Below are 218,277 nucleotides of genomic sequence, written 5' to 3'. Positions count from 1 at the left end.
AGCAGTATTTTGTACTGATTGTAATCTTACTGCCATCTGTTTAGGAGGAAGTAAGGGCTCGCACATTAACCGTGCGCTAACCAGTTAAAGCGTGGTATTGTAGATGCGCTAGCTGGTTAGCGCAAAAATGCCCACTTTGCCTCTGACACACCCCCCCTCAAAAAAAAAAAAAGATAATTACCGCGTGCATAGCGCACGCAGATGCTAAAACTAACATGGAACACTTTAGCACGTCCCATGTTAGACTGTTTTTGCTGTGTTAAGGGCATATTCGTGCTTAACACAGCTTAGTAAAAGGACCCTTAAATCATTTTTTTTTTAATTTTCCGACACTAAACTTTCAGGAGTTTTGAATGTATAAGTAACCATTTATTACGTGTCCGTTTCACCAATATTCCTCCTCCTACCACTAGCACCTTACACGTACCTATATCTTTCTGGAAGAGGGTGTAAGGAAGTGTAAGACCTGTCAGCTACTTTGAGAATCTGTTGGAACTAGCTATTTCGACAGCAGTGTATCTAGGATTTTTTTCAGAGCCCCCCCCCCCCCCCATCCGTACCTTCAAATCAGTTCCACTTCATTTTTGCCCGCCCTTCGCTAAACAAGAAGTCCCATCAGAAGGGGTGGGACGGTTCAGAGTAAGAGAAAGTCCCGGTGCAAGCACAGGCAACCTATGAGTGCCTCTGTCCGGGCAAAGACTGCAGCAGAGGTGATTTTGAAGACGCATGTGGGGGGGAGGGGGATTTTGATGTCTCAACCTCAAGGGGGTTTGGTGCCTTGCTGTGCGTAGCTCCCTATCAATGGAATCCTGTGGTCAGAAGAGGGGATTTTTGTTCTCTCTCTGGACCTGTCAGAGACCTTTTTTCACATTCCAATTTGGAATCTGCTGAAGTGGTCTCACAATCCAAGTTGTATATTATCAATGGAGGAAGGAGTGACTTGACCAAAGTTGCAAAGGCCCTTATTTTAAAAGGATCTCCATATGTAAAGAGCAGCTTTACACATGTGGATAGTCATACACATATAAGTGGGATTTTAGAAAGCTGCTATTCACACCACGTCTTGGTGTCAAGGATACATGGGGGAGCCTACACTATTAATGTATTTCACAAAGGGAATCCGTGTTAATATTTTTAAAAATCTAAATACTGGCATTTATACTGTCCTGAGACAGACCTAAATGGCTGCTAGAAAGGGGCCGGTGTTAGTGTGAAGGTCAGCCTACCCTTTCACACCCAATATTGATCTCCCACTCAGCATTTCCCTGACATCCTGCCACAGGCATCAAGCCCTCCTGAAACCTTTCTACAGGTATCAAGATAACCCTCCAGTAGACCCCCTGATCCCATTCATGGATCCTGCTGTTGTCCCTGGTTGTCTTAATGGGAGCAGAAGTGATCCTCGATCATTCCTGCTCATGGCAGCCCCAAAATCAACACATGAAGTCCACATCATGGGGAAAGAGAGAGAATAGGGACGCATGAAAGCAACCCACCTATTTCTGCCTGTTAAAAACAAGTAATCCCACAATTTCCCTGAGCCTCAACACAAATCCTGATGAATACAAAACAAAAATCAAAAATTTCTCTCTAACAAAAATCTTTACAAATGAGCAAGATCTATAAAAAAAATTAAGGGCCCCTTTTACCAAACGGAAGTAAAAGGGGGTCTGCGATGTGATCGGTGCATGGAATTGCCGCGCGCTGAGGCCACTTTTTTCCACAGTGGGTAAAAGTGGGGGATTTTTTAATTAGGAAATAAACTGACATGCGGTAATTTAAAAAATTGCTGCACTGCCATTTACTGCTGGAGTCCTTACTGCCTCCTATTTAGTGAGGGCTCTAGGCAGTAATCAGGCAGTGCATGGCGCTGCCCAATTATCACTGGGCATGCCCACTTCCCGCCCACTGGTGCTAGAAAATAAAATATTTTCTAGTGCCAGAAATGACGTGATGCAAACCTAGAACTACCACCAAGCTCCTGGGTGAGCCCGCAGTACCATGTTTCCCCGAAAATAAGACACTGTCTTACATTAATTTTTGCCCCCAAAAATGCACTAGGTCTTATTTTCAGGGGCTGTCTTATTTTTTGGGGAAACATCGGGGTTGGCCCGCCCGCCCTCCGTCGCTCCTGGAACTAACCTTAAATGCCTCCTTTCACCTTTGCAGCAAGCAGCAGCAGGGCAGGCCACTCCTTCCTTCCATGTCCCGCCCTCGCCTGACGTAACGTCCGCGAGGGCGGGGTACGGAAGGAAGGAGAGGTCTGCCCTGCTGCTGCTTGCTGTGAAGGTGAAGGAGGCGTTTAAGGTTAGTTCCGGGAGCGATGGAGGGTGGGTGGAGGGGGGCCCGGCGACCTCGGGTGGGGGGGGCGGCCTGGGGGCGGCCTTGTCCGGCTCTCGGCAGCCTGCTTTCAAACAAAAATTTGCTAGGTCTTACTTTCGGGGAAGGCCTTATATCTACCAATTCAGGAAAACCTCTACTAGGTCTTATTTTTGAGGGATGTCTTACTTTCGGGGAAACAGGGTAGGGACTATTTGCTGCGCTCAAACTCAGAACCCCCCCCCCCCCCTCCCACTGCAAATTTTACCTGTAAAGTAGCAATTTGAGGTGCTAGGTCTTAGGAATGTGAGAGGCAGGACATCCACTTGGGCTGAGAGAAGTGCCTAAGTTACTAAGCACAATCACATCCAAGGTCTTTAGGAGAGCTGGTCCCTCTGTATATTTGAACATGCTTGTCCAGCAGACCTTTGGCCCCAGAAACCAAAAGCATTGAACTTTTAATCTTTCTGTTTCCCATAAAGCAAACCCTTTCTCAATTTATCCAAACCCAGAGGTTGGAATAAATATCACAATAAAGTCAGCCCTCCAGCAGAATTGACCAACCTTCTCCAGGACTTCCACAGGGGCTCCAAAGCAGTCCTGAAGGTGCTAGTTCTTATATAGTTCCCCTTGGGGAGGCCTTCTGCTGATGTCACCAGGGCGAGGAGAGTTGCCAATAGACCAGCTCACCGTGCTATGTTTTACCACTTTGCAAGGATCAGTCGGGCTTGGGTATCACTCCACATGCATTTTGTCTTTGTATTAACTGTACGAGAAAATACTTGGCACACCCCAAACAGTTAATGCAGAGGCTTTGCAGTTTCTGAACATTTCCCCAATATTTACTATGCTTAACATTGCTTTAAAATGCCAGCCATGGCATATCAGGATACTCAGCACAGGCCAGTACCAAGATACCAGCATTGAATATCTGGGATACACTGACTTCTGAAAATTATCCAGGCACCATTGATACCCATTAACTTTGTTAGGACAGATATTTTGCTATCCTAACATACCAGTAGAATTATCTGGGAAGTAGCACAGAATATCAGCCGTACCCAAATAACTTCTGGCTCTACCCCTGGACTGAAACAAGTAGAGCATTGAAACCTCTCGCAGACGGCGTTCAAAAAAAAATCCGTTTATTAAAAAGTTCATCTAAAACAGTAAAGATGACTCAACGCTAGAGACTCCCATAGGAATATATGGGCATCTCTAGCATTTAACGCACACTTATTTTTAGTGTGTGCTAAAAATATTAGCGCACCTTTGTAAAAGGCCCACTGAATATTAGGCCCATTAAATTTGCTAACTATTAAGTGGTATCTGCACATTTTTATCATGCTTTAGTGAAAGGGCTTCTATGTGATCATGTTATCTCCATGGAAAGATATTACAATCAAGTTGCGTAAAACAGATGACCTCGCCATTCCTCGCTCTTTGCAAATAAACTGTCTGAATGATGTGCATATTATAGTTGTATAGCAATTGAGTCGGAAATTCAGTTAAATCATGTGATATCTATGCAAAACCATTATGGTCTTTTCTCTAGCACCTTCAGGTTAAACACACCAAAGAAGCACTAAGGGATTTGGTGCAAGTTCATTAATGTTTCTACACCACTTCTGCTGGCTAGTAATTCCTAATATAATTGATAATAGTACACACAACACTATGCCTTGTATCTTTCAAGTACAACATGGTCATTCAAGGGAGGGGGGGGGGGGGTAATTTTATGAAGGTGTTCCTGCGTGCACAACTTGTTTTACACATGGAAAAGGGCCTTTATAAAATCACACAGCCGTACACATGCTGAAAGATCTCATGTACGTTTATTTGGACTTTGCATAGGCTTCCTCGGAGCATAGTTTGGCAGAGGGGAGGCAAAGGTTCAATGGGTGCCATTATATAAGTTGCCTACCCTCCCTGGTTAGATGCACCAATTCCAGGCACTGAACGCCAATTCAGTAATGGCATTTGTGCACCAAGATTCAGTTGTACAGTATCAGCATAAACCTGAATTGGTGAGGCTAATTGTAGGCACAAGTATTTATACCAGGTCAGTGGCAGGAATAAATGAATGTGCAAGTGCACCTTGCAAAGCATGTAACTTAGAATGTCCTATAAGTTACTTGGGTAAGATGGAAACGCACCCATAGCCCGATCATGCTCCATCCACGTATGTACTCCCTTGCAGTTACGTGCTATAGCCCATAGAATAGCACCTAGGGCTCCTTTTACCAAGCTGTGGGAAAAGGGGGCGTGCGCTGGCAACGGCGTGTGTTTTTGATGTGTGCTGAGGCCCCCTTTTACCGCAGCGGGTACAAGATAGGTCATTCTTTTTTTTAAAGAAATGGCCATGCAGCCATTTCGGGGGGGGAGCCTTTACCGTCAATCATTGAGGTGGCAGTAAGGGCTCCCGTGCCAACCCAGCGGTAACTGGGCATCAAGTTATAGACTTGCCTTTTATAAGAAAACTAGTAAAAAAGGCCCGTTTCTGACACAAATGAAACGGGCGCTAGCAAGGTTTTCCTTGGAGTGTGTATGTTTGGGAGAGTGTATGTGAGAGTGACTGTTTGAGAGTCAGAGTGAAAGTGTGAGTGTGTGAGAGAGAGAGTGAGTCTGGGTGTGAGTGTGTTTGTGAGTGTGAGAATGAGAGTGTGTGCAAGTGTGTATGTGAGACACAGTGTGAGAGAGAGTGTGTGTGTGTGGGCAAGAGAGAGAGTGTGTGTGAGACACAGATTCTCTGTGAGAGTGAGTGTATGACACCAAGCGAGTGTGTGAGTGACTGTGTGGCACATAGAGAGTGAATGTGATACAGTGTGAGACAGAGTGTGTGAGAGTGAGAGTCAGAAAGACATTGTATATGAGAGAGAGAGTGTGAGCCGTGCCCTCCCAATCCATGGCCATCTGTCCCCTGCCCCTCCATTCATCCTTTTCCAGCAATTCCCCTCTGTCCCTGAGCCCTGCCCTCCCAATCCATGGCCATCCATGTTTGTCTGTCACCTGCCCCCTCCATTCATCCCTATCCAGCATTTCCCCTCTCTGCCTGAGGCCTGCCCTGCAATCCATATCCATCCATGCCCATCTGTCCCCTCCATTCATCCCTATGCAGCAATTCCCCTCTCCCTGAGTCCTGCCCTTCCAATCCATGCCCATCCATGCTCCTCTGTCACCTGGCCCCTCCATTTTTCCCTATCCAGCATTTCCCCTCTCTGCCTGAGGCCTGCTCTGCAATCCATATCCATCCATGCCCATCTGTCCCCTCCATTCATCCCTATGCAGCAATTCCCCTCTCCCTGACTCCTGCCCTTCCAATCCATGCCCATCCATGCTCATCTGTCACCTGGCCCCTCCATTTTTCCCTATCCAGCATTTCCCCTCTCTGCCTGAGGCCTGCTCTGCAATCCATATCCATCCATGCCCATCTGTCCCCTCCATTCATCCCTATCCAGCAATTCCCCTCTCCCTGAGTCCTGCCCTTCCAATCCATGGCCATCCATGCTCCTCTGTCACCTGGCCCCTCCATTTTTCCCTATCCAGCATTTCCCCTCTCTGCCTGAGGCCTGCTCTGCAATCCATATCCATCCATGCCCATCTGTCCCCTCCATTCATCCCTATCCAGCAATTCCCCTCTCCCTGAGTCCTGCCCTTCCAATCCATGCCCATCCATGCTCATCTGTCACCTGGCCCCTCCATTTTTCCCTATCCAGCAATTTCCCTCTCTCCCTGAGTCCTGCCCTCCCAATCCATGCCCATCCATGCTCCTCTGTCCCCTGCCCCCTCCATTCATCCATTTCCAGTAATTCCCCTCTCTCCCTGTGCCCTGTCCTCCTAATCCATACCCATCCATGCTCCTCTGTCCCCTGCCGCCTCCATTCATCCTTTTCCAGCAAGTCCCCTCTCGCCCTTCCATGACCCCCCCCCTCGCATCCATGCTACTCTCTCTCCCATGTCCCAGCCTGGCCCGCCCTCTTCTCCCCCCCCCCCCCCTTCGCATCCATGCCTCGCATCCATGCATCCCTTTTTTTTTTTTTTATTCTTTTTAAATTTACCTCCGTGGCGGTTCGTGCAGCGAAGCGTCAGGGAAGGAGGCGGCGCTCCCGACGTCTAGCTTTCCCTTCGCTGTGTTCCGCCTTGTTTTGAAGGCGGAACACAGCGAAGGGAAGGCTAGACGTCGGGAGCGCCGCCTCCTTCCCTGACGTTTCGCTTCCCGATTTGTTTTTTTCGCGAGGGCGGGGCAGAGACGGCTGGCTGGCTTGAAGGCTTCACACCACGAATCCACGAACCCTACAGCTTCAGTGACGTCAGATGGCTTCAGGGCTTCAGGGCTTCACAGAACGTTGTCCTCATTAGAACGTTCACGGTGCGTTTTATTATATTAGATATCTTTATTTCCATTGAATCGTACAACATGAATAGCACCGAGGAACACCAAATAAGAATACAAGATATTATAGCAAGACCTAGCTCAACATCAATGAAAGAATTTTAAGATTGATATATTCTATCCTTCCCGTTCCTACCTATCACCTCCTTGCACCTTCTGCTTGTCCTTGAATGGCAGTGACATATCATGTGATCTGGGATCTACACTGGTCCACCAGTCACCATGTTGTTTAACTGCATCCTGATGTATATGTTATGCCTTAATTCATTTTCATGTGACCAGCATGTTTCTGTAGCGGCATTGCCTTATTACCTATTTTACTATTTATTTTTGGTAGATCTGTATATGCTGGTTACAAAATTTAAAAAAGTTAATTAAAATTGTTAATGTTTTATTGTTTTCTATATCCCCAAATTGTGCAATGTAATGTAAATACATAGAGCTGCAACAATTAGTTGCTTATTGTCATTGTAGAAGACTGTCACAAATAAGGTCTTCCTAGTTCTGAATATGTAGAAGCTGCAAATACCAAAAATGACCTGTTTACTAAGGGCTAGATTCTATATATGGTGCCTGAAAAATTTGCGCAGAAAAAAAAAAATACACCTAGGCGTATTCTTTATAGTATGCCTAAATTTTACAGAATAGCCTTAAATTTCCATGCAGTATATAGAATTATGCTGAGTGCCTCTGCATATGACCAAATTTGGTCACGTCTATTTAGGCCAGGTTTTACTTGGTGTAAATCCTGACACCTAAATTAGGCGCAGAGCAGGTGTATAATATAACAATGCGCATAGATTTTAGAAATGCTCACACCCTGTCCATGGCCACACCCCCTTTTCAACAATGTGACTTACAATTTATGTGTACCATGTTACAGAATACACTTAGCGAGTTGTGCGCCTAAATCTTAATGCCAATTAGTACTGATAATTGCTTGTTAACATCCAATTAACAGTGTTGATTAGTTAACTAATTAAGTTACACACATTGTTATAGAAAATTCTTCGATTACCGTGTGAAAATTAAGGCACAATATACAATTTTGGGGTAAGTGTATTCTTAAAACAATGATCTGTTTAACGCATCCTGTCATACACTGTTGATCAGAAGGACCAGCTGCTCGTTTTCTCTTTTAGAAAAAATTCTCCCATAAAGCGTTTCATATGCTTTCATCCTCCAGTATTTGTTTCTGGAATTGACCTTAATGGCTCATATGAAAAATGTAATGAAATGTTTCTGTGCATAGTAATAAAAAAATTTTGTAATTGAAATGTTGTTCTGTTTAATAATTTTGGGACTAAAGAAGTCAACAATCAAGTTGTAGGTGGACCTTTTTCTTGGACTAACTTATTGGCAACTGCCAGTGTTGTGCTCTTTTCCTCAAGTCAGTGCAGAATGAGCTAATGGTGTTGCCTGAATGTAAAGTGTTTAGAGAATTTAAAAAAAAAAAAAAAAGTTGAGGAGGATAAACTCACTCTAACACTTTCTCTGTCTATCCTAAGCACTCATCCTTTTACTTTGCAATGCTTTCTTTATTTATTTGTTACATTTGTATCCCACATTATCCCACCTCTTTGCAGGCTCAATGTGGCTTACAATTCGTCATGGATACTGAAATAGAAGAGAGTATATATTTGGCTTTACAGAGTGTTTTGGGTTACATGAAGATGAAATACATGATGGTATAAGAGCAAAAGGCATTATAAGATAATGCTGGATGTATTAAGGGTTGTACAGTTTCATCTAGAGGAAATGTTTTGGGAGCTCTGCCAGGGGCGTAGCTACGGGTGGGCCTGGCTGGGCCCAGGCCCACCCAATTTCAGCCCAGGCCCGCCCAGCGCTAGCCCCAGCACCCATCGCCGGCCACTGCTGCTTTTCCTGTTGAGCAGCAGGGCCAGCGCTACAAAAAGAAGAAGCGTTAACGGCGCTAAGGATGAAAAATGTTTTAAAAAAAAAAAAAAGCGCGGCACCGGCAGGCACTGTCTAGGCAGCCTTGAGGCATTGGCTGCTGGCTCGCAGGCTCCTCCCGTCTCCTACGTCACTGCAGTGACGTAGGAGACGGGAGGAGCCTGCGAGCCAGCAGCCAATGCCTCAAGCCTGCCTAGACAGTGCCTGCCGGTGCCGCGCTTTTTTTTTTTTTTTTAACATTTTTCATCCTTAGCGCCGTTAGCGCTTCTTCTTTTTGTAGCGCCGGCCCTGCTGCTCAACAGGAAAAGCAGCAGTGGCCGGCGATGGGAGCTGGGGCTGGCTGGCGCTGGCATGCAGGGTGGGCCTCGTCGAAGAAAAGAGGGAAAACATGGAAGAATGGGGAGAAAAAGAGGGAAAACAGATGGAAGGATGGCAGAGAATGAGGGAAAACATGGAAGGATGGGGAGAAAGAGGGAAAACAGATGGAAGGATGGCAGAGAATGAGGGAAAATATGGAAGGATGGGGAGAAAGAGGGAAAACATGGAAGGATGGGGAGAAAAGAGGGAAAACAGATGGAAGGATGGCAGAGAAAGAGGGAAAACAGATGGAAGGATGGGGAGAGAAAGAGGGAAAACATGGAAGGATGGGGAGAAAGAGGGAAAATAGATGGAAGGATGGGGAGAAAAGATAGAAAACAGATGGAAGGATGGCAGAGAAAGAGGGAAAACAGATGGAAGGATGGGGAGAGAAAGAGGGAAAACTGATGGATGGGGAGAGAGACTGGATGGAAGGATGGGGAGAGACTGGAAGGATGTGGAGAGAGAAGGGACACTGAACAGAAAAGGGTAGAGTGATACAGAGACACTGGTTAGAAAGAGGGAGAGAGAGACATTAGATGGAAGGATCAGGAGAGAGGGTAGATGGATGGAAGGATGGGGAGAGAAAGAGGGAAGACGCTGGATGGAAGGGTAGGGAGAAAGGTGACACTGGACGGAAGGATGCAGAAAGAAAGAGGGGAGACTACTGGAAGGATGGGGCGAGAGAGGGGAGACTGGAAGGATGGGGAGAGAAAGAAGAGAGCTGCTGGATGGAAAAGGAGAGTAGTGAAAGACTGGAGAATAAGAGGAAGGGGCATGGGGAGAACAAGGGAGAGAAAAAGATGAAAAGCCATAAGTAGATGAAGGAAATTAAAGAATGGATAGTAAGAATGAATTAAATCAGGACAGAGAGAGAGAGGCAGAAAAATATTGAAGAAAGCAAAGAAAAAGGAGAGAAAAATGAGAAATGGCCAGGAAACCGTGGCAGAAGAGTTAAGTGAAAACGAAGGAAAGCAGAATCTAGAGACTGGGAGCGACACAATGAGAAAAAGTAAATGGCCATACAAGAAAGGTAAAGAAAATAATTTTATTTTTAATTTAGGATAAAGTAATATGGTACCTGTGTTAATAAAGTTTCAGAGACCAATACTTCCTTCCTTAGGTCAGGAGAGGATACCATAACAGCGTTATGCTGACCTGAGGCAGAAGGTTTTGGCCTCTGAAAGCTCACTGAAAAGGGTGTTAGGCTGTTAAATAAATTTTCTGAAATCTGATGCACTGAAAAGCAGCACTTTACCCTGTGTGACAAATGCATCTGATTAGCGTGACTAAATTTTGCTAGGGGAGGGGGTAGAGAGAAAATTTTGTGCCCACCCACTTTGGGTTCAGGCCCATCCAAAATTGGCAGTCTGGCTACGCCACTGAGCTGTGCTCTGCCACATATTCTATTTATTATTTATTTATAATTTCTTATATACCTTCAAGCCCAAAGGCTATTGAAGTAGTGTATATTCAGTAGAGAAGGGGACGGAGACAAAAGTTGTCCCTGTGTCATTTTCTACTTTGAAGCCTGTTAATGAACTGGACTGTTATTTATGTTTGAGTGGTGCCTACAAAGATATTTTGATTTTTGGGAAAAACAAACTAACATGCTGTCCTCAACTAGGAAAATTTGCATGGGGGGATCCTATACATCCTGCTACCAGCACATCTTCTAAGAACACAACTTCTATTCCAGGAAGGACTGTGGAAGACAGGAGAGCTTGAATGGATCCAGAGATCGTTGGTGACTTCTTATTTATCCATAGATTAAAAAACCAGTGCTTCACAGGGCATATTTTTCCCCTCTAGGGTATATAGAACGGGTTATATTTTATACCCTTGGACATTTTAAAAGTGTGAATTGTGATTCCTTGGTGTAGTAGAAATCACCTATTGGGGTTGGAAGGGTAGAGGGTGGTGGTGGGAAGGAGGGTTATTATAGCTGCTCATTATTATTATTGTTTTCTATTTGTAATTTATGCACAACAGTTGCACAGCACATTGTTCCTTTTTATACTTTAATAAAAAGATTTAAATATAAAATCATAAGTGTTCAAGGCTTCTACAGCTGAGGACAGAGCCCACGGGGACAGAACCCGTGGGGACAGGGTGGGGATGGAGACAGAACCCACGGGGCGGGGACAAACTTTGGCCCCGTGTCATTCTCTAAATTCAGGTACTGTAGGTAATTTTCTGTCCCTGAAAGGCTCACAGTGTAAGTTTGTACCTAAAGGACTTGCTCAAGATCACAAGAAGTTGCAGTAGGTTCTTAGCCTGCTGCTCTAATCAGTAGGCTACTCCTCTACTCCATTTGCCTAGAATATAAAGGAGTCAGGAACAAATCCCATTTAAAAAGAAAAAAAAATTATGTTCTGGGAATGGGCACTTCTTTTTCCAAGCTCCTGTACAGGGCCTGCGTCCTGTACAATGAGCCGAACACTCTCCATAACGCACATATCCCTCTCATTCAAAACTCATCCTCACATCTCTGCCGCATACACTACTCAGCCATATTCCTGCACAGATACCTAGCAATCATGCTCATATTTCTTAAACATACAAGAAAAGAAGCAACATTTAATGGATTTTTTTAAAACAACAATTATAAAATACTGGTTACATCGCTGCCTTGAGGTGTTTGGTAAAAAGGCAGGTTAACATTAATGTCTGTTGGTGAGCTGCAAATCCATCTCTATAGTATCTTTCAAAGATAGTGGAGGTGCCTCCATCTCCTCTAGGGCATCCTCTTCTCTGCTTGTTGCTGGCACCAGAAGAACTTGTGGAAATCTGACTGAACGTTCCACATGTAAAATAATTCAAAAAGTGCAAAGCAAATCAGTAGACAGTACATATAGTTCTGTGTTCAAAAAACCATCTTACTACTCCAGAGTAAATATCAATTCATACATCTACAAGTGGGAAATGTATAAAATTGGTGCACACAGCTAGTAAATTCTTATACAAACACTATCATGGGATTAAGTATTATTGGTTTTTATAAATATGAGTTATACGGGTCACTCCAGTCATTTTGTACATTGGTCAAAACATTTGTTGACTCCCCCTTCTGGAAGACTTTGGTAATGGAAATTTTACCCTTACTCTACAGGTTTTCCTATTGCTATTGTGGGGCTCATTCTTCTGGCCATGATCCAGCAAATCCCTGGGTCCTGAGAAAACCTCTTAGCAAAATTTCTGGTCATAATTCATTTCAACATATGGGCGTTGAAGCTTCCAGTATGGCTACTATCACTTTAAATGCCCTGGTTCTCTCTTAGCACAGAACCCCAAACTCACAGCTATGCTGCTGTGCCTACACATGCTTCAACTACAATCAACAATCTTATTTCAAGCCAGTTTCAAGTATTACACCAGAAGACTGGCATTCGTGTTTAAAACAGGTTGCTTTATGTTCTTTTGTTCCTTGGGCATTCCTGTTTAGTACTTAGTAGCAAAATAAATTATTTTTCCAACTACTGCTGGTAAAGGAGAAAATTTATTTTATTTATTTATTTGTTGCATTTGTATCCCACATTTTCCCACTTCTTTGCAGGCTCAATGTGGCTTATAATACATCATGAATAGTGAAAATACATGAGAAAGTATAAATTTAGTATAACAGAGGATTCTGGGTAACATGATAATGATAAAACATGATAGTATTTTAACAAGCAACATAGTAAGAAACATTTAAGTAATATATAAGAATTATATAGAAAATATACATTTAGTAATAGTAGAGGAGCTTGGGTGACATGATGATGAAAACCACATGATAGTAGTTTGGTAAGCAAATATTGTAGAGGTAGTTCTGGATAAATAAAAGCAAATCTCTAATGAGGTTTGCAAACTGTTCCTTTTTCTTCTGTTTCAGCACAAGGAAGTTCAGTTGAAACGGCTCCCTACTATACTACAGTTCCTCATGGTGCTGCACAGATAAAAAGGTGAAATTGAAACATAAGTTAAACATAAGGCTGCCAACTGGATCCAGATTCGCAGAACAGGGATGATGGAGGAGTGGCCTAGTGGTTAGGGTGGTGGACTTTGGTCCTGAGGAACTGAGTTCGATTCCCACTTGAGGCACAGGCACTTAACCCTCCATTGCCCCGGGTACAAATAAGTACCTGTATACAATATGTAAGCCGCATTGAGCCTGCCATGAGTGGGAAAGCGCGGGGTACAAATGTAACAAAAAAAAAATCTAGTCCTGGGTTTATCCCAGTGCATGCTGGGACCTGTAGTCTTGAATTCGTAGGGAATGCAATGGGGAAATCAGAACTACAAGTCCCTGAATGCAACAGGATAAACCCAGAACTGGATCAACCCTGTCCTTCAAATCTGGATCCTGTTGGCAGCCTTAGCTAAACAGCTAAATGTGCACACAAGATTAACACCTTCAAGTCGATTTTCACAGAAATAATGTCAGGTCTGAGACTCTACCTTCTATATGCGTTTCTCAGTGTCTGCTATCATCAAACTTCTGTTAGCCTTGGGGGAGTGACATTGCTTCCCCCTGCAGTAGTACTGTAGGAGCAAAGCAAGCACTACTGTAGCACTATGATGCACTATGCCCAGCCATCCATGTGACTATATGGACCTACATGACATATATGGTCCTACATACATGGCACTATTCAGCATCAAGAACCTGATTATAATATATAAACTCAGAGCAAAAAGAGAGGGAAAAAACAGCACACACAAGATAAGGTCATGATGATGCAGGACAATCAAGCTGTTATCAGCATTGATGCAGGTTGTTAGTAGAATTGACAGCAATGCTAGCAGGCTTTTAGCAGAATTGATGTCATTGCAGGACTTCTGGAGCCACAGTGCCTGGTAAACATAAATTTATTTGTTCTCCAAGGACAAAATTTACGTTAGCAGTATAGATAAGGCACCTCATCTCTCTATAAAAGAGAGCTTTTATCAGAGATATAGGCTGCTGTGCCAACATCATCCCTGAGGAGCAGCCCTGCATTGTACTCACCGATATCTGAAAGACAGCATCAGGTTGTATGTGCCATGTATCCTTGTATCAGTGCTCTTGTGTTTAGTGTGACTCTTTGTACTTTAGAGTCTAGCTAGGGATTTACATGCATTTACTCCAAGCTATTTCTGTAATAGGATTGTCTTTGCCTTTATTCCTGTCTTCCTTATATTTGCTATTGTAAATAAAATAATACTCTTTTTATAATATTTGGGTGTGGAGTTAGTTCCATTTATTATTGTGGCGCAGTGGGCTTGGATCTAATGATAAGGGGTGATACATTTACTCCTGATACTGTACTTTCTAATGTTAGTTTTGTATGGGATCCATTTCTGTCATAATTCATACTAAGTTTCAGGTACCCCAATAACACCCCAAAAGAGTGCTTCTGTTTTGCACCTACAGTATGGAGAATTTAGGCAGTCTAGTGGAGCTTTGCTGTCATGCCTAACCCCAGTGTCTGGTAAATCCTCAGGCTTGCCCTTCTCTTTGCCCTTTAAAGGAACTCCTCCTGGGGAAGCTAGAAATCTCCTAGTCACCCAGGGCTTTTTTCTGCCCTCCTGGCAGGGCAGGGACTGTTTCCCAATTATTTATTGGTTTGTTGCTACATCCCGTTATCATCCTGCTACGTCAACAACGTAACAACGCAATCATACATTGACATATTATATTACAGCCACATAGCATTTATAACTTCATAGTAAATAAATCCACATGTAAATATAAAAGGCTGAACTTAGTCAAATATACTGCATGTAGTAAAGACACCCATCCTTCATTATCACAGCCCCTGTTGATAACTTCCCAGCAAAGGGGGTTATTTTTATAAGCGGATGCCTAGTGTAAGTGTATTTTTATGTGCCCATTTTAAGTCAATTTTATAAAGACTAGTAGGCACCCACTTGTCTTCATAAAATACTAGAGAAAAAGGCCCGTTTCTGTTAGAAATGAAATGGGCACTAGCAAGGTAATCTCATTTTGCCATTAATGTTTTTTTTTACAGGTGGTGCATTCCCCCTCCCCCTCATCCCACGTCCCCCCCTCATCCCCCCTCCACCTCCCTCCGAGCTCCAGGACCCCCTCCCTCCCTCCCTTGCTCCCAGTTCCAGTCCCTGCCAGTTCCAGGCCCCCCTCCCTCCCTTCGAGTTCCAGGCCCCCCTCCCTTCCTCCCTCCCTCCCCTCTCTCTCTCCTGTCCCTCCAGGTTCCAGGGTCCCCCCTCCCCTCCCTCCCTCCCCTCTCTCTCTCCTGTCCCTCCCCCTCCCTCCAAGTTCCAGGGTCCCCCTCCCCTCCCTCCCTCCCAGTTCCAAGTTCCCCCCTCCCTCTGAGTTTCAGGGTTCCCCCTCCCTCCCTCCCTCCCTCCCAGTTCCAGGGTCGTCATCCCTCCCTTTCAGTTCCAGGCCCCCTCCCTCCGAATTTTAAAAGTCATCTTGACTTACCTCGGCGGGGTTACGTCGGCCAGCAGCAGTGAAAAAAAGTGTGCAGGCTCGGTCCTTCTCTCTCAGCTCTGGTCCCGCCCTCATTTCCTGTTTCCGCAAGGGCGGGACCAGAGCTGAGAGAGAGAGAAGGGCCGAGCCTGCACGCTTTTTACCGCTGCTGCTGCCGGCCGCTGTAACCCCGCCGAGGTAAGTCAAGATGACTTTTAAAATTTGGAGGGAGGGGGCTTGGAACTGGAAGGGAGGGACGATGCCCCTGGAACTGGGAGGGAGGGAGGGAACGAACGAACTTCCAGTGGGTGAATATTGGCGGTTTCCCTGGCAACACAGTGACGTCACCGGAAGGCTTCAGACATTACGAACCGAGAGCTTCATAACGTTGGAGATGCAAATTATTATAGTAGACTAGTGCAAGTGCCAGAAATCATGACTACATTATAGGTTTGGACATTTACACCTGCCCTGGAGCAGGTGTAAGTGTTTCTGCCTATAACTGTTAAGTATGTGCATAGATTAACATACTTTATAATCTATGCACATGCATACATGCTCTGCCCAATCTCCACCGCTGTCGCCACTTGATCAGGACACCTCTCATCACAGCCTTTAATCCGTCCCAGAGAATGGGGTCAGAAACCTTCCCTATATCATTACATTGCAAGTATTTCAATATTTCCATGATGCTTGCTCAATTTTTTTTTCTGTGTGCATCTCTATCAAACACCTTAGGTTTTACAGTGTCACATAGCCTGGATTAAATATTAATGAAAACACGAAGTCCAAATAAAGTTGACACAGTGGAAGCACCAATCAAAAGTCGATATGAAAGACCTTCTGATGCAAAACAAACACTGCATGCCCATTATCATTCACCACTGGGAAGATTTTTTCTCCCTGTCCTCATGGTTAAAAAAGCAATAGTACATAAAGTTCCCTCACACGGAACTTTTGAAGCATAAACAAACACTGCAGTAGGATTTTCAGGTACTGAATATTTATCATGTTGATTCTAATACATTTCTCAACTTTAAAATAAATGTTGAATAGTTCTCATTTTCTTCTATCACTTTCCGCTTCTGACAATTTCCATGAATAATTGGTATAGCTTGAGCCCCTCGTTCACTGCCTTAGATTTCATTCTCTTTTATAAGATGAGACTGTGAGTCTTATACTATTCATGCCATGATTATCAACATGTGAATAAAATTATTGTAGTGAAATGTGCTCCTTTTAGATTGAATCAATGGAAAATACAGTATTTGATATAATACTTGGCTTGGGTGTATTGTTAAGGTAGAAATTAGAATTAATAAATAAATAAATTGGATATAAAAATTTGATAATTTTCATTTGGGGACAGATTACAGAAAAATCAGGCTGGCAGCGCACTGTGGACACTTAGCAACTGTGTATATATTTGTTCTGCTTTAAATCAGTTGCAAATATCGGTATGGTAAGTCCACATGGGACTTTCAAAATGAACACTATGAGGATAATTCTTTGAAGTAGATGCTAACATTTACCAGTTATGAGTGTAAATGATTAGAAGTTACGATGGTATACGCTGGTCTTCCACCTAAGCACATACCCAGTTTTTGCTAGCATTATATAACAGAAAGTAGGCGCCTAATTTCCTTTATTGAATATTCATCATTAAGGCTTCCTCTGTGCACCCATAGATAGGCACACAGTTATAAAAGTACCCTCTATGTGCATACTGTCATTCTTGTGACCTAACCCCGCCTCTTTTTTCCAAGGGTAACTAGGATGGATACTTTTACTTGCCGACAGTGAGGGGGATAATGTCAGTTATTGAAGTTCTCATTTCTGTGGGTAAAATGCTGTTTTACCTGTGGAAATTACTTTGACAATGAACCTTTTTAAGGGGGTCTTTTACTAAGCCACAGTAGTGTTTTTAGCTCATAGTAGAAATAAGCTGGTGCCAAACGCTGAGATGCCCATAAGGATATAATGGGCATCTTGGTGTTTACCGCCAGCTGATTTCTACTGTGAGCTAAAAACGCTACTGTGCTTAGTAAAAGACCCCCTAAATATCTTGGTTAGTTTATAAGGTGTTGGCCTATATGACTAACTACTACTACTACTTATCATTTCTATAGCACTACCGGACGTACGCAGTGCCTCACACTTGAACATGGAGAGACAGTTCCTGCTCAATAGAGCTTACAATCTAATTATGACAGACAGACAGGACAAGTAAGGGATAAGGGTTAGGACAGACAGGACATATGAGGGATAGGGGACAGTTGAAGGTTTAGGTTTAGGAGTTAAAAGCAGCATCGAAGAGGTGGGTTTTTAGCCTTTTACTAAAATGCATTTAAAAAATAGTTTGAACGAGTTTTAGCGCAGGACTTTCCCCACATGCTAAGCCCATAAACCACTACTAAATGGACTTGGGAAAAATCCACAATTCCAGGAATAACATGTATAGAATGTTTGTACGTTTGGGAAGCTCGCCAGGTGTCCTTGGCCTGGATTGGCTGCTGTCGTGGACAGGATGCTGGGCTTGATGGACCCTTGGTCTTTTCCCAGTGTGGCATTACTTATGTACTTATGTGTCGGTAAAATAAGGATTTTTCAGGGTTTTTTTTTTTCATTTGCAGGTCTGTGTTAATGTTGTCAATGTGCAGCAACTGCAAATAATTAATGTGGAAGCACATAGCACTTCCTGGTATGGAAGCATTATTTAGGTAGTGCATTATGATTTGCACGCACTACCTAATTAATGCAGATTTAATTCATGAACACTTAGCATCTCCTAAACAGGATGCACTAAGGACCCAATGATTGAATCCCCTGCACTGTTCCAAACAGCGCTGGGAAATTAGCGCCAAAATAGTGCAGGGGATTACAGCCCTCATGATCAAAATTAGCCCACTTATATGGTAAGGAAGCACCACCCAGCACATCCCAGGATGCACTGGGCAGAGCAGAGTGCCACCATTTTGGAGGCAGCACTGGAAGGAGGAGGGAGAGTCTTCTCCCTTCTCAAGGTGATGGTGGTGGGGGGGGGGGGGGGTTGAGGGATCTAGGCCACCAGGGAACATGGGGGGGGGTGGAGGTAGGGTTGCCCATTGGGCCACCAGAGACAGTCTTTTGTGGTGTCTGGGGGGGTTAAGGTGGCTCCAGCCCCTGGTGTCTGGTGAACGGGAGGGAAGAAGGCCATTGGGTCACCAGGAAAACTTGTTGGGGGGAGGGGGGTTAAAGGGGCTGGAGGTCCACTGGACCTCCGTCCCCTTGGGTGTGAGAGTCCACGATGGTGGCAGCCCAGGCTGACAGTGACAGCTTGGGCTGCCTGGCATGGGTGGGGGGAGGAGGAAGACAGTCTTAACCCTAAAACCAGCTGTGAGCTGGCATAGGGTTAAGGTGATATTCTGCCCATACAGTCAGAGCACAGTGCTCTGATCATACTGGTAGAATATTTAAATGAGCTCTGCGGTATTCCCTGGTGCATACGCGCCAGACCCCTCCGATCATCCCGTGCTGGTAAATGCGGGTGCTAGTCCAGCACTAGTGGCTTCTAGCGCCCGCATTTACCTTTGATCATTGGGTCATAAGTGCTCCTGCATTATTAAGGAAGTGTATGCTAATCATAATGCTCTAGCTGAAAAATGCTTCCACATCCACTCCTCGCCCATGGCACATCCCCTCCAAAAATATATTTTTAAAAAATCAAAAATACATGTTTAGCACATGGAAATGGCAAATTGCTGCACTTTAAGGCACTTTGCTGTAAGCATTTTCCTGTGCACTAAGCACAGGTTAGGGCTTAAATGCCCTTTAGTACAAGGACACCTTTATTTGTAATATCAGATTTAAAACACTCTAGACATGACAAGTTGTATTTGTGTTGCAAAAGTAATACACAAACCGCCCTATTCTATAAGGCTCGGCACCTAACTCTCATAGCTCCTATCTGAAAAGGGGGTGTGGCCAGGGGTGTTCTGAAAAGCAGCATGGAGAATCACAGAATACTTCCTTACAGTGCCTAACTTGGGTGCCAGCATTTACACCAGGTTTTAGCAGGTACAAGTCTTCACACAAAAGTTAGGTGTGGGGGCCGGCATTAAAGGCTAGATTCTATATATCACGCCTGAAAATTCTGCACAGAAAAAAACACGCCTAGGTGTATTCTCTAAATTATACCTATATTTTAAAGAATAGGCTTACATTTCTGCGAGATATATAGAATACGCCAAGCGCCTCTCCACACAACCAAATTTAGCCGTGACCATTTATGCCATGTTTTACTTGGCATAAATCCCGATGCCTAAACTGGGTGCAGAGCAGACATACTGTATAACAATGCCCATAGATTTTAGAAACGCCCATGGCCACACCCACATTTCATCTATGCAACTTAGAATTTAAGCGCACCATGTTACAGAATACGCTTAGTATGTTGTGTGCGTAAATCTTGAATGATTCCAATTAGTGCTGATAATTACTTGTTAACATCCAATTGACAGCGCTGATTAGCTAGTTAGCCAATTAATTTATGCACATTGTTATAGAATACGCTTCAATTTCCACGCAGAAATTAAGACACGATATATAGAATCCCAGGGTAAATGCTATTCTGTATAAGGCAAGCATTCTTTATAGAATAGCACTTAGCACTAAATTTTTTTCATCGCTGAAATTTCAGTGGCATTTATAGAATTCCCTTCAAAGTGGTTAAAAGGGAAAAATAATCGTAATAAAATAAAATGATAGAGTTCATCACTGTCTGGCATAATTAATGCTATTATCCTTGTTATTTCCATTTATGTTGATAGGATGCTTTGGATTTATCCAGGTTTTTGCTTGATTTTCTTATCTGCCTCTGTGCACAGCGGTAAGTAGTTTATTTATTTATATATTTATTGAAATGATTAACTGTAAGAAGAGGTTCACTCAAGGCAGGGTACAGCTTAATGTAAATATAATGGGAAAATCTACCTGTCAGTGCTGACCAGGGTTAGATGGCAAAGCTAAAGGGTTTGGATTTACTCCAAACTGGTCTAATCATTCCTTTGTAACATGGAGGGGCATAATCGAACGTCGCCGGTGAAATAGATTGCCGGCGATCTATTTTGGCAGAGGTGCAACAGCTGGCCGGAACCGTATTATCGAAAAAAATGGCCGGCCATCTTTTTTTTTGATAATACTGTTTAGCCCGGCCAAATACCAGAGTTCGCCGGGTTTGTTTTTCAGCGATAATGGAAAAAAATGCCGGCCATCTCAAACCCGGCGAAATCCAAGGCATTTGGTCATGGGAGGAGTCAGAATTTTTAGTGCACTGGTCCCCCTCACATGCCAGGGCACCCTAGGGGGCACTTCAAAAAATGTTTAAAAAATACAAAAAAAGCTCCCAGGTGCATAGCTCCCTTACCTTGGGTGCTGAGCCCCCCAAATCCTCCACAAACCCACTCCCAACACCTCTACTCCATTACCATAGCCCTTAAGGGTGAAGGGGGCACTTACATGTGGGTACAGTGGGTTTGGAGGGCTCAACACTTAGCACCACAAGTGTAACAGGTAGGGGGGGATGGACCTGGGTCTGCCTGCCTGAAGTGCACTGCACCCATTAAAAACTGCTCCAGGGACTTGCATACTGCTGTCAGGGAGCTGGGTATGACATTTGAGGCTGGCAAAAAAGTGCTTTATTTTTTTTTTTCATGTGTGAGAGGGTTGGTGACCACTGGGGGAGTATGGAGAGGTCATCCCCCGTTCCCTCCAGTGGTCATCTGGTCAGTTGGGGCACCTTTTTGAGGCTTGGTCGTGAAAATAAAAGGACCAAGTAAACTCGATGGAATACTGCTTAACGCCACTTTTTTTTTTTCCATTATCCGCGAAAGCCGGCCATCTGGTAGCCACGCCCATGCCCGCCCATGTCCCTCCTTCGCTTCGTCGGTGACACACCCCTTTGAACTTTTGTTGGCGAGGCGACGGGAAAGCGGCGATGCTGTCAAAAAAGCAGCTTTCGATTATACCGATTTTGCCGCTTTTCCATGATCGCCGGCCATCTCCCGATTTATGTCGGAAGATGGCCAGCGATCACTTTCGAAAATGAGCTGGATAGTAACATAGTAGATAATGGCAGAAAAAGACCTGCACAGTCCATCCAGTCTGCCCAACAAGATAAACTCATATGTGCTACTTTTTGTGCACTTACCTTGATTTGTATCCGCCGTTTTCAGGGCACAGACAGTAGAAGTCTGCCCAGCACTAGGCCCGCCTCCCATCCACCAGCCCCGCCTCCCACTACCGGCTCTGCCACCCAAGCTCTAGTGAATACAAATAGCAATTCCTCTCCCTCTCTATAGCCCTGAAGTTCAAAGGTAAACGCGGGCGCTAGAGGCAATTAGCGCTGGACTAGTGCCCACATTTACCTGAACAGAATGTACAGAGGCCCAAAGTGCAGAAACAAACAAGCATGTAAACAGCGCAAGTGGCATGCTAATGTAATCAAGTTCATGAAAATTAGATAATTTTGTATTCCTCCCCAATGCTCAGAAAAGAGCACCCAAAACAAAACTGCCTTATTGCTGCAAAAAATAACACCAGGTCACAGCAGGCATTAAGGTGTTGGAAGAGAGGATTTCTTACGATGCCTTCTTCAAAATCTGCCGGTTTTTGCTGATTTTGATTGCTGCTGAAAGCATAAGGAAGTCCGTGCAAGCCCTTAAGCACTAGTTGTGAGAAATGAATATGTGCAAGTCACAGCGGACCCAAAAATGAATAGTGTGAGCAAGGGTTGAGTGTGGGCCTTCATAGACACAGCCAGACCAAGGATAGAAAAAGTAAAGCGAGGTTCTTTATTAAAAGAAGATATGCTGAAGCCTGTTACTTCACAGGTACAGTAAATTAGAAATAAAGTCCGTTGATAGTTGCAGTCTTTATAAAGTCACAGTGGCCTAGCTGCGGTATTACACAAATCCTGGCCTGGATCCAGTCAGGCATCAAGAAAAAGGATGCCGACAAGGTTCAAGATAAAGCTTGGCCTACATTAGCCAGGTTTCTAATAGCTTATACATTTTTAGTGAAGGCATGGGGGCTGCTTCTCTCTTCCCTGGGCCTCAGGCTTGACTGTACTCTGGAGTTTTATTTAACTGCCTGAACCACACCCATTGTACTCTGCACTAACTGAGCAGTGTTGCCAGGTGGGCGGTTTTACCGCCCAATTGGGCGGTTTTCCGCGACCCGCCGCGGGAAATTTTTGCCCGCGGCGGGTTGCGGTTTTTTGGGCTCCTTTTTGGCTTCGGGGCGGTTTTTTCGCCGGCTTTTGCGGTTTTTTCGCCGGCTTTTTTCGGCCGCGGTGGGCGGGGTTAATGACGTTTCTGGGCGGGGTTAGTGACGTGGGAGGCGGGGTTAGTGACGTGGGAGGCGGGGTTAGTGACGGGGGAGGCGGGGTTAGTGACGGGGAGGCGGGGCCGATGACGGGGGAGGCGGGGCCGATGACGGCGGGGGCGGGGTTGATGACGGCGGGGGCGGGGGTGATGACGCGGGGGCGGGGGTGTCAGGGGCGGGGTTTGAGTTTGGGCGGGTTTTGGGCTGGATTTTGGGCTCCTTTAGGCTGGAAAAAAATTTTCCACCTGGCAACCCTGTAACTGAGTCACCCCCTTTAGGCTTCTAAAGGTGACTCTGTGAGGGAGTGCTGTTAAGGAGAACTGGTAATTTCCTATATACTCCATCACACTTTGACTCTCACCAAAAATAAATACAAAAACTATTTGGTACATTTACATTTAATCTGAATATTTCTTTATATAACAGAATGCAGTTCGGAGTTCTACAATGATACATTTTTCCAAGGAGGAGATATTTCTGCAGTTTTTGCACCAGATGCTAAATATTGTCAGACTGTCTGTACATACGACCCACACTGTCTCTTCTTCACATTTTTGCCAGAAGATTGGAAAAATGAGACTGAGAGGTAGGAGTTCATGGAAATTTTTACCTGCTTAATTCTTGGTCTTTCGCAGTCAAAGTTGACTTTACCCTACTTATCAAATCTTATAGAAAATTATTTGTGCTAGGCATTTTCAAAGAGAAGTTAACTAATTACTTTTTGCCAACTATCTTTAGGAAAAGTTTCAGCTGAACCTGATTATTTTAATGTAGCCAACTGAACTTCAGTTAAATTTAGGACAGGTCTGTGTGTGGCTGCGATTTTCTTTCTAGACTTAACTAGTTAGTGCTGAATTCTATAAGAGAGAGCCTCCATTTTGGTGTCCTGAGGGAGCCTATTGTAGAGCACACGTAAGTTCCATTATAGAATACAAACATAACCAGGTATTGGTACATGTAGCATTTATGCACCTACACATACACCAGCTATAAGGCAGGTATAAGGGCAAGTGGCAAAAAGTGGCAGGGACACCTTTAACTTATAGCTTGGAGAAGAGAAGGCTGAATAGAGATATGAAGAGGTTTATAAAATACTTTGAGTAGATGTGAATCACTTGTTTACTCTTTCAAAAAATACTAGGACTAGGGAGCATGTAATGAAGCTACTAAGTAGTAAATTTAAAATAAACTACAGAAAATATTTCTTCACCTAATGTGTAATTAAGCTCTGTTATTTGTTGCCAGAGAATGTGGTAAAAGCAGTTAGCTTAGCAGGATTTTAAAAAGGTTTGGATAATGTCCTAAAAGAAAAGTCCATAAGCCATTACTTAGATGGACTTGACAAAATCTACAGTTTATTTCTAGGATAAGCAGCATAAAATCTCTTTTATTATTCTTGGATCTTGCAAGGTACTTGTGACCAATCTTGGGAAAGGGCCTTCGGTTTGTCCCAGTATGGCAATGCTAAAAAAAAAAATAATAAAAAAAATAAAAAGTGGATACTTGTAGGATAGGGCTAAAGTAGCACATACACAGTGGTGGCCCTACCATTAGGCCAACTGAGGTGGTGGCCTCAGGTGGCACTCCAGGGAGTGGCATATATCCCCCCCACTAACAGCAGTCTGGCTTCTCCCCCCATCCTTCCTCAGTCCCCTTCCCTAAGTCTACCTTTGTTTACTAAAAGTCGGTGGCAGCAGTGATTCCCATAGGCTTCCCTGCTGCCAGCACCGGCCTCTCCTTTCTACTGCGGCCTGCCTCTCTGATGCAGCAGTAGAGAGAAGAGACCAGTGCCGGTGGCAGGGCAGCCTTTAGGAATCGCTGTCACCATTGCCTTTTGGGTGCACATTTTGTTATGAGCTATTCTATAGCAATGTGCACCCAAATTCCATAGCATGAAACCCAAAAGGGGGCATTGCCATGGGAGGTACATGAGCGGGCCATTGGCATTCTTAAAATTGGCACGCAGTATTATAGAATGCAGGGGTTGTACATCCAAGTTGGGCACCAGAAATTACACCTGGCTTCAGTAGGTGTAAGGCCTGACATCCAAATTTGGGTGCTAAAATCAGTGCGCGAGGCTGTTCTATAATTGGCACTTATCTTCAAATGTCCATTATAGAATAGCATTGAGTGTCGATTTTTTTTGGCGTCGATTTACTGAATCTAGCCCACAATGGACAGTTTATAGAATTGTCCTTCACATGGCTCAGAGATAGGTTTGCTCTGGAACACCCATAGAGCTTCCCCTTGTCCACCCAGCTGAATCTACACCCCTTTGGGCCAATATTTAAACCCTGCAGTCAGTGATTTTTTAGAAATCAGTTGCATTTTTAACATATTTTGAGCTCGATATTCAGCTGCCAGCAGTCAGCAATTTTCAAAGTACAGTGCAATCTGCTTAAGTGCAAGGGTCTGGGACCAAAGAAATACATGCAGTTAACTGGAGCGTGCACTTAATCGTTGTGACCCAAAGAAGCTTGACATCTGATATACATATGTACAGTACTGTTTATTATATGTACAGTATACAGTCTCCGTTAACTGATGTTAGGCTTACTTGAAGTAATCAGTCATAGTCTTCTGTACACTCTTGTGTCTGTGAGTTCCATAGACTACGTCTGCCAGACGGTAAAAACTGTCATAGCACTGACATCCAGTGGCCTCCAGATAGGCCAGCACGGTGTTGAGACTCTCCAGCGCTCTTGCAAAAGTGACAGGAGGTTGTTGAATTTCGTCAGCATATGCCTTGCTGCTCATTTCATCATCTGTTTCATCATCAGCTGTTGCCTGCGTGTAGGCGCATATCTGGACATCAGTGCTGTCGTCAGCTGTTTGTAGATCGTAATCAACAGCTATGTATTGATGAAACTCCTCTTCAGTAACACAGGCTGGTATGTCAATATTCTGTTCATCTGATGCGTTTGCAACAGCTGCATCTGTTTCGTCCCTCTCCACATCCCTAACAAAGCTTGCCCGCTTTTAGCAGTTCACAGTGGTTGCCTGTGTAACATGATTCCAGGCTTCTTTCTGCATATGTAGGGAATCCAACAGTGATAGATTACGAGCCAGTTCAACAGCACGTTTATCCTTGCCAGTCTGGTCATCCATAATGCTCATCAGACGATGTAGCACAAGAGCCCGATAATGTTGTTTGAAATTGACTATTATGCCCTGATTCATAGGTTGAATCAGAGAGGTAGTGTTTGGTGGCAGGAAGACCACCTTGACGTTAGACAGCCTGACATCATCACTGTGTGCAGCACAATTGTCACAAAGCAACAAAATCTGACGCTTTTGTGCCCGCATTCTAGTGTCTAACTTCTTTAGCCACTGCTTCCAAATTTCCCCAATCATCCATGAATTTGCATTAGCCTCGTATGACACATGAAGTCGCTTAACATTCTTGAAGCAACGGGGCTGTTTGCTCTTTCCAATGATGAGTGGTTCCAACCTTTCACTCTCATCCATATTGCAGCAAAGGAGGATCGTCAGTCGGTCCTTCGACATTTTACCTCCTGTAGTTTCGGATTGTTTGAATGCAAGTGTTCCATCAGGAATCGCTCGCCAGTAGAGACCGATTTCGTCAGCATTGAAAATGTCACGCGGTGCAAACTCGTTCAAGATGGTAGGAAGAACTGAAACAACCCAATTTTCAGCACCAAAGTCATCAGCGTCTTGTTTTCACCAATGCTGTTTCTTGAATTTTATGTTCTTCTCCTTCCATCTTTCCAACCATCCAACAGTGGCTTTGAATTCAGTTAGTCCAAGACTTTCAGCTAGTTGATTAGCTTTCTCCATAAGCAGTGAACCACTGACAGGAAACTGTCTGCTCCTGACTTGAGAAAACCACCGAAGAAGAGCATCTTCTACCTCCTCCGCTTTTCCCGCCCTTTTTCGTTTCCGGTGTGGATTTGTATTGTTTTGCCAGTCTTCCAGAAGCTGGTCTTTCTGCTTCAAGATACGTGAAATTTGACTGGGATTGACACTATATTCTTTCACAATAGATGCTTGACTTTCTTTGTTTTCTCATTTTTTAAGAACTTCTATTCGTTCAGCCAGTGTTAAACTCTTACAGTTCCGCCGCCGCGATGACGACGACAATGACCCCAGTGTACACTCTAACAACATTCTTTTGCTTATTCTGCCTGTGGCAGTTAAAGGGGCGGTAAATTTGAAATCTCGTTGGTTGTCACGCGCCAATCGGCTTCCATATTCCGTGTACACGCTTATGCGGAGTCTTTCCTGCACAGAACCGGTCTTAAATCATGCATATAAGCGAATCTTGCACTTATCAGTGGTGCGCTAAACCGAAGTTTGTCCCCCATAGAAATTGATGGTGCCAAAAATGGGACTGAAGTACGGCATGCAGTTAAACAGAGCATGCGCTTATCCGACGTGCACTTAAATGGAGTGCACTGTACTGACCACTAAGGGCTGAATTGGACCTGGATATTCAATGCTGGGCCTAATCTGAGCACTGGCACTCTCTAGTGTACCTAGAGCAGGGTGGTGGTGTTGCTCTGCCCCAGGTGCCAGCAACAGGGGGGTGCACGGAACAGGTGCACAGCTGTCGGCTCTGCCAGTCCCCTGCTCCCTTTGACATCAACTTCCTGTTCTGGGACAGAGGATCTGGAGAGCCGACACCTGTGCCCCCCTCTGTTTGCAGGTGGGGGTGTGCTCCGCCCAGGGGTGGGTGTGCATGCACTGCCCACTCGAGGATATGCTCCGCCCCACCCCACCCAGGGTGACATTTAAGGTAGGTATGCCCAGTGGCATACCTAGGGTAGTTGACACCCGGGGCCGGTCAATTTTTAACACCCCCCTCCAAAATCCAGTACTAGGCATACCGAGAATACAAAACACTCAGGACCTATAGAGCAATTCTACCATACCATAAGCAGTCATTTCTATGAGTCACACAAGGCAAAGGAAAGCATCTTAAACACTACAGTGAGCACTAGAACATCAATTCACCTATTGTAAAACGAAACCAGACAGAATAGTACAGATCATCGATCCTGCACAGTCAATGCCAACTGAAAGCCATGTCTTTTTCACAAACACAGATACACCCTAATCCACTATAGAATAAGTAATCATAAACTTTCCATTTAGACAAAAATTAAACTGAACCCCCAAGATGCCAGACTCTGCATACAATGCAACACCAGAGAAACAGAAAATGTCCCCTAGTACTGTGCAAAATATAAAGACAGCAGATGTAAATTTGAAAAAAACTAACAAGTACCAATCACCACTTTACAAATTAACAAATAGAAATAAAACAAATATAGAAAATAAAATACCATTTTATGGGACTAATACATTTAGCTGTCAGAGGCCAAAACCTTCTTCCTCAGGTCAATACAGTATAGTGTGTTACAGTGTCCTAACCTGACATGAGGAAGGGGGTTTTGTTCTCCGAAAGTTAGTCAAAATTTATTAAAATTAGTCCAATAAAAAGATTACCTTATTTACATGTTCTATTATAAACATTTATTAACACAGCTACAATACTACTTTATCCTAAAGCAAAAAATATATATATATATATTTTATTTACAGTTTGTTGTCTCTGGTTTCTGCTTTCCTCATCTTCTTTTCACTGTCTTCCTTCCATCCAGCATCCGTCTTCGTTCTTTCTCTGCCATCCAGTGTCTGCCCTCTCTGCTGTCCCCGCCATCCAATGTCTGCCCTCTCTCCCTGCCCTTTCCATTCACTGTCTGCCCTCTCTCTCCCCCCCCCCCCATCCATCCAGGCTCTGCCCTCCCTCACCCCCTTCCATCCATCCAGGGTCTGCCCTCCCTCTCCCCCCCATCCATCCATCCATCCATCGTCTGTCCCCTCTCTCTCTCTCTCTCTCTGCCCCTTTTTTCAGCCACCAGTTCCAGCCCTCTTATCCCACCTGCCCCTAGTTCTAGCCCCAGCCCACATCTCCCACTTGCCCCCCCTTTTCAGTCCCACTATCCCACCAGTCCGCAGTTTCAGCCCCAGCCCTTTTCTCTCACCAGTCCTGAGCTTCAGCCCCAGCCACTTCTCCCTGTCCCCTTTTCAGCCCCCAGTCCCCCCAGTTTCTGCCCCTACCCCCTTTCAGCCCCCAGTTCCAGTACTAGCTCCCTTATCCCACCTACCCTCCTTTTCAGCCCCAGACCCATTTTCCCACCAGCCCCAGGCATGGCTCCCATTTTCTCGCATGGCCCCTTCCCCACCCCACCCCTTCTCCCCACCCATCCCCTTCTCTCCTCTTCTCCCATCTGAGATCCCCCTCCCCACCCCAGTCCCCTTCTCCCCTCTGAGACCCCCTCCCCTTGTCCCCTTCTCCCATCTGAGACCCCCACCCCCTTCTCCTCTCTTCTCCCATCTGAGACCCCCCACCCCCCTTTTCCCATCTGAGATCCCCCTCCCCACCCCAGTCCCCTTCTCCCCTCTTCTCCCATCTGAGACCCCCTCCCCACCCCAGTCCCCTTCTCCAATCTGAGGCCCCCTCCTCAGTCCCCTTCTCCCATTTGAAAACCCCCTCCCCAGTTCCCTTCTCCCATTGGAAAACCCCCTCCCCAGTCCTCCTCTCCCATCTAAGCCTCCCAACTCGACCCACCTGCCACCTTCGTGGAGAGACGACAGCCCTCGTCTCCTGCCTCCATCCTGCTGTGCCTTAAAAAAAAAATCTGAAAAGCAGCATGGCAGGCATGCTTCGTGTCTGCCCTGCCTGCTTGTAAAAGAAAGCAGCAAATCTCCTTGTCGACGTTGCGACGTTGCGTCGGGTCTTCCCTCACTGGGTCCCGCCTCCTATAACTGTGCACATGGAGTGCTGAAATAAATGACACTTACATGTCTATGTGCACTGTGTGCTATTCAGTAAGGTAGTGTATTAGTGCATTAATGCATAACCGCACAGGTGTGTACACATGGTTGGAGCACAGGTGGTTCATGGGCATGTTTCCTGCTTTGTATGTAACTTAGTCATGCACAATTATGCCTACCATTGACTTGGTGTTGAGTATGTCAAAATTTGTACATCATAAAGAAGGTCTACACCTGTCTTATATAACAATTAAATATTGCAGACTAGGAGGAGTTCCTATGCTGAAAATTCATGGATAAAGGATTTTTATGATTAGCAGCTGTTGCTAAATGTATAAACATTTTTTCAGTTGTTTATTGTTCCATAAAATAACTGAGTAATACTGACTTTTTTTTTTTAATAGATTTGCTTGTTTTCTAAAAGATAGTGAAAAAGGAATGCTGCAGAATGTGACCTTGAAAGGTGCAGTTTCTGGATATTCTTTAAAACAATGCAACACTAATGAAAATGGTAAGATAATGGCTTTTATTTTAGAAGCATTTCTACTTTGAAATAGCGGCATTTGTATGTATAGATCACATATACGTGTAAATGGTGATTTCAAAAAGCTGCTTTTTACATATAGAGAGCAGAGATTTGATGGGACTGGGCCAAAATCACGTATTCCCTATCTTACGTGGAGGGGCATAATCGAACGGGGACACCCATCTCTAAGGACATCCCAGCGAAGGGGCGGGGAAAACCGTATTATTGAAACAAGATGGGCGTCCATCTTTCGTTTCCATAATACGGTCGGGGACACCCAAATCTCAACATTTAGGGCGACCTTAGAGATGGTCAACCTAAATGTTGAGATGGTTGTCCTTAGAGATGGTCGTCCCCGGCTTTCGGCTATAATGGAAACCGAGGACGCCCATCTCAAAAACGACCAAATCCAAGGCATTTGGTCATGGGAGGAGCCAGCATTCGTAGTGCACTGGTCCCCCTGACATGCCAGGACACCAACCGGGCACCCTAGGGGGCACTGCACAAATTGTGTGAAGTGCACTGCACCCACTAAAATTGCTCCAGGAATCTGCATACTGCTGTCAGGGAGCTGGGTATGACATATTTTTTTAGGGTGGGAGATGGTTAGTGACTACTGGGGGAGTAAGGGGAGGTCATTCCCGATTCCCTCCGGTGGTCATCTGGTCAGTTTGGGCACCTTTTTGAGGCTTGGTCGTGAAAAAAAATGGACCAAGTAAAGTCGACCAAATGCTCATCAGGGATGCCCTTCTTATTTCCATTATCAGCCGAGGATGCCCATCTCTTAATCACGCCCCAGTCCCGCCTTCGCCACACCTCCGACACGCCCCTGTGAACATTGGTCATCCCCGCGATGGACTGCAGTTGAGGGCGCCAAAAATCAGCTTTCAATTATGCCGATTTGGGCAACCCTGAGAGGACGCCCATGTCCCGATTTGTGTCAGAAGATGGGCATCCTTCTCTTTCGAAAATGCCCCTGATAGGGGCCCTTTTACTAAGCTGCGGTAGGGCTAACGTGTGGGTGGCGTGTGCCAATTGACACTATCTTTGGGGTAGTGCAGGTGCCCAGTGGTAATTCCTAAGTTGGTGCATGTTGGTAATCGGCAACATGGCTACAATGAGATGCCTGATTACTGCATGAGTAGCACGTGAGCCCTTTCTGCCAAGTAAATAGGTGGTGTTAAGGGCTTAGGCAGTAAATAGCTGCATGCTACTTTTCATATTAGCACATGACCATTTATTGCCCCAATAAAAAAAGCCTTTTTCCCAGCGTGCGCCAATTTCGGCATCCAAACTAGTGCAGGCCACTTTTTACCATAGCATAGTAAAAGGGACCCATAGAGAACACACATCTTAAACATTGCACTTTGGCTTTCACACCAGCTGAAAGGCACACACAGATTTCAAAAAGTGCTCATTTAAACTAGGGATTTGCTTGAGGGATTAAGACTGTAATTGTCCTTAACCCCTCCTGTTTTCTATTTTAACCTTCCGATAGTTGGGAAAAAATTGCAATTTTCCTAGTTAATTTGTGACTCTCAAATGTCTGGTTTGTAAATTGACCGCATTATGGTAGGGTCACTTGAAGCAACTCCTGGGTTCTTCCTTCTGTCCCTCCCAAAGTGGATCTGCTGTGTCTGGCCCCACAGGCTGCAAGGATGCCAAAAACAGCATAAAGGAAGATTGGCTTGTTCCATGGCTGCAATCATGTTTGTGCATGATGTGCTGGAAAGAACAGGCACATATGCATACAAGCAGGCATCAAGGTTGAGATCAAGCTATGGTCAGGAATTCCAAGACCCCGAGCAGAAGGTTTATATCAGAAGCTGCTGGGTATAGCTCTCTACTGATTGGAGAACCAAGTCATGGAGATGCAGCAAATGCAGCTCCAATAACTGGGAATAAAGGATATAGAAACCCAGCTTCAAAAAATGCATCCTAGTTCCTGTAGCTCAAAAGGATATATATATATATATATATATATATATATATACTAGTAAAAAAGGCCCGTTTCTGACACAAATGAAACGGGCGCTAGCAAGGTTTTCCTCGGAGTGTGTATGTTTAAGAGAGTGTGTGTGAGAGAGAGAGAGTGAGTGAATGTGCGAGTGTGTGTGTGTGACAGAGAGAGAGTGTGTGTGTGTGAGAATGAGAGTGTGTGCCATGGTCCCCCCTCCCTCCCTCTGAGTTCCAGGGTCACCCCCCCCCTCTGAGTTCCAGGGTCGTCCCCTCCCTCCGAGTTCCAGGGTCATCCCCTCCCCCCGAGTTCCAGGTTCCCCCCTTCCTCCCTCCAAGTTTCAGGTTCCCCTCTCCCTCCGAGTTCCAGGGGACCGAGTTTCAGGTTCCCCCCTCCCTCCCTCTGAATTTCAGGGTCCCCCCCCTCGTAACGCGATGTCACACACATGAGGGTGTCATTGTCCCTCCCTCCCTCCCTTCCAGTTCCAGGCCCCCTACCTCCAAATTTTAAAAGTCATCTTCACTTACGAAGTCGGGTTTACAGCGGCCGGCAGCAGTGGTAACAGGCGTGCAGGCTCGGCCCTTCTCTCTCTTTCAGCTCTGGTCCCTCCCTCATTTCCTGTTTCCGGAACTTGCCTTGAGTTTAGCCACCCATCTATTCATCCCAACTGACTGTACCACGCATTTTGTCCCCAACTGTATATCTGCACTTGGCCCCTCAACTATGTGGTAAGTTGTATTGTAGAAAAGCATTAGCATCGTATCTATGTTATTTGACTGTTCTAATGCATGCTTATTAGGTGTATCATTAGTATTATGCTAACATTATATTATATCTCTTGTATTTGAATTTCATGGCTGTTAAATTTTTATATTGTTTCATAGTAGTCATAGTAGGTGTCAATTTGCTGTTTTCAAGTTTCTCATTTATTGTATTTATGTTTATGCTTGCGGGCTCATTTTCGAAAGAGATAGACGTCCAAAAAGTGACAAGTCAGCATTTGGACGTTTATCTCACAGAAACGCCCAAATCAGTATTATCGAAACCTCTTTTTGGATGTCTTTCTCTGAAGTCTGTCAGAAGGACGTCCAAATCTCAAGGGGGCCTGCCAGGGGCGTGTTCAAGGCGGGACTTAGGCTTCCTAAGACTTGGACGTCTTTTAGCCATAATGGAACAAAGCAAAAATGACCAGGACTAAAACTTAGACATTTTGAGCTAGACCTTTTTTTTTTTTATTACGAATAAGGCACAAAAAGGTGCCCCAAATGACCACTGGAGAGAATCAGGGATGACCTCCCCTTACTCACCCAGTGGCCACTAATCCCCTCCCACCCCCAAAACATGTGATGAAAAACATTACTTGCCAGCCTCTGTGCCACCCTCAGATGTTATAGTCAGGTCCATTAGAACAGGATGCAGGTCTCTGGAGTAGTCTAGTGGTGGGTGCAGTGCACTGCAGACAGGTGGACCCAGCCTCCTACTTCTCCCTATCTGTAACAATTGTGGAGGAAACTGCGAGCCTTCCAAAACTCACCAGAAACCCACTGTACCCACATATAGGTGCCCCATTCACCCATAAGGGCTATGGTAGTGGTGTACAGTTGGGGGTAGTGGGTTTTGGGGGGCTCAATGGTGAGATGTGTACCTGGGAGCATGTTATGAAGTCCACTGCAGTGCCCCCCCGTGCCCTATTGCTGTCCTGGGATGTCAGGGGGACCACGCTACTAAAAATGTTGGCTCCTCCTACATCCCAATGGCTTGATTTTGGACGTTTTACATTTGGACGTTTTTTTTTTTTAATGGCCAAAAAACAAAGGCGTTCAAATCACAAAACGTCCAAATCACAGGATGTCCATAGTATTTTTTGAAAATGACCTTCTTTCCTATTCTGAATTTGGACGTCTTTGTAAAACGTCCAAATTCTGATTTAGACATTTCTTTCGAAAATGCCCCTCTTGGTCATTTTACTATTATTTTGCTGTTAACAAAACTGTAAGTTTTATGTTAAACTATTCCTGATATACATCACCTTGGGTGAATCACTTCATAAAGGTGGTTAACTAACAAATCCCAATAAATAAATAAACAAATCCCAATAAATAAAATAGATAAAAACCGTACAATTCATTACTTGATTTATACCAATTGGAGTTTATTTAATCCTCCAAATGCAATTTTAAAAAAAGATGAATTATGTACATGCTGCACAATTAACAGTATAGTTAAGATTTTTTGAAGAGAGAAACTTATGCTTTCTAACATCCAATTATTTTCCAGCTTGCAACTTTGATACTTACACAGGACTAGATATGATTGGGACAAATTATAATGTTACCACAGAGGATAATGTGGAGAAATGCCAAGATAGATGTACAAATGACATATTTTGTCAATTTTTTACATATGCAACAGATACATTTCATAGTATAACCATCCGGTAAGTTATGTATTCAACTTGCTTTTTCATTTTGGTTTTGTTGTTTTAAATGTTTTGTACTATTCTAAAGTACAGTTGAAGAAACATGCTCTGGGTTATGAATAAACATTGAAAAGGCCAGACAGTGGAGTCGCTAGAACTTCTCTAAGTTCCTTCACTACAATTGGATTTATGCCATCTGGTTCCATCGCTTTGTCCATCTTTAGTTTAGCTTTACCTCCAAACACAGTGCTCTGAAAATCATTCATGGACTACCACACGTCCATTCCTATTTGTATTTGTCTTCTGTGGTTCTACTCCTTGCCCTTCTTCTGTGAACACAGAACAGAAATATTTGTTAAGGAATTTCACTTTGTCCGTACCAGCTTCTACATATTCCTGTCTTTGACCCTTGAGTCTCATAATTCCACTCTTGCACTTCCTCCTATCACAAACATATTTGAAAAAACTCTTGTCCTCTCATTTTACTGTTTTGGCTATTTTTGCATCTTTGCTTTCCTGACTACTTTACCAGCTTCTCTTAGCTCTTTAGATATTATTGTCTGTCATCCTCATTTCAGCTACTACTTTTGAGAAACAGTGCAGCCTTCTTTTTCTTTTACTTGTATTTACTTTCCGTACAGAAAGTTTTGTTGTCCTTAAAGTTATCAATAGAAATCAAACAAAATAAAACATGGAAAAGAAAATAAGATGATACCTTTTTTTATTGGACATAACTTAATACATTTCGTTGTCCTTAAAGTAACTCCTTTCAGTTTTGCCCACTGCTTTACAACTTCTTTCAGATGTTCCTATCCATCTTATCAGTTCCCCAAAGTAATCCTCCATCTCGACAAAGCTAGGTTTCTTTTGAAGTCTAAAACCTTCACTTTGAATGAATGCTTTCCACAGCTGTCTTAATACTGAACTATACCATCTGGTGATCACTCACTATAATATTAGAAACACTATCCTCATTTGTAAGCACTAAGTTCAGTTTGGCCCTATCCTGCATGGTTTCCATTACCAATTGCTGGTTCTCTCTGTAGAGAATCCAAGATCTCCCTACTTCTTGATGACCCAATCAACATCCAGCATATTAAAATCCCCTTTCATAGTTATATTTTGAAATGTCTTCAATTAAATCTCTGTCCACTTGCTCTGCCTGTGAGGAAGGCCTGTATACCACACCGATGTAAATAGCATTTCCATTCCCCCTTTCCAGATTAAGCCACAGTGCCTCTTCCTTGCCCCGTAAGTCCTGCAATTCTGTTACTTTCATGTTATCGTTAACATATAACACCAGTCCTTGCTTTCTTCCTATCCTGTCCTTCCTGAACAGATTATAGCCCAGTATAACTATATCCTGGTCATGGTTCTCCATGAACCACGTCTCTGTAACTACCACTAATTTCAACTCAACCTCTTTCATCAGTCTTTCGATCCAGAGCTTTATTTGCCCTACTACAGGCATTGGTGTACATTGCTTTCCAGATGTTGCCCTTTTTCCCATTTCTATAGAGGCATTTAACGTTTCACTTTCCTACTACTTAACATTTAACTTTCCTGAGGACTCATACTTTCCTGGGGGCTTTTATCATCCTGCCCCAATGATTCTAGTTCAAAGCCCTCTTCAGTAGGTTAGCCAGTCTGCTTCTGAAGACACTTCTTCCCTTCTTTGATAGATGAACATCATCTCATTATAAGCTAAGACCAATATCTTATACTTTATCCTACAATATATGGGTAGCCAAAGTTCCTGAGATAAAAGCAGCATAATGTGATTGTAACTTATGAATCATTTTTCTCACAGTATTCTATTAAGCTGTGCATATCTTTAATGAATATAATGGAACTCCTACTAATAAGGAATTATGGGGTCCTTTTACTAAGGTGCGCCGAAAAGTGGCCTGTGCTGGTGTAGATGTGTGTATTGTACGCGCAAGGTTCCATTTTTCAGTGCACCTGCAAAAAAGGCCTTTTTGGGGGGCCAAAAATGGACGTGCTGCAAAATAAAAATTGGCGCGCGTCCATTTGGGCCTGAGACCTTACTGCCACCCATTGACCTAGCGGTAAGGTCTCATATACAATGCCGACTACTGCCCAGTTAGCGCCGCATGTCAGAAAATTTCCGGCACGTTTAGTGGACACATATAAAAGAAATTACTGCCTGGGCCACGCGGTAACCAGGTTGTAGTTCAAAATTGATATGCATAGGCGCCTATGCAACTTAGTAAAAGGGATCCTATAATAGTTCAAATGGCTCAAGACTAATGCATGTTCCAATGCAGTGCACTCAATTTTTAGTTACAAGGTTGGCAAAGGATGTGTTTTTTTTAAACAAGCATTGTCTGCTGCACAGATCTTATAAACCAAAAATAAAATGTCATAGTGTTATTTGGAATAATATAAACATATTTTCATTTCTTTTTCATTCAGAAATAAATGCTACTTAAAATACAGCATGAAAGGAACTCCTTCCAGAATAATGTTACTTGATAATGTTATATCTGGATTCTCCTTACAAGTGTGCGGTCTTTCAAACATTGGTAAATATATATTTATTAATTTATTTTAGCTGTGAAATAGTTCTGTGTGTTTATTTCTTATATACCAACTATAAACCCAAGAGGTATTGAAGTAATATACATGCAGGTAGTTACACTGGCATTATACAATTTTGATATCATTAAGATTAGTTATATATATAATAACTCCAATAAGAACATGGCTTTCTATCCAAAAGCTTTTTAATTTTCTCAAGAGACTCTCATGTGGGACTTTGTGAAAAGCATTCTGAAAATCTAGATACACTACATCAACTTGCTCAGCTTTTATCCACATTTTTATTCACACTTTCAAAAAGTATATAGCAAATTGATGAGACAAGATTTCCCTTGGCTGAATCCATGTTGACTCTGTCCTATTAAACCATATTTGTCTATGTGTTTAGTAATTTTGTTCTTTATAATAGTTTCTACAATTTTGCCTGGCACTAATATCAGACTTATCAGTCTATAATTTCCCCTAGAACCCCTTTAAAAATTGGCATTACATTGGCCAACTTCCAATCTACAGATACCATGGAAAATTTGAATGACAGGTTACAGGTCACCTATGTAGATCAGCAATTTCATTTTTGTGTTCTTTCAGTACTTGGGGTGTATATTATCTGGTCCAAGTGATTTACTGCTCTTTAACTTGTCAGCTGCGTACACTTTGTAGCGCTCTAGAAATGTTAAATAGTAGTAGTAGTAGTAGTAGTTTGGCATATTATATCTTCCATATTCACCAAAATTTCTGTATCGTCATCCCTAAAGACTATTTCTGGATTTCTTACATCTTCTTCAGTAAAGACTGAAGTAAATAATTAAATTAGTCTCCCTGCCATGGCCATATCTTCCCTGAGTGTCCCCTTTGCCCCTCAATGACCTAAAAGTCCCATTAACTGCTTCACAGGTTTAAAGTTTTACCCAAAGTGCCATTTTACACAAAGGACAGTTTGATTTATAACAAAGCACAAATTGGGCACTCGGCATACACTCAGAGGTATTCCTTTTGCACTAAAATACCACACAATATAGTAACGTGTTAACATAGTAGATGACAGAAGAAAAAGACCTCCACGGTCCATCCTGTCTGCCCAACAAGATAAACTCATATGTGCTACTTTTTGTGTATATCTTACCTTGATTTGTATCTGACATTTTCAGGGCACAGACCGTAGAAGTCTGCCCAGCACTAGCCCCGCCTCCCAACCACCAGCCCCGCCACCCAATCTCCGCTAAGCTTCTGAGGATCCATTCCTTCTGAACAGGATTCCTGTATGTTTATCCCACGCATTTTTGAATTCCGTTACCGTTTTCATCTCCACCACCTCCCATGGGAGGGCATTCTAAGTATCCACCACTCTCTCCGTGAAAAAATACTTCCTGACATTATTCCTGAGTCTGCCCCCCTTCAATCTCATTTCATGTCCTCTAGTTCTACCACCTTCCCATCTATGGAAAAGGTTTCTTTGCGGATTAATACCTTTCAAATATTTGAACGTCTGTATCATATCACCCCTGTTTCTCCTTTCCTTCAGGGTATACATGTTCAGGTCAGCAAGTCTCTCCTCATACGTCTTGTAATGCAAGTCCCATACCATTTTTGTAGCTTTTTTTTGCACCACTTCAATTCTTTTTACATCCTTAGCAAGGTACGGCCTCCAAAACTGAACACAATACTCCAGGTGGGGCCTCACCAACGACTTATACAGGGGCATCAACACCTCCTTTCTTCTGCTGGTCACATAAGTGCAGGACGTCAGACTCACAGAAACAGAAGCCTTGCAGATCAGCAACACGGCCACGCCAGAGAAGAGGACTTCGGCTGGCAGGGGTTGGGGACCCCCGCCAGCAAAGGTACCCGATGGCGGCAGCAGGGGAGGGTTGGAGGCAGGAGGGGGGGTTGAAGGGGTTGGCAGCGGGGGGGCCAGGGCCAAATCTATGGGGGCCCATGCCCCTGTGGCCCCACGTAGCTACGCCCCTGTTTCCCACATGCTGAGGCCAATTTTAGCGGAGCTGTAAAATGGCCTCATTTTCCGTTTGTTCAATTTATTTTTATTTTATTTTGTTGCATTTGTATCCCACATTTTCCCACCTATTTGTGGGCTCAGTGTGGCTTACAATACATTGTAAATGATGGAATTAATAACCATGCACTAATTTCTCAATTAGTGTGTGGCTATTAGCGTATGAGCCCTTACCACCATCTATTAACTAGGTGGTAAGGGCTCTCACACTAATCACACGCTAATCAGTTAGCATGTGGTGATGCAACTGCGCTAACCAATTAGCGCTGAGCATGCCTACTGTCCACCCCCAAACACTCCCCAGTTCTTCAAAATATCTTCAATTTTTTAACGTATACGAAGTGAGCATCGACTCCCAAACTACTGTGGGCTCCTCAGCGCACCCTCTGGTAGGCATTTTAGCCTGCAGTTAGTGCTTACTGCAGCTTAGTTAAAGGACCCCTAAATTTGACCAAACAAATCTAGACATTGCTATAGGAGATCCTTTCACAGCCACCATTTAGCTTCCTTCCTTCCCCTAGCCAAGTTCCTCCCTCCCAGGACCTAACATTGAACAGAAATGTTCCATCAAGGCCCCTTCCCCTCCCCCTCCCAGACAGCTTCTCTATCTCAAAAATATGAATTTCTATTATCCCCAACCCCACTAAAGTCAATCTCAAGTAAAACCGATAAGAGGACTCACATTTTAATTCAATTCAATTCAAATCAATTCTTGTATACCGCTAATATCCCTTTCCAGGGTTCGGTGCAGTTTACAATCTAGGTGAGACAAAAGCAGATAGTGTTAGTGTGAGGTATGAGACAAGATATCATTGATGTAACGTATGAGATCAAAAATATTATAAGAAAGGATAGTGGGTGGTACTGGGAGATAGAAGTCATCATTCTGTGGTACTATGCCAAAGGAGGGTCTGAGCCCATACTCTTTCCAGTGGTCAGGAGATCTGTGTCTTAACCTCAGAACCCTGATATCCGATAGGGCAGCCATATAAACATAGAAACCCAGGGCAGCTGAAGAAACCCCAACCACCATTCTCCCCTTTCCTCTCCCACCCCCATTGTGTAGTACAGGGAAATAAGTGATACCAATTGACATACTGGGCCCATGTTTCCTCCCTTCCCCTCACTCCTCATGTTCTCCCTTACTGCTGCTCTCTCCAGCCTCCCCCCCCCCTCCAGCCTGCTCTTGATTGATGCCCCCACATGCCAATGGCCTCTTTCCTGAGCAACAGCTGCTGTTCATTGCTCTGTCTACCCAACCCGCTAACATTCTCTTCCTCTTTTCCTTCTAGTTCCTATTCAAGGTGGCCAAGACCTTCATCTGGACATGCAGTGGTATGATCTCCAGGCAGTTCCTCTCCCATGGTGGTAGCTCTTGTTCCAGATCATCCTCCTGCTCTCATAGCTCCATGTCTGTGTTTCCATTATCTTCCTTATCTGCTTCCAGCAGCAGAATGTTGGCATCCTTTACTGTTGCTACACTGGACCATGGGGCTGGGGTGCTTACTGTGAGAATATGTGGTGGTGGGAATATAAACTCCTCATCCTATTCTTCCCAATGCACAGGGAACCTGTGCATTACTGTCGGGACTTTCTACCACCATTCCCCCCTCTCCCCTTTCCATTCCCCCCATTGTGCACAGTCAAATAAGTGCTTCAAATGCTGTTCAATAACCTGTCTTCCCAGCCCTCTAACATTCACTCCCTCTTCTCCGTGTTCCTGCTCAGGGTGGGCCAAAATTTAAGCATGGACATTTGGGAGCATTATCTTCATTCAGTTCTTCTCCTCTGGTGGTGGCTACTGCTCCAGATCCTCCTCCTGCTCCCATGCTTCCTTATTTGTATCTACAACAGTGTCCTTATCTGCTTCCAGTAGCAGAATGTTGGCATTCTCTTCCACTGTTGCACTGGACCATGGGCTGGGGTGTGTAAGTGAAAGGTTTGTGTTGGAAATATGCACTTCACAGTGTTAAAAATGTGATATATTGTGGGGCATATGAAGTGGCCTACTGGTTAGGTCTGTGGATTAGGATCCAGGGGCACTGGTTTCAATGCCCACCTTATCCACTACTCACTCACCCACTGAACCCTGTACAGCTTGAGTGCCTCCTAGACAAGGATAGTGTATACCAGGGATAGAGAGAGATGTAGAGACTGTTTTTTTCCAGTTCAACCAGAAGTTAGGAACCCTCTTCTGGCTGGGGCCTGTGGAGTAAAACGTGTGGGGTTTATGACATGGCCTAGTGAAGGCTGTGGTCACATTTAGTCACCATTTGTCACCTGGATATAATATTTCAACCTTTTTAGTCAAAAATGTCTGGATGAGGTTCTCTCTCCCTTGCTGGCCTCTCAGGTGGGCCTGGTGAGGCATCAGGTCCCCCAGGTGGGGTTCTTCCTCTTCCCTTTGACTGGCCTCCTCCCTGGCCTATTGCCCAGGTCATGGCTCTGGCTGTAGCACAGTGGCGTAGCCAGACCTGACATTTTGGGTGGGCCCAGAGCTAATTTGGGTAGGCACTATGTATATATAGGTGTGAGTAGTTTTTTTTGGGATCCTAAAATTTTTAATAAACAGTCTGCTCAACAGCTGTCCTACAGCAACATAAACCACATACATATTCGGAACCTATGTTGCAAACCTTAAAACCACCATACCGAGAATACAAAACACTGAGGACCTATAGAGCAATTCTACCATACCATAAGCAGTCATTTCTACGAGTCACACAAGGAAAAGAAAGCATCTTAAACACTACAGTGAGCACTAGAACATCAATTCACCTATTATAAAACGAAACCAGACAGAATAGTACAGATCGTCGATCCTGCACAGTCAATGCCAACCAAAAGCCATGTCTTTTTCACAAACACAGATACACCCTAATCCACTATAAAATACGTAATCATAAGCTTTCTATTTAGATAAAAATTAAACTGAACCCCCAAGATGCCAGACTCTGCATACAATGCAACACCACAGAAACAGAAAATGTCCCCTAGTACTGTGCAAAATATAAAGACAGCAGATGTAAATTTGAAAAAACTAACAAATACCAATCACCACTTTACAAATTAACAAATAGAAATAAAACAAATATAGAAAATAAAATAATACCATTTTATTAGACTAATACATTTAGCTGTCAGAGGCCAAAACCTTCTTCCTCAGGTCAATACAGTCAGGGCCGTGTCAACACGGTAAGCGAGGTAAGCATGGCAGGAGGGCGCCGTCCTCTGGGGGGCACCCCGCCGCACCATGCTTACCTCGCCCTCCTGCTCCCATGTCCCAACTGCCCGCCCTCTTCTCCCCCCCAACAAGATCCCTTTTAAATTTACCTCCGTCTGGCAGCGAAGGCGCAGCGTCAGTGAAGAAGGCGGCGCTTCCGACGTCTCTACTAGTCTTCCCTTCACTCAGTGTTCCGCCTTCTTCTGACATCAAGGAAATGACGTCAGAAGAAGGCGGGACATTGAGCAAAGGGAAGACTAGTAGAAACATTGGGAGCGCCGCCTCCTTCACTGATGCTGCGCCTTCGCTGCTGGATGGAGGTAAATTTAAAAGGGATCTTGGGGGGGGGGAGAAGAGGGCGGGCAGTTGGGACATGGGAGCGGGAGGGCAGGGGAGAGAGGAGCGTGGATGGGAGGGAAGCGATCATTTTCATGGGGGGGGGAGGGGCGTGCGCGCCAACTGTTCGTCTGTGGGGGGGGGGGGGGGCGCTGGGGGCGCCAACTGATCTTCTGCAGGAGGGCGCCACAGACCCTTGGCACGGCCCTGAATACAGTATAGTGCTGTTACAGTATCCTATCCTGACCTGAGGAAGGGCGCTTTGTTCTCCGAAAGTTTGTCAAAATGTATTAAAATTAGTCCAATAAAAAGATTACCTTATTTACATGTTCTATTATAAACATTTATTAACACAGCTATAATACTACTTTATCCTAAAGCAAAAAAATAAAAATATATATTTTATTTACAGTTTGTTGTCTCTGGTTTCTGCTTTCCTCATCTTCTTTTCTCTGTCTTCCTTCCATCCAGCATCTGTCGATCTTTCTCTGCCATCCAGTGTCTGCCCTCTCTGCTGTCCCCTCCATCCAATGTCTGCCCTCTCTCCCTGCCCCTTCCATGCACATCTGCCCTCTATCTCTGCCCCTTCCATCCACCATCTGCCCCTGTCTGCCCTCTCTCTCTCTGCCCCTTCCATTCACTGTCTGCCCTTTCTATCCCTTCCATCCACTATCTGCCCTTTCTCTCTGCCCCTTCAATCCACCATTTGCCCTCCCTCCCCCTTCCATCCAGGATCTGTCCCCTCTCTCTGCCCCTTTTTTTGAGCCCCCAGTTCCAGCCCCCCTTATCCCACCTGCCCCTAGTTCTAGCCCCAGCCCATATCTCCCACCTGCCCCCCTTTTCAGCCCCCAGTTTCAGCTCCACTATCCCACCAGTCCCCAGTTTCAGCCCCAGCCCTTTTCTCTCACCAGTCCCGAGCTTCAGCCCCAGCCACTTCTCCCTGTCCCATTTTCAGCCCCCAGTCTCCACAGTTTCAGCCCCTGCCCCTTTTCAGCCCCCAGTTACCTAGATTGTAAGCTCTTTGAGCAGGGACTGTCTCTCTATGTCAAATGTGCAGCACTTCGTGTGTCTGGTAGTGCTATATAAATGCTATTAGTAGTAGTAGTTCCAGTGCTAGCCCCCTTATCCCACCTACCTTCCTTTTCAGCCCCCAGTTCCAGCCCCCTTCATCCACATGCCTTGCATCAGGGCCCCCCCTGTTCAGCCCCAGACCCATTCTCCCACCTGCCCCAGGCATGCCCCATTTTCCCACCAGCCCCAGGTATGGCCCCTATTTTCCCTACTGGCCCCTTCTCAGATCCCAGTTCCAGCCCCCTTCTCCCATCTGAGACCCCCTCCCCTCCTCCCAACCCTCCCCTCCTCCCATCTGAGACCCCTCCCCTTCCCTTCTCCCATCTGAGACCCGACCCCCTTCCCTCCCCATCTGAGACTCCCCTCCCCTCATCTGAGACCCCCTCCCCACCCCTTCTCCCATCTGAGGCCCCCCACCCCAGTCCCCTTCTCCCATCTGAGACCCCCCCCGACCCGTCCCAACTACCAGCTCCGTCGACAGCCCTCTTAGTTCTCCTGCCACCACCCTGCCTTAAAAAAAAAATCTGTGAAGCCATTTTGCAGGCAGCGCTTCGCGTCTGCCCTGCGTGCAGTGCAAAAGAAGGAAATCGCCTCGTCGTCTTCGGGCCTCCAAGGGCGGGACACAGTGAGGGAAGGCCCGAAGACGATGGGCGATTTTCTTCTTTTGCAATGCAAGCAGGACAGACGCGAAGCGCTGCCTGCAAAACGGCTTCACAGATTTTTTTTTTAAATGCCCGATTTTCCGAGCGCTGACTGGGTGGGCCTGAGTTGTGATTGGGTGGGCCTGGGCCCACCCGTAGCTACATCCATGCTCTAGCATCTGCCTTCTAATTGCCAGATTATGCAGCATACAGCAGCCTGTAACAATGTCACAGACTTTGGGGGAACTGGATAATAGCTTGCCGCTAGAGCAGTTGAGACAGCGGAATCTTGATTTTAGAAGCCAAAATGGTTGTTCTATGACCACTCTGGTAGCACTTTGTGCCCTATTGCACTGCACCTCCTCTGGCCTCTGTGGGTTGATAATCAATCATTAGAAGGGTGTAGGGTTTATAGGATGCTCCTCACCTACTAGCTATTTGCCTCTGATTTCCCCACTCTGGAAGGCCTCATGGATGCCTGAGTGTTAAAGCACATAGGAATTGTGGCCACATCCAGGATAGTATGCAGAAATATCAGTAATCTAAAGTGCTGTTTTGCAGATAACCTGACCATTGATGGAGTGGTATGCCCTTCTATTGTGATATTCAGCCTCACTGTCCCCAGGTGACCTGAGGGCCACGAGTCCCATCACTGGCCCAAGCCACAGAGGGGAAATGAGCAATGTCATAGAAAGCTGTCATTGTTTCCTGCTGGTCAGCTTCACACATGGAGAAACAGATATACACAATTTCCCTTTTCAAGAAGGCCTCCAGAAACTGACTAATGCTACGGGAGGCAGTTGGCTGGCTGATCCCTGCTGCAGCTCCTAGTGGTGTCTGGAAAGTTCCAGTAGCTAGAAAGGCCAGGGCTGTGCTGACTCACACATGAACCAGCATTCGCTCTTCAAGCAGTCAGCTCCAGGTCCTCTTGTAGCTTCTCACAGAAGTGTGCTATGGTCTCCTTATTAAATGTAAACCCAGCCACACATGGCTCATCTGTTGGGTCCTGTTATGTTGATCCCTGCTGCAGCTCCTAGTGCAGTCTGTAAAGTTCCAGTAGCCAGAAAGGCCTGCACTGTGGCCTAGGAGCCAGGTATAGTGGTTTAGATTTCCATAATAACCACTGCTCATCTACTTATGTAACTCTGTACAGTGTGAGTGTTTAGTAGACAAGGATACTGTGTACCAGGGACAGAGAGATTTGTGTTACATCTGTGCACCCTGTACCACAGATTATTCCCATTTGGAGTGTTTTTTCCACTTTAGCTAGACATTTGGATCCAACTTCTGGCTGGGGCTTGTGGGTTTAAAACGCGTGTGAAGCATCATTGTTCTGTTTCCAAGCTGAATTGATAGAGTGTGTACCAGTAGGCCTGTATTTTATCTGCCTCATACAGACTCTGTTCTCTTGTATCAATTCCTGTTCTATTTATCTTGATTGTGGAAGGCCAATAAAGGGCTCACTCCCTCTTCCTCATACTGTCAAGTTGCGGTCTTATATTGTTGAAGGACCTGGGCCCTTTGAGATCAAGTATTACAGCTCAGAGAAGAAACAAGTTTACACTATCCCTGGGATTAGCAGGTATTATACTTAACCCAACTGATAGTCTTGTAAGTGACACATGCATCTACCAGAACATTGTACCAGTACTCATTATTGCCATCTCCACTGTTCTCTTCAGATAGTTCAGGACACCTGTGGAGTCACCTCAGTAATGGCAGTCATAGGGATTGAGATAAAAACACAGGACACCCATATCAACTGGAGCTCTGAATCTTTTATATAAAAAGAAAAAATGTTTGAGTATAAAATATCAGTATCTTTGGGGCTAAAAAAGGAGAAGGAAAAAGGTTTTCAGAAAAAAGAGTATTTACAAAAGGGGTATGGAGGAAAAAAATACCCAAAGAAAGAAAGAACTACTGTACTCTATAAACTAAACTAAAAGGGTGAGGGAAGGGGAGGTGATCTTTGTCAGCATAGGAAGGAGGGAGGGAGGGTTTCCAGAAGCTTCCGGAGCAGCCGCAGGAAGGAAGGCAGGCTTAAGGGTCCTGGGAGAGGGGTCTGAGCCTAGTAGACAATAAGCCAAGCAGCCCAGATCACTTCCATATCCCTTAGTCACAGCTCAATGGCCTCGAGACTCACTTCAATCCTCTCCAATACCAGCTGAATTCTATACGCAGGTGCAAGGCAAGCTGCAGCTGCACCTGTCCCTGGAACTGGTTGAGCCTCCACTCTCTGTATTGGAGAGGAGGAGGGTTGAGCACCGAGGCCATTGCCCTCTCCTGGAGAGAGGGGGCCAGCCCCTCCTGAGGTCAGTCCCAGATACTCCTGGACTGGCCTCAGGACTGGCAGATGTGGGGGAAGGAGAGGAAATGGTGATCAGGGAGGTAAGTGAGCTGTCCTCCTCGCTCGCTGTATCATCATTTTCCTCATCTTCCTCATCATATTCATCCTCATCCTCATTTTCCTTCTTGCCCTTGTCCTTATCTGGCTCATCCTGCTCCCACACAGGGACTGGCCCTGCAGCAGCAGCAGCAGCTCCAAGGGGTGGGGCAGCTCATTGCTGCACTACAAGGGTGGGAAATAAAGACATTGGTTATAGTCATGCTCACCCTCAGCTGCACATTTGACCATGACCTGTTCTAAGGTGGGCCTTGCAGTTTGGGTGATGTGCATGGGAGTTAGAGACCAACCTTTGCCTATTGGTGCTACCTTGGCACCTAGTGACTGCCCTAGAGATGAGCAGGAAGTGGAGAAAGTCATGCAATGTGAAAGGGTGGAGGAGTGGCCTAGTGGTTAGGGTGGTGGACTTTGGTCCTGGGGAACTGAGGAACTGAGTTCGATTCCCGGCACAGGCAGCTCCTTGTGACTCTGGGCAAGTCACTTAACCCTCCATTGCTCCATGTAAACCGCATTGAGCCTGCCATGAGTGGGAAAGCGTGGGGTACAAATGTAACAAAAAAAAAAAGTGTTACCTGTCTCTGCACACAGCTCCTGGTGTTCCTGCAGTGCTGCTGTAGGTATCTGCCCCATTTGTGCAGATCCTCCATCTGTATGGAGACAAGGGGTGGGAAGGGAGAGGGAAGTTGAGTGCCAAGTACATGACAGATTTTATAGACATGCCCACTCCTGCCTCCACCTCTATCTCACAGTGTCACATGGCATAACAATGTCTGTCTGTATATATGCGTCATGGCATGAATAGAGAGTCTGTTTTGACCAAGGAGGTTTAATGACGAGAGGGCATGAGCCCATCTGGTCCATTAGCTGGGCTGAAGCCATTGTGTGGAGCTGGCTGAAGCCACTGTGTGGAACTTGTTGCCCTCTCAATTGCCTTGTTTTTGGGTCTACCAAGATGGTGGCAGCTGCATTGGGGAGAATTCCAACCTTGGGTCTAGTGAGTGGAGACCAGCTTCAACTTGTTGACATCATGCTGTCTCCTGTCATTAGGTTTACTGGCTCTGACTGTCAGTCAGCATAGAACCTCATAGTATTGGCAGAGTATATAACACTAATTTGTATTGTTAGTTGGCCAACCTATGATTAGTCATGAACATGCTGACCCTTCCCCCCCCCCCCCCCCCCCCAGTGGATCAGTGATGATACCAGAAACATTGCAGGTGAGGTGGCTTGCAGGAGGTGACTGAATGTTTCGAACACTACGCTTATCGTTCTGGGGTGGTGATTACAAAATCTCATCATTGGCTCCTGCTCCCCTGAGCTGCAGGGGCTTCCCATAAAATCTGGGCAGCAGTATTCTGAGCCACTTGCAAAGCATGAATTCTAGAGGTTTTCATTCAATTCCATTATCAAATTCTGAATTACAGTTCATAAATCACTAACAGATAGCATTAGTCTCAATCTAGACAGCATACAAAGATAAAGAAAAGATGACTTCCACTATCTGGAGCACTTGATCTTGCATCGGCAAATGAGAATCTAAAATAACTCCCAGTAACTTCATTTGTGATTTCACTGGTAGCCTTGTTTCTCCCACCAACACTGTTTTCAATTGTCTCATTTCCTCATTTATTCCAACAATCATATGTTCTGTCTTAGATTAATTCAAGGCCAATCTATTATTTTGCAGCCACAGGCCAACTTTATTCATATATAATGTTAACTTGTGAGATAATCATGGCACCCCAGATTCCACAAGAAAAACAAATTGCATATCATCATACATGTGATAATGCACTCCCAAATGCTTAAAGACCTGCCAAAAGGGAAGATCCCTTCCATACCCCTCTTTTCCTATGTTGTTGCAAATGACAACCCATCCGTATAAATAGTACATTATACTTATACCTGAAAGTACCGAGTAACATAGTAAATGATGGCACATAAAAATCAACATGACACATCCAGTCAACCTGTTAACATGGTTAGGGTTGCACATGGTGATCTGAAAAGTAATCGCCATGTGCACTTTCCTATTCCTGTCTACTTGCATGTGGAGAGGCAATTTTCAAAATGTGTTTGCCCTTGTAAATATTAGCTTGGAGAAGAAACAGCTGAGGGGGAATACGATAGAGGTCTACAGAATCCTGAGTAGAATAGAATGGGTAAACATGAATCGATTGTTTACCTTTTCAAAAACTACAAAGACTAGGGGACACTCCATGAAGTTACATGGTAATACCTTTAAAAACAAATAGGAGAAAATATATTTTCACTCAATAAAAAGCTAAGCTTTGGAACTCATTGCCAGAGGATGTGGTAAAAGCAGTTAGCCTAGCAGGGTTCAAAAAATGTTTGGACAATTTCCTAGAGGTAACTTCCATAAACTGCTATCAAAGTAAACACAGGGAAAACCACTACTTATCCCTAAGGTTGGTAGCATGGAAACTTGCGAATTGTTTAGATCCTGCCAGGAGCTGGTGACCTGGATTGGCTACCGTTGGAAGCAGATTCCTGGACTTAGAAGGACCTTAAGTGTGACCCAGTATAGCAATTATCATCTAACCAGGCCTTAATGAAACATGGAGCAGTGGAGCGGTGACTACATTGCATGTATATTCAGCGTCACTGTCTATATATATAACAGTGCTGGCATTTAACTTATTGCAGTCACTGCTGCTGCTAAATATTTATTTATTAGGATTTATTTACTGCCTTTTTGAAGGAATTCACTCAAGGCGGTGTACAGTAAGAATAGATCAAACATGAGCAATAGACAATTACAGCAGTAAAAATACTGAAATAACAATACAAAGTATATACGACTTACAATGCCAACACAATACGTAATAGAACATTTTAATTGATAGTGAAGGGTAGAGCAAAGGTGTAACATATAGGGGTCCTTTTACAAAGGTGTGCTGCACGCCTGTAAAAAAGGCCTCTTTTTTTGTCAAAAATGGACGTGTGGCAAAATCAAAATTGCCGCGCGTCCATTTTGGGTCTGAGACCTTACCGTCAGCCATTGACCTAGCGGTAATGAATCCAGGTGGTAATGACCTACGCGTGTCAAATGCCAATTGCTGTGCATCGGTTACGTGGGCCTGAAAATAAAAAATATTTTTCAGATGCAAATATTGTACGTGCGTCAAAAATGAAATTGCCGCAAGAGCAACGTGGTAGTCCGGCGGTAAATCCATTTTGGCGCATGTAGACGCTTACACGACTTATTAAAAGGGCCCAATAGATAGGTAAGAGAGTAAGAAGAGTTAGAAAGCAAAGGTGACTGATTTAAAGAAAGTTGCACATGAGGTCTGAGAGATGGTTAAATATTATCTCAGCTAGGGTGGGAGTGGAAATATTGGATTCCAAGCACTGTACAAACAATAATAATTTTTGTCCAGCATGAAAATGGCTGCTAGAATGGCTATCCAGATAACTAGCTTTAAATATCAACCAGAAATACTGCATTTTTTTCCCTTTCTCCTTCCACCTGGAACTCTCTTCCTATTCACCTCCGCAGTGAATCTTCCTTAACCTCTTTTAAAGCTAACTTAAAAACTTAGCTTTTTAACCAGGCCTTAGGGGACATGGGGTGACGGAGCGACCAGCTTTCTGTTGTCCTACTCTCTAAGTATGAATGAACAATTTTTCAATTTTTTTGTATGGCGTTCCTTTCTTTTTTTTTTTTAATTATCTATGTTATAATTTTTATGTAAACCGCTGTGCTCTGCCTTGGCAGTTGAGCGGTATAGCAAGTTTTAATAAAACAAAAACATTTTAAAAACTCCATATTTTATAAAACATAATCTTAAAAATGAATTCTGGATTTCCAAAAGCAATTTACATTTTAAACAGACATACAAGAATTGCCTTCTAGTTTTAAGGTATGACTGTAAAGATTCAGGGGCGACATTATTCAATGCAAGGTATATGTAAAGACCATACCCCTCTGTTTACTAAGCCGTACTACTACTACTACTACTTGACATTTCTAAAGCGCTACTAGGGTTACGCAGCGCTGTACAATTTAGCAGCTGCCGTGTGCTAATGCCGACACACCCCATTCACTTTGAATGGGCTGTGTCAGGATTTCTGAGCATCAGCTGCTAGCACAGCTTAGTAAACAGAGGGAATTGAGTCATGTTGTAAAAATTCATTAGTATACAGAAGTCAAGTTTGTTTAACGTTTTTTTGTTTTTTTTTACAGGTTGCATGTCAGATATTTTTCCGGAGTTTGAATTGTCAGGAGATAATATTACAAGTGTTTTTGCACCAGACGTTTTTACCTGTCAAAAGATTTGTACATTTTATCCAAATTGCTTATTTTTCACATTTTTCTCCAAACAGTGGAGTTTGCCTTCACAAAGGTAAGAGATAGGTACAGGTATATAGAGATAGATATAATAGAGATATATATGGAATGATATATATATATATATTATACATAGATAGAGATGTATACATATGTAGATACAGATATGTATAATATAGTCATGACCAAAAATTTGCAACCACCACATTTTTTATTTTGTATTCAAGGACAGGTGCACACAACACAGTGCTTTTTAATAAACAATATCATATAGTATGATGCTTCTTTTAGAAGTGCCATTTATATTTTAGATGTGCATAAACTGCCATCTTGGATGTCAGAACTTCCAATTCCCCCTCCCTCTCTCCCATTTCCCCCTGGAACACCAAAAACTCATGAAAGCTCCTTCCAATTCCTCCTCCCTCCTTTCTCCCTCCCAAACACCACAAAAACCTCTTCTAATCCCTTTTCCCTTCCTCCTGAATATCCATAACCCCCCACCACCAATGATCTCTTCGGGCCTACTTGCTTAATCCCTGCTGATCTACTGGGGGAACAGGCAGGATTGATGCCTACTCTTTTCTGCCCGTCATGGCTGCCTCTTAAAAATGGCTGCTGCAACCTCTAGTGGCAGCTTCACTATACTTCTGTAGTAACATGAGGCTGTTGCTAGAGGTCGTGACAACCATTTTGATCAGGCAGCTGTGACAGATAAGGAGCAAATGGGCATTGCTCCTGTCATTCCCTGCTAAACCACCAGGGATCAGGGACCCTGGGTGGGGGGGATACGCAGGGGAGTGACGGTGATAATGAAGGAGTGGAACGCCGGATACTGCTCGAATACTATGAATACTACTGAGCAACAGGACAACCTCATGTTTTTTTGTGCCTACTGATGGACTTATACTTATGCACTCTACCTCTGCTTTTGGCTGTTTAGCCACACCTTATCACTGCACTGGACATTTGTGCCTTATCCAGTTTTACTGTTTACTAACGAAAGAAGTTTGCTGTTTACTAATGTAAAGACAGAATGCAGGGCTATTAGACATATAGCTTGTAACAGTAGTTTGCAAGGCCTATACAAGACCAGCTTGCATGTAGCAACGCCATCTGAATAGACGACCTTGGTGGGTGCTGACACCCCGCCCTGCATTCCTGAGCCGAACGAACCTTATCTCCTGTGCTAGAAAGGAGCATTGTGTGTGTGAAGAATAAGCTGCTAAGTTTCGTTTTTCTTGCCAGTATCATTTCAGTGTTATGACGTGTGTACGTACTGGGACTACAATTTTGTACTGTAAGAACTACAAATGTTTACTGCGCATGTCGGTTGTGACGTGTAAGGGGCCAAATGCGCAGGCCCAGTAGGGGAGTATAAATGTAAGTGTCAGATGATTTATGACACACAGTGTCCCGAGACTACTCGGTGCTGTTCACTTGCTAGCAATAAAGTTGCCTTGTTTGGAACCAAAATTTGCCTTTCGTCTCCTGATTCCCCACCTGTTTCATTGGCGACCCAGATGGGACAGAAGTAGAAAGGGGAATCGGATTATATTCTTCCCCTCCCCCACTGCGGTCGGATCGGGTCATCGACCCCCACCCGAGAAGGTGGTGAGTGGCCACCGCTGATTTCAGCGTCCATCTCCCGGAGGAGGGCCGATCAACTCCGCCTGACTGTAGAGGGGGCTGTGTGGTTCCGACAAGGCACCTTTTTCCTTTTCAGAGAGAAGCGTACGACGGCGCGGCCTGCGACCCCGGCGGACAGGCGAGTATACTCTACGTAGTGACCGGCCCAGTAAGGACCGAAGAAGAGGCGTGATCACCCTCTTTTAGCCAGTGACTAATACGGACTATTGGTATACGACTAGGTCCCGAAACTCACTAGGCTCCGACGACGAAACCGAGCGGCGAACGGGAGGGTTTCTTGTGGCGTATGAAAGTGTGTGAATGGGCTTGCAGTTCCAGGCCGGGCGACCGCGTCCTGGTCAGGCCGAGTGTTGACCCTTCTGTGTCTGGTGGAACGAGACCCCTTACTCCTCCACCGCCCCTTTTCCCCTTTGTCCGTCACCTGTCCTTTGGCACTCAGGTTAGGATGGGCGGGGGTGGGTCTTCACCGTTAGATTTAATGACGGAACACTTTAGCGAAGTGTTCGACCTAGATAAATGTAGCAGGGCCGGGATGATACAGAGATGTCAATTTATGTGGCCAGGGCTAGGAATTGCTGGATGGCCCCCGGGAGGGTCATTCGAGTATGAAAAAGTGGCGGCGGTCATGAATATTGTTATAGTCGAGGGAAACCCAGGCTGTCCCGAGGACATTCCATACATAGAAGCGTGGTTGGATGTAGTCCGGGATCCGCCGGCTTGGGCCCAACGAAAGGTAGAAAAGGCCGCCCTCATGTTGGTAAAGCAGAGAAAAGGCCGGAAAACTAAACTTAAAACCCTGCCGACCCATGCCTTCGCTCTCCAAAGCTCGGCAACCGCTGCCGTCCCGAAGGCCGCAGGGACCGCCCCCATACGGCCTACCGCCCCTAGCGCTGAAGCCACTGAGACCACGCCCCCTGCTACCATTGGTAAGGCAGGAGCTACGCCCAGTACGACCAACACACTTTCTAGAATGAAACCCCCAAAGAAAACCCCAGGGAAAGTTCAGGGTTTGCCCGAAAAGAAGCCTCCAAAAGCCCCGATACTTGCTACGGCGGAAGCATACGAAGATGACATCGCGCCACCGCCATATGCCCCGATATACCCCGACATCGCGAGCCTGGAGGAGGGCCCGGATAACGCTGAGGCTTCCGGGTCAGAGTCGGATGCCGGAGAGATGTCCCGTCCAGACTCACCTGAGTCACCTGGCCCCGCAACCATACGGAAGAGTAAACGGGTTGTGAAGAACATTACTCGATTCCCTCAATCGAGTCCGCGCAATGCCCTCCCTTCGAGCAGGAAAGGGGGAGACACCCACTTATTTCCAGTTCGACAATCTACCACCTATACCCCTAACCCGGTGGAAGGGGGGGGCCAGCCCATTGAATCAACAGTTTATAGCCACGTTCCCTTCTCAAGTGCCGACTTGTATAACTGGAAATTGCATGGGCCGTCCTACGACCAGAAACCCGAGCAGTTGGTAGAGCTGGTGGAAGGCATTATATACAGTTATAATCCGACTTGGGGAGACCTTAGGCAGTTGAGCGCCCACATCCTGACCACTGAAGAACACCGCCTTTTACAACAAAATATGGAGCAAGCCGTCCGGGATGCGAACCCTACCCATGCCAACTTACAGAACCTAATAGAGACGGAGGCGCCCATCGCTGCCCCTGCGTGGGACTACCGAACCGCTGAAGGCCAAACCCTTATCCGCCGATACCAGCAGGCGTACCTGGCCGCCTTAAAGAAAGGGAAGCAGAAGGTTACCAACATGGGGAAAATCCACAGTGTAGTCCAACAAAAGGACGAGAGTCCAGGGGACTTCCTTGAACGACTTATGGAGGCATTCAGAAGGCACAGCCCGATAAATCCCGAAGACCCTAAGAACCTCCCAACCGTGGTTATGAGTTTTGTTAGCCAGTCAGCACCGGATATACGAAGAAAGCTACAGAGAACGGAGGGGTTCGAAGGGATGAGCCTCAGCCAACTGAAAGCTATAGCGGATCGCGTATTCGGATATCGCGACCAGGAAGAACAAGAGGAACGCGGTCCCCCATAGGACGTAACCAGTGTGCAAATTGTCGACAAGAAGGACACTGGTGGGCTGATTGTCCAGAGGAGATACGGGACAGCCCGAGAGAAGAGGAACCATGGGACCGGCAGAGAGAGGAGGAGACGGGCGACCGTACAGGGGCCCCCAGACGAGGCCGGGGAAGGGGCCGAAGAGATAGAGGACGGGATGACCGGAGGGAATGGCAGATGGCGGTGGACGCTACCCGAGACAGCACAGCATGAAGAAACCGGGAGGGCAGAGTCCCCACTGACCCTCTGGTGGAAATTCGGGTGGGGACAGAGTCTATGAAGGCCTTACTAGACACGGGGGCCCAGCGATCTGTTATCACCACCGCCATAGCCCCAGCCACGAAAGAAACTATACCAATTGTGGGAGCCTCCGGGAAATCCCTTGCGGCCCCCCTCCTCAAGGAGCGCCAAGTCCAGATCGGAGGGACGATGGTGTCTCATCAGTTCATACACATCCCTGGATGCCCAGTCCCCTTGATTGGTCGAGACCTGCTCTGTAAGCTCCAGGCCACCTTGAAGTTCAAGACCACGGGTGAAGTGGAAGCTCGCTTTGAAGATCGGCCAGTAACACTTATCTGTCCAGTAAGAGAAGAATGGAGACTACACGCTCCCTCAACTGTAGGACCTGGCGACTGCCGTTACGACCAGAATACCCCTTTTGCCCAGCAGAGGCGAGCCATAATGGATGAAGTGCCTGATGTATGGGCAGAAGTGAACCCCGGAGGACTGGCCGTTAACGCTATCCCCATCTGGATTGAGCTCAAACCGAATGCTCAAGTTGTCAACCAAGGACAATACCACGTCCCCTATGCAGCCCGGCATAGTATGCACACTCATCTACAGAAACTTCTTCAACAGGGGGTTCTTAAACCAATCAGATCCGCATGGAATACCCCATTGTTGCCCGTTAAGAAGCCAGGAACATCCGAATACAGACCCGTCCAGGACTTGAGGAAAGTCAACAACCAGGTAGCCGACATAGTCGCCCTCGTACCAAACCCCTACTCCATCTTAGCCCAAGTGCCATCCCAGACCAAGTGGTATAGTGTCATTGATCTGAAGGACGCCTTCTTCTCCATCCCCCTTGCTGCCGACAGCCAGAAGTTGTTTGCCTTCACGTGGGAAGACTTACAGACGGGAACCAAGCAGCAATATACATGGACCCGGCTTCCTCAGGGGTTCAAGAACTCCCCCACCCTCTTTGGTGACCAGCTTGCCCAGGACCTGAAAACGTACCAAGACGAGTACGGGCCGGTCGTCCAATACGTGGATGACCTGTTGGTGGCCCGTGAAACGTACACGGACTGTGCAGAAGCCACCCTTTACCTCTTGAAAACCCTGGAAGCCCAGGGGTACCGGGCCAGTCGCAAAAAGGCCCAGATATGCGAGATCGAAGTCGAGTATCTGGGGTTTCGCCTCCGAGAAGGAACCCGAAGGCTCGGTACCCCCCGAACCCAAGCTATCCGCAACCAACCCACCCCTGCGAATAAGAAGGAATTGCGGGCACTCCTCGGAGCCGCTGGATATTGCCGCATCTGGATCATCAATTTTGCTATCCTGACCCACAGTTTGTATGCCAAACTGAAGGGGCCTGAACTCGAGGGCCAAAATCTCCAGTGGGAGAAACACGAACTGAAAGCCCTTCAGGACCTCAAGGATGCCCTTGCGGCCCCACCAGCGCTCGGACTACCAGATGTGACTAAGCTGTTCCACTTGTTCATCGACGAAAAGAAGGGATTGGCACTTGGAGTCCTCACCCAACTGGTCGGCACCTGGCAACGCCCTGTAGCATACCTCTCCAAGGGGATGGACAATGTGGCACGAGGATGGCCGGGCTGCCTCCGAAGCATTGCGGCGGCCTGTCTGCTGATACACGAGGCCAATAAACTCACGTTTGGCCAGACACTCTTTGTGACCACACCCCACACCATCCGCGGCCTACTCGAGAGCCACGGACCCAGATGGATGACCAACTCCCGATTGGTCAAATACCAAGCCCTCCTGTGCGAAAATCCGGAGGTGCGGATCCTGGACACAACCAACCTTAATCCTGCTACCCTCCTTCCGGCCCCTGAATCACCACTCCACGACTGTGAGGAGGTAATGGCCACTGTGCACTCGAGCAGACCTGACCTGAAGGACCAACCCTGGCAAGGGGGCATCACCCTTTTTACCGATGGAAGCAGCCAGGTGATAGAGGGAATTCGACGAGCTGGCTATGCTGTCGTGTCTGAGGACCATGTGATCGAGGCTATGGCCCTGCCGCCCGGAACGTCAGCCCAGAAAGCGGAGCTGATCGCCCTCACCAAAGCCCTCCTGTGGGCTGAAGGAAAAGTTGTTAACATTTACACCGACTCCAAATACGCTTTCCTCACCCTCCAGGTGCACGGAGCCTTGTACAAGGAGAGGGGATTTCTGACAGCTGAGGGGAAAGGACTTGCAAATGCCGCTGAGATCTGCCAGTTACTCGAGTCAGTATGGAAACCGAAGAAGGTGGCTGTGATGCACTGTAGGGCCCACACCGGGAGAACGGACCCTATCGCCCGGGGAAATCAGCGGGCAGACGACGCTGCAAAAAGGGCAAGTCAGCTCCCCCACTCCTCTCACCCTTCTGACCCCGTACTCGTCGTCCAGCTCCCTACGGAGACCCCTATCTACACCCCCCAAGAAACGGAGTGGGCCCAACAAGAGGGTCTGGAGTCACGCAATGGCTGGTGGATACTACAGGATGGGCGCATATGGATACCCGAAGCCTTGGCCTGGACGGTGGCCAAGGAGGCTCACGACCGCACCCACCTGGGCAGGGACGCCCTGGGGCGCTTACTTGAGAAGACCTACTACATCAACAAACTATCCCTGTGGACCAAAAACGCTTCCAGCCGATGCGCAACTTGTGCCCGGAACAACCCTCGAACGGGGCCCGGTCCTGTGCCAGGACATGTTCTCCGAGGCACCAGCCCTTTCCACGTATGCCAGATTGACTTCACACACATGCCCCCGGCACGAGGCTACAAAGCTATCCTCGTCGCCGTGTGTACCTACACCGGATGGATTGAAGCCCAGCCCACTAGAACGGAAATGGCTAAAGAAGTCACCTCCCTACTGCTTCATCAAATCCTACCCAGATACGGTCTCCCCAAGCAAATAAACTCTGACAACGGTCCCGCCTTCGCCAGCGAAGTAACACAACAGCTCAGTACCAGACTGGGCCTCGATTGGAAGTTGCATTGTGCCTGGAGACCCCAAAGCAGTGGAGTAGTGGAGAGGGCTAACCGATCCCTGAAGAACCAGCTAGCCAAGCTATGCCAAGAAGCAAAAGCCAAATGGCCCGACCTGCTCCCACTGGCCTTGCTGCATCTTAGGTGTACCCCCAAGGCTACCGGCCTTACTCCTTACGAGATGATGTATGCTAGGCCACCACCACTACCCTCTTTTCCCGACTCCTTGCAGATACAGGGCGAGAGTTCCTTAGTGAAACAGATGAAAGCACTACATGAGGTAGTGCAAGACATCCAGCAATACACTGAAAGAGTAGCTCCCTTGGTTCTCACCAGTCCCACACATCGGTTCAGGGTAGGAGATGAGGTCTGGGTAAAAGAGTGGGATGAATCTGACTGCCTAAAGCCCAAATGGAAGGGGCCCTCCCTTGTTCTCCTAACGACCTCAACCGCTGTTAAAATTGCAGGAAGCCCAGTGTGGATACATTGGACCCGACTGAAACCTGCTGCTCCCACTAGCAGCACCCTGAAGCGTTGGACTGCGCACCAACATCCTGACGCTCCATTACGGCTGACTCTGAGAAAGACGTGAACCACCAGATTCATGCCTGCCCAACAACAGGAACTCAGCTTCTGGACCCACTGCGTTTTTGGCTCTCTGTTTATCGCAGCCTTCATCGTGGGCCTCATTATCTTCTTGCTGCAAAAGCTCGGATACCTCCCACCACATATATAATGCTGACCATCTTCCTTCTCCTGTGTGCAGTCCCGAGCTATCCTGCCACCCTGAGCCTGAATTGCACTGAATGTTTGCGCCTCGTGCGCCATCGTATAGAGGGAGGATATCACCTAGTCACCACCCTCATTCACCAGACGCAGCCCCCGGAAGGCGATTGCCGGCTTCTCCCGACTTGTGCCCTCATCACTCCGAATGGCCTCCAACAGTTCCACAGATGCCTCCAAGGAAATCTCACTATCTGCCATAGCCCTACCAAGCCGAGATACTACAATGTCACCCTCAGCGTAGGACTCCCTGCGTATGTGGCCGGGCCTCCGGGAGTCGAGGGAGATGGCATTCTGTATTACATAAATTCCACTCGTATCCTCGTCGGTGGCATCCAAACTGTAGCAACCCTAACCTTCGACGTCTGTGCCGCCATGGACAAACACCCTTGGTCTCGCAAGTGTGGCAGCCAGAGTTGGCGTAAGGCATATGTTAACGACCACAAGTATGTCTGCCCCTTCAGTCCAGACATGAGATGCTGCTCCCCGTGGGTGTGGCTCCCATGCGCCGGCGACACTCGAGCCTCGGGCTGGGACCGAGTATGTGCTTATACGGGAGGAGGATATGCCGGATGTACCGGCCTGGGCGAGTTTCGTCGAGGTTCAGGTAACTATGTGTCCCTAGACTGGCCCATTCGAGGACACGACATACCATGGAGAGGGACGTGGGGCCTCGGCATTGACGGCGGAGGAATGGATCCGTTGACATATATTACCATATATCAGAGTCTCGAAACGAAGCCTCCTACGCACTACCAGACTACTGTCGTCGGCTACCAAGACGTATTCGATGAAATCGCTCGTGCTGAACAGACCGAGACTAAATTCCCTATTTCCCCAGAAGCCCGGAATATGTTCCTCAACTTGGCTGAAAACATTGCCCTCTCCCTTGGAATTGCCAACTGTTTCGTCTGTGGAGGCACCGACATGGGTGAACAATGGCCCTGGGAAGCGAGAGAGATCCGACAGCAAACATGGGATACACTCAACACCACCAACATTACCTTTCCCCAGCGGCCGAAGCCGTACGAATGGGCCCTGAGAACAAATATCATAGGTACCCTCTGCGCTAGTCGAGCGCCATCGAAGCGTTACTCTGTACCAGTGGGAGATTCCACTTGCACGGGGGTTCTTCAGTATAATGGAAGCCGGACGACCTGGTGGCAAACAGACAACCTGCCCGCCCCGGAGCCTATCTGGACAGAACCCACCTTGAACACGACATGGACGTACGGAGGAAACGCCTCCCTCAAGTGGGTAGCCCCGGCGGGCTACTACTATATCTGCGGACGCAGGGCCTATGAACAGCTCCCGGCCCGCTGGTACGGTACCTGTCTCTTGGGCACTGTCCGACCTAGTTTTTTCCTTCTGCCCCTGCGAGTCGGCGAAACTTTGGGTATCCCCCTATACGTGGACAGGGGGCCTGATAACCCTGCCAGACGTAAACGGTCTTTCCCAAACATCAAGCCCAAAGTCCAAATTGGAGACTGGAAAGACAACGAGTGGCCGCCTGAACGCATCATTCATTACTATGGACCGGCCACATGGGCTGAAGATGGTACATACGGGTACCGTACCCCTATCTACATGCTAAATCGCATTATTCGCCTACAGGCCGTACTCGAAATCCTTACCAACGATTCGGCCCTTGCCCTCAATATCCTAGCTCGACAGAACACTAAGCTCATTACCGCAGTTTACCAAAATCGCTTGGCTCTTGACTACCTCTTAGCCCAGGAGGGCGGGGTGTGTGGCAAGTTTAACCTCAGTAATTGCTGCTTACAGATTGATGACCAGAGCCATGTCATCAGAGAAATAACTGACCGGATGGTCAAATTAGCACACGTCCCCGTCCAGACCTGGAACAGTGCGTGGGATTGGACTTCCTCCCTAACTAACTGGCTACCAACCTCCGGGAGCCTGCATGGCCTCCTCGTCATGGGTGGGCTGTTCTTGTTGTCCTGCTTATTAATACCTTTGTCTCTCCCCTTGGTTTTCAGGTGCTTCCGCTCCACCATGGAAAGCATCGCTGATCGCCGTGCTGCTGCCCAACTTATGGCTCTCCAGATGTACTCCCCCATTCCCCAGTCTGATGAAGCTGACGATGAAGCACCTTGTGGCTGATGGGCACTTTTCACCTCCTGAGTCACTTAATGAGCCAATACCCTTGTGCCAGCATAAGACCGGCTACAAAGGGGGGGGGATTCCACTAGGGGCCTTCCGTCTCAACCCCGGCGAAGCAACCACCGGCTGCGCAAGGGCTTAGGGCTTGCTTGTTGCCTCCTTCGCTAACTATCCTTGTCCTTTCTTTCCTTTTCAGGGTTCATGGAGGATGGAGGTGATACTCTCCACCAGAATGGATGTTCAAGTATCAAAAGGGGGGAATGAAGGAGTGGAACGCCGGATACTGCTCGAATACTATGAATACTACTGAGCAACAGGACAACCTCATGTTTTTTTGTGCCTACTGATGGACTTATACTTATGCACTCTACCTCTGCTTTTGGCTGTTTAGCCACACCTTATCACTGCACTGGACATTTGTGCCTTATCCAGTTTTACTGTTTACTAACGAAAGAAGTTTGCTGTTTACTAATGTAAAGACAGAATGCAGGGCTATTAGACATATAGCTTGTAACAGTAGTTTGCAAGGCCTATACAAGACCAGCTTGCATGTAGCAACGCCATCTGAATAGACGACCTTGGTGGGTGCTGACACCCCGCCCTGCATTCCTGAGCCGAACGAACCTTATCTCCTGTGCTAGAAAGGAGCATTGTGTGTGTGAAGAATAAGCTGCTAAGTTTCGTTTTTCTTGCCAGTATCATTTCAGTGTTATGACGTGTGTACGTACTGGGACTACAATTTTGTACTGTAAGAACTACAAATGTTTACTGCGCATGTCGGTTGTGACGTGTAAGGGGCCAAATGCGCAGGCCCAGTAGGGGAGTATAAATGTAAGTGTCAGATGATTTATGACACACAGTGTCCCGAGACTACTCGGTGCTGTTCACTTGCTAGCAATAAAGTTGCCTTGTTTGGAACCAAAATTTGCCTTTCGTCTCCTGATTCCCCACCTGTTTCAATAAGAATGGGGTTTCATCAAGTTTGGGGGATGGGAAGGAGCAAGGGGGAATGGAAGGGGCTTTTGTGATATATTTAGGGGGTTATGGGGTGGAAGGGGGCATCAGAAGAGGCTTTCATAATGTTCAGGTAGGGGAAAGAAACAAGGAGGGATCGGAATCTTAGGTAGGGGGTCCAGGCCTGGCTAGATACCCTTATGCGGGTCCCTGCTGACATTCAGCCAGGACCTGCATAAGTGTCTTATGTGAGTCCCAGCTGAATATCAGCTGAGACCTGCATAAGACCCATGGCTTGGAAAGGCTGAATTAGCCCCAGATATTCAATGCCAGGGCCCAGACATGGCTTTTGGAATATACAAGGCTAATTCTGCCCGTGACGGTAAGTGTTTTTTTAACATGCTGACCACCTTGGGCTGCATATTGATTGAATCCTTTACATCCAGTCCAGTGGGCTGTGTACATGGTTTGATTAAAAATAACCTTTCGATAGAAAATCTAAAAAAAAAAAAATGACAAACTGAAATCACATATCACACAAACATCATCAGTTTGAAAATACTGAGAGGGTTTATGTTACATCAGAACCATGTTCATTAATTAATTTAAATAATAGAAACCTCAAAGCCAAGGGATGGCGCTTCAAATTTTCAATCACCTTCACCCTTTCAAAGGTACTATCATCGGTTTCTATTAAGCAGGAAAACATGGAGAGTTGTAAAAAATCCCATAGGAGAAAAATTGATACTTCTCAAAAAACCCTGCTTAATAAAGCCAACAAACAGCTACAATATGTAACACAAAACCTCTCCAAAGCTCAGTTTGTAAGAACCATGCATGGTATCTGAAAACCAACATTTATCCTGCCATGTGTTGCTCCTCATTGACTTCAGTGGTAAAGTACACACCAAGCGCACAGTTCCATAAACCTTGGACGTTTTCAGTCCAAGACTGAAGCCTTTCCTTTATCTAAATAAATTAATGAATGTGGTTCCGATGTAACATAAACCCTCTCAATAATTTCAAACTGATGATGTTTGTGTGACATGTTGTTTAAAAATAATTCATATACCTGAAACCAAATAACAAGGTTGTAGAAGTATTTTCACTTTTTTGGCTTTGGGTATCAAATGACTGATGTTCCAAATTTCCTTTTAGACATCTTTGCATTCTCAAGACTTCTAAAGCCGGGAAGCCAACTGACGTTCAACAAAAACAAAACACTTTCTCAGGTTTCAGCCTTCTAAGCTGCAGAAAACGACATTCTGGTAATGCACCCTGCAGGCTTAATTTTTTTTTTTATTGAGTCTGACCAGTTCTAGCATCAGTTTACAAAAACATTAATACGTACCCATTGTCTTGTTAATTTGTTCTTGTTTGCAGCCTGCCATTCAGCAATTTTCTCTGATGTTGACTTTTTGGGAGATGAATTGGTTGTGGCCTATGTTAATGGGGAGAAAGAGTGTCAACAGCTTTGCACAAAAACCATCCATTGCCAATTTTTCACATATAATTCAGCACAAGAAGAATGCAGGCAAACCCAGTAAGACAGTTACTTCACACTATCTGAATTATACTCGATTGAAGGGATTCAGAGTTCCACAAGAAGATAAAATCCTGTTCATTTTTTTTTTTTAGATGCAAATGTTACCTCAGGCTGTCTTCAAATGGATTTCCAACTGGAATACAGCACAGATTAGGAGGGGTTTCTGGGTTCTCCAAAAGGATCTGCAAGATAAAAACAAATGATGGTAACTGAGGGCCAGATGCACTAAACTTAACCAGCCATTAACGAGCAAGTAGTAAACCCTGGCATGCACTAAAGACTTCTTTCCCACCACAGTAGCAGCTAACAAAAACGGAATGCAGATGAGCAAATTGTGTAGAAACCCTATTGTAATGAGATGCACTAACCTTTTCCGATTGCATTAACGCTGGAAAATCTAATGAGAGGTCTGTACCTCTTGTTAAGTATGCGCACAAGCCAGACAAATAAAAATGCTTTATTTAGAAAGACAAGTGTAAAACGGAGCAGTGAGAGGAGGCAGAGCAGAAGGAAAAATCACGTTTAGCTGCACAGCCACAGCAAGAGAGGGCTCAGCAGTTCCCCTTTCACAGGCTCCCTCCCTCCTTAATCCTTATGTGTTCGGGATCCAAGAAGAAGGCACAGCTCCCTTCTCCAGGTTTATCACAGCCAATCACAGCGCGTTTAGCTCGGCTAAACGCGTTGTGATTGGCTCAGGGACTTCCAGGTCTCAGCTGAGTGAAGAACTGCCAAAAAAGACATTTTTATTATTGCAGGGGGGAATGATGGCCAAAATGGACGGGTTTTTTTTGGATGGGTGTCCATTTTGGACGTCATCCCCCCCCCCCCCCCCTGCTGCAATAATAAAAACATCTTTTTTGGCAGTGCTTCACTCAGCTGAGACCAGGAAGTCTCAGAGCCAATCACAACGCGGTCAGCCGAGCTAAACGCGTTGTGATTGGCTCAGAGACTTCCAGGTCTGTCTGCTGAGTAAAGCACTGCCAAAAAAGATGTTTTTATTATTGCAGGGGGGAATTATGGCCAAAAGATGTTTTTTTTTGGATGGGCGTCCATTTTGGCCGTCATTCCCCCCCCCCCCCCCCCTGCAATAATAAAAACGACTTTTTTGGCAGTGCTTCACTCAGCTGAGACCTGGAAGTCCCTGAACCAATCACAACGCGTTTAGCCAAGCTAAACACGCTGTGATTGGCTGAGATAGACCTGGAGGAAGGAGCTGTGCCTTCTTCTTGGATCCCGCCCGATCACACACGGAGGGAGGGAGCCTGTGAAAGGGGAACTGCTGAGCCCTCTCTTGCTGTGGCTGTGCAGCTTTTCAGATAGACCTGGAGGAGGGAGCTGTGCCTTGTTCTTGGATCCTGATCACACACGGAGGAAGGGAGCCTGTGAAAGGGGAACTGCTGAGCCCTCTCTTGCTGTGGCTATGCAGCTTTTCAGTCCGAGGTACAGGTTTTTAAAGTTTTGTTTTTTAAAGTGAAGCACATCCACAAAGGACGTTCTTGGCATGCGCAGAGCAGCCAGCATAACGCTTGGCTGCTCTGTGCATGCTCCACGGGCGACTGTTTACCGATGGAATACAGAATGCAAGTGGGCTACAATGAACAGCACATTTGCATTCCTATTCCTTGATGTATGCCCTTCCCTTACCGATTTGTTAAGGGAATTGGTAAGGGAAGGGCTCTAACGATTTTTTAGTCATCTTCCCTTGAGTCAGCAGGTTGTGCATCCACACAATGGGGGAAATTCTATATATGGCACCTAAAAAATTGGCGCTGAAATCAGTGCTGACTAAGCGTATTTTATAATCGGCACCTAGATTTAGGCTTAGTTGATATTTCAGCGCTGATATCTGCGTACATCCATTTACGCCAACAAAAACCTGGTGTAAATCTCAGTGCATAGATTTAGGTGCATGGGGCCAAATTCTCTTAACTAGGCATCTAAATTTTGGACCACCCATGAAACGCCCATTTCCCTGCCCATAACCAGACCCCTTTTGGCTCTGCATGTTAGAAGTTCAGCGCACATCATTACAGAATACACTTAGTGAGTTGTGTGCCTAAATTCTAAACAGTGCCAATTAGTGCTCATTATTGCTTGTTTATCCAATTAAGTTATGTGCAGTGTTATAGAATCTATGCCGATTTTGGAGCCTATATCTAAGCGCACTATATAGAATCCAAGGAAATTGGGGGAATTCTATACTTGGCACCAAAAAGATCAGCACCGAAAAAAGCGCTGTTCTATAAACCACACTTAAACTGAAAGTTAGGTGTAGGCTTATAGAATGGGAAAGGGAGATGGGACTTGATATACTGCCTTTCTGAAGTTTTTGCAACTACATTCAGCGGTTTACATATATTCAGGTACTTATTTTGTACCAGGGGCAATGGAAAGTTAAGTGACTTGCCTGGAGTCACAAGGAGCTGCAGTAGGAATTGAACTCAGTTCCCCAGGATCAAAGTCAACTGCACTAACCACTAGGCTACTCCTCTACTATCAACATTCCATGTAGAAGCCTGCCCTTGCAGATCTGCAACGCAGCCGTACAGGCTTCTGTTGCTGTGAGTCTGAGAGTCTGACGTCCTGCACATACGTGCAGGTCAGACTCATAGCAACAGAAGCCTGTGCGGCTGCGTTGCTGATCTGCAAGGGCAGGCTTCTATATGGAATGTTGCTATTGCTAGTGGAATAGCAACATTCCATGTAGCAACATCATCCAATAGTAGCTGCCTTTCTGAGGTTTTTGCAACTACATTCAGCGGTTTACATATATTCAGGTCCTTATTTTGTACCAGGGGCAATGGAGGGTTAAGTGACTTGCCCAGAGTCACAAGGAGTTGCAGTGGGAATTGAACTCAGTTCCTCAGGATCAAAGTCCACTGCACTAACCACTAGGCTACTCCTCCACTCCATAGCACTTATGCCCATGGCTGGCACTTAAATTTAGGTGCCGCCATTTGCCCCAATGAAAATGTGGTACAAATGCCCATGACCAAATATATGCGTGGAGCACCCATATTCTATAATTATGTCCGTATCCCAAAACTGCTCCTCCAATCTGCCCCCAAATGCCCATGACCCTCCCATTTCCACACCCCCTTTTTTGGGCCACACGTGAAATTTAGGCGCAGGTCCCATGCCTAAATTTACGTGCATACATGTCAATTAACTCTAATTAGTACTAATAATTGCTCGTTATTTAATTAAATTACACACACAATTTGGGTACTTGCCCAAATTTGCACGTGTAATTTTTATAGAATTGGGGGGAATGTGGCTACTTGATTGGTCAAATTATCTAGGAAAATGGATAAAGCGGAAAGTGGCAAGAGAATCTGTGGAGAAAGGGTAGACCAAAGGGATGAGCAGAAATGTAGGACATAGGCAAGAGATTACATTATGGTTATCATTTTAGAAACCCTAGTCATGATTTTCATATGTAAATATTGGCATTTAAATGTATACCTTGAATAAATGTAGAAAACTCACTTTTGGAAAGCTGGGATTTACATACGGAAATCTGAACCACGGAGGCCATTCTATACAGGGCATCCACATTTACAGCCACTTGAGCGCGAAGCATGCACAATACTGTCACTTCATGCTCAAGTAGCAGCGAAACATGTAAGTGCTAATCGGTAAGGGCACACTAAGTGGAATAGGGCCAGATTCTATATAAGGTGTCTAAAAAATCTGCATGGTAAACATTTGTGCATAAGCGCATTCTGTAAGTGGCACCTAGCTTTAAGTGTGGTCTATAGTGCCTAAAACTACATGCATCCATTTACACCAACAAAAATGTGCAAAACCCAGCACGTAGATTTACATGCACTGGGCCATATTCTATAACTACGCACGTAAATTGGGAATGCCCACAGAATGTCCATTTCCCTGCACATAGCCATGCCGCTTTTGAACTGGAAATACTAGCAATGAGCTGAAATATGCTTAACTAACACAGTCTTCTTCAGAATGTATGGTATCCAGTGAAAAAACTAGACTTTTTTCGTATTTAAAGTGGAGAAACAACCTCAGTAGTCACAGTGTGGCAGCAGTGTGATGATTGCACTCAATGCCAGCATTCAATTGACTCTGTTATTATCACCGGTCTGAAAACTCCATTTGTGTGAAAGTAAAGGCTCTATATGGGGGTTAAATAAAGCCCATTAGAGTGTCATTTAAGCCTGATGTTAGGCAGTTGCTTGAATTAATAATGTTACTTAGCTTTTGAACTGTGCACATTAGAATTTAGGTGCAGTTAATTACAGAAAATGCTTACCCCCCCCCCCCGGATTCTATATAGTGCGCCTAGAGATCCATGCCAAAATTGATGTGGATTCTATAACAATATTTTATTTATTTAGATTTTGCTCACACCTTTTTCAGTAGTAGCTCAAGGTGAGTTACATTCAGGTACACTGGGTACTTCTCTGTCCTGGGAAGGCTCACAATCTAAGTTTGTACCTGAGGAAATGTAGGGTTAGGTGACTTGCCCAAGATCACAAGGAGTAGCAATGGGATTTGAACTGGCCACCTCTGCATTGCAAGGCTGGTGCTCTAACCACTCCTCCACTGCAATATATGCAACTTAACACGCTAATGAGCACTGATAACAGCACTTAAGAAGCAAAAATGAGCACTAATTGGCACTGATTAGAACTTAGGTGCACAAGTCGCTAAGCATATTCGGTAACGATGTGTGCTGAACTTCTAATGCACGCAGGCAAAAAGGGGCGTGGTTATGGGCAGGGTAATGGTCATTTTATGGGCATTAGTTATAGAATATGGCCCAGTGCACCTAAATCTATGCGCTGGGATTTATGTCACGTTTTCATTGGTATAAATGGATGTACATAGATTTAGGCACTGAAATTATCAACTAAATGTATTTCTATAATCAGTGCCTAGATCTAGGCACTGATTATAGATTATGCTTAGTCAGCACTGATGTCAGTGCAGAGTTGTGTATGTAAATTCTAATTATTGCCAATTACATATACATAAGTACATAAGTATTGCCATACTGGGAAAGACCAAAGGTCCATCAAGTCCAGCATCCTGTTTCCAACAGGGGCCAATCCAGGTCACAAATACCTGGCAAGATCCCAAAAAAGTACAAAACATTTTATACTGCTTATCCCAGAAATAGTGGATTTTCCCCAAGTCCATTTAATAACGGTCTATGGACTTTTCCTTTAGGAAGCCGGCCAAACCTTTTTAAAACTCTGCTAAGCTAACCGCCTTTACCACATTCTCTGGCAACGAATTCCAGAGTTTGATTAGCGCTCATTATTGCATGTTTAGTGTTGTTATCAATGCTGATTAGCTTGTTAAACCAATTAAGTTATGCACGTTGTTATAGAATATGCCTGGATTTCAGTGCAGATCTCTAGGCACACTATATAGGATCCAGCAGATAGTGCATAAATGCAAGGGGGCATTCACATGGGCAGAGCTGCCACTTGCACATTCAACTTACAGAACCAGTGGGGTTACACATGCCCGTTACTGCATTTGGGTGTCTGTAGCTGCATAAGGGAAGGGGAAATGATATACTGCCTTTCTACGGTCTTTGCAACTACATTCAAAGCAGTTTACATATATTCAGGTACTTATTTTGTACCTGGGGCAATGGAGGGTTAAGTGACTTGCCCACAGTCACAAGGAGCTGCAGTGGGAATCAAACCGAGTTCCCCAGGATCAAAGTCTGGTGCACTAACCACTAGGCTACTCCTCCACTCGGCCTATGGCTAGTGTACCTGTGGGCATCATAATTTAAGGCACACCAATGCAGGGCTATGCTAGTATTCTTCAATTTAATCTGGGCACCTTGATGCCATTATAGAATAGACTCTCGCTGTATGGCATTGTGGTGCCTAAAAGGAGGCGCCCACTTATAGAATTAATTCCTGTGAGCATATGGCAAGGGGACAAGCTTAGCCGAGATTGGGTGGCGGAGCCAGTGGTGGGAAGCGGGGCTGGTGGTTGGGAGGCGGGGCTAGTGCTGGGCAGACTTCTATGGTCTGTGCCCTGAAAATGACAGATACAAATCAAGGTAAGGTGTACACAAAAAGTAGCACATTTGAGTTTCTCTTGTTGGGCAGACCGGATGGACCGTGAAGGTCTTTTTCTGTCGTCATCTACTATGTTACTATGATTAGGAATAAAGAAGAACCAAATCTACATATGTATTACCTGTTTCAGAAGATTAGTGCATTCTTGTAATCAGTGAGATCAACATTGGAATTTACATCTGTTCCCAAGTATGTACAGGTATTTTTTAAAAAGCTTGTTTTTGGCAGCTGGTTACAGGAGAGATTAAGGATGTCTTCTTCTTAATTCCTTGCTGTTTTTTCTACCTCAAAATTGACAAGGCAGAAAGATTGTGCAGCGTTAATAGGAGCACTTAGCCACGTAGGTGTTCAAAATGGCAGACATACATGTCAAAGTGTTGGTATTTTACATGTGTCAGAACCAATAGCTAGACATGGAAGTTACTGAGTTGCCTCTGTTGATGATTTAACCGTTGACAAATGTAGGGGCCCTTTTATTAATGGGCGGTAGGCACTAGCATGTGCTTACCGTGCGCCAACAAACACTGTCACGGGATGCGGGACGTGCAGAGGTGTACCACGGTACTGTGCTGATTGCTGTGCACCAGTCCCATGCTAAAAAATAGGTTTTATCTTTTAGTGCGGGGGGGGGGGGGTGTTTATGGGTGGAGAGTAGTCGTGGCCTACGCTAATCGGGATGTGCAGGATTAGCATGAGAGCCCTTACCGCCTAGAAAATAAGTAGCCGTAAGGGCTCATGTGCTAATGGCCACACGCTAATTGGGAAATTAGTGCGTGGGCATTATGAGGAAAAAGAAAATTGCAGCCATTTTACCCCAGGCTAAAAGTGGCCTCAGCAGATGGGTTTCTCACACGCTAAAAATAGCGGACCTAGTATAAGGGCCCCGTAGAACGTTTTCTCCTGCCACATATAGCCAGTACATATATGTGCATTTCTGCATGTGTTTTAGAAAAGCCTCTACATCAGCAGATCTTTTTCTATAAAGCTACTGTAATTGGACATATTTTGACCTGGATGTCTCAATTCTGATTTCTATGCTCTATCTAAAATGGGGCTGCCAATGCCCTTTTCAGGATAATAGTGACCAGAGCAGCTCTCTTTATGAATCAGGTTCATAATGAAACATATGAATATTTTGGAATATTGCACCATTAATTAAATGAATTTCTTTTTTCTTAATAGAATAGAATTTGACATCACAGATCTTCAAAACTAGAAGCTCAAAAACGAAATCCACTTCTAATGTACAAATAAGTGCAATTCATTCTTCCCACCATACAGAAAATTCATCTGAATTAATAAATATTGTGAGCCACTGTGTGATTTTTGTATTTATTCTATTTTAATGGTTATACCTATTACTTATAACAAATTAGGAGAGAACTTGTTTATATTAAAAAATTCCAATCTAGGGAAATATAGGTTAGTGTTAAAATGAAAGTGCAATGGTTTTGTTTTATTTCCTACAGTCATATTATTTCAGAGAGATATTTTGATGTATTTTATGCTTGCTGATGCATTTTTTATGCATATCTGATATATTTTATGCCATTGTATTTTGTATCTTATTTTATTGAAATCAGCTTTAAGATGTTTTTCAAGAAAGGCAGTCTGTAAATGTGGAACGAAACAAGGCCAGAAAATATTGCAATATGGCTGAGCATTTGTAAAGCTGATTGACCATTGATTTTGTGCTTATAGGTACCAGCATAGTCTTGCCAGTTCTGGCCATGTTTACCACAGGACCAACACAACACAACACAACAGGAAGGAAAAAATCCCTATGGAGCAGAATGGTGAGGTCATAATATTAGGGAAGGGACATAGGCCAACCAAATAAAGACAAGTTCCAGAGGTTGATTGCAGCAAATTTATTTAACAAATATCAAAATACATGTAGACTTGACACAGAACCGTGTTTCAGCAATGCAATGCCTGCCTCAGAAGTCAATGTATCTGATACTTCATATCTATATATTATGCAATCGTTATGACCGAGAAAAAGACAACAAAACCCACTTTGATGTGAGACGGCAACTGTACTTTGTAGTGCGAACATTGTGGCAGTTGCTGTCCCACGTCAAAGTGATTTTTGTTTTTTTTCTCTGTCATAACGCTTACATAATATACAGGTATTAAGTATCAGATGCATTGACTTCTGAGGCAGGCATTTTGTTGTCAAAACACGGTTCCATGTCAAGTCTACATGTATTTTGATATTTTTTAAATACATTTGTTGCAATCAACCTGTGGATCTCATCTTTATTTGGTTTGCCTATGTCCCTTCCCTACTATTTTGACCTTACCACAGGACCAAGTCAGTACCCAGTGGAAGGTTTAAAAGGGTAGCAGAATATAACACCACATCAAGAAAGCCACCTATCACATTTAGCATTTATAACCATCATCATCAGTCCATTTATCTCTCAGTAGTTTACAAAATCAAAATGTTCTGTATTAAATGCATTGAGTAATTTATGTGGAACAGCATTTCAAAAGAACGCCCAACTCAGAATAGGGACGTCCAAGTTAGAACGTCACAAATGGATGCCAGTCACACATATATTTTCAAACAGGATACAACCTGTTTGAAAATACATTCGATAGATATCCATGTGCTGGAAATATCCAGCTTAAACATTCATTTTTTTCTATCTGAAATGTCCAAATTATTAACAGGGCAAAACAAAGGACATGGACGTTTGTATAACAGCATAGGAACATCCATCTTATAAAATGACCACACAGACATCTATGCAGAGCAGTGAACTGAGAATCAGGGGATCCAGGTTCAAATCCCACTTCAGCTGTTTGTGAATTTTACTTTTAATTGTGAATCCTTCAGGAAAAGAAAAATGCCTACTGTTCCTGAATGTACACCACTTCAATAGCATTCAGGCTTGCAGGTGTCTTACATATTTAGGCACAGTAGGTATTTTTTTGTTCCTGGAGGGATCCCAATTTAAAAAAAAAAAGAGATGAAGCAGAGTTTAAACCTGGGTTTCTTGGTTTACAATCCACTGTACTAAACACTAGGCTAGTCCTCAGACCTGCTTTGTTAAGAATGCCTATAATACCTGAAGCTGTCATAGAGCCTGGTACCTCTTGCTGGGTTCACATTCAGGGGACAGGAAGGATGAGAACAACCACTGGGGGATTGAGAAGGTGTCATGCCTTAATCCTTCCAATGAACAGCTGCTCAATTAGAGTACCACTCTTTAATCTGGATGTGCCTGTACCAGTGGCGAAGCTATGTGGGGAAATGGGGGCTTGGGCCCCCCAAAAAATTTCCTCTGGGTCCCTGGTTTTGCTGGCGGGGATCCCCAACCCCCGCCAGCTGAAGCCTTGTCCAGTGCCAGTCTCCAACGCCGCCGCATTGCCTGCCCTGATCTTTCTTCCCCTCACGTCTGGCATGCTCTTTTTAGTGAAACTGAGTATGTTCATTTTCACTAAAAGGAGCGTGCAGTACATGAGGGGAAGACAGAACAGGGCACACCATGCGGCGGCGCCGGAGACCTGCGCTGGACAAGGCTTCAGCTGGTGGGGGTTAGGGATCCCCGCCAGCCAAGGTATTTGCTGTGGCAGTGGGTGGGGAGCGGCAGGGTGGTGAGGTGGCGAGGGGGAGGCAGCGGTGGGGTGGCACCTCTTGCTATATGGACATTCTGCAGTGTTTGATATCTATATCCTACCTTTGTAAAATTGGGATTTGGATGTCCATGCAATACGGACATCAAAATACCAGTTTTCAGACATTCAAAAAAGGAATAAGCACCAAAGTGTTCATACCTTTTCAAAAAAACTCAAATCCAATTTTCAAAAATAAAGCAAGCAATACTTAGAATTCATATATGTTCCCTTCACCTTTGTAAGTTCAAGTCCAAACTCCAACCCAACATGATCACATTTTGAGCTGTTTGTGCTAAGCTTTAGGGGTATTTTGATCACTTATCACAGAGCTTTCTTGCAATACTTTCTTCAAGACAAAGTTCTGTAGTGAAACAAAGATGATGGCAACGTATTGTTAATACCCAATAAAGAGAAGAGAATGGGGACTTGATATACCGCCTTTCTGTGGTATTTTGCAACTACATTCAAAGCAGTTTACATATATACAGGTACTTATTTTGTACCAGGGGCAATGGAGGGTTAAGTGACTTGCCCAGAGTCACAAGGAGCTGCAGTGGGAATCAAACTCAGTTCCCCAGGATCAAAGTCCACTGCACTAACCACTAGGCTACTCCTACACTAGCAACATTCCATGTAGAAGCCTGCCCTTGCAGATCAGCAACGCGGCCACGCAGGATTCTGTTTCTGTGAGTCTGACGTCCTGATAGGACCCGAAGTGGTGAACTGGATTAGGAACTGGTTGACGGACAGACGCCAGAGGGTGGTGGTGAATGGAATTCGCTCGGAGGAGCGAAAGGTAAGTAGTGGAGTGCCTCAAGGATCGGTGCTGGGGCCTATTCTGTTCAATATATTTGTGAGTGACATTGCCGAAGGGTTAGAAGGTAAAGTTTGCCTATTTGCGGATGATACTAAGATCTGTAACAGAGTGGACACCCCGGAGGGAGTGGAAAACATGAAAAAGGACCTACGGAAGCTAGAAGAATGGTCTAAGGTTTGGCAATTAAAATTCAATGCGAAGAAATGCAAAGTGATGCACTTAGGAAGCAGAACTCCAAGGGAGACGTATGTGTTAGGCGGGGAGAGTCTGATAGGTACGGGCGGAGAGAGGGATCTTGGGGTGATAGTATCTGAGGATTTGAAGGTGACGAAACAGTGTGACAAGGCGGTGGCCGTAGCTAGAAGGTTGTTAGGCTGTATAAAGAGAGGTGTGACCAGCAGAAGAAAGGGGGTGTTGATGCCCCTGTATAAGTCGTTGGTGAGGCCCCACCTGGAGTATTGTGTTCAGTTTTGGAGGCTGTATCTTGTTAAGGATGTAAAAAGAATTGAAGCGGTGCAAAGAAAAGCTACGAGAATGGTATGGGATTTGCGTTACAAGACGTATGAGGAGAGACTTGCTGAACTAAACATGTATACTCTGGAGGAAAGGAGAAACAGGGGTGATTTGATACAGACGTTCAAATATTTGAAAGGTATTAATCCGCAAACGAACCTTTTCCGGAGATGGGAAGGTGGTAGAACGAGAGGACATGAAATGAGATTGAAGGGGGGCAGACTCAAGAAAAATGTCAGGAAGTATTTTTTCACGGAGAGAGTAGTGGATGCTTGGAATGCCCTCCCGCGGGAGGTGGTGGAAATGAAAATGGTAACGGAATTCAAATATGCGTGGGATAAGCATAAAGGAATCCTGTGCCGAAGCAATGGATCCTCAGGAGCTTAGTCAAGATCGGGAGGCGGGGCTGGTGGTTGGGAGGCGGGGATAGTGTGGGGCAGACTTATACGGTCTGTGCCCTGAAGAGCACAGGTACAAATCAAAGTAGGGTATGCACAAAAAGCAGCAAATATGAGTTATCTTGTTGGGCAGACTGGATGGACCGTGCAGGTCTTTTTCTGCCATCATCTACTATGTTACTATGTTACATGGAATGTTGCAATGTTGCTAGTGGAATAGCAACATTCCATGTAGAATTCCATGTAGAATCTCCAATAGTAGCAACAGAAGCTCAACATTCCATTTAGAATCTCAAATAGGGAAAGGGAAATGGGACCGCCTTTCTGTGGTATTTTGCAACTACATTCAAAGCAGTTTACATATATACAGGTATTTATTTTGTACCAGGGGCAATGGAGGGTTAAGTGACTTGCCCAGAGTCACAAGGAGCTGCAGTGGGAATTGAACCCAGTTCCCCAGGATCAAAGTCCACTGCACTACACACTAGGTACTCCTCCACTCCGCTCAGGAGGAACAGAGTTTTCCACCTATTACAGAGCAAATCTCAAATAAGACTAAGCAAATCAAATTGGTGGGGCTGGTGGTTGAGAGGCGAGGATATTGCTGGGCAGACTTATACGGTCTGTCCCAGAGCCGGGGGTTGAGAGGCAGGGATAGTGTTGGGCAGAGTTATACGGTCTGTGACGTGAGAATGACAGATACAGATCGAGGTAGGGCATACACGGAAAGTAGCACGTATGAGTTTGTCTTGTTGGGCAGACTGGATGGACCGTGCAGGTCTTTTTCTGCCATCATCTACTATGTTTCATTAAAACTGGCAAATTGTAGAACAGCCAGAGTAGAGGAACCAGGGCCGTGCCTAGGGTCTCTGGCGCCCCCCTGCAGACTATCAGTTGGCGCCCCCCCCCCCCCCCCCGTGAAAATGATCACCCCCCCCCCCCATGAAAATGATCGCTCACCACTTGCCACACTGAAAGGAATTGTCAGCAATATTCTTAGAAACAAATTGCTATACATTGCAAAATAAGATAGCAGATGTAAATTCTCAAAGTGGACATATTCCAAACACTAAAATGAAAATAAAATGATTTTTTTCTACCTTTGTTGTCTGGTGACTTTCTTTTTCTGATCATGCTGGCCCAGTATCTGATTCTGCTGCTATCTGTCCTCTTAACTCCGTTTCCAGGGCTTCCTTTCCATTTATTTCTTTACTTTTCTCCTTTCTTCTTCATTTCTTGCTCTATATCCATTTCCAGCAATTTCTCCTCTCTCCCTGGGTCCTGCCCTCCCATCCATGTCCATTCTTGTCCCTCTCTGCCCTCCCTCCTCCATCCATAGCCAGCAATCCTCTCTCCCCTCCCCTTCCAGCAATTTGTCCTCTCCCTGGGCCCCCATGTCCATCCTTGTCCCTCTCTGCCCTTCCCTCCTCCATCCATAGCCAGCAATCCTCTCTCCCCTCCCCTTCCAGCAATTTGTCCTCTCCCTGGGCCCTGCCCTCCCATCCATGCCTCTCTGCCCTCCCATCCATTCAGGGTCTGCCCTCCCTCTCACTCCCCATTCCATCCAGGATCTATCCCCCCTCTCTCACTGCCCCCTCTTTTCAGCTCCCAGTTCCCACCTGCGGCTGCCCCTAGTTCCAGATCCATTGATTCTCCCATCCACCCCTGCCCCAGGCTTGACCCCATTCTCCCTCCTGCTCACTTTTCAGACCCCAGTTCCAGCTCCATGCCCCTTCTCCCATCTGTCTCCCACCCAGTCCTTTCTGCCCATCCGAGTCCCCCTCACCCCATCTGTCTCCCACCCAGTCCCTTCTGCTATCCAAGTGCCCCCCACCCTCACCCCATCTGTCTCCCACCCAGTCCCTTCTGCCCATCCGAGTCCCCCTCACCCCATCTGTCTCCCACCCAGTCCCTTCTGCTATCCAAGTGCCCCCCACCCTCACCCCATCTGTCTCCCACCCAGTCCCTTCTGCCCATCCGAGTCCCCCTCACCCCATCTGTCTCCTACCCAGTACCTTTTGCCCATCCGAGTCCCCCTCACCCCATCTGTCTCCCACCCAGTCCCTTCTGCTATCCAAGTGCCCCCCACCCTCACCCCATCTGTCTCCCACCCAGTCCCTTCTGCCCATCCGAGTCCCCCTCACCCCATCTGTCTCCCACCCAGTCCCTTCTGCTATCCAAGTGCCCCCCACCCTCACCCCATCTGTCTCCCACCCAGTCCCTTCTGCCCATCCGAGTCCCCCTCACCCCATCTGTCTCCTACCCAGTACCTTTTGCCCATCCGAGTCCCCCTCACCCCATCTGTCTCCCACCCAGTCCCTTCTGCTATCCAAGTGCCCCCCACCCTCACCCCATCTGTCTCCCACCCAGTCCCTTCTGCCCATCCGAGTCCCCCTCACCCCATCTGTCTCCTACCCAGTACCTTTTGCCCATCCGAGTCCCCCTCACCCCATCTGTCTCCCACCCAGTCCCTTCTGCTATCCGAGTCCCCCCCCCCAACCTTCACGGTCACCCCATCTGTCCCCCACCCTCACCCTGCCTCGTCTTCTCCCTGCCACCCGTCTTTAAAAAGAAATTGCCAATGCCGACGCGATAGCGAGCGCAGCACCTCGTGTGCAAGTAAAAGAAGCGAATCCGATCATCTCATTGGGCCTTCCTTCACTGTCCCGCCCTAGAGGAAATAGGAAGTTGCGTCAGAGGAGGGCGGGACAGTGAGGGAAGGCCCAATGAGATGATCGGATCCGCTTCTTTTACTTGCACACGAGGTGCTGCGCTCGCTCGGCAAATAAATTTAAAGGGCTGGTGCGGGAGGGGGGGTGCCAGGATCATGAAGAGCAGCGGGAGCGGCGGCACCCCCCTCTCTGGTGCCAAAAGATTTAAAGTCCTCGGCGGGGCGAGGGTAAGCACCGCGGCGGCGCCCTCCAGAGGTGGGCGCCCCCCTGCGGTGCTTACCTCGCTTACCGCATCGGCACGGCCCTGAGAGGAACCTTTAGATTAACTAGTTTGTGTGCTTCCTTTTATGGTGGGCATCAAAGAAGTGATATTGGTCTGTTTTGTCATCACATGTGATTTTGCAAAAGTATCCTCCTATGGCCTTTCAATGTGGAAGAAATTTGAATGAATTATTGACTTCTAAAATGAAGGTCGTGAATTCAGATCAAACCATTGTCCACTCTTGTTGTGGTAAGTATAGCTGGTATGCTTATACTTTGGAGGGTGCTAGCTGTAAATCTCCCTCTAACGATTATAACATTGTTGCTACATCTTGCACCTCAGCCTAGGTTGTTTAAGTAATTATCTGCCCTTGTTTATATGTAGGTCTCACCAAGCACATGATCAGACTGTGTTAATGAGCACAAAAGCAAATTACAAATTAAACTCTGGAATTCATTGCCAGAGAATGTAATAAAAGCGGTGGCTTAGCGGGGTTTAAAAAAAGGTTTGGATAGCTTCCTAAAAGAAAAGTGCATAAGCCATTATAAATATGGACCTGGGGAAAATCCACTGCTTATTTCTAGGATAAGCAGCATTAAATGTATTGTACTGTTTTGGGATCTTGCCAGGTACTTGTGACCTGGGTTGGCCTCTGTTAGAAACAGGATGCTGGGCTTGATGGACCTTCGGTCAGTCTCAGTATGGCAATACTTATGTATTTATCGGGCGTAGCTGCTATGGGGCCATGGGGGCCTGGACCCCCCTGCCGGCGACCCTCTCAACCCCCCTCCCCTGCCGCCAACCCGCCGCCTGCTACCTTTGCTGGCGGGGGACCCCAACCCCCGCCAGCTGAAGTCTTCTTCCTTCATTTGGTTTCTTCTGACTGAGTCTGACGGACGTCAGACTCACAGACACAGAACGAAGCCCTGCAGATTGCAAGGCTTCGTTCTGTTTCTGTGAGTCTGACGTCCTGCATGTTGTACGTGCAGGACGTCAGACTCAGTCAGAAACCAAACGAAGGAAGAAGACTTCGGCTGGCGGGGGTTGGGGTCCCCCGCCAGCAAAGGTAGGCGACAGCGGGCGGGGGGGGTCAAAGTTGTTGGAGGTGTCAGCAATGGCTGGCGGGTGGGGGGAGGTGTCGGTGCCGGGGGGGGGTTAAAATGTGCCCCCTCACCTCGGCTCTGGACCCCCCTACCGTTGAAGTCTGGCTACGCCCCTGGTACTTATGTACTTATATTACAAAGCTTACTCAGCGGCAGCTATGCCCCTGCTCAATGCGTAGATAAGCCTTCAAATGAGTTGCTGTACGAAGTGATAAAAGCAGTTAGCATAGTTGGGTTTAAGAAAGGTTTGGACAAGTTCCTGGATTTTACATCATCAGAGCAGGAGAATTATACTTCTTATCCCTGTCAGGTACTTGTGACTTGGATTGGCTACTGTTAAAAACAGGATACTGGGCCTCATGGATCTTTGGTTGGACCCAGTATGATGATTCTTATGTTCTTATATATACAATTCTAATGAGGAAGCCTTAGCAGGTCTGCGGGTCCCCTCTCTGATCTAGGCCCAAGGCATGTGCCCACTTTGCTTGTACTTTAATCCCATCCAAGACAGAACCATTTGTAAACAAGGTTCTACCTAATTTCGCTTGGCTGAAATAAAGAATACTGAAACATTTCCTTTCTGAGTCAAACAGTAGGGAAGTGCCTTCATTAATATAAATTCATTTTGTTAACGCACCTTAACGTGCAAAATCAATTTAACATACACTCATCTTGTGAATGAATGTGTATAACATCAATTGACATGTGCTAATAAACATTTTTTTTAACATGCATTAGAACATTTAACACAAAAAGATGTGAAAGGAACTTAAAAATTATCTGAAAATTGGGAAAAAAGCTAAACATGACTCAAAAGTAAACCAAAGGGTACCCCCCCCCCCTCCACCATTTTCATAACTATCAAAGATCTTAGGTTTTACAGAGATACAGAGCCTGGTTTAAATATTAATTGAAACAGAAAGCCCAAAGTTGACACAGTAGAAGCTCCAGTCAAAAGTAAATATGAACGAGCTTCTGCTGCAGAACAAACATTGCATGCCCTTTATCATTCACCACTGGAAAGACTTTCTCCTCATCCTTACAATTAAAACAGCACAGTTCAAAAAGTTCCCTCACACAGAACCTTTGAAGCATAAACAGACACTGCACTAGGATTTTCAGGTACTTAACATTTATTATGTTAATTCTAATACATTTCTCTACTCTACAATAAATGTTGAATATTTCTAATTTTCTTCAATCACATTCTGCTACTGACTATTTCCCTGAATAATTGGCATAGTTGGAACCCCTCTTCCACTCTCTCAGATTTCATTCATTCATTCCTGAGACTGTCAGCCTTATACTGTTGATTCCATGATTATCAATATGTGAATATATATATTTTTTGTGTGAAATGAGCTCCTTTCATATTAAACCAATATCAAACAGAATGGAGTGGAGGAGTAGCCTAATGGTTTGTAGAGTAGGCTCAGAATCTGGGGAACTGGGTTCAATATAATTAATATACTAAGGGGGTCTTTTACTAATATGCACTGGCATTTTTAGCTCATGCTAAAAAACAGCTGGCACTAGATGTTGAGATGCCCATAGAAATATAATGGGCATCTCAGCATTCAGCGCCAGCTAAAAATGCTAGTGTACCTTAGAAAAAGATCCCCCAAATCCTTATACCAAGGACTGTTTGGTAGTTCTTCTTTAAAGATTCACTTGTGCTTTGTTTAAGTTTTTGCACAATTTTGTATGTTGAAATTTTTAAGAATTTAAATAGTTTTAAGTGGAGGTTTTTTTTTTGCCAATTAAGTGATTACATGGGTCATTATAGAATCTTTAACTGGCACAAGAGTGACTCAAGGTTCTGAAGCTTTTTCCTCCACTTTCTGAAATAGGTAAATGTATGAACATTTGCTTTCATGAAACATTAAGACCCATATTCTGGTGGAGACTTTTGATTTTCTACGTTAATAGAATAGGCTCAGCTTTAGGGGTGGCTCAAGACAATCTTCTGCCTGAGGCAAAAAATGAGCTGCCGCCCTGGCTTCTCCACCACCACTGCTGCTGCACCCATCCTTCCCTCCCCATCCCCCTTCCCCAAAATTACCTTTTCTATTTTTTTCTTGCTTTTCAAAAGAAGGTGGCAGCAGAGTGACTCCTATATGCTGCCCTCAGCTCCTTCTCAATACTGCGGGTGGCCCTCCTCTCTGACATCATTTCCTGTTTCCTTGGAGGCGGGCCATCCATAGTAGAGAGAAGGGGCTGGGATCTGTGGCAGGGAAGCCTATGGGAGATGCTGCCACCGTCTTCTTTTGAAAAACAAGAAAATAAAAAGATAATTTCAGGGAAGGAGGTTGGGAAGGGAAGTTCAGGGCAGGAGGGCAATGCTGCCTCACAAGAGGGCCACCTGAGGCCCCCGCCTCAGGTGACCTAATGGTAGGGCCGCTACACTCCTTCATATTTTCTGAAACTGGGCTCAATTGCCAGTGTAGCTTCTTGGGACCCTGGGAAAGCGACTTAACCATCCATTGCTCCAGGTACAATAAAAACTTAGATTGTGAGCCCACTAGGCACAGAGAAAGTACCTGTCTTGTAATATGTAAACCACTTTGGATGTACCACAGAAAGACAGTATATCCGATGCATTACCCTTACCCTCACTGGCTGTACTGGAAAAGTAGAAATTAGAATGAATACACACATAGAATAATAAAATTCAATCATTTTCATTTAGGGACAGTTTACAGATTGACCATGAGGTTGCAGGGCCATGTGCACATTGTACTTCCTGACCAACAAATTAATTTTCAAAGGGAACCCTCTGAAAGAGGGGAGTGGAAAAATGATGCTGGCAGCTCGCAGTGGACACTAAGTACCTGTGCACATATTTGTTCCTGTTTCTAAACTAAGTGCAAATATCAGTATGGTAAATCCATATGCAGCTTTGAAAATGAATGCAAAATAGGCACTGACACGCACCAGTGACAGCATAACAACCCGAGGGAATGGTACAGTTTAGGGGGTGAAGAACTGTTGTGCATGAAAGAGGAGCGGGACTTGGGTATAAGATCGTATGTGTTGATCTTAAGGTGGCCAAACAGGTAGAAAAGAAGACAGTGAAAGCTAGAAGGATGTTTAAGTGCATAGGGAGAGGAATGGCCAGTAGGAAAAGGGAGGTGATAATGCCCTGCACTCTGGTGAGACCTCATTTAGAATATTGTGTGCAATTCTGGAGACCACACCTTCAAAAAGCAGGATGGAGTCAGAGTTTTTGTCATAAAGTGTATGGGGACAGACTTAAAGATCTCAATATGTATACTTTGGAAGAAAGGCAGGAGAGGAGAAATATGATAGAGACGTTTAAATACTTACGCGGCATAAATGCACAGGAGGCCAGTGTCTTTTCATTGCAAGGAAGCTCTGGAACAAGGGGGCATAGGATGAAGGTGAAAGGGGATAGACTCAGAAGTAACCTCAGGAAATACTCCTTCATGGAAAGGGTGGTGAATTTGTGGAATGACCTCCCGGTGGAGATGATGGAGACAAAAACAGTATCTGAATTCAAGAGTGCTTGGGAGAAGTACATAGGATCTGTAAGGGAGTGATAGGGAGAGTAGATGGAATGGATGGGCAGACTGGATAGGCCATTTGGAGGCTGATATTCAGAAGGATATGGTCACTAAAATGACACTTAGCCGGCTATCTGGCGCTGAATATCACCAGTCAGCATCTTAAAGATAGCTGGTTGTGTCGCACAATATTACCCACCGATTTTAAAAATCAAACCGGCCAAGTTTGGTGGCCATATTTGGCCACCACAATAGGTGGACTAAATTTGGACGGTCTGACTTTAACCGGCCATTGCTGAAAATCAGCTTACCCAGTTAAAGTCGGACTGGCCAAGGTTAAATGGGATATTCAATGCCGGTCACCAGAAATGACCTGGCATTTAATATCCAGGTTCAGCGTGGACCGTGGGAAACAGCCTGGCTGTCTCCTGCGGTCTTTAAATCGAGCAGATGGTCTTTATCTGCCTACATTTTTCTCTGTTTCCTTGTTTAGCCTGCATACTTAAAGACAAAGCAAGCCAATAAGAAAAGCCCATAAGACACTGGGAGCATCAATTATAGATATAGGAACTAATAGTTTGCAATACAACAGTACTTAATGTAAACAACCAATATAATTTTCTCTGTTTCTAAATAACTATAATACTAACATATGCTGGTATGCCACCTAAATGCTATTCTGTTACTACATGTATATCATCAATAGCATATAGTTTGAGGATAGGAACTCAAATGGGAAGAATCTAGATGGGGCATAGGAAGAGACACGCGGACAGGCATAATCGAATGGGGGCACCCATCTCTAAGGACGGCGCCACGAAGGGACAGGGAAACCCATATTATTGAAACAAGATGGATGTCTATCTTTCGTTTTGATAATACTGTCGGGGACACCCAAGTCTCAACATTTGGGCCGCCCTTAGAGATGGCCAACTTTGGTTTTCGCTGTTAATGGAAACCAAAGACGTCCATCTCAAAAACGGCCAAATCCAAGCCATTTGGTCGTGGAAGGAGCCAGCATTTGTAGTACACTGGTCCCCCTCACATGCCAGGACACCAACCAGACACCCTAGGGGGCACTGCAGTGGACTTCAGAAATTGCTCCCATGTGCATAGCTCCCTTACATTGGGTCCTGAGCCCCCCCCAACCCCCCCCAGGTCCGCCTGCCTGAAGTACACTGCACCCACTACAACTGCTCCAGGGACCTGTATACTGCTGTGATGGACCTGAGTATGGCATTTGAGGCTGGCATAGAGGCTGGCAAAAAAGTATTTTTAACCTGTTTTTTATGGTGGGAGAGGGGTTAGTGACCACTGGGGGAGTAAGGGGAGGTCATCCCCGATTCCCTCTGGTGGTCATCTGCTCAGTTCGGGCATCTTTTCACAGCTTGGTCATGAAACAAAATGGACCAAGTAAAGTCGGCCAAGTGCTCATCAGGGATGCCCTTCTTTTTTCCATTATCAGCCGAGGACGTCCATCTCCTAATCACGCCCCAGTCCCGCCTTTGCTACCCTGCCGACACGCCTCAGTGAACTTTGGTCATCCCTGCAATGGAAAGCCATCAAAGGTGTAAAAAAACTCGGCTTTCGATTATGCCGATTTGGGCGGCCTTGCGAGAAGGACGCCCATCTCCCGATTTGTGTCGAAAGATGGGCGCCCTTTTCTTTCGAAAATAAGCGTGAAAGTTACTTAATAGCACACAAATCTATGCTGGGCACCTCTTGCTGTTAATGTAACTGATTAATGCACATTTCATTTATAATATCAAGATTCTGGAATCTAGACATGACAATCTTATCAACAATTTAAAACATGCTTGAAGACTCATTTATGTAGTAAGGCGTTGTGAGGGGGTTTATAGAACACTGCCCCTCACCCTTAAGAAAAGTCCATCTCTAACTAGCCTGGCTACCTTAAGAGCGCCTGCCTCGGGAGGAAGTGAGCTGGGAGGGGTGGAGCCCATACATAGATGTTTAAAGGACAGGGCCAGGCTGAGGTTAGAGAGGCCTAGGGAGGGAAGATTTGAATCCCCACTGTATGCTGCTGAAGCTTCTGATCCATAATCGTGACCTGGCTGATATAAGCCATTGCTACTACTGGATTCAATTTTGCAAGATTTTGCTTTGAGGTGTGGCTAAAGCCAGACCTGGACCTCTAAGAGAAATCCAGAACTATAGGCTGTGTTTGGGGTGTGGTAACTGGCAGTGACAAACTGTGTTAGGCCTGCCAATAAGGGCTCGTTTAATAACTGTGTTTCCTCAATCGCAGAGGTTTACCCACACTATATCTCAGGTCCTGTGAAGGAACAGTCCCAGGGATTTCTTGAACTAAATACTTATTTTTGTGTTCATCCCTTTTGTCTGGGTGTGGCTATGGGAGGGGGATGATCAGATCAGGGGCATTCCTAAACGTTGGTGCAGTTTTATATAATGTGTCAGCGTGCCTGTGTGGCAGCATTTACACCAGGTTTCAGCAGGCATAAGTTTGATGCCCAAAGTTAGGGTATGGGAATCGTCACTAAGCGCTATTCTATAAAGGACGTTCACCCTTTACAGAAAGTACTTGGCGCCAATCTTTTTGGAGCACTGTTTGTAGAATTCGGCCCAAAGTGGGCAAATATATAAAGTGCATCAAATTTAGGCACCAAAATGCAGACATCTGGATGGACAGGTTCTGTTAGAATACTAGTGACTTGGCTTTTATGCACTACTCATGCCACCTAAATGTTTTTACCTGGATCACTGCAAGAACCATTCAGTCCAATCATCAGGTACCACAGACAATTTTAATGATAGATTAAAGATTACTAATAGTAGATCTGCAATTTCATTTTTTAGTACTTTCTGTACTCTTGGGGTGTGAATTATCTAGTCCAGGTGATTTGTTGCTCTATAGTTTGTCAGTGTGACCTATTACATTTTTCAGGTTCACCAAGATTTGTTTTGGTTCCTCCATATTTATTTATTTAGATTTTGCTCACACCTTTTTCAGTAGTAGCTCAAGGTGAAGCACATTTAGGTACACTGGATATTTCTCTGTCCCAGGAGGGCTTACAATCTAAATTTGTACCTGAGGCAATGGAGAGTTAAGTGACTTGCCCAAGATCAGAAAGGAGCAGCAGTGGGATTTGAACCAGCCACCTCTGGATTGCAAGACTAGTGCTCTAACCACTAGGCTACTCCTCCAATTGTGTAAATGCATGTACCTAAAAGTAGCACTTTTGTCCTTGAGGGCCGGATTCTATAAAATGTGCACAGAAATGGGCAGCAGAAAAGATGGGCGCTAAGCATGATTCAATAAAGAGCATGTGCCCTTTATAGAACTGTGCTTGGTGCTGATTCCCATGCCCTAACTTTTAGCACCAGACTTACACCTGTTGAAAACTGGTGTAAATGCTGGTCCCCAAGTTGGGTGTACTGACCCATTGTTCTGTAACATTACGAGAAAATTAACAGCTATTCGTAAATTGTTATCAGTTGAACAGTTTAGACTTGTAGTTCAGCCACTAATTCTTACTAGACTGGACTATTGTAACATCATATATCTGTGTCTGCCAAAATACTTATTGAAAAAACTACAAACAATTCAGAATGTAGCAGTCTGCCTGATTTACTCTCTTAGAAAATTAGACAGAATTGCAATCTATTATGGTAAATTGCATTGGCTCCAGGTTGAGGCTCGGATAGCCTTTAAATTAGGATGTCTGTTATTGAAAATTGCTCATGGATTTGTTCCATAATATTTAATTTCTATTGTACGTTATGCGTTAGGAAGAAAACCATATAATAATCAAAATTCTGATTGATTTTTCCAAGCCCTAAAGACACCTTTGGGAAGAAATGTTTTATATGTATGTTTGCATATCAGGCGGGTAATTTCTGGAAATGTTTGCTTATAGAATTATGGTCTTTTTCATCTTATGATATATTTAAGAAAGGTCTAAAGATGTTATTGTTTTCTCAATACATGGAAAGGAAATAGTGTGTTCTAATTCTGTTATACTTTTTGAAAATGTTACATCCTAGACACTTTGGAGCTCATTTTCAAGAGAAAAACTTCCAAAAGTGGCATAAATCTGCGTTTGGACATTTTTCTCACAAAAACGTCCAAATTGGCATTTTCAAAATCAATTTTTAGACGTTTTTCTATGAAGTCATTCAGAAGTGCGTTCAAATCACAAAACAAAACAAAACTGTCCAGCACTAAAAGATGTTTTGAGATAGACCTGTTTTTATAATGAATAAGGCACTAAAAGGTGCTCTAAATAACCAGATGACCATTGGAGGGAATCATGGATGACCTCCCTTTACTCCCCCAGTGGTCACTAACCCCCTCTCACACCCCAAAAATGTGATTAAAAACATTACTTGCCAGCCTCAGATGTTATACTCAGGTCCATTAGAATAGCATGCAGGTCCCTGGAGTAGTCTAGTAACGGTGCAGTGCACTGCAGACAGTTAGACCCAGGCTCCTACCTCCCCCTACCTGTTGCACTTGTAGAGGAAACTGTGAGCCCTCCAAAACTCACCAGAAACCCACTGTACCCACATATAGGTGCTACCTTCACCCATAAGGGCTATGGTAGTGGTGTACAGTTGGGGGTAGTGGGTTTTGGGGGGGGGGCTCAGCAGACAAGGTAAGGGAGCAATGGTGAGATGTGTACCTGGGAGCATTTTATGAAGTCCACTGCAGTGCCCCCTAGGGTGCCCTATTGATTTCCTGGGATGTCAGGGGGACCAGTCTGCTAAAAATGTTGGCTCCTCCTACATCCTAATGGCTTGATTTTGTGCATTTTGCACTTGGATGTGTTTTTTTTTTTTTTTTTAAATGGACCAAAAAACAAAATATTTAAATCACAAAACATTGTTCAAAACAGTATTTAAAAAAAAAAAAAGATGTTTTTCTTTGTTCAAAATGGCCTTTCCTATTCAGATTTTGGACTTTTTTTTTGCAAAACGTCCAAAGTCAGACTTAGATGTCATATCAAAAATGCCCCTCCAAGTGATCTATGGGCTCATTTTCACAAGAACAAAATGTCCTAAAAGTGGCATAAATTTTATTTGGATGTTCTTCTCTCAAAAACGTCCAAATTGGTATTTTCAAAACCACATTTTAGACATATTTCTATGAAGTCTGTCGGAAGTGCGTTGAAATCACAAGGGGGTATGTCAGGGGTGTGTTAAGGGTGGAATTTGTGCATTCCTAACACTTAGACATTTTTCAGCCATAATGGAACATAACAAAACCAGCCAAGGCTAGCACTAAGACGTTTTGAGCTAGACCCTGTTTTTATAACGAATAAGGCACAAAAAGGTGCTCTAAATGACCACTGGAGGGAATCAGGGGTGACCTTCCCTTACTCCCCCAGTGGTCACTAACCCCCTCTCACTCCCCCCAAAATGTGATTAAAAACATTACTTGCCAGCCTCTATGCCAACCTCAGATGTTATACTCAGGTCCATTAGAACAAAATGCAGATCCCTGGAATAGTCTAGTGGTGGGTACAGTGCACTGCAGACAGGTGGACCCAGGCCTATACCTCTTTCTACCTGTTACACTTGTGGAGGAAACTGTGAGCCCTTCAAAGCTCACCAGAAACCCACTGTACCCAAATATAGGTGCTACCTTCACCCATAAGGGCTATGGTAGTGGTGCACAGTTGGGGGTAGTGGGCTTTTTGGGAGCAATGGTGAGGTGTGTACCTGGGTGCATTTTATGAAGTCCACTGCAGTGCCCCCTAGGGTGCCCTATTGATTTCCTGGGATGTCAGGGGGACCAGTCTACTAAAAATACTGGCTCCTCCTACATCGTAATGGCTTGATTTTGTGCATTTTTCACTTGGACGTTTTTTGTTTGAAAATGAACCAAAAAACAAAACGTCCAAATCAGAAACCCTTGTTCAAAACAGTATTTTCGAAAATAAAAGATAGAGGTTTTTTCTTCTTTGAAAATAACCTTCTTTCCTATTCAGATTTTGGACTTTTTTGCAAAATGCCCAAAGTTGGACGTAGATGTCATATCTAAAATTTTATTTATTTTGTTACATTTGTACCCTGTGCTTTCCCACTCATGGCAGGCAATGGAGGGTTAAGTGACTTGCCCAGAGTCACAAGGAGCTGCCTGTGCTGGGAATTGAACTCAGTTCCTCAGGACCAAAGTCCACCACCCTAACCACTAGGCCACTCCTCCACAATACTGCTCTATGTGTCTTTCGGTAATCCACTTTAACATAGTAGATGACGGCAGAAAAAGACCTGCATGGTCCATCTAGTCTGCCCAAGACAAACTCATATATGTATACCTTACCTTGAATTTGTACCTGTCCTTTTCAGGGCACAGACCATATAAGTCTGCCCAGCAGTATTTCCCGCCTCCCAACCACCAGTCCCGCCTCCCATCAGTGGCTCTGGTACAGACCGTATAAGTCTGCCCTCCCCTATCCTTGCCTCCCAACCACCACCCCTCTTCCCCCCAACTGCTCCACCACCCAATTTCAGCTAAGCTTCTGAGGATCCATTCCTTCTGCACAGGATTCTTCTATGCATATCCCATGCATGTTTGAACTCCGTTACCGTTTTCATCTCCACCACCTCCCGCGGGAGGGCATTCCAAACGTCCACCACCACTTTGAACTATGTAAATGGAATTAGCGGAATATAAGAAAAGTTGCTGTAACTGTAACTGTGTGCAACTTTTCAGAATGCCCCTGACATGCCCATGCCCCTCCCATAGTCATGCCCCCTTTTGAGTTGTGCACAATGGGAGTAGTGTGCCAAGCTTTATAGAACAGCGTGCAGCCAGATCAGCGTGCAAATCCTAATTGGTGCCAATTAACATCAATAATTGGTTGTTAATGGCCAATTATTGTGCACTAAGGACTCTTTAGCCATGCGCAACTCAGGATCACGCCCAAATTTAGGTGCCCAAATCTGGGCATCCTATATTGAATCTGGGGATAAATGACATTATTCTATAATTTAACCCCCTGATATTCAGCCCTATTTAACCAGCCAGGAACGGTTCCTGGCTGGTTAAATAACAGGCTAAGCACTAATATTCAGTGGGAGATAGTTGTCTCTGCTGAACATTTGCAGTTAGCGCATACCCCCAGATTCTATATAGTGTGCTTAGATTTAGGCGCTGAAATTGGTGTAGATTCTATAACTGCGCTTAACTTAATTGGCTTAACAAGCTAATGAGCACTGATAACAGCACTAAACAAGCAATAATGAGCATGAATTGGCACTGATTAGAATTTAGGCACACAACTCGCTATGCATATTCTGTAATGATGTGCGCCAAACTTCAAACATTTGGAAGTAAAAAGGGGTGTGGTTATGAGTGAGGAAATGGGCATTTCATGGGCATTTCAAAATTTAGGCACCTAGTTATAGAACGTGGCCCAGAGTGCTTATATCTATGTGCTGAGATATACACCAGGTTTTTGTTGGCATACATTGATGCACGCAGATATCGGCACTGAAATATCAACTAATCATATTCTATAATCGGCGCCTAAATCTAGGTGCTGATTATAGAATGTGCTTAGTCAGCACTGATTTCAGCGCCAATTTTTTAGGCGCCATATATAGAATCTCCTCCACAGTGGCTAACTGGCTATTGCGTGATATAGCAAGCTATCCATGAATATTTAAGTGCTGGATAGCTAAGTTTAACAGATGTACTGAGCTAAATTGACAAATTAAAGAGTAGTAAATCACCTGGACTGGATGGCATTCATCCAAGGGTACTCAAAGAACTTAAGCATGAAATTGCTGATCTGCTGTTAGTAATATGTAGCCTGTCATTAAAATTGTCCATAGTACCTGAAGATTGGAGGGTGGCCAATGTGACATGGATTTTTGAAAAGGGTTCTGGGGTGATCTGGGAAATTATAGACTGGTAAGCTTGACGTCAGTTCTGGGCAAAATAGTGCTAACTATTATAAAGAATAAAATTACAGAACACATAGGCAAACATGGTTTAATGGGACAGAGTCAGCATGGGTTCAGCCAAGGGAAGTCTTACCTCACCAATTTGCTTCATTTCTTTGAAGGCATAAATAAACATGTAGATAAAGGTGAGCCCGTTGATGTAGTGTATCTAGATTTTCAGAAAGCTTTTGATATAGTTCCTCATGAGAGACTAAAGAGTCATGGGATAGGAGGCAAGGTTCCTGTGTGGATTAGGAATTGGTTATTGGACAGAAAACAGAGGGTAGGGTTAAATGGTCATTTCTTTCAATGGAGGAGGAGGGTGAACAGTGGAGTTCCGCAGGGATCTGTACTGGGACCAGTGCTATTTAACATATTTATATATGATATGGAATTTGGGATGGCGAGTGAGGTGATAAAATTTGCAGATGATACAAAACTATTCAACGTTGTTAAAACATGTGTGGACTGTGAAATATTGCAGGAAGACCTTAGGAATATTGGAAGACTGGGCATCCAAATGGCAGGTGAAATTTAATGTGGATAAGTGCATTTTAAGGTGATGCACATTGGAAAGAATGATCCAAACCATAGTTACCTGATGCTAGGGTCCACTCAAGATAAAGATCTGGGTGTCATTGTAGATAATACGTTGAAATTTGCTCAGTGTGAGGTGGTGGCCAAAAAAGCAAACAGGATGCTAGGAATTTTTAAGAAAAGGATGCTGAATAAGACCGAAAATACTGTAATAGTTGCATTGAGCCTGCCATGAGTGGGAAAGCGCAGGGTACAAATGTAACAAAAAAAAATAATGCCTTTGTATCGCTCCATGGTGTGTCCGCACCTGAATATTGCGTTCATTTCTGGTTGCTGTATCTCAAAAAAGATACAGCAGAATTAGAAAAAGTTCAAAGAAGAGCGACTAAAATGATAAAGAGGATGGAAATCGTCTCGTATCAGGAAAGGCTAAAGAGGTTAGGGCTCCTCAGCTTGGAAAAGATACAGATGAGGTCTACAAAATCCTGAGTGGTGTAGAACTGTAGCATGACATGAGTTATTGATTTTGCTGGATCAGATACGAATATAAAAATACTGCTTTAAGGACTTATTGGGACAGATAAACTGGTCTGGCTTTCATTTCACATTCCCCTTCCCCCTGGAAAACTACTGACAAGTGACAAACTAGCTGGGTGGTTACCTAAGCCCATCAACACATCTACTACACCTAACAAAAGACTACACCTCCACCTATTATCAGACAAAGACTAAGCCCATCTAAGCTCAATCACTCTCAGACAATGGACCAGCAGATGTCCAGATGATGTCATTCAACATGTGACCCATTACTAAAAATAGTTGAGACCAGTTTACTACTAAAGGGGCTTGAATCATCTCTGCTGGTCTCTTCTTCTGGGGATCTGGCTCTCTTTGCTCTGTCTCTCCACTGGATTTCACACACACCCTGACAAGAATTCTCCAGGCAACAACCACAACTTTATAACAAAAGACTTCTTCAGCAGAGAGGATTTCCTTCATCACTCCAACCAGCTACCATCAAAGTGAGTTACAATATCCAGCATAACTTAGAATTCAGACTTGATATCTTGAAAAGCACATTTCCACTTGTGATAAGATCAGTGGTGTGCTGGTAAATGTTTAACAACAGGCTCTCTCCCTGGTCCCCCTCTGCACCCCCCCCCCCAAATTGCAGAGCTGGCTATAGCCAGGGAGAGAGCCTGGGGCGGGGGGGGGGGGGGGGGGGGGGGGGGGCAATACATTACTCCGGGAAAAAAAAAATTAAATGATCCCAGGTTCCAATCTAATTCATGTTTAATGTGCGATAAAATGCTATAAATAAGTAAATAAATATAAACTTTAATGAAAATAAAATGATTTTTTTCTACCTTTGTTGTCTGGCCGGCTCCGATTTTCAGCCACAGAGGGGAATAATTGAACGGCGCCAGCGAAATTGATGGCTGGCCATCTTCGGGGCCGGCACCGTAAGCGGACGGAGCCAAGCGTATTTTCAAAATATGCTTGGCGCCGGCCAAATCGCTCACTGGGTTTAGAATAAGATCGCCGGCAGATCGCCGGGTTTAGATGAGATGGCTGACTCCGATTTTCAGCCATAATGGAAACCGGACCCGGCCATCTCAAACCTGGCAAAATGCAAGGCATTTGGCCATGGGAGGAGCCAGCATTTGTAGTGCACTGGCCCCCCTGACATGCCAGGATACCAACTGGGCACCCTAGGGGGCACTTAAAAAATCTTTAAAAAAAAAAAAAAAAAATTAGCTTCCAGGTGCATAGCACCCTTCCCTTGTGTGCTGAGCCCCCCCCAAATCCCCCCCAAAACCCACTGCCCACAAGTCTACACCATTACCATAGCCCTAAGGGGTGAAAGGGGGCACCTACATGTGGGTACAGTGGGTTTTGGGGTTTTTGGAGGGCTGAACATTAACTGCCACAACTGTAACAGGTGGGGGAGAGGGATGGGCCTGGGTCCAGCTGCCTGAAGTGCAGTGCACCCACTAAAAACTGCTCCAGGGACCTGCATACTGCTGTCAGGGAGCTGGGTTTGACATTTGAGGCTGGCATACAGGCTGGCAAAAAATGTTTTAATTTGTGTGTGTGTGTGTGTGTGTGGGAGGCGGTTGGTGACCACTTGGGGAGTAAGGGGAGGTGATCCCCGCTTACCTCCAGTGGACATCTGGTCAGTTGGGGCTCTTTTTTGGGACTTGGTCCTAAAAATACATGGACCAAGTCCGCCCGACGAAATACTCGTTCGAGCCGGCATTTTTTTTTCATAATAAGGTGAAGCCGGCCATCTCGTAACCCCGTCCCGCTCCGCCCCTTCCCGCCTTCGCTACCCTACCAACATGCCCCCTTGAAGGTTGGCCGGCACCGCAACAAAAAAGCAATTGGGGCCGGCCAAAATCGTCTTTCGATAATACCGATTTGGCCGGGATTGAGAGATCGCCGGCGATCTCCCGATTTGTGTCAGAAGATCGCCGGCGATCCCTTTCGAAAATAAGCCTGATAATGGAAACCAGACCCGGCCATCTGAAACCCGGCAAAATGCAAGGCATTTGGCTGTGGGAGAAGCCAGCATTTGTAGTGCACTGGCCCCCCTGACATGCCAGGACACCAACCGGGCACCCTAGGGGGCACTTAAAAAAAATCTTTAAAAAAAAACAAAATTAGCTTTCAGGTGCATAGCACCCTTCCCTTGTGTGCTGAGCCCCCCCCAAATCCCCCCCAAAACCCACTGCCCACAAGTTTACACCATTACCATAGCCTTAAGGGGTGAAGGGGGCACCTACATGTGGGTACAGTGGGTTTTGGGGTTTTTTGGAGGGTTCAATATTAACCACCACAACTGTAACAGGTAGGGGGGGATGGGCCTGGGTCCACCTGCCTGAAGTGCAGTGCAATCACTAAAAACTGCTCCAGGGACCTGCATACTGCTGTCAGGGAGCTGGGTATGACATTTAAGGCTTGCATACAAGCTGGCAAAAAATGTTTTAATTTTTTTTTTTGTGTGTGTGTAGGAGGCGGTTGGTGACCACTTGATTAGGAAGTGGAGGTGATCCCTGCTTCCCTCCGGTGGTCATCTGGTCAGTTGGGGCTCTTTTTTGGGACTTGGTCGTAAAAATACATGGACCAAGTCCACCCAGCGAAATACTCGTTCGAGATGGCGTTTTTTGTTTTCATAATAAGGTGAAGCCGGCCATCACGTAACCCCTCCCCGCTCCGCCCCTTCCCGCCTTTGCTGCCCTACCAACACATCCCCTTGAAGGTTGGCCAGCGCCGCAACGAAAAAGCAATTGGGGCCGGCCAAAATCGGCTTTCGATAATTCTGATTTGGCTGGGATTGAGAGATCGCCGGTGATCTCCTGATTTGTTTCAGAAGATTGCTGGCGATCCCTTTCGAAAATAAGCCTGATAGACAGTTAAGTTAGAACTGGAGAAAAGAAACACAGATATTCAATGATAGTCATTGGAGAAAGCCCAGCATTGAATATTCGGTGTCAGCGCCGACTGCGGGACTAATGCGGGCTACTTTCTTCCGGCTGAATATTTGGCCCAAAGTGTGCAAAATTGTGACACATCTATGCCTTGCCGATGTACTGCCCCGTCAATACTGCCTTGAATTTATGTGCTGTGTGACTTGTGTCCTAACATTATAGAATACTCTTGAGTACACATATAGCACTGAGAGGTGAATGTTACGTATACTGCATAAGTGCTACTATACAATAATCTTATCATGCAAATGGCGCTTATATTTAGGCACTAACTCCCAAATTCTATATATTTGGTATCTTAAGTTGTGCACGCTCATTTGGCCACATGGCCAAATTGTGTGCAGAACTTAATTGATTATCAAGCCAATCAGTGCTGATAATTGGTTAATAACCAATTAGCGGCACTAATTCACCTTAATTAGAATTTACTTTCTAGGTGTATTCTATAACACGATGCACATAAATTCTAATTCGTGGGCGTTTCAAAAAACTATGTATGTATACTATTATAGAATGCAACCAATCTCTGCCTAACTTAGGCGCAGATAAAGGCCTGATTTTAGGCAGCCTAAATGAGTGCGCCTAAATTTTAGTTGCAAGAAAGGTGCATAGGCATATTCTATAAACTACACCTATCTCTAAGCATAGTTTATAGAATCATGCTAACCGTATGGATTTTGGCACTGTTTTTTAAGGCACCGTGTATAGAATTTGGCCCTAAGGCTATAGAATAAGGGGGTGGTGATTAAAAAAAGTAATAGTAGTAAACTAAAGTGATAAAGTGCACCAATGTATGGCATCCTTGATGCTATTTATTGATTATCATTGTCTTTTCCTTTTGTGTTGATAGGATGGTCTGGATTTATCAAGGTTTTTGCTTGATTTTCTTATTTGTCTCTGTGTATAGCGGTAAGTACTTTATTTATTTATTTATTTACTTACTGGGATCGATTAACTGTCTTTATGAACAGATTCACTCAAGGCAGCGTACAGCAGGTATGGCTTTGACATAAAACTTACGATTTGGTTGACAGTGTAATGACAAAATATAAGCTTAAATACAATCAATGAGGTAAACTTGGAGATGACAACTAACATGAAACAGTATCATAAATGCCTACACTCTGCAACACAGCAAAACCATAGCTCGTAATGGACACTGTATAACCTTTCCTCTCTTCGATCCCCATTGTACCTGAAACACATGTACCTTTATTCGACCACAACATCACCTTGTACTTGTTTCTCTACCAGACTTGGCGAACGCCTTTACGGTACCATGTAAGCCACATTGAGCCTGCAAAAAGGTGGGAAAATGTAGTGGCGTAGCCACAGGTGGGCCTGGGTGGGCCAGGGCCCACCCACTTAGGGCTCAGGCCCACCCAACAGTAGCACATATTTAGCGGTAGCTGCTGGGGATCCCATGCTCTGCCAGCTGAAGACAAGCCCCTGATGGTAATGAAAATGCTACTCTCCATGATACTGGCACCTGCTCATGCTCAGTTTTCAGCACATGCCTGCTGCAGACTGCCAAGGTGGAAAGAAGTGTTTTCCCACTAGCTGAGATATTTTTTTGGTGTCCACCCACTTCTTGCCTAGGCCCACCCAAAATCTGTTGTCTGACTACACCCCTGGGAAAATGTGGGATAAAAATGTAACAAATAAATAAATAAATCAGAAATATACACATTTAACAGCACTGTAGAACCTGTTTGTACAATACAATACAATGGAACATCTGAATAGGTAGCCAAGGGAGCAAGCGCAGTTGAGATATATAGAGAGGACAAGATAAGTAGTACAAATTCATTGGGTTAAATAGACGGGTGGCTAAACTGAAGGCAAATTATATATACAGTTGAATAATAGATGAGGAGCTGGCCTAAGCTACAGGGTATCTAGCAAACTAGTCCAGGTGGGGAATGAGTGGGTAGTCAATTGCCACATGTATTAAAGGCTTGGGATAAGAGTTAGGCTGTCACCTGCTTCCTGAAGTAGAAGTAGCCTTGAATTTGTTTGGGCCTGTTGGCGTGGGTCTCAGAACCAAAACCCAACACCTCACCCATACAAATTCCCCCAACTGGTTTCTTAGCACCACTGGCCTGATAAGTACCAAAAACAGCTATAAACAAAAGAAGCTTCTTACATTACTAAAGTTTATTCTTATCCAAGAACATGAAAAATAAGAAATAATAGAAAATTAGGAGCAGCACATAAGAAACAGGGTAGCGAGGGAACATAACAAAAGGGAGGTGCCATGGAAATGGTCATATATTCCTTAGTCCTTTTAGAGACCGAGGAAGATTTTCATCAACCCTCCTGCCTTTCAGAGCAGGCATTTATATAGGGGTTTCAGCCCAAAGTACAAAGAACTGTTTTTTTCAGGAATACATCATACAGGAAGTGCCATTTGTTTGTACAATTGCCAAAAGGTACATAAAAAATATTGCATTTCCTTAAAAGATACATCCTCAGTCCTTTGGTAAATAAGCACATCCTCTGTAAAAGAATCTTTATCTCACTTCAAAAGGAGTCAGGATTCTGTTCTCACAGAGTCTCCACCCTTGTAATGTCATTCTCCTTTCCTGTGTCACAGTATCTTGTATCTTTCCTCTCTGTCAGTTACCTTGCCCCCCTTCACATGGTAATTAGTTCTGCAGCCTAAAAGTCTCCAATTAGCCTCCTTGAACACACTCATTGTAAACAGTGAATTGCATGATTCATTGTCTTTCAATTACCTGGCCAGAGGAAGCAGGACCACCCAGAGACTGGGCCGGCCTGGGACAAGGCCGCCCCCCGCCCCCCTCCCCCGAGGTCGCCGCTGCCGCTCCCCCCTCCACACGCTCCCCTCCTTCCACCGCCGAGCCCCTGCACTATATGTAGATCCTTCAAGAGGTAGTGTGTCATGATTTAGGCTCTACACCTTTTCTGCAAAAACACACTCATAACCTTACCAAACCATAACAGCACTAACTCCAAGGACAGAACGCGCTACAACCTTATGTGTGGAAAGGCAGCACTGTAATTACACTGGGCTCTAAAACACCAATACACTACCTAATGAAAAAAAAACCCAAAACAAAAAGGGCTGCAAATACTACACGCTAGCAGAATACTGCACCTTGATCACACATGAAAAACACATGACAACAGATATGACACAAGGAACTAGAATAAAAAAAATATGAAGGCAAAATACTGAATTGGAAAGTTACCTCAAGAAGTCAGACTCAGCATGCAGCAATACTAGAAAAATTGAAACTTACATGAAAAATATCACAGATACACATTTCCAAAGCTGACATATTCCAATTAATTCTTAATAAAATACTTTTTTCTACCTTTGTTGTCGATCATTTAGTTTTTCTATTCGCTTTGGTCCCAGTGTCTTCTGTTTTATGCAGTGTCTTCTTTCCATTTGATATTTTTTTTCTCACCGTGTCCACCATCCTCCTCTGTCCTTATGTGTCCTGTCTACCATCTGTAGCCCTGTCCCTATCCTTTCTCCAGTTTCAGCATCTGCCTTCAAAGTGTTCCGATCCAGCCCTTAAATTCAGCAATTTTCCCTCCATCCAGGGGCGTAGCCAGATGACAGATTTTTGGGTGGGCCAGGGCAAGAAGTGGGTGGGCACTAAGTGTTCTCTCCCCCCCCTCCACTGCTAAAAAAATATCTCAGCTGGCGGGAAAACGCTTCATCCCACCTTGGCAGTCTGCAGCAGGCATGTGCTGAAACTGAGCATGTGCAGGTGGCGGTATCGTGGGGAGTAGCGTTTTTGTTACCATCAGGTGGAAGTCTTCAGCTACGGAGCTTGGGATCCCCACCAGATACTGCTAAATGTTGTGCTAAGGTTGGGTGGGCCTGAGCCCTAAGTGGGCGGACCCCTGCCCACCCAGGCCCACCTGTGGCTACGCCACTGCCTCCATCCATATCCAGCATTTCTCCTCACTCCCCTCCCCTCCATCCATGTGCATGTACTTCTTGTCTTCCCTCTCCTCCATCCATGTCCAGCATTTCTCCTCTCTTCCTTCCCCTCTATCCATGTGCCTCTCCTTCCTTCGTCTTTTCTTCCCTTCATCCTTGTCCAACATTTCTCCTCTCTTCCCTGCCCTCCACTCATCCATCCATGTCCAGCATTTATCCTCTCTTCCCTCCCCTCCATCCATATGCACTCCTTCCTGACTTCCCTCCCCTTCATCATCCATGCCCAGCAATCTCCCATTGTCCCCGGGCCTCTCTTCCATCCACCCATATCCAGTAAATATCCTCTCTCCCCTGCCCCCTCCATTCATCCATCCATGTTCAGCAATTCTCCTCTCTCCCCTGCCCTCCCCTCCTGTCTAGCAATCTCTTCTTCCCCTGCCCTGTCCTCACCTCCTGTCCAGTGATCTCTTCTCTCCTCCCTGCCCTGCCCTCCCCTCCTGTCCAGCGATCTCTCTCTCCCCCCCCGCCCTCCCCTCCTGTCCAGCGATCTCTTCTCTCCCCCTGCCCTCCCCTCCTGTCCAGCGATCTCTTCTCTCCCCCTGCCCTCCCCTCCTGTCCAGCGATCTCTCTCTCCCCCCCCCTCCCCCCCCCCTCCTCTCCTGTTGAGCAATCTCTTAGTTCTCTCCCCCCTGCCCTGCCCTCCTGTCCAGTGATCGCTTCTCTCTCCCCCCTGCCCTCCCCTCCTGTCCAGCGCTCTTCTTCCCCCCGCCCTCCTCCCCTGTCCAGCGATCTCTTAGTTCTCTCCCCCTGCCCTGCTCCTGTCCAGCAATCGCTTCCTCTCCCCCTGCCCTCCCCTCCTGTCCAGCGATCTCTTCTCTCCCCCCTACCCTCCCCTCCTGTCCAGCTATCTCTTCTCTCCCCCCCCGCATTGCCCTCCCCTCCTCTCCATATCCAGCGATTTCCTCACCCCTCCCCTCCATCCATATGCATCTCCTTCCTGACTTCCCTCCCCTTCATCCATCCATGCCCAGCAACTCTCCATTGTCCCCTGGCCTCTCTTCCATCCACCCATATCCAGTAAATATCCTCTCTCCCCTGCCCCCTCCATTCATCCATCCCATGTTCAGCAATTCTCCCTCTCCCCTTGCCCTCCCCTCCTGTCTAGCAATCTCTCTTCCCCCGCCCTGTCCTCACCTCCTGTCCAGTGATCTCTTCTCTCCTCCCCGCCCTGCCCTCCCCTCCTGTCCAGCGATCTCTTCTCTCCCCCTGCCCTCCCCTCCTGTCCAGCGATCTCTTCTCTCCCCCTGCCCTCCCCTCCTGTCCAGCGATCTCTTCTCTCCCCCCCGCCCTCCTCTCCTGTCGAGCAATCTCTTAGTTCTCTCCTCCCTGCCCTGCCCTCCTGTCCAGTGATTGCTTCTCTCTCCCCCTGCCCTCTCCTTCAGTCCAGCGATTTCTTCTCTCCCCCCTGCCCTCCTCTGCTGTCCAGCGATCTCTTAGTTCTCTCCCCCCTGCCCTGCCCTCCTGTCCAGTGATCGCTTCTCTCTCCCCCCTGCCCTCCCCTCCTGTCCAGCGCTCTTCTTCCCCCCGCCCTCCTCCCCTGTCCAGCGATCTCTTAGTTCTCTCCCCCTGCCCTGCTCTCCTGTCCAGCAATCGCTTCTCTCTCCCCCTGCCCTCCCTCCTGTCCAGCGATCTCTTCTCTCCCCCCTACCTCCCCTCCTGTCCAGCTATCTCTTCTCATCCCCCCACCCCGCCTTGCCCTCCCCTCCTCTCCATGTCCAGCGATTTCCTCACCCCTGCCCTCCCATCCATTGTCCAGCAATTCTCCCTGCCCTCCCTCAGCTCCCCAACAGCCCTCCTTGCTCGCCATTCCTTCCAGGCCCCCTGTCATTCCTTCCTACCCCCCCGCGCATTTAACCGTTTTATGTTTCTTCCTCCGTCGCCGGCAGCGCTGCCATCATTCTCACAGGCAGCTCTGCTCCCCTCTGCTGCGTCTATCCGGCCCTCTCTGATACACTTAGATTGTGAGCTCTTGAGCAGGGACTGTCTTTCTTCTATGTTTGTGCAGCGCTACGTACGCCTTGTAGCGCTATAGAAATGCTAAATAGTAGTAGTAGTAGTTTACGTAATGTAGGGCCAGATGGACACCGTAGAGGGGAGCGGAGCTGCCTGTGAGAATGAATGGCAGCGCTGCTGGGAAGGAGAAAGAAACGTAAAATGGTTTAAACACGCGGGAGGGGGGGTAGGAAGGAATGGCAGGGTGGCCCGGAAGGAATGGCGAGTGAGGAGGGCTGTCGGGGAACTGAGGGAGGGCAGGGAAAATTGCTGGACAATGGATGGGAGGGCAGGGGGTGAGGAAATCGCTGGATGCAAGGGACGTGTGGCACCGGGCCCCCCTGGAGGCCCGGGCCCGGGGAATTTTGTTCCCCCTGTCCCCCCCCTCTCAGTGGCCCTGAGAGGAAGAGGGGAAGGGGTGGGGTATTTGCTTGACACCAAATGGCCTTGTTTATTTCATTTGTAATCCACAGAAAAAAAAAGGGGTCTCTACACCTTACCGTCTGTAGATTAAGATTACCGTATTTTTCGGACTATAAGACGCACTTTTTTCTCCCAAAATTTGGGAGGAAAATGGGGGGTGCGTCTTATAGTCCGAAGGTAGCGAGTTTTGGATCGCCGTCCCGTACTTACGCGATGCCATGTTCCGTGGTGGTCTAGTGATGTCGGGGCAGGAAAGAGCCCCCTCTTTCCTGCCCATCGCGCTGCTCTCCGTGCTCCTCACTGCTTCCTGACGGTCTCGGCGAGATTCAAAATGGCCGCCGAGACCGTCAGGAAGCAGTGAGGAGCACGGAGAGCAGCGCGATGGGCAGGAAAGAGGGGGCTCTTTCCTGCCCCGACGTCACTAGACCACCACGGAACATGGCATCGCGTAAGTACGGGACGGCGATCCAAAACTCGGACAAGACGCACCGGAGCACCTAGGTTTTAGAGGAGGGAAAAAGGAAAATTTTTTTTTCCTATTTCCCTCCTCTAAAACCTAGGTGCGTCTTATGGTCCGGTGCGTCTTATGGTCTGAAAAATACGGTAGTTCTTTATATTAAATATTACCAGCACTGGAACTGCATGGTCTAGGCCTTCATACGTGCACTTCCACCAACAAGTTTGGCATAGCCCATCTGGAAGTAGGTTCCAGAATGTGGGGGCTACTCTTTAGCAGCCTCACTGGTGGGTATCATATCATGCAAATTCTTTTGACACATGTAATGATGCTCCCTGAAAGGAGCTTAGAGACCCCAAAGGCATATAGAGGGCTAACTTATTCTTTAGGTACTCTGGCCCATTTTGATTAAGGAATGTTGATCAAGGAACTTGAAAATCAAAATTAGAGTTTTAAATTTAGCTCTTCAATGTACTAATAGCCAGTGTAATTTTTGTAGGAAGGGTGTGATGTGATGTGTTCATGCCGCTTGCAGCCCTTTATCAATTGTGCTTCAGCATTCTGAATTAGCTGGAGCTGGAGCAATTCTTTTGGGTTTGCCCAATATAGATAACACAAGATAGCAAAAAGTATTGTAGACTGCTAAAACCTTGTAGTTCTAAGCAATTAACAGAACAAGAACAGGAGCAAACTCCTGGAATAATCAGTAATATGATATAACAATGAGTAATATGATATAAACATATAAAAATCATACTTATCCATATCACGATTCAAATTTATTCAAAGAAATTAAAAAAAGGACTAGCTATTTTATAATACAAAATTTTAAAAATAAAAACATTTTAAGATTTTTTCCTTAAAATCAAAAGAAAAACATGAGTTCTGATAGATAGAGCTTTCTAAAATCAGGCTGCTTGGAAACCCAGAAAAGCCCCTCACAGAAGGAAGCTGAAACAGGACTAGAATTATTGGACCTACAGTTCCTACCCAAATTGAAAGTGGATGTGATCATAAAAATACACAGTAACTAAATCCTGTAACAGCTTAAAAATAAAACAAGTCTGTTTGAAATTAATCCTGGCTTCTATTAGTAGTCAGTGAAGATGGTTAAAATAAACTGAAATTCTTTTTCAAGGAGAAGATCGTGTTCTGAATTAATTGCAATTTTTTCAGCTGTTGACGAGAACATCTCAAATACATGGTGTTACAGTAATCCATTTGGGACACAATAGCCTGGACCAGAAGTCTAAATTGTTCAACTGAAAAATATTTACAAATTTTGCATGTCTTTGTACTTTCTGAAAGAGTAAAAAATCAATTCACTTTTAGCCATTCTACATCACTCAGGTTTTTGTATACCTCATCCAAAACACAGAAGAAACCAGTCTTCGCAAAAAAAACAACAGTTATCAAAAACAGCGAAGATGACACAAAAAATAAAAAAACAAAAAACAAAAAGAAAAAACAAAAAAACAAGCAGATAAAAAGTAAAATCAAAAACAGACGACACAAAAATAATGATAAAGCTATGAATTTATTAAGGTGATATGACTCGATACAGCTGTTTTAGCCCAACTGGCCTGCGTCAGGAGTCTGTTACACCATGTATCTGTTCTCTGGTTGTATCAATATTTCTGTAGAGAATGTTCTGTCAAACGATACCTATTCTAATCGCTCTACCTTAAAAAAGGCTGTGTGCGCAATCTGGCAAACAATCGCTATAAAGAACTGTAGCTGAAAACGTCTCACTGGAAGTAGCTGCAAATCATAAGAGTGGAGTTCCATCCATTTATCATTTTGAACCTTTTCTAATTCCACTGTATCGAATATTGTGTTCAATTCTGGTTGCCTCAACTCAAAAAGATATAGTGGAATTAGAAAAGGTGCAGAGGAAGGGCGACGAAAATGATAAAGGGGATGAGATGACTTCCTATGAGGAAAGGCTAAAGCGGCTAGGCTCTTCAGCTGGAGAAAAGGCGGCTGAGGGGAGATATGATAGAGGTCTATAAAATAATGAGTGATTTGAACAGGTAGATGTGAAGTGTCTGTTTAAGCTTTCCAAAAATAGTAGACTAGGGGGCATGCGATGAAGCTACAATGCAGTAAATTTACAAACGAATCGGAGAAGAAAATGTTTCTTCACTCAATGTGTAATTAAACTCTGGATTTCATTGCCAGAGAGTGTGGTAAAGGTGGTTAGCATAGAGGAGTTTTAAAAAGGTTTGGACAGCTTCCTAAATGAAAAGTCCATAGACCATTATTAAATGGACTTGGGGAAAATCCACTATTTCTGGGATAAGCAGTATAAACTGTTTTGTACTTTTTTGAGATCTTGCCAGGTATTTGTGACCTGTATTGGCCACTGTTAGAAACAGAATGTTGGGCTTGATGGACCTTTGGTCTTTCCCAGTATGGCAATACTTATGTACTGTATATCATCGTTGCAGCCCTCTGTTACTTCCTGTGGCAGGCACGCTGCCAAGCGTTGTTGTATCAGAAGTGGCTGTCTGTACAGGAGGTGGCAGGGGATGTGGTACATTTTGTCCAGCAACTGGCAGTGAGGGAGAGGGAGCATTGTTCTGGACTATGGTGGGCATGACATTGGAAGGGTTTTTCATTTCAGCTTCCCTGAGCGGGATGATTTGGAGATTGGGGTGAGGTGGTTTTTGGCCAGTAAGTTTTCTTTATGTACTAGCTAGCAGGATTTATTGCTTGTTTATTACTTGTTTGTCTTGTTGCAAGTTCCAATAAAGATAATATAACACACACACACACAATCCTGCCTTTAAGCTGAATAATTATACCAGTCAGTTCTCCCTCCAGTTCAAAGTCATCTTCTATCATTGCCTCACTGGCACGGAAAACTTTCCCCAACTCTGGAAAGTATTGAGGGGCATATAAAGATCATATATTGACTGGAAAAGCCACTAGCAGTCTCTACGTTTATTCATAACCTCACCTGGTTACCAATCCTTTCTGTTGAAAGAAAACTAGATTCCATGAGTTCATGACTTGAAAGTATTTAACATGAATCTTTCATACCTCTCCTTTCCAAGACCTGTTTTTATAATGAATAAGGCACAAAAGGTGTCCTAAATGACCAGATGACCACTGGAGGGATGAAGGCATGACCCCTTTACTTCCCCAGTGGTCACTGACCCCCTCCCACCCCCCAAAGATGTGAAAGAAACAGTAGATACCAGCCTCTGACAGCTTCAAATGTTATAGCCAGTCCTAATAAAGCAGCAGCAGGTCCTTGGTAGTAGCCTAATGATCAGTGCAGTGCACTGTAGAGAGGAGGACCCAGGCCGATATCCCACTCTTATACTTGTGGTGAAAAGCGTGAGGGCCCTTCAAAACTCACCAAAAATCTACTGTACCCACATATAGATGACCCCTTCAGCCATAATGGCTATTGTAGTGGTGTGCAGTTGGGACAGTAGGTTTTTGCTCGGTTTGGAAGGATCAGCATACAATACAAGGGGGTATCGATGAGATGTGTACCTGTGCGCTTTTATATGAAGTCCACTGCAGTACTCTAGGTGCCCACTGCTCTCTTGGGATGTCTGCTTGGACAATCTACTAAGAATACTGGCTCCTCCTACATCCCACTGGCTTGATTTTGTTTGCTTTTCACTTGGATGTTTTTTTCTCAAAAATGGACCAAAAAGATAAACGCACCAAGTACAAAATCATCTAGCAAATGGCTAGTTTTTGAAACAAGAAGATAAATGTTTTTCTGTTACAAGTTTCTGTATTGCCACTTGAATTTGGGACATTTGAGCAAAACATCCATAGTCGGATTTAAAAATATCAAAAATGCTCCTCACTTATACTGTAGATTGCACACTTAAGGAGAAAGAGCTTTGCCTTTTTTGAGTTTTTCATAGTGCAGTAGGGCTCCTAGCACAAAGATCTGACACAACATAGAGAACACTGAGGTCAGATGGATGGATGGACAACAACTAAGGTATCTGGGATGAACCCGCAAAGGAAATCTACTGTAGCTGCATTTAATTTTAGAAAGGGTGATTATAATTAAATGAGGAAAGTGGTTAAAAAAAAGCTAAAAGGATCAGCTGCTAAGGTTAGAACACTAACTGGCTCATTTTCAAAAGAGAAAATGTTCAAAATTGACATAAGTCTGCATTGGATGTTTTTCTCTCAAAAACCACCAGGGATCCCTTGTTAATGCTAGGGGGGGCTGGAGACCCACTGGATCTCAGCCCTTCCTGAACTGTTTTAGGGGGGCTGTCAGGGGAAGTGGAGGTCTGGCGGATCTCATAAGTACATAAGTATTGCCATACTGGGAAAGACCAAAGGTCCATCAAGCCCAGCATCCTGTTTCCAACAGTGGCCAATCCAGGTCACATATACCTGGCAAGATCCCAAAAAGTACAAAACATTTTATACTGCTTATCCCAGAAATAGTGGATTTCCCAAGTCCATTTAATAATTGTCTATGGACTTTTCCTTTAGGAAGCTGTCCAAACCTTTTTTAAAAATCCACTATGCTAATCACCTTTACCACACTCTCTGGCAACGAATTCCAGAGTTAATTCCACGTTGAGTGAAGAAATATTTCTCTGATTCGTTTTAAATTTACTACATTGTAGCTTCATCGCATGCCTCCTAGTCCTAGTATTTTTGGAAAGCCGTGAACAGACGCTTCACATCTACCCGTTCAACTCCACTCATTATTTTATAGACCTCTATCATATCTCCCCTCAGCCGCCTTTCTCCAAGCTGAAGAGCCCTAGCCGCTTTAGCCTTTCCTCATAGGGAAGTCGTCCCATCCCTGAGGTGCCTGAGGTCTGCGAACAAATCTCTACATAGGAACTGACACTGGCCTAAGTCTGTTACAAGAAAGTCAGGTTTATAATGCTACATAGTGCCATATGCAGGGTCTGTTTTGTCCCTACAATGCAAATGCATGTGCCTAAATTTAAGCACAGAGCACCATTATTCTGCAAGCACGTGCATAACTGGAAGTCACTCCCCTGTTCCACCCCAAAATGCCCATGACCCTCCAATTTCTGCACCCCCTATTTTGGACTGTGAGTAAATTTTAGGTATGGATCCATGCCGGAAGTCAGGACCTGGATGATTGCTCTAACACAATATCACGCTAATGCAATCATCCGGGTCCTGGGCGGACAGACCCAGAAGCAGGCAGCAAGAAAAAGCTTGCCGGCGCTGGGCCCAGGCCCCCCCCCCCCCCATGGGTAGGCAAGCCCGGGGAATTTTTCTCCCCTGCCCCCACTCTCGGCAGCCCTGGTGCAAATTAGAAACGTGCCTAAATTTGTACATGCAATTTTTGGTGACCATTATAGAATCAGAGGGTTAGTCTCCATATTTTGGTGGGTAGTGAATCTATTCTATGTCCTTATAGAACAGTAGCATAACTACAGCATCATAACACTTAAATGTAGATGTGAACATTTATGACGTCTATGGCCCATGTAAATGCTTACACCTAAATGTGACATTTATGCACACAATTAACAGTATTCTATAAGTTGACTGTGCAAATGTCAGTCCCACCATTGGCCTGCCCATGCTCCTACCCATGTGTATGTCCTCCTACCAATTTTGTGCTATGCAAGCTGAGCATGTAAAAATAGAATGGTATTTAGTCAAGATTTCTGCCATTACATGGGTAAGCGTATGTTTATTCATATGCATAGCAGTATTCTATAAATTTATGCACACAACTGGAATAAGGTGACACTAGCTAAGACTGGGGATGGTGGAATAGTTAATGTCCTTCCTCCATGTACCACCGAGGGTGTTTACCTCTGTTATAATGATAGGACTACTTTCACCTCCTAGTCAGTCTTTGGATAGAATAAATTGGTCTCCTGGAACTAACCACTTGCCTGGGTTGGAGCTATAAAGGAGGGACACCTCTGGAGCTTCTATGGATTCAGTTGCAACACCATTGCCAGATGTGGTTTCTTTGCCAACTCCTGTTGAAGGACAGGATGACAATAGGATGCCCCTCCTTCACAAGAAGTGTCATCGATCTGGAAAGTTGTAACCAGGACAGAGGGGATGCTCAAGAGGATAGATGTCCAACTTTGTAGTTTCATGGAGGAGGGATGCCCAACTTTGTAGTTTCAAGGAGAGGGCAGTGACACCTGCAGGACTTGGCCTCACAAGTAAATCTTGGTGAGCACATTGTTTTTGAAACTTCAAGGTCAGTCCTTATAAAGGCTTGGGGTATCTGGATAAGGGCAGCCTCAGCCTGCATTAGAAGTTGGAGTCTACAGAGAATCTAATGAAAGCTAAAAATCTTAGGTTCCTTAATTTTCTCTTGATATATTACTACTCCTGAAATACTATTAAGAAATATTTCAAGGAAATCTTGCAACTTCCTTACTCTTTTTATATTTTCTTGCATTCTAGCTCTTGAAGATAGCCAGTTAATGATGAAGGTGTTGTTTAGGGTGGGTCCACCACAAGGGCTTAGTCAGACAGCAGATTTTGGGTGGGCTAGGCAAGAAGTGGGTGGGCACCAATGTTCTCCCCCCCCCCCCCCCGCCCAAAAAATATCTCAGCTGGTGGGAAAATGCTTCTCTCCACCTTGGTAGTCTGCAGCAGGCATGGGCTGAAAATTGAGCATGCGCAGGTGCTGGTATCTTGGAGAGTAGCGTTTTTGTTACCATTAGGGAGAAGTCTTCAGCTGGCAGAGCTTGGGATCCCTACCAGCTACACTAAACATGTGCTACTGTTGGGTGGGCCTGAACCCTAAGTGGGTGAGCCCTGGCCACCCAGGCCCACCTGTGGCTACGCCACTGAGGGTGTTGGATTTGACTGTCTTTTTGGAGAACTCACAGGATGTTATAACTACATGGATCCACACTATTGGCAACTTTTTTCTCTAAGAGAGAGAAGCAATTTGTTTTGAAATCATACTTAACATTTAAAGAATTGCTGTTTTGTGGCCAAAGAGTTAAAGGGGCCCTTTACAAAGGTGTGCTGAAAAATGGCCTGCGGTAGTGTAGACACATGTTTTGGGTGTGTGCAGAATCATTTTTCAGCGCACATGTAAAAAATGCCTTTTTACAATTTTTTCCAAAAATGAACGTGCGGCAAAATGAAAATTGCCAGGAGTCCATTTTGGGACTGAGACCTTACCGCCAGCCATCGACCTAGCAGTAAAGTCTCACATGGTAACTGGGCGATAATGACCTACTACTACTACTACTTAACTTTCTAAAGCGCTACTAGGGTTACGCAGCACTGTACAATTTAACATAAAAGGACAGGCCCTGCTCAAAGAGCTTACAATCTAAGGACAAGTGAGTAGTCAATTCGATAGGGGCAGTCAAATTGGGGCAGTCTGGATATCCTGAAGGTAAGAGTTAGACTTTAAGCGGGTGTGCGCCAAATACATGCGTCCGAAAATAAAAATTATTTTTCAAACACGTATCAGATGTGCTCCAAAAATGAAATTACCGCAAGAGCCATGTGGTAGCTGGGCGGTAACTCCATTTTGGAGTGCGTTGGATGCGTGCAGATGCTTACGCAGCTTAGTAAAAGGGCCCAAAAATATTCCCCAATGCAGCATGTGCAGCAGGGGCGTAGCAGACAACAGAGTTTGGGTGGGCCTTGGCAAGAAGTGGGTGGGCACCAAGTGTTCTCCACCTCCCCCCCCCCTGGACCACCACCACCAAAAAAAAATATCTCAGCTGGCGGGAAAAACGCTTCTTTCCACCTTGGCAGTCTGCAGCAGGCATGCGCTGAAGACCTGAGCAATGCGCAGGTGCCAGTATCAAGGACAGTAGCGTTTTCATTACCATCAGAGGGAGGTCTTCAGCTGGTGGAACTGGGGATCTCCACCAGCTACCACTAAACATGTGCTACTGTTGGGTGGGCCTGAACCCTAAGTGGGTGGCCCTGGCCCACCCAGGCCAACCTGTGGCTAAGCCACTGATGTGCAGGGAAACAACTTTATATCCTTAAGATTTAGGCACTTGTTCTTTGAGCTATTTTTTTTATTTTAAAGCTCCCCTGCAGATGCCTGGCCTCATATCTGAGGAAGAAGTTTGCTTTTTTGGTTCTCACACATTTGGAGAGATTTCTTCTGGATAGGAAAAAGTTTAATTTTTTAATATTAGGATGTGTAGATAGAGCTGAAGGGGGGGGGGGGGGGGGTGGCTTAGAAGTTAGTTCCTTGATTTTCTTTCATTGTATTTCTTGAAATTTCTTTCTCTTTCCTTATGAGGTGGTCTTGATTTTTGCTTTTATTTTATGTTTTGATTGTATGCTTGATTCATATTTCCATTTGGGTTATTCAATTCCTTTGGTATTATTTTGAAATATGTATTACAAAATCTTAATAAAAAATAATTGGAATTGGGAGAATGTGGAAACTTAGTCAAGGCATAAAATAGGTACATTTATAAAGTAATTTTTACATGTGTTATGTTAAGTTATGTTATAAAGGGCTTGTTACCCGCCACACTCCCTCAATTGAGATTCAAGGTGAGATATAATAGAGAACAGAATATTGATACAAACACATCAGGAATTACAACAATAAAAATAACATGACATCCTAACTTACTAACAATTATAAACAATGGGTTTCCAAGCTTTACAAAATGAAAAATAGCTTCTCATGAATTGTAATTCAACAGAAAGATTATTCCACAATTGAACAGCTACAATTGAAAGAGAATGAGAAAAAAAAGCCTTGAATCATGCTTAACAGTAGGAAAGCCAGAATTCAAAAATTACAACTCCTAGTAGATGTATTGGAACATAATGTTTTCAAAATAGACACAAACCTTCTGGACAGTTCCTTCTAAAATTTTAAAAACTAAACATAATGCCTTGAAATGTATCCGGGCCTGCACCGACAGCCAATGCAACTCCCTTAATAAAAGAGTGATATGATCCATTCGAGTTATATGAAATATCAATCTAGCAGCCGAATATTGAATCAGCTGCAGTTTTGAAATCAGCTTTGACGTTATTCCTAGATAAAATAAATTACTACAATCCACATTTGTGTATGTATGGCCACATACACATATAAAAAACCTCTTTTAAAATACTAGTGGCATCTATTTTGACAATGGGCATACACAGCAGAGGAGTTTGGCCAGAGTATGGTAGAGTTAACACATATGTACTTAGATTATGAAATACCTTAATCTTTATATGTAGGTGCATAAGGTTAGTACATAAGTAGTGCCATACTGGGAAAGACCAAAGGTCCATCTAGCCCAGCATCCTGTCACCGACAGTGGCCAATCCAGGTCAAGGGCACCTGGCACGCTCCCCAAACGTAAAAACATTCCAGACAAGTTATACCTAAAAATGAGGAATTTTTCCAGTCCATTTAATAGCGGTCTATGGACTTGTCCTTTAGGAATCTATCTAACCCCTTTTTAAACTCCGTCAAGCTAACCGCCCGTACCACGTTCTCTGGCAATGAATTCCAGAGTCTAATTACACGTTGGGTGAAGAAAAATTTTCTCCGATTCGTTTTAAATTTACCACACTGTAGCTTCAACTCATGCCCTCTAGTCCTAGTATTTTTGGATAGCGTGAACAGTCGCTTCACATCCACCCGATCCATTCCACTCATTATTTTATACACTTCTATCATATCTCCCCTCAGCCGTCTCTTCTCCAAGCTGAAAAGCCCTAGCCTTCTCAGCCTCTCTTCATAGGAAAGTCGTCCCATCCCCACTATCATTTTCGTCGCCCTTCGCTGTACCTTTTCCAATTCCACTATATCTTTTTGAGATACGGAGACCAGTACTGAACACAATACTCCAGGTGCGGTCGCACCATGGAGCGATACAACGGCATTATAACATCCGCACACCTGGACTCCATACCCTTCTTAATAACACCCAACATTCTATTTCGCTTTCCTAGCCGCAGCAGCACACTGAGCAGAAGGTTCAGCGTATCATCGACGACGACACCAGATCCCTTTCTTGATCCGTAACTCCTAACGCGGAACCTTGCAAGACGTAGCTATAATTCGGGTTCCTCTTACCCACATGCATCACTTTGCACTTGTCAACATTGAACTTCATCTGCCACTTGCACGCCCATTCTCCCAGTCTCGCAAGGTCCTCCTGTAATCGTTCACATTCCTCCTGCGACTTGACGACCCTGAATAATTTTGTGTCATCGGCGAATTTAATTACCTCACTAGTTATTCCCATCTCTAGGTCATTTATAAATACATTAAAAAGCAACGGACCCAGCACAGACCCCTGCGGGACCCCACTAACTACCCTCCTCCACTGAGAATACTGCCACGCAATCCTACTCTCTGCTTCCTATCTTTCAACCAGTTCTTAATCCATAATAATACCCTACCTCCGATTCCATGACTCTGCAATTTCTTCAGGAGTCTTTCGTGCGGCACTTTGTCAAACGCCTCTGAAATCCAGATATACAATATCAACCGGCCTCCCATTGTCCACATGTTTGCTTACCCCCTCAAAAAAATGCATTAGATTGGTGAGGCAAGACTTCCCTTCACTAAATCCGTGCTGACTTTGTCTCATCAGTCCATGTTTTTGTATATGCTCTGTGATTATGCTTACATAAGTGATTATGCTTACATTCACAGGATGCTAATCTGCCACATATGCTAGTATTCAATAAAGACAAGTAGGCCTGTAATTTTCTTTATAAAATAGTGCCTACCTAGGCATTTCTGTAGGTACCTGCCCACAGCATCCTGTTTTAAAATTACCCTCCAATTGTCCAAATTCAGGTTGTGCTGTGAATTTGTGAAAGCTGGTATCTGATATTTTTCAGTTGGACTCTTGACTATCCTACCCCCCTGGTTCAGGGTCACTAACCTGATCCAGGCTAGTTGTCTAGAAAAATTCTGTCAATATAAAAGGGAAAATCAGAGCTAAATCTGCCTCTCAGTACTATCCAGGGTTAGATGACAAAACTAAATGGGTTTGGATTTAATCTGAACTGATCTAATCATTCCTTAGTGTGATAACGTGAGTGAGCTTTGAGCATGGACCATCACAGATACTGCCAGACAAGGGTATGTAAATAACGAAAGACTATTAACAAAGAATATGCTAAAACCTGATACTTCACAGGTACAGAAAATGAGAAATAAAGTCTCTTGAGATTCATGTGCAATCTTAGTACAGGCCTGTTCCTGACAAGCCCCAAAGTCACAGTGTGCACAGCCTAGCTGTAGTGGTACACAAATCTTGGCCTGGCTCCAGGATTATCACAAGATTCAAGATAAAGTTTGGCCTAACTTAGGGCCCCTTTTACCAAGCTGCAGCAAAATGGAAGTCTCTCTTTCCTACAGGAAATAGCCGTGCGGCAAGTAAAGCACTGCTGCGTGGCCATTTGGGGGGGGAGGGAGCCCTCACCACCATCCATTAAGGTGGCAGTAAGGGCTCCCAGGTACACTTCGGCACTAATATTTATTTATTTATTTATTTATTATTACATTTATATCCCACATTTTCCCACTGATTGCAGGCTCAAAGTGATATGACGGCACACTAGGGGTGGGAAGTACCGCCGGGCTGCTGTGTTAGCCCAGCGGTACTTCCTGTTTAGCGAGCGATAAGCCCTCATTGGGCTTACCGCCGCTGCTTAGTAAAAGGGGCCCCTAGTCAGGTTTCTGATAGCTTACATATCTGTAGTGGAGGCAGTGACGATCCTAGGTCGGCTGCCACCCGGGACTGATCGCCGATGCGCACCCCCCCCCCCCGGGTGCATTCTTAGCTGCTGGGAGCAGCTGTGCGGCTCTCGGTTCCACTGGCTCCCTGCTCCCTCTGCCCCGGAACAGGAAGTAACCTGTTCCGGGGCAGAGGGAGCAGGGAACCAGCGGAGCCGACAGGTGCGCGGCTGCTCTCTGCACCCCTCCAGCGGCGTTCAACTGGGGCGGACCGCCCCCCACCGCCCCGCTCTTGGTACGCCGCTGAGTGGAGGCATATGCTGTAGGGCTGCTTCTCTCTTCCTTGTGTTCTGGAAGGCTATCTAAACCATGCTCTCCTTACTCTGCTCTATACTGCAGGACCTGGCTTCTTAATGTGGCTCTGTGAGGGAGAGCTGTTAAGAGGAACTGGTAGTTTCCCAAACACTCCACTCTCACTGAAAATAAAATGCAGGAATTGTTAGGTGCATTTACATTCAATCTGAATATTTCTCTATATAACAGAGTGCAGGCTGGAGTTCTACAATGACACATTTTTCCAAGGAGGAGATATTTCTGCGGTTTTTGCACCAAATGCTAAATACTGTCAAACTGTCTGTACATACGACCCACGCTGTCTCTTCTTCACATTTTTGCCAGAAGATTGGAAAAAAGAGTCAGAGAGGTAAAATCTGCATGTTTTTCTATGGTAGGAACTCATGGAAATGTTTACATGATTGATTTTTGACCTTTTACAATCAAAACGAACTTTACCTTACTTAACAAATCTAACAGAAAAGTATTTGTGCTAGGCATTTCCAAAGATTCATTAAGTAGAGAAGATAACCCATTAATTTTTGGTCTCTTTAGGAAGATTTTCAACTGAACCTAATTGGCTAGATTTTCAACTCTATATTTATTTACATCTAGTCAATTGAACTTCAATTAAATTTAGGGCAGGTATATGTGTAGCTGAGATTGTCTTCCTCGTTAGTGCTAAAATTTAGCTCTAAGGAAACAATTCTATAACAGGGCGTCTCCATTTAGGCACCCTGAGGGCATGTGGTTCTAGAATGGAAGCTAGGCACTTAGGGTAAAAGGGGGCGTACGCTAGCATCGATGCATATTTTTGATGCGTGCTGAGGCCCCCTTTTACCGCAGTGGGTAAAGGCTGGGGTTTTTTTCTGGCAAAAGGGAACCACTTGCCTTCAGGGGGAGCACTTACCGCCACCCATTGAGGTGGCGGGAAGGGCTCCCACGCTAACCTGGCAGTAACCAGTTACCAGGTATGCTGAAAATGGTATGTACTGGGAGTGGGAACTACTTCCGGGATCCTGCAGTGGTTCCAGATTGGTGTGTGGCCCCTTAAGTTCCATTGTAGAATACACCTAACATTGGCATACCTAATATTCTTACACCAGCTATAGGACAGGTATAAGAATGAGTGACAATCCATTTATTTATTTTATCTAGATTTTGCTCACACCTTTTTCAGTAGTAGCTCAAGGTGAGTTGCATTCAGATACACTGGATATTTCTCTGTCCCAGGAGGGCTCACAATCTAAGTTTGTACCTGAGGCAATGGAGGGTTAAGTGACTTGCCCAAGATCACAAGGAGCAGCAGTGGGATTTGAATTGGCCGCCTCTGGATTGCAAGACCGGTGCTCTAACCACTAGGCCACTTCTCCACTCCCTAGGTCAAGGATGTACATGTCCTGACAATACTCCTACTTTGTGTACACCCTCCCTTGCAAATATGTACTATGTAAATGAAGTGGATTTTTGTAGACTAGAGCTTGATTGGCATGCTGGTATATATGCACATAAGTGTGCACACATATGCATATATGCTAGTATTCTAAACATGTCTGCATACAGGGGTGAATTCTATATATGGCGCCAAAATAATTGGTACCAAATAAATCTGCACTTAGAGCTATTCTATAAACCTCGCCTAAAGATAGGTGCAGTTTATAGAATATGTGTAGCGCCCATTCCCACAAATAAAATTTAGGGCCCTGTTTACTGAGATGCACTAGCGTTTTTAGCACATGCTAAAATTTAGTGCACGCTAATGCTAGATACACCCATATATTCCTATGGCATGCTAAAAATGCTAGCGCGCCTACAGTGTGGCTTAGTGGAGGAGTGGCCTAGTGGTTAGGGTGGTGGACTTTGGTCCTGGGGAACTAAGGAACTGAGTTCGATTCCCACTTCAGGCACAGGCAGCTCCTTGTGACTCTGGGCAAGTCACTTAACCCTCCATTGCCCCATGTAAGCCGCATTGAGCCTGCCATGAGTGGGAAAGCGCGGGGTACAAATGTAACAAAAATAAAATAAACAGGGCCCTTAGGCACAACCAATTATGCCAACTAAAACCTGGTGTTAATGTTCGCGCCTAACTTAGACACAAATCTGGCATATTCTATAACAATGTGTGTAATTTGTAGGAATGCCCACGACCCGCCCATGCCCCTCCTGTGGCCACATACCCTTCTGAGATTCACGGATTAGAATTTACATGCACTATTTTACAGAATACACTAAGAAAGTTGTACACCTAAATTATCATAATTGTGATAATTGGTTGCTAATGGCCAATTAGCAGTGCTGATTGGCTTGTTAACCAATTAAGTTGATTACATAATTTGGCCGCACTGACAAATTTGCATGTGCAACTTTAAGCGCCATATATAGAATCTGGGGCACAATGGGTGAGTAAATGTTAGCATCGAGTTTATACTCTATATATAACAATAAGTGATGGTAGGAGTAGCTACTATACATTTATTATAAACACTCCTACTGCTAAGCAGAAGGAAACAGCATAATCAAATTCCTATAGTCACCTATTCTGGAACCACTCTAGTAGCACTAGGATTTCAAAATATATAGGAATTCGATATAGATCTCTGGGGAAAAGCCTCAAAGTGCCGCAAGGTTCTTAAAAGCAACTTTGCTCGGCAACAGGTGAGCCTGGTGACCAAACGCTAGTCTTCTCAGGATTGATACCTCATCATAGGCTAAAAACCCCAAATATTGCTCACATAAGGTGTTAGAGCATGTATCATATGTTCAAAAATGCAGGCAATGGCTTAGTAATCTAATCCCTGCAGTTAAATGATAAACGGGAAAACAGAAACAGTTCGGAAAACTTAACTTTCTGATCCGCCTGAGATACTCATATACAAATATAAGTTTGCCCCAGAACACTCTTGGAGCTTCCCCTTGTTATCCCAGCTGAATATAGACACCTTTGGGTCAACATGTAAACCCACAGCCAGTAACTTTTTTAAACACCAGCTGCTTTTTTGGGTCCAGTATTCAGCCTCCAGCACTCAGCCCTAGTACATTTTCAAAGAAGCCACTGTAGGAGCATAACTCCCAAAGTTAGGAGCAACACGGACATTCAGTACCACTAGCATAGAAGTGGAAGCACTGAAAATATGTGTGTAGCGACAGCCACCACCGCAAAACAGGTGAACAGCAATTCTATAACTATGCGTGTGTGTAGTTGGCTCATGTAAATGCCAAGACAATTGGCATTTACATACATATCTGCACTATATGCTATTCTATTTCACAGACACAGAAGGTAATCAATAGAAATAGAATAAAATAAAATATAGAAAAGAAAATAAGATGATACCTTTTTTATTGGACTAACTTAATACATTTTTTGATTAGCTTTTGATGGTAGCCCTTCTTCGTCAGATCAGAAATAAGCAAATTTTGATAAAAATGAACGCTGTGTTTGCATACTTTCTCGGATAGCATCTTTGTCAAGAATAAAGGTTTCAATTACTTAATTCATCGACCTGCTGTTTTTTCACGGGAAAGCCCTACTAGTTACACTACTCTTTTTCCCCATAATCTGCAGTCACTATCCATATGGGTAAGAAGGTTAATCTAGTATAGCCTTTTTGCTGTCTTAAATTAAGCACATAGCTATACAGGTAGCGGAAATTGTATATATGACGCCAAAAAAATTAGCACTGAAAAAAGTGATATTGTATAAGCTGTGCTTAAAGTTAGGTGCAGTTTAAAGAATAGTGTTTAGGCACTGGGGTCGCATGTAAATTTTCACCAGTGAAAATATGCAAATGACCGCTCCTAAATTTAAGCACGGTGTCCCAATTATGTGCACAACTCAAACCCACAGCTATGCTCTGCCCTGAAATGCCCATGATCCTCCCATTCCCGTGCCCCCTTTTTTTGGGCCGCGCATAAAATTTATGCATGGATCCCATGCCTAAACTTATGCAAGTATATAACAATTAAATCTAATTAGTGCCAATAATTGCTTGTTAAGCCAATTATTGGCACTAATTGGCTTGCTGTTTAATTAAATTTCATGTGCAAATTGGGAGCACGTCCAAATTTGCGTGCACAATTTTTGGCAGCTTTTATACAATTAGAGGGATAATGATTAAATATTGCTGACTAGAAGGAATTCCCAAATTGAGTAATCATCAATAGAGAAATGTTATGTTTAGCAGCTGTTGTTAAATGTATAAACATTTTTCAGGTAAGTTTATTGTTCTATAAAATAATAATGGACTAATATTAACTTTTTTTTAAATAGATTTGCTTGTTTTCTCAAAGATAGTGAAAAAGGAATGCTACGGAATGTGACCTTGAAAGGTGCAATTTCTGGATATTCTTTAAAACAATGCACCACTACTGACAATGGTAAGATATTGGCTTTTATTTTAGAAGCATTTCTACTTGGAAGTAGAGGCATTTGCATGTATAGATCACATACAGATGTATTTGGTGATTTGAGAAAGCTGCACTTTACACAGAGAGCCACATAATGCAGAGATTTGGGTGCGCCAAAAATCTACACATGGTACTGCTCATCTTACATAAGGAATACAAATCTATTTCCCCACTGGCTTTTCCACCAGCTGAAAGACATGCACTGAGTTCAAAAAGTGCTCATTCCAACCAAGGCCTTAACCCTTTCATCTATGCACACGATGTCACAATATTCATTCCTTACAAATCTAAACTGACAGAAATCACCAACGAAATCAAGATCAGCTTGAACATCATGGACTCTTGGGCAAATGCATTTCAACTAAAACTAAACAAAGAAAAAACACACTCTCTCATCCTCTCATCTCTACACAGTGCGGATAACCTCACAATTATCAACACCCCAGATTACACCCTCCCTATCTCAGACAGCGTGAAAATCCTCGGCGTTTCAATGGACCGCAATTTAACACTAGAGAGCCAAGTGACATCCACTCAATGTGGAAACTCAAACGCGTGAAACAATTCTTCCCAAGGGGAACATTTCGCAACCTGATCAGTGGTACTAAGCTATGTAGACTACTGCAATGGAATTTATGCGGGATGCAAAGAACAAACCTTAAAGAAACTTCAGACTGCTCAAAACACGGCAACCAGGCTTATCTTCGGAAAAACGTGATTTGAAAGTGCAAAACCCCTTTGCGAAAAACTACACTGGCTCCCAATCAAAGAACGCATTGCTTTCAAAATCTGCACTCTGGTTGACAAAATAATCTATGGCGAAGCTCCGGAATACATGACAGACTTGATCGACCTACCAACTAGAAACACTAGAGCCAATCATAGCACTTAGCTGGCCTTCCTCCCATAGGCAAAATATTGGCTGGAAACTGTACGATTCATTGCTTGATTTAGACCATATGGTATTAGTTTATATAATTTCCAAAATGTAATTTTTTAAGCTGAATTTTGTATATGCTGCATAATTAATAGCTGAAACTATGACTAGAGAAACTTACATTCCATTTCATCAAGCAGATCAATCCATAGACAGGTGGGTTGTGTCCATCTACCAGCAGGTGGAGATAGAGAGCAATCTTTTGCCTCCCTATATGTGGTCATGTTCTGCCGGAAACTCCTCAGTATGTTCTCTATCTCAGCAGGTGTGTGGTCACACAGCAGCAGCTCTGGCTAGGTCGCCAAGCCTAATTGTTTAGGTTTTGTTGAGTACCTGGGGTTGAGGGCTCTTTGTGAGCAAGTGCAAACCTGGTGGTGCCAGGTCCCTCCTTTTCTCCCCCCTCCCGCTGGCTCCGTTTAAAAAAAAAAAAAAAAAATTTTTTTTAACGTTCAAAAAGGACATCCATTTGCAGCTGCTCACTGGAACAAGTCGTCGCAGCTCAGAGCAAGAAGCAGGTAATTTTTACCTTTTACTAGCGGGCAGGGGGTTCCCTGAACGGTCTCCACGTGGCTATGGCCTCGGATGGCAAGGGCGTGAAAAGACGCTCCCCGGAACGTGTTCGCGCACCTAGCGGGGAAGCGGGGGGCTCGAAGGTAGAGTCGCCTTTTTTGGGCGCCCTTTCGGAGCCGGGAGAGTTCACCAGTTTTTCCTCCGACGCAGCGGCCTTTCCCGCCTTAGGTGCCCATCCCCCGCTGGCTGCCCTCCCGGTCGTGACCGGCCACGCGGCTCGGTCGGCTTCTTCTTGGGCCGCCCTCGAGATGGGAGACGTTAACAGCTTGGTAGAACCTTGAATCAGGCGAAAGTAAGAAGTCGGCAAAATTAAAACGCCCTTCTTCCCACGCGGCTCCTTTTCAGAGTTTCGCGCCGACGCCATTTTGGACGCGCATCGCGCCTCTCCTCCGATCTTGGGACCGCAGGTTGAGAGCGCCTCTAGTGCCGCGGCGCAAGCTGCAGAAATGCACAGGCTAGGGGGTTTCTCCCCTGAGTTCATTTTGCTGCTGCATCAGGCCTTTCTTATGCAGAACGCAGCCCCCACTCCCTTGTCTGATAAGAGTGAGGAGGCCTCTGTGCTCAAACGCCCTCGGGTGGATTTTCAGCCACTAGGGGACTCGGTCTCCTTAGATGTAGATGACGGCAGCATGTCTGAGTTCTCCCAGAGATCCTTTGCAGACTCTATGGAAGAGACTGACCCTCGCTCGGATGGAGCGGATGACCCCTCCGCAGCGCGCCTTTTTCGCTTGGAGGATTTGCCTAACCTGTTAGGGCAGGCCTTGAGCATTTTGAAGATTGCCTCTCCGGAGGAAGGCCCACTCTCAGCCTCGGCTGGCTCCGCCATTATGCTGGGAACGAAGCGCCCGCCTAGAACCTTCCATGTGCATGAAGCCTTGCAGGCCTTAATTTTGGCGCAATGGGATGCCACGGAAGGAAGCCTGAAAGTAGCCAGGGCTATGTCCCGTCTGTAACCCCTGCCAGAGGGGGAACGGGAAGCCTTTATCTGGCCCACGGTAGATTCCTTAATCACTGCCGTGACTAAGAAAACGGCACTGCCGGTGGAAGGTGGCAGTGCCCTGAAAGACGCTCAGGACAGGAGCATGGAGGCGGCCTTAAAGTCGTCCTTTGAGGTGGCCACCCTGAGTCTGCAAACCTCGGTTTGTGGCTCCTATGTGGCCAGGGCGTGCCTGACTGTTTTGCAGCGGGCTTCCCCCTCGGACCCTTCCTGGAGGGCGGAATGGCCGACCCTGGAGTCGGGCTTGGCCTACTTGGCAGACTTACTGTATGATGTTTTGAGAGCCTCGGCCAAAGGTATGGCCCAGACGGTCTCTGCGCGGCGGTGGCTCTGGCTTAAGCATTGGTCGGCTGACCATGCCTCTAAATCTCGCCTAGCCAAGTTGCCTTTTAAAGGCAAGCTGCTCTTTGGGGACGAACTGGACAAGATCGTGATGGAGCTCGGCAAGTCCAAGGGCAAGAGGTTGCCAGAGGTCAGGACTCGGGCCAGCAGTGCTCACCCTGGTTCCTCCAAGGGCCAGTTCCAGGAAGCCCGTCGGTACCGCCCGGGCAAGTCGGGCTCCTCTGCCTCCGCTTCCTTCAAACGGAACTTCTCCCCCAAGCAGCATTCCTTTCGCAGGGACCGCTGACCCGGAGGTTCATCCTCCGGCCCTCCCCCAGGGTCGCGTACCCAATGACGGGGACCTGGTCCATGGCCCAGTGCAGATAGGAGGAAGGTTGTCCTCATTCCTGGGCGAGTGGACCAGGGTAACTTCAGACGCTTGGGTTCTGGAAGTCATCAGAGACGGCTCCAAGCTGGAGTTCTGCCGGCCCTTGAGAGACGGGTTTGTAAACTCTCCCTGCAAGTCCCAGGTCAAAGCAGCTGCCGTACAGCAGACTTTGAACAACCTGATCTGCCTGGGCGCGGTGGTCCCGGTGCCAGTAGATCAACTTGGCAAGGGGCGTTACTCCATTTACTTTGTGGTGCCAAAGAAAGAAGGTTCTGTTCGACCTATTCTCGACCTCAAGGGAGTCAATCGGGCCTTGAAGGTCTGGCACTTCCGGATGGAGACTATCCGCTCCGTAATAGCTGCGGTGAAGAAAGGGGAATTCCTGGCATCCTTGGACATCAAGGAAGATTACTTACATATTCCCATCTGGCTTCCTCATCAGCGCTTCCTGCGCTTCGCAGTCCTGGGCCGACACTTCCAGTTCAGAGCCCTCCCTTTCGGGTTGGCCACTGCCCCGCGGACCTTCTCCAAAGTGATGGTGGTCATCGCGGCTTACCTCCCAAGGAAGGAGTACAAGTCCATCCCTATCTGGACGACTGGTTGATCCAGGCCCCCTCTTATGCAGAGTGTGGGAAGGCTACGGACAGGGTGATTGCCTGTCTGAGCTCCCTGGGATGGGTCATCAACTGGGAGAAAAGTGAGCTGCTCCCTGGAGTACTTGGGAGTCCGATTCGACCCCCTAGCGGGCAGAGTGTTCCTGCCGGACAACCGGAGCGGCAAGCTTCGGGCCCAGGTGGACCAGTTCCTATCAGCCTCCACTCTTCGAGCTTGGGACTATGTGCAGCTCCTGGGCTCCATGACGGCCACGATGGAAGTAGTACCCTGGGCAAGGGCCCATATGAGACCCCTACAGCACTCCCTGCTACGGCGGTGGACTCCAGTATCGGAGGATTATGCTGTACGCCTTCCTTTGGATCCAACGGTGCGCAAGGCGCTGGATTGGTGGCTGAGGCCAGACAAACTGTCCGCAGGAATGCCCCTCACAATTCCGGAGTGGGTGGTCGTCACGACGGACGCCTGCTTGATGGGCTGGGGAGCCCACTGCCTGGGGAGGACAGCGCAGGGCCTCTGGTCGCCTGCAGAGGCAAAACAGACTATCAACCTCCTGGAACTCCGAGCCATTCAGTTGACGCTTTGGGAGTTTCTCCCGGTCCTGGTGCTGAGGCCAGTACGGGTCCTGTCCGACAATGCCACAGCAGTGGCATATGTCAATCGCCAGGGAGGTACTAGGAGCGCTCCTCTAGCCAAGGAGGCCATGAAGCTATGCCTGTGGGCGGAAGCGAATCTGGAACAGCTGTCGGCGGCCCACATTGCGGGAGTCATGAATGTCAAGGCGGACTTTCTGAGTCGCCATACTCTGGATCCAGGAGAGTGGCAGCTGTCGGCTCGGGCGTTCTTGGACATCACGAGGCACTGGGGCCCGCCGAGCCTGGATCTGATGGCGTCCTCGGCCAACTGTCAAGTGCCGCGGTTCTTCAGCAGAGGACGGGACCTCGTTCTCTGGGAGTCGATGCTCTTCTCCAGCAGTGGCCCACACAGGAGCTCCTCTACGTGTTCCCGCCCTGGCCCATGATGGGCAGAGTGCTAGGCCGGGTGGCAAAGCATCCGGGCCGGGTAATTCTGGTGGGTCCGGATTGGCCCAGACGTCCCTGGTATGCGGACTTAATCAGGCTCGCAGTGGATGGCCCTCTGAGGCTGCCAGCGGAGCGGGGCCTCTTGCATCAGGGTCCCATGGTGATGGAGAATCCCTCCCCCTTTGGTCTTACGGCCTGGCTCTTGAGCGGAAGCAGCTGAGAAAGAAGGGCTTCTCAGACAATGTCATCGCCACTATGCTGAGAGCGAGGAAGCGCTCTACTTCTACTACTTACACCAGGATTTGGCGTACCTTTACATTGTGGTGCAAGGCAGGCTCTCTTTCGCCCTCCACTGCTCCAATATCGGCAGTGTTGGCGTTCCTGCAAGAGGGTCTGGAGAAGGGCCTGTCACTCAGTTCCCTGAAAGTCCAAGTGGTGGCTTTAGCTTGCTTCAGGAGCTGCCTGAAGGGTGCTTCCCTGGCGTCACAGCCAGATGTGGTGCGCTTTCTCAAAGGAGTTAATCACTCGATAGTGCCTACGTGGAATCTCAATCTGGTGCTTCGGGCCTTGCAGAAGCCACCCTTTGAGCCCTTGTCGAGGGCATCGCTGAAGGACCTAACATTGAAAGCGGTCTTTTTGGTAGCCATCACGTCAGCCAGAAGAGTCTCTGAGATCCAGGCACTCTCGTGTAGAGAGCCGTTCCTGCGGTTCACTGAGGCAGGAGTGTCGATTCGCCCAGTGCCTTCCTTTCTGCCCAAGATTGTTTCTCGCTTCCATGTGAGTCAGCAGCTCTGCCTACCCTCCTTTCGCAGGGAGGATTACCCAGAGGAGTACCCTGCTCTCAAATGTCTGGATGTGAGACGAGTCATCATCAGATACTTGGAAGTGACCAATGACTTCCGGAAGTCGGATCACCTGTTCGTGCTGTTCGCAGGCCCTCGTAAGGGTCTGCAGGCATCTAAACCTACCGTGGCACGGTGGGTCAAGGAGGCGATTGCAGCAGCTTATGTGGCTGCGGGGAAGATTCCGCCTATTCAGCTGAAGGCCCACTCTACTAGAGCACAAGCGGCATCGATGGCGGAGTCCAGATCCGTCTCCTTGGAAGAGATTTGTAAAGCAGCAACTTGGGTGTCGGCTCATACCTTCTCGCGGCATTACCGCTTGGATGTGGCTGCTCGGGCCGAGGCCCAGTTTGGAGCTTCCGTGTTGCGTTCAGGGATTTCCATGTCCCACCCTGGGTGAGTACTGCTTCGGTACATCCCACCAGTCTATGGATTGATCTGCTTGATGAAATGGAAGGTAAAATTATGTATCATACCTGATAATTTTCTTTCCATTAATCATAGCAGATCAATCCATAGTCCCCCCCAGATATCTGTATTGTTTGTTGTTCTGGTTATATTTCAGGTTCAAGTTTAGTCTTCAGTTCCTGTTCAGGAGAACTTCGTGTTCAAGTTCTTCCAATTGAATTTTCCTCGAGTTGAAACGATTCTGTGTTACAGTGAGCTGCTGCATTCCTCTCCCCCCCGTTTCGGCAGTGGCTGGATCGGTAACTAAATTATGCCAGCGCTCCCTCCCGCTTTGTGCGGCAGTAGGGTAGCTTTGTATCCCTCCCGCTTCGGCGGTGTTTGGGGTAAGCCAGCTCCTCCCGCGGTTGCGGTAGCAGGATAAGCCAGATCCCCCCGCATCGGCGGGTGTGGTGTCCCCCACTCCGCCGGGATGAGCTGGACGGATTCTCCTCCCCTGCTTCGGCGGTGGTGAGCTGGGCAGAGTGTCCCTTTGTGGGTGTAATTCTCTAAGTGCTGAGTCCTGCGGATGGAGCTTTGAGATCGACATACTGAGGAGTTTCCGGCAGCACATGACCACATATAGGGAGGCAAAAGATTGCTCTCTATCTCCGCCTGCTGGTAGATGGACACAACCCACCAGTCTATGGATTGATCTGCTATGATTAATGGAAAGAAAATTATCAGGTATGATACATAATTTTACCTTTTTTATCTTCCAATTATTTTCCAGCTTGCACCTTTGATATTTACAAAGGATTGGATATGATTGGGACAAATTACAATGTCACCACAGAGATCAATGTGGAGAAATGCCAAGATAGATGTACAAATGACATATTTTGTCAATTTTTTACGTATGCTACAGATACATTTCACAGTGAAGCTCTCCGGTGAGTTATGTCTTTAATTTTTTCTTTTGCTGTTTGAAATATACTGCACTATTCTAAAGTGAAGTTCAATAAATATGCTCTAGGTTATGCAAAAGTACTCTGTATAAAACTGTTTTTAAAGGGAATTTGAGAAAAGAGGAAGTGTCACTTGGTAAGTGAATATTACTCTGCTGGGAGATTGGTGGTGATGTGGGGGAGGGGAGTAGTTACCTTAATTTCCCACAGGAGTGACTAACCTGTGGTAGCTCAACACTGCAGAATAGTCACTCCTGTAGTAGATGTATAATGCAGCTTGCAATCAATCTTGCAAGCAGTGTTATTCACACTGCCTGGGAGCATCAGGCTGCTAAGCAGCGTTCCGATGCTCCCGAGCTGCTTCTTTAAAATTCAGGCCAAACTACAGATGTTTTAACAATAACCCCACCAATGCATCTACTCCATTCTCTCCTACCCAGAAGACCCTCCCATCCTAATTCCCCCAAAACAGTCCCTCTCCTGATGCTCTCTCATCCCGAAGACCTCCTCCTGATGCCCCTGTCATAAAGATACCCTCCCATAGTCCACAAGCCACCAAAGACCTCCTGATGTTGCCACCTGAATACAACCACTCAATGCCTCCCTACCCTGAAGACCCCCTAATCACCCATAGCACACCCCAGCCTTCCTTAGGTCCCTCCAATGCCTACCTTTGGTAACTTTGTGTCTAGTGGAATCAAGGCAGGATCTCTTATATGGCAACTTGACCTTAGTAGCAGTACTGTGAGACCACTGCTAGGATCATTGGTGCCATTATGTACCTGGATCCAGCAAGGGGCAGGAGTGACTGGGGTTTGTTCCCACCCTAACCCTACTAGACATCAGGGAATACTGGAGCTGAGTCCTAGGGAGGCCTAAGGGAGCGTGAAAGGTTTTTTTTTTGAATGATTGGGAAGTCTTTGGAGTGGGATGGCATCAGCAGGGGGAGTTGTATTTGGGTGGTGGCATCAGAAGTGGGTTCTTCAGGATGGGGGCATGGGGGTATACTTGTGGACATCAGGAGGGGGTTTGTGATAGCAGTTTGGCTGGCCTCAAAGTGGGAAGGAAATATACCAACTTTTTGCTTGCAGTTATTCAACTTAAATAGAAATAAGCTGTTTTGCATGCATTTGCATGCTTAACAACTCATTACTGTGTATCCTGACATACTTAATATTATACCTGAGTTTGATTTTCCTTGCCTTTCTCAGGGCACAGACCGTAGAAGTCTGCCCAGTACTGTTCTTCAACTAAGTTCCGAAGCTAACATCGAAGCCCCTTAAAATTTACACTCCAGCCCATCCCTATCTATTCAGTCACGATCAGGGCATAGACCGTAGAAGTCTGCCCAGCTCCCATTTTGTTTCCCAATTACCGGTGTCGCCACCCAATCTCCGCTAAGATTCCACGGAACCATTACTTCTAAACAGGATTCCTTTGTGTTTATCCCACACGTTTGAATTCCATTACTGTTTTCATCTCCACCACCGCCCGTGGGAGGGCATTCCACATATCCACCACCCTCTCCGTGAAAAAATACTTCCTGACATTAGTCCTGAGTCTGCCCCCCTTCAACCTCAATTCGTGTCCTTTAGTTCTACCGCCTTCCCATCTCCGGGAAAGGTTCGTTTTTGCGGATTAATACCTTTCAAATATTTGACCGTCTGTATCATATCTCCCCTGTTTCTCCTTTCCTCCAAGGTATACATGTTCAGGTTGGCAAGTCTCTCATCATACGGTTTGGAACGCAAATCCCATACCATTTTTGTAGCTTTTCTTTGCACAGCTTCCAGTCTTTTTCCATCTTTAGCAAGATATAGCCTCCAAAACTGAACACAATACTCCAACTGGGGCCTCACGAACGGCTTGTAGAGGGGCATCAACACCTCGTTAGCTTGGGAAAGAAGAGAATTTGATAAAATTTCATTGGAAAAGTCCTAGAGAGAAAAACTATTCATTTACCCAGTGCGGCTTTCTCTTTTCTCAGAACTCCCTCTGAAAAGAAGGTACCTTGGACCTTTCCTATCTATATTTTTTCCATAATTAGCACAGCCCAAGTAACTTAATTCAGCTCAATAGCAAACTTTTCTCAGCTTTTGACAAGAACTAAAAACTGTCTTTGCTGCTTAAGGCAGTTAAAAATTATAAAAAATATATTCAGGAATCTTATACCTGACAAGTTATCTAATACCTACCCACTTTTTACTAAGGCAGAATGGTGTAGACCTGATAAGTATCTAATACCTACTTATTTTACATTTTTCTTTATTTGATACTAGTAAAAAAGGCCCGTTTTTGACACAAATAAAACGGTCACTAGCAAGGTTTTCCTTGGAGTGTGTATGTTTGAGAGAGTGTGTGTGTGAGAGTGACTGTGTGAGAGAGAGAGTGAATGTGCGAGTGTGTGTGTGTGACAGAGAGAGAGTGAGACTGAGACTGGGTGCAAGTGTGTCTGTGAGAGACAGTGTGTGTGTGTGAGAATGAGAATGTGTGCGACTGGAGCAGCCTCGGATCCCCGTACACACAGCTTTTGAGACGCACAATACGCGTGCAATTACAAAGGCTGGCCACTACACCCATGACTTTTATACTGTAAGAGAAGTCTGACATCACATGCTAATAGCAGCATAAAAGCATGCAAGCATTGCACTGCAAAGGCCCTATTTCCACACGCGGGTCATATGGTAGGTACCCCGGCCTCTATTCCCTGCAAAGACCATAGCACTGACAGGCTGCCGTCGGGACCTCATTCCTTACCTGCAGTCACCGAAAGCATCCTGCTCCTGCACAGGTAGCTCCAGTGAGGTCATAAAGAACTGCACAGGGACACCAGCGACCCGCATGTGCGCACAGCCCACAATTCCCAGTATTCCTGCTGTACAAAGCCGTGACATCGCTGAAACCCGCCTACCACCGTCTACCTCGCTGCTGCCTGCATGGCATGGTGGTGAGTGTGGCAGGGGCGGGGCCTCATGTTGGTAGCGTGCGGTTGGTCAGTGCTCTGTGTGACCTACACGGACATACGTTACGTCAATTCAGGAGATGGATACAACAGGAGCACGAATGCTTCAAGGCTTCACTTTCTCAGCTTCAGAATGTTGGAGGTGCTTTTTATTATATAGGATACCGCAAAATCATAAGCAATTTACATCAGTGTACCACTATGGATTTACAGCCTGCTTCACTGACTGTAGATTATTTTGAATTCGTATTAGGGAAATGAGACCTTTATTAGAGGTTCTAAAATCTACAATGATTAAGATATATACAATGATTAAGCTACATACACACATGATAACTAAAAAGAAACAATACCTATCTATAAACAATCATTACATCACTGGTCTCTACATCTAAGCAATGCTAAGAGTTCCTAGATCAGGAAAAGAAGCAGTAAAACAATCATCACTGGTCCTTACATCATCCAGACTTTTATCATCAGCTGGGGGGGGGGGGGGGGGGGCCCTGTTCACAGCAAAGCCAGGAGTTTCTTTGACCAGGAAACATGGTTCTCTCAGATGAGCTCCCAATTTCACTGAAAGAAACTCCCCTTTTTATAAGGCTTAGAACTCATGTTCAGAGCTAAGGAAAATTACAGGATGCTTCTCTGTTTAGGTAAACAAGCCATACTGTGGGAATGTGGTCACATGTTTCCTAGTCCAGGTGGCCAGTCTGAACTCGAAAACAGGCACCATCTTTCCCTTCACATAACAAATTAATTAGAGCTGTGTCTTATCTTCTACATTCCAACTTATTTTATAGACCCCGAGTGCACTGGTCGGTCAAGGCAGAGTTGAAAAACAATCTTTAAAATTCACTTCCACTACAATCAGGAAATATCAAGAGAGTAGTATGAGTGTGTTCTGGCTATGGGCTGCAGAGTACAGGATTGTTCCAGCTGCCAGAAGAGGCCCTCTTCAGCTTACAGGGCTTAAGGGATCCCCGCTAGTCTTAAAGAGGGTGCCATAATCGTGGATGGACCCAAGCCCAAAGTGGGTGGGCTCAGGCCCACTCGTCCCACCTGTGGCTATGCCACTGCCTTCACACAATAATAAAAAAAAAAATAATAAGTATTTTTTATTGAGTGGGTAGCACATGCAGATTAGAAACTTACTGTAGGACACCTGAACACATCCCTTATTAAGCCATTTTAAACTGCAGTGTGCACTCACTAACACTTACTGCAGCTTAGTAAAGAGACTCTATAGTTAAGGTCCAAGATGGAATAAACTGCCCATAAATGTCTGTCTCAGCGTAAAAAGGATGTTTTTTTTTGTTTGTTACATTTGTACCCCGCGCTTTCCCACTCATGGCAGGCTCAATGCGGCTTACATGGGGCAATGGAGGGTTAAGTGACTTGCCCAGAGTCACAAGGAGCTGCCTGTGCCTGAAGTGTGTAATTCTTGACATTTCTTTGTTGAAATTCAAATATTTATCCAAAATGACTCCAAGAATACTTCGCTGGGAGATTTATTGTCTTCAGGCTTGCAATAAAAGAAAACTTGTAAGTTTATTGAAAAATCTATTTTAATTTCCTTAAAAAACAAATATTGGTTTCTAGCTTGTTTTAGATTAAATTTAATTGGTAAAGATCTAGAGCAATAAAAAGTGTGAATTAGATACTTATCAGGTCTACATCATTTTGCCTTAGTTTATCCTTCTCTCCTACCCACCCACAACTCCCACCCACTCCAAGCACATCTCTTAATTTATGGTCAATTATCTCAATAAATGGACAAGAGGGACATTTTTCACCACTATACATTTTCATCAGTAAGTGATTTGCCTCAACCAACGATTTGGTGAGAAGCAAACACAAAATAAAAGCATAAAGGGCCTTATTCTATAAAGGTTATGTTCCTAAATTTACACTCCTAAGATTTATGTTCCTAAATTTATGAGCATAATTTATGCTCCTAAAATGGAGGAGTAGCCTAGAGGGGCATAATTGAATGGCGCCGGCCATCTATATGGCCGGTGCCACAAAGAGCAGTCCCCAACCGTATTATCAAAAAAGATGGCCGGCCATCTTTCATTTCGATAATACGGTTGGGGCTGGCCAAATGGCTGGGTTTGAGATGGCCGGCATCATTTTTCGCCGATAATGGAAACTAATGGCGGCCATCTCAAACCCGGCCAAATCCAAGGCATTTGGTCATAGGAGGAGCCAGCATTTGTAGTGCAGTGGTCCCCCTCACATGCCAGGATACAAACCAGGCACCCTAGGGGGCACTGCAGTGGACTTCAGAAATTGTTCCCAGGTGCATAGCTCCCTTACCTTGTGTGCTGAGCACCCCAACCCCCCCCCCAAAACCCACTACCCACAACTGTACACCACTATCATAGCCCTAAGGGGTGAAGGGGGGCACCTACATGTGGGTGCAGTGGGTTTTGGGGGGTTTGGGAGGGCTTAACATTTACCACCACAAGTGTAACAGGTAGGGGGGGATGGGCCTGGGTCCACCTGCCTAAAGTGCACTGCACTCACTAAATACTGTTCCAGGGACCTGCTGTCAGGGAGCTGGGTATGACATTTGAGGCTGGAAAAAAAATATATATATTTTTTTTTTTTTGGGGTGGGAGGGGGTTGGTGACCATTGGGGGAGTAAGGGGAGGTCATCCCTGATTCCCTCCGGTGGTCATTTGGTCAGTTGGTGCACCTTTATGAAGTTGGTCCTGAAAAAAAATGGACCAAGTGAAGCCGGCGAAATGCTCGTCAGGGCCGGCTTTCTTTTTTCCATTATCGGGTGAAGCTGGCCATCTCATGACCACGCCCCCGTCCCGCCCCATCCCGCCTTCACTACCCTACCGACACGCCCCCTTGAAGTTTGGCCGGCTCCGCGACGGAAAGCAGTTGGCGCCGGCCAAAATCGGCTTTCGAATATACTGATTTGGCCGGGTTCAGGAGCTCGCCGGCCGTCTCCCGATTTGTGGCAGGGGGGCAAGTGGTTTGCTAGTCCCAGTAGAATAGAAGATGAAGAAGCATAAGAATGTACTGCAGTTTTAGATGTCTATATCCTGGCTTTATAAAATCGGGATTTGTAAGTCCATACAATATGGATGTCTAAATGCCAGTTTCCAGACATCCAAAACATGAATAGAGCTTCTACAATAAGGGCCATACTGTTGTGGAAAACTGAACTCCATTCATTGAGCTAGTATGGGAAATCAGAATAATAAATCAGAATAATATACTTTTAACTATCTACACGCCAAACAATTTTTGCTGCATGTTCACATTTTAGTTATAAGACAGACAAAGGATGTATTTTTATTTAGATTGTAAGCTGTTTTGAGCAGGGACTGTCTCTTTTTGTCAGGTGTTCAGCGCTGCGTGCGTCTGGTAGCGCTTACAAATGCTAATAATAATAATAATAATAATAAGTTTTGTAAACAAATATTTGTGTCCTACACAGGTCTTGTAAAGTAAAAACAAAATTTTATAGTGCTAATTGGAATAATTTGGACATATTACTTTTCTTTTTCATTCAGAAATAAATGCTACTTAAAATACAGCATAAAAGGAACTCCTACCAGAATAAGGTTACTTGATAATGTTGTATCTGGATTCTCCTTACAAGCGTGTGGTCTTTCAAAGCTTGGTAAATATTTATTTATTTATTTATTTTAGCTATGAAGTAACTCTCTATGGGCTCCTTTTACTAAGATGCGCTAATGGATTTAGCATTCGCTAAGTGGGCCTTTTGCAAAGGCATGCTAGCATTTTTAGTGCATGCTAAAAATAAGTGTGCATTAAATGCTAGAGACACCCATATATTCCTATCTGTCGCGTTTAGCGTGTGCTAAAACATTACCATGCCTTTATAAAAGACCCCTTAAGTGCTAAGAAGCCCACAGGAATAAAATGGGCTTCTTAGCAGTTAGCTCGCATTAAATCCATTAACACACCTTAGTAAATGGAGCCATTTTCTTTGGCATTTCAATATTAAGATTGATATTAGTTCTCATATATACAGGAGCTCCAATAAGAAAGGGCATTATTAAATGATTTTTACAAAGGTAAACACAGTTTGAAAATTGCCTCTACACATAGATGAAGGCAACTTAGGCTGGGACAGGAAAGTTTACGTGGTGATTACGTTTCAGATCAGCACATGCAACCCTAACCACTTTAATAGGCAGACTGGATGGGTTATACTGGTCTTTACATATGATCATTTACTCTGTACTTTTAGGTGTAGGCACAATGTACTGTGGTATCAAAGTTACTTTCAGAGCAGCTTTGGATGGTGAACCAGCAAGAGGGGAATGTTAATCCTTATTCTAGCTTTGCTTGAGGTTGATTTTAGGATTTAAAATCCTAACCCAAATTTAAAAAAAGTCCAAAAGCTAGCTGCAAATACATATCTATCTTGATATTACCTTCCTTATCCGCCCTTAACATCACATTTTATTTGTCTACCTCATTTGACCTTAACATCACACTGTATTTGTTCTTCTACCGGACTTGGCGAACGCCTTTATGGTACTATGTAAGCCACATTGAGCCTGCAAATAGGTGGGAAAATGTGGGATACAAATGTAACAAATATTGATTATTTATTGATACCTATACAGGTCGATACATTCAGTATTCAGAGCTTTCCTAAAAGACACAGGGGTCGATATTCAAAATGAATTAACCAGGCAGGAGAGGCTCCTGCCCGGTTAAATCGCACGAGCTGTTCCAACCCTATTATACAGCAGCAGTTAATCAGATATGTCGCTGAATATTGGCACTGACTGCCATGGTGCAATTCAGTTAGGGCAAGGGCAGACTTGAAAAGTTATCTTGGCACTGCAGATATTCCACACAGAGGAATAGCTAGGTAGAGTGCAAGGGGAGCAGCCGCACCCCCAAACAGATTTTGAATAAAATGGCGCCTATGCAGATCAGTCCTTCAGCTTCACACTGATGCTTATTTTACAAAAGGTCTGCTCCCCCTGAGATTAAAACCTGGCTACACTTCTGATTGCACGTGGATGCCTGGATAGCTAACTGGGCATGTTGGACCTTATATAATCCAGTCCTATCTATGCCTAGAGTGGATTGGATTTATTAATTTTATACACTGTCACAGAGGTTTAGAAATTATAATTTCAATAAAGTATTATAAGTAAACAGTTCCGTTAAATAACATCTATGACAAATAAGTTAAAATGTGGTTGAAACAACCAAGTGTTTAAAAGTTTACAAAAACAAAATATAAAGAAACATTGTGACGTTCCTCAGTCAAGGAGCTCCAAAGAGAAGGCCCATCATATGAAAATGCTCTTTTTCCAGTTGTTGAAAGTTTAATAACGTCAAGACCTGGGAGTTGCAGAATACATTTTTATGATGAGTGAAGTTCCCAATGAGAAATCAGGTCACTACAAACATAAACTGAACATCCCAAATGATACAATTTGTAAATCGAACACAGCAACTTGAAACTAATATGCCCTGCCACAGGCAACCAGTGTAATCGATATAACACTGGCATAATGTGATCAGATTTTTTTTGACCCTGTTATTAAATGGGCAGCTGAAGGCTGGATTTACTCAGTCCAACCAAAAGAGAATTACAGTAGTCAAGCCTACTCGTAATGAAAGCATGTACCAATTTTATCAAATTGCATTCAAACAGAACAGGTTTCAATTGTTGTAACATCCTAAGATGGTAAAAACAGGATTTCCCAATATGGCCTATACACAAATTAAATTTCAATGCATTCTTACAACGAAAACCTAAAGTCGTTATATCCTGCAGAAGCGGAAGAAGTTTATCACATACTTCAGGAAAGACACGTAAGACTTTACGTTTGCGAGAAAGTTACATTGTGAAGCCTTCAAGCCTTGAAGCATTTGTGCGCTCTGTAAGGCTCCATCTCCTCAATTAACGACACGTAGTTCCGGAACGTTGCAGGAATGCTTCAAGGCTTGAAGGCTTCACTTTCTCAGCTTCAGAACGTTGGAGGTGTGTTTTATTATACAGGATGTCCTAAGATCTTAAGAATGAATTCTTGATTTTAATGTATAGTTTAAACAGACATACAATAATTGCTTTTTGGCTTTAAGGTAGGGACTATAAAGAACATTATTCAGTGCATGATATTTGTAGAAATCATAGTCATATTGTAAAAAAATCATTGGCTTACAGAAGTCAAATTTGTTAATTTCATTCCTTTTTCTACAGATTGCATGACAGATACTTCTCAGAACCAAGAATTTTGGGGAGATAATATTACAAATGTTTTTGCACCAGATGCTAATGTTTGTCAAAAGATTTGTACATTTTATCCAAATTGCTTATTTTATACATTTTACTCCGAAAAGTGGAATGTGCCCTCACAAAGGTAAGAGATACTTATCTGTTTAGAGATAGATATACCTGTATAGTACAGTCAAGGCTAACAGTTTGCAACCATCACTTTTCTGTGTTTGTATAACACATATTGAAAGAAAGGAGCACAAAACACTGTGCTTTGTAATAAAAATATCATGATTCCTCTTAGTGTATTTATTCAAAAGGAGTGAAGCCTCTGAAACTGGGATTACCTTAATCAGTGGGAACTGGATTAGAGACTCAAGTGTTTGTATTGTTAAATAATTTTTGGTTTTAAAAGAGAAAAAATGAAATCAGTTGTATTATTTCCACTAATATTGGACAATAAGTATGTTTCCAACAAAATAAATTGACTATACACTGTTTTGGATTTGAAGAAGCCAACCAGATGATCAACGTAGAATAATGATTCAGATAAATAATAACTGGGGATAATCAGGTTAATACCACGTTTTCTTTGTTTACTGTTGTTTAATTGATCTCCTTGTCTTGTTTCACTCTTCCTATTTTGTGGTCTAAGGAAGAGTATAGAATTACCTGATTGAAATAATTCTGGCAAGTTATTTTAGTGCTTGTAAAGTTAAATTGTTATATAAAAAAAATATCATAGAGTATGGTACTTCTTTTAGAAATGCCATTCACATTTTAGACATGCATAACCTGGCATCTAGGCTTAGATTCTATATATGGTGCCTGAAAATTCCATTTGGAATTAGACATATTTTCTATAGTATGCCTACATTTTATAGAATAGGCTTAAATTTCTGTGCAATATATAGAATTAAGCCGAGCGCCTCTCCACATGACCATATCTAGTTGCGTCCATTTATACCATGTTTTACTTGGCATAAATCCCAAAGTCTAAATTAGGTGCAGAGCGGGTACATTCTATAACAATGCACATAGATTTTAGAAACGCTCATGCCCACCGATGGCTACACCCCTTTTCAACTATGCAACTTAGGCCCCCTTTTACTAAGGCATGCTCACGTTTTTAGCGCATGCTTAAATTATGGGCGCGCTAAACATTAGAGGTGTCAATGCATTCCTATGGGCGTCTCTAATGCTTAGCATACCAACAATTTTAGCACGCTAAAAACGTGAGCATACCTTAGTAAAAGGGGGCCTTAGAATTTACATGCACCACATTACAGAATACACTTATGCCTGTGTTTACAGAGGTACGCTATAGGTGCATTAGCATTTTTAACAGATGTTAAACACTAATGTGCATCAAACGCTAATGCGCCGATAGGAATGTATTGGCGCATTAGCGTTTAACGTGCCTTAACTTTATAGGCACCTTAAAAACACTAACGCTGCTTAGTAAACATACCCCTCAGTGAGTTGTGTGCGTAAATCTTAATTAATGCCAATTGCTTGTTAACATCCAATTAACAGCACTGATTAGCTAGTAAACCAATTAAGTTATATGCATTACTATAGCATACGCTTTGATTTCCATGCATAAATTGAGGCTCGATATATAGAATCCCAGGGTTAGGGGATAAATTATCAACCCACACATGTTATTTTACTGTTAACCCCAGCTATTAGGAAATTTGTAGAATTAGGCTCAAAATGAATTACGATCCAATATTCATTCATAAAATTACATTTCAAAAACATCAAGTAGCCCTGAAAGCATTAACTTTATAAGGCTTTGTTTTTCTGTTGTTTATATTGTTCCTTACACTGATTTCTAGAAATTTCTTTTAGATGCAGACCTTCTGGCTTTGTGCTAGTAAAATAACAGACCTCCTCACAGTACAGAGGATGAGAAATTTTTGAAAGAAAGGGTTTTAAAAATTGTTCTAGTCCATCATTACTGCCTGGTTACCGTTAAGTCAATGGCTGGCAGTAAGGTCTCAGACCCAAAATGGACACGCAGCAATTTTCATTTTGCTGCACGTCCATTTTCAGCAAAAATTTTAAAAAGGCGTTTTTTACAGATGTGCTGAAAAATGATTCTGCGCGCATCCAAAACACGTGTCTACACTACTGCAGGCCATTTTTCAGCATGCCTTTGTAAAAGGGCCTCTACTTCTCTGTTATTTGAATTTCATTGCTGTTAAATGTGTATATTTTTGATACTGTTTCATGCAAGTCCTATTATTAGGTTTTAATTTGTTGTTCTGAAGTTACCTCATTTAGGGGGTCTTTTACAAAGGTGTACTAGCATTTTTAGCATACGCTAAACACTAGAGATGCCCATAGACATATATGTGTGTCTCTAGCATTTAGTGCATGCTAAAAATGCTAGCATGCCTTTGTAAGAGACCCATTTATTGCATGTATGTTTATATAGGTCATTTTTACTGTTATGCTGTTAACAAAATTGTAAGTTTTATGTTAAATTGTACCTGCTGTACATCACCTTGGGTGAATCTCTTCATAAAGGCAGTTAATGAATGCCAATAAATAAATAAATAATTGACAAAGCATGGCAATTTGCTGATTAGTGCAGGGCATTCCTAATTAGCACCCCCCAAACATGCCCACTGCATTAAAAAAATATTTTATATTTTTTAGTGCGTGATTGGAGTGTGTCAATCCCAGAACTACCACCAGATACCTGAACACAACCTGTGGTAGTGCCTTTTTAGTATGCGGTAAGCACACGTTAGTGCTTACCACCACTTTGTAAAAGGGCCCCCTACATTGTAATCCCTCTGGGGACAAAGAAATACCTATGGTACCTGAATGTACCATAAGAACATAAGCATTGCCATACTAGGACAGGTCCATCAAGCCCAGCATCCTGTTTCCAACAGTGGCCAATCCAGGTTACAAGTACCTGGCAAGATCCCCAAAACAGTACAGTACATCTTATGCTGCTTATCCTAGAAATATAACTGTCAAATACTCACGGCCTCTCTTGGTCCACTAATCTTCAAATAGAGACAATGCACATGGATGCTGAGGCAGATAATCTGATTTGGTGACACTCCCCCTTGATAAAGTCAAACGAAACGGGGACCTGTCGGGGTATAAGAGCTCGTGGTCACAAAAAAAGTGGGAGAGCGACCAAGGATGCCAGAAACTGGAGGATGTTGAAACGATAAATAATTTTATTGATAAATTTGAAGACTTGACACAACGTTGTGTTTCGGCCAACCGGCCTGCATCAGGAGTCTTTGGGACAAGGTGTTGTCAAATAGCGTTGATGATAAATGTTGATGATAATTGTTCAAGCGTGACGTTGAAGTCTTTAAAAAGACTTTGTTAGAGATGAAGTAACCGTCAGGTACACAGCTGGCGCTTGTTTGGCGGATTTTCTCCCACGGGGTATAAGAGCTCACCAACTGACTGAGATAAGTGTAGTGTGCATAGATAAGATAAGATGTGAAGTTATAATATAACATCAAGATTATTAGTAGGAGGCGGGAGGAGAGTCTATGATTAATTCATGAGCACTAGTGAGTGGTTCACCTCAGGGTGAAGTGATAACAGTTGTGCCATTTGTATGAGACTCTATCCCATTTAATTTAATTTGATTTATATAGCTAACTTGTTGAATACTTGGGCAGCTATTTGTTGATATCCTAGAAATAAGCAGTGAATTTTCCTCAAGTCCATCTTAATAAAGGCTTATGGAATTTTCTTTTAGGAAGTGATCCAGACCTTTTTTAAACCCCGCTAAGCTAACTGGTCTTACCACATTCTCTGGCAACGAATTCCAGAGTTTAGTTACACGTTGAGTGAAGAAATGTTTTCTCCAATTTGTTTTAAATTTATTACTTAGCAATTTCATTGCGTGCCCCCTAGTCCAAGTATTTTTGGAAAGACTAAACCTTTCCTTGACCTATCAATGAAAAGACATAACCTAAAAACAGAATAGATAAAGAATGAACAACTGATATGAATAGTAGTGATTTTCCAGACCATGTGATTAAACAAAATTTACTGTAATGCAAATTAGAAAATTATAAAAATGGCCTTTACAGCCAGTCCAGTAGACTCTGCATGTGGTTTGTTTAAAATAATTCATAGATCTGACATCACATGAAACTAGTTGTATATAATTGTTTTCACTTTTTTTTTTTCGCTTTGAGTACCATATGATTAACATTACAATTTTCCTTTTAGGTATTCTTGCTTCCTTAAGACCTCTAGAACTGGAACTCCAACTGCACCTCAAGCAAAAGAAAATGCTCTTTCAGGTTTCAGTCAACTAAGATGCAGAAAAGAAAAGTCTGGTAATGCATTGTTCCAAGGAGATACCGTTTATTATTGATTCTGACCAGTTCTGACTTCAATTTATAAGAGCATTGATACATATCCATTGCCTTAATTTGTTCTTGTTTTCAGCCTGCCATCGTTTAAATTTCTTGAATGTTGACTTTTTGGGAGATGAACTGGCTGTGGCCAACGTTAATGGGGCCAACGAGTGTCAACAGCTTTGTACAAACACTATCCGTTGCCAATTTTTCACATATAATTCAACTCAAGAAGAATGCAGGCAAAAACAGTAAGGCAGTTTCTTCACACTACCTGAATTAAAGTTGATTGAAGGGATTCTGGGTTCCACAAGAAGATAAAACCTTGTTCATTTTTTCTTTAGATGCAAATGTTACCTCAGGATGACTTCAAATGGATTTCCAACTGGAATACAGCACAGATTAGGAAGCATTTCTGGTTTCTCCAGAAGGATATGCAAAATAACAACAAATGATGGTAATTTATTTATTTATTTATTTGCATTTGTATCCTGCATTTTCCTACCTATTTGCAGGCTCAATGTGGCTTACATAGTTTTGTTATGACATTGTTATTCCAGGGTGTCAGATACAATTAATAATGTGCAAAGATTACTTAAGGGAAGAAAGAAGGAAAGTATTAAGCGGGTAAGTGTAGAGGTGGACTTTCATAGTTGGGTGGGTTAGTGAAGTGGATTAGTAGGATTGTAGGTTCTCTTTGTAAGCTTTGTTGAAGAAATATGTCTTCAGAGATTTGCGAAAGTTGGTTATTTCGTTGATTGTTCTCAAGTCTACCAGGGTGGTCTGATGATCTCAAGGAGGAAGTTAAAGGGGCTGCTGCATGCAAAAACTAAGAAGTATTGAGGTACCATGCACAAGCATTACAAGAGGTTAAATCATGGCAGTGTTTTTGCAGCAATGCCTGCATCCTGAGTGTATCAACTTTGCAAAGAAGAGAGATAAAAACATATAAATGTACAATGCAATGAAATAAAAAAAATCCATAAGTAATCATATCATTACAAAATAATATCACAACCAATAATTCAAACATAATCCAAATAGGTAAAGCTAGATCTGGATGTTGTTTATGCCACTAAAATTGTATAAATAACAAACATACATTGATGTATGGAACAGGGCAAACAAAACTTTATGATACAGACAAGAGTGTGAAGGGAAGATTAATTACATAAATAGAGAGGGGGACCCAGGCCTATATCCCACTCTGTTATACTTGTGGTGGAAAGTGTGAACCCTCCAAAACTCACCAAAACCTTACTGTACCCAACTGTACATGACTATAATAGCCCTTATGGCTGCAAGTGGCACCTAAATGTGGGTTTTAGAGGGCTCACTATACAATATAAGGGGGTAATGATCAGATGTCTACCTGGGACCTTTTATGTGCAGTGCACTGCAGTGCTCCCTAGGGTGCCTGATTGCTCTGTTGGGATGTCTGTGTGGCCAGTCTACTAAGAATGCTGGCTCCTCCTACATCTCAATGGCTTGATTTTGTACATTTTTCACTTGGACATTTTTTCTTTAAAAATGGACCAAAACGAAACACACACTGAGCACAAAAACTTCTAGCAAATGCCCATTTTCAAAACAAAAAAGAAACATTTTTCTGTTTCGAAACTCGCTATATTCACTACTTGAATTTGGGACGTTTTGAGGGGCATAATCGAACAGAAACGCCTATCTCCATGGGCGTTTATCTCCGAGAACGGGTCCGTGAAGGGGCGGACCCAAGCGTATTTTCGAAAAAATTAGACGTCCATGTTTTATTCGCCAAGTTGTGAGCTGGGCGTTTTTGCTTTTCAGCGATAATGGACAATGAAATCGCCCAGCTCAAAAACGAATAAATCCAAGGCATTTGTTCGTGGGAGGGGCCAGGAGTCGTAGTGCACTGGTCCCCCTAACATGCCAGGACACCAACCAGGCACCCTAGGGGGCACTTTTACAAAAACAGAACAAAAGGTAAAAGAGCTCCCAGGTGCATAGCACCCTTCCCTTGTGTGTAGAGCCCCCCAAATCCCCCTCAAAACCCACTGCCCACAAGTCTACACCATTACTATAGCCCTAAGGAGTGAAGGGGGCACCTACATGTGGGTACAGTGGGTTCGGGGGTGGGGGGGGTTGGACGACTAAGCATTAAGCAGCACAATTGTAACAGGTAGGGGGGGGATTGGCCTGGGTCCACCTGCCTGAAGTCCACTGCACCCCCTAACAACTGCTCCAGGGACCTGCATACTGCTGCCAGGGAGGTGGGTATGACATTTGAGGGTCAAAATAAAAAGTTGTGAAACATCATTTTTTGAGGTGGGAGGGGGTTTATGACCACTGGGGGAGTCAGGGGAGGTCATCCCCGATTCCCTCCAGTGGTCATCTGGTCATTTAGGGCACTTTTTGGGGCCTTATTCGTGAAAAAACAGGGTCCAGGAAAAGTGCCCTAAATTCTAGCTAAAAACGCATACTTTTGTCCCATTATCTGTGAAATGCGCCCATCTCTGTTCGGCAGATAACCACGCCCCAGTTCCGCCTTCGCCACACCTCTGACACGCCCCCATCAACTTTGTCCGCATCCGCGACGGAGTGCAGTTGAAAACGTCCAAAATCGACTTTCGATTATACCGCTTTATTCATTTTTGTGAGATAAACGCCCATCTCCCGATTTAGGTCGGAACTTGGGCGTTTTTCTCGTTCGATTATAAGCTGGTTTGAGCACAACGCTTAAAGTTGGATTTAAACTTTATATCAAAAATGGCCCTCATTATCACAGCTATAAATAGCTTCAAAATCTTTTCTGGCAAATCAGGCATTACAATATATGCTTGTAAAAATAAAAAAAGAGATATATGGTTATGTGGACAGATTGGGACATTAAAGTCTGCTGTCACATTGTATGCAATTAATCTTCTCTTCACTCTTGTCTGTATCATAAAGTTCTAAGTTTGCCCATGATTCTAGTCAGTGAATATCCTATTGTTCGATACATCAGTGGTACCGGAAGATTGGAAGGTGGCTAATGTAACGCTGATTTTTAAAAAAGGTTCCAGGGGAGATCCGGGAAATTATATACCAGTGAGTCTGACGTCGGTGCTGGGGAAAATGGTAGAGACTATTATCAAAAACAAAATTACAGAGCACATCCTGTTGGAATGTAATTGTATTTTTACATGCATTGCCTGTCACCTATTATTTCTCTGTGATTACTCTGTGACCTCTGATGTGAATTACTTAGAGAGGTCACACAGCTATGTAACTTCCTGTGGGGGATAGATGCAGCACATGCAGCACATGGAGCTCATGGAGCTCATGATCTCTCCTAACCTGAGAGGATCTATGGTGGTGTGAGCATCCATTACCATCTAAGCACATGGAAGGAGCTGATAAGACAAATGTATAGTAATATGTATATATAAGCCTGTCTGATTATAATCTAACTACAAACTGTGAGTAAACAGATGTTTTGTTACTTCAACTTTAAAGTGACTCAGCAGTGAATTATTCAGGGGTGAATGAGAGAGAGATGAAGAAAGAAATTAACATTTCTAAAGCTGAAGCTGTGTGTACTAAAATCTGCTAATTATTTACTACAAATAATCCAACAAAAGGGTTATGGGCCCAGGTCCAGGAATTGAAAAAGAAGAGAAATATTACCAGGCAGAAAAAAAGGCCACATTTTTCTCTTAAGTTTTAAAGGAAAGATTCAGTCTGTCTCTCTCTCCCCCCACACAGCAGACAGAAGGCTAAGAAAATGGCTGAGGGAAGAAATTCACCATTGTTCTATTCTCTCAAGGTGCCTAAATTAACTGAGTTTAATTATCAGCAGTGGGAATTAAGATTCATATGTTTCCTTCGAGCAAAAAGATTAGATATATGCTTAGACCAAGACAGAACAGCTGAAAATATGGCTGAATGGGACAATGCAAACTATTATGTGAAGTGCATGCTTTTGGAAGCTCTCTCAGAGAAACAAGCCATATTAGTGGAGGGAAAAGATACACCAAAGGACATTTTACATAAACTGAGAACTATGTATGCAACTACATATGCAAAGCAGCAACCAATTTGGCTGGCAGAGTTGAATGAAACCAAATTAAGGGATAAAAGTAAATGTAATGATCACATTATGCATCTTATGTCTTCATTTCAAAAGCTAGAACTTTCTGGAATTCCCATGTGTGATGCATTGAAAAGAGCATTTCTTTTTACCTCACTATCAAAGAAGTTTGATGTTTTTAGGTCTGTAAATGAGGCCATTGAAGGGCAATCTTTTGAACAGACAACATCAAAACTAAGGCAGGAATGCATAATAAATGATTCTGAGGAGATGTGTTCTCAAAGCAAGTCAGAGAGAAATGAAACAAATTTCTTGGCAAAGAACAGAGGAAGGCGGAGCTATGGGAAAACTCCACCCAAGGGCAAGCTGATTTGCTACTCATGTGGAAAGGAGGGACATGTATCTAAATGGTGTAAGGAAACACAAAACACTCCCTCTAGCTCACCTAAGCCAATGGAACTAAAGAATTTTCAAACCAGGAAATGTATGAAGGACAAAGATAAACACAAGGGCTTTCTAATGGCAGAAAAATCTTTGACTATGGTAAATAATAATTCAAATGAAAGTACTTGGATTTTGGATTCGGGGAGCACATGCCATTTAACCAATTCTAAGGATTTCTTTCAGGAAATGTGTCCAGAAGAAGGTATTCTTAAAACTGCAAACGCAGGGACTGCTAAGATCCAAGCAAAAGGTATTGGATTCTTAAAATGCAAAGTGTCTAATGAAGTTAAAGAAATTCCTGTAAGTGATGTCTTGTATATTCCCCAAGCAGTTTGCAATATGCTTAGTGTATCTACATTAGATAAGAAGGGATTTGTGATTCATTTTGAAAACAGTAAGTGCACAATCTCTAAAAATGATGAAGTGTATGCTGAAGCTTTTATGCATAATGATGTTTATAAACTGAGCATTTCAGGTGAAGCCTCACATATGGCGCAAGTAAGGAAGAATGATGGTAAATGTAGTCTGGAAATCTGGCACAGCCGCCTGGGACATCGTGATTCTAAGGTGATCCAGGATCTTTACAGTAAGCAACTAGCCACTGACATTCAGATAAGTGCAGATGCTGGTAAAATGGAGAAATGCATAGACTGTGTTACTCAAAAAGGTGTGAGACCCTCATTTCCTGCATACACAGGAAATAGGAGTAATAAAGTGCTGGACTTAATACACAGTGACTTATGTGGACCGTTTAATATCCCATCATTGGGAAATAACAGATTTGTGCTAATATTCTTGGATGATTTCTCTAGATATTGTGTGGCCTATTTGCTGAAAGAGAAAAGTCAAGTCACAGACATGCTGAAGAAATACGTAGCCATGGTGAGCAATAAATTTGAAAGAAAACCAAAGGTTCTTCAGACCGACAATGGTGGTGAGTTCACTTCACAAAGCATGCGCACATTTCTAGAACAAGAAGGCATTCAGCATATCACAACAGTAGCTTATACACCAGAGCAAAATTCTGTTGCAGAGAGAAAATTTAGGTCACTTGTGGAAATGACCAGATGTATGCTGTCAGATAGCAATCTCCCTAAAAGACTATGGGGGGAAGCCATTCTCACAGCAGTGTACCTACAAAACAGAATGCCAACTAAAGGCGCTGAGCGCACACCACATGAGACATGGCATGGTAGGAAGCCAAACCTGTCACACATAAGAACATTTGGAAGTACAGCATATGCTCATGTACCAAAGCAAAGAAGGCATAAGCTGGATTCCACAACAGAAAGGGGCATTTTAGTTGGCTATGCTCCAGGACACAAAGGATATAGAATTTTGAATCTGAAAACTGGCATTGTTGGCATAAGACATGTTACATATTTTGATGAAAACAAAAGGGTTGATAAAGGCTGGATTATCCCAGATGAGCCTTATCATCCAGAATATGAAACTAGAACCATAATAGACATGCCAGTGTATATAAATGCCATACCAAGGCAGATGTCTGAAAGCAACTCATCTGTATCTAACGAGGAACAGGCAGAGGAAACAGACACAGAAAGGATCATTGAAGAAGACAGTACAGTTGGAGAAGGGGAATCAATTGGAGAAGAACTCTCAGATTTAGAGGATGCGGAAAGGTCAGACCAACCTGTTGTCAGACGCTCATCCAGGGAAAACAAAGGTGTTCCACCCCAAGACTGTCTTACCTAACAAAGTCAGCAGAAGCTCAAGAGCCCTTAACATGGGATGAGATTGAGAAAATGCCAGCAGAAGAAGCTGCTGAATGGCATAAAGCTGCACAAGAAGAAATTGATGCATTGGATAAAAATAATACTTGGATTCTTACAAAATTACCTCCTGGCAAGAAAGCTATAGGATGCAAATGGGTATTCAAGTTAAAAAGGAATGCACAAGGAAAAGTGGAAAGGTATAAAGCCAGATTAGTGGCAAAGGGATATCTTCAAAAATATGGAGAAGATTTTGATGAAGTGTTTGCACCTGTAGTGAAACACACGACAATAAGAACACTTCTGAGCATTGCAGTCTCAAAAGGCATGCAAGTCAAACACATTGATGTGAAAACAGCGTTTCTTCACGGAGATATAACTGAAGACTTGTACATGGAACAACCAACAGGTTTCATAAATACAAAACAAAGACAGCTAGTGTGTAAATTAAACAAAGGTCTTTATGGATTAAAGCAAAGTGCAAAATGTTGGAATGATAAATTGCATGAAATATTGACAAATTTAGGATTTAAGCAAGGTGAAGCAGATAAATGTTTGTACACTAGGTGCACAAATGGACAATATGCATACATTTTAGCTTTTGTTGATGATCTGCTCATTGCAAACAAAAGTGAGCAAGAGTACAAGGACATTGTAAAGTGTTTAAACCTCAATGTTGAGATAAAAGAACTTGGTAATGTGTCATACTATCTTGGTATAGAAATTGAGAAACAAAATGATGGTTCTTATCTTCTAAGCCAGAAGCAGAAAATAAATGAGCTTATTGAAAGTTTAGGTATGCAAGATGCCCAAGTTGTAAGCACTCCCATGATCACTGATTTTCTGAAGGATGAAACAGTAAGAGAACCTTTACCAGATAACATCCAATATAGATCAGCCATAGGTAAGCTTTTATATCTAGCTACCACATACAGGGCTGATATAGCAAATGCAGTAGGAATTTTGAGCAGAAGGGTCAGCTCACCTACCAAATCAGATTGGACTGCAGTTAAAAGGATGGTAAGGTATTTAAAGGGTACCATTGATTGTAAATTAAAGATTTCAGCCAATAGTAATCCAAAACTAATATGTTACTGTGATTCAGATTGGGCAGGGGATCATTCTGATTATAAATCCACAAGTGGATATGTGTTTATGTATGGAAATGTACAAATTTCATGGGCCAGTCATAAACAAAGTATTGTGAGTTTGTCTTCTACAGAAGCTGAATATGTGGCTGTATCGGAAGCGTGCAGAGAACTGATGTGGATTGAAAAAACTTTTGCTGGATTTCGGAATAGCTGAAAAGAGACCAATCCAGATAATGGAAGATAATCAGAGCTGCATCCGACTGTCACAGAATGACAAGGTTCAGTCACGCACCAAGCACATCGCAACGAAATACCACAACGTGCGAGAGTTGGCGAAAGAAGGGGTCATCAGTCTACACTATTGTCACACCAGTGAGATGACAGCTGACATCATGACCAAACCGTTACCCAGAGAACGTTTTGTGAATCTGCGTATAAAGCTTGGACTTTGTATGAATAAATAATTGCATGACAGTTATGCATGAGAAGGGGTTTGTTGGAATGTAATTGTATTTTTACATGCATTGCCTGTCACCTATTATTTCTCTGTGATTACTCTGTGACCTCTGATGTGAATTACTTAGAGAGGTCACACAGCTATGTAACTTCCTGTGGGGGATAGATGCAGCACATGCAGCACATGGAGCTCATGGAGCTCATGATCTCTCCTAACCTGAGAGGATCTATGGTGGTGTGAGCATCCATTACCATCTAAGCACATGGAAGGAGCTGATAAGACAAATGTATAGTAATATGTATATATAAGCCTGTCTGATTATAATCTAACTACAAACTGTGAGTAAACAGATGTTTTGTTACTTCAACTTTAAAGTGACTCAGCAGTGAATTATTCAGGGGTGAATGAGAGAGAGATGAAGAAAGAAATTAACATTTCTAAAGCTGAAGCTGTGTGTACTAAAATCTGCTAATTATTTACTACAAATAATCCAACACATCCGAGGACATGGATTACTGAAACCAAGTCAGCACGGCTTTTGTGTGGGGAAATCTTGCCTGACCAATTTACTTCAATTCTTTGAAGGAGTAAACAAACATGTGGACAAAGGGGAGTCGGTTGATATTGTGTATCTGGATTTTCAAAAGGCGTTTGACCAGGTACTTCATGAAAGGCTACAGAGGAAATTGGAGGGTCATGGGATAGGAGGAAATGTCCTATTGTGGATTAAAATCTGGTTGAAGGATAGGAAACAGAGAGTGGGGTTAAATGGGCAGTATTCACAATGGAGAAGGGTAGTTAGTGGGGTTCCTCAGGGGTCTGTGCTAAGACCGCTGCTTTTTAACATATTTATAAATGACTTAGAGATGGGAGTAACTAGCAATGTAATTAAATTTTCTGATGACACAAAGTTATTCAAAGTCATTAACTCGCGACAGGATTGTGAAAAATTACAGAAGGACCTTACAAGACTGGGAGACAGGGAGGCTAAATGGCAGATGACATTTAATGTGAGCAAATGCAAGGTGATGCATGTGGGAAAAAAGAACCCGAATTATAGCTATATCATGCAAGGTTCCACGTTAGGAGTTACGGACCAAGAAAGGGATCTGGGTGTCGTCGTCGATAATACACTGAAACCTTCTGCTCAGTGTGCTGCTGCGGCTAGGAAAGCGAATAGAATGTTGGGTATCATTAGGAAGGGTATGGAAAACAGGTATGAGGATGTTATAATGCCGTTGTATCGCTCCATGGTGCGACCGCACCTTGAGTACTGTGTTCAATTCTGGTCGCCGCATCTCAAGAAAGATATAGTAGAATTGGAAAAGGTGCAGCGAAGGGCGACTAAAATGATAGCGGGGATGGGACGACTTCCCTATGAAGAAAGACTAAGGAGGCTAGGGCTTTTCAGCTTGGAGAAGAGATGGCTGAGGGGAGACATGATAGAGGTATATAAAATATTGAGTGGAGTGGAATGGGTGGATGTGAAGCATCTGTTCACGCTTTCCAAAAATACTAGGACTAGGGGGCATGCGATGAAACTACAGTGTAGTAAATTTAAAACAAATCGGAGAAACTTTTTCTTCACCCAACGCATAATTAAACTCTGGAATTTGTTGCCGGAGAATGTGGTGAAGGCGGTTAGCTTAGCAGAGTTTAAAAAGGGGCTAGATGGTTTCCTAAAGGACAAGTCCATAAACCGCTACTAAATGGACTTGGGAAAAATCCACAATTCCAGGAATAACGTGTATAGCATGTTTGTACGTTTGGGAAGCTTGCCAGATGCCCTTGGCCTGAATTGGCCGCTGTCGTGGACAGGATGCTGGGCTCGATGGACCTTTGGTCTTTTCCCAGTGTGGCATTACTTATGTACTTAAGTTTATTATTTATACAATTGTATTAGCATAGACAGCATATTGTGCACCGCAGCATTGTTTTATGTACGTACTTCGTCCAGTTCTGTCTTTACCTATTTGGATTATATTTGTATTATTGCTTATGATATTATTTTTGTAATGATATGATTACTTATGGATTGCTTATTTCACTGCATTGTGGGGCCCTTTTACTAAAGGGTTGGCACAGCAACAGTCTTGCCGTGTACCAATTTAGAACTACCACTGGGCTACTGCCCCCAGCGCACGCCATTTCTGGCACTACAAATATATTTTCTATTTTTGTAGCACTGATGCTTACCCGGATGTCCAGTTACTGCTGGGTTAGCGCGGAAGCCCTTACCACCACCTCAGTGGGTGGTAGTGAGTGATCCCCCCGAAATGGCTTTGTGACAAGTGGTTGGTTCACTTACTGCACGGCCATTTCTTTTCCAGGAAAAAGACAGCCTTTTACCCACTGTGGAAAAGGGGGCCTCAGCGCGCGTCAAAACCATAAGCTGACGCTAGCGCAGGCCCCCTTTTACTGCAGCTTAGTAAAAGGACCCCTGTTCTTTGACATGTTTTTATCTCTATATCGTCATAAGGTTGATAGACTCCTGACACAAGCATTGTTGCCGAAACATGGCCTTGTCATCTTTTCAAGATGTGGAACAGAGACATTTTAATAAATAATTTTGTTTTAACCTCTTGGAATCCTTGTTCATGGTACCTCACTACTTTTTCTCGTTTCTGTATACCCGTGAGGCTCATTGTTACTCGTTTGTTCTGCATGCAAAAGGTAACCACCAATCCGAGAATCACTTCCTACTACCCACTAGGAAGTCCACCTGATAGGGTCCAAGAGGTATATGGAGTGTAAACCACCATCCTGACCCTTTAAAAGATAGCAGGGCCAACATGAAGCCAGCTATATTTATGTCGTTGTGGCTAGAAATGCATTATATTCCTGTCTGCAGCAATACAAAAGTAAATTTACTGCTGATTCACTAACCAGAAGTATTGAGTTATACTGCAGGTTACCAGATACTGTTGCTAATTTTCATGTGTTTAAATAGTGGGGATGTGCATTAATTTGAAACTATATAGGAATGTCAACGATATTTCTCATGTTGTTTCATGTCATTGGCAAATAAAAATAAGCAGAAAAACATAAAGCCCTGGATTCTTTATATCACGCCTTAATTTCCACATGGAAATCAAAGAGTATCCTAGAATGATGCATGTAACTTAATTGGTTGACTAGCTAATCACTGCTGTTAAGTGGTTGTTAACCAGTAATTTACGTGCAGAACTCTCTAAGTGTATTCTGTAACATGGTGCGCATAAATTACTACTACTACTACTACTTAACATTTCAGAATATACCTGCTCTGCACCTAATTTAGGTGTCAGGATTTACACCAAGCAAAACTTGGCCTAAATGGACGTCACCAAATTTGGTCACTTGGACAGGCGCTCGGCGTATTCTATATACCGTGTGGAAATTTAAGCCTATTCTATAAAATGTAGGCATACTTTAGAGAATACGCTTGTGTATTTCTCTGCTACGTGGATTTTACAGGCGTCATATGTAGAATCTGGCTCAAAATGTCATGTTTTGCGTATGCTGTCAATAGTACACTATTCACATAGAGTGTACCCTATATACAAACAGTGCATACTCGTTCAGAAAGAATGCTTCTCAATAGTGCGGGCATGAGAGACCATGGCACATGCCATCAATAGTGTATGTGTGCACTTTTGGGAAAGAGTCACACAGTTATGTAATAATTTAGTAAATGTTGGCAGATAAAGACCTACATGGTCCATTCAGTCTGCCCAACAAGGTGGCTGGAGTTGAATCTGGCACTCTGCACCAGTTCCACTTCTTCTTGATTTAACATTGGTATACTTAAGGGCTCATTTTTGAAAGAGAACAATATCCAAAAAGTGTCATAACGCAGCATGTGGCCAAATTTCTTCTCAAAACGTCCAAAACGGTATTTTCAAAATCTGTTTTGCAGACGTTTATCTATGCAATTCGTCTCTAGTGCATCCAAATCACAAAGGGGCATGTTGGAGGTGTGATTAGCATGTCCCTAACATTTGGATGTTTTACAGCCATAATGAAACAAAACGAAAATGTCTAGGGATGAAACTTAATGTTATGATGTGGACCTATTTTTAGAATGAATAAGGCACAATGAGTTGCCCTAAATGACCACTGGAGGGAATCAGAGATGATCCCCTTACTGCCCCAGAGGTCACTGACCCCCTCCCACCCCCCAAAGATATGAATAAAAATAGCACTTACCAGCATCTATGAGAGCTTCAGATATTATAGCCAGATCTATTAGAGCAGCAAGCAGGTCCCTGGAGTAGTGTAGTGATCAGTACAGTACACTAGAGAGAAGGACCCAGGCCTATATCTCCATCTACCTGTTACACTTGTGGTGGAAAGTTTGAACCCTCCATCACTCACTAAAAAACCCTACTGTACCCACATATATATGACTCCTTCATCCATAAGGGCTATTGTAGTGGTGTACAGTTGGGGGGCAGTGGTTTTGGAGGGCTCAGCAGACAAGATAAAGGAGTAATGGTGAAATGTTTACCTGGGAGCTTTTATGTGAAGTCCACAGCAGTGTCCCGTAGGGTGGCCCACTGCTCTCCTGGGATGCCTGTGTATCCAGTCTACTAAGAATGCTGGCTCCTCCTACATCCCAATGGCTTGATTTTCTATGTTTTTCACTTGTATGGGTTTTTTTGTGTGAAAATGGACCAAAAAGATAAATACACAGAGCACAAAAACATGTTACACGTGGTACTTTCAAAGAAAAAAAAAGTTTTGCTATTTCAAAAATGGCTATATTTCTTATTCGGATTTGAGATGTTTAGCACAAAACATCCAAAGTCCGACTTAGATGTCATATCAAAAATGCTACTACTACTACTCATCATTTCTATAGTGCTACTAGACGTACGCAACGCTGTACACTTGAACATAAAGAGACAGTCCCTGCTCAACAGAGCTTACTATCTAATTAGGACAGACAAACAGGACAAATAAGAGATAAGGGAATTACTAAGGTGGGGATGATAAAATAAGGGTACTGAACAAGTGAGTAAGGGTTAGGAGTTAAAAGCAGCATAAAAAAGGTGGGCTTTAAGCCTAGACTTGAAGACGGCCAGAGATGGAGCTTGACGTACTGGCTCAGGAAGTCTATTCCAGACATATGGTGCAGCAAGATAAAAGGAACGGAGTCTGGAGTTAGCGGTGGTGGAGAAGGGGATATGCCTCTCTTAATCTCTGTCTCTCCCTGCCAATGTTGGAGCAGAAACAGTAGAAGTGTGCACAGCACTAGTCCTACTGCAGTTTCATCGAAGCCCACTCCAGCCTCAATCCTAATCTGTTTTTCCATTTATGGGACCCAGAGCATAGAAATCTGCACAGTGCTGGTTTTACTTCCCAATCTCTGAACCTTTCAATAATGTTCACTCTAGTTATGAGGTCATTTAAGTTTTGCTTTAATTGGATTCCATCCTTTTTCTATCTAGTGTTCCTCTATATTTATCCCACTCATTCTTTCATTCCGTCACTGCTTTTGTCTTCACAGCCTCCCCTGGGAGGCAATCCAGGCATCCAATACTCATTCTGTGAAAAAGTCTTTGCTGACATTGACCTCAAGTCATAGCCTCTAGTTCTAGCATTCCCTCATCTCTGGAAAAAGATTCTTTTGCATATTAGTATCTCCCTTATCCCTCCTGTGCTCTAGGGTACAGACACTCCCCCGGATCCTATATAGCATGCCTAGAGATCTGCGCTGAAATCCAGGCAGATTCTATGACAATGTGCATAACTTAATCAGCTTAACAAGCTAAGTAGCGTTGATAACAGCACTTAACAAGCAATAATGAAGACTAATTGGCAATAATTAGAATTTACATGTACAAATCACAAAGCATATCCTGTAATGCACTGCACCCAACTTCTAACGCGCGCAGACAAAAAGGAGCATGGTTATGGGTGGAGAAATGTTTTTTTCGTGGGTATTCTGAAATTTACGTGTGTAGTTATAGAATATGGCCCTCTGAACCTAAATCTACGTGCCGGGATTTATGCCATGTTTTCATTGGTATAAATGGATGCACATTGTTTTAGGCACTGGGATATCAACAAAGCGTATTCTATTATACCGTACCTAAACCTAGGCGCCACTTACAGAATACGCTTAGGCAAGAATGTTTTTCATGTGGATTTTTTAGGCAACATATATAGGATCCGCCTCACTGTGTATACAATGTTTACGAGAACGAGAGGGCATGAAATGAGATTGAAGGGGGGCAGACTCAAGAAGAATGTCAGGAAGTATTTTTTCACGGAGAAGGGTGGTGGATGCTTGGAATGCCCTCCCGCGGGAGGTGGTGGAGATGAAAACGGTAACGGAATTCAAACATGCGTGGGATAAACATAAAGGAATCCTGTGCAGAAGGAAGGGATCCTCAGGAACTTAGCCTAGAATGGGTGGCAGAGCTGGTGGTTGGGAGGCGGGGCTAGTGCTGGGCAGACTTATACGGTCTGTGCCGGGGCTGGTGGTTGGGCGGCGGGGATAGTGCTGGGCAGACTTATTCTGTCTGTGCCAGAGCCAGTGGTGGGAGGCAGGGATAGTGCTGGGCAGACTTATACGGTCTGTGCCAGAGCTGGTGGTGGGAGGCGGGACTGGTAGTTGGGAGGCGAGGATAGTGCTGGGCAGACTTATACAGTCTGTGCCAGAGCTGGTGGTGGGAGGCGGGGTTGGTGGTTGGGAGGCGGGGATAGGGCTGGCCAGACTTATACGGTCTGTGCCCTGAAGAGGACAGTACAAATAAAAAAGTAGCACATATGAATTTATCTTCTTGGGCAGACTGGAAAACTCTTTTTATTGGAAAAAACTAAAAACAAATAACATACAAATCAAAAACAAGCCCCTAGCTATACACGGTCCTCCTATCTATGTACACCCCCTCCCCCTCCTCAATAGTACAGTGGAAACTGTTTATTAGAAAGACCAAAGAAAAAAACTGGACATGCAAATCAAACCCCAGGCTCCTAGCTAGACATGGTCTGCCTATCTATGTACACCCCCTCCTCAATAATACAATGGATCGACCCCCCCCCCCCGACCCCCCACAACCCCTTCAGACAACTGGCACACAATCCCCTGGGAAGCATGTCCCCTCATGGCGGCTTAAGCCTCACGTGTCTCCACCACCTCGAAGCCACCCCCACCCCTTTTTCCACCCTTTCCCACTTTGCCGCTTCCTGCACCGCCCTTACCACATCCCAGCTGACTACCTCCGCCGGCCGGACCTCCTGGTACAGGGACACCCTGCAGCGCGCCATCCAGAGGCAGTACCGCAATATCACCGAAATCAGAAAGCGTGTTACCGGATCCCCGCGTCCCTCTCCACCCTCTGGGCCATACACCCAGTCCGCATAGCTGTAGTTGCGGAAACTGGGGATCTGCAGCAACGAGGAAACCCGGTCAGAGACCTGGACTGTAAATGGGCACCTCACCAGGAAATGCTCCATCGTCTCTTCAGTTCCAGCACATTCCTCCCGTGGGCACCCTCTATCCCGCACATTGCGATATTTCAAATTTCCTCGGACGTACAGTCTACCGTGAAAGGACAGCCACGCCAGGTCTTTATACTTCACCGGGATGCGGTTCGAAGCAATCAACCGTAACCCCTGCTGCATCCGTGGGGCCGGCGCGTCCCTCAGCGCCAGAGGAGCTGAGAACACCTGCGCCCGTACTCTGTCCATCCAGACCCCCCGTTGTCCTGCCTTCACCTCCCCCACCGTCAGCCCCCACACCCTCACCAATTTCACTAGGGTCTTGCAATAACTCACCCCCCCCGGAGCCCCCCTTCGCAGTGCCACTACCCTCCCCCCCTCCCGCCATAGGTCCCAATATCTCGGCCACCACTGCAGGACACTCCTAGCCCACCCCGGTGGCTCCCGCCCTACCGCCCTCCCCAGATTGAACTGCAGGAACAAAGCGCTGAAAAACAGGACTGGGTTTATCATGCCCACCCCCCCCTCCCTCCTAGGCAGATAGGTAACATTCCGTTTTACCGGATTCGTCCTGTTGCCCCAGAGCAGCCGGAAGAACACCCCATACAAGGCCGCGTACCGGCTCTCCGGCAGCAGGCAGATGTAACTTACGAACAGAAACAAAGGAACTAAGTGTGCCTTGATGAGCTGTACCCGCTCCCCCATGGTCATTTTCCACCCCTTCCATCTATCCACCCTCCCCTTCACTTCTTGGAGACACCTATCCCAGTTGTAGAGCCTATAATCCCCCTTCTCGAAGTATATTCCCAAGACCCGTATACGTTCCACAGCTGTAGGAAACCTACCTCCCAACTCAAATTGCAGCCCCTGATCCCCAACCCACAGGCTATTGGACTTTTGAAAATTGACCTGCGACGCTGTTGCCTGCGAGTATTCCTGGATCAGGTTCTGCAATCTACCTCCCTCCCTCTGGTCCGCTACCCACACTGTAACGTCATCTGCATACGCCACGACCCTTAACTGGTTATTGTCCCCCACCTCCACCCCTTCCAGCCCCTCCGCCCCCCCCTTCTCCAGCCGTCTTATAAAAGGGTCGATGGCGTATGCATACAACAGCGGGCTGAGTGGGCACCCCTGTCGGACCCCTGCCCCTACCTCAAACCCCTGCCCTCTCCACCCGTTAACCAGGGGAAAACACCCCGCATGCCGATAGAGTAGCTGTAATTGCTCTATCCAACCCTTCGGAAACCCATAGCGCTCCAGAATGCTCCATAGGACACCCCACTGCACTCTATCAAACGCTTTTTCCTGGTCGAGTGTTACCAACAGCCTACCATGCCCTCCCACTCTACTGCGTTCTACCCCCTCCCGCACCCCCGCTGCAGCTTCCAAGACCCCTCTCCCTTTAACCCCACATGCTTGCGAGGCTGCTAGCAAATCCCCAGACACCTGCCTCATTCTCTGGAATAGCATTCGCGCGAAGATTTTTCGATCCGTATTAAGCAGTGCTATAGGCCGCCAGTTGGCCAGCATCGCCGGGTCCTTCCCCTTACTTAGTAGGATAAGAGCCGCCTCTGTCAAGGAACTAGGCAGGGAACCCTCCAACTGGGCTGCCCCCCATACCCTCACCAGGATCGGCACCAGCTGCTCCTTAAAGGCCTGGTAGAACTCAGTTGTTAGCCCATCCGGCCCCGGCGAGGTCTTCCTGTGGAGCGCCCCGATGGCTTCCTCCACCTCCTGTTCTGTCCACGGGTTCAAGAGGGCCTGAAGCTGGGGTCCCCCGTGACCTATCCCCGGGGTTCCTTCCACATAACACTCCATCTGCTCCATATCAATCTGCTGGGCTGAAAGGAACGCCGCAAAGTGGTCCCTCACTGCCCCCAGAATCCCCTCCCTGGTGTCCTGCAGGACCCCCTGTGCATCCCGCACCCCCTCCATCACCCTGCGCGCCCTCCGCTCCCGGCAGCATGCGAAGGGGTCCGGGCTACACATTTTCCCGAAGTCCCGCTCATACACCAAGGAGGTGTAGCGGTTGTACTGTACCTGCTCCAGGAGTGCTTGGAGATCATGTATTTCTTCCTCCCTCCCCCCTTGTGAAATCAATGTGTCCCTCTTTTTCTTTATTGCCATGCCCAACTTTGTCCTTTCCCTCCCCTCCCTTCTCGCCTGTCTGAGAAAGAATCCCCGCGTTCGTCTTTTCACTGTATCCCACCACTCCCCCAATGACTGAAATGCCCCCTGCACTGACACCTGATCTTCCAAAAACCGGCGGTACTCCTCCCGCACCTGCTCGCTACCTAACCACTTTAAATTTAGTCGCCATAACCCCCTCCCTGGCCTCTGCGCTGCCGCCCCCCCCACCTGAAGGAGGACCATGTGGTGGTCTGAAAAGTCCACGTCCACGGTTCGTGGACCCCCCAGACAAACCCCCTTCTTTACCAGGAATCTATCGATTCTACTTTTACACTGCCCTCGAAAGAACGTGAACCCCTCCTGTTCCTCACAGAAGGCCACATGCGCGTCTACCAGCTCCGCCTCCCGCATGATCCCTGCCAGCCTCACCCCGTCATAGCCCACCTGTACCGATCGTCCCCCACTATCCTTTTTCCGCAATATGGTGTTAAAATCTCCCCCCCAGACTACTTGGCGCGAAGTGTATAGGTAGGGCTTGATCTTCCCAAAGAGGAGCACCCTTTCCTTCTTGCTTTGGGGCCCGTACACATTCACCACCCTCAGTGCTCTATCCTCCCAAATCGCATCCACAACAAGACATCTCCCCACCCCCAGCTCCACCACTCGCTGAATATTCACCCGGTGGGACTTAAATAAGATCCCCACCCCACCATACCTCTCCCCCGCCAACCCCCACACCGAGGGACCCCACTTCCAGGCCCGCCTTGCCCGCCTGATCACCTCAATGGACCGCAGCCGAGTCTCCTGGAGCAGGAAGCAATCTGCTTGGACCCTCGCGAACCAGTCATACGCTAAACCCTGCTTCTTCGGAGAGGCGATGCTGGCCACATTCAGCGTGGCAAATGTCAACACTAAGCCTGCCATCCTCATTGCGAGTCACGGGTCTGCTCACTCCCAACTTCTTTCCTTATCTCCTGGGATACCCCCTTCTTACCCTGAAGCAGGTCCTCTGCTATGCGGTCTACATCATCCCCTGCCAGATCCCCCTCCCCCCCCCCCGCAGCCGTCCTGTCTGCACCTTACCCCCCCCTCCCCCTTTCTTCCTTCCTTTCTTCTTTGCTCTATCCGGACCCACCCCCTGATCCCTCCCTCTCCCCTCTTCACCCCCGCCCCCTACCTCCTCCTCCGAGTCCTCCACCTCCCCCAAGTCCTCCAAATCCTCCTCTAGCTCCACTCTGTCCCCCCAAGCCTGCACTTGGGCCTTCACCACCTGCCCGGCCCCCTCAGCTTTCCTCTTACTCCCCTTTCCCCTCCCTCCCTCCCTTCCCTCTTCCTCCTCCCTCCCCCCTCCCCCTCCCCCCAGAGCCTTCCCGCCCTTCTTCCTACCACCAGTACCCTCCTCCAGTGCTTCCTCATATTTCCGTTTGCCCTCTCCAATCCCCCCTGCCGCCCCCTCTTCCTCCATTAACTCCACCTCTTCTCCTTCCCCCTGTTCTTCCTCCTCCCTCCCAACCTCCCTATCCTCCTCCTCCTCCTCCAACACCTGAAATCTGTTCCCCCCCCTCTTCCCCTGCAGCGACCCCTCCCTGCCCACCCCTACTTTCCCCCCCCTCCGAAACTTCCCTTTCCTCTGTGGCACTTGTACCCACTCCCCCCCTCCCCCCTGCTCCACTCCTGACCCAGCCCCCTGCCGCCCCCCCCTCCTGCATCCCCTCCTTCTCCCCCCCATGCCCCTCCCTGCCTATCACCCCCTGCCCTATCCCCTCCTCCATTACCCCCCCCTCCCCGTCCCTTCCCCCACATATCCCACTCGTTATGGGCCGCCCTAGGGCAGTTCCGATATGCATGGCCTAACCCGCCGCAGAGGTTGCACCTGATCGCGGTGCAGTCCTCTGTGGCATGCTGATCCCCGCATCTTCCACACTTTACCACTGGGCATGACATGCTGAAGTGCCTAAACGAACCACATCTGAAGCACTGCCGCGGCTGCCCCTTGTAAAAGCACAGTATCCTGTCACGACCGATAAAGGCAGCCGAAGGAATGTGCTGGACCACATGGCTCTCCTGTCTCAATTTGACCAGGGCTCCCCAACCTCCTGCCCAAACCCTGCTTGGATCCGGTAACTTTGTAAGTGGGGATCTCAGCTCCGCGTACCTCTGTAGCCAGTAGGCTAAATCTGCCCCAGAGATAGACTCATTTCTCACGAGCAGGGTGATCTGCACCAGGTCCGGCTTGCTGACTGGAATGGCCCTGAGGTCCCGCCACTCCCCCTTTCCCCTCACCCCCTCGTACCTTTCCCAGAATATTTCCATCCCCCTCTGGGTCATGAAGCTCAAGTCATATTCTGGGATGTTGATGGGGTGTATACACGCGTAAAAGTCCTCGGGTATAAACCCCATCCCCATCACCAGCCTCAAGACCCGATCCCTGGAGGGCATTGCCCCCTCCCCTATCCATTTGAGCTGTACCACATTTCGCCGCTTAGGCAGCTGTCCACCCCCTGTCCCCGCTCCCCCCCAACCCCTCCCTGGGCCCTCAAAACCACCCGATCTCCCCCCCCTCCCTCCTTCCCCCTCCCTGGACTACTGCCGCAAAGGACTTGGACCCCAGCCCCCACCGCCCCCCCTCCACACTTGTTCCAGCCCTTCCCTCTGCCTCCCCCCCCTTCTGTCCCTCTGCCCCTCCCCTCATCCCTCTCCCTTCCTCAATATCCACAGCCCCCTCCCCCTCCCGTTGTCCCCCGTCCCCTTCCCTCTCAGACAAACATCCAGCAACGTCCATAGTCAGTTCTGCGGCTTGGGCTGCCTCCAACTGATTGTCCTGCCCATCTCCACTTCCTGGAACGTCCCTGCTCGTCCCTGCCACTGCAGGCTCCAGCCTCTGGGCTAATCGCCTCCTCTCCTCTGTCTCCTGGCGATACTCTGGCACCTGCCCAGTCAGGTCTGCAGCTGGCGATACCAGACTCCCTGCTCGCTCTGCCCCCGAACTCCCTCCAACCTCCGGCACCAGGGGCGAAGCCTCCGGAACTCCGCCGCTCCCCTTGGCTCCTCGCTCCCAGCCGTCCTGCTGGCAGGTCTGCTCCACCACCCGCTGCACATCTGTTAGACTTGCCATGTCCACTTCTGTAGTCAACGAAAGTCTCTCAACAATCGGGTTACTTCCCCCTTGCTTCTGGTGCAGTCCCTCCTGCGTTCTCCCAATGGCTGGCGCTTCCCGGGGGCATGGCTTGTCTGTTCCTGATTCCGCCACAGGCTGGCTGTTAGCACCCCCCGATTTCACCTCTTGTAATGGACAGCTGGTCAAATGAGCTCCCAGCTGCTGCCCGCTCCTATTCCTCTCTCTCCGACCCCTCTCCTGTAAACCGCCAGCTACTCCATGCTCAGGGAAGACCTCCCCTGCTCCCGGACTTCGTGGGCGGGGCTTCTCCAGATGCCATGCTGCTTCGGTTTCCACTTCAGTCATTGCAGACCCGGCCAAAAATACCGGAGTCTGCCTCTGCTGACCCTTTTCCAACAGGGCCTCCTTCACGGCAACTGTCTCTGCTGTTTGCACAACTGCAGGTAAGCCCTCTGAGACTTCGACCACCACCTCTGTAGAAAACAGGCTGCTACCTGCATCTCCCTCTGCTGCCTCCATTATCTGGAGTTTTGAAAAGTTACTGAGTTCTGTCCTCCCCTCCACAGGTAGGATCTCTACTCCAGCCCCCACCTCAGAGCCATGTCCTGCCGCTGCCTCCTTATCCTCTGGCTGCTGGGTAAGTGCTCTGGACTGTGTTGCCAACTGTCTCATGTATTTTAAAGTGGGGTCACCTCTGAACCCAGACAACTCTTTTGAGTCTAATGCTGCTGAAGACACTGAAGCTTGCTGCAACTGTAGTGTTCCTGAACCCCCAGACTGTGGTATTGAAGCCATCCTTTCTCGGTTAACATAGAGCTCCCTCAAAGGATTCACAGAGCCCTTTTTTAAACAGTTCAACAAGTGTTCTTTTTTCCCCAACAACTTTGATATCCGGGCTTCCTCTTTAACATACATTTGTCTGTGCTCCGCTGGGGCAAATTTACACATAGTTCTTGCCATTTTCAGACGTTTTCCTAGCTCCACTACTTCTTTTTCCACCAGCTTAATTCGTCTTACAATATTTACCACACTACTTGCTGGATCATCAGGGTCATAGCTCACTTCAAGGAACTCCTCATCTGACGATCCACTCTCCTCACTCTCACTCTCAGCTGCCCCCAGCAAAGGCTTCTGGCAAACTTCCATCGCCTCTTCCTTCTCCCTTCCTTGGAAGCGCCCTTCTGGGGCCTGTACTATCTTCCTCCCCCCTCCACTGTCTTCTCGCTTACCTTCCGCAAGCTGGGCCATGGAGGGGGAAATGCTCTGGTGGCCTCCACTGGGCTGCTTCTCCCTTCGGTCCACTGGACTCCTTTCCCTTCTCCCGGTAGTCAAACCAGGGAGAGAGCCACTCCTTTCGGCCTTCTGGTCCCGGGCCCCAGGAGGCCCCATAGCCTGGGACTTTCCTGAGGCCTTCTCCCCAGGGACCCTCCTCATCCTTGGGGAGGGAGCTAGGTCTCACTCCCTTTCCACTGGAAGTCAGCAGAGCTCTCTAAAACACCTCCTTCCTCCTCAGCAGACTGGATGGACCGTACAGGTCTTTTTCTGCCGTCATCTACTATGTTACTATGTTAAATAGGGCACAATCTTTGTGACTAGCGTACGCTCTTTTAAAACAGTTCACACTATTGACAGCATATGAACAAAACATTAAATTTCTGATTGTTTGCAAAGAGGGCACACTCTTAATGACATTGCTGTTGCAATGAAAAAATGACAAAAAAAAAATCTGAATAAAATGAAAATTCCCATAAACGACACAGAAAATGACATGAAATGAAAATTTTCTAGCAGCCCATCCTTAATAGGCATCCCATTATAAAATTACCTTGATATATTAGAAATGAAACAGTCACAAGAGTGGAAGAAACTAAGGGGCCCTTTTACTAAGCCACAAAAGTGTCTACACGCACCCAATGTGCGCCAAAATGGAGTTACTGCCCGGCTACCATGTGGCTGTTGCGGTAATTTCATTTGTGGCACACGTCCAATATGCATATCCAAAAAATAATTTTTATTTTCAGACATACGTATTGGGCACACACCAAGTGGCATTTGACGCGTCTAGGTCATTACCGATCGGTTACTGGGTGAGACTTTACTGCTTGTTGGGCAGACTGGATGGACTGTACAGGTCTTTATCTACAGTCATTTACTATGTTACTACTACTACGTTATGTCAATGGCTGGCGGTAAGGTCTCAGACCCAAAATGGACACGCAGCAATTTTCATTTTGCTGCACGTTCATTTTCAGCAAAAATTTAAAAAAGGCCTTTTTTACAGATGCGCTGAAAAATGATTCTGTGTGCGCCCAAAACACGCGTCTACACTACCGCAGGCCATTTTTAGTGCGCCTTGTATAAGAGCCCCTAAAGCATCAAGATGATACTGAGGGGCATAATCGAATGCAGACGCCCATCTCCCTGGGCGACTATCTCCGAAGACGGGTACGTGAAGGGGCGGGACAGACTGTATTTTCAAAAAAGATGGGTGTCCATCTTTTGTTTCGATAATACGGTTGGTGCTGGGCAAATGCATCGGAATTGGGCAGATTTGAGATGGGCAGTATCGGTTTTCAGCGATAATGGAAACCGAAGCCACCCAGCTCAAAAACGAACAACTCCAAGGCATTTGGTCGTGGGAGGGGCCAGGATTTGTAGTGCACTGGTCACCCTCACATGCCAGGACATCAACCGGGCACCCTAGGGGGTACTTGTAAAAAGTAAAAAAAAAAAAACATTAAAATGCCTCCCAAGTCCATTGATCCCTTACCTTGGGTGCTGAGCCCCCCAAATCCCACTCCCAACTCTACACCATTACCATAGCACTTATGGGTGAAGGGGGGCACCTAGATGTGGGTACAGTGGGTTTTGGGGGCGGTTTGGAGGGCTGCCATTTACCAGCACAAGTGTAACAGGTGGGGGGGATGGGCCTGGGTCCACCTGCCTGAAGTCCACTGCACCCACTAACAACTGCTCCAAGGACCTGCATACTGCTGTGATGGAGCTGGGTAAGACATTTGAGGCTGGCATACAGGCTGGCAAAAAAAAGTTTTTAAAGTTCTTTTTTTTGGGTGGGAGGGAGTTAGTGACCACTGCAGGAATCAGGGGAGGTGATCCCCGATTCCCTCTGGTGGTCAACTGGGCAGTTGGGGCACTTTTTGGGGACTTGTTCGTGAAAAAAAGGGTAAAAAAAAAGTGGCCCAAATTCTCGCTACTGCCACCCTTCTTTTTTCCATTATCGGCCGAGGGCGCCTATCTCTCCTCGACCGATAAACATGCCCCAGTCCCGCCTTCACCATGCCTCCGACACGCCCCGTCAACTTTGTTTGTTCCCGTGACAGACTGCAGTTGGAGGCACCCAAAATCGGCTTTCGATTATACCGATTTGGGCGCCCACGGGAGAAGGGCGCCCATCTCCGGATTTGAGTCAGAATATGGGTACCCTTCTTTCGAAAATGAGCTGGATAGTCCTATAAAACACGTTAATTTTCTTGTGACTATTTCATTTGGATTGTTTGTGGAAGCATTTGGTTTTCTTCTTTCGGTTTAGATATTAGAAATGAAGCCAGTCCTGTGAAATTCAGTCTTTGCCATTCTATTAATATTATGTTTTGTTGCTTGTCCTTTCACTTATCTGCTATTGCCTAGAAATAAAGCAAACATTTCATATCAAGCAATAAAATGGTTTCTCTTAAAAAAAAATTTTTTAATTTTTTAATAGTGTGTGGGAAGTCAGAAAAACTTGAGTTCTTAAGAGTTGTTGGAGGAAAGAATAGCTCGATAAACAATTGGCCATGGCAACTGAGTTTGCACATCAAAGGATTTTCATCTTCAAGACACATTTGTGGAGGATCGATAATTAATAATCAATGGATATTAACAGCTGCCCACTGTATCCCAGAGCAGTGAGTATCACTCTTCTGCAGGGTGATTTTTCTTATCAGAACAGACCTATAAAAAGACCTTTCGTCATATGAATGTAGTTCAGAATGGTTCAATATTTAAAAATCTGGGGACCCTTTTACTAAGCTGATAAGCGTCTACGTGCGCCCAACGCGTACCAAAATGGAGCTACCACATGGCTACCACGTGGCCCTTGCAGTAGTTTCATTTTTGGCGCACGTCCACTACGCATTCATGAAAAATATTTTTTATTTTCTGCAGCTATGTGCGCCAAGTAGCATTTGGCCCATGTAGGTCATTACCGCCCGGTTACCGTGTGAGACTTTACTGCTAGGTCAATGGCTGGCAGCAAGGTCTCAGACCCCAGATGGATGTGCGGCAAATTTCATTTTACAGCGTGCCCATTTTCAGCAAAAATTTAAAAAGGCATTTTTTGCAGGGGCACTGAAAAATGATTCTGCGTGCACCCAAAACACACGTCTTCACTACCGCAGGCCATTTTTCAGCTGACCTTAGTAAAAGGACCCCCTGGTCAATAGTTTATCAAAGCAAAATTAATAAGAGGTGGTGGGTGAAATATCAGCACCAGTGGATGGAGAAAAAGACATCAGTGACTAATCTTATGCCACGGTGTATTTAACTTAATCATAAATAATTCCATTCAGTTTTGTGCAACCAGTATATGATTTCTATCTTTTCAAAATCAATTTTTTTCTTTCTTCTTTTCTTTATTAGTGATACTTTCATATAATAATATCTATAAGGCACAAAAATAATCTTCAAATTCAGCACATAAAAGCAACTCCACTCTCTAGTGTTGACCAGATCATTGTTTCATTTAAGGCTGCAAAAATCCAAGCTATTCCAAACTTTTACTGAATTTATTGGGAATACTTAACTATGGGGCCCTTTTAGTAAGCCACAGTAGGGCTACCTCACGGGTAGCATGCACCAAATTGGCCCTACCACTGGGGTAGTGCAGGACCCCAGCGGTAGTTCTGAAGTTGGCATGTGGCGTTTCCCACAGTAGAAAATAATTTTCTATTTTCTACTTCAGGGGGTGTTCCCGGTGGTAATCAGCAGCACGGCCACATTGCCACGCACTGCCCGATTACTGTACGAATAGTGTGTGAGCTCTTACTGCCTTCTAAATAGGTGGTAGTAAGGGCTCAGGCAGTAAATAGCCCTGCTCTAATTTTGATATTAGTGCATGGCCATTTACTGCCCTATTTTAAAAAAGGCCTTTTTCCCATCATGGTAAAAAAGGTGGCCTAGCACATGCCGATTTCATGTGCCAAAACTATCACAAGCCGCTTTTTACCACAGCTTAGTAAAGGCCCCTATGACAAAACATCTAGAGTGCTTCAAAACTTTTAATTAATATTTTGTTAAACATTTGACATGGAGATGGTATAGTAACAGCTTGTCAGTTTGGAGAATCAGAAGATTAACTATGAAAAATGCTGTGCCACTATGCTGACAATGGCCACTGTTTCACCAACACAGCTCCTTCAGGGCTCTGTTTCAGATTTCATTGTGATCTTGCTTTATACATAGCGGTCCTTTCACAAAGCCACGGTAAAAAGTGACCTGTGGTAGTGTGGGCATGTCTTTTAGGTGTGCTAGGAAAAAGGCTATTTTTTAATGGGCCGAGAAATGGGCCTGTGCTAATATTAAAACTAGAGTGCACCTATTTATGGCCTGATCCCTTACCGCTACCCTTTGACCTAGCAGTAAGGGCTCACGTTCTACCCATGTGATAACCATGCAGCGTGCCCCAGAGTGGGCGCGCTGCTGGTTACTGCCGGGAATGCCCCCTGTGGTTGAAAATAGAAAATTATTTTCTACCATGTGATTCGTCGCATGCCGAACTTGGAATTACTGCCGGGTGCTTGCACTACCCCAGTGGTAGTGCCAATTGGGCGTGAACTACCATGCGTTAGCCCTCCTGCGCTTTTATAAAGGGATCCCATATTGTTTGTATTCACTTATATATAAATTCTTCACCTCTCTCTACTTCCTTACTCCTCATCATAGACACTATTAATATCAAAGGCGGTGACATGGCCAAGCACAACCAATCTGATCTCATCTTTTTAAAACACAGTTTATGTACTACCTGAAAGCAGTATTTCATGTGTCCAATGTTTATTTTATAGGTTGAAAAGGAATGACATTTGGATTATTTATGGAGGAATCTCAAGTCAGTCTGAAATAAATAAAACCACACCTTTTTTCACTGTCAAAGAAATTATTATTCACCCCCTCTATGACCAAGCAGAAAAGGGCTATGACATTGCTTTATTTAAACTTGGAACTCCAATGCCTTATACACGTAAGCAAGATAGCTTTTGATGTCAAAAATACTTCCTTTAAAAAATCCATTACTACTTTGATTGAGTTGTAAATGTTTCTGCTTTTGCCATTTTAGTTTATCAGAAACCAATCTGCCTCCCATCAAAAGAATTCAGAAATAACGTGTTTTCTTCTTGCTGGATAACCGGATGGGGTTACACACTTGAAAAAGGTACAGAAATATATTTCTAAATGGGAATAGTTCAACTATCATGTTATCTGGTGCACTGCCACATTTGAGCAGATTACAAAAGAACAGATTATTCATGCAACACTCTGAATTCCTTTAAAGAAGACCACATATTGAAACTTTGTAATAAATATGCATGTATATTAGAATGTTTTAGCTAGATGGGCCTGCACAGGTTGGAATCTACTACTACTACTATTTAACATTTCTAAAGCGCTACCAGGGTTACGCAGCGCTGTACAATTAACAAAGAAGGACAGTCCCTGCTCAAAGGAGCTTACAATCTAAAGGACAAAAAAGTGCAGTCAATCAAATGGGGGGCAGTCTAGATTTCCTGGATAGAGATACAATGGTTAGGTGCCAAAAGCGACATTGAAGAGGAGGGCTTTGAGCAAGGATTTGAAGATGGGCAGGGAGGGGGCTTGGCATATGGGCTCAGGGAGTTTATTCCAAGTATAGGGTGAGGCGAGGCAGAAAGGGAGGAGCCTGGAGTTGGCGGTGGTGGAGAAGGGTACTGAGAGGAGGGATTTGTCCTGTGAGCAGAGGTTACGGGTAGGAGTGTAAGGGGAGATGAGGGTAGAGAGGTAATGAGGGGCTGCAGATTGAGTGCATTTGTAGGTTAGTAGGAGAAGCTTGAACTGTATGCGGTACCTGATCGGAAGCCAGTGAAGTGACTTCAGGAGAGGGGTGATATGAGCATATCGGTCTAGGCGGAAGATAAGACGCGCAGCAGAGTTCTGAACGGATTGAAGTGGGGATAGATGGTTAAGTGGGAGGCCAGTGAGGAGTAGGTTGCAGTAGTCAAGGTGAGAGGTGATGAGAGAGTGGATGAGAGTTCGGGTGGTGTGCTCGGAGAGGAAGGGGCGAATTTTGCTGATGTTATAGAGAAAGAAGCGACAGGTCTTGGCTGTCTGCTGGATATGGGCAGAGAAGGAGAGGGAGGAGTCGAAGATGACTCCGAGGTTGCGGGCAGATGAGACGAGGAGGACGAAGGTGTTGTTGACTGAAATAGAGAGTGGAGGGAGAGGAGAAGTGGGTTTGGGTGGAAAGACAATGAGCTCGGTCTTGGCCATGTTCAGTTTCAGGTGGCGGTTGGACATCCAGGCAGCAATGTCGGATAAGCAGGCTGATACTTTGGCCTGGGTTTCCGCAGTGATTTCTGGTGTGGAGAGGTAAAGCTGGGTGTTGTCAGCATAAAGATGGTATTGGAAACCATGAGACGAGATCAGCGAGCCCTGGGAAGAGGTGTAGATTAAAAAAAGAAGGGGTCCAAGGACAGATCCCTGAGGAACTCCAACAGAGAGCGGGATGGGGGTGGAAGAAGATCCATGAGAATGTACTCTGAAGGTACGGTGGGAGAGATAAGAGGAGAACCAGGAGAGGACAGAGCCCTAGAACCCAAAAGAGGATAGTGCAGAAAGAAGTAAATTATGATTGACAGTGTCAAAAGCGGCGGATAGGTCGAGGAGGATGAGGATGGAGTAGTGACCTTTGGATTTGGCAAGGAACAGGTCATTACAGACTTTAGTGAGTGCCGTTTCTGTCGCGTGTAGAGGGCGAAAACCGGATTGAAGCGGATCGAGGATGGCATGAGAGGAGAGAAAATCAAGGCAGTGGCTGTGAATGGCGCGTTCAAGTATCTTGGAGAGGAAGGATAGGAGGGAGATGGGGCGGTAGTTGGAAGGACAGGTAGGGTCTAGTGATGGTTTTTTGAGAAGTGGTGTGACTACAGCATGCTTGAAGATGTCAGGGACAGTTGCAGTGGAGAGAGAGAACGGTTGAGGTTATGACAGATGGGGGGGGGGTGGTGACAGTAGGAGAGATGGTGTTTAGTAAGTTGGTGGGGATGGGATCAGAGGAACAGGTGGTGCATTTCGAGAAGGAAAGAAGGTGGGCGGTTTCCTCCTCAGTGATATCAGGAAAAAGAGGAGAAGGAGGCCTACAGAGAATTCTGGGACGGCAGCAAGGCAGAAGTAAGAAAATAAGTTGCCTTTTTAGAGAATTGGATGGAATCAGGAGATTAAGGAATAATTCAGGTTTAAGAATAATAAGCTCATTATTCAAATAATTTATGCTCTGAACTTTGAAGGCTATACTCCTAAATTGGCCGCTTTGAAAATGTATTAGGGCAGAGAGCTTAAATTTGGACTTAAAATTTCACTAAACTCCTAAATTTAGGAACATAAAAAGTGGCTGGCAACGGTGGCAGATTTAGGACAGGGAAAATGTTGAAAGCTTAGTACTGATTTTGTGCACTAGGCTCATAAATCAAGAAAAATGAATGGCATGCCTAAATTTATAAGCATAACTTTTATGCTCCTTAATTAAGATGGATTCTGATTTCAGAAAAATGCCATTTACACAAGGAGATCCACATCATTCAGCGATTCAATAGGGTGTGGTTCAGGGGCATAGCTACGTGGGGCCCTCGTAGATTTGGCCCCGGACCCACCTGCCGACAACCCTCTCGACCCCCCTCCTGCCAACAACCCTCCTCCGCCGTCGCCTACCTTTGTTGGCTGGGGACCCCAACCCCCGCCAGCCGAGGTCCTCTTCTTCCTTCGTTCTGTTTCTGAGTCTGACGTCCTGCACAGGGGAGGGTTGGCAGCAGGAAGGGGGGTCAAGAGGGTCATCGGCAGGGGGGGTCGACGGCGCCGGGGGTGGGGGTGGGGCTAAAATGTGCCCCCTCCCTTGTGCTCTGGACCCCCCTCCCACCAAAGTCTGGCTACGCCCCTGGTGTGGTTTGGGCAGGACTAAAATCTACATGTGAATTAACACAGTAACATTGTCAATGAGAACAAATAATGGACAGTATGGTTCTTCTAGTCTGCCTGGTAAGGTAGTTAGAGATGTACCTGGCACAACCGTCTACGTCCTTGTTTGGGGTTGTACTGGTTACACCTTTCTATAGTATGTTTGAAGGTCAAAGTTTTGTTTGGAAAGCATTCTATTGCTATAAAGGGATCCTTTGTGTTTATCCCATGCCTTTTTGAATTCCATGGTTTTTGTCCCCACCATGTACACAAAGACATCCACCACCCCTTCTGTGAAGAAGTATTTCCTGATGTTACTATTAGGAAAAGACTGTATAACACCCCTCTTGCTGCTGGACTGCTGACTCCATCTTAGTGTTTTTGAGTTTTTCAATAATTTAAAAACTTGCTACAGTATTAAGGATATTAGCCTAATATAAAAGTGTCTTTTAGTTTATGTGGAGGGGCATAATCGAACGCGAATGCCCATCTCAATGGGCGTCTATCTCTGAGAACAGGTATGTGAAGGGGAGGGACAAACCGTATTGTCGAAAAAAATGGGCATCCATCTTTTTTTCCGATAATACAGTTTGTGCCGGGCAAATGCATTGGATTTGTGCGGATCTGATCTGGGCGGTTTCGTTTTTCAGCAATAAAGGAAACTGAAGGGGCCCAGCTCAAAAACGAACAAATCCAAGGCATTGGGCCATGGGAGGGGCCAGGATTTGTAGTGCACTGGTCCCCCTCACATGCCAGGATACCAACTGGGCAGCCTAGGGGGCACTTGTAACAATAAAATAAAAAATTAAAATACCTCCCAAGTCCATAGAACCCTTCCCTTGGATGCTGAGCCCCCCAAGTCCCCCTCAAAACCCACTCCCCACAACTCTACACCATTACCATAGCACTTATGGCTGAAGGGGGGCACCTAGATGTGGGTACAGTGGGTTCTGGGGGCGGTCTGGAGCGCTCCCATTTACCACCACAAGTGTGACAGGTGGGGGGGGGGGGGCATGGGCCTGGGTCCACCTGCCTAAGGTCCACTGCACCCAGTAACAACTGCTCCAGGGACCTGCATACTGCTGTGATGGAGCTGGGTATGACATTTGAGGCTGGCATACAGGCTGGAAAAAAAAGTTTTTAAAGTTGTTTTTTTTTGGTGGGAGGGGGTTAGTGACCACTGGAGGAGTCAGGGGTGGTGATCCCTGATTCCCTCCGGTGGTCATCTGGTCATTTAGGGCACTTTTTTGGGACTTCATGAAAAAAAAGGGTAAAAAAAAAGTGACCCAAATTCGCGCTAAAAACGCCCCCATCAACTTTGGTCATTTCCGCGACAGATTGCAGTTGAAGATGCCCAAAATCGGCTTTCGATTATACCGATTTGGACGCCCATGGGAGAAAGACGCCCATCTCCCCATTTGGGTCGAAATATGGGCATCTTTCTCTTTCGAAAATAAGCTGGATAGTATATTGTATGATTTAGTTAGTGTTTCCTTCTTGGATGGTAATGAAATGTATTTAAAACTATGTAAGAGCACTCCTTGCTTGTTACCCTAATTACAATAACTGACTATAAATGAAGAGTTGTCCTAGGGGTGGGTGGAAAGACTAAACTAGATTCTGCAGTGCCTGTTAGATTCTATCTGTTAATGCTGTGGTACAAAGTTTTTAAAACTAAGTGGAAAAGACTATGGAGATTAGTTGATAAAATTTGCTTTTTATATTTTTACTAGCCGTTAAGCTGTAAAAACGGGCGAGATTTCCAGCTACCCTCCTTGCCGCCGCTCCCTCCCCCCTCCGTGCCGGGCCCCCTGCACTGACCTGACAGCGCCTCTCACCTCGTGTGAAAGGTCGCTCTGCTGCTGCCTGCAGCACTTCCACACAGAGGTGAGAGGCGCTGTCAGGTCAGTGCAGGGGGCCCGATATGGAGGAGGGCGGGAGCGGCGGTGGGAATGGGGGGGAGGGTGGAGGTTGGTGCGCGTGATGTTCGTTTCCAGGCTGCAGCGTCCGACAGTGAATCCGACTCCGTTTCCCTCTCTGTTCCGCCCTCTGACGTCATCACGTCTTGACGCGAGGGCAGGACAGAGAGGGAAGTCTCTACTGCGCATTTGCAGGTGAGTCGGTCACTTGCCATTTATATGTTTGATTTTGCCTAACACTAACCTACAATTCCTCCTTTAAACCCCAATCTTTAAGTTCCCAAAGCACAAAGCAAAATAGTGTTCACTTACCAGAAAAACGTTCTCTTCTCTCGGAACTTCTCAGAAAGACATTTCAGTGGGACCTTTCCTCTTTATATAGTTTTGAATCTAAGGGGCCTCTTTTAAACAGGCTCTTTGAAGCTGACTCAGCAACCTATGCAAGTATTCTGCTTCCCCACACCTTAATTAACACTTAATTGAGGTCGCAGGATGAGTTACTTCTCTAGCAGCCAAGGAACAGAAAATAACTGCCTTTCAGGCAGATGATCAAAAGCCCCGCGCTGTTCCAAACAGCGCACTAAAATAGCGCTGGAACAGCGCGGGGCGCTATTAGACCTATGATCAGAGATAATGCATGCAAATTTAAGCAGTGCAATTATCTCTGATTATGGGGTAGAAGTGCGGGCGAATTGTGCCTGAGCATGTGCTCAGCACAATCCTCCCGCACTTGTTTGACAGGTCTGGGCTGTCAAAAGCCCAAACCTATCAAACACAGGGGCTGGAGGTCCATGGGACCACCAGGCCCTGATTACCCCTGCCCCGAGCAATGGGGCTAGAGGTCTGGCAGACTTCCGGTCCCCCCAACGATCCCCCCCCCCCAGGTTAAGGGAGGGCTGGAGATCCGGTGGGTCTCCAGCCTCCCCAAATCCCCCGGAAAATGGTCCCTTGTGGTCCTGTGGCTGCCGGCCAAACCCCCCCCTTCCCAGCGAGCGACGGGGGGGGGGGGGGGGCTGGAGGTCCGGCGGACCTCCAGCCCACCCCAACTCCCCCCCCCCCCCCCCAGCATTGTCGATCAAATCCATGGTGGTCCAACGTAATAAAGAATCCCCTCAAGGCCCCCCTACCTTTGCTGGAGGAGGGAGGTAGCCTGCCTTCCTCCTCTTCCTTGGGTTGATGACGCCGCAAAATGGTGGTGCCCAGCCCCGCCCAGCGCATCCTGGGATGCGCTGGGCGGGGCTACAGACCATATAAGGGTCACTGGGGGGGAGATTGGCCGGCGGCCACTGGACCACCAGGGATTCGATCGACAATGCTGGGGGGGGGGGAGTTGGGGTGTGCTGGAAGCCCATCGCTCGCTGGGGGGGGTTTGGCCGGCGGCCACTGGACCACCAGGGAACATTTTCAGGGGGTTTGGGGCGGCTGGAGACCCACCGGATCTCCAGCCCTCCCTGAACCTGGGGGGGGGGGGTCATTGTCGGAGGGGTCATTGGAGGGGGACAGGAGGTCCGCCGGACCTCCAGTCCCCTGTTGGCAGGTTTACTTTGGGGGGGAACGGGGGCCTGCCAGCATGCAACTGCATGCTGGACAGGGCTCACCATTCCTCCCCAATGATCTGCAAACCCTAACGCCAGCTCGGAGCTGGCGTAGGGTTGCCGCAGCTAGTGACCCAAATTTTGGCACGCTGAACGCTGATCATTGGCGATGAATGCGCTAAGCCCTGTTTAGCATGCATTAGCATGCTACTTGTGCAAAGAGCCCTCGAGCGCGTTGTTTCATGCGCTCGAGGGCTCTGATCATGGGGTGCTAGCATGGCGCTAGCAGCCTCTAGCGCCGGCGTTTGCTTTTGATCATCTGCCTGTTTGAGAACAAGAGTTTTTGGCTGTTTAGTTTCTACCTCTAGAAAAGGTTTCAGTTTAAAACTATGGGAAAAATGCCTATTTCTAGAGAAAATTTCAATTTAAAACTATGAGAAAACGGTTTGTACACTATCCAGCTCATTTTCGAAAGTGATCGCCGGCCATTTTCTGATATAAATCGGGAGATGGCCGGCGATCTCGGAAAAGCGGCCAAATCGGTATAATCAAAAGCCGCTTTTTTGGCAACATCGCCGCTTTCCTGTCGCGTCGCCGGCCAAAGTTCACAGGGGCATGTTGGCGGCGAAGCGAAGGCGGGACATGGGCGGGCATGGGCATGGCTACCAGATGGCCGGCTTTCGTCGATAATGGAAAAAAACAAAACCGGCATAAGCAGTATATTGCTGGGTTTACTTGGTCCTTTTATTTTCACGACCAAGCCTCAAAAAGGTGCACCAAATGACCAGATGACCACTGGAGGGAATGGGGGATGACCTCCCCATACTCCCCCAGTGGTCACCAACCCCCTCCCATACTAAAAAAATAAAACTGAAAACCTTTTTTGCCAGCCTGTATGCCAGCCTCAAATGCCGTACCCACCTCCATGACAGCAGAATGTGTTGTATCCTCCGACAACCTTTCCCTGGTTGCGATGTGGCTCTCGGGTGAGTGTGACACCTTTTCTGTTAGGTGCCCTGCAGAGTCACATTAGCAATGCATTGTGGTGGGTGTAGGGTACTGGGCTCTACTCCCATGGTGCTTTTCCCCCCTGCTAACTGGGTCAGAGTGTGCCCTGTTTTGTTTCCGGTAGTCCATGAGTTAGTGGCCATTTCTGTAAGCCAGTTTTAGATCCCTTTCATGTGTTACCCACGTTAGAGAACGTTATTACCTTGAATGTGGCTGAAAGAGGGCATTGTACACCATTCTGCCAGCTCTGACCTACTGCTAATCTCAGTACCAGGGAGACTCTTTGCCAGTGGGGCACAACCTCTGATCTGCAGTTAACTGTGAGTAAACGTGCTTATTCAAATAAAGGACTTTTTCAAAGAGATTAGTCTTCAGGTGTCACCTGGTGTGCCAAGGTTATACAGCAGCAACAAGTCCTAGAGGCCTGCATGTATGCAGGTCCCTGGAGCACGTTTAGGTGGGTACCGCAGTGCACTTAAGGCAGGCGGACCCAGACCCATCCCCCCCTACCTGTAACACTTGTGCTGGTAATGGAAGCCCTCCGAAACCCACTGTACCCACATGTAGTTGCCCCCTTCACCCCTAAGAGCTTTGGTAGTGTTGTACATTTGTGGGTAGTGGGGGTTGGGGGGGCTCAGCACCCAAAGTAAGGGAGCTATGCATGTGGGAGGTTTTTCTGAAGTCCACCGCACTGACCCCTAGGGTGCCCAGCTGGTGTCCTGGCATGTCAGGAGGACCAGTGTGCTACAAATGCTGGCTCCTCCCACGACCAAATGCCTGGGATTTCACTGCGTTGGAGATGGCTGACATTTTTTCCCATTATCGCTGAAAAACAAACCCAGCCATCTCAAACTTGGCGAACTCCAAGGCATTTGGCCGGGCTAAACCGTATTATCGAAAAAAAAAGATGGCGACGTTCGATTATGCCCCTCTATGGCAACTAGTTAATGATGCTTGCTTTTCTCTCTCCCTCTCTCTTTTTATTCCCCCCTTAATACTAAACTAGGTCCTGCTTGCTTTTCCCTCTCTCTCTCTTTTTATGCCCCCTTAATACTAAACTAGATCCTGCAGTGCCTGTTAGATTCTGTTAATGCTGTGGTACAAAGTTTTTAAAACTAAGTGGAAAAGACAATGGAGATTAGTTGATAAAATTTACTTTTTATATTTTTATTTTGCCTAACACTAACCTACAATTCCTCCTTTAAACCCCAATCTTTAAGTTCCCAAAGCACAAAGCAAAATAGCGTTCACTTACCAGAGAAATGTTCTCTTCTCTCGGAACTACTCAGAAAGATACTGAATAGAACTGGCCCCAGTACTGATTCCTAGGGAACTTCAGTATTCACCTTTCTTTACCATCACCCACTGTCATGTGTCAGTCAATACATTTCTAATCCAGTTCACCACCTTATCTACCCAGTTTATTCATAAACCGCCTATGAGGAACTATCAAAGGCTTTGCTGAAATCCAAACATATAATTTCCACATAGACACAAGTGATACCCAAGATGCAGGACTGCTTAGATTTAAATAGCTGTTGGATGGGCAAATTTAAACTAAAACTTAACGCAGATAAAACCAAATTTATATTATTTGACGACAACCCAGTTCCTAACAGGACTTTATTCTTATCGATCAAACTAACCCCCCTGTTTACTAAGCTGCGCTAATGCCGACACAGCCCATTCACGTTGCAAGGGCTATGTTGGTATTGCTGCACAGCAACCGTTAGCATGTCTTAGCAAACAGAGGGGTAAATATTCTCTTTGCTCTACAATTAAAATCCAGGGAGTTTACTTGGATCAGACACTTTCATTAGGCCATCATGTCAACACTGTAGTTAAAGACTCTTTCCTGTAGTTAAAGACTAAGGAGAATCAGAAAATATAACCTAGGCTATTTACAAGGCAAACATGCATAATGCAAAATAAAAACATGCATGTATGCACCTTAACGCAACAACATTTGTAATTCTGTTACCCGGAAATGGCAACCGCCATTACGGCAAATGTAAACCACACTGAGCCTGCAAATTGGTGGGAAAATGTGGCATACAAATGCTACAAATAAATAAATAAATACAGCAAACCAAATATCACAAAAACCCACTGCAAATACTGCTCTTCTTAAAAATATTATAGCACCAGTTGCTCTTACATAAAAGCTTCAACAAACAACTGTGGTTTTAGCAATCTCTTGAACTGAACTACATTGCTGCACAAACGAAGTGGACCCGGGAGGGCATTCCATAGGTGTATCCCAGCAATAGAAAAAGCAGCTTGGCTCATTTCAACATACCAGACTTTTCCTACCATGTCCAAAAATAAGCGCATCATGCTTTCTAAGCACAAAGATCACTGCGGGCAATAAGCATAAACAGTTTGAGTAAAATACTGTGGAGCTACTGCATACAAAGTTTGATGAATTAAAATCAACGCTTTGTAATGAATTTGAAACAGCACTGGCAGCCAATGTAGCTGTTTCAACACAGATGTTCCATGTTCATACCTAGAAATCACAGCCACTAATCTAGCTGCGCATTCTGGGTCAACTGCAATGCCCTGCACCTCACACCAGACAGCCCTAGGTACAGAGCATTGCAGTAATCTAATCGAGATGGAACCCATACTCTGTATTCATCCATGGACAGCATAGGCTTCAGTCTAAACAACATATGGAGTTGCCATAACCTGATTCTGCATTGACAACCTATAGTCAAGCACTACTCCTAGTAACTTAGCAGGAGGCAGTTCATACTATTTAGTTTATCTTATTGCATTTGGTAAATTTAACAAACCGGAGAATTTGTAATTTTTCCTACTTTGCTTTACCTCCTTTTAAGGGTATAAAGAGATTTTCCATTTATGATGAATTACTTGTTGTGCAAACAACCAGGATATGGAAGCTGGTATCCTCTTGTTTTAATGAGTTTATAATTACAGACTATTTAGAAAAGATTTGAAAACATTACTCTACAAAATATTTCTGGACTCATTATAACATCTAGCTATTATTCAGACAAAATTTGGGATGAAAAGTGTTAATGATTGTATAATCTCGTGTATATTTCTGACAAGTATGTTATCTTCCAAAGGATTGTCCTTGGTTTTCCTTACTGTAAACTGCTCATAATGATTGTATACTACTTTGTACTTTCATAGATCGCTTTGTATATTTTTGATAAGCATGTTATCTTCCCAAGGGTTTTCCTTGGTTTCCCTTATTGTAAACCACTCAGAGCGGTGTATAAGCCTGATGTAAATAAAGTAAAATTAATTAGAATTTAATTGCACAAATGTCAAAGCATATTCTATAAAGTGATGCGTGTAAATTTAAAAGCACAGCTCTGAAAAGGGGGTGTGGCCATATGTCGGTCATGGGCATTCCTAGAATTTATATGCACTGTTATCGCAAGACACTACTGCCACCTCTCCTTCTTCATAAAGATGTTGGTGCAGTGTATGATCCAAAGAATAAATATAGTTATAATAGAAAAACTAGCCTCAGGTGCCCAGGGAGCCTATACATAAGACTCCACTGAATTGGCTAACATCACCGGCCCCACCACCTTCCGAAAAAAAACACAATAATAAAAACACCTCCCTAAAAAAACACCTATAGGAAGAAAAAATATTGTGGTCAAAAAACGGAACGTGAGTGATATATCAATTATCAAAAATTCTGGTCATACACCCACACCAAACGTCTCTGGTTCAGGATGGATCTGTGAAAAACACTGCAATCCACATACTCAACTATACACTTTAACAGACCGCAACCAGTTGGATTTTTAATGACTGCACAGTTCTTGAACTTCAATAGTCTAGTCATTGCTAGAAAGCATCATCATTAATAGCAATATAACCAACATTTGATGGCTTAGAATTTATCTGAGTAATTCTTTATAGCATTTCCCTTCTCGTGCAGTCAGCTGTGTATAGAAAAGCAAGATTTATACTCCAGTGGTAAATTCAAATCGATCATCCACCTGGATCTCAAAAAATCTTTGTGGGTTAAATAATTCCAAACTCGCAATCCTGCTTATAATCGAACGAGAAAAACGCCCAAGTTCCGACCTAAATCGGGAGATGGACGTTTATCTCACAAAAACGAATAAAGCGGTATAATCGAAAGCCGATTTTTGGACGTTTTCAACTGCACTCCGTCGCGGATGCGGACAAAGTTGATGGGGGCGTGTCAGAGGTGTGGCGAAGGCGGAACTGGGGCGTGGTTATCTGCCGAACAAAGATGGGCGCATTTCACCAATAATGGGAAAAAAGTATGCGTTTTTAGCTAGAATTTAGGACACTTTTCCTGGACCCTGTTTTTTCACGAATAAGGCCCCAAAAAGTGCCCTAAATGACCAGATGACCACTGGAGGGAATCGGGGATGACCTCCCCTGACTCCCCCAGTGGTCACTAACCCCCTCCCACCACAAAAAATGATGTTTCACAACTTTTTATTTTCACCCTCAAATGTCATACCCAGCTCCCTGGCAGCAGTATGCAGGTCACTGGAGGAGTTGTTAGGGGGTGCAGTGGACTTCAGGCAGGTGGACCCAGGCCCATCCCTCCTACCTGTTACAATTGTGCTGCTTAATGCTTATTAGTCATCCAACCCCCCCAAACCCACTGTACCCACATGTAGGTGCCCCCCTTCACCCCTTAGGGCTATAGTAATGGTGTAGACTTGTGGGCAGTGGGTTTTGAGGGGGATTTGGGGGGCTCAACACACAAGGGAAGGGTGCTATGCACCTGGGAGCTCTTTTATCTTTTTTTTTGGTTTTGTAAAAGTGTCCCCTAGGGTGCCCGGTTGATGTCCTGGCATGTGAGGGGGACCAGTGCTCTACGAATCCTGGCCCCTCCCACGAACAAATGCCTTGGATTTATTTGTTTTTGAGCTGGGCGCTTTCATTTTCCATTATCGCTGAAAAACAAAAACGCCCAGCTCACACATTGTTGAATAAAACATGGGCGTCTATTTTTTCCCACAATACGGTTCGGTCCACCCCTTCAAGGACCCGTTCTTGGAGATAAACGCCCATGGAGATAGGCGTTTTCATTCAATTATGCCCCTCAATGTCTCTTAAATTTCTCGACAGCAAGGGACCCAACTGTTTCGCTACTTCATCAGGAGAAATACAATGAAACAAAAATTTTTTTCATTACACTGTCATATAACATTCCCGTTCCGTGCATAATTTAGGTGTTGGCAGTCACACCAGGTTTTTATTGGCGTAAATGGCCATGACTAAGTATAATCACAGGAAATGAGTGTTGAGCATATTCTAAGTAGAGGAGTGTGGTAGCCGTGTTAGTCCACTCTTAAGGTTATCAATAGAAATCAAACAAAATAAAACATGGAAAAGAAAATAAGATGATACCTTTTTTATTGGACATAACTTAATTTATTCTGCATTCAATACATACCATTCTACAATCAGATTCAAAATTGACTACTCCCCAGAAAAAGTCAATTTTTTGGACACCACGGTCTCAATCAGTGATGGCTGTATACAAACATCTATATACAAGAAACCCACAGACAGATGTAGCTACCTCCACAACTCCAGCTTCCATCCTTCACATACAAAAAGATCCATCATTTACAGCCAAGCCACAAGATACCACCGTATCTGCTCTGACCCAGGGGACAGAGACAGACACCTTAAAACCCTGACTGAATCCTTCAAACAGAAGGGCTACAACCCCAAAATAATCTCCAAGAATATTGCCTCCTCCCTCAAAACACCCAGGGAGAATCTGCTACAGTACAAAAAGAAAAAATCCACAGACAGAATCCCGCTTGTAGTGACATACAATCCAGAGCTGGAAAAACTGAGGAAAATCATAAGAGATCTACAACCTATACTCCAGGAGGATGAATTACTGAAAGAGATATTCCCATCCCCATCAGTACTGGCCTTCCGACAGCCACCCAATTTAAAACACAAGCTAATCAGAAGTAAACTTCCTTCACAGACTGAAAAGGAACAGAAGGGCACACTTCCCTGTAATTTATCCAGTTGCAAACTATGCCAAAATATTTCACAGGACCCCAAAGTCATCCACAAAGGAAAGATATTCAACATAAAGGGATCTTTCACTTGCTCATCTTCCAATGTGGTATATATCATTCAGTGTAAAAAATGTAACGAAGGATGCTATATTGGAGAAACAGGCCAGATGCTTAAGACAAGATTCAATTTACATAGACATCATATGAACAATACTGGTGCCAGCAGGGTTCCCACGCCTGTTGGTCAACATTTTACAGGACCAGGACACTGTACCAGTGATTTCACAGTGAGAATCCTCAAAGGTAACTTTAAAACCATACAAGAACGTAAGACCTTTGAAGTCAGAATGATTGAATATTTTAACACCCAACAGAAAGGACTTAACAAGGATCTGGGGTTCCTAGCCCATTATAAACCATAAAGCTGTATGTCTCTGTTGATCACCCTCCCCTCACCTATCCACACCCACCCTGTTAGAATATCAATGATATGCTTTGATGTCCCCATGCATACTTCCTACCCACCCCCCTCCTCCCACTCTGTCAGACTGTCATAGTAATGCTTGAATGTTTTCACTTATATACACTGTCAGCTAGCACATTTGCTTATTTCCGATCTGAGGAAGAAGGGCAACCTTCGAAAGCTAATCAAGAAATGTATTAAGTTATGTCCAATAAAAAAGGTATCATCTTATTTTCTTTTCCATGTTTTATTTTGTTTGATTTCTATTGATGAGCATATTCTATAAACTATATCTAGATTTAGGTGCATTTGATAAATTGCGCTTAAATTCAGGCATGGTTTATAGAATATGCCTAGGCGTATCTTTTTCAGTGCTGATTTTTTAGGTGTCATCAGGGGCGTAGCTACGGGTGGGCCTGGGTGGGCCCAGGCCCACCCAATCATGGCTCAGGCCCACCCAGTTTTGCCTGATCCACCAAACGATTCTGTCTTAGGCTTAAGGAAATTGCCAGGGCTCCAGCCTCATTGGCTCTGCTCACAGCCACACAGCAAAAACAAAACAAAACAGGAGCTCTCTGCCTGCCTTGCCTTACCTCTGTTCCCCGTGGCATGCAGACCGGTGTCACAAGGAAATTTCTGCCACAAGCATGAGGTTTGCAGCTCAAGGTTCTTGCTTCAGCCTTCAGGCCACCCAAGTACCAGCTGGCCGGGACTTGGAAGCTGGCAACAGTGAAGGCAGGGCTGCAGCTCAAAGAGGTTAGATATGTTAATTGCGTACCCTGCTTTCAAAAGCGAAGAGGTTCCAAGTGTCAGGATTCCTGCAATTGCTGAAATGGTCTGGGGCTATGTTTACCTCGGTTTTGAAAAAGCATACCTGAGTGTTTGATTACGGGAGCTCTCTTTTACAACCTGTAGAGAAACATTCTTTGATAAATATCCCGGGGCAATTGCACTGCTAGTTAGGATAGAGTACTGTTTGTTTTCATGCAGCTTTCAGAAACTTGCATGCCATGACTGCTTTGTGTGGTTCATCACTTGAGATATACCTCCTGCTTCCACCTTTATGCATGGATCTAGTCAGGATTCCTCAGAGTTTTGTCTCTTTCCCCTACCATCATCCCAAACAAAGCAAGCAGTCGTTTGAGCTGCTGCATCCATGTTGTCGCTCTTTAATGTTGGTAGCATGTTTATTTAATCTCACTTATATGTTCAAACATGCCAGCTTTTCATAGGTAGAGTAGTAAATTGTTATAAATCGTAATTAGTGTGTCATTTGGAAGAGGAGCAGGTTATAGGGACACTCTAGCACTATTGTATTCATGTAGAGATTTTTTTTTCTCCTGGAAAGAGCCACTAAAATAGATATATTATGAGAATCAGGTGCTCAACATCCAGAGTTTCTATCTATTTATTTACTTGGTTAAAGTTATTTATAACATTTATATTCCCACATTAAACATGAATTAGGTTGAAACCTGGGAGCATTTAAAATCTTTTTTTTTCCTGTGCCTAGATCAAAAGAGAAAGATAGTCGGCATCCCTGCCAGCAAAGGTATGCCTTAAATGCTCGCATGGGGGGGCGGAGGGGAGAGTGAGGAGTTCCCCCCCTAGACAGTGACGAGCCCACCCAGAAACCCACCAACAAATTTAAATGTGTTTTTGGGTGGGGGTGGGCTCAATGCCCAAGTTTTTAAAAAAAAGTTGTATTTTTTATGCTGGTGGGTTTTTGGGTGGGGAAGTCTCTGCAGTGCCCAGGTTAAAATAATAGTAATATTGTTATTATTTAAAAGCTTTATATTTAATGTGGGCAGGTTTCTGGGTGGGGGTGAGGGGATGCCATACTAGGGAGTTATGGGTAAGGGGGTAGGACAGGGCTAATGCTAGGCTGCGTACAGGGAGGGGTGGGGCAGATGCCTAGTTATCAGATGGATGGTGGGGAAGGGAAGGACTGATGCTGGGCTATGGGAATGGATAGTGGGGGTAGAGTAGAAGGGCTGGATCATGGTGGGATAGGGAAGGGAAAGGCCGATGCCAGGCTACAAGGATGGTTAGGGGGGTAAGGAAGGGAAGGACTGATGCCAGGCTACAAGACAATTTCTGATTTTTGGTCCTTAATTCTATAATTGATGAGGGTTGGTCTGTGTTCTGCGTGTGATCCAGCAGGTGAGAGATTTTGCTGGCATGTAGTTTGTGTGGATCTACGATTCTGACTTGTCTGGCCTTTCCAATGAGATGCGTATTGCTGTTGTGTGTATTCACTGCTGCCTTTTTAAAGGTACTGTTATTGGCATTTGTATTCAGAATTGGTTAAAGTTTGCAACATAGACTCTAAGAAGTTTCTTTGCAGGATTTTCTCTTACTTCACAAAGTACCTGGAGGTGAAGGGATTTTGTGTTGCTATTATTGAGGTGATACCCGAATTTAAATACATTTTTCCTAGGAAAGCTATAAGAGGAAACATTCTAGCTATGTTTTCTATATGCGACAAATTCCATAGTAGGTAGAAAAGGAAGAAGTCTTCAAAGGTATATTTACCAAATTTTAAATGTTTGATTAATACAGCTTAATAAGGCATATACTGTATATTGTAATCAACCCAAATAAAGGAGTTTGACTCTTGTATGTACTGATAGTATGGAGGTGTCCCTTTAAATTGGTGAAAAACAGATAGATTCACCCTTAAGACTATTAAATCTTAACAAAACGAACCTCAAATCTCCCAGCAAGGAACTCTGCAAAAATATTGTCAATCCCTTGTATAAATGGGAGTAGAATACTATCATAGGTTCTGTTTAAGAGAGAATGGAGAAAAAACCCCCAACGTAAAAACTCATCAACTAGATGAGAAAACCGTATGGGATGAAAAAACTCTCTTTCTCTCTTTATATTGTAATGTAAAGTTGAAGGATATGTACCACATTTTATTTTGTCAGCATCAGAAGGGAGATAGAGTAGAGCTAGAGGAAGTGAAAAAGACTTCAACGTTTACTTAATCAGGCATTTGTTATAAAGCAAAGTTTGAAGGATATATGCTATTGCTGTAATTATATTGCAGGATCCTGTCATGTGTATTGAGATGTTTGCTATTATTGCAGACTTATGTCTGGTCAAGTTTAAGATATGGGATAATGTATTACAAATATCTGTTTTTCTATTAAGTATATATGTGGTTTATATTGATGCAGGGCAGCTGTTGGGCAGACTACTTAGAAATCCATCATACCTATATACATAGTGCCTACCCATATTAGCTCCAGGCCCACCCAAAATGTCAGGTCTGGCTACGCCACTGGGTGTGATATATAGAATCTAGCCCTAAGTGTGCAAATGTTGATCCAGCCTATCAGGGGCGTAGCCAGACCTTACGGTGGGAGGGGGCCAGAGGTCGAGGTTGGGGGCACATTTTGAGTGCCGCCCCGCCACCCCGCCCCCGCCGCCACGCCACGCCTCGCTTCGCCTCACCTCCCCCCCTGCAGCCACTGCCTCGTGCCTTCTCGCACCCCCCTTACCTCCTCGCACCCCCCTCGCCTTGCAAATACCTTTGCTGGCGGGGGACCCCAACCCCCACCAGCCGAAGCCTTCCTTCAGCGCCGTCTCCGGCGCAGCTGCGTTCCTGCCCTGCTCTCCTTGCTCCTCGTGTCTTGTGCATGCTGACGCTCTTTCTCAGGGGCCTGGACATAGTATGCAGGGGCCCAGGACCCCGTGGCTCCTCATAGTTACGCCCCTGCAGCCTATGCCCTGCCCATTCCCCTCCCCTCCCCTGTGAATTTCCCCTTGCAATTATGGCCAAAGCCATTTTAGTGTGTAATTATATAGAAGCACTTAGGCGTGCTACTGCCAATCTACACTTATTTATTTATTTATTTGTTACATTTGTACCCCACATTTTCCCACCTATTTGTAGACTCAATGTGGCTTACATAGTGCCGGAGCGGTGTTTGCCGACTGCAGTGTAAACAAATACAAAGTGATATTGTGGTAAGATAGAGTTCATGTGGCACAGCCACATTTGGGAATCGTACATCGGGAGAGTTGTGTTATGTCCATTACATATTTTGGATATGTTGTGTTGCAGAGATCAGGCATTTATGTTGGATCGGTAGGGTAAGCTTTTTTAAACAGGTTAGTTTTTAGTTTTTTTTCTGGAAGTTTAGGTGATCGTACAAAGTTTTCAAGTAGTTTTCGTACGTAGTTTTTATTTATTGATTATGTATTGTACCACAAATGGTAGTATTCTATAGATTTAAGTGTACAAATGCCGCCTCTATTTAGGCAATCTGTTATAGAATGAGGGGGTTAGAGAGCAAGCACTTTGAAGCAGGGACATTGTATCTCAATGTTTAACACACCATTATATAATTCTGTATACATCCAGTAACGCTATAAAAATAACTGCAGTTAGTTATTAAAATGCCCATGATGAAATCTAGCTACTGCTATAATGTATGGTAAATATTTTGTCTTTTTAGGCAAAGCAGAAAATGTTCTCCAGGAGGCCACAATTCCTCTAATCTCAAATGAGGACTGCCAGAGTAACTACAAAAATTACAAGATAACCAATTTAATGGTGTGTGCTGGTTATGAACAGGGTGCTATTGACGCTTGTAAGGTAATAATGAATTTTTTCATAATATACCCAAACTGCATAATTGTCCAGATTAAAGCCTCTGTAATAAATAAGTGGCACATGTGTGAGGGGCATTTTCGATATGATGTCTAAATCCAGCAAAATGTCCAAAAATCTGGTGGCAGAGATATTTTCAAACCTGAAAAATGTCTTTTTGTTTTGAAAATGGCCATTTCTTAGACGTTTTGTGCTCAGTGTGTTTTTCTTTTGGGACCATTTTCAAAAAAATAAGGGCTAAGGGGAAAAATGCACAAAAGCAAGCCATTGGGATATCTGGGGGGAGGGGGTGTCAACATTGTTAGTAGACTGGCACCACAAATATCCCAGCAGAGCAGTCAGGCTATGTCTGCAAGTATCGCCTATATGTGGGTACAGTAGGTTTTTGGTGGGTTATGGAGAGCTGACACTTTCCACCATAAGTGTAACATTTAGAGTGGGATATGGGCCTGGATCCCCTTCTCTTCAGTCCACTGCATCGACCACTAGGCTACTCCAGGGACCTGCTTGCTGCTCTAATAGGACGCTGTCATAGAGGCTGGTATGATGAGGTAGAGTGGAGAGCAGAGGGAAATGGGTGCCCCCCCCAAGTCCATCCCGGGCCCCCTCCCAAAAAGCATGCCCTTGCAATACACACTCACACTCGCATGATACATAAACACTCACATTCAAATACATACCCATACCCTAGCCTTTGACAACCCACCCTCACATTTCCACAAGTAAACAGTTAAACTCTCTCTGTGGAAATAGATGCCCTATCATTGGATCACACGCATACACAACAAACACTATCAATCACTAAGCATACTCCCCCTAATATTTAAAACTATTTAACCAGCCAGGAATGGCTTCTGGCAAGTTAAATAGGGCTTAAGTGCCTAACTATGGATATTCAGCAGGAGATAACCAGCTATGTTGAGCAATATATTAGGTTAGCAGCTAGCCACTAATTGGGATATTCAGCAGGAGATAACTGGTTATCTCCTGCTGAATATCCCGATTAGTGGCTAGCCGCTAACCAGCTATATTTCTCAAAATAGCTGGTTAGGTGCGGATATTCAGCGCCAAACCAGCTATGTTGAGCGGTCAAAATAGACTGCTTAAATAGCAGGCCTATCTTTGACTGCTAAAATGTTAACCGGTTAGCGCTGAATATCAGCATAGCTGGTTAACTTTGTAGCAGCCAAAATAAACCCGGATATTCGATAACAGTCACTAGATGTGGCCTATACCCTCATTTCGATGCTTCCCAGTCACAGGAAGTATCTTAAATTTCAATTAGGGAGGCACCACTACCAGCATCACGTTCTGCTTTTTGGCCTTGGGTCAGCTCCCAGGGTCTTTATGAAATGTCTAGCAGTAGTTGAGGCATCACTATGCAGACCGGAAATGTATGTGTTTCCATAACTTGACAATTAGCTGGTCAAGAGCACATCAAAGAAAGAGGTGCAGGAGTCCATGCAGAGAACTACTTGTGTACTAGAGATACTAGGGTTCGTTATAAACTACCCCAAGTTCCACCTGTACCCAGAATAGCATTTGAAATACATAGGATCCCTGCTTAATACAGTGCAAGCTTGGGCCTTCCTGCCCCTAGTGAGAATATATGCCTTGATTGTGTTTGCCTTGCAGGTCCACAGCAGCCAGCAGGACACAGCTCAAAAGATGTTGAGGTTACTAGGCCTCATGGCCTCCACATTGCATGCCACTCCCATGGTTTGCCTCCATTTGAGAGGGGCCCAATGGACTTTAGTTTCCCAGTTGTCTCAGGCCACAGGGAACCTGGCAGGTGTCATCCAAGTCCTCCCAGAACTAGTTCAATCCCTACTCTGGTGGACAATTTGGCCGAATTTGACCATGGGACTATAATTCCAAATTCCACCCCCTCAGAAGTTGTTGACAATGGTTGCATCCAACTTTGGATGGGTAGCTCACGTAGATGGGCTTCACACTCAGGGGACATGGTCTGCCTGGGAACAGATCTCCACATCAAGCTCTTGGAGCTAATTGTACTCATCCAAGTAGGTTGCAATATATTATGTGAACAAGCAGGGCGTATGGAATTCTATCCCTTGTGTCAGGAGGTGGTGGGGATGTGGTAGTGGGTTGTTCTTCACAGAATGGTCCTACAGGCCACATACCTGGCTGCCAAGGAAAACAGCCTGGTGGACAGACTGAGCAGGGAGATGCAACTTCAACAAGGGCATAGCCCGCAAGATCTTCCAAGAGTGGGGCACACCCTCGGTGGATTTCTTTGCTACTTATCTCAACAACATTTATGAGGTTCTTATTCAAAGTAGAACTATTGTCCCAACTGAACTCTTCTGCTCTCGAGATTTTTGCCTGCAAATTAAGCAATCCTGCATTGCTGGATCCCATATGCTTTGTTTTGTTCTATCACCCTCCAGGAAGCTGGTCTGCCTTGGAAAGCTATTTTACTGAATTCCTCTCAAATATTTGTGGTTTATTAGTAGGTGATATTAACTTGCATATTGATAACCCTAGGTATGTCAAGACAAAGAGCTTACTTGATTTTCTTGCCTCCTGCCAGTTTCTTCTACCACATTCCCAATCCTCCCACATTAGGGGTCATCTGCTGGATCTGCTGGCATATAGAACTATGTATATGGAGAATTTCTACTTGGGAAACCCATCCTGGTGTTGTGTTCCTTTTTCAGACCATAAGACTCTGGAATTCACTCTTTAATGGAGAAAAGTTACTAGATCTTTTCAGTCCACTGTCACCTTTCCTTCTTTTAAATCGAGAGGCAGAATTGATCCTGTAAAATTCTGATCTGGAATCTTTGATAGTCCACAACTTCCAGACACAGACAGCAAGGATTTCTTGTGTAAGTGGGATGAGTTATGTAGTTGTACTCTGGATAGTATAGCTCCCATCAAAATTTGCCCATACATACATACATAACATAGTAGATGACGGCAGAAAAAGACCTGCACGGTCCATCCAGTACTCACCCATAGGGTGTCTCCCTGGTACAATCAGGATGTTCTCCTCCTGAAAAAAGCAGTGTAGAAAATTAGAGCGTAAGTGGTCCAGACATAAATCTGATGAGAATAAAATGCTTTGAAGGAAAGCTATCAGGGATTATAAGAAAAAGACTGTAGACTCTAAAACCCTCTACTATAAAGAGCAAATTGTTCACAACCACTTAAACACTCATAAGCTCTTTAACCTTATTAATACGCTTGTATTGACTGAAAACTTAACATCAGTAACTGTAGCCATTCCCTCTGCTAATCAATTAGCTATGTATTTTGAACAAAACGTAACTAACATTAGGAGGGCTGTGTTGCAATTTAAGGCCACTGACGTTCAATCTTGCTACAAGAACCTAGTGCAAATGATGGTATTGCAGCTGACCAACTGTGGTCCTCCTTTCTGTTACCCACTCATGAGACTGTTAAATCCTTTCTCACAAAGTATTCTTCCTCACATTTCCTTCTGTCTGCTCGTCTAAGTTATTTATTAAAAACTGCACCAGGAGGATCCATTGACCTTCTTCAACATAGTAAATGAAATGACGGCAGATAAAGGCCTGTACAGTCCATCCAGTCTGCCCAACAAGCAGTAAAGTCTCACGCAATAACTGATCGATAATGACCTAGACGCGTCAAATGCCACTTGGTGTGTGCCCAATACGTATGTCTGAAAATAAAAATTATTTTTTGGATATGCATATTGGATGTGTGCCACAAATGAAATTACCGCAACAGCCACATGGTAGCCGGGCAGTAACTCCATTTTGGCGCACATTGGGTGCGTGTAGACGCTTTCGTGGCTTAGTAAAAGGGCCCCTTAGTTTCTTCCACTCCTGTGACTGTTTCATGATCATATCTAATTTATGCTGACACAAAGGGCTTTTCCTCAGCGGAAAGGTTTCATAATATTTACCCCAATCCCTAAGACCACCTCAGCTTCCTTGGGAGACATTACTAATTACAGGCCTGTTGCTTCTATCCCATTGTTGAGTAAGGTAATGGAGGGAATAGTTGGTACTTGGCTTATGAATCTCCTTTCCTCTTTCTCCCTCTTGGCATAAATCACAGTCAGGCCTTGTTATAGTACTGGGGAGAGTGTCTTCTGTATGTGCATCCTCCCATATCTCTCATAGAGAAGACTGCTGAAACTCAAGCAAGATCGGGGAGCCACGATTCTGATTGCCCTGTACTGGCTGAGGCAGATCTGGTTCCCACTTTTTCAGGAGTTGTCCTCCAAAGAACTGTAGGGATTGGAGTATTTTCTGACCCTCATCACACAGAATGAGGAGTCTCTTCTGCACCCCAGCTTCCAAACCCTGGCCCTTACAGACTGGATGTTGAGAGCATAGAATTTCAGTCCTTGGATCTGTCTGAGGGTGTCTCTAGAATCTTGCTTGCTTCCAGGAAAGATTCCACTAAGAGATGTTATTCTTTTTAATGGAAGAGGTTTGCCAACTGGTATGAGGGCAAGGCTCTAGATCATCTTACTTGCTCTACACAAAAACTGCTTGAATACCTCCTGCACCTCTTTGAGTCTGGTTTGAAAACCAACTCTGTAAGGGTACACCTCAGTGTAATCAGTGCTTATCATCTTCATGTAGCCATCAGCAAATGCACACTACTTCAAGATCTCAAAAGTTTGAGTCTCTATTGTTCTAGCAGTGTTGTTTTCAGTGAGACTGGAAATAGAGATTCCCACATTTGAGAATACAACTGGCCTGCATGTCCTTGGAGAAAGTGAAGTGGCTCACCTGTAGCAGATGTTCTCCAAGGACAGCAGGCCAAGTATTCTCACATATTCTCCCACCTCCTCTTTTTCAACTATATCATCTGATTGATGGACCTGCACTCATGCGTCAGGTGGGAAAGCAACTGCACATGCATGGTAGGTCACTGCTAAAACTTTAGCTAATATGCGCTATAACAGTATGTTCACTTTATGTCACACTGTGTGACATTTTTGTTATTCTGTGTTGTTTGTTCTGATGTATCACATGAGGAAAGGACTAACATAAGCAGTGTTGCTGCTGAGACTCCATTTTCTGCCTTGTAGTATGAATGAGCAGTGGTGCTTCATCAACCAGTACCTATTGTTTATTTTTATTCTATCCTATTCTTGTTTTGTCTATCCTATTTTAATTGTAGTTCCTGTTCTCTCTCATAATGTTTTTTTCTTCTCTTACTTTAACGCTGTATATTTTAAAATGTAAATTGTTCTGAAATGTCCCTCAAAGGGAGTCAATCAAGTACTCAATAAACTTAGAAACTTTATTGGAGAACAAGGGTGGATTCATGGATAGTCTCCCCAGAAGACTATCCATGGCAGGGCAGGGCAGTTTATAGAGACTGGTCAGGTCACACAAATCAAGCAACAGAGAAAAGAGTAACAAAATAGGAGAGGGGAAGGGAAGGTGGGAGTGAAAAGCAGATGAAAGAGCGCAAAACTGGGTAGCAGAAGGGAAGAAGATTGTAAGAGAAAAGGATGGTGAAGGGTAGAAAGGGAGAATAGTGCAAGAATGTGGAAGGGACAAAAAGTGAGTGCACCAGGTCAGATGAAAGTGCAGGGGAGATAGAAGTCTACCTGCCCACATACTACCAATTACATATACCCACCCAAATGGCGCACATAGTGCCAAAGTGCACACTCATGATACACACACTCGCATACACACATAGCCTCCTGTCAACATGCACACCTTGCAACCCGATGCACTGCCAATACACATACTCCTGACATACACTGCCAACATGCACACACACACACACACACACACACACACACAGAGAGTACAGACCTGTGGTGAAGAGGTGCTGAAAGGAGAGCTGCTGTACCCTGTGGCTGCTGAACAATGCAGAGGGGAGGGGGCCCCCCTGCAGGAGGGCCCCAGGCTGAAAGGCCTAGCACACTTGGAGCTGAGAAACACTATGAAGGGGAGGCTTCCTCCACCCAAGCCCCAAGCATGCAACCAGGAGAACCAGGAGAGCCCAGGCCTGTGGACGGAGGAAGGACCAGAGCCCAGCAGCGCTTGCTGAGGAGCCAGCTCACCCTGACTGTAAGTCCTGGCCATAACATTCCTAAGCTGGGTGAAGAACAGGGGGCAAGAAGGCAGGGCCCGGGTTCCAGAGCAGGGTTCTCTGCATCCAGTATCAGAGGAGAGGTGGTGGAAGAGAATAGCGGAGAGTCTGAAGAGGACGTTAGTGAGGAAGAAGAGGAGGAGAAGGAATCCAGGCCTAGGGCCTGGCAGAAGAAAGAGGCCCAGCATATGACTCCTGAAGAGGTAATTAGATCAGTGAAGAAAATGAATCGAGTAGAAGGTGAAATAGAGGTACTGAGGAAGCGGCTGAAGCTAGCAAAAACTATGTGTAACCTGGCTTCCACTGGCCCACTGTTGCAGGAATTGAGATAGGAATTTGTGATACTTCAGGAGTCAGACAGCACACACCAGAATGAGAGAGAAATCTTCTTTATTTGCCAGCAAACAAAGCAGGACATCAGTTCTAGCTCTCTTCTCTCTCTCTCAGCTCTCTTCTTATGCTGTCTTCTCCTTCTTCTGTCTCTCCTGTTGTCTTCCAGCTTTCTTCCTTTCTTCTTTCTGACGTAAACTGCTTCTGCTCCCACTTAAATACTGTTCTATCTAGCCTAGCCTAGCCCAGCCCCCTTACTCTCCAATTGGTTAAGGAATTAGATTGGCTACCTTGCCTCAACCAATCATTACTTTTGAAATATCAGTTACATAGGTTCCAGACATCCTAAACTGACCTGTGACCTGGGGCCCCTCAAGCCAGACATTTGGTCTCCAGAACTCTTACATTTCTCATTATGATTGATGTCTCATCTATAGCTTAAACTGGATTCCCTTAGAGACCAAGAGGCCCCATCTAACATTGGTTATTCTCATATTCCTAGTCTGGTTCATACTAACTGCTAACTAAACTCTGGCATTCATTAAAGAGGTCAAAAGTCAGTCTTACTTAATTGCATACATATCAGGTTATTACTTCCAAGACCATTTCTGCATTTTACCTATAATTAATCAAGGAGAAGAGAGCTGACTAATTCTGACCTTTTTCACCTTCTCAGCTTATACATTGAACCAGCCAGAACTATGGCTAAGTCAAACCACATGTGGATCTCCTCACTGCAGTCTTAAACAGCAGACAAAGGATCATTTTAAAAGTAACACAGAGTTGAACAAACATCCTACATAGAAATTACAGAGAATAAAACATATTCTAAAATAAGCATTCTTATAAGACATATCTAAACATCAGGAATATCTAGAATTATTTAGAATCTAACTATTTCCTTATAACAAAATCTACATATCAAGAACTTCTGAAATAGTATTTCAGCCTTTTAAACTTCAGCATGTCTGGCTTTGTTCATTCATAATAGTTTACAGCTGTGCCAGCTAGCATTGGCAATTCACAAGGGACAGAGTTTCATTTCTCACTGACCTTTCCTAACCTTAGCTCGGCCAAGCTAGACTCTAATTAACTCCAGCCTGCATTCCTTCACTACTTGCAGAACTGAAGAGAATTCAAACTTCAAGCTTTTAATATCATTTCTTATGTATATAATTTCTCAGAGTTAACACTTTCTTTGCCCATGGCTGCCTCATTCCCCCCTTTGAGACTAAAATCAGCTTATGCAGAGATAAGTCTCACAACTCAAACTCTGGAGATTATAGTGATCCTAACTAGGAATAGACTTATGAATCACCATTACCCTACTTGTTAAGGTCCGACGGCATACTGCCGAAGCACATGAGGCCAAGAAACAAAACAACAACCCTGCTAAAACTAAGACTATTAGGGAAATAAACAAGGGACGTATCCAGGAAGTCAATGACCACCACCAGGAGGTAAGATCTAACCCTCCTCGGTAATCCTCCACATTAAGGCTAGCCAACTGTAGGACTTTATCCATAGCATGCCTAACTACATGCGTCCTATTTATGACAATAGTACAGCACTCTGAAGAATTTAGCACTGTGCAGAGGCCACCCTGGGCTGCAAAGAGATAATCAAGACCCATACGGTTATACCGAGAAACTATACTTAATTCATTAATTTGATCCTGCAATGCATTGACTACTACGTTCAGCTCATGAACTAGAACATGGAGTAGAGACTGAAGTCTCCGAGTAGCCATACCTAGTTCAGTAATACCCGCTACCGGGCCTCCAATTGGAATCCAGGCTGTGGCAGAAAGGGCTACAAGTCTCTTTTTAGTCAGAGGATAAGTAGAATTGATATACTGGAGGGCTAATTCAATCGCCTCATCCTCTGTGGCAACGGAGGAAGGTAAGGACAAAGCCTCTCGCTTAGAGCGGTGCGAGGATAGTGGCTTAAGAGGAATAACTTTAGGAAAATAATTCAAGGTTACCAATACACAAAAATTATATGTGGCGGGAAGAATCATGTGGAGGACATTATCACAGAGCCAGTAATGACCAAGAAGAGGGTGAGGAAAGTTCCCAATAAATGTTGGCTCAGGCTGGACAGGGTACTTAGGGTGCCCATAATGCGAGCCCCTATCCCAGGGGGAACGAAGACGAAATGGAGACTTTGCACACCATAAGCGCCAATCCCCAATTGTGACAGGCTGCTCATTTGTTAGTAACTCTTCATACCCCGGGGACTTATGAAAGTAGAAAATAAGCTTGGACACTATAGTCTTCTCAGTGGTACGCTTAGGAGCCAGATAATCACCTGGGTCATAATCTACAGGTATGGTAGCAGGGCACATAGGAGTACCTGGAGAAACTACCCACACAGATTCTCCTTTTTCTGGGAGAACATTAGTATAGTTACAGGGAATGGGAAGAACAGTTGAGATGCTTCTTGTTAAACAAAACACTCCAGAGGCTGGATAGGGGGACGTAAAAACTGGCCTTAGAGAAGATTCAGAGGGGGAAGTAGCATTATAAAAGGACCACCAAGTATAATCCTGGCTCCAAGGGCCTGAACTCGAAAAGTAGGGAGGTATAAGAGCTGGGAGTTGCACAGGGACAGGTACAGCTGGGACATCTGTGGTATAAGGAGAAAATCGGGAACACACAATACAAGGGGAAGTAATCTTTGCCTGGCTAATTAGTTCCTGGACTGAGTGTAACCAAAGGTTGGAGCGAGTTGGGGTATTAGGAACAAGGAGGCAAGGAGTAGAAAACAACAAAAGCATCCAAACTACTAACATTTTCTTTCTTCCTAATCTAAAACAAATACAGCAAACTAATTAAGCAATAATATTTCAACAGTCTGTGCTAATCACAGATTACTCTCATATAGTGTTCTCAGTCTTTGAGTTCTTATACCAGTTGGGATAGACCCTCAACTGACAAGGATCAAGCTTTCAAATTCCAAAAAAGCCAGAATCAGGCAAGAAAGAGTCTCAGTGTGAAGCCGAAGTTCAGCCGCTCCTGCAGTATGCAGTTGACCCTTCTTTTCAGCTAGTAGATTCTTTGGTTCGGGTCAGGCGCAACTTCAATGGCTCCGCTGGATCTCTTTCTGCTCTCCACTGTTTAGGCTCCGTCTGATCCGTGCTGGGCTCAGTCTGGTCAGCAGACTTAATTCGAGACCAATGGACCCATGGAGTAATCCCTGCGACCTTCACAGCTGTAGGGGTAGAAAGCAAAACAGTAAAAGGTCCTTTCCATCGGGGCCCCAAAGGCTGGAGCCTCCAGTCTTTCACCCAAACTCTATCCCCTGGCAGGAAGGAATGTACCTGAGCCTGGAAGGGGACAGGGTTTATTTCTCTCACATAAGACTGAAGCTCAGAAATTATCTTACCCAAGAGGGCTACCTGCTCCTGTACCTGGGCAGACCCTAAAATCCCTATGTCTCCCTTAATTCCCTGTAAAATGGCTGGGGGCTTCCCATACACAATTTCAAAGGGAGAGAGGGCTGTTCCTTTAGTTGGGGTGCATCGGAGGCGGAAGAGGGCTAGTGGCAGTGCCTGTGGCCATTTCAGTTGGGTTTCCTGACAAATCTTTGCTAGGCTATTTTTCAAGGTTCTGTTTGCTCGCTCAACCTGCCCTGAACTCTGGGGACGATAGGCACAATGCAATTTCCAGGTAATGCGCAATGCGCGGGACAGGGCCTGAAGTGTAGCTTCAACAAAGGCGGGACCATTATCTGAACCTATGGCAAGGGGCAATCCATACCTGGGGATGACATCCCTAAGGAGAGCTCGAGCTACTTCTGTGGCTTTCTCAGTGACTGTAGGATATGCTTCCACCCACCCAGAAAAGGTACAGACCATAACTAAGAGGTATCGGAACCTACCACTCCTGGGCATTTCTGTGAAGTCTATAACTAGGGACTCAAAGGGTGTTAGACCTCTAGACTGAACTCCTGGTGGAATACGGGGTCCCTGACGGGCATTATTCTGGGCACAGAGAGTACATCGGGCAGAGGCAGTGGCAACCAGACTATCCAATCCTTCCAGCACCACTACTCGATTGAGTAGGCGGGCTAGTGCTGTTTTCCCTAATTGTGATAGGTCATGAGCTTGAGACACTACAGGCCAAGCTAGGTGGCGTGGCACCAGAACTCTGGTATCAGGGAGATGTAACCAGCCATCAGGTCTCCTTACTGCACCTTCTTCTTGAGCCCATTTCTCTTCCATTTGGGTATATATAGGTGTCCATTCTTGCAATCGGATTTGGAACAGGGGGGTCACAGTACTTGCTGGGGGTCCTCGAGCAGCTTCCTTGGCCACCCGATCAGCATGGCGGTTCCCTCGGGCCACTGGAGTATCTATTCTTTGGTGTCCCCTGCAATGAATAACAGCTACCTTCTTAGGGGCCCACACAGCCTCTAGCAGCTGAAGTATTTCAGGTCCATACTTAACAGGTTGGCCTGCAGCATTTATGAGTCCCTTTTCCTTATACAAAGCTCCATGAGCATGTAGGGTTGTGAAAGCATACTTAGAATCAGTATAAATGTTGGTTACCAGTCCTGCTGCTAACTCCAGAGCTCGTATGAGGGCCACAAGTTCTGCTTTCTGGGCTGAAGTTCCTTGGGGCAGGGCTCTTGCTTCTATCACCTTGTCTTCTGTCACCACAGCATAGCCTGCCAGTCGCTTGGAGTTCTCCACATAACTGCTTCCATCTGTGAAATAAATTACATCTGGGTCCCTCCACGGAACATCTTTAAGATCTGGTCGACTGGAATACACTTCATCCATGGTTTGGATACAGTCATGATCCGGTGGTCCCTCAGATGCTGGCAAAAGAGTGGCAGGATTGAATGTAGCCACTGTTTCCAGGTGTATCCGTGGATTCTCACACAAGCTAGCTTGGTACTTAACCATGCGGTTATTTGTAAACCAGTGGTTGCCCTTATACTCCATGAGGGTAAGAACTGCATGGGGGACTTTAACAACCAGTTCTTGCCCCAAGGTCAACTTATCAGCTTCCTGGACCAGTAAGGCTGTTGCTGCAATGGCCCTCATGCAGGCTGGCCATCCTTTAGCCACTCCATCCAGCTGTTTAGACAGGTATGCAACAGGCCTCTGCCAGGATCCCATCATCTGGGTCAGCACACCCAGAGCAACCCCCTGTCGCTCATGGACATACAGTGAGAAAGGTTTCTCCACATCAGGAAGGCCTAACGCAGGGGCTTGGAGTAGGGCTTTCTTTATGGCAATGAAGGATTGTTGAGCAGTAGGTCCCCATTCAAATGGTTCCTTTTCACCCCCCTTTGTGGCTTGGTAAAGGGGTTTCGCCATCAATGCAAAATTTGGAATCCAAATTCTGCAGAATCCAGCTGCTCCCAGAAATTCCCTAACTTCTCTTCTGGACTTGGGTTGGGGAATTGCAGCTACCGCTTGCTTCCTACTAGCATCCAGTCTCCGACTTCCCTGGGAAATGCAAAAGCCCAGATACTTCACTTCTGACTGACAAAATTGGGCCTTTGAGCGTGAGACCTTATAGCCTGCATCCAAGAGTAGCTCCAGCAATTCTCTGGTAGCCTCAAAACACTCTTCCTGGGTCACTGCTGCAATCAGGAGGTCATCTACATACTGGAGTAAAACTCGCCTGGAAGGCTCAGATTTAAAAGTCTTAAGGTCTTGTCCTAGGGCTGTCCCAAAAATGGTGGGGGAATTCTTGAACCCCTGTGGCAGGCGAGTCCATGTATACTGAAGCTTCCTTCCTGTTACTGGGTTTTCCCATTGAAAGGCAAAAAGCAATTGACTGGCGGGGGCCACCCGAATACAAAAGAAGGCATCTTTTAGGTCTAGTGTCGTGAAATGGGTAGCTCCAGAAGGTATCAATCCTAGCAGGACATATGGATTAGGCACTACAGGATGTAATGAAATAGTGGATTTGTTGACCACTCGTAAGTCTTGGACTGGCCGGTAGTCCTCAGTCCCTGGCTTCTGAACTGGCAATAGTGGCGTATTCCATGGAGACTGGCAAGGACGAATAATTCCATGGGATAACAGACGATTCAAATGTGCTTGAATCCCTTCCAGAGCCTTTCTGGGAATTGGGTATTGGCGAAGATGGATTGGCCGGGCACTTGGAAGTAAATCTACATGTACAGGAGGAATATTTCGGGCCAACCCTGGGGGATTATCTTCTGCCCATACCCCACTGACCTGAAAGCTGTCTGCCAGGGGTAGGTCAACTTGGCCCTGCGACTGATGCAGCCGCCATTCTTCTTCAAGAGGGCAGCAGAAACTCAGTATACCCTTAGGGCTGGATATCGGGGGCCGAAAGGAGACTGAAGTCTGGCCATCAGAGTCAAAGGAAATTTGGGCCCTAAGCTTGGACAGCAGGTCTCGGCCTAACAAAGGGATTGGACAGTCTGGCATATACAGGAATTCATGAGTGACTATGTGTGAGCCTAATTGGCATCTACGGGTTGTCAGGAAGGGCCTCCGGTTCTGCACCCCCGTGGCACCCACCACTCGGACAGTTTTTCCAGACACAGGCGCTAATCGCTCCGTCACAACAGAATGTTCAGCTCCTGTATCAATCATGAATGGAATTGAGCGGCTCCCTATAGTTAGCTTGACCATAGGTTCCTGGGAGCCCAGTTTGTAGGAACCCGGTCTGTCCTATTCGTCCCATTCTGCCATCTCGGCTATCCCGATGATGTCAGATTCAGGAGGCTCATATCTTCCCTCTCGAACTCGGCCTCGGCTTCCTCGATCTCCTGGTCCCCTTCTCAGTCCCTGGCGCCTCTGGGGGCATTCATCTTTCCAGTGCCCTCTTTCCTTACAATAGGCACACTGGTCCCTCTCCAATCTTGGTCTGGGATTCTCCCCCCTTGGCCGGGATTGATTGAAGGAATCTCGGGGCCTGGCTGGTGGTCCGGGGTCCCACTTTGGCTTCCCATTAGCTAGAGGTCGACCTCGGTTAAGGGTGGAATTAGTAATGGCTGCCGCTAAAAGGTCGGCCTTCTTCTGCATCTTCCGGTCAGCCTCTCGGCGCACCTCCTGATCTCTATTAATGAAAACCTTGGTTGCGATCTCAATTAGCTGGGTGGTATTCATCCCTGCGAATCCCTCCTGACGCTGCAACTTCTTCCGGATATCTGGCATACTCTGGGCCACCAATGCGCTATTCACCATTCTCTGGTTTTCTTGGGCTTCAGGGTCAAATGGGGTGTATGTTCTGTAGGCTTCAATTAGTCGCTCTAGAAAGGCCCCAGGGGATTCAGTTGCCCCTTGGAGAATTTCAGAGACCTTTGCCAGATTAATGGGCCTCTTTATGCCTTTCCTCATACCTTCCAGTAAGTCCCGGCAATAGCCAGACAACAGTTCATAGTGCTGCCCATCATTTGGATCCCAAGCTGGAGCTGCGCGAGGAAACCGAGCTCTAACCCATCCCTCTGGATCCTGTGTCCCGTCGGGAACACGCTCTCGCGTGATGGCCTCAGCATTTTGCAAAATCTTCCGCCTCTCCTCAGTTGTGAAGAGGGTCAGGAGAAGTTGTTGACAATCAGTCCAGGTTGGGTTATGGGTGGCCATAATGCTAGTCACTAGGTCCACCACTGCCTGAGGCTTTTCAGTATAAGAGGGGTAATGCGTCTTCCAATTCAGGAGATCAGTGGTTGTGAAGGGTACATACTGATAGGCCTGTGCCTGTATAACCTGACCCTGATTATTAGGATCCGGTCGAGTGGTAGTTACCTGTCGGAGTGGCAGAACTCTCGAGGAGGTGGGAATGGAACCTGAGGTAGAGCTAGGAGCTACCCTCCTATCATGCTCAAAGGTGATTGCAGCGGGTCTAACCCATTCAGTGGAGGTAGGTTGAAATCCTGAGGGATGGGGAGGGGTACTCATAGACTGAGAGGTGGTCACAGGTGATTCAGTCCATTGAAAGGGATGCCGGGCCCCTAATGAGTGGGTAGGGGTACTAGAGGGAGAGGCTGGGCTGTCAGGAGTTGAGGAGTCAGGGAGTGGAGCCCAAAGTGGGTCTACAGAGGTTAACAGGAGAGGATTTGGCACAGAAGGGTAGAGGCCAGGTGAAAAGTCCAACCTAGGATGTGGTGGGGTTCGCACAGGAGGGGAAGAACTATCCGGAGAAGCCTGTACTGGAGAGGCTTGAGCTGGGCGGCGTGGATCTCTGGGGGCGGCACGGAACCCCAACAATGGGCCATAAGGTGGTGGCTCAAGGTCTGAGGGGTCATCAGAGAGTATGGGTTTCTCGGACAGGGTAGGGGCGGAAGCCACCGATTGGGTGGTAAGCTTCCTAGGGCTCTTTCCCTCTTCTAGTTTAGATTTTCTAATCTTTCTTTGAACACGGCCTAACATGAATTTTACTGGGGATCCCATATAAGTTTTCAACCAAGAGGGAGGGTCAGTCACAAGGCTGTCCCAGGAATCTATATAAGGGAGTTGTTCAGAATATTCTGGTTCTCCTACAACTATGCTGTAGACCTTCCGGATTACTTCAATATCTAAGCTGCCACTAGGGGGCCACCCCACTCCCATAGATGGCCACTCAACTTCACACAAGGTTCTTAAAGTACCTGAGCTTAAAGTCTGTCCATAGTCATTAATTAAAAAACCTTTCTTGAAATTTCTAAGCATACAATCTAGGGGGGTAACAATTTGTCTAGATGATGTCCCACCCATAATGCTTACAGTTACAACACACAAAAAGGGAGGGAATTTTTGAAAGTGCAGTAAGGGGTCCGCACTCTCGAGACACTAGGTAGACAGACAGCAATCGCTTCCTTCCGTTGCTGACCAATTGAACTCGCGTTAATTGGAAATGCAGCTATAAGAAGTCCGCACTCATTTAGCATTCACTCATCACACATTCCATACAGAAAATCCCACCCAACAATTTCAGATTTCTCAAATACAGATAAGCTCAAGCGTTTTCGCTTCTAGTCCCCGCGACTAGAAGGTACTAGGGCCTTTGCTGAGAATTGATCAGATTCTCCTTCCCTCCTTCTTGAGGGGCTGGTTTATAACTTCCTAGCTAGGATTACAATACAAAATACAGAATACATACCCGGCGAATGTTCTCCAGTCAGTTGGGTGCTGGGATTAATGCAGGATTCAGGATCCCACCGCTGCCACCAAGAATTGTTGCAGGAATTGAGATAGGAATTTGTGATACTTCAGGAGTCAGACAGCACACACCAGAATGAGAGAGAAATCTTCTTTATTTGCCAGCAAACAAAGCAGGACATCAGTTCTAGCTCTCTTCTCTCTCTCTCAGCTCTCTTCTTATGCTGTCTTCTCCTTCTTCTGTCTCTCCTGTTGTCTTCCAGCTTTCTTCCTTTCTTCTTTCTGACGTAAACTGCTTCTGCTCCCACTTAAATACTGTTCTATCTAGCCTAGCCTAGCCCAGCCCCCTTACTCTCCAATTGGTTAAGGAATTAGATTGGCTACCTTGCCTCAACCAATCATTACTTTTGAAATATCAGTTACATAGGTTCCAGACATCCTAAACTGACCTGTGACCTGGGGCCCCTCAAGCCAGACATTTGGTCTCCAGAACTCTTACATTTCTCATTATGATTGATGTCTCATCTATAGCTTAAACTGGATTCCCTTAGAGACCAAGAGGCCCCATCTAACATTGGTTATTCTCATATTCCTAGTCTGGTTCATACTAACTGCTAACTAAACTCTGGCATTCATTAAAGAGGTCAAAAGTCAGTCTTACTTAATTGCATACATATCAGGTTATTACTTCCAAGACCATTTCTGCATTTTACCTATAATTAATCAAGGAGAAGAGAGCTGACTAATTCTGACCTTTTTCACCTTCTCAGCTTATACATTGAACCAGCCAGAACTATGGCTAAGTCAAACCACATGTGGATCTCCTCACTGCAGTCTTAAACAGCAGACAAAGGATCATTTTAAAAGTAACACAGAGTTGAACAAACATCCTACATAGAAATTACAGAGAATAAAACATATTCTAAAATAAGCATTCTTATAAGACATATCTAAACATCAGGAATATCTAGAATTATTTAGAATCTAACTATTTCCTTATAACAAAATCTACATATCAAGAACTTCTGAAATAGTATTTCAGCCTTTTAAACTTCAGCATGTCTGGCTTTGTTCATTCATAATAGTTTACAGCTGTGCCAGCTAGCATTGGCAATTCACAAGGGACAGAGTTTCATTTCTCACTGACCTTTCCTAACCTTAGCTCGGCCAAGCTAGACTCTAATTAACTCCAGCCTGCATTCCTTCACTACTTGCAGAACTGAAGAGAATTCAAACTTCAAGCTTTTAATATCATTTCTTATGTATATAATTTCTCAGAGTTAACACTTTCTTTGCCCATGGCTGCCTCACCACGAGACAAGTATGTTAAGGGAGTTGAAGCACTCCAGAAGCGGCTTACAGCAAAACAACGGCAGCTGCAAAAACTAAAGAACTGCAGAGATAATCCCCTTCGTGAGGTTTTCCTGAACAGGGAACGCATGCAGCAGACCCAGACGCAGTCCCAGATCCAGCAGGAAGCAGAACCCAGAGACACACAGGACTCCGTGGTTCCAGACACCCCAGAGGCTATGCTGGAAGGGACAGCAGGGGAAGAGAAACAGCAGCAGCCAGAAGGAGGGAAAGACAAGACTGACACAAATAATTCCCATTTATCACCAGTATTTTATTTCCTACAGGATTCCCAAGAGCTAGGTGCTCCATCCACTTACCAGCCTTGTAGAACAGAGGCTCCTAATCCAGTTGTGGCAGGTACTGTGGATAAGGAGGGGCTCCAGCACTGCATGCAGCAAGAGAGCCTGGCAAGTTTGGAACACAAAAGAGCTATGAAACTGAAAAAAATTCAAAAACGTCCCTTATACTTAGAGAGCTGGCAGGGCATAGCCGAACCCACAGAGAAGAGCTCAGGTTTGCTGGGAGAGACAGAGAAGAAAGACAGCCTGGAGAATCAGAACAGTTTGAATGCTGAGGAGAATCAGAACAGTTTGAATGCTGAGGTAGGAGAAGAATCACTACACACTGAGCAAGTACAGAAGTTACCAGGAACAACGGGAGGGAAAGTAGAGCAAAAACAAGGGGTTTTGCAGATGGAGACAGAGACTAAAGAGGATGGGAAAGTACAGGAATGGAGTAGTGGAGTACTACAAGAGATGGAAGAAGCTGAGAGCAAATATGGTGGACAGAGGGCGGGAACATCGTGGGAACACCACAGTCACTCATGGATAGAATTGATAGGGCAGACCTCTGAGCAGGGCTGTCCAAGAGCTGCCATCCAATCTCAATCAGAAGTGCTGATGACATCATGGGGGAAGCTCAGTGACAGGCAGGGGCTCCCAATAGATTCTGCCACTCAGAAACAAGAAGAAAGAGCAGAAGGGAGCTTCTCAGAAACTCATGCCCATCAAAGCAGGAGTCCCAGAAAGGAGAGAGAGAATTGTGGAGAGTGTCAGCTGCACCAGGAGGCGGAGCCAAGACCCAGATCGAGTGAGACAGGGCATGGAGGAGAGTGTCAGCTGCACCAGGAGGTGGAGCCAAGACCCAGACTGAGTAAGACATTGCCAGATACAGAGAGAGTACATGAAGGAGAGTGTCAGTTGCACCAGGGGGCGGAGCCAAGTCCCAGACCCAGTAAGACAGAGCATGGAGGAGAGTGTCAGCTGCACCAGGAGGCAGAGCCAAGACCCAGACTGAGTAAGACAGTGCCAGATACAGAGAGAGTACATGAAGGAGAGTGTCAGCTGCACCAGGAGGCGGAGCCAAGACTCAGACTGAGTATGACAGTGTCAGAAACAGAGAAAGTGCATGGAGGAGAGTGTCAGCTACAAGAGGAGACAGATCCCAGACCTGGTCTGAGTGGGACAGTTGCAGAGCAAGGGAACGAGTGCTGGTTGGGAACAGCAGCAACTGGCAAAGGACTGGAAGTAGAATATTGCAGAGGGGGAAGAGACAGAAACAGCACAAGTGAACTGAACATAGTGGGGTTAGTGGACATGGGAGAGGAGGGAGGGGAAGAGAGGGGGAGGGGAGGAAGGCAGGAAGGGAGTGGGGAAGGGGGGAGCATACTGGTATCAGCCCCTTTATCCTTTGCAGCAGTAGTACGGGGAGGAGGGGCAGAGACAGGGAAGGAGGAGGGGAGGCAGGAGTCAGACATGGAGACAAGGGGAAATCCATTTTCTGGTCCGTTGCGGGGTCCCGGGAGCGGTGTTACCCCAAAACGTCGAAATGTTGTCCAGCTGCGTTGGGTGGGCACAGGGGTAGCACCACCTAGAGAGGTTGTTTTAAGAATGGTATTCTCCCTTGGCTTTATCCCTGAAGATTTGTATGCATGCATACACCCTGTGGGAATCCCTGAATATGATATTAGTTTCTTAACAGGGCGAGGTTTGGACCTGTTTTGGGAAAAGTACACAGAGGTGCAGCATCAGGGTAGATGGGTGGATTTTAAGGCTGTCCCCATCAGTAGACAGGACGCAGTCCAGATTACCATTTTGGTACGTAATGAATCTCTTATGGCTGCAGACCTGTCATACTGGTTGGGACGGTATGCCGAAATTAGGACCCCATTAAGCAAAATACCAGACCAGAGTCGTGTGTGGGCGGGGGGGTGGAGTGCCCTTGTAAAATTAAAACAGGCAGGCTATGTCACCCAACATATACCTTCAGCCGCATACATTGGAAGGGATCGAATTCAATGCTTTTATGCAGGACAACCCAGACAGTGCTACAGGTGCGGATCTTTCCGTCACTTAAGCATGTCATGTACAGTGTTAAAGTGCTCGCGATGTGGTAGTACAGATCATGACACCAGCGACTGCACTACCATACGCTGTAACCTGTGTGGAGGCTTGGGGCACCCTTTTAGCAAGTGCCCACAAGCATCGCACAATCAGGTAGAGGAAGAGAGGAGGGGGGAGGAAGGGGCACAAGCAGAAACTACAAGGATACAAGGACAGAAGCGGGAAGCATTAAAGGGATTAATGGATAAATCAAATACCACTATTCATACAGAGGCAGGCACTAAGGGAAAGGGAAAGGGGGAGAAAAGGGCATCAGGTTTGGATCACATTCAAAGAAGGGGTATTTGTGAAAGGATGGAAGAAGGAGGTGGGGAGAAGGGGGGAGAAGAAGGGGAAGCATGGACCCTGGTAGGGAAACATGGAGGGAAGGGGGGTCGGAGGAAGGAGGGGAGGGGGCTAGCCCGAGCGGGGAGAACAGATATTCTGGAGAAGAGCCAGAGTAATCGATATGCAGTGTTTCAGGTTTCAGGTGAAGGAGAGGGTGATCTTGAGATGAATCCACCCCAAAGGGAGGTTTTGGAGGAGAAGAGGAGGGAGGGGAGGGGAGCAAGGAATGAATCATCTGAAAGACTTAACAGAGAGGAGCCAGCAGTGTTACCCCCAAGTCTAACATCACATCCTACTAGTTTAACGAAGGGCCTCATGCAGGAAATAGAGGAGGGTAAGGAAGGGATGAAAGGGGAAAGGGCTGGTCCAGAGGAAACCAAGAAAAAAAAGGGTAGAAAGAAAGCCGGGGAAGATGACTCAGAGTGGGAGGATTTGGAATTAGAAGAAATTATAGAGGATCCTGAAGAAATGATGGGGGCAGGAATATCTGTGAAGAGGGATTGCGGTGAAGAGATGAGGAGGGGTAAGAAATTTAAGAAATAAACCATGGCTGCCTTGTCCTTAATCTTTGCAACTCTGAATGTAGCCAGCATAAAGGCAGAGAGAACTAGATTTGTCGCCTTTAGCGATTTGACCCAGTGCAAGGTAGACTGCATCCTGTTGCAGGAGACTCATTTGGATTCTTTGCAGCTCCTGCACCGGGCCAAGAGAGATTGGAAAGGGGGGCCCTCATTCTGGTCTCTGGCCAAAGAAAGATGCGCAGGGGTGGCTATTCTTTTTGCCACCCGAGAAGTGGAGATTACGAGGGAAATAGAGGTGGAGATAGGGAGGTGTGTTGTCTTAGACGTTTTCATTAGAGGGGTAGCAGTGCGAATCATTAACTTTTATGGGCCCCAGATTAGTTGGGAACGCAAGCAGCTGTTGCTCCGGGTGAAACCGTATTTATATACAAGCAAATTGGTGGTATTTGGAGGAGACTTTAATATGGTCTTACAGCAAGCAGATAGAAAGGGGTCCAGGCGTCAGGTGGGTTATGACAGCCTCCAGCTGGCAGCAATTGTAAAACAGGCAAGACTGGAGGTGGCGGGAGGGAAGGGGTTCACTTTTAGAAGGGGAGACACGGAGAGCCGTATTGACTGGCTCTTTGTAGGCGGGTTGGCTAAGTTTCAGGGGCAGCCGAATAGATGGACGGAATATTCAGATCATGCCTTAGTTTCCACAGTCTTAACAATATGCGAAGGGGCGCAGAAAGGCCCAGGATTTTGGAAACTGAGTGCAAAGTTATTAGAAGTAGAGGAAAACAGACAAATATTTGAGGGTTTTTTAGCAGACCAAGAAACACTATGGGAGGTGATGGATGATAAGGGAGCCTGGTGGGACATGGTAAAGGGGCGAGTCAAGGCCCTTTTCCGGTCCCTAGCCAGGAAGCAGAGTCTGGGGTTACAGGCACAGTGCTGTCGTCTTCGTAAGCAATTGGACCACGCGGTCTCCAACCATCTAGAGAAGGGAGAGATAGAAGCTTTGCAGGCCCAGTTGAGGCTGTTGCAATATGATCGATACGCTGCTTTGCTTCTGGAAAGGGAATATGGGCATCGGTATTCCCCGGATCCTTTCCAGAATTGCAAGGTAGCAGTAGGACACAAGGTCATTTATGCTATGAGAGATGAAGCAGGGCAGCGATTGACGAACCAACGTTCAATCGAGGCCAGGGTCATTCGGTTTTACACCCAATTGTGGGGGAAAGAGAGCTTGGTTTCTAACTTCATGCTATCATACGTGCAGAGTGCCCCAGGCTTGGAAAAGGTTTCGGAGGGGGAGATGGAACAACTGCTTAGGCCCATTACCACAGGAGAGGTAGATGATGCTATTGATACGCTATCAGCACGTACAACTCCGGGTCCCGATGGGCTGACCCCAGAGTTCTACAAAAAATTCCGTGTGGTCCTGATTCCAGTGTTAGCTGCAATTTTTAATAATTGTTTGCAGAACGGGCGTTTGGCCCCTTCACAGCAGTGTTCTATTTTGGTTCTCCTCGCAAAGAAGGGAAATCTGGAACTTATCGAGAACTGGAGACCCATAAGTCTTCTGAATGTAGATAGGAAAATAATGGCCAGGATTATTTACAACCGCCTGGCTGGGGCAGTGGGTGGTCTCTTGTCCTCAGCACAGTTTTGCTCGGTGAAGGGGAAAGGGGCAGTGGAAGCAGTTTGTACCATCCGTGAAATAGTGGAAAGGAGTCAAGGTGGGACAAAGGGAAAGTATTTGCTGACCCTTGATCAGTCTAAGGCTTTTGACAGGGTGTCCCAGGAGTACCTATGGCTAGTGCTTCGGTGCTATGGGATACCCGACCAGTTTATAGGGTGGATCCAGACTTTGTATCGCAATGCAAGGAGTAGCACTCTAATAAATGGTTGGGTGGGCAAGAGCTTTGCAGTGAGGTCAGGGGTACGGCAGGGGTGTCCCCTCAGCCCCTTGCTGTACGTCCTTTCCTTAGATCCTTTCCTCAGAAGGTTGAGTGGAGGGTTTAGCGGTCAACTAGAGGGCATCTCTTTGGGTTCACACACATGGCGATGTGTCGCCTACGCAGATGATGTCACAGTAGTAATCAGTAGCAAGGAGGAAGCCGAGCGAGTTCAGACCTGGATGGCAGAATACACACAGGCTGGGGGGGCCCAGATAAACCAGGATAAGAGCTCCGCAATTTGGGTAGGACAGGGCAGACCAGCTTTCAAACTTCCCAGTCAGTACCCAGTAGCAAGGGATGAAGTACGGATCCTGGGTCTCTGGGTAGGCAGACAGGACTATGATACGATCAACTGGGAGAAGGGGCTGGGGAGAGTCGAGGAAAGGGTGGCCCAGTGGAAATCATATAAGTTGCGGTTTGTGGAAAAACTGCATGTCATTAAGACCTATCTGATACCCCTTCTCCTGTTCATATCCAAGGTCTGTTTACTGCCTATATCGTTACATGCCAGAGTATACAGCTTGTTTTTCCAACAGCTATGGGGGAACAGGATGAATATTATCCGGAGGGAGGTGACCTATTTGCCCAAAAGGGAGGGGGGGTTGGGAATGGTCAACCCTGTGGTACATTTTAGTTGTTTCTTTTTCCAACAAAATCTGGGAGGGGTCTTGCGGGAAGGGAGGCCGGCTTGGGCAGACTGCATGGCCTCCTGGCTTCAGCGGTACTTGAGGGATTGGGTGAGGGGAGGTCAGGCAATGCCCCTGCGAGGGAAGGCGGGATACTTGCCACAGTACATCTCACCTCTGTTGAGATTGGTGAAGAGATGGGGTATCACAGTACAGGAAATCCAGAAGGAGGACAGGAGGCAGCTACAACACCGCATTATTCAGACACACTTTTCAACACGTCTAGCCTTGAGGGACTGCCCAGGTCCACTACAGGAGGAAGGTCTGGCTTTCCTCAATTCATCACGCCTCCCCCGGAAGATTGCGGACATGGCCTGGCTGACTTTCCACAGCCGGCTTTATGTTCGAGCTAACATGAAAAATAGAAACAGCAATGATCGTAAGTGCCCGAGAGGGGAGTGCGTGACGGAGGATGAAACAATGGACCACTTCCTCCTCAAGTGCCCGTTCAATCAACAAGTCTGTCAGGCAGTAGCCCGCCAATTAGGGATTCCTTTCTTCCACCAGCTATCTTATGCAGAATGGGCCTATGGAGGGTTTCCAAAAGGAAAGGGGTGGTGTAGGGAGACACTGTATATCATCGCTGCAGCCCTTTGTTACTTCCTGTGGCAGGCACGCTGCCAAGCTTCATTATATCGGAAGTGGCTGTCTGTACAGGAGGTGGCAGGGGATGTGGTACATTTTGTCCAGCAGCTGGCAGTGAGGGAGAAGGAGCATTGTTCTGGACTACAGTGGGCAAGGCATTGGAGGGGTTTTTCGTTTCAGCCTCCCTGAGTGGGAGGGTTTGTTGAGGGGCGGGGGTATTGGCCAGTAAGGTTTTATTTATGTATTAGTTAGCGGGTTTTATTGCTTGTTTTATCGCTTGTTTGTATGCTTGGTTTGTCTTGTTGCAAGTTTCAATAAAGACAATATGACACACATACATACACGTACACAACCTCCAACAATGTCAAAAAGCACACACCCTACCCCAATGCCATGTCAATGCACACTCACAAACATATACATACACTCTCTGACATAGAGATGCAGGGTTCATGTCTGTGACCACAGTGTAAGCCATAAGCAAAACACAGAGCAACTTACAATGGTGGTCACTGTTTGCAAGAGAACAGGGCTTTATGCTCTCAGATACGATTTTCGTGCCTCGGGCAAGCTACAGACTGCTTTCTCCCCCCCCCCCCCCCCCACCCCGCTAGTGCTTTCAGGCTTCCCTGGTGTTGGGTGTGTCTCTACCTGACAGCATATTTCCACACAACCTACTATTTCACTCCAGACCTCCCTCCTGATTTGCAAGAGAGATCCAAGCCATCTCTGAGTCTGTGACTGTGAATATTATCTATTCGTACATAATAAAAGCAGAATTAGTTGTTATATTGTTTAATGGTAATAAATTTCTCTGTGTGTTTCATAGGGGGACTCAGGTGGCCCATTAGTCTGCAAGCATGAAGAAAACTGGTATCTGATAGGCGTCACCAGCTGGGGTGAAGGATGTGGTCGCCCAGGACAGCCAGGTGTTTACACTAAAGTCTCCAACTTTATAGACTGGATTTTGGAAACTACAAAGCAATGTAAGACATTACTTAATTTATTCTTAGGGGGAAGTTATCAACATGGGCTACCATTAAGGGGGGGGGGGGGGGGGGGTTAACCACAAATTGTGCTATTTTAGCACAGAGGCCCATTTTCTGCAGTGAGACCCTGTGCCAAAATAGCATGACCTGTGGTGAAGTATCCCATTTTAACAGTAGTCTAAGTTGATCACTTACCCCCCTTTATGTTTTATCTGGTGAGTAGCCACCTGGACAGTTCCCAACAGACAGTTCCCACCCATCAATTCCCCCCCCCCCCCCCTCCCCGGCCAGTTCCCACCTAGGCAATTCCCCCAGGACAATTCCCACCTAAGGGGGACAATTGTCACACACCCCCTCCCCCGGTCATTTTCCATTCTATCTTTTTTTTTTTTTTACCTACCTTCATTATTGTATTGGGACTGGGACTCTTTTTTTCCAAGTAAATTCCCATGAGTCCTGGCAGTGTGTCGAGTTGCGTTGTGGCGCTGCTTTTTTAGATGATGAGCGGTAGAGATTGGGTCAGGAAGAATTGGGAGCAACAGCAGGACAGGATCAGGGTGCCTGGTAGTGACTGACTCAGTATGGAATGCTGTCCGCAGCAGGAAGATTTGGAATCCTGGCTGGACAATCACCGGGACTTCACACACTCATACTTTATCCAGAAGGGCACCAAGGTGAGGCATTGTGACTGGCGGAGATCAAGTTTGGGAAAAGTGGGAGCGATTGCGGTATGGGATCAGGGCGCCCAGTAGTGACTGACTCGGTAGAGAATGCTGTCCACAGCAGGAGGCTCTGGAAGACTGGCTGGATGATCACTGGGACTTCACGCATTCATACTTTATCCGGAAGGGCACCAGGTGAGGGCAACTTGCTGGTGGGCTGATGAACAGCATGGAAGCAGCCTGGCTGTGGCTGCACAAAGCAGAGGTTGTGTAACCGGGTTTCTAGAGTCCGGGGCAGAGCAGGACCGGGATATCTTTTTAACTCCCTCTCTCTCTCCAAACAATGGGAGAGGGGAGAGGGAGGGAAATGCTGCCCCTGTCTTGGGATGTCAGCAAGCACAGGGGCTTCCCTTGGCCATCTGCCCCTATGTCAAGTTTAGGGGCTGATTATAGGGACACCCTAGCATGTGTTATATCAGTGCAGAGATTTGTTTTCATTCAGAGTTTCTATTTATTTATTTATGACATTTCACTTGAAACCTAGTTTGGGGGAGGGCATGGTGGGGCATTGCCCCCCCTCCCCCCAAATGATATGGAAGGGGAAAGAGAAGAAGATTACTTGTCCTATTGTGTTTTATTTATTTATTTATTTATTTATTTTGTAGCATTTGTATCCCACATTTTCCCATCAATTTGCAGGCTCAATGTGGCTTACATTTGCAGTAGTGGCGATTGCCATTTCCGGTTAGCAGAGTTACAATGGTATTGCATTAAGGTGCATACAAACATGGTAAAGAAGAATACGTTATGTTATTGTCTGTAGGTTCCTGAGTAATAGATTGGATTGTATCATATGTTAGGTCATAAATTATAGAGAAATCATTTTCGTCATAGGATTAGAGTGGTAGTGCTTGTTCGTTAATATCAGTGAGGTAGGTCAGTCAAGTGATACAAGTTCGGTTTTGTCTTTTGACTTTTTGAATGTCCTCTTTGGTGTGGTGGGAATTGGTTCAATGGGAATTGTCCTAGGTGGGAACTGTACAGATGGGAATTGGTGGGTGGGAACTGTCCGGTGGGAACTGTCCAGGTGGGATCTGACCTAGAACCTTTATCTGTGATGTGCTAAAATTTTACATTTTGGTGGTTATTATTCATGATTTACCTATATAAATATCAGCATTTAGGGGGAAGTGATCAATGTGGGCTACTGTTAAGACATGTTATTATACTGTTAACCCCCAGTTAGTGCATAAAATTGGAGCTATGCTAAAATAGCATGATTTAGTGGTAAAATAACATGTCATAATGGTAATCCACAATGATACCCCTGAATTTGAATCTGCAACTGTTACTAATGAATATTTATTATGTTTTATATGAATTTATAGTTTAATATTGTTTAGTAATATTAAGTTGTTAGTTTTTTTTTTGTTTATTTTAGTGTAGTATTATCTTCTGTTAGTTTTTGTTTTGTGTATTATGGCTTATTTGATGCTGCTATTGTGCATGTAAGATTTAGAAAGCTGGGATTTACATGTGGAAATCTGCACAGTGGAAGCAATTCTGTAACTGGGCACTGCAATTTAAGGGGGCTGTAAGCCTATTCTGTAACGGTGCTTACAAGTGTAATTGCCATTATAGAATACTGCATAAGTCAGCTAGGTCTATGGTTGGCGTAAATGTTGGTACCTAAATGTGATATTTGCTTGCATAATTTATAAACATGTAAAATTTCGGCCCTGCCGCAGCCGCATTCATGCCTCTCCCTGTCAATGATCCTCTTCCAATTATGTGCCACACCATTTTGGAGGGCATTCTAGAAATGACATCTAGATTTCAGTTCTGGAAAAAATAGGCGAGAGCGCTATACTATATAAATGATGCTCTGGGTGAGCATCATTTATAACATCCTCCATGGTGTGGAGGAGTGGCCTAGTGGTTAGGGTGGTGGATTTTGGTCCTGAGGAACTGAGTTCTATTCCCACTTCAGGCACAGGCAGCTCCTTGTGACTCTGGGAAAGTCACTTAACCCTTCATTGCCCCTTGTAAGCCACATTGAGCCTGCCATGAGTGGGAAAGCACAGGGTACAAATGTAACTAAAATAGAATAGCACTTAGAGCCTATTTCCGCACCTAGGGCCCTGTTTACTAAGCTGTGCTGTAGGTGTGCAAACTTTATAGTGCGTGCTAATTCTAGAGACACCGATAGAAATATAATGGGTGTCTCTAATGTTAGCGCATGCTAAAAAGTTAGCGTGCCTACAGCGCAGCTTAGTAAACAGGGCTCCAAATGTTTTAGCGATTGACAAGTGTAAAATGGTTGCTCCTGCAGCACGAAGCCAGTACACACCCATGCATTCCTGCAAGTGGCAGATCCTTTTCTAAAGTGCTACTTAAACGGGACACGTTCTGACCTGGATGTCTCCATTCTTATTTCTATGTTCTGTCTGAAATGGGGCTGCCCATGACCTGTTCAAGGTAATTGTGACCAGGGCAGTTTTCTCACACACAGAAATTTATCACAAACTGTAGTTGTTTGAATCAGGTTGAAAATGAAACATATTAACTTTTTGAAATACTGTACCATTAATTTAAAATGTATCTTTTTTTTAACTAGAATTTGACAACACAGATCTGCAAAACTAGAAGGCCACAAAAGTGAACCTACTTCTGACGTGCAAATAAGTGCAATTCCTTCTTTCCAATATACAAAAGGAAAGAAATATCCATCCATATACTAGATGCCTTCATGTATCCGCAGTATTAAATTAATAAATATTGTGAATCACTGTATGATTTATTTATTTTCTTTAAGTAGAGGAGTGTGGTAGCCGTGTTAGTCCACTCTTAAGGTTATCAATAGAAATCAAACAAAACAAAACATGGAAAAGAAAATAAGATGATACCTTTTTTATTGGACATAACTTAATACATTTCTTGATTAGCTTTCGAAGGTTGCCCTTCTTCCTCAGATCGGAAATAAGCAAATGTGCTAGCTGACAGTGTATATTTTCTTTTAATTTACTGGGTATACATATTAATTATAACAAATTAGGGGAGATTAGGTTCATATTAAAAATCTCAATCTAGAAAAATTTAAGGTTAGATCCTTTAGTGTTAAAGGGAAAGTGCAAGGGTTTGTTTTATTCCTTTTTGATGTATTTTATACTTGCTGATGTAATTTTATGCATATCTGATGTATTTTATTCTCATTGGGGTAGATATTCAAAGCAATTTAACCAAGCAGGAGTGGTAGAGCCCACCATTTTAAAACAGCTTGGCTCCTTAGCTTGTTGTGTCCTATTTTCACCAAACTTAGCAGCCCATGGGGCCCTTTTACTAAGGTGCACCGAAAAGTGGCCTGTGCTGGTGAAGGTGCATGTTTTAGACGTGTGCATGTCCATTTTTCAGTGCTCCTGGATAAAAGGTCTTTTTGTTTTGTGGCTGAAAATGGGCGTGCATCAAAATTAAAACCAGTGTGCATCCATTTTCGGCATGAGACCTTACCGCCACCCATTGACTTAGCAGTAAGGTCTCACACGCTAACTGAGTGATAAGCATCAACACGCGTAAACTGCCAACTACAGACGGGTAAGTGCCACACAATAGAAAACAGAAAATATGTTCTACCGTGTGTTCTGGATGCATGTCAAAAATGGAATTACCGCCTGGAGCATGGGTAGCCAGGCAGTAGTTCCAATTTGATGCGCGTTGGTTGCGCATAGGTGCCTACACACCTTAGTAAAAGGGCCCCCATGTTTTCACATGAAACTTCATGTTAATGTAGGAATTTAAGTTAGGCTTATAAATTTAGGCTTGCCATTCATTTGAGTCTCATTTATGAACCTAGTGCTGAAAATCAGGGCTAAGCTTCTAATTTCTTGTCCCCCACCTTAAATGTATTCTTGTTGCCATCCTAAAGTTAACAGTTTAGAGAAATGTTGAATATAAATTTAGACATGCAGCCCTAGTAAATTTTCAAGCAGTCAATATAGTAGCATGGGGGCATGTGAGGCTCTGGGTATTGAATATCCAGGTATCTACGGTCATCCGGAAGTTTCCTGGGCACCAGCTGATATTCAGACTGGTGCCCGGTTAACTTGGAGGATAAAATTAATTCAGCTGTTTTGCAGTCATAACTTTATTTGCATATTTAACTGATTAACAGACAAAATATCATCACTACTTGGCTAAGTTACACCCCGAACCTCCCCTAACCTAGCCGGTTAGGGAATGGCTGGTTAGCAGCAATATTCAGCAGCACTACCTAGTTAAGTGCCACTGAATATCAGTAGCCGGCAGCTCAGTGAGGTTTAACTGTGCAGGAGCTTCTCCTGCCTGGCTAAACCCCTTTGAATATTGACCTCCTAACTCTCAAAACTAGAAGCATAAATCTTTTGCATGTCAAACATATAGGAGGAGATTTTATATATGGTGCCTGAAAAAATCAGCGCCGACTAAGCATATTCTGTAATCAGCACCTAGATTTAGGCACCGATTATAGAATATACTTAGTTGATATTTCAGCGCCAATATCTGCATGCATCCACTTACGCCAATGAAAACCTGGTGTAAATCTCAGATCGCAGATTTGGGCGCACTGGGCCATATTATATAACTAGGTACCTACATTTTGGAATGTCCATGAAACACCCATTTTCCCACCTATAACCATGCCGCTTTTTGCCACTGCATGTTGGAAGTTTGACGCACATCATTACAGAATACACTTAGCAAGTTGTGCACCTAAATGCTAATCAGTGCCAATTAGTGCTCATTATTGGCTTGCTAAGTGCTATTATCAGTGCTCATTAGCTTATTAAGCCAGTTAAGTTAAACATGATGCCTACATCTAAGTGTACTATATAGAATCTGGGGCATAGGGGTGGATTCTATAAATGGCGCTTTAAAAATGTGTCGCAAAATTCCTCGCTTAAGCGGTATTCTATAAACCATGCCTAAAGTTAAGTGTGGCTTATAGAATAATGTTTAAGCGGAGAGGTCATGCTTAAATTTAAGCAGTGCTATTTGCACCAAAGAAAACATGATGCAAATGCCCATGCCTAAATTTATGCACAGAACACCCATATTCTCTAATTACATGTGTAAGCTCTTTGAGCAGGGACTGTCTTTTCGTGTATGGTGTACAGCGCTGCGTATGCCTTGTAGCGCTATAGAAATGATAAGAAGTAATAGTAGTAGTAACTGAAAACCAAGCGCCATTACACCCCGAAACACCCATGACCCTCCCATTTCTGCACCCCCTTTTTTGGGCCATGTGTAAAATTTAGGCATGGATACTAATTACATCAAATTAGGGTCAATAATTGGCACTAATTGGCTCATTATTCTATTAAATTGCATGCACAAATTGGGCACGTGCTTAAATTTGTGCATGCAATTTTTGGCGACTTTTATAGAATCAGGGAGATTTTATTTTATTTTTATTTATTGCATTTGTACCCCACATTTTCCCACCTATTTGCAGGCTCAATGTGGCTTACAGAGTATTGTTATGACATAGACATGAGAGGATATTAGATACATTCGGTGGTAAGCTGAAGATATTAGAAGATACATTCTGTGATAAGCCGAAGATATTAGAAGATAGCGTAGGGGATATTAGATAGAGTGGTGAAGGAGGTGTATTTATATGATTGGGTGGATTGTGTGGTGATTTGTGTCTTTAAGGGTTCTTTTTGTAGGCTCTGTTGAAGGGATGTGTCTTCAAAGATTTGCGAAAGTTGCTTAGATTGTCCATAGTTTTTAGGGTTGTGGGTAGCGCATTCCATAGCTGTGTACTTTTGTAAGAGAAGGTAGTGGCGTATGCCTGCTTATATTTAAGTCCTTTGCAACTGGGGAAGTTCAGATTGAAGAATTTGCGGGCTGATCTCTTAGCGTTCCTGGGTGGTAGGTCCACTAGGTTTAACATATAAAGTGGTGCATCTGCATGACTGATCTTGTGTACAGTCGTGCATATAAGCTGCAGTAAATTATCACAGCTTAATTTACTGCAGGAGTCACTAACTTGTGGTAACTCAGCACTGCAGGCCAGTAATTTATTGCAACAAAATTTAATGCAGGGATCACTAACCTGCTCCTGTAATAAATTTTACTTTGCATTGTAGCTGCCAGGAACAGTGTGAATTCCTGGCTGCAGCAAGGTACAAAGAAAGTGCCTCAAGTCAGCCTGCTATCTTTGAAAAAGGCTGCTGCAAAGGCAGGAGCCAATCCCCCCAATTCTCCAAGCAAACCACCCCACCCCCAACAATGATACACATCCTTCCCACCTCTGAATCCCCCCAACAACCTCCCCGGGTCACGTGATGCCTGCTTCCGGGTCACGTGATGCCTGCTTCCTAGGAAGACGTGGATCTGAGCAGCTCCCCTGAAACCTGCTAAAAACTGCTAAAAAATACATAGATCCGGTCGGGATAAACGCTGATACCTGCTCACTAAGGTGCAGAAAGTACCCCCAGACGCATTTGAGAACGCCGGGTGACTGAGGTATGCCCACAAAAGGGCAACGAAAAGCAAAGATAACGCGGACCCTGAATCAAGCCAAGATGGCGACGCCGCAAAGGGCCCCGAGCCCAGACCCAGCTTCGCTCCCGCCCCCGACGCTAGTGCAGAGCGCGGAATGGGTGCAGGAAATCACAAGATCAGTATCGGCGGCACTAGCTGACAGACTGAATAAGTTGCAATCAGCAGTGGAGGAAATCCACGAAAAATTTGACGCCCATACTCAACGAATCCAAGAGATGGAGCAGCGCATAACAACAGGCGAGGAGGAAGCGAGGGCCACGGCGAACCTGGTTGCCGCGTTGCAGAAAGAGGCGGGAGAACTCAGAGAGAGGATTGAGGAGCAGGAGAATCGTAGTCGCCGGAATAATATCCGCGTGATCGGCTTGCCTGAGGCGGTAGCGGGCACTGAGCTGTACCAGTTTTTTGACTCCTGGTTACCACGAGCGCTGGGTTTGGAGGAAGCTACAAGCGCCTTCTGTTGCGACAGAGCCCATCGGATGGGGGTCAAGGGAGACACTAACACCAGACCGCGCACTGCTATAGCCCACTATACCAACTGGCTTTCAAAAGAACGGATCATGAAAGCATTTCGAATGAAGGGAAGAGTGGATTATGAGAATCATCGACTGCTGTTGTTTAACGATTACTCTGCACGTGTAGCAGCGCAACGGAGAGCAATGGCGCCCACGTGCTCTGCACTTCATAAGAAGGGAGTGAGATTTGCGCTTATGTACCCTGCTAAACTGCGTATATGGCAAGGCGGACAGACAATCCTTGTGCAGGAGGTGGGGGAAGCTCAAGAGTTTCTGCGCAAGATGACCGCGGCAGCACAAGAGGGGTGAGAAAGCCAGAGCAATGAGAGCTAGAAAGATTTCTGCAAGAAACGATGTGACATATTGAGGATCCTGAGGCACCATAGGGATAAAGAACTTGAACTCTTGCTGTTGATAGGTTTGTTTGCTACTGTTGTTGGGTTGAGTTCCTAATTATAGATTTAAACGGGGAGAAGTTGGGGGATAGAAAGGGTTGTTATTTGACTGGGGGTTCCCTTATGTTACTGGAAGTTCAGAAATGGGAAGGTAACTTTATCACAGGTGGGAGGGGATTTGAGTAATTAAGATCTATGACGGGCGGGGGAAGGGGAGCTGCTGAGAAGATTCTAGGAAGGTGAAGGATGAAGAAGAAGAGGAAGGGGGGGAAGAGGGGGGAGGGGAGGGATGGGAGGGCAGGAGACAGAGGGCGGGAGGGGAAGGGAGGGGGAGTGGGTGAGGGGATGTATGCATGTGGTGGATGTATGGGTATGCACGAGAAGGGCACGGGGGAGGGGGGAGTAAAGATAGCACACATAAAGCGTATCCTACAGATTAGGATACAGGATGAAGAGAATGAAGATGGAGTAATGCAAGAGAATCAGAGAGTGGGAACCTGCCGGTCCAGCTGGGAGACTGGCGGGATTGATGCTAGTATGGCTTTGGAGAGTGCCCTGATGTGTGGTGATGATGGCTAATTTGAAAGTGGTCACGCTTAATGTGGACGGGTTGCACTCCCCGGTTAAGAGAACCAAGGTACTTTCGTGGCTGAAAAAAGAGAGAACAGACATAGCATTTATTCAGGAAACTCATTTAACTGCAAAAGAACACCAAAAACTTAGAAGGGGATGGGTGGGGGAAGTAGAATATGCCTCCTATAATTCCAGGCAGCGAGGGGTGGCTATTTTAATACACAAACAATTGCCTTTCACCACCCACAAAGTGATATCGGACAAGGAAGGGCGATATGTGCTAGTTCTGGGTGACCTATGGGGCCAGAGTTTATTACTGTGCAATGTTTACGGGCCCAATGTGTATTCCCAAAGATTCTATGCAGACTTAGTGGCCAGGGTGGCGCCTTTCCCAGACTGCCACATAGTGATGGGGGGAGATTTTAATTTCGTGGCTGATCAGACAGTAGACAGTAAGCCCCGGAGGTTGAGAGGAGGGAATTGGGATAGCAAGGGGATTAACTTCTTAACATCTGAATTGGGGCTAGTGGATCTATGGCGGCTCTTGCACCCACATGACAGTGAATTCACCTTTTATTCTCATCCCCATAATACCTATTCCCGGATTGATTACCTCCTTACCACTCCTTCGTTGCTTTCCCGGTCTTCTCATGTCCACATAGTGGACTGCGCACTCAGTGATCACTCGGCGGTCACTATGACGGTATCCTTTACAGAGGGGACGAGGGAGCGAGTGTGGAGGTTTCCTTCCTCACTATATCATGACAGGGAATTTCGGGAATACTTAAGAGACAAATGGTTAGATTATCAAGCGTACAACCAAACAGGGGACGTTGACGCAGGCACATATTGGGAGGCCTCAAAGGCAGTGATGAGGGGTCATATAATAGCATACACGGCAGGGAGGAAAAAGAGGAGAGAGGCAGATCTGTTGCAGCTGTCCAATGAGTTCCACAAATTAAGACGGGCACATACGAGTACTATGAACGCTTTAGACCGGGCTCGAATGGCAGAGGTCAGACGCCAGATAGATAACATCCTGACACAAAGAGCACAGAGGGACATATACTTCCAACGTTTTAAGTTATTCAAGTGGGGAAATAAGGCGGGGAAATTGTTAGCCAACCTGGTACGACCATACCGCAAGCGGCAAATCATTACCACTATCAGAGATGACGCTGGTAGAGAGTACACTAAAGAGCAGCACATCACACAACAATTTGTGAAATATTATAGCTCCTTGTACGGGGCTCGAGACTTCGACCATGAGGCTTGTGAGGGTTTTTTTCGAGATATTCACCTTTCTACGATAACGCCCGAGCAATTGCAGACCTTAAATGGCCCCATTGCAGAGCAGGAGATCCGACAAGCTATCAAATTTTTACAACTGACTAAGGCGCCAGGGCCGGACGGCTATGGCCCAGAGTACTATCGAATGATCGCAGACCTGGTAGCAGGCCCTATGGGAGCATGGTTTAACGGGATAGTGGAAAAGGGGCTACCTATACAATATAATATGGCCCACATAGTATTAATACCAAAGCCGGGTAAGGATGTGACCCAGGTGGGCTCATACCGCCCCATATCACTACTTAACCAAGACATAAAACTTTTGGCAGCTATATTGGCTAAACGCATGAATGGGATAGTCCCCTGTTTGGTGCATGAGGATCAGGTAGGCTTTGTCCCAGGACGCTACGCCTCTATGAACATTATGAGGGCTCTTTTAGCTGTCCATGAGTGTAAAGGTAAGGGAGGGCAGGCAGTAATTGCGGGGTTAGATATGGAAAAAGCGTTTGACAGTATCTCGTGGCAATACCTATTCTGGACCTTAAACCGGTTCGGTATTATAGGGCCGTACATCTCTTGGATTAGAGCGCTCTACACTGCCCCAATGGCCAGGCTACTGATCAATGGTACAC

The 218,277-nt window shown here is 45.3% G+C and overlaps 1 protein-coding gene across 1 annotated transcript; it reads left to right on the top strand.

The window, feature by feature from the left end:
• The first annotated feature begins 16,311 nt into the window (after window positions 1-16,311).
• KLKB1 (kallikrein B1) lies at window positions 16,312-211,122 on the top strand. The gene is made up of 27 exons (XM_030192212.1): window positions 16,312-16,394; window positions 20,210-20,268; window positions 23,190-23,349; window positions 29,969-30,075; window positions 34,325-34,484; window positions 36,903-37,012; window positions 50,922-51,081; window positions 62,993-63,102; window positions 63,218-63,377; window positions 63,473-63,585; window positions 71,156-71,255; window positions 79,939-79,968; window positions 95,184-95,242; window positions 113,372-113,531; window positions 117,432-117,538; window positions 124,435-124,594; window positions 131,102-131,211; window positions 133,786-133,945; window positions 138,025-138,134; window positions 138,247-138,406; window positions 138,500-138,612; window positions 162,332-162,515; window positions 164,673-164,848; window positions 164,945-165,040; window positions 183,226-183,365; window positions 207,508-207,664; window positions 210,947-211,122. Coding segments are annotated over exons 2-27 (3,162 nt in total). The 5' UTR covers window positions 16,312-16,394; window position 20,210; the 3' UTR covers window positions 210,949-211,122.
• The last annotated feature ends 7,155 nt before the right edge of the window (window positions 211,123-218,277 follow it).

The sequence above is a fragment of the Microcaecilia unicolor genome, chromosome 2, assembly GCF_901765095.1.
Source record: "Microcaecilia unicolor chromosome 2, aMicUni1.1, whole genome shotgun sequence".
NCBI lineage: Eukaryota > Metazoa > Chordata > Amphibia > Gymnophiona > Siphonopidae > Microcaecilia > Microcaecilia unicolor.
Note: the sequence above shows the minus strand (reverse complement) of the source record. Positions and strands in the feature narration are given on the sequence as shown.

Bases quoted from the DNA above. Each gene is read 5' to 3' on its own strand.
- KLKB1 (XM_030192212.1), top strand. From the start codon at position 20,211: ATGCTTTGGATTTATCCAGGTTTTTGCTTGATTTTCTTATCTGCCTCT. The intron at 95,243-113,371 runs GTAAGTACTTTA...TCTATATAACAG, and splicing joins ATTTGTCTCTGTGTATAGCG to AGTGCAGGCTGGAGTTCTAC. The intron at 165,041-183,225 runs GTACAGAAATAT...TTGTCTTTTTAG, and splicing joins GGGTTACACACTTGAAAAAG to GCAAAGCAGAAAATGTTCTC.